The sequence below is a fragment of the Aptenodytes patagonicus genome, chromosome 2 (assembly GCF_965638725.1).
Source record: "Aptenodytes patagonicus chromosome 2, bAptPat1.pri.cur, whole genome shotgun sequence".
In the NCBI taxonomy this organism is placed as follows: domain Eukaryota; kingdom Metazoa; phylum Chordata; class Aves; order Sphenisciformes; family Spheniscidae; genus Aptenodytes; species Aptenodytes patagonicus.
In genome coordinates this window covers 57752138-58020919 of record NC_134950.1, presented here as the reverse complement: position 1 = coordinate 58020919, position 268782 = coordinate 57752138, and the positions used below count along the sequence as shown (strand labels likewise).

The 268782-nt window shown below is 41.4% G+C and overlaps 4 protein-coding genes across 17 annotated transcripts; 1 reads left to right on the top strand and 3 right to left on the bottom strand.

Moving 5' to 3' along the window:
- Positions 1-8831: 8831 nt before the first annotated feature.
- Positions 8832-40544, bottom strand: VAPA (VAMP associated protein A). The gene is made up of 6 exons (XM_076329984.1): positions 40336-40544; positions 21810-21962; positions 15579-15682; positions 13627-13707; positions 10538-10714; positions 8832-9629 (listed from the first exon to the last, which is right to left on the bottom strand). The coding sequence occupies exons 1-6, from the start codon at positions 40409-40411 to the stop codon at positions 9471-9473; spliced, it is 750 nt and encodes a 249-aa protein (XP_076186099.1). The 5' UTR covers positions 40412-40544; the 3' UTR covers positions 8832-9470.
- A 17313-nt stretch (positions 40545-57857) lies between these two features.
- On the bottom strand, positions 57858-127939 carry RAB31 (RAB31, member RAS oncogene family). The gene is given in 9 exon segments (XM_076329983.1): positions 57858-61905; positions 73324-73433; positions 79108-79214; positions 81130-81201; positions 95777-95858; positions 98476-98555; positions 127517-127774; positions 127776-127829; positions 127832-127939. Coding segments are annotated over 9 exon segments (969 nt in total). The 3' UTR covers positions 57858-61807.
- A 19389-nt stretch (positions 127940-147328) lies between these two features.
- PPP4R1 (protein phosphatase 4 regulatory subunit 1) lies at positions 147329-220661 on the top strand. 10 transcript variants are annotated; one of them, XM_076329974.1, is made up of 20 exons: positions 147329-147509; positions 147826-147870; positions 163687-163771; positions 172115-172221; positions 182688-182830; positions 184207-184353; positions 185943-186050; positions 186791-186856; positions 189168-189326; positions 190427-190557; positions 193021-193538; positions 201025-201197; positions 209677-209772; positions 211093-211278; positions 212786-212947; positions 213370-213470; positions 216408-216528; positions 216629-216763; positions 217770-217911; positions 219629-220661. In XM_076329974.1, exons 1-20 carry the CDS (start codon positions 147503-147505, stop codon positions 219790-219792), a joined length of 2796 nt encoding a protein of 931 aa, XP_076186089.1. In that variant the 5' UTR covers positions 147329-147502; the 3' UTR covers positions 219793-220661. The 10 variants fall into 10 exon arrangements, with proteins under 10 accessions (XP_076186089.1, XP_076186088.1, XP_076186092.1 ...); XM_076329973.1 differs by having other exon boundaries at positions 163636-163771; XM_076329977.1 differs by lacking the exon at positions 189168-189326 and having other exon boundaries at positions 163636-163771.
- Positions 220662-228426: 7765 nt separating this feature from the next.
- Positions 228427-264791, bottom strand: RALBP1 (ralA binding protein 1). 5 transcript variants are annotated; one of them, XM_076329966.1, is made up of 10 exons: positions 264707-264791; positions 245993-246286; positions 237744-238202; positions 235571-235920; positions 234004-234165; positions 233392-233523; positions 231997-232104; positions 231085-231206; positions 230549-230672; positions 228427-230270 (listed from the first exon to the last, which is right to left on the bottom strand). In XM_076329966.1, exons 2-10 carry the CDS (start codon positions 246234-246236, stop codon positions 230007-230009), a joined length of 1965 nt encoding a protein of 654 aa, XP_076186081.1. In that variant the 5' UTR covers positions 246237-246286; positions 264707-264791; the 3' UTR covers positions 228427-230006. The 5 variants fall into 5 exon arrangements, with proteins under 5 accessions (XP_076186081.1, XP_076186083.1, XP_076186085.1 ...); XM_076329968.1 differs by lacking the exon at positions 264707-264791 and adding an exon at positions 247107-247140; XM_076329970.1 differs by lacking the exons at positions 245993-246286; positions 264707-264791 and adding exons at positions 238481-238575; positions 238854-238980.
- Positions 264792-268782: the final 3991 nt, after the last annotated feature.

Sequence of the window (268782 nt, the reverse complement as noted above, 5' to 3'; positions counted from 1 at the left end):
CGGAGCCGGCTGGGAGCGCTTAGGGCCGAGGAGACATCGCCACCTGGCGGCTAAAACCTGCTGAACGGTCACTCTCCCGCCGGCTCTCCTCCAAGGTAACAACGGTAATACGGTCAGGGGAGCGGGGGGACCAAAACCAGCCGAGCTTTGGGGTTCAGACCCCTTTACCGAGAGCAGTAAGCAGCAGAGCTCAAGTTAAAGAGAGGCTAGGCGTGCTTCCCTCCGTCTGATTACGGCAATTAATTGAGACCACTCGAGAGGGCAGGGTAGTAACTACGGAGCAGAGGAGTGCCGGCGAGGTAAGAGGGTGACACCATCGTCTTTCATGAAAGACAGAAAGGATCACCAGACCCTGGGGAACTGGGCAAATTAACAGAAAACACGTATTGGTCCCGAAGCCAGTTTCTCTGCTGAGCCCGTGGTTTTAGCACACAGAAAATAAAGCACAGACACATCTTTTAAAGATATTTTACAAGTTCTCCCTGACGATCAGACTAACACGACAATTTCATTCCACGTGATGCTCTCTCCTTACCAGAGGAGCACACCATCCATAGGAGCGGCAGCAACAACAGGAATTACAGGAACTACACTCAGAAGAAGTCTGAAGGTACGCTTCCAAGAGTTAAGAAATGCCAAAATGAAAGTTTGCCCCTGCAGCCTTCACTGCAGCCCGTTCCGCACGCCCAGTGCCATACGATCAGGGCAAAACTTTCTGAACCTATACAATACACACTGAAGGAATCTCTTCTCCACACTCCGTAAGGGATACCGGGGAAACGATTGCATGGTCTAAGCTGTACCAACCATTTCTGCAGGTTTTGTTTTAAATGAATACTAGAAGGAAAATACTATTACTAAACTGTAAAGTTTGCATTGCTTCATCATATTCCCATCTGTCCAAAAAATTTATACATAAATGGCAACTGGAAAACATAATGATATATATACATACAGCCCAGAGCTAAGTATTTTATTCATAGAATTACCAAAATTTTTAATGAGCAGTATCACGCATTCACTAAAACTTTTCTAAAAGCTACATAAACTCTCAAATACACTATATATGCTAAAAAATACCACTACATTTTGACAGACAGTCTAATTTTAAATCTTAGTCTACTATTGGCTCACCCTATTATAAGAGCAAGTGCTGTAGCTTCCACAATTCCAACCAGGACTAGGAGACAACTATCAATGCATAGCTACATGAAGGGGAGCACAGAGGACTTAGTGGCCATCGGGCATGAGACTGGGAAGGTTTTCCTATAAAAAATAGCTTCATTTCTTTAAAACTAAAATGCTTTTGCATTGACAGCTGAGATCTTTGCACTTCACAAAAGCAGTAGCAAATGGTTCTGGACATTGGAAATTCACCTTGTGTCAGCATCTTCCTGCTTAAGCCTCCTGTTTCTCTTTGAAGGTCTCTAATACTCGCAAAGGCTCAGACTGCATTTGGGAGAGGGTTTTGGACAAGACGGCTCCATTTGGCAAGAATGAAGGAAGTGTTTCTGCACCCAGTTGCTCTGAAAATTAGCAATTTTAAAGGAGCTCAAAAATTAGGAACAGTTAAATGAGGAAAACAGATTAGTAGAGGCAACTGAAGCAGTTACAAACATATGATACAACGTAAAGTCCTACAGTAACCCAGTCCACTGTAACCACGTTTGCACACAGGCACCCCAGAAAGATTTCTGTTCACAGATCAGATGTAAATATGAATGTACACAGACACACACAACAGTTTTGCACAGCCCTATTATTATGCCTGCCCACAGGGGATTTAATGTTTGTGTGGCTCACCTAACGAGCAGTGCTGCATGCACAGAGCGCCGGAGGACTCGGGTCATGCGTTGCTCTTTCCCCACTGCACTCTCAGAGCAGTAGGCAAGGAGATCAGGAGGCCCCTGTCCGTACGCTGCTGGTTACGTTGCTGAAAATGTTTACTTTTGATTAGTTGCTTCATTTGTACACCTCTAGTTCCACAAATGCAACTTCTACATAGCTCTAGAAGTGGACTCATAAAACCACAATTAGCTTATTTTTTTAAATTACTGCTCTAATAGAATTTTCGAGGTCAGTTACAGCTCCTCTGAAGATCAGATTCCTTCTCCCACCCATTTGCAATCATTAAATCATTAGTATTTCCGAAGTGCCTGAGCAGAGCAGGTTGGAGAAGTGAGGATGCATACACGCAGGGTTATACTTTCTTCCAGCTTTTAGCATTTCTCACCCCATTATTCACCATTTTCTTGCATCACCTCCTTCCTGCCCCAAGGTAAATCAAGCTCCTGTCCCACCCCACACCCCCTCCATGAGCTTACTCCAGCGACAGCTCGAGTTGTCCCCCGCCATGCCTGCTAACCTGCTCCCTTGTAACACGCTCGTCTCTCACCCACACTGCTGACAAGTGCCGGGCCACCGCTGGCAGCTGCCAGGGTGTTTGATCTATGCCCATGCCGACAGCTTGGCAAGCACGCCAGCACTAACTGGTCAAACAGCAGCAAGCAGGACAGGTATCTTTCCAGCTCACTGTGCAGGCTTGCCCTGGATGGGAGCACCAATTTAAATGTCTGTCATCTCAGCTCTAATTTTCCTGTAATTGGAGGCAGTTGGTATCTGTGAAACATCAACCTCTCTATCAAATGTGGCTTTAATTAGATTTCAAATTCACACAGGGAGAAGCAGCACAAAGATGCTGCAATCACATAAACCTTGTCTCTTTAAGAAGTTATGTTTTTCCACAAATACGCTGACCTTCCTTTGCCATTGTAATCTGGTTCCTGTAGAGGCAGGATGAAGAGATAATTCCACCTAATCAGGAAAGCTCTCTGTTCTGATTTTCTTGAAGCTGGGACATGAAATGAGAGGCCCAAGGGCTAAAGTATTTCAAGGTATGACACAGGAAAGTGATGTCTGAAAGCAGTGCCATGAAGTTGAAGGCTGCAGTGGAAATCCGAGGTTAGACAATCCTGGGGATGAATACAAGGAAAATCCTTCTCCTGGCATTCTCCTGTTTACAAGACCAGTCACCGTGTTTGAGGCTTTACACCCCGAGGCTGGAGAGAAAGCCCTGTTCCTGGAGAGGCCACAGCAGTTTCCAGCATTATGTCTGGGGAGGAGGCAGCACGTACAGACCTTTCCAACAGCCTAGCTGTCCTGGGAAGACACAGCCATCAACAAAGCCACTTCTGAAGCAGTTCATCTCGCTCTTCTCATAGAATCATTTAGGTTGGCTGGAAAAGACCTTTAAGATCATCGAGTCCAACCATTAACCTAACACTGCCAAGTCCACCACTAAACCATGTCCCTAAGTGGCACGACTGTCTCTTCCTACCATACTCCCTTTTTCTTCACTTGATACCAACTGCTCCCCAGCTCCCACATGAGATGTGGGACAGGTGTCTCATTTATCATTTCAAAACTTTAAACTAACCTGAGGTGATTAAGGCAATCAAGGAAAATTAGCCACCACATGAGCTTCCACCTTCTATGAACCACTCACTTCAATATCAAAGCTGCACTCTTTAATACCTCTGATTACAGCTCTAGAGGGCTGTCTCTCTATCTGACCCAGGGTTCAAGTTTTGTTTTCTGTGGACTTTCCTCCTAAGCCTTTCCAAAACATGGTTCTATAAACTGGACTGTCCTACATAATGATTTAAAGCAGTGCCTCTCAACCATTAAGAAATAGAGCACAATCTTTATAATTAATTACTAGATTCTCATTATTAATATTCCTCAAACCAGCCCTCACACCAGTGCAGAGTGTACTGCAGTTTGAAAAGCAGTAATAACAGCAAAGCATTTACTCATTTTGAGTGAAAACACATCAGTGGATTTAACCTCTGTAAGAGTCCACTATTGCTGGAGCACCTTTGCTGGCAGGAGCCAAACATGTTTAGGTTTTAAAAAAAGAAGTCCTTGGCTCTTCTGAAGAAGTGCCTCCAAAAATCAGAGTGTAGCTGTCTGTATCGTCTGTATTTGGACTATCAAAGTAGCAATGGAAAAATATTTCGCCACTCCCATGGGCAGGGTAATATATACCACCACCAACACGGTAGTTGTACAGATTTAGGACTGTTTGTTTTCTTTTACTTGAAAAGTACAAACAGCACTGGCTCCGCAAAAAATTTTTTGCTACACAGACATGCTTTTATGTTCTAAGACTACAAACACAACATGCCCAAATGTTTAGCAGCATCTTTTTCCCCCTACTGTCTTTAGCAGAGGTCAGGCATTATAATCCCAGTGAGCACAGTCCACAGTTAAACACCTAACAGCCACATTTTCTGCCTGTTTTAACACAGCTTCAGGAACAGACAAGACAACAGCTGTCTTTAGGAACATGCTTTAAAAGCCTACAAAAAATTTCCAAGCAACATGAAGCAGCATTTTGGACACCCCCCCCCCCCCAAAAAAAAAAAAAAAAAGGACTTGAACAAGGCTCAAGGAAGGCTTGATGAAAAATGGGATGGAGTGTGTGCTAGAGAACAGGGGCTGTGCCTGAACCATCCCTTCCCAATCATTTGTCCCAACACTTGTGCCTCAGTTTCCCCATCTTGAAAGCCAGGATAAGCCATCCTTGCAAGGCAGACTGAGACAGTCACAAAGATTGCTATTTAATTACTACCCACTCTGAGAACAGCCTAGACACCAATCACCAGTGACAATCTCTCTGAATTCACCTATGCATGTGAACCTGCACCAGCATTAGTAGAAAGATAAACTTTCAAGAACATCCTGAAATAATTATTCCCAGACTATGGCAAGTTGGTTTTTTTGCAGAACTTGGATGATAAGCAGACTAACTTAAAAAAAAAAACAAAACCAACAAACAACTCAAAATACTTTTTTCTTACACACAAGTTTAAAAGGTAAGAATTAATAACTATTGCAGTCACCTTTCAATTTTTCATTTATTTCAAATGTCTGAGCTCAGACTGCTTAGCTATAATAATAGCTGTCTCATACATCTGTGCCTGGATACCGTAACACCCTTTAAAACTTTTCTAAAGAAGAGGGAGGGGAAGAGCAGCATTCCACCACTGCCAGCAACAGAAGTAGCTACTGTATAAACAGGGGTTCAATAACCTGCTGGCAGTGTTATCAACATTACATAAACTGGTACCAAGCTTTAAATAAAATGGCACTTTAACATGGTGGGAGATGCTTATACCACAATTTAGTTAAAACTTTCACCCCCTACAAATTATATTTTATCCAAATCGGTTCCTAGATCCAGTTCACCATGCAAACACATAAACCCTTGTCTCAGGAAAAGGGGAAGAGGCACCGACCTTACCATCTAGCAGTAATGAGAACGCCAGATAAAAGATAAGAACCAACTGTTTTGCTTTTGCACAAGACCTCATTTCTACATAGCTATTTGTCACCTAGAGGGCAAATAAATAAAGGTGACACCACCACACTACCTCTGCTTACGCAGCCCTATCAGAATCAGGAATTTCTCTTAAACATACACAACCTGCATTCAAAAAGAAGAACACAACAGACCAACTTCGATCATATACTTGGTTACATTATTTGAGTGCCCCTAGAAAAGAAGTTCAGACAGGAAATAAAAAAAATTGGTCTCATTTAATCGTCATTAGTTTCAGTCCTTCCTACAGGAGCCCAAACCCTTGTGAAAACTGACTCCTGTATTTAGCCTCCCCTCTCGTCCAACATTAAAGTGTGCCACCAGACTAAAGCTGCCACAGAAGCTCAAGATCAGCAAAGACAGAGCCTCCCGGCAGCAGTGGTCAGTGCTACACACGGATGTGCCTTCCAGGACACACCCTGCAGAGCCATTCAACAGGAACCAGCGTAGAAAGCAAAGCGGTGAACTGTTACGTTCACAGCCACATGGCTAAGAAGACGAGCTACAGAATTTCATCCCACCTGTAAACACGAAGAGCAGGGCATTTCAGTATTATAGTAAACATTTATTAGGGTTGCTCTGTAACTGTGTAGCTCTCATTCCATCTTTTGCCACAGACTGAAGCAAGTGTTCACCCTGGCAAGTCAGTTCAAGCATAAATACCTAGGGACTCCAAACAGGAAAAAGAAAACTCTTTGTCACGACAACTATTACAAATCTGACAAACCATCAGCATCATCAGTGTTGCCTGGATTCAGGCGCCTGCTCTTCACTCCAACACTGAATCTTCATCCACGCCAGCTTCACGCTATTTACTAGCAGTACCTCAAAGCAGGGCAGTTACACCACCCGCGAGGTGGACTAGATATATCTATTCACCATCAGCAGTCTACAGAATGTACATAGTCAGGGAGAAGTTCCAAAATAAAAAGGACACTACTACATTTTTAATGGTTTATTAACACTTCAACTTTTAATATCTTTGAAGAAGGCCTGAAAGATAAGTTTTGCTTATTGACTTTGTCTTTTCCCCTTTGGCAAAATGTCACCTTCCACCTCCTCCCTCCACCCTCTCTCCTCCCAAAAGGATAACGAAGTTTCAAGCTAGTGTTTGGTTGCTTCTTATATGTAAATTGGCTTCAATCATAGCAGCAGAAACATGCAAGCCTGGGCAATAGTGTTTGTCAACAGCTTTTAGAGAATGAGTAGAAGTGCACAAATAACTTGTGCGTTGATACAAATAACTTTTTCTTAAATGAACTTCATATACGTATACATTTTTAAGTGGCTTAAATTTGGTGCCCAGAATTACTACAGAAACCATATCTTCTAATTAACTAGGCTTTTTTTTTCCCCCTGAACCATCATACTACCCTTTTATAAAGTGCTATATTCATAAAAACTTTAAAATACTACTTTGATACTGTGTACTTGTTCCATCTTGCCCTTCTGAGAAATCAGAAGAGCAACCTGCAATGCATATTTAACTGAAGTTACGCATTTAGCCTCACACGACTTTATGGGCACTGTTGTCCGATCATATCACTAGGAACAGTGGAGAGACTGTATTTCCCTGTGCTTACATACACAAGTAAGCAGGCAGACAAAGCAAGAAGTTCTAACCATTTCAGGAACAAAGACAAACGATTTAATCCATATTACATAGTTCACTGAATACAGTTGATCTCATCCAAAGTGACTCCTGAGAGCAAAATAGTTTTAGCATTACATTTTATATACAGCTATGAAGGGATTACTGGAAACCAAGACAATCTCCTTATACCATTAGTAAGTACACTGGTTACGAGACTGCTGCACACTTTCACTTTGAAAAACATTACTTAAACCTTGACCAAGTTTTACCACCATCTGTTTGTTATTTATGAAAAAAGTTATTTCAATCTGATTTTATGGTTATTTTTACCTTATTTCTGCTGCCAGACATCAAAACCAAGTCAGCTGCATTGAGCAGTAACTCCTTTTTCTGCTCTCAAGTCCTGAAAGTGGTAGCTACCCTTGAAAACCTCCATACACTATGCTGTAAACATTTTAACATCTTCCAGAGGATTTTTTTTTTCTTCCCCTTCAATGCAGGAATGACTGCTCGCTCTGAAGCAAACTACATCCTGCACACTATTGCTTTTGTTATTTTCCACGTAATCAGTTTGGAACAGGCTATGAAAGTTTGATGCAGCAACATTCTGTTAGAGAAAAAAAATCAGGAGAATTACACCATTCTGAACCAGAGGAACCAAAATAATCAAGACCTTAACATAGTTTTTCCAGTCACTGGGATGGAAGGAGACTTGAATGCAGACACTGGAACAAGTAATTGGAAACATCTGTGCTTGCATGCTTAAGTGAAAAGATAAGCAGTATTTGCATTTTCTTCATCATCTTCCTTGCACATATGCAAGATTTTATAAAAAAGTTTATCACAGAGAGCAATGACAGAACATGATGTAATTATAATTTTCTTTTTTAAAAAAAAGCACTAGAAATCAAAGGCAACCAAGGTAACGTACATCTTCTCCAGAACATTTTTCTCAGCTACATAAGGTGTGCATATACCAAGGTCTAACACACTTAGCTGCACCACATCAAGTCAAGCTGTCCAAGAGCATACACAATTTTGCTTACAGGAGTATATCCCTTCCGCAATTTTTCAGTTTACAAGTAATTCCCTGTATTGGATTATGCTTAGTCAGAAGTACAGATAATATTTTGTTCCAATACTACTGTTTGTTTTTATGACACATTCAGAGATGAGGCAAGACATAAGATTAAGTGCAGGGAAGCATTTCAGACCCCCAAAAAAATGCATTCTTTAAAACTTAGCTATACATGGTTAACACAGGTAGGTCTGCCAAGAGTTGCATAAAAATGATTTTCATTTTCAAAAGGTGAGCAACTGAGGCTCACTCAGCAAATATCAACTCTTCTGCATCATGGAATTCACTATGGGTGTCTGAATCATTCAAATTGCATTTGTATCTGCTAAAACAGAATTACAAACAGAGTAAGTTAGCATATGTGAATTAAGTACCCTTATGAAATCAAAGAATAATGTTGACTCCTGGAAGACACCCAGAAGATCCAAAGATGGAACAGAAGGTTGATTATTACACTCCCACACAATCCAAGCAAATTGTTAATATATTGAAAACATTCACATCTGATATTTGTACCTGCTGGATATCCAAATTATTCTGTCCCAAAACAAGTTTGATAGCCATCCTCTCTGCAGCTGAAAGCAGCCAGAAAACAGTTCATTTTTTTAAACAAATGGAATGGAAACCCCCCCCCCCCCAAGCTTCAGTTACAACAGTCTAAGCCAGAGACTTAAGCAAATAAACTTCAAAATAGCCATTTGTTACAAGTAGCAAATTACCATGAACAGTGTACTTGTTAGGAATCCCTTCTAAAAGTACGACACACACAAACAGGCTACCCAGCAGAAAAATCTGTTAACAATTTTATTTCTTTTGTAATGTTAAATATTATGGGACAGGACTGTAAGGATGAAGAACTCTCAACAATGCCTCACAAGGGATAAGAAAGAAATTCTGCCATGATATTAGCAAAGTAAGGTAAGGAGAAAATTTACACAGTAAGAGGCACCATTTCCCCCAGAATACCTCTTGTCATATTCCTGAATGAGTGGGATTAGCAATCTAATAAATTGTTTTTCAAGAGGTAACAGCAACAGATAAAATTTTAAAGGATTATTAAAATAACATTTACAAGACTCTGAACAATTTTTCAATTCTTATTAAAACCACAGAAAGAAAGAAAGAACAATTCTTTATTTATGAATTTTCATAAAGGACTGACTGTGCAACTGACACCTGCTATTGATGACTTAATGTACAATTTTGTCCAGTAGCCGAACAGTTTGTCTTTTCAGATTGTGTTTTCTAACCGTGCGAGATCATTAAAGGCAAAGCCTGTTACGATGCTGTACACAAAAATGGCCACTTGGGCCATACTACCAATGAAGTGGTAGGTAAACAAATCTTTTTCTGGCCAAGAAAAAAAAAAAAAAAAAAGGAAGCTGCATTTTGCATGCTTCTCTCACTCATTCTTTCTACAAGATGAACTTCCCTAGAAAGAATCCAATGAAAATGGCTGCAATTACAACAAGAAGTGAAGGAAGAGAATTAGAGCCATTATCTCTGAGGGCCAAAGCTGTGGGTGATCCAGATTTATCCGAGTGCGCTACCTTTCTGAGCCTCAAGCCTTCATCCTGAGGGGGTAAAAAACACAGATGGAAAAAAATTTATGAACACATCTTCTTTACAACTGTAAAAACTGAATTCAACAGCCAAATTTACTGGTGAACATTTAAATGAAGTTAAAAAAAAAAAAACACATTACACCATACCAAAATACAAACACAGCAAACCATAATATTTCAAATAAGGACAGGTAATCCACTAGTCTCTCTCCATGCTCTGGTTAAGAAAAATTCTGAAATTCTTGCCAGGCACAACAAAGAATCCTGCTTTTACTTACTATGTGTCAGAATTAAATAGCAGTAATTCCTTATTGTTAAGGAGAAACATCTGCTTTGTGTAATGTTTCTCCACATGTTCCGATGCCATCAGAATTACAGGTTTGGAGACATCATTATTTCATGGATCTTTAACAGTCACATGAAGTCACGTATTGACTAGTTACAGGTTACTGAAATGGCACCTTTACATTAAGGTACTGGAAAGTAGTGTCTGCTTACCTCCTCTGGCCAAACAATTGTTCTTGTTCACTAACAATTTGTGATACAGAATGTCACCGCTTTGGATCTCATTTACTCATTCTTAATGAATAATAAAGCACTTACTAAAAGCTACTAATTCAGATTCTCCGATTTAGACTTAAAGTAACTAAATAGGACCTTAAATAGGACCATTTCATTTAAGAAGAAAATTATGTAGCTTCAGTATCTCACCCATGACAATCACAAAGTCTCAATCAGTGAGAAGTTCAAAATATACAGTATATACAGGACAGTAAAATCATATTACAAATCAATCTTGACATCCTAACAGTTGTATCTACTTTCTGGAATACACATCTATTGGCCTAACTACAAACCAGACCTTTCAATCAAGAAGAGCGAAGCCACTTCAATATAAACATGGAAGCAGAACTTACTCTCAGGTGCCGATTTTCATCTGTCAGCTTCATAATCTCTGCTTGAAGCCTTTTGCACTCCTCCATTAGCTTCCTTGTTTCAGTATCATTAAGTGAAACACTATGTGGTTTTGGCATCGGTCCATCCTGCTTAGATGTATTCAGTACTGGGGCGGGTTTGCTTGCATCTATATCGTTCTACAAATATTAAGAATGACTTGAGAATTTTACTTACCTAGAGAAAAATCATCCACAGCTTAAAATTGAAACAATCCAGCTACTAATACAGTTCAATGAATTACAGTAATCTGAACAAAGACTTCTGTTATCAGTTCAATTCTGATTAGCTCAAATATTAAAAAGCAGGAGAAGATTGCACTGTTTACATTTGGTACTACATGCTACTGAGACAAACATTAATACATCAGCTGCTTAACACTGACCCAGCAGGCATTCAAAAGATGGTATAAAATACACCAAACGGCATTTGAACTTGAGGGGAAAAAATAAAAGGAAGAAAGTAATCCTGCAATAGTAAGAAACAAAGAAAAAAGAAAACAGGTTGTGTCACAGACTAATACGAAGTACGCATGGCACAAATATTTTGCACTTACAGCACCTCCTACTGAAGGAAAATAAAAGTATTGCACAACCATGGAATTTGAGTCTCACAGCATCTCTGAAATACACATTACTAATTTTGAACACAAGTGAAAAGTCACATGTATTCACAGCTGTGAAAAAGCCAAAAATAAAATTAAAAATCTAGTTCCCACAGCTCTGCTCAAAACATACAATGATCTTCAGTAGACATTAATAATACGATGGATTCAACTGTATAGCCCCGGTTACCATTTGTAAAAACACAGCATTCATACGGCAATACACTCAGAAACAGCTCATATTCAGATTCAGGCTTCTGTATTCCTACTTGCTTGGCTGCACAGCTATGTCATGTAGACCACCACTATACTGCATCTTTCATAACCAAAGTAGTCCAAGGTAAGTACTAAATGTAACAGAAAACCTATTAAAAGGTAAACACATCTATGTAGTAACAAAGCAACTAAAACAAGATGCAAGAATTTCTTCAGTTCCTGTGCAACTAGCAGTTATTTGGTCTACAGCATCTACTTGCATTTTACATTTTTTGCAATGCAGCCATACATAGCCTCAGAGCCAGATCCTGCTGCTCCACACAGGTACTCCTAACTGGATTTAAAAAGACCAACATATTTATACCACGAGTAAGCAGATCGGGTTCTGTTGCTTTTTTAATTGGTTTGCTGGCTGAACTGAATTCCTTTAGTAGCACTGAAACTTCACTAGAGACCTAAGACTTATCTCCTGGGAACAAACCTCCTTCTGCTGTTTGACCCCCACTGACTGGTTTCTTCATGTCAATCTTCTGGCTATGACTGGTAGGCACCTGAAGAAAGTCGTTGCTGACTGGAGTGAAATACTTGTGTCCTGGTATAGACATATCCTGAGGTGGCAGATGAGGCTTACCCTCAGGACTTGGCAGATTTCTCATTGCCAGGTTTAAGGGATTGACTAAATCAACTGCTAAAGCAGTGTTTTGCAACCCTACGCTGCTACTCAGAAAAATACAAATATTATGTACAGTCAATATTTTGAGGATACCACATTAAAAGAAAGCACAAAAGGAGGTAGCTTTGTATAATCCATATTTCTCTCACTACATTATACATTTTATAAAATTAAACACCAGTATAATTTTTCTAATATCTAAGATGTAATTTAATAAGAAGGTAAAAACACAGAGAGCAGACGACTAAATGCCTTGATAATAAATGCTTAACCTTTACAGTATTAGCATTTAACACACTTAGGCAGCTGACACCTGAATAAAAGGCTGCATCTCATCAATTATCCTTTACCAAAAAAAAAAAAAAAAAAGACCCAACCCAAACCACCAAAAACATTATACTGATATAGCATCTGAAAAATATCTTTAACATGTGAATGATATCTTTAACACTCCAAAAAACATATTAAAAGAATGGTTGCAAAGACAGCTACTGGCCAGCTAGCAGCCTTCACTGAGACCCTTTAGGCATGTAAATAATGGGATGGTTTTTACATGCATGGATTCATGCTGCTTTCCCCCAACATGCCTTACAGACTACTGTAAAAACTGGACAGTACTAAAAAGAAAAGTCAAGGCCATAAAGTGAATAAGGTTGTTTACAGAAATCCTACTTTAGCACTCTAATTCACAATGCTAAAAGCAGCACCAAAAAAACCCCAAACAAAACCAAACCCCCAAAAACCCAAACAACGCAGAATATACAGCATTAAGATTCCATAAATCCAAATTTCAAGTATGAGGGTAGAAAAAAAAGTTAATGCATAAGAATTTAGTCATTCTGCAAAACTTCTAGGTAACTGACAGTTAACTATTATTCCAAATATCAGGCAACACAAAACAGACATCTTCAGTCTATATACAATGAAACTGTCATCTCCTACTCAACTGGAGTAGATTTTGACTGAAGGCAAGAGCATGAAAGAGGTAGTGGGATTTTTTTTTTGTCTGATTATGTGTCTTTAACACTACCTTAAAAAATGCATTTAGGATTCCCAAAGCATGCATTAATTTCTAATCAGTACTTCCTTTTCTAATTCAGCTGAATTAGAAAGAGAATTTTTAAAACTGAAAAGCATTTAGTACTTGCAAATGACGCAATTCACTTTTCACTATATGCAGTATTGAAGATTCTTTTTTTAAAATGTGACAGCAATAAAATGCTAAAGCAAATCAATAATAAAAATAATGAAATTATAATAATTTTTGGCACTAGGCTCCATTGGTGGAGGTTTTTAAGATGCAGTTGGACAGGGTGCTCCCTTTTCGATGAAAGGTGGGACCAGATGGTATTTCAAGGTCCCTTTCAACCCGGGCTGTTCCATGATTCTACGAAACCTTGAAAAGTTATATACTGAACACCCCTCCTGTCTAATTTAGTACAAATTCCTACAATCCATTTAATCAACAAATCAAATAGGTTTAAAAAAAAATTCAAAACAAATTTCCGTGAGATCCTACCAGTCAGTGTATGACAGTTTCTTACTCTTTTCTTACTTACCAGTTTATCATTTTCGTTGGGCATTTCAAACACACATCTCAATTTGGAGTCCATTAACTCATCAGGTTTTGCTTCTTTCCACTAAGACAATAATTAATATAGTTACTTAACATGCCAGATTCATGCAAACATCTGAACAGTTCATAAGCTTGCTCTTAGTACTTGCCTCCTATATAGCTGAATACTGTCCTTACCCTAGCTGCAATTTTCAGACTTGCTTCTGAACAATGTTTTTTTGTTCACTTTGACTACTGCGAAGTAATGAAAGCTAGAAATGGTTAATTAAGTCTGGAAATGGAAATGAGTAAATTGAATGCAAGGATGGATCCAGAGGTTTGTAAGGGATAGAGAGGGGACAATACAGCAGTTCCTTTAACACACAATGAGGAACAAGTACCATCTTAGTCAGTTTAAGAACAATGTTCTAGCCCTATCACTCCTTGGTAAACATACTCCTTATGTCCCATCTTGGAAGCACCAATTTTAAACAAAAGATTGAAAGACACCTTTTAGCGGCTCTATATTTAGTTCCAGAGTAAATTTCTTTAGTTCTTCATATTTTAGATTTTTAACGACTTCCTCCTTTTACTGCATAATACATTACAATTTGGGCCTAGAGAATTTTTCAAAGCTGTTTATAAAAAACATTTTAAATTCTAATGGTTATCAATATATCTAAATAATTGTGAAATATGCTGGAATCTCTCTGCTCAACTGACAATTAACTTTCAAAGCATACACTTCATGTAGTTGCCTTAAATCTTTAGGCTCAGAGACTGCTCTGAGGTCTGCAGCAATTTTTCCAACAATAGGTCCTCTGAAGTTACCTTAAAATTGCAGGTCTTACAGACTAGAATATCCAGGCTTTTCATAACATCCTTCCTTTTTTTTTTTTTGTTCTTTTTTTCAGTGGCGTTAATTGTACAGTAACTTGTAACTACAATTACCGATTTTCCACAAGATCTGTTTCTCAGTATTCTATACTTGAACACACTGAGAAAGCAGTTATTTGAAAGGTATTTCTAAAGTGGATTTTTATATCCTCACCAAATAGTTACGCTTCACTTACCACACATAACCAAGAGCTATCAGAGCATATTAACAAAAAGTAAACCAGACCAACAAGGAAAAGAGATGTTTTGTTTCCCCTCTCCTCCTCTACCTTGAGTGAACATTGAACGTACCTGTGTAAACGCAGGCATTCCTTAAAACAGCCTCTAGGGACAGAAGCCTGTGCATCATTCCCCTCCACCTTAACATACATACTTATGGGAGTCCACGTACACCCTAAAGGGCATGTTATGACAACAAAAGGCTTCCTTCCCATTGCTGCCAGCTTGTAACATCAGAAAGAGGTGTCCTTACTTCTGAACTAACAAGCACAAACCTAAATATCTTCTTTCTGGATCTGTCATCAGAGCAATCCTGCCTAAGAATTGAATCTACAACATGTTCTACTAAAACAGAAAATAAATCTATCATTCGTGCTGTGTTTAGCCAGTTGGTACCTTGTAGAGAGATGTATCTTAGTCTTCCAAATGTTTTAATTCATTATAATCCCATTCAACATTTCACTTAAACACTTTTCAGACCAAACGCACCCATTTCATCTAGCTTCAGGCTTGTTGTTTAAATATACTCTTGATTCCTTCAAACACAATCTGTTTAACCCCTTCCAATTAGCTGCATATAAGGTAAAACATGCCCATATTTTAACCTTACCTTAGATTCACTACTATTTCCATTCAACCAGTTCACTAGGAGAGTTCTAAGAACTGAGCTTGTATTTAGTATTAAAAACCCTGAATCACATATGGAAGTCATATTTGTTCAGAGAAAACCCGATTCTTCTCCAAAAATACATTGCAAAAACATGATTCATTTACATTAAAGCCTGAATTTTTAAGAAAAAAATATATATACAACAGTCATTTTACCCCATTTTTACTTACCACTGCCTCCATATCTGAAATATTTGGTGGTGCATAGGTTGTTTGTACCATAAACTTGTGTTTACTCTTCTCATTTGGGTCATAGTCAAAAGGCTGCAGCATTACTGTTCAAAAGAAAAAATAAAGCATAAAACTGAATCTACAGCTAATCACCGTAACAAGCATGCTACCCACTTTAGATGTGCTTCTCGCTGAACAGACACTGAAAGTTAAAATGCAAAGGCAGTGTTGAAAATAGAGCAGATATACATTGTAGCAACAGGTAATGAGAGGAAAGATCTTGAAGTTTTTCAGAGTCTGGTGTAGTTGACATGATTATTTCTGTAATTACTATAGCTAAAAGACATGTCATATACAAGTATGAACAAACAGATCCTGTAACACAGACAAAAAAAAAGCAAACACCACAGGACTTTTCTGTGGAATAAATACATTTTATGATTAAGTGAATGCAAAGTTAAAGAATTGTAGGACACATTATGATAGCTACTTGGAGGGGGGGGCGGGGGGGGGGTGGTGGAGAACCTACATTAGATAGGTCACCAAGCAGTGGGGCAAGTTCAACTGACTTCTAAAGGTATATTAATCTAAGCCGGGAGCAAAACTACTAAAATACTTCATTAAAACTACAGTTATTATAGGAGGTAAAGCTGCCTGGGGCTTTAATAACACATCTTTAAAACACTTTCAAATTGAGCTCTTTAAAAAAAAATTACAGTGATTAGTTATGTAATAACTACACAACACATTTTACTCAAGTTTTAACATTCTTAACTGTAAGTCCAGTCTAACAGTTAACATTTGTCCTAAAGTACTCCAAAATCCAGGTACACACTTTAATTCTGTGGCAAGTTTTGGGGCTCCACCACATTTTACCAGTGAAGAGAGAAGGACAGGATTCAAAATCAAATTCCCTGTAAAGGCAGCTTTAAGTGAAACATTAAAATAAAACTCATAATACCCGCTCCTTGCATTTTATCTTATGTATTTTCTCACTGCCATTTCAACTTTCAACAGTGTAATGCAGACTTAAAAAAAAAAAAAAAACCACAAAAAAAACCACCTTCTGAATGAAACCAGATGTTTCTGACACAACATAGTTTGTACTACAAGTACCAGAGGTAGAGTATGCAAGCGGTTCAGACTTTCTGAATGACAGCCTTTTTACTGTACTTTCAGCTTTCCAAAGTTGAAAACTCTGTTGGTCAAGAACAGAAACTCATGTTTCTAAAGTTATTATTTTGAAGTGTGCACAAGCTCAGTGAAAAAAATTACATCACTGACAGTATTTATAGCCTCCATTATTTCTATAGCACTACAATACTTTTAAATAAAAGTTTTAATTACAGAAGCACAGCACCTTCATCCACCCAAGTTATACAAGGCCATCCAGGAGCAGTCTGTATGTTTTTACAGCACATAGTGGTTGTCCAGGTCACCCTGACATCACTATTTTGTGTGTGGTTTCTTTAGTTCAAAGGGACTGAAATAACATGATGTCTGTAATACAGACCAGGAGATTAAAACTTTTATAGGATATAGTTGCATATCCAGGGGCATAATATAAGGGTTTGCAGAAATACCTGAATACACAAGGTTTGATATGGTAGTGTTGGGGGACTACTGAAGCAGAGGGATGGATACACAGCCAGCAGAGTCTACCTCCAACCATACTGTCAGTCTGGAGCGGACCCTGAAACAATCATGTTAGCCCCCTTGCCTCTGTTCAGAGACAATTAGTTGCCTTACTCAAGATGGGAGTACAGGACCACACAAATTATATTTAAATGTGTATATGTGGATATGCTTGCAACTTGGTCTGCCAAAGGATGAGGACTCAGAGTGAACTGTAGAAGTAAATTATTTGACAGCGTACGTACACTTGTTTTCCAAAGAATGGGAATTCCAGTTCAGTATATCTTTATACAAAATTAAAAGAGAAGCTGAAGTAGTTTCAGATAAAGATTAAAAAAAACCAGAAATACTGAATTAGCTAGAAAAACACATTGTATGCTCTAAACAACCTTCCCATATATTCTAAACCAATTCAGTCTGCAGACTTCGATACTGCTACAGTTTTCAACAATTCAATTATATTTCCCACAATTCTGAATATTCATTGGATGTATAGTTCAACATGCTTCCCTTCACACAGAGAGTAAATTCTTCATGGTAGGATTGAACTGCATTAGTTTATAAAATACAAAGTACAGTATCAAAATTACTAACTTGGCCTTTCCAAATTCACTAGTACCTATGAAAAAAGAGTTACTTCTAAATTTAATTACACTGCCACCTAACTTTAGGCCTTAAATACTAGTTACAAGTCACAGGTGTTTGCTATGGGATTATTTTATTTTCCTTAAATATTACATACAGCATAATCAAAGGATAAGTGAATAATCTGAATCAGATATATTTCACAAATAAAGCACATAAAGGAATTGCAGTATTTGACATGCTTTCAAACAATCCTATTTAGAAAGGTTTAAAAGTCAGGTTGTCTTAACCATTGGTCTCACTGAGGTCTAAAACATAATTGATCAAACTAAATGCTTCTTCCAGGTATGGATGCTTGTCCTGGTTTTGGCAGGGATAGAGTTAATTTCCTTCTTAGTAGCTGGTACAGTGCTGTGTTTTGGATTTAGGATGAGAACAAAGTTGATAACACACCGATGTTTTAGTTGTTGCTAGGTGGTGCTTACACTAGTCAAGGTCCTTTCAGGTTCCCATGCTCTACTGACTGAGAAGGCTGGGGGTGCACAAGAAGCTGGGAGGGGGCACAGCCAGGACAGCTGACCCAAACTGGCCAGAGGGACATTCCATACCATGTGTTGTCATGCTCAGTACATAAACTGGGGAAAGCTGGCTGGGGGGGCCGCTGCTCGGGGACTGGCTGGGCATCGGTCAGCAGGTGGTGAGCAATTGCACTGTGCATCACTTACTTTGTGTATTATTATTATTATTATTGTTGTTGTTGTTGTTTTATTTCAATTATTAAACTGTTTTTATCTCAACCCCCGAGTTTTTCTCACTTCTACTCTTCCAATTCTCTCCCCCATCCCACCAGGGGCGGGGGGGAAGAAGTGAGCAAGCAGCTGTGTGGTACTCGGTTGCCGACTGAGGTTAAACCACAACAATGCTGTAGCAATTTATCTCTAAGAATTGTTCCATCAAAAGACTACTGAACAGCATGCAGTGCTTCGGTTTCCTAAAGCCAAGGGAACAGATGGAGTAACTTGAAAGATGGCAAAGCCAGCTTTCCCTCATCAGAGAACTTCTTCACATGCTGGCAGAATCCTTGGATAACTAGTTAAATAACTATGTTCTTTGACCACTTGGTAACAGCTGAAAATCTGACTGAATTGGAAAGCAGCAGAAAAAGACAATCTAGAAATTCAAAGAGCTCTTCAAGCGCTTCATGGTTTTAAGTAATCACGAAAAATCTCATTAACATATGAAGCCACAGTTTTCAACATGTTCTTGGAATCCCTGAGTAGTCCAGAGATCACTTCTAGGGGAATTGCAACAAATAGTTATGAAAGCAAGCCTCTTGTTAATAGGCCTAGGTCTTCTACACAGGAGGGCTTTATCTCCACAAAATAAATCTTAAAGGGGTCTGAAAACCAGAAGGAAGAACAGTAACAAGTAACAGTAACAAGTTGTAAAGGAAGAAGAGTAACATGCTATATTCTGAAAAGAAAAATTGTTGTTAACAACAACAAGCGATACATGATACAATGATAAATAGTTAATTTAGGGCATCAAGGTAAAGAAAAACAGGTCTCACCAAATTAGTATTTTTGGAGAAAAATGTATAAACATGGCTGAAGAAGGTTACCTAATGATTCACAATTGAATGATAAACAAAATGTCCATGGACTTCCTTAAAATGACTGTTAAATCAAATCTCCAACAGTGAATTTAAAAACTGGCTTGAATCTGAATCAGCACGATGCATTATATAGGCTGAAGACAGCTAACACTATCTCAACATTTAGTTTTGAACACAGAGTTTCAGCCCATGGTATCCTATAGTGATTTCTCTCTGCACAACAATGTGAGAGAAATCTATTTTTAATTGTATGAAAGATGAGTCAGCACTGAAAACATTCAGCTGAGAGGTTGATGAGATAAAGTGGGTCACTAGAAAAATTATCTGCGCACTTAGCTTACCAAGTAACCCAAAAGAAGTTATATGCTTAAAAACAAAAAGATGAAGCTGACACTTTGGGGAAGAGAACTTAATTCTGAAAAGCATTGTGGAGTCACTACAACTAAACAACTGCACATGAAAGCATCTTGGGGTCACTGTAGCTGAATAACTGCATGAGGATACAGAAAAAGGGATATCAAAGGTTCCCTGCTATGCAAACTGAAGAGTCGAGCAATATAATACCACTTCCCTTTGCTGGTGAACCGGAAGCTGAAATACTGTTTACAGTATTGCCTCATTTAAAAAGTTGAAATATTCAAAGAATTAAAAGGATGATTTGTAACTATGAAAACACACTTTACAATAGGCAAATGGAATACTTTAATCTATTCAATTCCCTGAAGAGAAAGTCCAGCAATATCCTCATTGTGATGCATAACTACCCACAGGAAAGATCCCCGATACCAGATCAAACACACAGTTAAGACAAAAATGGCTGTAAGTCAAAGTTGAAGACGGAAATAGAATCATAGAATAGTTTGGGTTGGAAGGGACCTTTAAAGGTCATCTAGTCCAAATAAAGTAGGCTTTTGACTACCTGAATCTTGAACCAATTCTCAGTAAAATGACCTTTCATCCACCAGATGCTGGACTGTCCATGGTAAGCAATACTGAAATTTTAAGGGTCACATTCTACAGATCATATTAGATTAGAAAACTGGTGTCTCTCCTACAAGGAAGTTACTCTAAGGTTTTAATCAATCATAAATATAAAAAGTTTTCCTGGGTTATTCCTTGCAACATTTGAACATATCACCTGAAGCTAGTTCTCCAGCTTCTTTTAAACTTCCCAAAGGGTATAAGGATATGAATCTGAAAAGCTCTGAGGATTGCTCCATGTTTCCCTTTTGCTTTGCTACAGCTCTCCAAGGGTTCTACAAAAATCAGCTTTCTAGACTTAGGAGATCTAGGAGCTCACAGCTGTATTGCCTGTGATGTCTACAACCTATAAGACCACAGTCTATAAAAAGGGGATTCCCCTCTCTCCAAGTTGGGAAATACGGTAGGTCCAGAGAAATAAAGTTTCTCACCTCTTACAGTCACTGGTTTGAGAATCCCCTTTATTCTGGAAATTCCTACCTCAAAATGATTGGGAGAATGACCTACAAAAATCATTTACCAAATCAGAAGACTGATACCTAGTCTTTTCCCATTTTCTTGAGAATGTCTACTCCCACAATTACTAACACTTGGTCTTTTTGACATTGTACAGTCCAGTATAGGATTAGACCATTATACATCCAGCTATCAAAATTCTGTGGATTGTCAGAATGAAGTATGTAAGCCAAACCTACAGGGAGTTTCATGGAAAAAAAGAAAATATTGTCTGGCTTCAGGGCTCACACTCTGCTGAAAAGTAAGGATTCTTTTTTTAATCCCCTCACCCAAAAAAACAAAAACAGACTAAGGAGAGAGTGTCTCTATAGTGAAAAGTACTAGATTTTTCAAATTTAACAGCTACAAACTGCTCCACCTGCCTAAAGTAACAGAAAATATAATTTTTTTAAAAGCAATTTAACGATTGCCACTTAACATATGCTACTGAGATAAATGGAAAAATTATGAAACAATATAGTTCAGGGGCCAATACTATGGTCCAAACAAGTAGTCTACAATTGTGAATGAATATTTTTTTTTATTTAAACGCAATGAACTGTCAAATGTTAAACTTTAAACACATCAGAGCACTCAAGCAATGTCCTGCTTCAAGATATAAGCCTGAATATAGCAGTCTATATATATGTCGCTGCCCATTTCCAATTTTCTTTTCTTCCTCTCAGAGAGCTGCAGATAAACGTGACAAATGGCAAGTATTTCTGTATGGAGGATTTTTCAGGTATCGTTGCAGCTCTACACCAAGTTGACATTGCACTAATGAAGGGCAACAGTTTTATTTTTTTAAAAATCTATTTAAAAAGCTGACATACTTCAAACAGCCTGTAAGATCAAGCATTAGAGAACTTCATGGAAGGCCTAAAAACACCTAACCTACAACTGCATATATTTGTTTTTACCTGAAACAGTTACAGACGATCCTGGGTCAATAATTCCACTGTTCGGCCTCACACAGTATCGACGAGGTGCTGTGGTCTTCACTTTGAAGCATACTTTTCTATCTGATGGATTTCGTAGTTTAAGATTTGTAGTTACTACATCTGTAAAGGGACCTGAAAAAAGGGTTGTTTTTTTTAAATATGCATGTATCTCTGGAAAAGAAATCTGTTTATACAGTACAAATTACTCTTAAAATATAACTTGATGGCAACAAAATTCTAAAAGCAGGTTAAATCATACATCTGTTAAGCACATATACTGCTACATGCAAAGCATGCTTAGTTAAAATAATATACATTACAGCAATGAACAAGTAACTCTTAAATAGTATGACAGACTCAAGCTGCTGGCACAAAAAGGTTTTTTTTATATATATATATATGCTAATTTTACCAAATCATTCTTAACATTTTAAATACCTAGAAGGTAATGGTCATATGCAAAAGTAAATTTTGCTGGATTTTTCTTTAGGAATAAAAGCAACACATATTTTGGAACTCTTTCAAATGTTTAAAAGAAAAAAAACCACTGTGATACTGAAACATACTAACTGCTCTTGAGATTTCAACTTCTGTTGCACTTCTGAGCTCCTATAGACTTGACAGAAACAGACATCAACCTCATCTTTTAAACTCAAAATAGGCAAGAGATGATACTCTGCTTATGCATATACTCTAACTGATCCACAGAAAAGAAGTTGTAGTTGCCATATTTATGTATTCAATGCAGTGTATTCTCTAAACTGTGTTTATGTTAAACCATCAGGATAGGAATTGCCTCTAAGACTGGATCGGACAAGAGGCATAATTTCAATGTCAAGCTGCAAAAACACGTCTTCCAACAGAGATCACCTCCATGCGATGCCACACAGTAACAGCACAAAAAGCAAGTAAGGTTCACAGTGTTCTGAGCTGTGTTAATCTCCCTTATGCTTGTGTCATCTGAAAGCAAGACTGCACAGGCACTAAAAGAATGTAACTTAGAAAATGGAATTTCATATGAACATGAAATTTGTTCAGTAATATTTCATGTGTACATTAACTTTTAAGAACCTTCTTTATTGCTTTTTAAAAATTACACATTAAATTACTACACAATAATTTTCATCAGTATTGAAAACATGACAACTACTTTTCCATTAAAAAACTACAAAGAAATCAAACTTTAGATTAAATTGGATGAAAAAATATACGTGACATGAACAAGTGGTAAGGTACAACAAAACCACAAATTGCATGAGACAAAGGAAGTCAATTCTTTTCTGAACACCTTATTCCACAGAGGTATCTGCACTAGTCTGAAGGAAATGGTACTGGCCTCTATCAAACATGTTACTACACTAGAGGGCTCACTATCTGACCAATGTCTTTGTTTCTATAACTCTCTCTCTCATTCCAAATCCTTGATTTTGAGAGAGTGCTAAACAGAGTCTTGACACAAAACACCAAGACACAAATCAATAAAGGACTAAAATGGGAATTACTGAGAATCAGAATACCGAGATGTAGGTGAAGATACACATGAGCTAGGTTTACATTCAACGAGACTCTTGAGAAAATAGGAACTGGTATTACTTGTCTGAAACTTCATTTCTAATCTGGCTTTATATGGTGGACAAAATAGTCACCCTCTCAATCCAAGCAAATTTGACACAGTCCCCAAGAGGAAGATTTACAAAACTGCTTCAAAGTTTCCTGCCACTTGCCTCTTGATGGCTCTTGCAGGATCCAGTTGCATTTACTTATAGAGTGTGATCCAAAAATAACTCCCATCACCCATACCACAAGCTGAATTAAAATCAGGCAGCTGAATACTCCTCTAAATCTAAGACTGGTGCTGCACTCAGAAAAGACCAAACATTTATTTTTTGGAGTACACAAACATTTTTGAGGAAGTTATTCACGGAGTTTTACTAATAGCCACCTAGGCATTGCCTTTGCAGTACCCAGAGGCATACAGCGCCTTGAATTTGGCTTTCGAAGGTGTGGGTTGCTTTTTTTTTAATTGCGACTCTAGGCAACCTGAGGAGCTCTGCTTCTCAATCTTCTCAACTGCTATTACTAAGGAAATTCTGCTCAAAGGAGAAAAAGGCTCAGTTCAGAGGCTCATTTTGAAAGGCACAGTTATCAAGAAAAGGAGCTATACTATTCAAAAATAGCTTATTTCAAGACAAAGAAGCAGTGAATTTATAAACTGATGATAAACTGGTTTTTAAACTTTAAAAAAAAAAGATGTTCTGTTTCTTTTGAGACATGAAAGGTCCCCTTCATGCCTGCCTTCTCAAAGTGCATAATAATGAGATAGGATTCAAAATACTCTTCAAATTATTCTGATATTTACTGTCAGTTCTAACACCACAGAGAATTTAAAAAAAAAAATCTGCTTTTATTCCCCAGGTACACGAATGCAGTGACCTCCTTTGCATTTCCTGGATACTTCCCAAAAAAGAGCCTTTAGCTCAGGGACATTTTTTAGTATCAGACATTTCTTTCAGAGTGGACTGAAATCTTTTTCAAGGTCTAGAGCACCCTTCTGACAGCTTTACCTTTCACCTGCTTTCTAAAAGCTTTAAAGAAAAAGAAGCTGTAAAGCCTCTCAAGACTCGTAACCATCAGATTTAATAAATAGCTGGTAACAAACGGGTGCACAAAAGGAAAAGACAACTAAATTTCACTGTTCCTGCAGAACCCAGCTATTTTGGTAGGTTAGTGGCATACCGACAGACAGCACTGATCTGAGCACGGACAGGCAGGAGCAGACACGAGGATAGTAAATCAGAAAAAAATAACTATTACCATTCAGAGGAGCCGCACGATCTAAATTAGCATGACATATCCTTCAAAAAAGAAACCATGCAACAGCAGAAGAGGATTCTGGAGTTCCCATTCACACAAATATAAATACCGTGACCCTTGGGGGAGTGGGGAAATAAAGTACAAGCTGGCACTAACAGCCTGAGTGCAAAAGCCTAAATCATGACAGTTCCTTGAGAAAAACAGGAAGCGGGGGGAGGAGGAGAACCAAGAAGGAGAAACGTTTTAGGCCATACCACACAGACCGCATCTAAACAAGGAAAAGAACAGGCAAAGATGGATACAGACATTCTGCACATGCACCAAGATGGATAAATGCATGCCAGCTTCATCTCAGAAAACATAGAGCTACCCTAAGACAGCATTATACTCTCAAAAAGAGTATCTCACTTGCTGTTTGCATGACACCCAGGCCAAAGCTGTTTTTTATTTGAGCACTTAAACCTCAGCTGTCTCAGCTCATGTCTAACTGTACCCACCACACAAAATGCCTCATGAGTACTCATCTACTGTTGTTTGCCCCATACTTCCACTGTAAACTGCTTAAGACTATCTTTTATGTTATATTTGTACAACTTAAGACAATGGACTTCTAGATCTGCAACTAGGGTTTTCAGAAGCTGTGGTAATTTAACTAATAAAATCCTCAAGCTATACTGATGTAACTATGATGTCTAATGACAAGAGACCATTGCTTTACAAACTTGTAATTTCAATCTAACAACCTCTGGATGTCAGTTACTTTAAAGGGGACAGGGAGTTCAGCAACCCACTTAGTAGTGTAAATTCAAGACACCAATTACAGCATCTTCCTAGAATAAAAGTTATGAGAGTGCCAGGTTATTCCAACTGTTTTGAATGGAGCAGTGACAATCTATGCCAAGATTTTTCCTGTCTTTTTGACGAGGGCCTTAGAAAGGAATGACAGACAACTGCCTTATCACACTCAGAAATACTAGAGATCTCCAAAAACATTATGTACTGAATTTCTATTCCAGCAATCTTATAGTGCAGCCACTGCAACATTAATGCCGGGGTTGCCTCTGGCAACTACACATCTCGGACTACAGCAACTAGTGGGCAGGAAGAAATGACACAGATTCTGCAGAGCCAGTTTCCACTGCTGAAACACAGTGCCAAGTTTCCCGGCTTGCCACAAGCTTGCTAGTTACGCTACAGTAAAACCGAAATACTATGTATTACTGGACAGGTAGGACCTGTACAGAGATCTTTTTGATCAACGGTGTCATTTTCTCTTCAAATTCAGATCTCCTTCAGTTCCTCAGCTCCAAAAGTCATCCTTCTACCACCTGGGATAGTCAAACATAAGGGAAAAAATGATGACGTGAATATGCCTTTCTAGAGTGGGACAGAAGAGCTTAGACCAACCTCCTCAGCCTGTGGTACCCCTGGGAAAGGTGAGAGATCAGTCAGTATCTCTAGTTGTTGGTAGCACAGAGCAAACAAAGAACTTCTGAGAAGTGGACATGCTTGGTTATCAAGAAGCTCCATTCAAAATTAGTACGGCTGTCATAATGTATACACAGAGCCTGTCATAGAATATCACCTCTACCTAAAATTGGATAAGAAATTATAATTTTATTAAATTACATAAAATTTTTGATAATTAGAAGGCAGATAACTTGTAGTTGTACAAAAATGAGCATGCATTATTAAATAAATTCAACAGCATTGTATATGAAACAGCTTAAGTGTTAAGTAAATTGTCCTCTTAAATTTAAGACATTGAACTGTAGCTGTTATAAAAGCTAATACCTAATCTGACTCTGCCAGAAAGCACTCTATTTCATGCACAGAACTAAAGTTTATTTAAACTGTAAACTGGCACAGTAAAGTGATATATTCAGCCACATCTAAAACCAATATAAGTACACATCAAAAAGTACACAGACTGGCAAAAGGAATCCAAACTCCTTAAAATGTGTAAATTACAGTGTTAACTTCAAAAACTATTGTGATTATATGCTTTAAGTGGGATGCTGTTTTTTCATAATTGCTTCATCACCTTTGAAATTCCAAGAACACTTGAAACAACATACAGAACACTTGAAACATACAGAACACTTGAAGGCATCTTTACTAAAACAAACTCAGGGAGGGTAGTTTTCTTTCAGCACACAATGAAGCCAGGTTGGGCAGGCAAAGAAAAATAATTTACTGCATTTGACAATTTGAGCCCTAATGAGAAAGGAGTTAAAAGTCAGCAGGATAAAAACTAGCAGTAATATTATAAAGCCAGCAAGACAAATTTTGAGAACAAGTTAACTGACTTTTATGATAGACCTGACAGGAATAGAGTAAGATCTCCATCAACTCATTCTGCCAGAATTAGAATAAAGAAAGAATAAGTTAAATTAACATAGCCCCATGTATTCGTACATACCTACATCCATACGATGGAATAAAGAATTTTTTAATTAGGCCAAAATTTAATTATTTTTCTTTCCCATCATTTGACATAGCAATCACAGAATGGTTGAGGTTGGAAGGGACCTCTGGATGTCATCTGGGCCAAACCCCCTGCTCAAGCAGGGACACCCAGAACCAGTTGCTCAGGACTGTGTCCAGGTGGCTTTTGAATATTTAAGAGGATGGAGACTCCACAGCCTCCCTGGACAACCTGTGCCAGTGCTCAGTCATCCTCACAGTGAAAAAAAATATTTCCTGCTGTTCAGAGGGAACCTCCTGTGTTTCAGGTTGTGCCCATTGCCTCTGGTCCTGTCACTGGGCACCACTGGAAAGAGCCTGGCTCCATCCTCTTTCCACCCTCCCTTCAGGTATTTGTACGCATTGCTAAGAGCCCCCTGAGCCTTCTCTTCTCCAGGCTGAGCAGTCCCAGCTCTCTCAGCCTCCCCTCATAGGAGAGATGCTCCAGTCCCTTCATCATCTTCCTGGCCCTTCACTGGACTCTCTCCAGTATGTCCATGTCTCTCTTGTAGTGGGGAGCCCAGAACTGGACCCAGCGCTCCAGCTATGGCCTCACCAGCGCTGAGCAGAGGGGAAGGATCACTTCCCTCAACCTGCTGGCAACACTCCTCCTAATGCAGCCCAAGATACCATTGGCCGCCTTTGCTGCAAGGGTGCATCGCTGGTTCACGGTCAACTTGGTGTCCACCAGGACCCCCAGGGCCTTTTCTGCAAAGCTACTTTCCAGTCCGTCAGACCCCAGCCTGTATTGGTGCATGGCGGTGTTGTTCCTCCCCAGGTGTAGGACTTTGCACTTCCCCTTATTGAACTTCACAAGGTTCCTGTCAGCCTGTTTCTCCATCTGCCAGCTCCCTCAGCACTCGTGGGTGCATTCCATCAGGGCCCATGGACTTAGGTATGCCCAGTTTACTTAAGTATTCCCTGACCTGATCATCTTCCACCAAGCGTACGGAAGGAAAGATGTCTAAAAATGAAAGACCAGTGTTCTGTAGCGAGTCAAAACTTGACTGTCAGATAAAAAAACTAATCTTAAAATATACACAAAGCACTTAATTGCTCCAAATGGAATTTTATAGCACTTTCTGAAAAAAGCATAGGTGACACAGCTGACAAAAGAAAGTGAGAGGAATGTTGTTTATTTCCATAAATTAGTTTTAAGAAATTAATATTCAGACCACTGCAAAAACACTCAAGAGAATCCATAATATGCATTGCCAATGAACATAATTCCTTCCTCTTCAAATATCAAATACCATGACCATTCAAATACCTTCTTCAACTGGAAGAAAAATTCCAATTCTAACAAATCACCTATGTTAAAATTATTCACGGTCTATGAAGCATAACAGCTTAGGTTTCATGGATTAATAATTCAACATTATAGGTCTGAATGATCAGGAATAATCAGTGGATGAAGGTGCAAAATTAATAATACCTACAAATAACCATGGCTCTCAGGTAGATATCCATATATTAGAGCAATAGTACAGAATCTTTCACTTCTTATTCTACCCTGGCACGTGAGAAAGTTATTAGTTTTATCATCAACCTGCATGTAAATGTCAGAATGCAAAAAAGGTTTTATAAGAAAGCTGACACACCTCAATGTCCACAGCTCCTGAAGGCTGATTCTAGGCTAGCACTGTTTGCCATGGGTAACATCAGATTTTACCTGAGCTCCCCACAATGACATGCTGTCAGCATCCATGCTGATGATGTATCTGCCGAAGAGTTTTGCTTCTAAAAACTGCTGAGACAATGCCCATTTCTTAATCCTAAAAGAGCTCATCTTCCTCTGTCAAAGGGACAAGCAGAGCCTATATATGGCTACACAGCTTACTAGAGATGCTTGTGCAGATGCTGGCATGCATGCTTTACTGGGGGCTGGTGTTACAGAAATGGGAATTGAAACCTTTTGCCTGCCATTCTGACAGAGAAAAGACAGGAATACAATACAGCAGCATTTCAAAGCAGACAAAACAAACAACTTTTTTTTCTTACATTTTCTTTCTGGATCAAAATTTCATATTCACCCCAGCTTGCTACTGACATGTTGTTAGCAGCCAAAAAACACAGTAAAGATGGAATAAGCATCTATCTCAAGGGTAAAGTACAGCCACAGATCATTACCATGAATTCTGGTAAAGAGAACATTATCTACTTTATATCTTACATAAAATACAGACTAAAAGGAGATTGTCCTGCATTTAATGTTAAATATGGACAATGGTTTCTTTAGCTTCAACAACAACAAAAAACCACTAATAATAAGACAGTATAACATGTAATAACTTCATCCAAAGATATTAATGCTTGTAATTAGCTTAAGCTTTAAAATTTAGTGGTCTGAGTCCAATTCAGTCATATATGTCTATTCTTGATAATTTTCCTACTGAAAGAGCACCATTACTAAAGAACTGTCATGTTACTAACATGGAAGGCATGTTTGTTACTTAAACTTAACCTCCACATTATTGTGAATTCCTTACTTGCAATTTAGCTTTATTTGGTTACATTGTAATTCTTTCCAAATACACATTAAGAGCATACTAAAATTGGTTACTCTGCTAAAGTCTTAAGAATCTAATGATAAAGTATTATTCATCCCAAAGCACTCTCACCGTTGAAGTAACAAGAGCAGTAGAAATATTTTACTACTGCTAAACATGAACATTTAAACCAGCAAATTATTCCCAAGTCCTGAAACATCTAAGTAATATGTACAAGCAATCTTTCAGTACAGATGCAATATTAACAATTTAGTTCAGTAAGGGCTGTGTTATAAACCCTTCCTGCTGGAGCAGCTATTCTCTTTACTTGCATAAGGTAGGATAACTAATGAATTTGATAATTACAGAGGCTCTTAGATTTCAAAGAATACTAGCAGATTTGAACAACAGAACTAAATAAACAACTAACTCTTCCCTTTCTTTTTCCTTTTAAACTTGCTTTGTATTTTAACCTGCTATAGCTTACAAAAGGTTCCAGTGATGCTGAAAAGCCCGGCTCTCCTGTTTAAAATATTCAAATATTCAGCAGCTTAAAATATGTATGCATCCTCAAATACAAAATTTCCAATTGGATACACCTTTCTGATCTGAATTGCAACATACAAGATACTTTTCAAACTTTATAGCAGTGATCAGAATACTTGTAATCATCTCAGATGACAGCTATAGTGGCACATAGAAAAATCAGTCTTTCCTCAGAAAACATGACCAAAAGCTGTTACCTAGCACTTTTCCCAGTGTGCTCCAAGAACTGGGTATCAGAGGCCAGGCTCAAACATTAAACAGAACACCGGAGCTCTTGTGGCTTTCACTGGTTTCCTTGCAAGTAGTATCCCACAGCATAACAAAGTAACTTTAAAAATAAATCAATTTCACACTTCTCCCAGTGCGGACAAAAGCCCAGAAAGTTCTTTTAAAAAAAACCAAACAGTTTCAGGTGTTTGGCTGTTAGATGGTGTCCAACCTCAGTACATAACACAGAGCCCGGCCTAAACAGGCTTATATATCAGACATTAAAACTTCCTGCAGACAGGTCTAGCTAATACTGGACTACCTCCCAAAGACATGAACAGCTCACTTCAGTTTCAGGGTGACCTTTCATTCTCTGGAAGCGCAGACTACAGGTCTCAAGCTCCCAAATCTCTGAAAGCCAAGTAGAGCATACCCTACAGTCACTCAGGAAAACAAACACCTCCTTTAAATAAAAGTTGCACTGAGTCACAGTCTTGTCACTCAGACAGGATCATAAACTCCATTCCCTCACTACCTTCACATCACAGTACTGAGCTGAGCTAATGCAGCCACGCTTCCCAGGACCAGCCAGCTCACTTCTATAGAAGCAGCTAGGGTTCTAACTTGAGTTGTAATATGGAACGTGTTTAGTAGATGTCTAGTAGACACCCAAATTAAAAACCAAACAGTTTTTACTTTCATTGGCTCTACTGGCCTTAGTGGCCATATTAACATCATACTGTTAACATGTTAAACATGTTAAATCAACATCATACTCCTATGACTTATAATTACTAAGTTTACTTCACAGATGGAGAAGTTACTCCTATGTATATGATTTTTAAATATATGAACATCCCTTCTTACAAAGAAAAAAACATTAAACACCTATCTCAGTCAAGCTATTCTAATGTCTTGGAACGTAACATGACATGCCGGCTTTTAGCTTAAGTACATCATTAGGTACCACCATTGTCCTACCAAACTTTCAAGAACATTGTAACCTCATGATCTAGGAGAAGCCTTCTAAACTCCACATGAAACAAACCATTTTGTAAGATGGTGTCTGACGAATTTAAAACTATTTTTGCCCACATAATTTTTAGAAGGTTGGTTCAGACTGACATGATTCGGATTTGAAATTCAACTGGTTTCTAATGATCTAAATACATTCACAGCCACTTGATGCCAATTCATTTTTGTACCAATCCTACCCTTTAGCCTACATAGCTTTTCTTTTCCCCAGTGCTTACCTCTTCTGATATATTTATAAATAGCAATCAGGTCCCCTTTCAGTCTTCATTTTGCTAAGATAAACAAGCCAAGCTATTCTACTTCACTTAATGTTAATAACTTTTTCTTTGCACCATTCCCATTTGGATTCATCTTCTCTGACTAGGTGTTGCCAGGGATGCATTCAGATAAAGTTTCATCAATGCCATAAACCTTGACATTAATACTTCCCTCACTACAACACTACAGTCTCATATTTGCCCCATTTCATGACTTGTCACACTCGCAATAAACCTGTGATTAAGTACTACTCTCTAGTTTTATTCGTCCTTCATCACTTCCAACTACAATGAGAAAACAGCAGTTCTATTATTAGCACACATCAAGTGCACAAATTTTTTTTGCGTTCATCACATCTCCTAACTTTGCATTACCAATGAGCTCTACCAGCATAGTCCCACCCATACCAAGGTCATTAATGAAGATACTAAACCAAGTTCAAACACGACACTGGTCCATCCTTTAGAAATGTCCTTATTAAGCTTCCAATAGCCCAACAGCTGTGCTGCAGTTTATTTTACAGCTTGTCCCTTCTCCACCCTACGTTTTCCACTAAGCTCTTTTACCTGCAACTTAATTATTAGTTTTGCAGATACCTCTGTATCAAATAATCAATATTCAGATCATAGAACAGACCTTCCTGGAAGATATGTCAAAACATTTGGAAGACAGGGAGTTAATTAGAGACAGCCAACATGGCTTCACCATGGGCAAATCATGCCTGACTAATCTAGTGGCCTTCTACGATAGAGTGACTACATCAGTGGACAAGTGAAGAGCTATGGATGTCACCTACCTGGACTTCTTAAGGCCTTTGATACAGTCCCGCCCGACATTCTTACCTCTAAATTGGAGAGATATGGGTTTGATGGATGGACTGTTAGATGGATAAGGAATTGGCTGGGTGGACATGCCCAAAGAGTTACAGTCAATGCCTCAGTGTCCAAGTGGAAACCAGTAACGAGCGGTGTCCCTCATCTGATCCTGGTGGTCCCAGGATCTGTACTGCGACCAATACTATTCAATGTCTTCATCAATGACGTAGTGGGATTGAGTGCACCCTCAGCAAGTTTGCAGATGACACCAAGCTGAGTAGTGATGTTTATTTGCTTGAGGGAAGGGATGCCATCTAGAAGGACCTTGACAGGCTTGAAGGGTGGGCCCACATGAACCTCATGAGGTTCAACAAGGCCAAGTGCAAGGTCCTGCACCTAGGTCAGGGCAATCCCCAGTATCAATACAGACTGGGGGATGAAGGGATTGAGAGCAGCCCTGCGGAGAAGGACTTGGGGGTACTGGTGGATGAAAAACTGAACATGAGCCGGCAGTGTGTGCTTGCAGCCCAGAAGGCCAATTGTATCCTGGGCTGCATAAATAGAAGAGTGGCCAGCAGGTCGAGGAAGGTGATTGTTCCCCTCTACTCCACTCTTATGAGACCCCCCCACCTGGAGTACTGCATCCAGCTCTGGAACCCCCAGTACAAGACAGACATGGAACTGTTAGAGTGGGGTCCAGAGGAGAGCCACAAAAATGGTCAGAGGGCTGGAACACCTCTCCTGTGAAGAAAGGCTAAGACAGTTGGGGTTGTTCAGGCTGGAGAAGAGAAGGCTCCAGGGAGACCTTATTGTGGCCTTTCAATATATAAATGGGGCTTATAAGAAAGACAGAGAAAGACTCTTTACCAGGGCCTGTAGTGACAGGACAAGGGGCAACGGAGTTAAACTGAAAGAGGGTACGTTTAGATTTGACATAAGAAAGAAATTTTTTATGATGAGGGTGGTGAGACACTAGGACAGGTTGCTCAGAGAAGTTGTGGATGCCCCATCCTTGGAAGTGTTCAAGGTCAGGTTGGATGGGGCTTTGAGCATCAGAAAGATGTCCCTGCCCATAGGAGGGGAGTTGGACTAGGTGATCCCTTCCAACCCAAACCACTCTATGATTTTATGAAATAATGTAATGACGTTCAGTAAATCCAGTGGTAAGATCAGATTTTGTTTGGGGGATGCACACAGAAGAGATGAAAAAGAGACACAGATAGAGAGAGGAGGTGGTCTCAGATCAGACTGGCACATTCTACCTGGGACACTCATGCTGCATTTTATTCCACGTTCCATTTACCTCCATGTCTTTAATTATTCTTTCCTCTAAGGCTTTGCATACTATCGAGGTCAGACCTATTCAAGCATTGAAGTGTCAAATTAAGAATTACTCCAAGTGAGACCACATTTTGAAAAACACAGGAGGGAAAAAATCTGATGTGACTATCTTTTTAAAATTCAGGCAAACAATTATTTTTCTTTTCTTCCTTATTCATGTTATTAAAAACCAAACACCTGAAGTCCTACACCAGGATAGTATTTAGCAAACTATCTTAACTCTCAAGACCTTGTTCATATAGAAATAAACTAAAAATATTTATTTTAATTTACAGAACCACGTATTTCTAAATACTTTCAAAACATAAAATGAAATGTGACATCTACCTTGCCAAATAATTTACAATGCAGTAACTGTATACAATACAAAAAAAAAAACACTAAAAGGCAAGAGAAGCTAAAGAGGCCAAGATCACTATGCACCAGATAATGCCTTACTGCCTTAAGGAAAATAAAGTTACTAAAATTCTAACTTGTGTTTCTGCATTTTTATTTTCAACAATAGCACATCAGAAATTATCTTAGTAGAGACATTTTGCTGATTTTTTTTTTTTTTAAGAAATTAGCTTATACACACTTATCTGGCTCATCTGACAATAAAAGCCTTGTAATTTGACAACTTTCACACTGGAAAATGTAATACTTATCTAATTAGTCAATGATTTTTTTTCCACTTTACACACAGCAAGTTCTCTCCAGCAGCCTTTTCCAACTTGAATTTATGGCTTGTAAGCTGAGCATGTAATAACCCTTTAATGACTAATGGTCACAAAGATCTGGTTAACAAACATCTCCCAAAGACAAAGTTAGTCAGAAAGTAAAACATATTCACAAACCACAGTCAAGCTGAAACAGGAACAATTTATACCACCACAATGGACAGTCTGTGCACTAAATATTCAGACCTATTAACTGATGCATCAAACAGCTCCTCTTGTTCATGGTAAGTTTCTACTTTTCAACTTGGCCTTGAACAATGGTAGTGTTCATATATAATACAGTATTTTTTACAGTATTAATAATGATGTATCACAGTGATCTACAACACTTGGTTAGGCTATCAACAAGCAGAATGAGTAGGCACTTTATACTAATAACAATGTAGAGGTGAAGCTTTTATACCAATGACTACACTGGAAGTACAAGACGGTGAGGTTTGGATAGTGTTCCTCTGTTTAGTGAAGATGCAATATTAAGTAAAACAGAGTCCTACAAATTGCAGGTAAAGGACAAAACTTCCAAATCTTCACTGCAGTATACCTCTATCATCATATGAAAATCTTTCATTATTGAATCTTAAAACAAATGGCAAACTAGATCTGCCAAGATATAATCTAACATCTATAATATGCCTGACTTCACTGATCAGCACAACTCCTTTTTATTAGTCAGTTTTAAATGCAGTCTAACACCATGGTAGAGATGTATGTATTAACACAGTATCACCTCATAAGCAACACCCAAGTAAAAAAAAAAATTATCTTCCTTTCCCTTCCTCAACACATTCCCACCAATCATTTTGTATCTCAATTTTCATTAATACCTAACATTAAAAAAAATTTAAAATACTAACAAATATTACATTTGAGCCAGGAAACAATGGATAGAAGTACAGATATATAGGAAGAGTAAACAATTCCAGGAATCCTTCTTGGATTTAAAAAGAAAGAAAAAGAAGTAAAAGTCTACTTGTTGAATACTGAGTCATTCTATGGGATGTTCAATCTTTGCATTACACAATACTCAGCTAGCAAAAATATTAACTTAAATGGAATCATTTCAAAGTATCAAAAAGCCACAACTGTGTTAGTAATCACTTACAACCAGTTTTTCCTCTCTGCACTCCCATTGTTTAGTTTCAAAAATGTTCTTTAATGAAGATACCAAAAAATTTACATCCCAATCGCCTTTTTTTTAACCTATCTTAGAAAGCTGGGATATCGCAAATTTGCTGGTACTTTGAATAAAGTGAAAACAGGTGTAAAATTTGACATAATGAAGACACACACAAATAAGGCAGCAAGATCACATCTGAGGACTTCAGACCCTGCCTACACTAAAAGATATCCTGGGCTGATTCTGGCAACAGACCTTGAGGGCAGGGATGGATTTAATGTTCAGCTATTTTTACCTTTAAATTCCATCTTCTTGGTTTGCAGTAACACATAGCCCGTGGCTTTCAATGTTACCAATAGCAGTGTAACGATTACAAAATAATCTACTGCAATATTTTTGTATTATTTAAAAGATCATCAAAATCTGCATTTCAGAATGAGCCGTAATACTTAAGTGAAGTGCTCTCTACCTCACCTGGCAAGAGTCACTTGAATGTATACCAGCTGATAGCTGATTTTATACTCTAACAATCATAGATTATGAATCAGATTAATAATCAGAAATTAAACACCATCTGTTATACTGATCTGTCCCAGTAACTCAAACCATCAAGGGGAAAAATTATTGCACACAGACATGCTCAAAAGTTGATTTTAGCCTGCTTACTTGCTGACTTATTTCTAGCCTCCAGGTGGTAACAACAACAACAAAAAAAAAAAAAGGAAAAGCGTGCCTCATTATTTTGAGATGTTTACAAAGGTAACACAAATGGATTTCACACGCTTGTAAGCAAGAACTTCAATAAAGGATATCAACTTAAAATATTCAGACATTTTTGTAATGTCTGACTACTGCTAGTCAGACACCTCTGAATCACATGAAATTCAAATTCTGAACACTGTCTACTAATTTTCCAAGGCTCACCAAATCAACTAGTGTTGATTTTCAACTAGGTGTTGCAGAAGCATGTCTTATGACTGATTTAAAGATTTGGCGAAGGTTTTTAAAAAGGACCATCATCCAAGACCAACTTAAATACACGTTACTTACAATTGCAAAACTGGTTTCTTTGAATTAAGGAAGACTGAGTTTCCATAAAAATGCTAGAAATCTTTGAACTGAAAACTTCAAGTGCTGCTATTTAACTACACAACTGCTTAAAAAAAATGTATTTACTCACAAGGAACCAATTCCAGATTACCATAATCTTCACTAAACTAGAGCTACAGACAATAATTATATGCATGAGTCACATGAAAAAGACCCCAATAAGAAGCAGAAGATGTTCCACCCTCCAAATTAGTTGCTTTTAAGTGTCTCATGTTTCAGTTCTTCCTATCCAGTCCTAAACAAACCCAAACAACTTCAGATTTGAGAAGCCTAACAAAATATATTAGACTAAAATACTAAAATAGGAAAGCTAACCTACAGGAGTAATATGGCTGAAGACCTGGATACAAGAACCACAAGGCAAATATTCAGTGCTCCATATTGAGTCTCTGAAAGCAGTATTACTCAGTCTATCAACTGCCCCTTAGTTTCATCATTTTTAAGTACAATTTTTCCTCTTGTCACATTTGCACAACACTGAAAAGTATTTATTTTTGTGGTTTTCCTTATGTATTCCTGATGGTTCCAGAATCCAAAGAAACCTAGCTATCGTAGAAGCAGAGGGAATTAACCATGACCCAAAACGCTATTAATGACTGAAATTTCTAGGAATGCAAAGTACTATAAAAACAGGATTCTAATCTTTTGGTCACCAAGGGAAATATGTAATGTGTTAGCCTTGGGATGCGTTCTTTAGACCTCTGCCTGAATTGTGTGGAATAAAATTCAGGATAAATGTATTATAGACCTTATTTTTGCTGATTGAGTAAAGTAGATTAAAAAAAAAAAAAAGACAGTTTCATCAGGCAATAATGAATCTAAAGCCTTGGCAACAACTCCTTAAGTCCTATGTACTTTTTAATTTAAATCATTGTTTGCATAGGGGTATACTAACACATTTCACTGTAACCCTAAAGGTTAGCAAATCCATTATAAGTTCCTGAGGCAAGAAAACCAACAAAACTATTTGTCCAGTTCAGATGTTTAGACTTAAACTGGATCTCTGTTACATACACATCAACAGTATTAGGTCAATAATAATAATGGATAATTGTCCCAATAAAATAACTTTGAATAACCAGCTGCACTGAAAAAATATATGCTTTTTTTTTTAAACAAAGGTGTATGATTTTCCTACACTAAGTTACACTTATTCTGAGTCATACATTCTCTTACTAACCAATTACTTTTTAAAAGATAACACTTGGGATTCCCTTCTGCCAATATTGTATTCTTCAATGCAGTACTTTAGAACTGAATTAGTTCGTGGCCCACAAACCTTTTTAAACACCTCAGAATAATAAGCAGTTACAAAATATTTATTGAGAGTGCATTCGATGCTCTCTCAATAGATAGCTCTTTCTATAGTATATTACTGTAATAACATAGTAATAGAGAGTGCTTAGAGTACTAAGACTGCAGTCTCATTATGCTTCAGATTTTGTTTTTGCTTAGTCTGCTCTACAGAAATTTTCCTAATACATGCATTAGCCTGAAACCAAAGTTTATGCCTGAAGAATACACATTTCATGCTCTAAGTACATAAACACACAGCACAATACAGATCACTGACTGACAATGGCTTCATACAGACAGAATTTCTAATCTAGTATTTATTCTATATTCCCTGTATCAACACTTTGTTTCATATCACATAAATACGGCTTACTTCCAGCTTGAAGACAGCTCAACATTTGAAAGCTTCAAATTAGACACAGTAGCTTTTTAGTTTAAAAATAAATAAATAAAAATTCATGCATTTTCCTCCAACCTTTTCTTGCAATAAGAATACAGTGTATTGAAATCTGAGTGCAGCCAGACCTGGCAGCATTTTAACAACACAAAACAGAAGTGAAAAAGATAAGTTCCGACCATGGTTTTGACTCTATGAATGTGCAATTTAAAAATTTAAAAATGTAAGCTATCAAGAAATTAATATGTGTGATCAGACAGATTTTGGTTTTTAATTGATTTGATGGATCAATAAAACGAGTATAGTTTGTACCAGTATAGCATCTCTTTGATAAACCAGACTTAAGCTTTATTTCTAAAAGCCAGGCCAGCCAAAGGTATTTTGGGGGAATACGGCGTTCTTCTCTAATATAAACATTAATTTGTTCTAGTTGTCCATTTAAAGATTTTTACAACATCATAAATTCCACTGTCCCTCTAAAACAGTGAAAAATGAGTCTACTAAAAATGGAAAATAAAATAGAAACGTTTCTAGGATTAGGCAAGTACACGTGCTGACACTAGTCACAAAATTTAAAATGTAAGTTCAGACAACATTCACAGCTTTAAAAAAAAAAATTTAATATTACTGATTCTAAATCCAAAACGTTCTGAGATTTTTCTCAATGGCCCTTATGGGTATAAAATATAATCACAGGATACTACTGAAAACTACTTATTCTATCATGCTTTTCTTTATTCCCTTACCTTTCAACGATCACTCATCTCTGGAAGAGCCTTTCCTTTCACAACTATCTAATTTATTAGGAGCGAAAAAACCCCCACATGACAACAGCGCTAACTGGGACCTATTTTGACAGAAGCATGTCATGCCGGTCACAGTCATGCGGTCGGCACGCAATACCCGATACACGGAAACTTCCGAAATGCACACATTCCTTTCCTTCATTCCCAAGAAAGGAGCGAGCTGCCTGCTTACGTACCAAGAACCTGCCTGAAACATGACAACTTGGGGGAAAGGGCGGGGAGTCATTTGCCAGGCCAGCGGGACAGGCTGATTCGGGGAGAGGGTGCGAGTGCCTGCACATCGCCTACTCGCACACCCCTGGAGTGATGGTGCAAAACCGCACCAGCCCCCGCGGGGACACCGGCGGGGGCCAGGGCTGGGCTCTGACAAGCGCCCGCAGCCGGCCCTCCAGGGCGCGGGAGGGGGAAAAGGCCAGCCGTGAGGGTAGCCTCGTGAAGGGAGTCCCCCCCCTCCCCGCTCCTCTCCCGGCTCCCTCGCACGGCAGCAAGGCTTCCATCGCCCGCTTCGGGGCCTCTGCTACCCGCTACAGGCAGAGTGAGACCTCACGGAGGGGGACCGGCGGCCACGCAGACCCCCGCGGCCACAGAAATGACAGGAGAGCGACTCCCCCTCCCGGGGCCGGGCCCCGTCCCCTCCCCGGGCCCCGTTACTCCAGGGCCGGGCCTCCCGAGCGGAACGGTGACACGGCAAGCGGCCGCGCCAGCATGTGGGGGGACACGCGGGGGCAGGGGGCGGACTGGCGCACCGGCGGGGGCGGGAGGGGGGCGGCCGGCCCCCGAGCGCCGCGCCCGGCAGAGCGGGAGGCTGGCGGGCACCCGCCGGGGGCCGGGCCGCGGCGCTGCCGGGGCCGCGGACACGCTCTCGAGTCCCCGCGGGATCCCAAGATGGCGGCGGCCGAGCCCGTTCACCGGCTCGGCGGCGCCCCCCCCCACCCCCCGACGGACCCGGGCGGGCAGGGCCCGGCACCGCGGCCCGGGGTGGGGGAACCGAGGCGCCTGGAGGCGGCCCAGCGCCGAGGCGATACGGGACACCCCGCCGAGCCGGGCCGGCCCGCTGCCCCCCTCCCCCGCGCCCGGCCCCCCCCTCACCTTTGAATTTGAGGTCGGTGGGCGGATCGAGCACCAGGATCTGCTCGTGCTTTGCCAGAGCCCCGGCGGCCGCCATCTCGCTCGCTCGCTCCGGCGGGAGGAGTGAGGGGAGGGGGGCGGAGGAGGAGGAGGGGCGGGAGAGGGAGGCGGAGGCCGGACGGCGGCGCCGCTCCCTCGCGGCGGGCGGGCAGTGGTTCCGCGCGGCTGCGGGTGCTGCCGGCGGGGCGCGGGCCGAGGGCGGGCGTTGCCGCCCCGAGCCCCGCTCGCCGCCCTCCCTCGCCCTCCCCGCGCGGCTGGCTCAGCGGCCCGCCGGCAACGCCACCCCTCCGCGGGCACGAGGGCGGCGGAGGCGGCGAGGCCCCCTGCGCGCATGCGCCCGCGCGCAGCTCGCGCCTGGCGGCTCACCCCGCTCCCGCGGTTGGAGCGAGACCCCGCGGCCCGGCAACGGCACGGCACGGCACGGCACGGCACGGCCCTCGCAGCCACCCCCCGCTGGAGCTCCCGGGGCGCAGGAGCGGAGCGGGGAGAAGCGGCACCACCCCACGCCCCCGCCGCCAAAAATCACACAGAGTTCGGGCAGAGGCGGCGGGAGCAGCACGCGTGCGCCGCGAGTCGCCGGAAGAGGAAGGGCGCCGCTGGCTCGGCGCTTCGGGCGGCTGCAGCGCCGCTGGGGGAACTACCGCTCCCGGCGTGCCGCGCGGCAGGGGGCGGCCGGGCGGACGCGGGGCGTGCCGGGAGTTGTAGTCTTTGCGGGACGCTGAGGCGGGCGCGGGCATCCTCGGCGGGCTCCCTCCCCTCGGGGCTCACGGGGCTGCGTGGGCCCGCGGCTGGTTCGGCCGGCCCTTCCCTCGAAGCCGGAGGAGGGAAGGCGAGCCTGGGTGGCGGGTCCCTGAGGGGCAACTGGGAAAGGGAGAGGGGCAAATTGGGCAAATAGTCTCAAACTCCCCACGGCCGCTGGCGGCTCTGGTTTGGGTCCAAGCTGCTGGCGGGTGAGGGTTGAGGCGTTGGAGCCAGCTCCCGGCTGCTATCAGGTACCGGCGTCAGGACGGCTGCGGCCCAGCCTGAAGGCAGATCTACCACCCTGCCAGGCAGCACCTGGGCGCTGAGGTGGACGGGCCTGGCTCTCAAACAGGCCTGGAAAATGGCTAAAAACTCTCCTCGAGTAGGAAAATTGTCGTTAGGTGAAGGCTTAGGAGTATTAGCAAGGAGTCTATGTTGAGAGAGATTGAGCACTTGCAACACCTGAATGAGAAATAAGAGCCATTATTTATTAGTAGGCAGGAGCACAGGGTATTTGCCATCGTTCTCACTTGCACTTTTTGTCAGACACAGTGTTTTCATGGTAGGCCTTTTCATTAATACCATACTTTAAAGTGGATGGTGCATCTTGGGATATTTGAATACACTGGTGACAACTAAACAAGAAAAAACAGGCAGCCAAATCCATCTGAACCTTGATGATTCCTATATACTAAATCTGCTTCTGAAGAATCTGGCTGTAAGATATGTAAGTTGGTATTCATGCGAGGTTGGAGTACAGGTGATGGAAATTAAGTCAGAAGGATTAACACGTTTATTCTTCCTCTCTTGCAATCTGGTGTAGGCGTGCTAAGAACATGCATAGGGACATAATAACCTATTTCAAAAATATGTCCGGATAATAAATACATTGAAACGACTTAAAAGCTTTACCTTCAAAATCAGCTCATCATAGTATGACTTGTGGATCACATAATTTCTTTGGTGAATACCTCTACCTCAGCCCCCACCACGAAGGAAGGGTTTTGAGGCCATTCAGCAGGGGAGACCCTCTGAGCAATTTAGGTTCAGGCTCTGCCTTGGCTCCGGCAGAGCCTTCACCCTCCACTTCGACTGCCTGCCTCTCCTCCAGGCCTGCTACTGTCACGCCTGCCTACTTCAGCACTTTTCTGCATGCCTCTCTTGCCAACAGCAAATACCCATGTGACTTTTAATACCATCAATGACTGAAGAAGAAATAAGTGAGAAGTGCTGTAGAAAAGTACTTCAGAGCACTTTTATCTGATTGGAACTGGCTTCAATAGGTGGAGTTATGTAGCATATATATGAAAATGTTGCTAGAGGTCTGCAGCTATTCTGGCTGCAGTTTTCCCGCTACAGACTTATTTTATGATGCACATCAAACAGCATCTTAAATTACATCCTTTATTTACAGTGCAATATTTAAAGTTACTGTCTGGTGGTCTGCTGGGCTTTGTTAGCAAAACCAGTGTTCCACTCTGTTTATGCATTCTTACCCTTGGGATCTGGAAGATAAACTGGGAGACAGAGGGTTTTTTTCTGTCCTAGTATATTTTTTTCTTCTTCTGTTAACATGGACACTTAGTCTATTACCTCCACTCTCTCTGTTTCTGTTCATGAATCCACCAAAGATTAAGCCACAGTGTACACTTCTCGGAAACGATAGTTCAGCTCCAGAATTACCTAGTGATTATGTACCAGAAGAACTTCTGGGTCTCGGCTTGCAAAGAATCAAGACGTGGGGAACTGCTGCAAAATACTAAATGCCACAAAAGGTTCTGTCTTTTCTCCTTCTAATGGGGTTAAAAAATAACAGTAAAAAGTACAAATTCAAAAGAAGCTTCCTCTATGCAGATTTAGAAGGCAGAAATACCTCTGTTTTCTAATACATCTCTTGCATAAGAAAATCCGAGGCAAAGCAGAAGATCCTTACTTAATACGACAACAGGTCTTACAGGTTTTCCCATGCATGGTTTTCAGTGCAAACACCTTGTTAGACACAGTTGCGCGATAGATATACCTGACATCAGGGGATGTGCATGGGTTGGGGGAGGACTGGGTTAATCCCTGTCACCAGCATATCAAGAGGCAGTGAATGAAGACAGCATGTGCCCTGAAGAAGGGCACAGCCTCAAGTAGCTGCGGCTCACAGAGGGAGCATCACAGCATCACTGAGGCTGGAGGGGACCCCAGAAGGGCCATAGTTCAATTTCCAACTCAAAGCAGGATTAAAGCTGAATTCAGGCCAGGTCACTCAGGGCTTTGTCCTGTGGGGTCATTAAAACTTCCAAGGACAGATTTCACAGCCTCCCTGGGGCAGCCCGGCCCAGTGCTTGCCTGTCCAGCTCCAATCTGCTCATTTTGTATTACAGTAATGGCAAAGTTAGTACATAAACATTGAGTGGGTGGGTTAATGGTAATCATGTATGAACATGTTTTTTTAATGTAGTCTTTGTTGTTTGAACACATTGAGAACCTTAATAATGCATTCATCTGTTTTGTTGTGTTTAGTATAATTTCTGATCTAATGCTTTTATTTCATCCAGATTGATGTCGTTTTTTATATTAAACAACACCTGTGCTGTTGATCAGCAATATCTGGCAACCTTCTCCAACATCTGATTCATTTCATTTTAACACCTCATAGCACAGTTCAGGAATGAAATCTTTGATCTCTTGCAGTCAGTAGAAATCCTCTCACTGTTCTCAGTGAGATCATGATGTCATTCCAGAAATGTCTTCAGTATATTCATCACTGCTTGCAAAAGGAACATTTGCTTAATCTGAGGTCAACATTTGCCCTGTGTGTTTGTAGATCTTCATGTTTTTCACACTGTCAATTCAGTATCGTTATAACGTCTCAGTTTGGAGGTGGCTTGACATTTTTCAAAACTGTTTGCTATTAAATATTAAGTAAGCTCTCTCTATACCTGAGAAGTAGCAGAGTAGATTCATTTTCATAATACTGTTTTCCACTGTTTATTATGCAGGTAGTTTATTCGGTCCCACCAATTCTGAACTTGAAAATGTCTTGCGATAAAGCAGTATCACGGCCTTCTTTGCAATTTCTTGGTGTTATTAAGACTGTCAGAAAAAGCATTCAAGAGCCACATTACTTGTGTTAATGGGCAAATTCTAGATCTCACTTAGTGAAGTATCTCATGCATCCTGCACTGCTAAGTCGGTAAATATTGCAAAACCCAAAGGTATAAAGGTAAGAGTATGTTTTAATTTCTCTTTAAGGAAATTCCTGGCCTTTTGGTGCTGCAGTTTATCTTCTGAAATACAAAACTATTCATACAGCAGGCTCTAGTCATCATTTACTTGACTGCTTATGAGTTCCATATATAATTTTAGGCCCACTTATTTTGTAAATCAAGGTAAAATTGCAGTCCACACTTACTGTTGAAGATTTATGGCATTATTCAAATGTTGCCACAGACTGGAAAAGTAGATCTTAGTTGAATATCTTCAAGTTTGTTCAACTACAGTGTATTTCTTTACCTAGTGACATTATTATAAAAACATACAATGCTGTTGAATATCCAAGTAGAGAGAAGCTAATAACACATAATGGCACTCTGATAAATAGCTATAATGTAAAATTTTATGTACTTTTCATATTTTAGACCTGATTCTGTTGTGCTGAACACAAAAATGCCCTACACCATTAGCTTATGTAGGAACAAGACAAAAATTGTGTCTTGTCTTTGTGGTTTAAAGTAGCATTTAAAGAACTGAATGATTCCTGAGCCAATTTCAAATGTGCTAAAAGCCATTAGTCCTTTGATAAAGGACAAAGTTATTAAGGAAATGGATTTTTGAATACTGTTTTCAAGAATTGGTTCTTACAGTTCATATACATTCATGAGGGATGCGATGAGACAATTCAATATACAAAATACGGAACACGTATGTGTTGGTTGTTGTTTGCTGGTATTGCATTTCTAAAAATGCACAAACGCTTTGCTAAAAAGTAGCCAAAAATCAAGTATGCATAGCTAAGTATACAAACATAAGTACGTAGTTGAAACTCACTTCCAGAAGAGGAAAACTGTCTTAAATAACAGTCTTAACCTGAGAGGTAGTTCTGCAGAAACAGCATGATGGTGCCCTGTGGTCATTGCATCTCTTTTCCAGTCTGATGTTCTTGCAAACAACATCATGGTCTTTCACAGTCTCAGTTTGGAGAACTCACCTGGCAACTGGGATTCAAATTTCCCCTTTCATTTACTCTGTTAATACACATAGCAGCTCTGCAATGCTAATTCTGCCCTCAGCATCTCCTGAGCGGTCCCAGGAAGCCCTCAAATTATATTTTCACATTATGCCTAGGTTCAGTTCTAATGGGTCACAAGGTAAATAGGAGCAAATAATGTCATATCAATGTGTGAAAGACAAGCATTGTACTGAGACTGTGCATGACACATGAAGTGCTTTCCCTCTACTAAGCGCTGATAAGACGTGCGCTGAAGTCCTGTGTCCAGTTTTGGGCACTATCCTTCAGGAAAGATGTGCGATAGTTGAAGGGAGTCCAAAAGAGAGGATCGTTAATGACTAAGGTCCAGAAAACAGGCAGATTGAAGCATGAGAACAGGTTGAAAAACTGAGGTTGTTTAGCCTAAGGAAGACAAGATAGATTCACATGTTCAGTAATAGTCTTCAAATTCATCAAAAAATATTGCAAAGAGAAAGAAAACAGCCTGCTCTCACTTAATTTGAATAGGACAGGAAGTAATGGGCGTAGATCGGAGCAAGAACTGATTTAGAGCAGATATGAAGAACTTTTTAAGAGTAAGGATAATTAACAAAAAAGATTGCCTGGAAGCGCAGTCCATGGAGTCCCAGTCACTGACCTTTAAGAACAGGTTAGACATCTGTTGGGAGATATAAATTTAGCTGATCCTGCCTTGAGATGTGACCTCTGAAGTCCTTTCCAGCCCTGTGAGTCTATCATTGTGTAAATTCCAGTGTGCCCAAAGATTAAACTGATCATCTGCAGGGGAAATGTCCATTCCCTAAGGTCTGAGCTGCAGTCCATTAAAATCAGGGAGAATTTTTCCAGTGACTTTAATAAGTATTGGATCAGGCCCTAATTGAGTGTGTTATTTGGAGCTGTGTATGGAATTTGGTCCACGATTCTGCTAATGGTATTTGCAAACGAGAAGAATCCAACTCCTTTTCCCAGGGTACGTTAGTTTGCAATGGTTACAAGAGAAAGTAAACACACGCTGAAGAAGCAGTGCTAGATTTTTCTTACAAAATTGAGTAGAATTGGCTGAAGACAGACACAAGGAGAAGATCTCTGGGGAAAAATGAGCAACTTTTCTCAAGGAAGAACATTTTAGACAGCTATTTTTTACATCAATTAAGCAGGACCAGACAGAAAGAGACAGCAAAAACTATGTTAACAACACTTTAAAAATAAATAGGTATCGTGAATATGAGAATGAAATGTTTGTCTCAAATTGGCTGAGAGCCTGAAAATGAGCAGAGCAAAAGAAGGGGAGACACGGAGAAATTCAGGCTGTCAGTGGATTCAGTCGGTTGCTGACTGACGAGGAAATATCCATTCCCCTGTTGTCTGTTACCAAATAACATAAAAGATTTTCCTCCACTCTGAATGATCAATTAAATCACAAGCACTTATGCCGGCTAAAGCTCCGCCTCTGCGATTGCACATGTTTATGTGATCTGGAGGAATACTAATATGCATAAAGTTAAGAGTTTGCAGATTTGCAAAATCACAGCTCCTGTGGGCATCTGCAGCCCCTCTGCTTTCGTGGGTTGTGCGCATCTCCTGGAAATTCTTTCTCTGTTACCCTTGTGTTGTGGCAGGAAACAGGCAAGTGCTCAAAACGCTCCTCTAACAGATGCAGGAAGCTAAGGTTACTAGTATGTGGCTAATACACACATGAAAGATCTTTGCTCTTGATTAATTCATTATCTCTAGGAGTAAAGACACAAGGTTTCTAGAATCACCTCCCCACTCCAGTCTGTTTGTTGCAGACACGTTCTGTGTCTGCACACAAGCTTGAATACTCTACCTGAGAGATCATTTATGAAATATTTATTTACTTTGCATTCGGGGAAGAAAAAAAGAAAAAGGCCTGCATAATATTATTGATGGAATCTTTGACAGCCAAATACTGAATTATTTATAGCTTAATTGTACAAATGATACCCACGAGGACCTGTTAGATTGCAATATGCAATTGATACACTGCGCAAAACCAGGGACATGTCTTTCAGACTTTTTTCTGGTACTTCGGTGGGTCACCTTAAAACAGGTATGAACATTTTGCAGAGGCAAAGCTGGAATACCCGACAGCATTTTTGAAGTTGCAAGGGGTAAAAAGGCCTGCAGAAAGCCCCATGTAGCAAAAGATGCTCTGACCTGGGTTACCCCATGTGGGACCTTTCCACTCCCAACCCACGTGCGCCCGTCGGCCAGCGGTCTGTCACACTGTGCACAATTCCCTGACGCTCCCCTTCCCCGTGGGCAACCTAGTCCCTTCTGCCCTTCAGCAGGTCCCACCTATGCTATGGGCACGGCAACCCCCTGCACGGCTCTCCACCTACAGCCATGAATGTTCACCATTTTCCTCCCCCAACACCAAGCACTAACAGGGAAGGTTAGGAGAGTGCACCCGCTCACCCACTACTTTGGTCCTGTGCCTACATACCTGTTGCAGAGAAATACATAAATAGACGTTTCACTGTTAAATTCATAAAGTTAAATGCTTGTAAATATTTTGTGAGCATGCCTTCTAATACAGACTTTAATTGTGCAATCACTATTTTAATTCCACACGTTTCCTGGCTTCAATTCTGCTTTTCAGAGAGAAACACACTACAGTGCATTGAGACCCTTCTGCTCCCACTCCACCACCCCAAAACTACTTCTGTCCTATTTTGCTGGGGTTTTTTTTTCCCTTCCCTCTCTCCTAATCCACATTGCTCCTGCCCCTCTCTTCCTGCTGACTAGCAGACAGACAGGCCAGCAAGCTTCCCTTTCTTTCACCTTCAAATGAGGCAGCTGTTTTTTCTCCTCCTTTGTCCCTAGTATGAGAAAAAGCAATTTAATAGAAATTAATAGCAATTTAATAGAAAACCAGAGTCAGCCACTGCAAACCTGGAACGTTATTTTTTCCTGTGCCTAGCCATTCCTTGCATTTTTTCCTTCCCCGAGTAAGGCAAATAATAGAAATGAGGAAAATGGGAATCTATAGTGGATCAGAGAGTAGTTTCTATTCATTCACCAGCCTCCCTCTCTGGGCCAGCACCAGCAGCTTTAGAGAGTCCCACCATAGACAGATGGGGGATAGTATCTCTTCCACATTGAGACTCATCCTGTTTTTAAATACTGGCTTAAGGCTTAAGATCTGAAGCACCATGTTAAATACCCTTATGTTGTTTTGTTCTCTTCGTTCTTCCCTTTCCAGCAATTTTGGTGACATTTGCGAAGTTATCAGCAAAGAGTTTATGTTTTCTTCCAGATCACTGATAAAGACATTGAACTGCGTTGGATCCTTTGAAGCCGTTAAATAACCCATTAGAAGAGAGTAGAAACACACTGATGTAGCTGCTAATTGGTTCGCAGAGCATTTGATACAGGTAAATTGATTTTGTATAGTACTGGTTTTTTTTACCAGATTGTCATGCAGGGCTATATCAAATGACTTAAAGTAATCCCTGTGTATTAGGTCAATTAGGCCACCTGGACACTCACAAGTCTATGGGGCCGGATGGGATCCACCCAAGAGCGCTGAGGGAGCTGGCGGAGGTGCTCACCAAGCCACTCTCCATCATTTATCAGCAGTCCTGGTTAACGGGGGAGGTCCCGGACGACTGGAGGCTTGCCAATGTGACGCCCATCTACAAGAAGGGCTGGAAGGAGGATCCGGGGAACTACAGGCCTGTCAGCCTGACCTCGGTGCCGGGGAAGATTATGGAGCTGTTCATCTTGAGGGCGCTCACAAGGCATGAGCGGGACAACCAGGGGATCAGGCCCAGCCAGCACGGATTCATGAGAGGCAGGTCCTGCTTGACCAACCTGATCTCCTTCTATGACCAGGTGACCCGCCTAGTGGATGAGGGAAAGGCTGTGGATGTGGTCTACCTGGACTTCAGCAAGGCCTTTGACACCGTCTCCCACAGCATTCTCCTAGAGAAGCTGGCGGCTCACAGCTTAGACAGGTGGACTCTGCGCTGGGTCAAAAACTGGCTGGACGGCCGGGCCCAGAGAGTTGTGGTGAATGGAGTTCAATCCAGTTGGCGGCCGGTCACGAGCGGTGTTCCCCAGGGCTCAGTTTTGGGGCCGGTCTTGTTCAATATCTTTATCAATGATCTGGATGAGGGGATCGAGTGCACCCTCAGTAAGTTTGCAGACGACACCAAGTTGGGCGGGAGCGTTGATCTGCTCGAGGGTAGGAAGGCTCTGCAGAGGGACCTGGACAGGCTGGATCGATGGGCCCAGGCCAATTGTATGAGATTCAACAAGGCCAAGTGCCGGGTCCTGCATTTCGGCCACCACAACCCCATGCAGCGCTACAGGCTTGGGGAAGAGTGGCTGGAAAGCTGCCTGTCGGAAAAGGACCTGGGGGTGTTGGTCGACAGCTGGCTGAACATGAGCCGGCAGTGTGCCCAGGCGGCCAAGAAGGCCAATGGCATCCTGGTCTGTATCAGAAATAGTGTGGCCAGCAGGAGTAGGGATGTGATTGTGCCCCTGTACTCGGCACTGGTGAGGCCGCACCTCGACTACTGTGTTCAGTTTTGGGCCCCTCACTACAAGAAGGACATTGAGGTGCTGGAGCGTGTCCAGAGAAGGGCAACGAGGCTGGTGAAGGGTCTGGAGAACAAGTCTTCTGAGGAGCGGCTGAGGGAACTGGGGTTGTTTAGCCTGGAGAAGAGGAGGCTGAGGGGAGACCTCATCGCTCTCTACAACTACCTGAAAGGAGGTTGTAGTGAGGTGGGTGTCGGTCTCTTCTCCCAAGTAACAAGCGATAGGATGAGAGGAAAAGGCCCCAAGTTGTGCCAGGGGAGGTTTAGATTGGATGTGAGGAAAAATGTCTTTACTGAAAGAGTGGTTAAACATTGGACCAGGCTGCCCAGGGAAGTGGTTGAGTCCCCATCCCTGGAAGTATTTAAAAGACATGTAGATGAGGCGCTTAGGGACATGGTTTAGTGCATGGTGGTGTTGGGTTGACGGTTGGACTCGATGATCTTAGAGGTCTTTTCCAACCTCAATGATTTTATGATTCTATTCTAATACATCTACCTTAAGCAACTGCATTTTAGTCTCGTCCTGTTGCTGGAATGCACCTATTTTCCATTAAAAATATATTGATTAACATTATACAAGCTACTACCTATGAATTAATTTCTATTTGTTTCCCATATCTGTCTTTACTCATATTTTGCCCAGGGTCTATGTAATACTTGTAATTATCCGAACCCACCACATTTATTCTTTACAGTGTGCCACGTTCACTTTTTACCAGTCATCTGAAATTTCCCCTGTGCACCAATATTTGTTCAGAATGAATATGAATGGCTCCAAGAGTATCTCCACCAGTTTTTGTCATACTCTTGGGAGCATTCAACCCTGACGATTTAAATGTGTTTTGCTTTCACTGATGAACATTCTCTCACACATACAATGAAAGGGAAAGAATTTCATATCACTTCATTATTATAACAGAAAAAAAACAGCTTTTCAAAGTAGCTTAGTAAAAACTGTGCTTTCTTATCCAGAAGCTAGTCCCCAAGTGAATTCAGTTTCACTCACATCAAAGGCAAAAAGGAAATTTTGCATTTTGCATTTTGCTCTTGTTAGCTATTCAGAGACAATACAATTGTGACAGAAACAGCTGAGCTGGATTTTGGCTTATGCATCAGTAACAAAACTTTTAACCAAGTTAAGTTAAAATATTGGATGTTCAATCTTAGGGATGGCTAAGCCAAAAAGATCGCTCTTCAGGCAATTTTCACATTCTAAGTTGAGTTTCCAAGTCTGGCATGTAATCTGCAGCAAATCTTAGGAGGCTTGATCTGGATAGCTTTGATGGACAGCAAGGCAAGGAGCTGCATAGTTACATTTTTACTAAGTCACATTTTAAATCTGAGAATTAGGCTCTTCCTTAAAAACTGTCATGCATTTGGGAAAGCTTGTGTATTCCAGTGACATCGTGCATGATATTTCTTCCCAATCTTTTTCCTTTATATTTATTGAAAAGTGAAATGAGGTTATAAATCTTATGTTTGTCTCTTAGAAGGTGAACTGGATAGAGGTTTCTTAATGACTCATTTGGGCCACTGACTCAATTCTAACAAATTTCAGTAACAACTCGTTATAAAAGACTGAACAGGATGGGAGGGCTTCTGGCCACATTATGACTGACCTAACTTCCGATTGTTTCAGCCTGGATAACATAGATGGATTCATTCTTAAACGCAAGCAGAAGTAATTCACTTGATGGGATAACCATAGCAACATCTATCAATTATCTGACTACTTTTCTAGAAACTAGAACAGTGGAGTTTACCCAAGATGAGCTTAAACAGACTTTTGCACATTTTCGGTTTTCACTGTCTTTGTTGCCTTTGTATGAGTTAAAATAAAACTCAACACTTTGCTTCACTGTGTTATCAGCAGATACCAGATGACATCACAAGGAAATGAAATATTTGCAGTTGCCTCACAGGAAAACATAGAAATGCACAAAAACACCCATGAAGCCTACTCTTGTATGAGGCAATACAGAGGTCAGTTCTGATGAAAGTGATGGAGTTGCATGGAGGCCTGACAGTGTGGTAATTCAACATACACTGAGGCAACCTCAAGCCTCAAGGCTTCAAAGCCCTGGCCCCACATTGCTCTTATTCAATGGCCTCATAGAAGGATGGCAGTTGAAGAGAGGCATTTACCTAAATTGGAGGCATTTACCCCGCTGGGAGAAGGCAAACAATTTATACTCAGTCAAAATCTCACTCTCCATAGACCAGCTCTGAGTATGGAAGACATAGATAAGTGACAACTGTGACATTATAGTAATGGTTCTGTTTAAAATTGCAGATGACTGAAATTTTACAGAGAGTCTTTGTATCACCTCATCACACACTTTCTATGACATGGTTGTGTATGAAATCAGATAGGCCACCTAGCTTGAAACAGGGCTTGCTTACATTTCCAGCATGACCTGAAGATAGCAAAAGAAAATCACAAGTTCCTGAACTCTAATTTCCTGCCTGTGGGTGGCTGGTTTAAAATACACGTTGGAATTATCTAACATCCAGGATTTAGTTATGCCTTCGAGCTCCTGCTAAGTGGAAGGAAAATTTCCAATGCTGGTTGAAAATGGCGGGGAACACATCTTTCCTCAAACGTCTCAGGAAATGGGGATCTCTCATGGGAATTCTGGCACCATTTCACCAAAAATGCTAGCTTTCTTCAAAAGCAGACCTGTCAGAAGGCAGCCTCAATGACTTCAGGCTCTCCTGCACTGCCAGAGACATGGGCTGAGTCATCTTGCCAAATAGCTAACCACTTTTCCAGAGCTTTGAAACCCATAGCTCCCAGACATCCTCACCTCGCTGTCACTGATGTGATGTGAAACAGGCTTCTCAGACGGAGGCTCTCCTTCTAATCTGGTAGTTGCTTCAGGCCCTGTAATTTTTTAAACTGTGTCTATCACACAAGAAAGGGTGCAATTTTCTGCTGTGGTATGCATCTTTCGCTGGTGTGTGATTCACAGTGAGATGAGGCGAGTTGTCTGAAAGACATGCCCACTGACGGTGATGACTTGATGACTCAAGTCTTGTGGATATTCTAAGGCATCGATTTCCTCCTGGGAAAAATAAATAAAAATCCCTCCATTTTATCTTCCAGTGATGGATGTTGTGTTATTGTAAAGCCTTTATACTACCAGGAGCAAGTACTTACGTACATACTACATGCTGTGATTAAATCAGTTAATGCAAATCTACTTGGATACATTTATCACCACCTCATCCTTCCTTCCTTCCTTAGTGTTCTCTGGAACAATTTCCCCTTTTTGTGCAAAACTACTCATCATTCCAGGACATCGTTGAGCCAGAATCAAACTTCATGAAAAGCTAAACCATGCAGGCAGGGTGGCTACGTAAGTGCACTGGAATGTATTAGCCAAAGCCCTTTGTTCAGGGCTCCAACTCAGTAACCAATGTGTCATGGACTACGTGAAGGGGTATCATCTTTTATTCAGTGGACTTTGTACTATGTAAATTCAGGCATATCCACAGGTAAAGATATGGTATCATTTTTTACAGGTGGAGTCTAGGCACCTGATGCACTCTTAATCTTGTATTTGTTTATGCTCATTTTTTAGCTAGGGTTCTCAAGTAACAATGGTGTTAACGCGGCCGTGCCATGAAATGCATGTATATGCACTCTTTGACCATTTAAAATGTGGTATCCTTTTTACCCTAAATCCGTATTTTCTATTTCAGACATCGCTTTTGTCCCTTCTTTATCACCTTGATGGGGGTGTGACCAACCACGTAAAGTATCTTCCAGGGTAGGACATCATCATGTTTTTTGTCCCTTCTTTTCAGTTCTAAACATTATTTTCCCTCTTCAGAATTTTGTAATCAACGTGACATTTTGGCTTTGTTCTCATTTCAAGAAACCTATTTCCCCTCCAGAAATTTCACCTCCTAAAAACATTAAAAAAAAAAAAAAGACCGTGGTGAAAAACTTAGGGGAAAAAAAAAAGCGTTTCCTTTTCTGGTATGTCTCTCTGTCAGAAGGAAACAAGTTTATCTGTTGAGAGCCCTTTCCTAGATCATTACGAGTTCCTATTTCCAGCATATCTCAAAAGCCTCCTTTGTATTCAAAACTGCCAAGAAACTGAGTCACCTCCATTAGAAACGTCAGCAGCTAATAAGACTTCTGTCCCCCCTTACTGTGACTATAGGGAGAACTATAGTTCCGTGTTAAAGGTGTGCCGTAGGAGGAGAGCTGGTTAGGTGCCAGCAGGCGGTTCAGGTTGCCACCTTGAAAGCAAATTTTCCCTGAGAACCAGGAATGACCTGCAGAGTGTGGTAAAACTCAGAGGACAAATGGTATCTCTAAAGGGAACGGTGCCAAGAAAGCTATTTCATTCTCATTTGGGTTCCTGACTGTCTCAAAAAATAGCACAGAAAATTTAAGTCTTTATTTTGAACGTCCTTCTTTCTGAGGGCTCTTATTAGATTCCTACTACACATTTTATGCTTTTTTGGTAAATATCTACGGTGCAAAATTGTCCCACATGCTGAGTGATGAACACAGACAGGAACTTGGATATTTGGTAGTGATTCTAGGTTTGCTGATGACTTGATTTTTTGCAGAGCTAGAATATTGAAAAGGGATTTTGAAATGCACTGTGTCATCCAGGTTGCATCCATTGCTCTTTCTTGCTAAATCTCTGTGAAGACTCCCGACATATATTTGTCGGCAAAGCAGCCAGATTCTTTGAAGATGACAAGAAGCAGGGATTTCTTTTATAAGGTGCTTAACCTACATTTCAACCCTATCAAACAAGCGAAGAGAAACTGTCACTATCCTCTTATTAATTTTTTATTTATTTTAAGTCAGTAACAGCAATGCTATCACTTGCCCCCGAAGTCATGTTATATTGACTAAGAGGAAGGAATGTGATGTTCATTTTCCTCAAGGGCATCTCTTAGACATGTAAGCTGACTTCCTTATTGATTGGTACTTGTCAATAAGTCATCAGAAGCCTAGGGATTGTCTCTCTCTCAGCCTGTAACAGATCATTTCCCCAGAGTACTCTACTTGCTGTAGGGGAACAGGGATTTAGTTGTTAGGTATTTATCTTCTTATTTAAACAGGTATTTTACTGTCGTGGAGAGAGCAGGAGTGGCACCGACTAGGTAAAATAAATGTGAATTAAACGGACTTTGGGGGAAATGTATTTTTGTTTTCTAAAATTCTCAAAGTGTGGCAATCAGAAAGGTTGAGCGTTTCATCATAAATAAGGTGTGTTTCAAAGAATTTTTGACAGATGATGGGAAAGACAAAGCTTGGGTTCTCAGGGAGCTTTTGAGAAAACAAGGTCAGTGCTTTTCAAAGAAAGCGTATTTTTTTTTAAATACTTCAGGGAGTCTCAGGGATAAAAATGATTTCTGGCTGGAGTAATTTAAAAGAAAAAATAAATCCTTCTCAAGCTGATAAATGTTTTATACCTAACCAGAAGCCTCAAAATTCTTTTCCACCCTAGTGCTAGACTTTCCTGCACTGAATAATGACATCTTATTAAAAATTTGTTAATCGGTGTGACACTAAATGCAAGTTAGTACAGGTCTCTTACACTTCAAGTTCTGCCAGTGTACTATCTTCAGGTTTTCACAACAACGGTGTTACAAAACGATTTCAGTGACACTTCTACTCCGTATCTATTGAAAACACAGTGATTATGAATGCTAATATCATGAGCCTGTCCTCATATTCCTACAAAATACACAGCAGTGATAAGCGATAATGCAAACTAATCTGCATCAAGACCCACTTGGAAGTATCAGAAGTGTAAAAATACAGACATTTTGCAGTAAGGACTCGTCTTACAGAGCTTAATCGAGAGAGAAGAAACTCATCTAAAATCCATTTTTCAGACATGAAAAAGGCTGTATTATGCTACATTATGCTATTATTCCTTCTCATCTTAACCTGCTAAATGCGGTCAACCATTGATTTTACAGTTTCTAGTGAAGACTCTTACTTCTGGACAGTGAGAGAGCATTTATATCAAGCAATGGAGTTAGCACTGGTCCAGCTGTTAAAAAATGGATGTAATCAAAAGCAGATCTTATTAATGGTCAAGAACCCCATTACATATGAATGCATCCTATCGTTGACGCCGAGTCCTTAGGGACTAACCTGCACCAATTAACGGAGGCATTTGTAGAAACACTTTTAGCCGCCCTATCCTCTCATGAGTGTTTTAATGCTTTTAAAAAAATTACTCTGTAGCCTTGTGTAAAACAACATTGAGGAAGAAAAAAAAGAAAAAAAAATCCTGCAGCTTACTGTTTTCCTTTCAGGGAAGGGAGGCATTTAACAAACCTGTTAGTAGCCTAAGCACTTTTAGAGATTGGGTGAGGGGGTGGAGGTATGAAGTAGATACACGAACTATTTCATTAGCCTTGCTGTCCTTATTTCAGGAGATCACAGCAGGGTGTCCTATGTTGCTCTTTGCAGAAAGACTGAAGCCGCTGTCGTGAAGATTTTGAAGGCCAAAATGCCAAATAGTTTTCCTTAAGTACCCCAAGACACAACCTTCAGTCTTCAAAAGGAAAGCAGAGGATTATTTTCCAACCAATTGTACAGCTCCCCTCTCATTGCTAAATTCAACTCTAAACTAACCTAAAGCACTACAAGAACATGCTTCCAAGCCATGTAAAACATCCCATTGATAATGCAAGGATTGATCCATCGAGGGCCACGACTCTCTTTCCACACTGAAAGGAAAAACAACGTTCACTTCTGATTTTCCAACACACTGATAATAGATAAGAGGGGCTTCCTTATGCTTTCTTTTAATTAAGTACATCACCTTTTACAGTTATGTACCTGGGTTCATTTTTATTTATGCATAGCTGGAGATAAGATACATAATTTTTTCAATGTGATTATAAATGCTTTAAAGCAGGGAACGGATCCTGCTGGGTATCTTCAAGCAGTAACTAAACTCACAACCTATGTAATCCCCTTTGAAATACTGGTTTCTTCTTACACAGAGAAATGGTGTTCTGTGCTGTTATTTGAGTTACCGTGCGTCTTGTGTACTGGTGTGTGTTGAATTTATCATGGTAGTTAGAAAAGCCTTACTCCAAAAACCTGTTTTTCCTTAAAAAAACCCAACTCTTTATTCATAGTCCTCATAGTTGTGGTAGCAACTTCGAAAATATGAACCAGACAGTGCAAAAAACTTCTGGTGAGTTTAAAGACCTCTTGAAACAATAGCACTAAGAGGTATGAAATACTGCATACTTCTTAAGGGAGTGTTAATTCTTAACTCCTGAAGACAAGTTTGAGGGACATAAAGTAGGAAAAAAAATTAAACGTACCACCAAAATAAAGAAGATACAAAAGAGAAAGTGTCTTATGAGCCACAGTAGTCATGGCTGCTATTGAAAGCAAGTGGTAACTGCAAGCTCACTTTCTAATGACAGCTGCTATTCTAAATTTCCAAGCTGATACTGGCCACTCAGGTACCTCTCTTCTAATGGATAAATCAAATAACTTCGCAAAGGGATTTTCAGATAATCTTTTTCTGGTTTTTGAAAGTTCACCTGCACTGCAGGATCCCCCAGGAATGCATTCAGTTTCTGCTAAAAGGCCAGCCACACACATTTCAAGCAGCATTTAAATCCCAGGTAAGCAATCCACAGACTGCAGACAGCCCTTTTTCAAGAGCAAACGATGTGAAAAATGGGACCTATTTTGTTCTGCTTCATTGAAACCAGAGACATCCCCAAATCAGAGGTATTTAGAACATTTATTAGCGTTAATCAGTGTAGGTTAAATAAAACACAAAACCTACATTTTAGGGCAAAAAATATTATTAGGTATGATACAATTAATATGTAAAACAGAAGGTAAAGTATTAACAGATTGTAGCATCCCATACATGAAGTGAGTGGGTCCAGCCCAGTCAAAGCCCTTATATAAACAAAACAGAGGAAGAGTACTAGGCAGGTGATTTTAAACTTACAATTTATCACTGACTCTGGTTTAAATAATTAAGGGTAGGATAGTAAAATATATCATCACTGTACTGAAAAGGACTGATTATAGTCAGAGTGCTCACATGTATAATCTATCTAGTCACGCTTATTACCACGTGCCATGAAGGATTAGTGAAGACAAGGCATGACAGGTAACCTTTCTAGGTACTGATACAAACCCATGTTACATTGTAGCACTTTAGATAGCCCTGCTGTACCATGAACAAAAATAATGAATTTTTTTCCTTTTCTCTTTTTTTGGAGTGTAACTTTATTACTTCCGAGTCCCAATTCTTGGATAATAATGGCCTTTTTTAGATTTCTCAGTCTGCAAGACAAACTTTTTCTATAATACGCCATTTTCATGCATAAGAATGGCAAGTCAACAATTGTACCTATGTGTATCTCCGTCTTCTTGCTACCTTTGATCCGTAACTTTAAGTTCATAAAGGTGAAATAACCATTACAAAAAATGTACTTACAGAATACAATGTGCAGTATATGAGAACCAGACATAGTGGAAAAAAACACTACATGTCAGCATAACAATATAAAACTGTACTTATATACACACACATATGCAGAGCATATATGAAAACTAGTTCCTTCATAATCATGTTTTTAAACTAGTTCATGACAAGCCAGAAAAGCAAGTCACCCACAACTGGACAGTCACAGTCTTGAGTCACGGTGCAAACAAGCTCCACCAAACATCCTTGGCACTGCAGCCTGTGCTTCAGTCCTGCTGCCAGCTCTCTTGAGAAAACCAATCTTGGACAAATCCAGCACCAGCTGGCCAACCTAGAACTGCAGCGTTGTTAGTAGTAGTAGTAGTAGTAGTAGTAGTAGAGCAGATCAGCTACAGAGTCAGGTGCTCCTGTATAGTAATTTAGCTTTTCACCAGCCGTTAACTACTAAGAGGAATTCCAGTTGCTGCTGAAACTTTTGACTCCGAGTTTGGGGTTTTTTTGTATGTCATTTTTCTGGCTGTTTATGAAGGGTGGTAGTACTTTCCAAGCACCACAGGCAACAAAAGGAAGCAGAAATCATGAATTTTACATTTGAAAAATCGCAATTTTTAAAACAAAACGTTCCCCCATTTGAAGAGGTGGGTGAAAGCTGCACTTTAGCTTTGACGAACAGCAGAGAGGCAACATCATCGAAGGTGAGCCCCGTCTCCAAAAAAAATGCGAGCTGCTCTGCACAGCACAGTTTTTTTTTTTCAGAGTTCCCTACTGAAGCTCACCGTAACCCAAATCTCAAGAACTTATACAATCAGAATCCTTATTCATTTAAGTCTTTTTCTTGACTAAAAGCAGAATAAGGTGATTTAGATTTGGCCCACGAAATACAAAAATATCTTTGAGCCTACTTAGCCAACATTTGAATTTTAAAATCTGCCAGACATCCATTGTAACAACTTCCAATTTTAAACTATTTTAACATATAACTCATAAACCTGTTCTGATTCATATATAGCTCAATGGCAGCTGTGAGAGCTGGTTGTTCAAGACAGTTATCTATTCCATACAGATCAGCATCAGTTGCCAGTTCTAGCATAAATTAGAGTATACAAGGTACTCGTAGAATTGTCTTACAAAACTTTCAGACATCTCAAGTAGGGTTTGACGAGTTTTGAGATGTCACATTAAAAAAAAAAGAAATATGCCACAAAGATTTATGAAAGCCTAAAAATCAGTTATGTATAACTACTATATGTTGAACTAAAATTTAAGACACCTTTAAAAACATGGGTTCGATCTCACCTTGTTTTCTTGGTAACAGGTCTAACCTTTTACTGGGTTTTATTTAGGAAGAACCAGATCTCTTGCAGCATTGAGTCATAGATCCCATAAATTATATGAATCTGTGATGTTGGTAAGTTTGATATCACTTTAGCGCTGAAGGACAGGTTAACCTCTCCCTCCATAGCCAGCTGAAAGAGCCAGGCACCCATGGCAGACTTGCTTGTACTAGGATGGGATGAAATATTCCCTAAAGGAGCCTGTCTCCCTCCCCGACTATCAACAACGATTGCTGAATTTTCCTTTCAATAAGCTTGGATTATCTGTAAAATAGTTGCTGCAATGAAGCAGCAATGTGGAGCATGTATCAGCACAGGTGACAACTGAAAGTTTACCAGAAATATCCTTTCTCATGGTAGCTGTCTGAGTCTGTGTATTATTCAAAGGCGTATTTTCAAGTATGAGTGCTTTCAAAGGAATCTAAAATATCTGAGAAATGGATTATATGTGAAAAAACTATGCAGTTTAGATTCTTAGGAAAAATCCAGTGGGATGTTTCCCACCTATAACTACTTCAAGCCCTCTGAAGACAAAGAAACGTTCCCATTGATTTCATCTGGCTCTGTTTCAAGCCCTAATAATTAGTGCCGTTTTATCAAAGCAATCTCACAACCAAGCAATAAGGTCTGGTTTTTATGTATAAACACGGAAACCCAGCTCTAGCCCACCTGTTCATGATTTATTGTGGAAAGTTGTTTTTCCCTTTTGTTTGCTTTTTATAAGCCCCCAAAAAAATGTGCAGTGAGGTTAATTTTCCTCATAACAGAACAAATTAATGTTGTGGAACGCAAGCCAGGCTTTGGTTTTGAAGCCTGCATTCTTACCCTAGTTCCAATTTCCAATGAAATTGATGAAGAAGATAAATTTGTATTTTATCATGTCAGTCACTCACATTCATGAAAGATGGAAGTGGAGAATACATAGAGTTTTACATTATTTCTAGTTCATAACCACCTATTGGATATTTTTTTTCTACACTGTATTTTCAAGTGCGTCAAGCTTCAAAGGTATCACAGAGTGGGTCTTCCATACCGCATCCCCACACGGGTGAGGGGACTACTCCACAAATTCACAGAATTGCATTTGTAAAGAAATGCTCTGGTTTGTTTTATTAGATTCCAGCCTTTAACCCCAAATTATATTGTGCTCTCTTAAGCTGATTTCGTACAGAAATATCTTCTTCCAACTTGAAGACTTCTTGGAGCGCTGCAGTGAGACCACGAAGGAGTGGGGCAGCGTGGCACTCTTTTAGAAACCAAGGAAGCGGCGTCTCTGAGCAGAAACAACTTTGGTCTGGGGCACAGATTTGGAGGAAACCTGGTAAGCAGTGGAGATTAAGCTGGCGTTTGCGTTTTTACAATTTCAGTAATTAATGAAGCCTACGCCCTAGAAAGGGAATCAATTCAGGCAAAGCACAGTGGCTGCATCTTCACTTCTTTCCAGAGCAGACTGGAACTGCATGGGGTCCAGCAGTCTCCTTCATGACAACTCCTTCTTTCACATACACAGCACCTCCTGACACAGATTTTGACTTCTAGTCTGTAAAAATTGCACTCACTCATCCTTTGGATCCATTTTTTTTTTCTAGTCAGCAAACTCAGTCCGTTTCTTGCTGATGTTTACTGAAAGTACGAGATGAAGCTACAGATTTAGAAAAACACTGAAGCAGAGTCCAGCTAGAAGGATGGCAGAGAAACTGTAAGCCAAAAATCAGGTTTTATGGGTTTTTTTCACCCTATTATTACAGACTCTAAAAACATGCCAAGTCCACTTTGCAATGTAAGAAGAGAAGTTTTTGCAGCAAATCTAAAATTTATATATAAAAGGATTTTTTTATTAAAAAAGAAAACCAACAGTCATTGGCTTAAACAGAGAATCGGAGCACTTTGACATTGTAATTTTGACAGGATACTAGAGAGGATTTTCCAACTAGGTTTTGCAAAATCCCTTTGAAGTAAAGCTTTCTGCTTCTGGTCCTTGCATTATTGATCATGGGAAGTATTGAAATCACTGCTTTCAAGATAAGGAGCCACATCACTGAGATCATGAAGTCCTTCCTCAGTGAAAAAAGCAAAACGGTGCTGTTTTTCAAGTAAATCTAAAAAGATCAAGTTGGGTCAGCAGCACCGCCTACCCGTCTGTGAAGTCTGCTTTCCAAGTTTGATTGCTCCATTGTTACCGTTTTCATGAGGATCTAAGGGTGGAATTTGCCGACCTGAAACACACCAGGAGACAGTGAATTCAATTTTCCTGATGTAGTAACAACACATGCAGATAACAGTTAGGACGATTTAGCTTGCATAAGAATTACATCTGTGAAACTTCACCAGAAAACAACTGTCTCCTGTGTACCTTGAATCTTTTTCCTTGCATCCTGCTTATGAAAGAAAATTTTCACATTTAAAAAAAAAAAATTGAAATATGGCTATTGAGAATGCATGAAGTACACTGAAATTGTTATCCATGTATTTAAAAAAAACCCAACAACTTACCTCACTGAGCACCCTACATCTAAGAAAGAGAAAATACTCAGCTTTCTCCTAATTCCACTTAAATGTGAATGGTGCTCGTTTAACAAGCTCTTGCCTGTCCTAAATCTGCATGGCATTTAGTCCTTGTACACTAAAGTTTTACAGAGCACTGTAACTAAACACATGCTGCCTATACTTGAAAAAGAAAAAAAAAAAAATATCTGTTCTTTCATTGAATCCCTCCCTCCTTTGAGGGGTACCCATGTCTTTCCAGTTGGCAGCTTTGATTACTTAACACCACCACCACCCCCAAACTCTCCTGACTTTTTAATCATCTTATGGGGTGATTATTTTAAGTGTTTGAAAGAATTTCAGCCATCACAGGAGAGCTAGAGATCCCTCCCAGGGACAGAAGGCACTGCTCCAACTCCCTCCCCTGTGTGCCCTTTTAGTAGTGCTGCACCTTTTGTCTAACTGGCTTCCTACTCAGGGACAACATACAACATGCTTAATAATTAGAATTATAAATGGAGAAACAAGATCCTCCCAGGTCCAATCTATCCTCTGTCTCTGGTGTGGGCCTGGCTTTTCCATTAAACCCATTGAGTGATCTCTCCATCAGTATCCTGGAGAGCTTACAGTCATGGTAACATAACTTTCTCATTACCTTGTGGATTTGCTGGAAATTTTTTCTGAAGTTGAATGTACTTTCTATTAATTACTCCTGGTTTTACTATTACCCATGTTATATTACAAGAGTTAAAATATTTAACAATTTGTTTGTTATATGCCACTTTCAGAGAGCATAAAGTTCCTGTGAACAGCTCATCATAATCCAGGTGGATTTTACAGTTTAGATTTCCCCATCCTTTGCTGTGTTTATTCACAGCTCTCTCTTGCCAAATGTTCTATGAATTATGTTCCTATGTTGAAGCCTCCGTCCTACAAATTACCTGGGGGGGTGGTTGTAGGAGGCTGAGTGGTTGTGGAAGGATAAGTTAAAAGCATTTGGGTAAAATCCAATCCCAATGAAATCAAACAGCAAAATTTCATCTGTAAAACTTGTCCCTGAATTACCTTTGGTCAAGCCCACCAAAATTTCACCTCTCTTATTCAGTCAGTTCTGAACAGGTATGTTACACAACAAAAGTGTGACTTTTGAAGCAGATAATCTTGGGTGTTTGTACAGCTGAATGAGAGGGGGAAAATTCCTCACATTACTAAGCTAAAGATACTGTATTTGGTCCAACAGAGTGAGAAACAGGTATCTTGAGGGCTGAAGCATGTATAAGCACTGACATTACAATGCCACAGTCTATTTAGGTCACTGAAATATCAACTTCACACCCTGCTTACATTAGGTTTGGACTTTATAAGTGCCCTTCCAAAGTAAAATAAAAAACAGAGAGGTGGTTATAGACACAGTTGTTACATGCATTAGTTCTGTTGGCTTTGTTTGGAGATAAAGAGAATCCACTAATTCTTAAAACTCTAGAGAACATGAAGAACATAATACCTGCGAGAGGCTTTCCAAGAAGGTAACGCTGTTGTTGTAGAGACCTGGAGAGAACTTCTGCATTAGGTACCTACTATTTCCAAAGTGCTTTCAACTCAGTCCCAGCTAAAATAAAACCCTGTCAATCTGACTCAGAGCACAATGTAGCTAGTTGGAATCTACAGACAGTTTCCATAACATACCACTAAGCAAATACTCTCTGAACATTTGGTTCTTCTAACAGCAAGTTTGGAAGAGGAGAGCTTTAACATACAAACTAGCTTAACTTTCATTTTAGAAGTCCGCATTAAACAACTACATTACCTCTACTGTTTTTCATTCAGCATTTCATATTTCTTATGAGTTTCAAGTCTTTTCTACAGCACTCTCGATGGGCATGCAAAGAAGCAGGCAAGCTTATCTTTGGAGCAAAGCCATTGCAGGCTTCAAGGTCAGCGAGCACTTCATCCAGTTCAGACCAGGACACAATATATGTCATTAAGAATCACCTTGATTTATTTCATTTCTCAAAACGATAAAAACCACACAGATAACAACTACAAATAATAAAGAGAAAAAAACCTCTAGACATAATATTTGCTGATTAGTTATTCTGGCCTTTGAACTTAAGTGCTGTTTGTCATTAACTAGCCATGTTTTCTGCTGTTTGGATACCCCCCCTTGAATTCAATACAAGGAAATAAATCTTTAAACAGTCTAAAAGTTTTTCAAGTTTTAGATTTATTTTTTTTAGTAGGTGAGTTTTCTCTCACTTACTATTTCTCTTATTACCAGATTTATTAAACCACCAAGTTAAATCATTCTAGTTTTAGTAACAAGACTTATCCCTGCCCAGGCAGCTTTTACCATCTGATGCGCAGCTGACAGGAGTAACTCTCTTTGAGCATAAAGCTCAGTCTAACACCTGACAACCAGCTCCACAGCAAATGATCCAGTCATTTTTCACCAAGGGTCAGGGGAAGTGGATAAAAATAATCAGTCAGAAATCTGTTTGACTGATTGTCTCTCCCTGGGCCTCCTTGACAGCTAGTCTCGCAGCAGACGCTGTAACAGAGAAAGGTTTAAGCAGCAGCAGAACACTAAGGATGAGCAGTGAAATGCTGAGCCTGCATCTACTCTTCCTGCTTCTAAACCAGCTCAATCACTATTGCTGCCTAAAAGCACCGTGATCATCTCATCTTGTCATTCATCTCTTGATAAATATGGCATCAATATTGCCATATTTGGCACTGTGCCATAGTGCCATCAAACAGCACTTAAGTTCAAAGGCCAGAATAACTAATCTAGCTGGCACTGAGTCAGGATCAACAGAGATCATAAACTGAATTAATTTTAGAAAGTATATACTCATTTTAAAAGTATATCTCACTGGCATACAGAGCATCTGTTCCAGAGCAATAAAAAATACTGCTGTATTAGATAACCTACAGCATTGTTACTTTATGCTATTTCTTTCATGCAGTTGATGTCAGAAAAGAGCAGTAGTGCCCTGACATTCTCCTGCTGAACAAATAAATAAAGACAATTCCTCTTCAAACCGATGACTGCTCTGTTAAGATAGAGTCAGCTCAAAAGGTCCATGAGAGATTGAAATCTTCTGTTGCTTAACTTAAAGATGACAAACTAGACCATAAATAGAGTCTTTTCTCCATTTTGCAGAGCAGGCCACAACTAGCCAGCTTGCCAAAGACCACCAACAGCACATCTTAGGATTCCAGATGAAACGGTCAATCGCACAGAGAAACACAGATGCGCATACATTTATCTAAGAACTCTGCAGCTGAACTGGTGAAATGAGGAACTTCAGGATATACTATTACTGAGACAGTATAAAAGTTCCATATGGTTCCCCCTTGCTGGTATTTCTACGGCATGAGGTCCGCTGACTGCAGTTTAAAAATTAGATTTCGCACTTGTATTAATTATCTGATTATATATTTTGGTTTCATTTCACTAATGTTTAGACCATGTTTCACAGATTTTGTGCAACAAAATTGTTTGTAAACATGCACCTCTACACATTCGTGCAGAGGTCTTGGTGTCCTCCATGACCTCATTCCAGTAAACACACCATGGCCTGTAAAATAGTAAGTGTCACAAGAGACTGCTCAAATGTAGGGTTACAGAAATTGTCATGGTTCTGAAGTGAACCATCCAGGCTAACAGGTGGGAAGCACTAAAACAATTGCATCTCCTCCTTTCTGGCATATTTGAGAATGGACGAGGCAGTCCAGGATGAAGGTCAGTCTTCTCCAATGTTGGTAGAGTTCCAACTCCTGCTATTGAATCTGTGACTTGTTAATGTAAAGAGATTAATCAGCACTCTGGGAGTTGCGCTTCTGAGACTGCCAGAGGCAAAGAGATTGGGAAATGGGAGGGTGGGACAAGAGGTAAACAAAATGGGAGGGGAGAAAAATGAAAACTGGAGCAGGGAAGCAAGAGAGACAACAGGGACCAGGTGACAGCTCTGCAAGCAGAACCTGAAGGCAGGCAGATGGGGATTGCTCTGCTGCAGCTGGAAGCACGATGCACCATCACAGTAATAAAATCTGCTCTCTTTGTTCCTTTTTGTACTGCGATGCTCCAGTTACAAGCTGTGACATCCATTGGCTCAGAAAAATCAGGCTCGGTGTTGGGCTTTTTGGTTTTGTTTGTTTTTTTAACACGAAACCAGTTTCATCATTGACCTGTACAAGACTGCCTGAAGGGTTGGAAACAGCCTTAAAGCTGAGCGTAAGGAAAAAAACCCACAACTGGTTACCATGCTGACAAAGGGACAAACACAACAGTGCATTGAACAGGTATTTGTTTAGCGTGGAAACAGATGTGATGTCATCAGCCTGAGCTGGCACATCCAGATGATGAAGTCCAAGTCCAAAAGAAGCACAGTCCTACTATCTAACACAACTACAACAATTCTGCTAAGGGTAAGAGGCAAGACATCACAGTGCTGCACGGTGGCTTTCTGCGCATCTCTCCCATCTGTTCTCTTCCTGAAAATCACATACAACTTGATTTTTTTTTTAGGGGGCTGGAGGAAGGAGAGATTTTTGTTAGTCCAGGATGTGAAATCCATGGCTTACCTGAGAAAAGGCAGACTTCTTCAAGTAGCGGTACAACAGCTATACAATGGCCAGAACCTCCTCCTAAAATTGCTAGCTGTATCACAGCAAGGTGAGCCCCTGCAAAGCATTGCTCTCTATAAACCTCATTAATAAAGCACAGCCATCTGTGAAGGCATGGCGGAATGAAGCAGGCACATCTTATCCCACAGTTTGGGCATTTGCATAGAAGACTCTTTCTGCACCTGTAAGACTTATGACAGTCACACTTCTTATCTCCCCCAATCCTTTCATCCTTTGAAACCAGATTCACTGGTATTTTAGAAGTTCCCCATGTCTCTCACATGGGTTATAAAGCTTGGCCCACTAGTCAGTCTCTAGGTTCTTTTTCTCGCCCATACTTGCAGCAAAGCAGGATTTCCCCAACTGACAGAGATGATTGCTGTTTACTTCATGTTATAAGTTTTCAGGCAAGGTAGCACATATTTACAATAAAGGATATTGCATAACTAGACATAGTTAAGTTGCAATTATTTTAATACTCCTAATAGCATATCTAACAGCATCTCCATGCAAAAAAATAAAGCTGTTTTTTTTTTTTTTTTTAAGCAGAAGCATAGAATGCTGCACTGAATTTCTTGTTGGGGAAGCAAGAAATACAACTAAATTTTGCTCATTTAATTAAAATCTGCAGAAAAAAAAAGAAAATTTAAAGCTTACAAGCATCAAAGTAAACAACAGAATGCCTAATGACTTCAATTACTAAGAGATCCAACCTTGATTTGAGGTCCTGCTGTAATTAACTTTGGGCTGTTTGGGTTTATTTACTAGTTTATGTTGAAGAGCTCTCCTGTGGTTGGAGAGAAATCCAGGACCTCACAAGTTTAACTTTAAGAGTAGTCCAAAGGCCAGTAAGTTTTGTTTCATTCATGAAAATTTGAAAGCAAGAGGAAAACTAATCCTAGAACACAGGGAGCATAAACTGGAAAGAATATAATCTCAAACATAAGTTAGGGCAATGTTTTTCCATCCTTTCACAGGTGAACACTCCCTACAAAAATTCAGTTATGAGCTTGGGCTGCCTTAAAAATGGTGTATATGAATTGCTTTGTAACATAAATGTACTTGCTTTTCCTAAAATGTCTTTCATAGACCTCTTCAAAGTAGTTCACAGATATTGGCAAATCAGCAGATAACAGGATGAAAACCACCATACTCATCACTCACAAAGCTCAACAACCGTCCATCTGCAATTCTATCCATCCAAGTCCATTCGAGCCAGTGCAAACGTCGAATGCCCGCTGGAAAGGATCCCTCCCCATTCCACAGACAGACATTTCGTACATTCCTCTCTAGTTTGTCCGGTATACAACTGGTTAAACTCTAGAGACTGGGTGGTTTTTTTTTTTTTTAATCTCCCAGTATTTCTAGGAAACAAGTATTTGGGTTACATTAAATATTCAATATACGAGCTGCTGGCAAGGCATCAGAAAATCAATAGCTTCATATATTTATAACTGAGCATTTACCACATGAAAGGTTGTATCCTGAGACAGACACTCTCTGCTCTAATTAGGAAGCCTCATCTAGGAAGAACATCCTTATCTGGATTTTTAAACATCAAGCCAGTCTCTCCTCCTTGTAGTACTAGCATCAGTAAGACCGAGCGTGCTAACAACTCTTTAGACACTTTCCATAGAGCAATTCTGATAATCTTATTCCTCAGTTCCCTCTCACCTTTGACAGAAGATGCTGAAATGCTTCAATCTTGCCCCCTTTGGTAGCACACCAGTCCTCAACATTTGCCAGACTTCAAAAAATAATGCATGCCCACCATTTGTTTTTTTTTGCTTAACACAAGTTTATTTCATATTTCACTTGGCTAGGTATTCTTCAGCGGCTTACTCATCCCACTGCCTGTTTACCTTTGGACCTGCTGATGCAGACTGGTATTAACCTGGGAGGTACAGTCTCAGCTCTGTCTGATCTTCAATGTCCTTTCCAACCTACATGATTCTATGATTTACAGAGGATGGCTTTTATGTAATCTTCTCTTTCCTATCTGGGGCACCTTCATGCTAAGGTAACAGGCAATACACACGCCGAAGAGAAACAACTGGGCGTGTACTAGATTTGAATAAGGTGACTAGGGCTTATTTGAGTTGTTAAATGAATGGGTGTCTGAGAATTACGAGGGCGTGATTGCTACTAAATGACAGTACACTTGGGGCAGCTTGTTTAGTCACTGAAAACCAGCCAGTTTTAATGGGTAAGCTGCCTTCCCAAGCACAAGCAGTGGTCAGCGGACTAAAGCCCCACAACCAAGAAGGGGCAATACAGAACTGGTATGCCCCCTGCACAGGCACAACTTCATACTGTATTATACTGCTATCATATAATACATTCCTGGCATATTTGCTGCTGCTGAAGTATAAACCAGCAACAAGGAGCCACTGTGTCTATGATTCTTCTAAGGCTGGGAATAAAAAATTAACAACATTTGATCCTATAGACACTCAGCTATTAAAAAAGACCTATTGGAACACATGAAAAAACACTATAATCTTACGCCCTTTTTATGTCAAAAACCTTTCAAGACAGACATCGGGAAAAATTTAGCCCAAGTGGGGAATATACAACTGTGCTAAAAATATTCTTTTCTTCTTTGCAGAGAAATAAAACAGCCATGTGATGTTTCATGATCACAGCAAGCCTTCAGTCAAGCGCTGCTAAACGTAAGCGGGGTAAGTGTAGTGGCTGGCCATCTGAAATCACAGGGCTACAACAGACAGCCAGGAGCTGCATCCCATTACGCAGCTCAGTGAAAACTCTCCAGCACGGAGAACACCAACGCTGCTGACTCTTGTGCTTAGTCTGCCTCCTCAGCCTTATTTGCCTGAGTACACTGACTGCAGAATCCCTCTCCTGCCAGATTTGCCCCATCTTCAAAAAAATCAGAAACTTCTACTGATTCTAGTCTTTCATGTCTTGTATTTTCTTGAGAAGAATTAAGGACAATGGATTTGTGTTGAGACTGTGTTATTAAGACATCCCTCAAAGCAGTCAAATCCTCAAATCCTGAGAGAAACTTATTTTAAAAAAATCTTTTAAAAATAGTGTAATATAATAACCTTAGAAATGAAGTGATCTGTCTATAATCTCTATAATTTTTCTAAGATTTATCTGGTTGTCACGAAAACATCCCAGTTCCCCTTTTATTTTCTGCCTTCTTTGTATCATTATGCTGAGTAAATTTTCCCATTATATTATTTCACTCTGTTCACAACATTTTCCCTGGAAAAAGAGACAGTTGTTAGACACCTTAGGAAGGAAAAATGATTACGTTAAAATACCCCTGGGAAACGAAAAGCATAAGCAAGCAGGAGGTAATTTGTTTAGCTAAATTAAAATGTAGTCTACCCTTTCTGTTTGGGGTATCAATTTCAAGAAGGTTTTTAATGGAGAAATTCTCCACGCATGTTGGAATATCCTTCCAAATCCAGGCTGTAAAATAGGCAATACATACAATCTACCTTCAAGATCCAAGGTAAACTGAAGTTGCCGTCTCCCTGTTCGGAGGCTGGGGAGCTGCACCATGCCCTTCCACAGCAGCACAAAGAGAAGGGCATGAACTCTCGGGCAGCGTGAAAGCAAACTAAAGCTGCAGCATGACTTCTAGGGCACCACACAAATAAAATTAGTCAACAGGGTAGGAGACATGGCTAGAGAGGGACTTCATACACTGAAAAGGCAGAAATGCTGCCATGCAACTTGGGCATAAACAGACTTTTTTGGAAATTGCACAAAGACTGAATTGGTGTAAAATATCAGGAAGTTATCCATACCCTCTGCCCAGTCACAATCATACTAATTAATTCTCCTGCTAATTAAGCTTTTTTCACTTGGTTTCCACTATATTTCTATAAACATACACTACCAACTCTCTCCTTTCTCTCTGCTGAGTACTTGATAAGGTCACAAGTACATCCACTGAGACAAAATATTTCTATATATAGAAATAATTGCCTGTGGAATTAAGTGCACTTGCCTGGGTATCTAGTTCATACTAAATTTAATTTAGCTGATTTTCCTTGTCTATTATATCCATTATTAGGGACAGTGTACGCTGCCAGCTGCAGCATTACCTATCAAAGACGGAAACTAATTATCTAATTACGTGGCAAGGATGAATTCCTCCGCGAGAACATTCACAACCATCAGACACAGACAATCTAGTAAACTATCACAAGGAAGAACCGGTTCCTCCAGACAGCCATGTTACACACTCCTTTTTTAAAGGAGGTAAAAGAAAGGTAGCGTATTCTAGGAATATTGGTTCTTGTTAACCGTTTTAAATACATCCCATGCAAGCGAATCAAACACTTGAACAGGCCCTGTCTCAGGCAAAGTGTGGTAGATAATATGAGCTGATTATGAATATGTGAAATAAAATAAAATAAAGACTTTAGGGAAACAAAGTTGAGTTTCTGGACATGCTGTCTCCTAGGCCTCTGCACCCCAAAACAGGATTCAGGGAAAGGAGGAACCACCAGTAGTGGAAGGGGATCAAGTCATGGAACTCTTCAGAAATCTCAACCCATACAAGCCTGAGGATGCAGAGGGAGCAAGCCAATGTCACTGCAAGGCCATTCTTTATCATCCCTATTGTTTTTGAAAGGTTGTGGAGAATGAGGGAGGTCCCCTATGACTGAAGAAAGGTGAATGTTACATCTGTCTTCAAAAAGAGCAGTAACAAGCCATGGATCTACAGGCTGGTTAGCCTCACTCTGCTTCCTGGGAAAACCATGGAGCAAACCCTCTCAGAAGCTGCTTCTGAGCACATGAAGGTGAAGAAGGTGACCAGGACCAGTCAGCATAGACTTACCAAGGGTAAACCATGTCCAGCCAACCTGGTTGCCCTAAATGATAGTATGACTGGATCTGTGATTGAGGGAGAGTATTGGATGTCGTCTACCTGACTTTAGCAAGGCTTTTGATACTTTCTCCTACTGCATCCTGGTATATCTAAGTTGGAATGTTATAGTCTAGATAGGCAGACTGTTAGCTGTGTGAAAAACTGGCTGGATCATCAGACTTGAAGGCCAATGATTAACAGTATGTATCTGCCCCTAGGCCAGTTACAAGTGGAGTACCTTGCTTAATACCTTTTATCAGTGGCCTGAAGGAGGAAAAAATATGCACCCACTTCAACCCTCAGATGATACCCAACTCAGAGGTGCATTCAATACCCTTGAGGGCAAGGCTGCTGTTCAGAGGGCCTTAGGCTGGAGGAAGGAATGGGCCAACGGGAGCCTTATGTGGTTCAGAAAGGACAAATGCCAAGTCCTGCTTGTGAGAAGGAAGAGCCCCTGGCTATGAGACAGGCTGTGGACTGGCTGCCCGGGAAGCAGCGCTGCCAAAAAGGACCTGAAGGCAGCAGGCTGAGCACGAGCCAGCAGCATGCCCTGGCAGCAAAGACAGCTAACAGCATCCTAAGTCATACCAACAAGAGCCAAGCCAGTAGATCAGGTGAAGTGGTTATCCCTTTCTAGATATGGTCTAACACAAGCTGGGTAATGCAGCCAGTTTTGGGCCCCACGATACAAGAAAAATGTTGACAAACTGGCGCAAGTTCAGAGGAGGGCCACCAAGACAGTCAGGGAGCTGGAGCACTTGCCCTGTGAAGAGAGGCTGAGGAAATGGGGCCTGTTCAGCCTGGAGATGAGATGGCTCTGGGGGACCGCAGAGCCGCCTGTCAGTACCTATGGGGAGGGCTGCTAAGATGACAGAGCCAGGCTCTTTACCGAGGTGCATCCAGGACAATGAGCGATGGTGGCCGAGAATTGAATCAGGAGAGGTTCTGACTTGATACACCGGGGGGGATGCCACTGCGAGGACTATTTAAACACTGGACTCAGCTGCTCAGAGAGGTTGTGGAACCTCTGCTCTTGGGTCCAGCCAGACAATGGCCTGAGCAACCTCGTCTGAATTAACTATCAAGTCTGTTTCGAGCAGGAAGTTGGACTGAAGGTCTCCCGAGGTCCCTTCCAGCCCACAAGGTCCTTTCCCCTTGCAGCCAGAGACCAAAACTGGAACCCCTAGAAGGCAAACTGAACAAGACATTTTTTTCTTCTCCTCATGAGGAATGTCAGTCTCATCTTGTTTAAAAGACCTGGATAGAAAATATTTCTTTAAACGGATTCCACTGCAATGACTATTTTCTACTTATCATAGCCCTCCAGGCACATTTCTCAACATTTAAGTCTTTATCAACATGATAAGGTCAACACTATCGCCTCTACAGCAGGCTTGATCTGAAACAGAAGATATGACCCAGGTCAGGATTTATATACAGATTTAGAAGGAATAGGCTTACCCTGTAGCTACTATCTACTATGTTTTGCTTTGGTGTATTCAAAATCGTTCTTAGTTTACATCTGCATAAACAGCAGCCATACTACTGGCCCAGTGGATTTCTTGATGTCCTTGGGAAAGAAGTTTTTAGACCTGAAACAGACAGCTATTTTCAGAAGACCTCCAAACAATCACAATTAGTTAAATAAATAAATGGCACATTTACTTACTTATTCCTTGAAAAAGTTCTTCAATGTTAACAGCATTCTTTGCACTGGTTTCAACAACAATTGCGCCTATAGATTCTGCATATTCTTTGGCATCCTTCATAGGAACCTCCCTACAAAAAAAAAAAAAAAATTTACAAATAAAAGAAACAAAATTTTCAAAAAATAATTTAATTTGGGGGGGGGGGGGGGGGGGGGAGAGAAGAAAGACCTCAAACACAGCCTAATCAGAAAAGCATTAGTATGCTCTTCTTCCCTGCAAAAGTAGTACTATCTTCCTTCTTCTTATGGCACTTAGATCATTGTATTCAAAATATCAAAATTTCAGCAATGATCGATCTGCAGATTTCTCGGACTTGCTGCTGAATCCATGCCTTGAAAAAAGGAAGATAATTTAAATGACAGCCCCATTTGTTTGTTTTTTAAACCTGACCCCGATAAGAAAAGCATTAAAACACTAGAGAAAAGATAGACAACTCTGCTGATCCAGGCAGCAACCAGCACTGTCCACACCAAGTGTTCAAACAAGTTAGGGTACGACTGTTGTGGAAGCAAACGATAAGAGCATCGTATGTCGAAGTGTTTGCAAGCAGCAAAAACACAGGAGAGATTCTGAAAGAAATATGAAAGCCACTGACTCTGAGCACATTGGCAAGAGCAATCTGGGAGTGCCAGATTCACTGGGGGAAGACAACTATTCTGTGCCATGTCACCAAAGTGACATCATCTTAAAATCACTGGTAGAACATCCTCATTTTGTAGCCAATACTTCATATGCCAAAAGCTGGTAAATGCAGTTTACAACGTACAAAAGACCTCTGCTTCAGACGCAAAGCAAGTCCCACGCTGACCTTGTATCTGCCTGAGCCACGTGGCAAAGCTGAATCTGCCCGTGTCCACTGCTGTCTGTAACCACCGCTATTCCTGATTTTTGAGCAACAGCTTAGAATCAGAGACTGAACACGCTAACAGGCACCCAAGGTACACCCGATCAGGGGAGCACATTTTGAAACACCAGGCTGCCAGCACTATTTTTCCTCCAGTTGTTCAACACATCAACTGGTATGTTTTGTGTGGCTTTACAGATGCCGGTTGCACACGCAGAATTTGCACCAACTCCTTCACCCCACAACTCCGAAGTACCAATCCAGAGAGTCCTAGCACAATTTCCTCCTAGTATGAGTGCCCTGGACTTTAACAGAAGGTACCTAGGTGGGAGCACAGCAATGCAATTTCACAATTAGTTTATGGAGGCATTTATTTTAAATAAATCAGATCTGCTGCTCATGGGAAACATGCAGAGAGGCAGAATAACTGCCCGATTTATTACAAACGGTTTCCAAAAAATTAGCTTGCAATTCCAGCATCTGGATTCAGAGCTTGTTTCCATTACTTGCTTCTTTGTATTACATGTCTTTTTATTGCGGAAGACACAGGGAAGGCAGCATTCTCCTTACTGTTTCTGAAATGGCCCGTTGGCCTTTATTATGAAAGGTACCACCATCTGCGGATGGCCCTGGAGATAAGAAAAAAGGAACTTAACTACCTAACATAATATTCAAACAGCAGTAAAGGAAGAAATTAGAGAGCATAGGGTTATGTAATGAAGACTTTCAACTTGCTGTAATTTAGATGAGAAAGCAAACTTCAGGCATCAAGGAAAAGGTAAAAGAGCAGCAAGTGATAATATTCCAAGGAAGCGTCACAAAACTTCTTAGCCTTCTCTGATGACATTTCTAAAGGAAGCCTGTAAATGTCCACAGCACGTGGGCAATAAGCATCATGCCATCCAGTGCTGTCGACGCCGAGAAGGCTGCATACATCAAGTGGAGTTATCATAATCTAGATGTCAATATTGCTAAGATGCTACCTTGCCAAAAAGGAAAAGCACAAATGCTTGAACTCTAAGCCGAGAGATGAATACATGCAAGATGGGGTGAAGAGGGAAGAAGGCAAGAACCATCAGTGGAGTGCTGAGAAAGTGTTATTCCAGGGCTACAGGGAAAGTTAGAGGAATACCTATTCTGAAAGATGTCAATTATTTCATTTCAATCTTTCCAAATCATTCTATTGATTCAATCTCCCTTGAGATTTTCTGAATAATTACTGAATAAAGAAATATTCTGGATGCATAGAGGGAAGATCTGAGCATGAAATTCTGCTGAATTCTCTTAACCAAGGATCTGGCATTTTCCAGTGAACACAATTTGCTAAGAAGGTGCACCATATTTTTAGGGAAGTAAACACTTCTTAGTTGCTGTTATGACTACTGACTAAAATGCTCAAAAAATCTTTTGGGCACTTATACCATTTTAACATTCAAGTCTCAGCTCCGGTCTTTGAAACTACTTTTTAATGACCTGTCAAAAGGACAGGACACATATTAGAAGGAAAAGTCTACTACTATTACTTAAAAGTATGCCAAACACTCAACAGTACTAGAGTTTACAGTACTGTAACAAAGATGAGGATTTATACTAAACAAAATTGCCTGTCCACCTGTAGAAATTCCTTCAAAGTGCAGAAGAAATTTATTTCAACAGAGTGCCAAAAACTGCTGATAGCCTATTAACAACACTGAGAAAAGCAGCATGACCCCTAAGTGTCCCAAATCCATCCTGGCAGCTCAAAACCAAATTTTAGATGCTAAATGAGGAGGGTAACATGGTCAATGATTATGAGAAATAGAGCCAGTCTTTTCCCAAAGGAAGATAATCAGTTCTTATTACTTCCACTCATTCCTCCTTACATTAATCTCCTACAGTCATACAGATGGCAGAATCAAATCAACTTGAACCGGGTCAGCTTGTCCTCTTTTCCATCTATTCACGTTGGTCTTAAAAGCAGCTGTCTCTCTGATATCCAGCAAAACATCTGCCAGAAGTTCTACAAAACCAAAGAGAGATGCCAAAAATGCATACAAACAGCAGCTTGCTCCTGTGTGCTCACATCATCTTATTTTTAAATTCTCTGTGCATGTGTATTTTCTACTTATTGGAAACACTCTGATTAATTGGTGACACATTTCACCTAAAATCATTTTTACTGAAGTAAATTCAAAGACATAAAGCAGCCAGAAAATGCATACAGCTGCATGTATTGCATAAACAATCAGATTTTTGGAAGAACTGTGAAAACGTATCACGTACGAGATAGATTTTGGTGGAAAAACAGAGAGCAGACTCTTTGGCTAGACATCACTGGATGACTTTAGAAAGAAAAAAAGCTGGGGGATGCAGAAAGAATAACTGCATGAAAAAAATATTCTCAAAACTATTCATAACTATGCAGAGAAAAAAGCCCCCTCCCTATTTAAAAAAAAAAAAAAAAAAAAAAAAAAGAATGAGCCATTAGCTTATGGAGGACAATGAGGACCATGCAAACACCAGAACATTTTGTGCATGGAAGAGCTGTACTGGCTGAACAAGAGCAAGAAACAGATGAACAGCAATCAGTAAAAAACAAGTAGTGTTTGAGAATAACATGGTGGGAAGATCACAGTCACTCTGTGAGGAACCCCAGTATTCTCCCAACATTTCTGGGGTGCAGGTTTTTCTTCATGTCCCCAGGTTAACCTGCCTCTGGTGGAACAGCATTTAAAAGCTTGCTGCCACAGCAGATGCTACCAAAAGCAGGGGGAGGGCTGGTTATGGATTCATTTGCAATTGGTGCCATTTGTCACAATCTCCAAACTTATTACCCTTGATTTAATCAGGAATTGTATTGCTGGTAACACTTAAGCAATAAATTTAAAGTGACTCTCAGGGCAACTGAAAACTCCGATTTGTGCTAACTGGTTTAGTTTTATTCTTATAATCATCCTTTCCTCTTTTTTTTCTACTTCATATTTGGAAACCTTTTGTTTTGTCTTATAGGACTCAGTTTCACCATGCTGACAAGCATATCACAACATCACGTAGGAGATGCCGATATACTATCTGTGTCCCCCGTTCTTAGCCCAACAGAAACTAGGAGTCTTCTAGCATCAGGGCTTGTTCAGGTCTTGCAGAAAGCAGTGGCTCACAGCTTTCTGCTGGTTCATGGCTGGCAGGGGAAGGGGGGGAGAACAAAAAAAAAAAAAAAAAATCCCCCACAAAAAAAACCCCACCAACCCCCAAACCCCACACAGGTCCAATCATAGAATCATAGAATCATAGAATCATTGAGGTTGGAAAAGACCTCTAAGATCATCGAGTCCAACCATCAACCCAACACCACCAGGCCCACTAAACCATGTCCCTAAGCGCCTCATCTACACGTCTTTTAAATACCTCCAGGGATGGGGACTCCACCACTTCCCTGGGCAGCCTGTTCCAATGTTTCACCACTCTTTCAGTAAAGAAATTTTTCCTTACATCCAATCTAAACCTCCCCTGCCGCAACTTGAGGCCATTTCCTCTCGTCCTATCGCTTGTTACTTCGGAGAAAAGACCAACACCCACCTCGCTACAACCTCCTTTCAGGTAGTTGTAGAGAGCGATGAGGTCTCCCCTCAGCCTCCTTTTCTCCAGGCTGAACAGTCCCAGTTCCCTCAGCCGCTCCTCATAAGACTTGTGCTCCAGACCCCTCACCAGCCTCGTTGCCCTTCTCTGGACACGCTCCAGCACCTCAACGTCCTTCTTGTAGTGAGGGGCCCAAAACTGAACACAGGATTCGAGGTGCGGCCTCACCAGGGCCGAGTACAGGGGCACAATCACTTCCCTACTCCTACTGGCCACACTATTTCTGATACAGGCCAGGATGCCATTGGCCTTCTTGGCCACCTGGGCACACTGCCGGCTCATGTTCAGCCGGCTGTCAACCAGCACCCCCAGGTCCTTTTCCGACAGGCAGCTTTCCAGCCACTCTTCCCCAAGCCTGTAGCGCTGCATGGGGGGGGTTGTTGTGATGCAAGTGCAGGACCCGGCACTTGGCCTTGTTGAACCTCATACAGTTGGCCTGGGCCCATTGATCCAGCCTGTCCAGGTCCCTCTGCAGAGCCTTCCTACCCTCGAGCAGATCAACACTCCCGCCCAACTTGGTGTCGTCTGCAAACTTACTGAGGGTGCACTCGATCCCCTCACCCAGAGTCACGGACTGACGCAAAGGATCACTACTGTACAGCAGAATGTGCTTCCATTTCCAGAAAGGATAAATGCAAATCCAAAATAGAGCTAACAAGCAGAAGAGTGACTCTAGCTTCACTCTCATCCCAAATAGCATCATGTCGGCTCTTCTGCAGGAGGGCAGATTCAACCCTCCCCTCTTTTACCCAGGAGGTTCTTTGCTTCATGCAGGTGACCCAAGTTTTACTTGAGGTTATGCTCCTAAAAAAACAAAAATACACTTTCTACTTCCACTACTGTGGGACAGTTTCAGTTGTTACAAAGCGCAAAGCACAAGTTCTCAAAGCTTCTCTGTGAATAACATTATTCTACCTCAGGCCCATCCTTCTAGCTTTACATTGCTGGTTTTGCTCATCGCTTAATACAGCCTGCACCTTTTAACATGAATGGAAGGAAAAAAAAGAGAATACTTTTCCATTCTCAATGATTCAGCAGCTAAAGGGTGTAGATTGTACAAATACACAGGAAGGGCAGTAAAAGAAAGGTTAAAAAAAAAGTACACAACTCAAGTTGTGCTGCTGCTGGTGAGGTTGTATATTGGTAGAACCACTGGTATTAGGAATGACTCAATACAGCTGGCCAAAATTATATACTATTATAACAACAAAACAAATTGGTTACCAGAAGGAAGGAAACAATATAGTTACTGCAATCAAAGCAACAACAAAAATGGATGTATTACCTGATATCAGAAAGATCACATTTGTTTCCAGCGATGGCCATTACAATGTTTTCAGGACCATGTTCTTTTAGTTCTTTCACCCATTTCTTCAAAGTATGAAATGAATCCTAAGTCAGAGAAATAACAAATAAGCTAACACCCTAGTCTCCGTTGATGCATCTGCTTATTTTTTGAAGTTAGAGGAACACAGCTTTGACAGTATTAATGCAATAATAATTTTACAGATCACAAGACCAGAAGAAGATCGCTGTATCTATGTAATCTGCTTTTCAAACTTCAGGTCATAAGACTTCCTCAAATTAATTCCTGACCTTGGACACTTCCCCCTTTGCCCCCCCCCCCCCCTCCCCCCGAGCAGCACTGAATGTTTTTCTTAAATTTTCAGTGATGAAGAAACCACCACAGCTCTCTTAAGTTTGGCTAGTAGCTAATTTCCTTCACTTTTAATGTGAGCTTCATTTGTCTAATTTCAACTTCTGCCCAGTGGATTACCATCTCAACCACTGTCATATTTTTGGTAACATCCAGGAGAGCTTTCACAGTGACCCCTCCCCCCTGCATTTCCAAATCTGTGACCTGGTAAACCTCAGTTTACTCATTATGAAACCAAAGAGACAGGTGACAATTCACTTGGCTTTTTCTCTCCAAGTACAAAATTCAAATGCTTTTTGATGCTACCTACCTTTTAATAGTAAATTTTCTATTTCTTTACACTAATGATTTTTAATAGCATTAAAATCACTTTTGTTCCTAGAGATTCTAATTATAACGCATGGTTGAAATTATTACTGAAACTCCAAGTGAGCTCCTAAATATATTATAAATCATTTTTTTCCCCTTCAGAAATGCACATAAGAGTTGTGTCTAATCAGCAATGGCTGTATCGGTATCACTGACGGGAGAGCACTATCAGTCATTTGGGAAAAAAACATCCGTTCTGCTTTAATGATCAATGCTGAATATTAAGTATCAGAAAGTGAAATACACGTTGACCTTCCTCTCCTGTTTTCCCCTCTTTATTCTGAGAGCTGTTCCACATAAGCTTGGAGAAAGGCTGGCAAAACAAAATTCTATTCTTACAATGCATTACAAGATCAACTGTAAGATATTTAAATTAAAAATAAGTATCAATCCAGCACGATTCACTCTTCCTCATCTTTTCTTGGCAAATTAGTAAAGGAGAACAGTACCGCTGTGCAACAGTGGCCACCATCATCAGCCACAGATCATTACACTAATGCACTGGAGAACCAACCCAGCCCTCTCAACCTAGTAGTAAATAATTCAATTGGCAGGAAAGGAATAAAATGCTAGTGAACTGTCATGACCATCCATCCATTAATGCCTCCTCTAACTCAGCTTTATCAGCAGGGGTTTCTTTGAAAAGCAGTGGAAGAATCATTCAGCTAGAACCTCCTAGCCTCCTCTGCCTGAGAAATGAGCAAGAGCAGTTTAGGATCTGAAAATACAATTTTCATTCCAAATGAATAATGTTGAGACAAAGGTCAGAGACTTATTATTTCATTACTGGTTTCAAAGTTAAGACATGAGTCCTGCAATGCAAACGTGAGATGATATGCTTAGTTAAAAATAATTAGTTTTGAAATCAGTAATATGCAAACAACTGAATTTCTGTTCAGTTGATAAAGCAGCCAGCTGCTTTTTGTAGTAAAAGCTCAATTCCATACAAAGAACATAGGCGGTGATGGTAGCGGGAGGGGGTATTACAGGATATCATCCTCTCTACTTAGCCAGAGGAAATCCAAAGAAACTCTGACAAAATGCAGTCTCCAACCTTTTGTCTAGATGAAGTTTAAACAACACAGAAGCAGGACTTCATATTTAGTTTTTTAAGGCAGTTGGACACCTCTATCCAAAGCTACACAAACTATCGAAGCATATAAACCGCGCTGACTTGAACAGGGATTAACATATAAATACTTCTACAGTTGTGGGTTTTAACTCCAACTCCGGCCCAAGCAGAGGAGTTAACGCAGGCGAAAAGCGTACAGAAGGTCTTACCTGTTTGGTGATATCATAAACTATCACAGCTGCTGCTGAACCTCGGTAGTACATTGGAGCCAAGGAATGAAACTGTTAAAACATAACCCCCCCCAATAAAACATATCATTAATAAATCAGAATTATCACACACTTTGTCAGGTCACAAAGACTTGCCATGGCAGGACCACCGACTGCCTTTCATCCCATAGAGAACAGACCTCTTCAATGGTTGCCCATCTCTAATTTTCCTCAAATATCAAGGAAGCAGAGCTCCCTTATCTCCTGCTGTTCTTCAACCCGCTGGATTTACGCAGTCAGCACTTACTGGTTCAATGCATCTTCTCCATTACAGGGCATGGACTCTGAGGACAAGTTTTGACATGAAGATCACCTACACTTGGAGGCCTAACCTGACAGCATATAGAGCCCTTCCCCTGGCAAACTGCAACATTTTGTTTTGTAGTTGTAACAGACTGGATTCAGCTTGGGTTCGAGTTTTACAAAACATTGCAAATGACTTGGATAAAATTAATTTGTCAGAAAACTTTGAACACCTGTCATGTTTACTTATCCTATACTATGACAGATATTTTGAAAAACATGAGTTCTTGCAGTTTAAGTTACTATTCAGCTTTTTGTTTCAAGGGAAACATCCTTTAAGAAAAAAACCCAAGCAATAAATATGTTTATTGTAACAACAGCTTGCCAATGAACAGCATAATTTTCATAATTTACCATGACTAAGCAGCTGATTTAGAATTTCAGCTTATAATTACACAGAGAAAGGAAGTCAAAAAGCCCTTCTGCTGATTCAACTAAACTTAGTCTTAAGCAAACCAAAAATAATTACTCTCGGAAAATACATTTAGTCTCACTGTACTCGCGCAGCCATTTTACAAATTTTTATTTGCAAAGTGATCTGCAAAAGCTTCATATAAAGCTGCAGCTAATAACTGAGGTCAGCTCCTAAATCAAATGCATTATTAGGGCAGGGTATGAATCCCACTGCCCAGTGAACGTGCATGAATCCATGTGTTACGTTGCAAACCTCTGCAGGTTTACTGGACACATCTTTTTCTCAGAGCTGTACTTACAGACTGAGCATTTAGACCTAGCAGCCTCCTCATTTCTTGCTGTTTCACGTGCAATGTATAAAGCGAGTTATTTGTAATATTGGTTCATTTGCCAGTTTGTAAGCTATTTATCACAGATCACACACTCCAGCTCAAGGTCGATACTTTCTCTTATAACAGTAAGGATGCACAGCAGCAGTGACAGATGGTCAAGTGCTGAAGTGTTTTGGGGAGTGAGGCAGGTGGGACAGCTCATTAATAGGAGAAAACAGCAGGAAGGAGGATGCGAAAAGAAAGAGGAATCAGTCAAGAAGCGCGGTCTGAAGAAAAGGGATCAGCCAAGTTCCTGAGGGAGTTGGGTAGATGTGTGCGTTCCGGGCTTTTAGTGTGTGGCTTTATTACTTGCATGTTTAATGCAATAAATACTTTCCAGAATTTTTAGGCTTCCAGATCATGACAGAAATTTCCAGTGTGTTGGAACAGAGTAGACTATTTCAGTTGGAAGGGACCTACAACGATCATCTAGTCCAACTGCCTGACCAATTCAGGGCTGACCAAAAGTTAAACCATGTTGTTAAGGGCATTGTCGAAATGCCTCAAACACTGACAGGCTTGGGGCATCGACCACCTCTCTAGGAAGCCTGTTCCAGTGTTTGACCACCCTCTCAGTAAAGAAATGCCTCCTAATGCCCAGTCTAAACCTCCCCTGATGGACACAGCTTTGAACCGTTCCCACATGTCCTATCATTGGATCCCAGTGAGAAGAGGTCAGCACCTCCCTCTCCACTTCCCCTCCTCAGGAAGCTGTAGAGAGCAATGAGGTCGCCCCTCAGCCTCCTTTCCTCCAAACTAGACAAGCCCAAAGTCCTCAGCCGCTCCTCACAGGACATGCCTTCCAGCCCTTTCACCAGCTTTGTTGCCCGCCCCTGGATGCATTCAAGGACCTTCACATCCTTCTTAAATTGTGGGGCCCAGAACTGCACACAGGACTCGAGGTGAGGCCGCACCAACGCTGAATACAGCAGGATAATCACCTCTTTTGACCGGCTGGCTATGCTGTGTTTAACTCACCCCAGGATGCTGTTTGCCCTCTTGGCTGCCAGGGCACACTGCTGACTCACATTGAGCCTGCTGCCAACCAGCACCCCCAGGTCCCCTTCTGCAGGGCTGCTCTCCAGCCACTCCTCTCCCAATTTATACTCGTGCCCAGCATTACTCCATCCTAGGTGCAGAATCCAGCATTTTGACTTGTCAAATTGCATCCCATTAATCATAGACCTCAAGAGAGTCAACAGCACCTCCCAGTTTGGTATCATCAGCAAACTTGCTAATGGTACATTCAACTCCTGCATCCAGATCATTGATAAATGTATTTAACAGCACTGGCCCTAGAATTGAGCCCTGAGGAACAGCGCTGGTGACCGGTTGCCAGCCAGATGTAGCCCCATTCACTACAACCCTCTGAGCCCTGCCCTTCAGCCAGTTCTTCACCCAGCACACCGTGAAGCTGCTCATCCCACAGGTGGACAACTTGTCCAGAAGGATGCTGTTGAAGGACAGTATCAAAAGCCTTACTAAAAATCCAGAAAAACTACATCCACCACCTTCCCTTCAACCACTGGGCGGGTGACCTTATCATAGAAGGATATCAAATGAGTTAAACAGGACTTTCCCTTTGTGAACCCATGTTGACTGTGCCTGATGACTGCATTATTCTTTAAATGCCTTTCAATAGTACCCAGTATGATCTTCTCCATAATTTTTCCAGGAACTGAGGTTAGACTAACAGGTCTGTAGTTCCCTGGGTCTTCCCTCGCACCCTTCTTGTAAACTGGAATAACATTGGCTAGCTTCCAGTCAGCAGGGACCTCCCCAGACTCCCAAGACCTTTGGTAGATGATCGAGAGGGGTCCTGCCATAACATCCACTAGCTCCTTCAGTACTCTGGGATGAATCCCACCAGGCCCCATGGACTTGTGAACATTCAGCTGATACAGCTGGTCTCTTATAATTTCAGTGTCCACAAATGGAAAGTCACTGTTCCCACACTCGTGGTCCTCTGACTCAGGGGACTGGGCAGCCCAAGGTCTGTCAGTATTATTAAAGACTGAGGCAAAAAACGCATTGAATGCCTCCACTTTTTCTTCATCCCTATTAGTCAGATGACCATCTTCAACAAGTATAGGTCCAATATCGGTCCAATGTTTTCTTTAGACCTCCTCTTGCTATTAATGTACTTAAAAAAGCCCTTCATGTTATCTGAAACAACACTGGCCAGTTTCAACTCTAATTGAGCTTCGGCCTTTCATGTCTTCTCCCTGCATAAATGAACCACAGCTCTGCACTCTTCCTGCGACGCCTGAACTCGCTTCCAGATATCATACCATTCCTTTTTCCTCTTGAGCTCCACGAGGGGTTCCCTGTTCAGCCAAGCTGGTCTTCTGCCCTGCATACTTGACTTATGACACAGTGGAATTGCCTACTCCTGTGCTTCTAAAAAGTGGTTCTTAAAGACTGACCAGCACTTGTGGACTCCTAAGCCCTCAAATGCAGATTCCCAGGATACTCTGCTAAATAGCTCCCTGAATAGCTTAAAGTTTGCTCTCCTGAAGCCCAGGGTAGTACTCTGCTGTCCTTTTTTCTCATTACACTCAACCATTTCATGATCACTGTGGCCAAGGCAGCCACCTACCATCACATCCCCCATGAGTCCTTCTCTAGTCACAAATAGCAAGTCTAGGAGGGCATCTTTCCTAGTTGGCTCACTGAGTACCTGTGACGAGAAGTTATCTCCTACAAACTTCAAGAATTTCCAAGACCTGCTCATCAACACGTGTTGCGTTAAAGTAGCCTGAAAATCAGGGACCTTAATTGTGGAGGGTAGATCTGACCTTTCACGGTGTATGCACACTCCTCCCAGTCTGTAAACTCCTGGAAAAAACCAACATACCCTACACACATGCTGATTTGGTCTTAGTCTAGATTACACGGTATTCATGAATTTACAAAGAGCTCTCAGATAACAGTAATCACACTTCACAGGAGCCATGCAGTTAAACTCACATGCTTCAAATTCCTTCAATACTGGCCCAGAAAGCACACTGAGAACCTGTACAACATCTTGGGAATTTCTCTGCCTTTTCTTCTGACCAGGTGACAAGAACACTTTCCATAATAGCTGTTCCACTGAAGAATATTGCCAGTGTTAGGGCCAGAAAGTAAAAATAAAAATAATAATAATAATTTTAAAAAAACAAACAGAAAAGCAGACCTCTTCCACTGGATCCTGGACAAGTAGAACCAGATGCAAACTGGAACCAGGATGCAAACTACCATTTTTTGGGTAGGATTAATTTTTAGCTGGATTCCCAAACCAGCTTGTTGTGCATCAGATAAGCCCCAGGCTCAGCCGAAAGGAAGGGGTGGGAAAGCATGGCTGAGAAAAAGGAGGAAGGACAGGACCACTAGAAGCCAGATTCACATCAGTTTAGACCACACTCAAATAGCTCTGCAGAACTACTTTGTGCACATCTCTGCTGGTACAGTCTACTGCCATAGCAGTTTTACTCTTTTTTTCCTATAACGGAAGCAATAATAATTAATAATAATAATCAGTGCAGGTAATATGCAGAAACAAAGAAAACTTCTTTTGCAACATTTTTGGAGATTAATTAATCACTTCAATGGTGTGTTGCATTTTAGTAACAGAAACGCCAAACAATGTCAAACTATGCTTGACCTGCTCCTTGTGTCAAGAAACATAAAAAGCGGCGACCAGACACGCAGCATGTGGGAGGAATGCAGTTCCTCTGCTATTTAAAACAAAATAATCTACTTAAATATTCCAATTCCTCACAAGCTTGGAAAGAGGGAAGGCAAGACCACAGCAAGCTAGGCTCGGAAAGGCAACTGCCTCTGAAAGGCACTCAGGTTCAGTAGTTGTTGTTAACACGTAAGTATGACCTCCCTACTCTACTGAAAATCTATTCACTTGCTCAGCTGACAGGACAGTTATTTCCTCTTTCATGATTCTACAGTAATATTTTAGCTATAACGCCTTTTAAGAGGAGAAAATGTTTCATCCATATTTGGGCACGTAGCTTCAGGATTTGGTTTTTTTTAATATCAAGTGATAGATTTAATCTGGCATGTAAGTTTATATTCCTATTTGGATAAACCTGACACTCAAGATTTCATATTTTACAATGGACAAAGTGACCAAAACGGGATTACAATGCATCTTAATGCTATTTCCTACGGCCTGTGAGGAAAAAAAAAGTACTTTGATATAATTTAATAACAACTGAAAGTACACTAGTAACAACTATTATCTGTTATCACAGTACAGAATATCAAATAAAAGCAAAATTAAATTCCCTTTGTCATGCTTTTGTACTAAACAAACATGATGATACACTATGTCCCAGTCATAAGAAATCACAGTTGTCCACAAGAAAACAGGAAAAGACTTTTTGCAACACTGAATGAATCAAGAGGGGTTGAAAAATTGTAACTCGGAGTAAGTTTCATGATCTAATAATAGACTCTTAACGAATGTGTTTTATGAGCATGGATTTTCCAATATCACAAACATACTAGTAAAAAATTTATGCAAATACTTATGTTTATTTGATGCTTTTTTCTTTTTTTTTTTTTTTTCCTTTTTTTCTTTTAAATCAGTGCCCAAAAGCAAAGTCCTCTTGAACCTTTTTCTGGGCTAATTACCTGGAAAAAGAGAGTCACGCAAAATTAATTAAAGGGATACAAAATACTAATGTGCACATTTTTCACCTGCCAAGGACCAAATGTGGGACAGATGCCCAAAACAAGCGACACAAAAAATCAGCTCACAAAATTAAATCTCACGGGACTACCTTCTGTATTATAAATTACAATGTCTATAACCTTGATTTTATAGCTCAATATTTCTGTATCTAGTAATTCCCAAGAAAATTAGGAGAAACAGGAGCAGTTCGAGATTTGGCATGAGAACAGCTCTGCTTCTCAAGAAGGGCCACCTAAAACGCTCGGGCAGCCGCTCCCGGCTGTGCCACACGGACACCCAGGTCACAACCCCAACCTTCTGGGGAGTCAGCCCCTCCATAATCCGCAGCCGAGAGCAGCGCTCTGGCAGATGTCACCCCTACCTGCAGCCAAGCAGCAGCTCACATCACCTTGGGCTAACAGGGAAACACAGACCTGAAACAGTCGTCTATCAGCTCCCACCATCACAAATAACCACACTCCTAACCAGTTTCAAAAGCTGATCAAGGTCCAGCCTAAAATCATTTGCAGTTTTTTTCCATGATACTTCTACGGGGATCATGTTATTTTGGCGATTAATAAAATTCTGAATTCCTAATTACTAAATTACTTAAAATTTACTTGCACTTTGACTTACTAAAATTGAAGCATCAATGCTTACCTTTAGCTGAAATATGAATATAGAACAGTCTTGCAGTCTTAACTTTGCCAGTCTGCTAAACCAGGCTCTTCCAGTCTGAAGATAAGGTAATGGGAAGAAAGCAGGGTCTAATTGCCTTTCTCTGCGCCTGGTCCAGCTTCAGTTCATCTTTCCTGACTGCTGGTGACCAGGTTTGTATGCAGCAGTCTAGCTATAAAACAGCCTTAACTGCACTTCCCCTAACATGTAGCACATTTCTTACGGCTGCATCGTACACACATGATCATCCTTTAACCAATAAATGCATTCACAGGTGGCTTTCCTCCTCTGTTTCCAAAAAAAATCACCTACAACTTTACAGCATGTATTTTTGTTGGGAGTCAAAAGGTAGAGGGACTTGCTACTTATACTACTGAATTTCATCCCCGTTTCCCACCATGTCGTTCTAGGCACTGGGAATACCTCCCGCCTTTGTATAATGAGTAAACTATCATTAGAATCATAGAATCATTAAGGTTGGAAAAGACCTCTAAGATCATCGAGTCCAACTGTCAACCCAACACCACCATGCCCACTAAACCATGTCCCTAAGCGCCTCATCTACGCGTCTTTTAAATACTTCCAGGGATGGGGACTCAACCACTTCCCTGGGCAGCCTGTTCCAATGTTTAACCACTCTTTCAGTCAAGAAATTTTTCGTCATGTCCAAGCATTAGCAGCTCACCTACTGTGGAAATTTGAAGTCCTGTGCCTCTCATTCAGTACCCACAAAAAGTTTGCCTATTTGCAAATACTGACCCACTTCATCACTCATTTGAAATCGTTTAATAACAACTGAAAGTACACTATTAACAACTATTACCAGTTATCGCAGCACAGAATATCAAATAAAAGCAAAATTAAATCCCCTTTGTCATTCTTTTGTACAGTCTAATAAACCAACATCACTCATTAGGCCTGTTCTGCTTTTGTAAGGGTTGATAACAACTTGTGAGGCTGAGGTCACTAAACCATGCAATGCAATAGTTAAGTTGTAAGGGTACATTTTCCAATTCAACAGCTACAGCCAGGCCCAAAGGGCCATTCAAAATATAAATAAGAAACTTACTTTATCAAAGACATGCCAAAAACCAAAAATCAGTGACTTGTGTAGCTTCATGCAGACTTTTAAGATTCTATTCCTTAGAGCACGCCACACAGCGTGCTACATACCCATATAGCCGCATAAGTACAGGTGCAATGCTAACTGGGTTCAGAGCACCTTCGTACTCGTGCTCCTCTACCAACGCGTCCACTTTGCACTTGCGGTTCATCATCTCTGCCACTAAGGAAGAAGTGGTGAGGTCACATGCGCATTATGAAATTTCCTCTGAAAACAGGTCCCCTTTTTCTCTCAGGATCCGACTAGAAGCTGTCCAACCTTTACAGCTGTACAGCCCTGCAGCACAGAGGACAAATTCAGTCTTAGGTGTTGCAAATGCAAGTTTAGCATAACCAGAGCAGCTCTCATTGATTCCAGGAGTATTTTGGGATTCTGCAACCCCTCATCTGGCCATCTCACTGAAGTCAACAGAAGCTTTGCCCTTGCAAAGGGCAGAAAAATGGAACCAACCAGCCATTAAGGAATTTACCACCTATTTAAAAAGCTCTGTAGGATTTTGCTTGCTGTTTCCTGTGCATCTCATCATGGAGGGGTATATTTGATTATAGGTAATGCTTTTCACATTTCCTCTGTACTAACAGTACAAAATGAGGAAGAAGAAAAACCCACAGGTAGCCGTATCGCAATACTTAAAAGAGAAAAACAAATTCAAGGGAACACAACGTAAATCACACCTGAGCTGTGGTAGTGAAAGTCTCTTAACCATGTGTTATGTAATGCTGGTTTAGAAAGCAAAACAGAGGCCAAAAAAATACAGAAATAAAAAACTACCACTCCTGCCTATTTATATAAAGGCTGAAAAATGCTGCTGAAGACAGTCTGGATTCATTCAATCTGCCAGGCACACCAGGGAACACTAATTCCTGTCAGCATCTCTTTGCACCATCCTGTAGCGCTACACCCAATGCTGGCTTACTGCCACAGCAGGGCTGTCTCTTCCAAATGCCACAGCCAAGAGGAAAAAAAACAAAACCAAAAGCAACAACCAAACCCCCCCCCCCCCCCAAATCCTCTATTGGGTTGCTTTTACCATCCTAGACTGTAAAGAACATCACTTGTTCTTGCTGCAAAAGGATTGTAATTCTGCTGACAAGCATGGCAGAAAGGGTAAGGATGCACAGAGTAAGCAGAATCAGACCAGGGTTCAGCATGTTATGCACCTTCTCATGTCAAGGGCTGAATTCAACTAGGGTTTTTCCACACGGTGCCTTTTCAAGCATCTGCAGGTGCATAGCAGCACAAGATTTGCTTCCTGACAGCTGTAATAATTTGACTAGATTCCATTCCCATTCTTGAGAAGCTGCTCTCTGACTATGTACGTTGCACCTGAGTGGCCAAGACCAAACCTTTTGGCTCCTCTCAAGGTCAGAGATCCTTACCCTTTCTTCATCTGGGTGCCATTAATGGTAAGGACAGCCACAGCTTCTGGCTCTCTGCTAGCCACTTACGTGTGCGGGCAGTGACATAGCTCTGCAACTTCCTTCCCCCTCCTATTACACATACTTACCTTTCCAGACCAGGACCTTCATGCACCTCGGTCCCCTTGCTCAGTAGTCCATTCCCAGCCCCTCTGCAGGTGATTTTGGGTGTCCTGTTTCTCCTGTCCTTGGCCCTTCCTGCCACGTCACCCCCACAAACCCCTTCAGTCCTGTCCCCAAACCCACCTGAAGCACATTCCTCCTCACGCTTTGGCCCCCGTTCCTACAACCTGAACTGCTGAGGTTCTCGTGGTGAAGAGCATGGTAGACCAGTGCCAGAAACACGTTACTACCAGCCTGTTCAGGAGAGGTGCCTTAACTGCTTCCGTGGATCAGGTAAGCACCCACGGGGGAAGAGCCAGACATTGCCACCACTGTGACTGGGTTGCACGAGCTCATTGAAGCGGTCCATGCACCATGAACAGTACCTATTCCGCAGCTTGGGAGCCCCTACTTGCCCAAGTCTGGGCATTTACATGCCCCGTTCCTGCCACCTTCGAGGCAGTGGCTGCCAACAAACAGAAAATCAGGGTGTGGAGGGAAGCAAAGGCAAAAAACAGAAGCATCAGAGATTATCCTAACACAAGAAGTGGCACAGGGAGAGATACAAAATTCCTGACATTCTCAGCTGGCAAAGAGCGAATGGAAAAATGTTATGCACGAAAGTCACTATCAGATACCATTTAGCATTTTATAACCTTGGGTAGTTTTTCCTACATGATTGAAGGCTGAGATTCCACTTCTCAGGATTCGCGAGCTTCAGGAAAGATCTGTCTGTCTCTGACCTACAGGTATTTTTTGCTAGTTAAATTGAAGAAGAGAGAGAGAGAGAGAGAAAAGAATGAGCATTTTTCTCAAATATATAAGAATTCTTGAAGAGGGAAAAATGCCAATATTTTAGGATAATCTTTTGAAGATATTTTAAATAAGCAGAAAACAAACGTTTGCAACATCACAGAAGTGACCTGTGCTCAGCCCTTCTGAAGCTTACAGTCATTAAACAAAGGATACAAAAGACACCACACCTAAACTGTGTCTCACTGTCAAGCTACACATGCCACGAGTTTCTTGAAGCTTAAGAAAAAACACATCCACATGCATCTCTTAAATGATTTACCATGCTTTACGCTCATTCTAAAAATAGTAAAAATAACATATTCACTTACTAGCTCTAGTGCCACTTGTGCTCTCACAAACGCATGTACTGCCAAATCACCTGTTGACCTTTGCAGCACGCAAGCAGTATCTCACTGCAGGGAGGTCCTTACACCACACACAAGGAACCACCTCCACACTGACTGAGCTGTGGGCTGCCATCAAAGTCACCTATATAAAACTGTAGAGCAAAATTCAGGCCACGTCTTGACTGCGGAAGTAATTCAAGTCATTGATAGTTGGTGTTAACTCCTCTCAGGATAGTCTGGTCTCAGAGGAAGCATCCATAAGCTCAGTGATTAAGTTGCTCAGCTTAGGGGAAACGTCCCAGTCAAGACTGTGGCAAGGACAAGTCCTCCTCTCAAGGAGCATTTTCACCCCCTACCTTGTGACACTGTCTCTGAATCACCAGAACAACTACCGTTACTCAGAAAAGAGGGGTCTATAAAGCGCTGTAGATATCTCATCAGTCAGCCTTTTCCTGGAAATGGAGCAGTTTTTAAAAAAAAAAAAAAAAAAAAAAAAAAAAGCCCACAACTCAGGGTAATTCCTATCAAGGTTTGAATTGGGCTCCAGTAATTGAGGCTCCTTCTATTAAACAAAATTAAAAATCCCAGAGTTCAACACAGTAAATTTAAAAAGGACAGAGATAAATTTTCCTGCCCTAGAAACATGGCCCCTAGTCAGGCTCCCTAACTATTTGCTACAATATTCCTCAGCTGGCAAAATGGAAAGCTGGCAGCCACCCAAGGTATTCAGACAAAGCATTGTAATTAGAACCTACTTAGGACACCATGAACCAAAATATATGCTAATAAAAACATCATTAACTAACTTGTGAAGAGACTTTTCTTAGGGGAGGGAATCTTTGCTAACATAATTGTCGTGCATTTAAGTCCTGAAGTCCACGGCAACAATTTAAAGCTGATGGGGAAAAAGTGAGATAGGGAAAAAAGTGACATTTGGAAAATAGTGGGGTGGAGGGAAAGTGACTCTGAGAACCAGAATAAAGCAAGCTTGTCTGATAGCACACCAACACAAAGCAACTGGGTCTGCAGAGACCAGTACTTAGGCACAGAAAAGTAGGGGGATTTTGTTAAGTGTGCTACCAGTTTAAGGTTCTCCCTACCCAAAAAAGGGAAAAGAAAAAACAAGATAAAAGGATTAAGCAGCTCTCTCCTTTTGTAATCAAGTACTACATGAATTTTCCACAGCGAGAGCTGCTGGAGAGCCACATACCCCTCTCCAGCGTCTCCTCTGGGAAGCACACTGAGCATTCGCTCCCACCAAGGCTATGATAGAAACGCTTTTGATCTCCATTTTCTGCTGCATTATTGTCATTCTGCAGAAGTGATGTTTGCTCGTTATTTCCCACAAAATGGCAATTCTGGTTCCTTCTCTACTCTGCCTACAGTTCCGAGTTTCCTGACACAAAAGAAATAAAATTTTATATCTATTATCCATATGAATCAGAAGTTATCTGTTCTCCATGACCAACCTCTGACTGGCTGGCCTGTATATTAAGGTTCTTCAACTAACTCAGGTGTTCCTACAAGCTTTTAAACCCAACAATGACCAGCACTTCTGAAGGCTTGCAACGTTACAAGTGGCTATCTGAAAGTTGATTTAATGCCTCAAGGGGATGCTGAGTGCTTCCAGCTGGCTTCTCTGAGCACCCAGGACACGGCTCCTTTTCAGAAGCAGCCACATGAATTTCCAGTTTCTCCCAGCTGACGGAAGGCGGCCAGGAGGCACACGCGTTCTCACAGAGCATTGCTTAAGTAAGGGCTTGCGACTAAGATATTTAAGAGTGGTTTCTCTACGCTCTCCAAGCTGGCAGTTTCTTGCCCAGAGACACTCATGAAAAAGGAGGAGAAAATTCATTAAAAAGGAGAAACTCATGAACGAGGAGCACAGAAGTGCTGCTGCGGTTGTTTCCGCTTGCCCGCTCTACCATGGTTAAGGTTCGAGCTTAACTTTCATGAGTATGGCTTCAGTTAAATCTCATCTGGGGCTCTTCTGCTGTGAAGGCTCCACATCAGCACACAGACACAGCAACAACTGGCACAGCTGGGGAAGCACAGAGCACCCCAACTCCAACAAGTCCTGTGCTTGGCCTTGCGTTTAGGAGAACAAAGCCAAAGGCAATGTTGAAAGAGGAGGAAGTCCTAAACACTGCTATCAGCAGTATAGACAATAGGGGCATTGACGAAACTTCCAGACTTCAGCAGCGGCACATAAAACCTCAACAAAAATCACAAAGAACGAGGGAAGGACAACAGCTCTCAAAGCAGAAACACCACTCGGAAGACATTTATTAGTACACTATGAAAAATAGCAACAGGCCCAGAGGTTGGGGTAGGCTGGAAGCTTTGGGTCATCACTGTTGTTCAGAGGATAATGAGAAAGAAATTAACAGGGGGAGACATTTGTTCTTGAATAGCAGATCAGAAGGAGCAACACAAGACAAAGTAACCAAAATCCCAGTTACAAATTAAAGTGAATAAGCTATTGAGAAGCATCATGTGTTTAGCTGTAAAACGGGGATGTTCTAGGACAGAGAATGACCTGAAACAGTATGGACATCACCTTGGGAAACTTGTCTGCCTCAGTAGCTAGCACTCCACACCCATCAACTTCGTTTACTGTATCACCCCAGTTTCCTAGAGTCCTAGTGAAGGATTGGGAATACACTGTGCAAACACAGAAGAAAAAGATGGTCCCTGGCCTAAAGAGGTTATAATTTACGATTACACATGAAAACCTGTAACATAACTTATCTGTAATAGATTGTGAGCAATTTAACAAGGTTTGTGGTGGTCACTGCTCATCATTGTTGGACACACAAAAAAAAGGAAAGCAGATGTTTGAAAAATGACGAGCTAAAAAAAAAAACAAAACACTGAGCGGAAACATAAGGGACTAGATGGGAAGGATGGATTTTGTGTCCAAGAGTCAGAGCTCAGTCACAGATTTCCTGCCTCAAATGAGGCATCATTTAGTTCAGTAAATATGACTTTATTAATATTCACCTACTTCAAGAAAACGCTTTGAGAGTCTTAAGACTATGTGGGGAAATAGATTAATACTTATATCTAAATGTCAAGAAGTTTTGAGTGCTAAAGAGCCAAAAGGAAAAAAAAAAAAAGAAAGCAGAGCAGGGCAGCAGAGGGAAGAGAGAGAGAATAAGCAAGGAAACTCAAACCATGGGAAAGAAAACTGAACCTTTGCTACCTCTTGCAATAATTAGTCAGTTATCAGCTCCAGACCATGCAGAAATGGAACAAACAAGATTCAAGGGAAGGAATTATGCTATGCTTCAAATATGTTTTTCAAGATCCGTTTTCTTGTCATAAATAACATACTGAATTGCTAAGAGTCAACAGATTTCATCAGGGCCACTTTACATCATGCTGCGCATTGTAAATAAAAGCACAAGCATTTCCTGCACTTAACAGCAAAAATCTTCATTGCCTGCAATTCACATACGAGGTACGGAGAATACAGTAGGATGTATCAGGACTGACATTACAGCCTGTATAAGCATCTCATTTTACCCCAACCTAACATGAGCATAGCTACATTTTTCTATGAACAGGAACAGTGCAATTTCACAAGAAAGTCTGAAGACATTTTAAAACGTGTGCATGGGTTTCTCCGTTTCTTTCAAACTTCAAGATAAATGTGGGCATATATTAAGAGAACTCTACAGCCTATTACTGCATACTACTGCCATTGAGGCTATTAAAAGAAACAAATAACCAACCAGGCCTACATACAGTCAATATGAACTAATGCCCACAAACTCCGTTATGGCTTTTTTGAAAAGCCAAAGGAAAAGCTACTTAATTTGAGCAATTCACTTCACACACTTGAAAAATCAAGACGAAAACCCTAAGTGGTTCAGGTTGCTGGTGCTAATTTCCAAAATAGTAACAGCAGGTGCACCCTGTGCCCATATTCAATGTCCCAACTCAGGACAACCCCGGAGTCACCACCTAAGCTCAGACCACCCGCCAGCCCATGTGCTGGAAGCCAAGTACTTTCCAACACCAACAAAAGCTGCCACATGTAAACCTGATGAAACCAGAGGGGAGCTGGAGACCACTTGGGCACTGCCTGAGCTGTCTTGAGGAAAGTGGCTGACAATTCACACCAGGTTTTTGGGTTTTTTCAGGCAAGTGGCATGGTCAGCCTGCCTCTGCATTTTCCCCGCCTGTTAAATGGGAACCTACATACTCGGTGACTGCTGACCACCTGCTTCACAGAGCCTTGCAAATATTCAGTAGGTTTATACTTACAAAGTCTTCTGAAGACGAAAGGCTTAGAAAAAGTACACCAACACATTAGAAGAGACCAGGATAACAAAGACATACTGCAAAGTAATACTCACCCGTTCCTGACCAGCTGTGTCCCAGATCAGAAATTTATGAAGTTCATTCCCACAAGGCACAGTTTTAGTCATGAAGGATGCTCTGAAAAGAAGGAAGCAGCAGAAATTTCTAACGTGACCGACACTTTGAATATGCAACCCATAGACCTTAGCCAGTTCTGCTGCGTTAGACTGCATATGGGGAAACTCCAAAATCTTGACAGAATGCCTAGGGAAGTGAAAGTCTCCCTTTTCTCAGATAAAATATATGATACCTATATATGTATTTTAAAAGAGGGGAAAAGCCTCTGAGGTTCAGACGGCATTTGTGCATGAGCCCAGGAACACAAATGCGCCTGCCGCTCACACATAGCTTCTGCTGCTAGCTGGCTAGCTCCACCTTCTCGGTGATATGGACCTGAGAAAAAGGCATCAGCCAGCATCATACCAGGTAACAAATGTGCAACTTTTCAGTTAAACCTAGGAGGCTGGATCACCAGGGAACAGAAAAGTCACCTGCTGGAATGCACGTGGTGAACAAATGGAAGAAAGTTCTTCCCCCTCTCAACTCAGATGAAGAAATCTTAGTGGCTTCTTGTATTTTTGGAGGAAATACAATTTGTCTATGTTTTCACAGTGTGATTTTTCTTCTTTTAGGAAAGAGGGTTACAAATTTATAGGCAGCATTTCAATTGAAAGCTGGCTAGGAGAGACTGCCAAACTGTGGTAGATTTTTTTTTTCCCCCATCCTATCTAGACACTGCTGAACAATTTCTGTTGTGGTAACTTTTTTCCTGGCTCATAAAGATGCATTTGATACAATGCACTGTCATTAGAAAAGCACCAAATGACATCTAATGACATATGTCTGATCAAAACATTTCCTGAGAATGATACACCAGACTTCTCCTCTACAGCCATCTGCAAATTGCTTGAATTTAACAATGCTGCATTGCTTATAAAAGTATTAAGTAAGGCAAAAAAAATCAGCAGCATTTTCTTTGGTTATTTTCAGGGTGCGTGCTTTCAGTTGTCACTCTTCTTCTCAAAGCATTAAGCAACACTTTACAGCTTCAAAACCAGGAACTTTAGAGCCGCAGCAGCTACTGTAGATTGCAAGGATTGTACATTTAAAACATTTGATTAATTTGGAAGAAAATAAAAATAAGAACCTTATCTATATAGACAAGTAATATCACCTGCATGCAAGCTAGCCCTCACATTTTAATCCTCAAATAGAAAAATAATTTCCCTCTGTTATTATAATTATGAAAATTAAAGGGATTCTTTTTTTCCATTTGAGCAGAAGACATTTACTTAGCAACAACAACTACTTGGGGAAAAGGCTGATGATGATTTAGAAGTAAAGAACCACTCAAGTTCCCACCAATTCCTTCACTGCAAGCAAGTGTCCTTCAGTCAGTAATGTTATTCATTACATGCTTCCTTTCTCTCCATCCATTTTTCTCTATTCATTACATTCAGGAGTCCAAAATTGTCCTGGAACTTCAATGTGCAACTTCCAGCTGAGACTCATGCATCGGAAGGCAGAGCTTTGGAAGATGTCTAACCCTCTAAAAACACAGAGCAATCAATACCAACCCTTCACAGACGATTTAAAACAGCTCTAACACACAAGCTAGATCAGCCCTTCCCACCCAAATTACTCCTTTGTGAACATTACATATTAGCTTCCTTTCCCACATGAAATCAATAATTTTCAAAATTTTCCAGGTAACGTTGGACTTGTCAGATTTGTCCTAAGATGTTAAAAGAAAAAAATTTGGAATTAAAGACAACTACAGGACTAATAGGCTTCTGATGGTCTGACACGCGGAAGCTTGGCAGTTTCCAAAGAAGAACAGGTGTGAATTAATTATACTTAGTTTAAATTGCGTTGTCCCTATTTTGAGAAAGACAGGATAATGTAACATGTCCTAAACCTAAATGAAAGGATGTCCACATCTGGGAACAGACATTGTCCATGTTCCAGCCCAGCCTGGCAGGACACACAACGTAGGTACATTAAAGGGCTCCCCACGGTTCTCCTGCCATTACTCAGCCATGGGGTGTCCTGGTCATTGTGCAGATCGCAGCCTCTTTGGGTTGTGGGGTTTTGGTTCTTTAAGCTCCAAGGATCAGATTTGATACCTCATTGACCAGTGGGAACTCAAGTGATTTTAATCCTAAGGTCCTATGACCAAAACACAATGTAAAGTGGGAAGCTCTTGACAAGACAAAAAGAAAAGGATACCAGCCAAGTAAGACATCTAAGAATCTCTTGGTGTAAGATGGGTGAAGAAAAACAAAACAGAACAGCTGGAAGTCATGGCTATGCCCAACACAAGTCAGTACAGCGTGGTTCTGGACAGCCACAGAGAAGAGGCTATTTCAAGAGTCACCATTCACAGGAGGAGAATGGCAGAGCTCTGTCAGCCTCTCCATAACAGATTATGCTGCAATATAGTTAAGTTGAGGCCCCCTCTGTATTCCCAGAACAGGGAGAGCAGAGCAGACCTGGTTTGGGGCAGCCCCAGACTCTCTAAACAGGTAGCATGAGCTGAAAGCCATTAAAGGAGGTTCAGTGAGATTGATAAACTGGAGAAAAAAAAGATACACAGTATTCAGAGCCTTGAAAGTAAGGAAAAGAAAGGAGCTCAGCAGAGGGCAGCAAGTTAAAAAATATATAGAAGAAAAAAGATTTTATGCATGGTACTTACCCAATAGTAGGACTAATATTGTGATCAAAGTGGTCCTGGACAAATCGACAAACAATGCTCGATTTCCCAACCCCAGTATCCTGAAAATAAAAGAAGGCACAACAGTGAGTTCAGGAGAGCCTAGATATCAATACTTCACTTGAAGAAATAGTCAAATATTAATCTGTGAAATTAAATCCTCTCTAGCGGCAAGTGGGGCACGTCAAACATTTCAGAAGAAAAGCGAGCACATGGATTATCCTTTTCAATTGTCAGCATTGTGAATGGAGCTCCCTGGTCCCCTTCCCAACACTCCCTTCTCTCCAAGCCTTTGTATTTTTTTGGGTGGATTTTATATTCCTGTTTCAAGGACTGCAGTACTTCAAGCATAACCATTTACTTGTACAAGAAAATCCTGCGCTTTCAAACACATGGTGCGTTACCCAGCAAAACCAGAGAAACAATTTCATCCAGACCTGTTGCAAGGGCAGCCCAAGCATGCTTCCAAAACAGATTACTAACACCAACCTTTTAGTACACCGACAGCACTAACTTGGTAGAACTAACCTTTCCATGGCAAGACAAACAAGCCTGCTTGGTGGAAACTTTGCAGAGGCTTCAGGTGGTTTTGAAAAGGGAGGAATCCAAAGAGTTGGATCCCCAGAGATGTGCAACTATCCCTGCGCAGGTTGTGTTACTGGACTGCGGTGAAACAGCATTACTTTAAACGCAACACTACTTGTTCTCTGCACTGCAATGTGGCAGGCTGCTTCCATTTGCAGGAACAGTCTTTTTTTACGCCCCACCCCCCCAAATCAGTAAGGAAAAAATAACAGCAGTACAGTACTAGAATAAAAATCAAAATAAACTCTGGGGTGGGGGGAGGGGAGAAAAACTTGACATTACTCAGAAATACTATTTTAGGCTTTTAAGAGATGAACAACTTCCCCGAAAACCTGCATTTTTCAGTCTGTCTCTGCTATTCCATGAAGCCTTGGATGGTAGGTAGAAGAACATAAATTAGACAGAGAATTATCAAGGAAGAGGAATAGCAATATCACTATGTCTCCCATAGAACTGCAAAGAGCCTCCTTAGAGAAAAAAAATGATGCCAGGAAATCGATCCTGACCTTTCCGAGACATTAACAATGACAGCCCAGGGTCCAATCTAACTCATTAAAAAGTCAATGGAAATTTTTCTATTAATTTCATTGGAAGTGACTGCAGAACTACCAGATTGCACCTGGTAGTTCTATTTGTATCCACATTTTAAGACACTTGACTAATTTACATAAATGTCTCAAAAAGTGCCAAGACAAGAGAATACAGTTTGTTGAGAGCACTACATACATAACTACATATTAAAAAAAACAAAAAACCTTTGCCTTTCCTGTAACCAATTTTGCAATATTTCATCTTCTTTTTGAATATGAAAGAAAAAGAATGCCTGTAGTTAAGATTTCCTTTCACCATGTTTAAATTAAACTGTATCGCCACTGCAAGTGAAGTCTTTATAGACAGCACTTACTAGAAAACCACCATTTAAACTCTCATATGTAATTCAAAGCTGTCCTTAGTCAGCTTAAAAGCCATAATAAATGCTCATGCTATACAGACGGTTGTTTATCTACTGTGTTCAATCAATAGGAAAAAAAGATCAAAGAGAGGAGCAGTGTTTAAAACCAGCCCCGTAGCCTTTGATCAATAGCAGCAACACATCCTGTTGCTATTCCCAAATTTTGCCTTCGTTATCGATTCCAGCTGACATCTCTGTATAATTACTAGACCAGGATGGCAGAACACATTAAAAAAAAAAAAAAAAAATATTCCTCTGTGCTGAAACTGAGGATCTAATTATTATTCCGGATTTTAAATGTTGTGGAGAAACCGGAACTACCACCCACTGGGTGCGAGGAATTACATTTCCCTCTTGCGGGGACAGAATTTCTGCCACAGTGTTTGAAACTAGACATTGACTCCCGTGACCTGATGGTACTTCAGTTTTGTGTACTTCCTTCAGCTCCCTTGACAGGGCACTCGGAAGGGCAACGGCAGTTACAGCACCTGAGCAAGAGGAGCCCGGTCTCCGGCAGGGATGTGACACCCACAAGCACAGATTAAAGCTTAGCTCATGTTCCTGGAAGCTCCGACCTCTTCATGTTGCAGTTCGTGGATCTTACTAACGTTTCATGCTAACGTTAAATGAACTTTAAAAGTTTCTATTGCCCTTGCATCCCTCGCAAGAAGCACGGCTAAACTTAAGCCCATGCCAGGCACAGTGATAGCCCTCAAATAGCTTAAAAACATCCTTACACTTGGGTTGGGGTTGCCTGGACTACCGAGAGGGCTAAATTTACCCCTGGTGTAACTCCAGTGAAACCAATGGACTTGGACCACAAATGATCCTGTCTCTAGGACGCCCACTGTTGCAGCCAGTGGCCAGTGCTTTCCAGGAGCCAGGCAATTTATTGCACCGAGGGGTTCTGTTGAAACGAGCGCTCCCAGCTTCTGTTTTGTTGCCTGGAGGATACAAACGGCCGGCTACCAGAGTATAATTAGAGCACAGAGGGGAAGGAAGTAAAAAAGAAACAGCTTCCTCCTTAAGGCAGTGATTATCATTCCATCATAGGATTTAAAACTACTCAGTTTTCAGTCCATGTTACTGTACTTGCACCCATCAAACAAGATGCTCACCTGCCTGAAAGCAAAGCAAATCATCGTGTGTGAACATTATACAACAACTTGAAAACTTAGTAGAAATCTTTTACTGCCAATCAGACCTTATCTTTTACTGACAATAGGGAACTATTTTTCAGGTCGATCCCGCAGAAGTCAAGGAAAGCATGGTTGCTTCAAAGAAGCAGAAAAGCCATTCACTTCTTGGCAATGCATTGAAATTAAACCTCCTTGCAAGGCTGTACAAAGCTTTCCTACTGCCATCTGCTTTGTCCTTTATTATACGGTCTTCCTCTGCATACATCCATTTTTCTAACACCTGATGGGGATGATCATCCTTGTTTTGTTCCTTTTTCTTCAAAGGATTGTAACAGACTTGTCAAGCCACATGCCTGGGTAACATTCAGGCATGCAGATGACTTATTTTTTCAGTTCTCAAAGTTCTGCTTTTTGCCAGCTTTTTACACCCTCTAATCTGCTTTTCTTTTTTGTTTTACTCCATGTTGGTGTACATATAACATCAAACATACACCAAGGAATAACATTTCGGCTTATGTAAAAAGGTCACAGAGGTACTGAGCTGAGTGGATTGGACAAGTTTCAGAAACTGAGAACACGTCCTCAGAAGTTATGTTGCACTTTAAGGAACAGATCTTGCAATTCTTCAGAAAAATCATTATCCACGGGAAATCCAAGGGTTTCAGCACTATAACTAATTGACTCATCATGATCAAGAGCATACCACTCCAGGAAAGGAGTGGCAAGAACGGAATAAATATAAAAGAATTATTCTGAATCAAGGTGTTCATGTTGCATTTGATGAGTCATTCATGGGACTAACTACATGTTTTGCTTTTCTCCTTTCTTCTTCATAAGCCTCGTAGCACACTTACAAAATATCAGTTATAAACTGCATTGCACCGAGATAAGCAAAAGGGGTGGAGTGGGGTGGGGAGGAAGGAAAGGAGTAGAAATGTAATCCACTGTAAGTGAACCGCTATTAGTTCACCAGAAGAAGTAGCTACAACTTCAGAATCTCCCACTGGTCATCCAAAACAGATATGGAAATCTGAAGCCATATCAGATGTTTCCGATAAATACAAGGAACCAATGCAAGCATGACCAATTCCTGTTTTTTACCCTTTAACCCTGAAAAGACATTCTCTATTCCTCTAAAATCCTTTACCCGCAGATTTAGGCACAAGGATTTTAAGAGCACCAGAATGGAGAGCAGCATGCCACAAAAAACAGTGCTTCCACCCACACTCCTGCTCACGGAGAACCACCCCACTTGGCTCACTTTACTGTAAAGGAGATGAGACTATTTCAAGCCAGCAGAATTACAGGATGCTGGCAACTAATTTGCAGGCAAACAACAACTGAGCTGCTGATTTCTTCTGGCTGATTTGCAGCAGCATCGAGGAAGATTAAAAAAAAAAAAGAAAAAAAAAGGCAAGCAGAAGTTCAATATGAGCAATATATAAAAAAGAAAACCATTTTCCCATTACAAATAGGCAGCACATCCACTGTTCCAGATGTGTGCATCCTGGCAGAAAAAACTGATGCAGAAAAATTTAGCTCTTTAATTTAAACCTGGATGTCTCATTTATACCTTTGCACAACCATTGGGCTCAGTCCTCCAAACACTTTTCCAAATTGAACGGTACTATACTACCCTGTAAACACATCCCTGATTAGGATGTTAGTCTTTAGTCTTGATATTATAATAGCTTTTAATAGATTCAGATGGGTCAAGTCCTATTGTGCTGACCAAACTAAACATTTTATGTAAATTCTTTTTACATCTGAAATGGAATAAATGTTGAATTCACAAAAAAATCCACACATATCATGACTGATGACTAAACAGCAGCCCTATAATTATGCACACTGCTGCAACAGCTATTTTATTCTTGACTACGCAGAATCTTTCTGTGCTATGTTAACACAGAGGGCTTTTAAAATATATGTAAAATTAGATAAACCATGCAAAAATCCTTTATGACTAGGATCTTGGAAACGCAAATAAAACAAGAATACTAGACGGCATTTCACACGAGGAAATGGCACACTAAGAATGAACATACTGAAGAAACTGCCTTCTGTCCTCCCACTTGCAAAGTAAGAAAAAAAAAAAAGAACATCTGGCTTGTAACCACCACAGATCTCATGACTAACTTCCCATTTCAGCTTTAAAAGAAGGTTGAGATACCCTGGAGGCGGGTGCCACAAAAATCTGCACTGAGGAGTAAAGAAGAACTGATCTCTATAAAATAGGGATCCAACACATGGCTCCTCCGGAAGGATGGAAGTTTTCCCATCAGCTTAGACAAAGCCAAGATTCAATCCATGGTATTCAATCCATGGTATAAATTTTTAGAAATTAAAAATGTCTGTCCCTCCAAAGCATTTATTGTAATAACCAAGATTCATTGAGACATGATCTACAGGCAGAGGTCTCATTAAAACTGATTGGGTTTAACATGCGTTTGTCTTACATAACAAAAGAAGAATGATCATACCCTAACAACCTGGAAGGTATTAATACCAAGTGCTCCAGAAAAGCACGTAAAGCCAATATTATTTCAACAACAATATGAGAAACACTTGGAAGTGACAACCCTGTATCCTTTCCCATAAGCAAGAAAGCAATCCCATGGCTCACGTGGCTTCCACTGAACTCGGCAGCACTCCCCTGCGCCTCACAGCGGGAATGCATCTGCCCCTCGGAGCCACTTTGCGCTGGGGTTCCCCAAAAGCTTACCTGCCAACCACCCTAACTGCAAAGACAACACGAGCCTTTGACAGCTCAGCCCTTGCTCTGAGGATCCCTGATCAAGAGGAAAAGGGTACAACCGATGCAGTCAGGGCTGATTTAGTGTAACCCCCAGACAGCCTCCTATGGTGTAGCTTCTTCATCATGCATATAGCTGGAATGACAAAGCTGCTCACGTCGATGAAAACCCGGGTTGTAGGCAGAAGGCAATACTGGAACCTACCAGCAAGCTATTTTGAAGTTTTCTCAAGACAGGTTAGCATCAAGAGGTACAATAAGTGCACACAACAGAAACAGCCATGGTCAAATTTGGCCCACCAATGGTCTTATCAGTGCACCTTCCAGTGAGATAATGCTGCCTTGTGTCATCTTTCAGACACAGAGAGGAGCAGGGGTGGGGGGGGAAGGCTCGATCAAACATACAGAACAAGGGTACAGTCAAAAAGCTGTCCCACTCTCCTGGAAGAGGATCTGCTCAGAGAGGAAGCTGGCTGTTCCCAGTTATTGAGAGAAGCAACAATTCCTGGCTCCCTGTCACATATTCATGCCACTGGACAAACTTTTTGGATGGTTCATTACTAACTGAAAAATAACAGAGGAGCCAGTTTACGCTCAAGAATTCCCAAGCTAAATTCTCCTCTTTGTTACAGCGATTTGACTCCTTGGAGTCTCTAGGAAGGAGAGGTCCTTGCCTTGCCCAGTGCAGAACTTTCATTGTTGAAGTAATTAAGATGTACAGATGAAAACATCTGAGTTGGTGTGAAGTTGCCAAAAAGGAGAAAACTGTCCTTTATCATCATAGAATCATAGAATCATAGAATCATTAAGGTTGGAAAAGACCTCTAAGATCGTCGAGTCCAACCGTCGGCCCAACACCACCATGCCCACTAAACCATGTCCCTAAGCGCCTCATCTACACGTCTTTTAAATACCTCCAGGGATGGGGACTCCACCACTTCCCTGGGCAGCCTGGTCCAATGTTTAACCACTCTTTCAGTAAAGACATTTTTCCTCACGTCCAATCTAAACCTCCCCTGGCGCAACTTGAGGCCATTTCCTCTCGTCCTATCGCCAGTTACTTGGGAGAAGAGACCGACACCCACCTCGCTACAACCTCCTTTCAGGGAGTTGTAGAGCGCGGTAAGGTCTTCCCTGAGCCTCCTCTTCTCCAGGCTAAACAACCCCAGTTCCCTCAGCCGCTCCTCATAAGACTTGTTCTCCAGACCCCTCACCAGCCTCGTTGCCCTTCTCTGGACACGCTCCAGCACCTCGACGTCCTTCTTGTAGTGAGGGGCCCAAAACTGAACACAGTATTCGAGGTGCGGCCTCACCAGGGCCGAGTACAGGGGCACGATCACTTCCCTACTCCTACTGGCCACACTAGTTCTGATACAGGCCAGGATGCCATTGGCCTTCTTGGCCACCTGGGCACACTGCCGGCTCATGTTCAGCCGGCTGTCGACCAGCACCCCCAGGTCCTTTTCCGACAGGCAGCTTTCCAGCCACTCTTCCCCAAGCCTGTAGCGCTGCATGGGGGGGGTTGTTGTGATGCAAGTGCAGGACCCGGCACTTGGCCTTGTTGTACCTCATACAGTTGGCCTGGGCCCATCGATCCAGCCTGTCCAGGTCCCTCTGCAGAGCCTTCCTACCCTCGAGCAGATCAACACTCCCGCCCAACTTGGTGTCGTCTGCAAACTTACTGAGGGTGCACTCGATCCCCTCACCCAGATCACTGATAAAGATATTAAACAAGACCGGCCCCAAAACTGAGCCCTGGGGAACACCGCTCGTGACCGGCCACCAACTGGATTTAACTCCATTCACCACAACTCTCTGGGCCCAGCCATCAATACATTGAGAGTCATCAATACATTTAGTATACATCTTAATACAAAAAAAAAAAAAAAGGCACTCAAAATCTCTGCAACTGGCCAGGCAAATCTGAGGTGGAAAGACACGGTTTAAACTTCAGGGGGAGAAAAATAATCAATGAGTCTCACAAAACATGCAGATGCAGAGAGACCTTTTATTCTAGTAGCTTTGTAAAGCGCAGCTGGTTTTGACTTGGCAGTTCAGCTTCTGCACATTAAAATAGCCGTTCTTTCCACTGTCAGAATTGGCCACGCTTTAGTTTTTGATTTACAGCTGAATACCCCTGGCCCATTCCCACTCTCCTCAGCAGGACTTTAATGGAATTTGAAAATTCACAGCAGCGTAATCACATCGCAGTGCTGCTAGATGGTTAGCATTTTATTAGCTATCATCAAACAAATCACTAGGCCTGCACCATAAAGCATCGCTGGGCTTTTGCAGAAATGTATGCTCAGCTCTGGTCAAGCCTGGTATCTAGGAGGAATGTCACCCCTCGGGCAAGGTCTGGCATGCAGCACTGAGATATCCAACCTGTATCTTCAATGCTTTCGGAAATGCCAGTCCTTAACCCAAAGGCACACGATGTGATAAGGCTGAATACAGGATTACGGCTGTCTTTTAAATTCCATTTGGAGATAAAAAAGCAACAAGCTGAACAACGAAATAAATCTTTGCAATTTGCAGCCTGCTTTAGTCCTCTATGCCTGCCATTAACATTTTAATCATTACTCAGACGATCAGATGCAGGCAGCATTGCAATACTTTCCATGTCTTACTAATCCAGTTACAGCTGCTCTGGAAGGCTGTGGCAGGCGGCTTGAAGAGCTTGTGAAACTGGCTTTGGATTGTTATCAACCGTATGAACATAGAAGGAAGAGTTATGCACAACAGACTCCTGATAACAGTTTCCAAGGGCAGTATTTTAATCCAAGAATCACTCTACCAATAAACTTTTGCTAGCCTTAAACACATCCTTCGTCCTTCCCTGTATTTGGGTATCACTTACTTGTCTGAAGACACTGCTGTAAGGAGAAATACCTTTCAGGAGACCTGGGTTCAGAGACACCCCTGGGACTGAACTGAATCTGCCAACTGTCAGGCTTGTCCCAGCAAAAACGCAGCCATGCACTGTGGAGTGGTGTCTAGGAAGAAGTGCAAATAGCTTCTCGCTGTATTCAGTTTTTCCATCTGCAAGATGTATCAAGTGAGCAAATCCCATCACTGCACAAGCACACAGATGAAAATACAAGAGCAGCCCTTAGACTGACACATTGGCTCTCAGCCACTTCACCAACACAAAACTGCCTGAGGCTTCAGCCTCAACCAGAGGGATGCAGGCTGAGGTGCTCTGAAGCCTTGCTTCTGTGGTCAAAAGAATATACATCTCATTCAGGACACAAACAATTTTTGTAACTTCCAATTTTCACTACAGCCCTGTACAATGAGAAATAGATTATTTCCCCTGTGAGCAACAGGATTCTCAGAGGAGATCCTTCTCCTGTTGATTTGCTGGGATCCCCCTTCCAGAGCTACAGAACTGGCCCAGGGGCACACCCGCTTCCCAAAGCGGCAGCACGATTTTTCAACTCCCAGCCAGGCCCTCTACCAAACGAGAGGTCTATTGTGTTTCTCCTCCCTACCCCATTACCACCACCTTTAATTGTTTGACTTTATTCATTACCTCTGGTACTCTGAAAAGCTTGTACAAGCCTGACAATTCTGCAACAAGACCTCCAAACGACATCAGACACGGCCTTATGCCACCAGTGATGTACAAGGAGTTTCTTTCTGGGGTGTACTCAGTTGCAAAGCAAATCTTTGAAAGGGAAGAACTGGAACCCGAGTTGGCCTCCAGGACTGTCCATGTGCTATCATGTGCTTTCCTGAGTCAAAGGTACTTGCCAGATGAACAGTAGCAATGCTCCCATTGAATATTGGAACCGAGTTCCCCAAGATCCCAGCACAAACACATGGATCTCAATGCAACTGTGTTTTTAGGGGGAAGATTATTCTGCAGTGTCTCACTTCTTCAGTAGGAACCACCACAGTTCTTTTGGTCATCTGTCCACGTGTGAACCTTGCAAGAGCATCCCTGTCTGCGTTTCCATTTGTTGCATGCCCTTCTTTAAACTCACAATACGTGATAGTATTTAAGTCAGTCGGTATATTACTCCCATAAAGTTACGATGGTCTGTGTCAATTCTCCCACAGTAAAACACCCTACACATCATTTCTAATTGCTAGTGTAATTTCAGGCCAACGCTGGTGTTGTGGAGCACGAATTAGCTACAGAGTAAGGCTGGTGCGCATTAGAATTAGATTAACTCTAATTCCCTCTACACATAGGAAGTGCACCACTTGTTCTCGGAGACATTTTTCTACCCCCAGCCAGGTCAGTCCTGTTATATTAGAATACAATCCTTTCTCCTACTGTTGCAAGGACTGCATTTGGCACAGGAATTCTTGGCTCTATCATTCTCAGCTCACTAGCTGTTAAATGAAAATAATAGTTACTTGATTTTACCTTGTAACAGCATTATGAGGATTTAAATCAGTGATAGTTGTAAAGTGTTCAGGCAGTACAGTGACAAAGAATCATTTAAGTGCCTTGAGAGACAGTCAAGTGCCGAGTTCCTTTGTTTGGTATTTATATGCGTCTTCAATACCACCTGTATATTCCTAATGGCTATTTTAAAACAGAAAAATATCTGCTGGCCAGGGCTTAATGCTATCTGGTCTCTGAATCTATAATGTATCATCTGATCCCTTCTCCTGGTTTCTTTTCCTTTTGTCCACATCGGTTAGCAAAACGCATACAGTGACTGCCCATCTGCTTCGCCTCAGAGCTGGATGTGTCTGCAGCCCTGTCCACCTCTCCCATTCCCAAACAGCCACCGAAGCCAAACGCCTGCCGCCAGGCTTTGGCTCCCTTACCAGCTGTGATTATTCAGCCTGTGGCTTCCTTTCTCATGCATCCTGCACACATCCTCCTGTGGAATTAAACTCGGGCACGCATAGCTGCTCCGCTATCTGCCGTACTCGGAGCCAGGGAATGCAGTCCTACTTGTCCTGCCATTTTGGAGGCTTCTCTGGAGTTAATAAGTTTGTCCGTATTCACTGTGACAGGTCCATTGCTCTCCACCAGATCCCAGCCCACTAATCTTTGAGAGACAAAAAACCCTAGTGCCCAAGTTTCAAATACACCTTCTTTAATACTTTGCTGCATCCTTTCCACACAAAAAAGAATATTTCCAGCCCTCCCCCACCCCCGGACTGCAATATTAGTTACAATCTCTCCGTCTATCTACTTTTGTCAGAGATATGCCCAGAGAGACCCCAAGCAACACCATGGCCTCACCAAACTATAAAGTACAAAAGCAAGCATAGATGGCCAAAAGCACTTTATCATCCTATCAGAGCGATATGCCTGGCCAGAGATGAGAGAGGCTGAAGAGGAGCTAATGTTAACAATAAATTCACTTTTCTAGAGACATTCACATCTTTGTATATGTAATATTATATGAAACCAAAGTCTCTCTTAGAGCGTTTCCATGATACTTGGCATTATCCTGCTGTCATAACTAGGGCTCCAATCTCAAGCTCTTCATGCTGAGTTGAAGGCATGGAGAGTCACAGCTGCAGCCTAAAGAACTTCAGGATGAGTGGACCAGCTGTATCTTTCCTTCCCTTTCTTCCCCAAACACTTGGTTTTGAAATGGACTCGCCCAAAGTGCTCTCTCTCATCTGGCGGCTAGTAGGCACTCCACTAAATTCAGCTGAAGATTTGACTCCGAGTGTGGAAAGGTTTCTCCAAATGTGGGGACCGAAGAGGAGGAACATTATCACTTTGAAAGAAGGCAAGATGGTGCTGGAAAGATGACCTAGTCAGAAAGGGAGCTATCTTTCCTTCGTACATAACCCAGTAACTGACATGGCATTAAATCAGCAGTAAGGAACAAATCCTCGTTTTACACCGCACTAGCAGTGGGTGGCCGGATTAGCAGACAGTTAAACTATCTGCTACCCAAGAAATCACAGAGCGGCCCACGTGGCTGCTGTACATTCACTCACCCAGCGCTTACAAACCGTGCTGCTCTTCCGTGACCTGCCAACTCTTTTGTATGTGTAAAGTTGGCAGGGGAATTATAAAGCGATCTTTATTTATGAGACAGGAGGCTGCAGAGGGAAAGGGAGAACAAAGAAGCTTCCTTCAAAGCTATTCTTTAAAACAACTCCAATAGAATAAAAATAAACAAATAAAACCATAAGGCAAAACAGAAATGCAGCTGATATAGAAAACAGCCTGTGGGTCAGTACTCCAGCTACCTCAGTTCCTTTCTCTGCAACATGACTCAAGAACAGCAACGCTGTAGAATATATTAAAAAATAATAACAACAAATTAACACTGCAGCCAACCTAGCCCCAGAACGCTCAACTTAGCAATTTTTAAAGCTCATCTATTTCAGTCAAAAAAACCCCCAAACCCATACTCTAATTCAAACTGCATCTTACCGTAGAAAGTGCAAGCTAACCACACTGCCATACTAGCATGAGTGTGGATGGCAAAGATAACAGCCCTCAGTCATTATTAATATTATTTAGAAACATCAAATTTCCAGCTAATTCTCTGTGTCTTTTCTTACACATTTCCTTCCCCTCTCCACACAAGTTATCAAATTCAGAGTAGTAGCCGAACTGCCGAGAGAAGTGAAGGATTTTAAATTGAAATCAGAGAGCAGAATCTCAATCAATCAATTTCTTATGCCCTTGACAGCATGTGGTACGGACAGCTGTGGAGGAAGAAGTGCTTAGCCTGGTGAAAAGGAAGATGGGAACTTGGTGTTTATTTGCATTCCTTCATCTCGAATTGTGGCTTTTGGGGGCATTGGCAATTCACTTAAGATGCTGAACTCCTTGTTTTGAACAGCCTCTACAGTTTTGAGTAAGAGCATGATCTCTATAAAAAGCAGCTGCAAATAAGGTGGTATCAATCTAGCTGACTAATAAGATGAGAGGATGAAAGGAGAAACAAGAGGAGCACCTTTCAGGGAGCAATCTCACACACAAACAAATCTCCTTTGGAGTAGCAGCACATGCCAACAAATGAGCAAAAAACCCTCCCACTGCATGGGGTGTACCCAACAGCGCAAAGCCTGAGGACATCCTGAGTGAGACTTGCTCGTGCTTTAGACTACAGTGAAGCGGCTTTTGAGTACAACAGTGTAGTCACAAGCTGTGTAGAAGCAGTCCAGCCTTTTTGGGACCTCAACGTCGAACAAGGCACTGGCTGATTAAGTCACAGGGAACAACTTTGCTTCAAAAAAACTGACTGAAGACTGAACACATGGCGAGAAGCAAGACCCCTCGCTACCTGACACAGCTGCCCACCAAAGAAAGCTCCATCACAAAACCAAACACCATAAAACCCTTCTAACAAGGGCTGCACTGTGCTGCAATGCAAAGGAGGGCATTTAATTGGGAAATAGCACCACCTGGTGACTGCTGGTACTAAGAGAGAAGGAAGCGGTCAACTTGGCCACACTGGGACAGGAGGAAAGGAGAAAGGAGCACTGGCTAAATTGCTCAAGTGAGTTGGGAACCAAGAGCCTGGGTAAAGAGGGAAAGAGGACTGCATGATGCAGTTACAAGAAAAAGACAAGCGGGACAGACGGAGATGGAAAGAAAAACAGTGCCTGAGCACCTTCCCTTGGAAACATGGGCATCTTCCACTGCTGTTACCACCTCAGGAGCCCTGCATGACAACGAGTGGTGCGAACAAAGCAAAGGCAGCTGCAAAGAGATGCCCATATCCCACACATAAATCACTGTATTAATGTACCATGAAAGGAAGAAACCACCCAAGCCTGCAAAATATCAACAATGTCGTATGACTCAGAGTGACTTTTTTTGTTGTTGTTCATTTTTAGATCTATAGCTGTGGGACTTTTATAGAGTCACTACTGCCCAAACAAGAATCATGCCACTATTTGCTCTCTGCTGATTGTTGAATCATAGGATCCTCTTGACCAAGGCATAACACAGACCAGCAGGTAAACCTACCCTGCTAAATGCCCTGTAAGTGATAAGAAAGTGTATTATCTCACACTCCATGGCATGTTCTCCCATCTCCTCACTCCCACCACCCCAGTTCACCTTAATGACCTCTCCCTGTTACTGGCTTGCTGATTCCCAGCTGAGCACCACCACAGATACTTAAGTGTGATCACTTCCATGTTCACCACTTCATTTTTCAGGTGAGGAGGAGAAAGAAGAGCCACAGTTTACCATGGGAAAATTCCTACTGTGGTGCCACAGATGGGTGGTGGTCACCAATCATCATTCCCTGCCCCACCAACGAAATAGGAACCAAGAGCAAACTGAGCAGATCTCTCCAGCATGTGAAACCTCAACAGGGAGGAGCTAAATAAAGCCGAAGTAAAACAAAGAAAAATTTCAAGTCCTGCTTTAATGCCCATGGAATTTTACCAAGAGCACTATCTGATTTTGGTAACTCAAATGGTCAGAGTTTATTTTCTGGACAAACTTAGGAGACCTTTTAACATCTGCACACTGCCATCCTTTTCCCACCCACTCTAACTCAAAATATACATGCAGTCACAAAAATCCACTTGACATACTACTCTTCCTACAGATGAATTCCTATTTAAAAATATGGTAAAAAATCTGTGTGAATAATACCTGCTTAAAATTCCTGATAATTGGCCCTGAACTTGAAAAATTAAGTAAGGGATAAAGTGTTAAGGAAGTAACTTACAAGTCACTGTACCTCACATTGTCAATGATAATGAGTATTGATTGCAGGGGCTGTTATCTCTATAGGCCATATGCACACACACCAGCATAACAATCTGGTTAAATATCATTCATCGTCATTGTACAATGCAGTGATCAGAGAAACTAAATTCAATTTTCAGACTAAATACATAAATAACCTGAGGTTTTCATAGTTCAGTAAACACGTTAGGCAACAGCATCCTGACAAATGTTGTTTTTTAGTACAGTTTGGCAGCAAAAAATTGGATAAATGATTCTGTGTTATTCTTTCCAAACCAAATTCCTTTTCTAAGTGAACCTTCCCCACATATATTTGTAGCAGCTGAAACTTTCAAAATAATTGTATGACGAGGAAATAATCTTTGACCTGAATTGCCGTTTGACACAAGTTTCCGTTCATACTCCAGCACCCTGCCTCTTCCATTGTCAAATCCTATCATTAGGGACCATAATTTCAAAATAGAGACTTGTTAGTGTCAATTACTAAACAGGAAGAAAGAAAGATTTTATATACCTGTCCCCACATAGAAGATATTCAAAACCTTCCAGCCAGTCTGGAATTGATAATCCAATCCAAGCATTATAGTTTCATATTACAGATTGCCTACAAATCCCAATGAAGTCATTTTCTTTTATTAAATGAAGGCAGTGGCTCATATGCAATGAACTATATACACATGAACTAGGTACAGCATTCGAGGAAATGGCTCTTGGTGTTCAGTTTACTATTTCGGTAACATACAAACTGTCCAGCAGTTAACTGAAAAATTTGTAAGAGGGCTGAATTACCTTCAAATTTGCCTGTCCAAGCTCAACAAGCAACTCAATTCAGTGTTCAGACATTCCCCTCCCAATCTGTAACTACTTCACCTGCAACTTATTATTGCATTTCATACCAAAAAGGAAGAAAAAAGCCACATAAATTATGAGTGCCAACTGAAATACCAGTTGAAAACTTCAGTCCTGAAGAAAAGAAAGCCTGATCACTTCTCTCTTGCAGCAACAGGCAACAGAGAGGAAGGAGGCAGAGTTTCAGGGGGCAGCTATATAAAGACATTTCCCCTAACAAATGGGAAGCAGCTTCATGGCCCCAGATCTTTGCTCCAAATTAGCGGAGCCCTAGTAAGGGGTATGTCACCTACCAACAACCAGAGGCAAACAAGCCTTCCTTGCCTCTCCGCTGGCCAAAGGCGGCCAGACACCAGCATCCTCGAGCGGTTCAGGAAATGCCGCGCGGGTGGGACAGGGGCTAAGGATTTCGTTAGTGGTTTTATTGCCAAAAACTCTGCATCTGCTTACTAGTTCCTTTTTAGCTGATACAACAACATGTAAAATCAGCAGTCTCTGATGACCATGGAAGGTCTGAGGCAGTCTCCTTTTATCAGCAGCCTAAAGGTCAGCCAGCTGCTAACGGCATCTTCTTTACTCAGGCTGCCCTTACAATTTGCTGGCCCACCCACAGCCTTTGGAAACCTGCATTCATTACCCTTCCAGACACATTACAACGTGTGCCTTCCCTCAGGGCATCAGGGGAAGGGGGTGAGTTGAGATTTACTGGAATTTGCCATTATTTGTTATCTACAGTTAAATGTAGATAACATCTAGATAATGTACATCTACATGGACATTAAATGGCATCAAGGAGAGGTCTAAAATCCTTGAAACTGGGGGTTTTCATTTCCTGAATTGATGTGCAGGACTGGGAATGGACACTCAGAGGTTCGCGCAAACCTAAATCTGTGTTAGAAAGTTTTTCACCAAACTATCATGTTCAATTAACTTAGATTAATAGTGATTTCATGTTCATTCCACCTATTGCCTGGATCTGAAGTTCTCCCTAACGCAGTACACATCACCACTTATTTTAAACAGCTTCATATAAGGGCCCACCTGGTGCTTTCCCCTCTGTCACCCATGCAAATAAACAGAAGAGATAACAGCAAGCACAGTATAATAAAACCCAGGGGTGAGTTTTTTATCTGTGGATTTACTGTGGGCTGCTGTGAACTTACTGAGAGTAAAGCTATCTGCACCGAACAGGCTCATAAATGGAAGACATCATCAACACAAGGCCGTATCCCTTAAGTAGTTGACTTCTTGAATGTTTTCACCTCCTGTGGATTTCAGCAGGAATGAAACTCAGCAGCTCCTAAAGCTGGTGCCACTAGTGCCAGGGAATTCAACTTTTTAGGGAAAAGCCCTTTAAATGAGCAGAACAGATTTTGTTGCTGTTACTGTTAAGGCACCTTCCTCTCTCCACCACAAAAATAACTAGGAAATAAGTACCTAACTTACAACTGACTCTCAGAAGAAAGTTTTGATTCACCGGGCCAATTTTTCTCATCTTCACTCAGAAATAGGGATCTAGAAATGATCAAAAGCATACGGACTTTGCAAATCTCAACTGAAAACGCGCTTTTCAGGGAGAAAAAATGCTCCTTTTCAGGGAGCATTTCAAATGGCAATGCTAAACCATGAAGTTTAGTACATTTAAGGACATCTCCTCAAGGGACAAGAATAGCCGGGCTAGAAGAAGAGCCAATTTGATCTTTCCCTCCAAAGCAGGAAGAGACCGAGCCACACAGAGGGTACTGAGGAGTCCCTCTCAGGACAGGCTGTTTGGGTGCTAAACACGCTTTCTGTGTTGCAGCCCGAGTGCTTGGGACCGTGTGGGACTGAGTCCAAAGCTCCTGCAGACCCCAGACACGGCAGAACAACAGGTGCAGGGATTTTGGACATCTCAAGTGGCCCATGAGATCCTACCTTCCCTTTCAGTTACCAGATCTGCAACAGTGTTCTTGACTGGTGGAAAGATACAGCTTAATTTAATGCAATGTAAACAACAATTCTGCAGGTTCAGCTGGACAAGAGAGTGTTGTTTCATTTATGTTTCAAAACAAACTAAGACAAAGTTACAGCTTTAAAAGAAAAAAAAAAAGGAAACTGAAGGCTAAAACCAAGGGAGAGGTGGCAGGGTTTTTTCACCCCACCTTATTATTTTGTGTGTATTACTCCCTTCGTTGTTTTGCTCTGCGTGGTTTTCTGTTTCCTTATTCTCAGCTTCTCTTTCCCTTGCTCCTGCTCCGACTTTACCCCTCCATGTTCCTCATTCCCTCCCACCAGTCCCCCACAATGCTCCTCTAATGCTTTCCCTCGGTGTCTCAGTTTCGGTCCTCCACTTCCTCCTCCTCCGTTAGCCTCTCTCTTTATCACTTTGTTCCTCTAAATCTCCTCTACACCGACTTTTACACCCCTTTTTCTACTGGTCATCACTTAAACCATTCCTGAAAAACTTTTCAGGCTGTAGGGCTGCCACTCGCCTTCAGACAAACTTTTTTAACGTGGGACTTATTCTACAGGTGCCAAAAGTTCGTTCTTTCTGTCTCTCTCTCTTTTTTCCTCCACACCAGCCTAAAGGAGAAGGCAAACCTGGCCACAAAACTCTGGATCAACTTAATTACCTGGTCAAATAAAGCACCATCTCCCAAGAGCCTACCAGATGCTGAAAACCAAGCAGAGGCAAAACTGAGCTACTTTATCTGCTTTTGATGTTAAATGACAGGAATCACTCAAGAGCTGTGTTATCTCAAATACTTAATTTACATAAACTTTTTATCTTTGTCCTCGACACAGCACTGCATTCTGCTGTGTGTTAAAGTATATGCTGAGCTTTAAGCTTGGGATTCAACTTAGCCCGTTCAGCAAAGGCCGAACGATGTATCCTGATACACTGCTGAAGTGGGATTACCCCAATGCTTAGAATTAAACACGTGCTTAAGGACACTGCTCAAATTAGGGCTTCAGTAACACAATCTTAAATCAGCATTTATGTTATCTGGTTTTATACAACTGCCATTTCTGTCACATAAAATGCGCTCCAACTGCCTGTCTAATGCCTAGGCATGCATTTATTCTTTTCAAGCACATCCTGCAGGAAAAAAAATAAAGAAAAATATCCAAGGTGTGTGTGTGGGAATATCAAAGGACAGAACAATTGACTCTGAAGACTATTCACACAAACTACACTCTGCTGCTGGAGTCATAACAGTTGAAGACATTAAATGTTGGGGACAATGTTCAATTCCTTCATTGACATTCAAGCAAACTAAGACAAAAACAAAGTCCAACTTCCCTTGAATTTTCCACAAGAGCGATATCATCCAAAAAAAAAGAAAAATGCTGACTTAAGGGACAACATAAGAGAAAACCTTGTTTGTAGCACACTCAAGAACTGAATATCCTAAAAGTAAGATTGTCTGCATAGTATTGCAAAGGTTGAAGTCAGCATGGATTATGCACCATGCAGGACTTCGGGCCTAAATGTGGTTGGAAGCTTCCTGTTCGTATCAACTTTAACAAGATATATTGCAAGTGTTGATTTTATGACTCTTAAAATAGCCCCACTTATATTTGGTATGCTAAGGAAAAAAAAAAAGAGCAGGGCGGGCGGGGGAAGAGATAATGGGCTTCCTATCCAATAAAGGCAATCTGTTCTTTCTCATTTCCCAAATCCCTCCAGGAATTAACCAACTGCCAGATTTGTCCAGCCACAAAGTGGAATTGTGCCCTTACAGACTGGTAGTGGTGTGTGTCAGTCAGAGGTGTTTTTTTTAAATTAACAAAGACTGTCTTAAGCAAACAAACGTAGTATTTGCTTCCACAGACGGCAGAAGCTGCTTGAGATTAAAATTGTGACTGCGCATGGACAAACTCCTCAAATTTTTCAGTTGTAATATGCTTCTAACTCCTAAACTACTAACCATAGCGATAATGCAATTTCTCCCCTTTAAATCAAGTAGATAAAAATGAATTAAAGTCCCAAGAGCCAAACTGAGCCTTGGTGTGACTCTACACCGCATTCAACGGAGTCCTCTTGGGGATGCTTTTCACATCAGTCTTTGGGAAGCCCGGTGATCCCTACTACAGCTTCTCTGTGTTGGCACACACCAGGCGTTGACCAAATACCTAAGGATTCCTCCTCTGTCGCTGAATTCCCAGCATCAGCCTCACAAGCAAGAAATGGGCATATCTGGAGAACACATGCAACGGCAATCCTGGAAACAAGGTACCAGCTACTGATCACAAGCATAAGATAGAGAAGGTTAAAGCTACTCCAATGCCACTGTATCTCACAGGTCACCAGTGAGCATGGGAGGACATGCAAATGGCTTCAGACACGTCCCATCGGTCAGAAGCACAGCTTTGCTGATGAACCATTAGATCCTATTGACAACTACTAAGTTTTGTTTGCTGCGGAATTAAATGGGCCAAAAAAAGATTAATTTTTCAAAATTAAACCCACTTTAGGACCTCTTTAAGTCACTTTAGTTCTATAGACAGGCTTTAAAGCAAAGGAAAATCTGCCTCAGAGAGTCCCTAACTGTAGGTGAATTCCTGCAAGAGGCTGATACTTATAAAAGATTGCCATTACAGTTTTTTTACAGTCCCCTACGGTTGTGCCAGGCAGAGGCTGACCGGTCCAACCGGGACACCCAATGACGTCTGCAGCATCCTGTCGCTCTGCTGACAAAGGAGGAAACAATAACTCGGGGAGACAAAGTATTTAGTAGCTGGATTTCATGCACATGTTCTTCCACACGTTGCCCAAATAAGAACTTACTCCGTCCAAAACAAAAAGTGCAAAACCGTAACTGCTCTACCCTCTCCTCCAAGAAATATAAAAACCACACACTAACTAGCATTTCTGCTTAAAAATAGCCAGACGAAAATAAAAAGCGTTTGTTCCACTGCCTGTTGCTCAGCTTTCACAAGCAGCCCTGCGAGGATGGAGACCATAAATCAAGCCACTGGCATTTGCTTACACAAGGCTGTGCTCCGAGCTGGCCTCCCATCCACCTCCGCTGGCGGCTTCCTAAAGCTTGGATTTGTCTTCTTGCGGTGGTGTTCAAAACTGCAAGCGTTCACAGGAAGGGTGTATAAGATGTTTCAGAAGAAAATTGAAATGTCTGCCTTTCCTGGCGTATTACAAGTTAAGTTGAAATGGAATTCAAGAAATTTCCATTCACCTTGACTCTTATGCCATTACCCAGTCTCTACAAGGTAGGTAGAGAGAAGAAAAACATCTCCGTGAGAATAAAAGCATCTTTTATTCTCATTTACTTTGGAAGTGCATGCCTGTCATGGTTTAACCTCAGCCGGCAACTGAGCACCACACAGCCGCTCGCTCACTCTCTCCCCACCCCTGGTGGGATGGGGGAGAGAATTGGAAGAGTAGAAGTGAGAAAACTCATGGGTTGAGATGAGAACAGTTTAATAACTGAAATAAAATAAAATAGTAATAATAATAACAATAATAATAAAAGAATATACAAAGCAAGTGATGCACAGTGCAATCGTTCACCACCTGCTGACCGATGCCCAGCCAGTCCCCGAGCAGCGGCCCCCCCGGCCAGCTTTCCCCAGTTTATGTACTGAGCATGACAACACGTGGTATGGAATGTCCCTTTGGCCAGTTTGGGTCAGCTGTCCTGGCTGTGCCCCCTCCCACCTTCTTGTGCACCTCCAGCCTTCTCAGTCAGTAGAGCATGGGAAGCTGGAAAGTCCTTGACCAGTGTAAGCACTACTTAGCAACAACTAAAACACCGGTGCGTTATCAACATTGTTCTCATCCTAAATCCAAAACACAGCACTGTACCAGCTACTAGGAAGGAAATTAACTCTATCCCAGCTGAAACCAGGACAGATGCCCCATGGCAGCTCTCACACACCTTCTGGCAAGAGGCTGCAGAGTTATAGTCATACGAGCTGCCCGTAGGCTGTGAACGCAAGTTAGTGGGGGGCATGACAAGCCCCGACAAGGAGCAGAGCACTGAAGGCTTGTTCTGTCCTGTCCAAAAAGTGTGGGATGATCTAACCCATTGGTGTGATTAGCACTGGATGGAGGTAGGTTTATTTTTTTTTTAGTATTTTATAATGCAGCCAATTATCCAAAGGAAGTGGAGGGGAAAACATAAACCAGCTTAAATCTGCTGTAAAGGTTAGTAGGCTAAGCATTTAGAAATACAAGGCCATGTAAACTAGAAGGAAAAGACCAGGCTGCACACTAGCTCATAGTGGCTTTCAAAGGGAAAGCCCATCAGAGCAGGAAACTCCAGGAGAGATAGGAAGTGGCAAGCACTCCTTTTCCTCCTCCCCCAGCAGGCAGGGCCACTGCCTGGACTGCCCAAGGACAAGCTGTTCCCACCTGTGTCCTCGTGCCATCCCTGCAGAAAGCTCCAGGGACGCCAGAGCAACCCACAGCCGGGAGCTTCGGCCATGCCCCGGGAGCTGTGTGCTACCCTACAGCCCTCTGTGCCAGCTGCTGTGGGTCTGGCTCACCCACGGGGCTGCAGAGCTGGTGGGGAGCAGATGAAGACACGACCCAGAGCAGGAAGCACTCAGCTATTAGCCTGCGTGCCAGCATCCACGGCGCAGGCGAGGAAACCAAGGAGCAGAAGAGGGAATAGGTACTTATTGAACTGACACGCACTGCCAGCTCTGGAGACAGCAAATGATCAGTGCCCTGAAAATGAGATCCTTGGTGCTCCCAGCTTTACAGATGAGCTCCGTGAAAGAACGAGACCAACCCTGAGAAAGGCTGAAATGCCTGATGGGCACACTACCTAATTTAGCCAGGGCAAATGCATTTGTTCCCTTCAATGTCAAGATCCAGTAGACCGGACCAGATGAACCCACCCAGTTTCCCACCACCTTTCCCAACCCTTTCGGAGGGTACCTCTGGGTATCCATCCATGTGTTGGGCATTCGGCTGGCCCCCAGAACCAGCTTGAGGAAAACATGAGCAGAGGAAGCCCCAAACCTCCAGATGGAGGTGGAGATGATGGCAAGGTGGTCAAACCACAACTCCAAACTACAGCCCCACATCAACGGAGGTTGATGAGCCACTGACTCTGAGGAGAAACAAGTTCCCCTGCACTCAACAGCTTGTTTTCTGAGACAGCACCTGAACTGTGAGGGAAGGTGGGGTCAACAGTACAAACCTGCTAAAGCCAGCTGTATTCCATTTCAACGCACTCCTCTGTGTTCCCCTGCAAAACCAAGGCATAGGAAATGAAGAAAATGGTGCCTGCCCTGATCTCATCTGAACAGGGACACAGCCAGGAAATACACGATCAACAGCAATCCCTGGAGGGTCTAACAGCCCTGAAGACTGGGCAAATGGCATTTGGAAGAAGGAGCAGAAGGGAGGCGAAAGAAAAGGTGGGTGTTTGAGAGCAACCAGAGCAGAGCTGTGGCTCCAGCCTCCCTGTAAACGCTTCTCTCAACAAGGAGTTAGCTTGAGAAATTTTAGAAAGAATATGTCTATCCAGCCTGTACACTTGCAGTCTGCAGCACCCACATACCCAGCTCAGACACAACCCAACACTAGCAAAATTTACCAGCGCTGTAATTTATAAACACTACCATATGCAAAAGCCCTGCAGGTTCAGAGGCCTTTGCCCATGACCAGCTCAGCTAATGCCTATTTTGCCACTTCCTTAAACTGCACTCTAACTGCAACACACCCTATCAATAAGGCAAATTACCGCCTTAGAAACAAGTCGTACCATCAACCAGAGTCTCAGAAAACATACTTTAAATGTAAATAAAAAATGGCCTTTTAATATGGCTTGACTTAAGCCAGTTAAAAGGAATTGTCTGATGAGAATGTGAGGGTTTTTCTTTTCCCCATACATTTCTTGCATGCAGTTTCTGGTTGCTTCACATAGTCTGCCTCAGAACTACTTCATTGAGTAAGGCTAAAACTGCATTTATCTGTGTTAAGGAAAAAAAAAAGAGTTTATTACCAATTCAACTTCCTTATTTTGGTAGAAAGAATTTACTTTTTTCTCAGCATTACTGTAAAACAAGAAGTTTCACAATTTTTCAGCCAATGCTAAGAAATCAAAAAGAGGGACTGAAGCAAGGGGCTGGGGAAACATAAAAAGACCCCAACTGGTAACACTATAAACAGAAGAAATAAATACAATTTGAGAGAGAGTGAAACTACAGCCTGCATATGATTTCTGGATGATAGCCACAGCATGGTCTCATTCAACAGGCAAGTTATAAGCAGCAGCTGGGACCTGAGAGCTGATTATCAGCAGATCGGAGCCGATCACGGGGTACTCTCTGGCTGCCCAATTGATTAGTAGTAACAAGCTTACTTTCAGTAGCTGCAAAGCCTCTGAGGGGGAAAACCTGCTTCAAGTCCTGCCTTCTGCTGCTTCAGAAATCCAGTTTGGTTGTGCTGCTGGAAACGAAAGCAGAATGTGGCCTCCGCACTCATCTTTTCCTAGAAGGATGTTCCGGTCATAACCCAGTCTACTTACTTTTCTAAGCAATCCCACCCAAAACTTTTGGAAGATATGAGTAAATAAAAAAAGTTTTGTAGATACGTCAGGAAAACAGTAAGGCCAAGGTCAATTCTGTTAAATTCTGAGAAACTGTTTACCTACATATTTAATGTCTACATTGCAAAAATCTGATTGTAGCCATTTAAATATCTTATAAATTAATAGGAAAAGGCTAGTTTAGGCTTCTGAACATACTTGTTTATTGATACAAGAGAAAAGGCATTTCTCACTCGGTATGTAACTGGATTTTTATGTAATATTTTTCAAAAAAAACCCCAAAACCACCAGCCTCAGTCTCCTTCAGTATCCCGGTAGACTGTTCTTCTGAATGGCAAAGCAGGGCAATGGAGTATGGAAGTGCTATGTGCACACATTAAGTGCAAACTTCAGAGTATTCTTCACCAAGGAAAAATACCAAGAAAACCATTTCCCAAGGAAATGAGGCATATGTAGTCACACTAACCGTGTGTCTGGCTGTCTGCCTTTCAGTTCCCCATGGACTTAAAATCATTGTCCAGTTTTACACATGATTTGATGTTTCACTACAATGCAAAGAAATAAGTGGCTAGGAGAGAGACACAGATGAGGGCTCCTTTGATGGAAAGGCTGCAATGATGGACACTTCCACAAGACAGACAGCCATGCAAAGTCAGGATTCAAAAATTTCTCTCATGATAGAGCTACTTGTTTACATAATAAAACATGAATTAATAAGTAGATCATGATGAACCATTAACATGGAAGAGAAAAAAAAAAATCGCTTGTCAGTCTCTGTTCTTCTCTCAGATGGATATTTTGTGGACAAAACTTTAGAAGGCGTACATTTACTTCATCAGCACAATTTTCTTCTTTTCGTGACCACCTTTGTCGTCTGCACTACTTTGGTCCCTCTTGTTCTGTCTTAGGCTACAGCACTGCAGCTGTTGATGCATGCACAGCTTCTGCACATGTGTAGCGTTGCTGTCTTCAGTAGGATGCTCATGTTAACATGTAGACCCCCTTGCACACATCTAGTGAGAAGAAAGGTCCTTAACTGGTACAACCCATCCAGGGGTGCATTTTTGTTTTTAACAGCAGTGCTCCTATTTGGGTTGGGACATCTAGGCACTAAGAACATTAATAATGACAAACATTTTAGAGTCAAAAGAGAAATAGAATTGTTGCCTTTTATAAACACCAACACAAACTAAAAGATTCTCAGTCATACATGTTCAGTATAATAGCTACTTAGAGAAGAAGAGTGGGTACTTAAGCTTTGCACTGAAAGGTCTGACGCATGCATATGCTTTGCTACAGGAATTTGTTCTCCATCCAGCAGAATCCAGAGCTTTACATTATCATGACGTGAAGATAAGAAAACCAAAGAGATTTTCTCCTTAAGAAAACTATTATCATATTCCCAATTACTTTGAATATCAAACAATTCTGAGCTCAATTCCACAGCCTGCATGTGCAGACGCTGCACACCAAGGTGCACGACATCGTCAAAGGTAATAAAATGTTCTCCATATCTAGCAATTGGGATTCAGTTGTGGAGAAACTCCTGAGGAAACCTCCTTCTCCTCCACAGATGAAATGTCATTCCTTTTACAAATGCAGGCTTACCAACTTCAGACAGTATTTTCAGACTACATGCTAGCAGAACGCATGCCAGCAATTGACTTCTTATGAGCAAGAAAATGGAAACACAAACAGGAGGGTGAAGAAATGAAGTCTCAGGCAAGGAAGATGTAGGCACTATGTTTGGGAAAAAAATTCTACAGTAGTTAAGCTCTGCGACATAACCCTGGGAAGAAGATAAACCTTCATCATAAGTTTTTTAGGAACAGGTGAGACAAACATATGTCAGGAAAGTTATAAGAGGAGCTTTAGGGCCAAGGAATGACCTCTGAGCTTCCTCCAGTCCTAACTCCTTTGGTCCTATGATGAACAGTCACAACATAAAAATGTAATAAACAAAAACAAAAGGAAAGGAGTAATGGAGGTCACTTTAGATGGTAGTTAGCAAGCCACCTCCCAAAGTCTCTCTGAAGGGCCGTCAAAGTTTCCTCAGGAAGTGACAAAGACAAGAAACTTTGCCTTAGTCCTAAACCTGGCAATCTCTTCTGCGGTTGCCACATACAATTATGTCAGGACTTGGCAGAGAGTTGTAAATCGCTCCTCCAGCCCGCATAAAGAAAATGTCGGGAGCCAAGGCACATGGCACTCAGCAGCCACAGCCAGATTAGGAAACCTGGCAGCTGCACGCCCGGCCACATTTCAGCACTGAAGCACGGCTCAGTAACACAGCAGCCCCCCTCCACTCCTCCCTCCTTCACCCCCTCAAGCGGGTGCCTACTCAGGACAGAAACATCGCGCAAGTCAAACGGGAGCTGCACTTCATTTCACCGCATAAACTGAGCTGCAGCTAAAACTTGCTCAGCCCCAGAAGCAGGTGGCCTCTAACACAGGGACAACTGCTGTGAACGAATAACAGACTGGACCGAGGGACCAGGAAGAGTTTGGGGTGACAAGACAGGACTTGGAGCAGATGCTCAAGTGTTTGCACTTACGAAGATGAACACCTTCCACATGCAGATACCTCACTGCCCAGCAGCGATAATTTACTGGGGGAAGTAGTTTAGGAGCAGGCTTGAGGCCACTTGCATGGCAACATACTCAAGAGAGCTATTAAAATTGTACCTCCGTAGCTCTTACACCTAAGGCTGTGAGGCACTGAACAATTAGGCAGGCATCCTGTTCCTGCCAGCCCACCAGCAAGCTGGAACCAACTCTCCTCAAAGAGCACTGCCTTCTCAAATTCATGAATAACAAAGCTCCGCCATCAACAAAGCCTGCCTTCCAAACTGGCTCACACCTAGCCTTCAGCTGCCCCAGATTTCCTCTCTCTCATTCTCTTGCTGGTGTCTCCTTCAACATCTACAAACCCCACGACCATCCCCTTGTTGTGCACTACTCCAGGCTGCTCCAAATTGCTCCCATCACACCCACAGAGAGTTTTAAAAACCCCGAGATACTCTGGAGGAGGAGGAAGTGAAATGCAGATACCCAAATCCCAGTTTTGTTAGATTTATGATAAAAATTACAGGCCAGGTTCCCTCCTGGCAATGCAGGGTTACATCTAGGAGCCGATAACTTACTCCCCATCTCTACTGCAACGGCGCCAGGCCAAACACTGGCCCTGGAGTACTGCGCTAGCTTATAGGGCTGGCAGCATGGAGCACAGCTCTGGTTTCTCTATTCCCCTCTCTCCTCACCCTCCCATCTAGACCCTGCACAGCCAAACAGGGCTTCAGGGCTTGTGGAGAAGCTGGCTTTGCAAACCTTGCGCCAGCTGCAATTTTTCCTCATTGGGGAATTCTGAGCTGGCAGAAACAGCCCAAGCCCGGGCCTTTTGCACAGCTGAGGGCCATAGACCATCAGTGATCCTCCTGTCTGATTTAGAGGTGCAGCCTAGGGCTTTGTTCAGCAGTAGAGAGGGATACAGGTTTACAAACCAATTTAATCCCTACTTCTAACAAGGATAGGAACTCATCTTGGGACTTGGACATGTCAGACTTGACTGATTATCAGGGGATCTACTAGATACAATACAGATCAACCTACCAGGACGTACTGAAAAGGCAACTGTCAAGATTCCTTTTGGTAGATCTGAAAATGTATTTTTGAGCTGCCATCTAGCTTTCCAGCAGATCAGAAGATTAATGCCCACACTTGTTCACACAGACAGGTACGGAGTTTCCTGTTCTGGAAATCTGTCTGAACTTCCCGAGGGGATTCGTCGTATGAAGGATTCCTCTCTTTTGGGAAAACAGAGCGTCAACCTCCATGGTAAATGAGATGTCTATGATCAGAAGTAGATGGTTTTCTAGGATTATACCGTAATAAAACTCAGGAAGGAACATCTCACTAACGACTAAGTGACTATAACTACAGACACTTACATCTTCCTAAGTGTTCCCACTGCCACCCTATCATTTTAATGAATCTACAGAGTAATTGCATGCTTCTAGTAACACAGAGCTGCTTTATAGGTTTCTTTTCCTGTCTTAAAGAGAAGTAAACAATTGCCTTGCAAAACCTCCAGTACATTTTAATGTTACAAACCTGCAATAAATAATGGGCAAGAGGAATGTCATTCCACAAGACACTTCATCTCTATAAAATTACAGGATTTTCTGCTGGGGAAGAAAAAATAAAGACACAGCCACATATTCTACCACAGACTCCTCACGTTTGTATAAACCACATTTATTTTGTCTCTATGCCATTTTAAAAGTTGAAGGCAGGAATTCTAACTGAGAAAGGAGGAATGGTCACTGCCAAGTACTTTGGGTTGAACTCTCCAGCGCCCAGGCACCACGTCCTGGCACTTACTCCAGGGCAAGGTAGCCACTCCGGCTGGGGTTAAGTGTCAACACAAATCACAGAGAACCGGAGTGTCTGGATTTGTTTGTTAAATGTTAAAACTCACTTGTACTGCATGAAAGAGAATTCACTCTAAAACGCCTTCACTTATGCAGCTTTTCTGAATGTTTAGAGAGATACGGACCGAAAAGCAGCCTAACTCGCGCCTGGTAATTTGAGGTGTTGGATTTCAAAAAAACCCTAAGTAGTGATGCTCTGCTAGTAACTGTCAGAAGAGGCAGCTCAGTTCTCCCGGCGGTGTAGCGGTGTTTGTAACAACTCGGTGAGCGCATTTTGCTGCGAAGTTCCCTGCGTGCAGGGCAGAGAGGGGGCAGGCGGAGCCAAACTGCAAAGCTAAGCACATTGTTGCTCCAGATGTGAAACGCACACACGGGTTCGCCAAAAAGCGAAAGAAGAAAAAGCAACGGCAGAAAGGGCATTCCCGTGAGGAGCCGAGCGAAAGCGGCTCTAAATAAACCCAGGCAAGTAATTAAACAAAGCACCGACACAGCACATAGGTGACACGGGGCCGAGGCGCCCGGGAGAAGGAACCACCCGAAATAATGTCTCAGGGCGGGCAGCGCGCCGCGGCTGCTGCCCTCTGTTTCGCTTCCCACCATTGTTGCAGGGGCTCGGTGAAGCCAGCGCTGCGAGTGACAAGACCCTAAAGCCTCCCGCGGGGACGGCGGGCAGCAAAACCCTCCCGGACGCCTTTCGGGGCTCCGGCACCGGAGGGAGACCCGCCGCGGGGCCGCCACCGCCTCCCGCGGCCGGGGAGAGCCGGCTCGCCGGCGGCGACGCCCCCCGTTTGGGAAGCGCTGGGGGGGAGGCGCCCCCCAAAGAGAGCCCCTCACTCCCCCCCCCCCCCCAACCCATTACGCCCTTCTCACTTTTAAAAAGTTCAGAAACAAGACAAAAACAAAACAAAACAAAACAAACCACCAAGGCCTCTCCCCGTCCCCCGGAGGCCGGTGCGCGGCTGCCGAGTTTCGGCGCGGAGGAATTCACCGCAGCCGAGCCCCCCTGCCCGGGACGGGGAGACGCGGCGCCCTCCGGAATGGGGGGTGGGGGTGGCTGGAAGTGTTCCCCTTTTTAGCGAGCACCACATCTCCCTCAGCCCCCGCCTGCGGGGTGGGGAAGAAAGGAGGGAAGCGGACCCCCCCGGTCCCCTCTACTCACTCCAAGCAGACACACTTTCAGCTCGCGTATCGCCATCATCTGCCCGGGGCCCGGCCGCTCCGCATCCCCCGGCGCGCCGCCGCCGCTCCGCACTGCCCCGCCGCGGCGCGGCACAGCCCCCGCCGGGGCCGCCCCCTGCCGCCGCCGCCGCCGGTCACATGCGCCCGGCCCCGGCCCCGCCTCGCCGCCGCCCGCCCGCCCGCAGTCCCCCGGCTCCCGAGGGTGGCGGGTCCCGTCTGCGAGAGACCCGGGGCGGGCACGGGTCGTTTCTTGGCTGGAGGGGTGAATCTGCTCGGCGCGGCAAACCGCGCCTTAACGCTGCGCCCTGGAGCGGGCTTGTGAGCGGGGGGGGTATTGTGTAAATATTTGCTGTTGTGAGAAAAATAATCGGTGGGAGACTGCATCCTGCACGGGACTGCACATACGCTTAGTCCTACACACCGTCTGCTGGTCTAGATACAGGATTTGGACTGCTTCGGTTGTGAACGATCTGAATCCATCTGCTTTTTTTTTTTTTTTAGTTTGACTTACTACGTGCAGAAAACATTTAAAAGGGTAACTCCATTTTTACCCAATCCTAGTAATACATACCATTTTTGATTAAAACAGTCAACCTCGGGTTGATCGTATGGCTGCACCCCACACGTCAAAAAGTTGTGCTAAATACTACATTGCACCTAATGTTAGGACCAGTCCACGAAAATCAATGAGGGGGGTTCGTAACCACTCTTCTCTGCCCTCGGTAGCCAAAGTCCTAGAATTGATGGAGAAGGGTTGCATGCTATAACCCCGTGAAAGCAGAAGAGCGTTGTCTGTCAGGTTAAGCCATAGCCTCTCTTCTACTTACAGCTTTATTTTCTTTTTTTTTCACTAATTTATGAGGTAGAATTGCTAAAGGGAAATTAAGAAAATCTTGATTAGTCATTGTGCGATTACTGCCACGTCACTAGGAGCTTCCTGGCAATAAACTGTTGTGGCATTCATTATGTCACTAATTAGTTCCACATTGGGTCCTACGCTCACACTGATAGGCTGGAAGATGCTTGCACTCTTCCAGAGCTCCCGAATCCTAGGCCAAGGAAATGCTTGGAACAAAGCAGTTATTATCCCCAAGGAGGAAAACACAAAGCATTTCTAGTGCAGTATCACAGCCTGTCAGGAGAGAGACTATCAGAAGAGAGATATCAAAGGAGAGGCTCATCAGACAGATGCTTGTGGTTTAATTAAGCTTTTCTTTTTTTTAGGAGCATTTAGCAAAGAGAAACAAAACACAGCAGGTTTTCAGACAACCAATACAGAATATTGCTGGGATTCTGTCTGCTCATTGTCTTTCCACAAGAATGCATTACACAATAAAGTCTTTCAATAAGCAAATAGAATACACTCACTAACATAGACTGATTACAGTTTGCACTCGTAGCACAACTAATTTAAAGCAGCCTGACATTTCAGTCAGTAATTAATTCTACAAATCAAGAGGAGATGTGAATTTTTAAGGTTTTACACCATCTCACTCCATCCTTTCTTTCAATTTTAAGTCTGAGTTAAATGTTGCTCCTCCGACTTTGATTCAGACTTTTCCACTGTTGAGGGACTGAGATTCACAGACAGTGTTATGGTTCAGGATCACCTTTCCATAAATTCTTCTCTTTTTTTGTCAACATATTTAAACATTTCCGTGTCTTTCATGTATCCCATTGGTCATCTATCCCTTTTCTTTGATCCACATTTTGTAATTCTTGAAGTTTGGGAATTTTTGCTTATTGTACATATGAAACATTATACCAGATGAATTAATTTCAGCAAGAAACACTTGAATTACATTAGATTCTAACCTATTCTACATTAGATTGTAGATTACAGAAAGAGATTGATAAGTGGCATACTATGTTCAAAGCTGTTTAGTGTCACAAGCGCAGCTTGAGGGCTTGTCTATAGGTGTGCTCAGATTAAGCTGCAATGATGTAATGAGAGCATCCATCGAGCAGATTAATGCACTTTACTATACATGCATTGACTCTACACCTTTAACCGAGGCGCCAGCTTTCCAAAGCCTCTCAATGCAGGCATGCACTAGAGTACAATAAATAAAGTTCCAGTTTGGGAGAGCACTTGCTTAAGCCTGTCCATTTTTGAGACAGTAATACATCCCACTGACTTCAAAGGCATGTAAGTACATGCCTAATTGCTGCCTTGACTCAGTACTACTGTGTCCTGGTTTCAGCAGGGATAGAGTTAATTTCCATCCTAGTAGCTGGTACAGTGCTGTGTTTTGGATTTAGGGTGAGAACAATGTTGATAACACACTGATGTTTAGTTGTTGCTAAGTAGTGCTTACACTGGTCAAGGACTTTCCAGCTTCCCATGCTCTACTGACTGAGAAGGCTGGAGGTGCACAAGAAGGTGGGAGGGGGCACAGCCAGGACAGCTGACCCAAACTGGCCAAAGGGACATTCCATACCATGTGTCGTCATGCTCAGTACATAAACTGGGGAAAGCTGGCTGGGGGGGGCCGCTGCTCGGGGACTGGCTGGTCATCGGTCGGCAGGTGGTGAGCAATTGCTCTGTGCATCACTTGCTTTGCATATTCTTATTATTACTATTATTAGTATTAGTATTTTATTTTATTTCAACTATTAAACTGTTCTTATCTCAACCCATGAGTTTTCTCACTTTACTCTTCTGATTCTCTCCCCCATCCCACCGGGTGGGGGGAGTGAGCGAGCGGCTGTGTGGTGCTCAGTTGCCGACTGAGGGTAAACCACGACACTCCATAACACAAAACAATACCTGAGAAATCTGCCCATGAAAGCAAGTCAGATTCCCATCATTCTCCTTATCTGGGCAAACTTCTTCTCAAATACACAGTGGTGAAACAGGAGCCCTCACTAAAAAAGGTTAAAGCCCAAAAGCTTACTTCTGAAGATAGAAAATAACTAATTAGCTACTTACAAGCAAGCAAATTGTTTAAAACGGTAGCATGAAGGTGACCCAGTGGAAGCTGTTCAGGCTGAAACAGCAGGAGAGAGAGTGTTAAGGAAGGGCAATTTTACTTGCACAGGCAAAAAGTCTGAAGAGCCAAACAAAAAAAGAACAAACAGAGGAAAAAATAACCTATTGTACTTGTTTAAACCATCTAGAAAAAAAAAAAGGAAAAAATATCCCCCAAAATTAGGGAGATAAGAAGAGAGAAAAATAACAATACAAACAGACATGTGCTCAACTATTACAAAAAGCTAATGACATTTGTTCTTCCAGGAACTGGCATAATCCATGTGTTTGTCTGCATGCAAGACGCTGTGGTCAGGAAAACATTTTTGAGGAATTGGTCATGTTGCAGTGTTTTCAAATGGCTAGTTAAAACCAAAGGAAAACAAGTCTTTGCATCCTAAAGGTTTTCTTTTTTTCCCTTTTGTAGCATCTTATTCAGTGAATAATTGTAAGTTTTGCAGCAATGATTTACCTCACTTCTTTCTACCCAACTGTATTTTGCTTTTGGGAAATAGAAAGCCAAGCGGCTTTGTTTTTCAGCAGCCTCCCCTTAGAGTTTCAAGTAAGCTGTTCTCTCTTCAGAAATAATTTCCTTCAGTTTGCAGAAACTAGAGGAGCCAGACCATCCTTTAGTTTATGCTAATTTTATAACAGTGCAATTGCACTGATCTCAAATTAATCACTCCTTAGTGTGAGAGATTTAGGTCCTCAGAGCTGGGCTTAAGCCAGCAAGATGCGATCTGGCTCAAGGAGTTTCTGAGTGTCATAATTGGAAAGTTTGTTCAGGCCTGTCTCTGTCTGGAAATTCAAGGTAGTACTAGTTGCCTTAGGAGGGTAGGATTGATTCATCCTTCACTTTGGGGTTTTTTTTTTTGCTTAGACAGCTAAAGCAGGACTATCCTGTCACTCACCCTAGTTTTTTCAGTGTAACAACGCTGATTTCATGTGAATAGACCCATCTAGGAGAGGAAGGAAGGCAGCCTCCTGCTTAGAGGCACAAGACCAGGAGTCAGGAAGACTGGGTTGTTCTCCTGCCTGCAGCGTTGCCTTGCTGTGTGACCTGGGGCTGGGTACCTAACAGCACTCTGTCCTGGTGTGTGGTCCTCCAGCAGCCTGGGGCAATGGTAGCTGGGGCTGCTGCCGCCCTCCTCTTTGCCCCTACCGCCATGTTCCTGCCTCTCTGTGGCTCGTGCTGGTAGAAAACTAGTCCTACATTTAAAAGTTTTCTACAACCTCAGTCTATTCCTCTCTAGAAGTGGTGTAGTGGTATTTATCTCACCTGTATTGGTAGGAAACTGGATGCTTGTGAGGTGCTGGCAATGCTCCCAGGCTTATGAAGGCATCTGCCTTGCTCCTCCTGCTTTCTCTCTCCGGTGAGAGAGAGAAATATCCCTCCAAGACCCTGATGTGTACCCAGCTCCCAAAACTGCTGTTGTCTGTCCCGAGCACCTGATGAGTTACTTCCTTTCTCCCAGCGTTGCTTTCCCTCTTGATTTCTTGGCAAGCATCTTCCTCACACAAAAATGTTATCCCTCCTCTTCACTGGCGAATTCGATCCAGGCCCTCCTACTATGGGCTGCCATCCCAGCTCTTATTCCCAAGGCACAGAGCAGGAGGCAAGTTAACTCCACGCTGCCCGGGGCGAAATGCCTGTGCGTCCCATGGATGACAAGAATGTGCGGTACAGTAATGACTGCCACCACAGAAATTTTGCCGGTGTCTGCCCAAGGAGCTGCCAAAATCTCTTAAAAGGAAAGCAGCTGCTGCTGAGCAAGCAGTTCTTTGAGCAGGAGGAGCAGCTTCCAGCTCAGACCCTAGATCCCATGCAAAATCCGGTGGTTACGAAATGGCTAAAAGTCTGGAAGATGCTATTTTTTGTTTGTTTGTTTACTAAGAAGGCCTCAGGGAGACCTTATAGCAGCCTTCCAGTACTTAAAGGGGGCCTACAGGAAAGATGGGGAGGGACTCTTCATCAGAGAGAGTCGTGATAGGATGAGGGGTAACGGTTTTAAACTGAAAGAGGGGAGATTTAGATTAGATATTAGGAAGAAATTCTTTACTGTGAGGGTGGTGAGACCCTGGAACACGTTGCCCAGAGAAGTTGTGGATGCCCCATCCCTGGAAGTGTGCAAGGCCAGGTTGGATGGAATTTTGAGCAACCTGATCTAGTGGAAGGTGTCCCTGCCCATGGCAGGGGGGTTGGACTAGACGATCTTTAAGGTCCCTTCCAACCCAAACCATTCTATGATTCTATGATTGATTCTATGATTGCCATGAAGGTTAGAAAAGGGCTGCCCTGGGAAGGAGTCATGACACTCCCAAGACATGAAAACTAGAGAAGTACAGGAATGACCTGGTGGAGATTGAGGGCCTGATTCCGATTTCAGTCACGTAGGTCTTAAGCCACTGCAATTTTTTAACTTCAGTAGGGTTATTCCACTTCATTTCACACGCAAAAAGTGAAGTAGGCCCTTCACAGCCCACCAGTTCCAGCATTAATGCCAGGAGAATCTGCAGCTGCCTGTTACTTCATTTTATTGTAGTGTTGCTTCATGTTTTAACATCTCTTGTTTGTGGCATTTATATGGTCCAGTCACTCCCTTCTGAAGAGAAAATCTGCTGGAAAAGGTTAGAGGGGAGTAAACCTCTGCAAGATCCTACTTGCAGCTTCACTGCCAAGTACTTTGAAAAGCAGCATTATTGCTGTTGAAAAATAACCTGGGGGTTGTTTGTATAAAGCCTACCAGCATGCTTCTTGATAGACCTTGAAACAGATGCAATGTTCCTAAAGTGCTTGGGAAAGATTTTTGGCAGTATAAATGTATGTTTGTCAAGAGGGTCAAATTTACTCTACTAGTTTGTGGTTAATCCCCAGGGCGATCTCCTATCGCAGGAGAATGCTAGTGAAAAGTAATGCAAGTTTTCTCATTCTTTGCAAGTGATGTGCCATAGCCCCAAGCTGGTGACAGCACTACATTTCTCCACTGAGACTGTTCGATGGGGAAAGAATCAAAAACGCTCTTTTCTTATGCCTGAAAAACAGAAGCTGAGGTACAACTTGAGAACACTACAAATACTATAGGCAATTAAGCACCAAGAAAGGACAAGAACTAGCTGAAGCAAAATATCAGCTCAATTAAACAATAGACATAAATTGGCCTTAGATGGATTTGGACTGGAAGTTAGCAGTAGGGCTTTCCAAGGCTTTGGAAAATTTTTCTAATAGTAGCTGTCAGAGCAACAAATGAAAAGCAAACTAATTTAAAGGTAAAGCTCGATATATGTAAAAAGAAATTTCTGAGATAACCTGAAATAACACAAGTCAAAACTCAGTGATCCAATAGATTATTTGTCTATATCACCAAGTCAACAGCAACTGTTGAGGTTGGACATCAGGCCTGATGTGTCACGAATGAATCAAGTTAGAGCTCTTTCTACTGAGATCGAAATCATCGATGTATTTCATTTAGTCCAGCAAAAGCCATCCAGCTGCTTCAGCCTGTATATTACTTTCAGCCTGTATATTACTTACACAGGATGAATTCATACAACCAATTCCCGATGAAAGCTCCATATCTTACTATCAATCTCCTTTTCCATATGAACCTTATGAAAATACTTAAGTGAGCCCACAATGCTGGATGAGTCCTTTCTCATGTCACATTCCGTACAAAAATATGCCTGAGCACGCACGTGTTTGCAATGTAAACAGCAATCCAAACAAAATGTTGTTGTGATTTCATGTACCAAGGCGCAGTTCAAAACAGGGGGCTCACTGACTGTGGGCATTCAAGGTTGCAATTCGGTAGTGTTCGCAGCTATTGTAACATATTTCGCATTGCAGGTCCTCTCCTCAGGCTGCCAATTTTGAGCGCAGTTTGAAAAGGCAGTGTGATGATTATTATGAGTGACTCCACGGAGGTGACATGAAGTGTCTCACTTTGCTTTCTGTGGTGCCAACATTGGTTTGCTCCATTCTTTTCGTGCTTCTGGTATAGCTGATGATACCTGCTAGTTGCTGCCTGAAAAGCAGCTTCACCCAACTGGATGTTGTCTGATTGGAGCGATAATCAGAGAGAGATCTCCACTTCTGGCACAAAGCCCTTCCAAATGCAGGGAGACTTTGCAGCAGGACAGCAATACCTTCTTGCCTTCCAGCTCACTGCGAGAGCAGCCCAGTGAGGGTCTCATTATAAATTGCAACTGGATTTACTGAATAGTAATGCTGTTTCCTTCTAGCAGTATATTCCACAGTACTCTATTCTCATCCAGAATAGCGTAGTATCTAGTGGTTCACTTTGCCCAATTTACCACCATTAGCTTTGTATGGGGTGAAGGAGCCTGTGTTTACTACCAAATGAAAGGAAGGCATCCACAATTCTCCTTTTAATTAAGCTTAGCCTTGTAAACTATGAAAAGAGTATTATATTAAGGCCAACGTTTTATTGTCAAGCAAGCAGGCTCCTATTGTGCATATTGCCAAGGAGAGATAACAGGGCTTTTATACTGTCAGAAATTTGTCCTGCCATGTGGGCATCAGGTTTGTCTAAAACATGCCCAGTGTGTGTGTGCTGCCAGCCAGAGAAAGTTTGAACTTCACAAGATTTTTCACATTAAATCCTCAGGCAGTGAATGCACGTTGATAGGTGTTTCCTCTGGTTACAGAAGACCCAAACAGGGATCTTCCAAACAAGCCCCAAATGAAAATTTTCAAATGAAAATGCATCTATCCATCCTGGCCTTACACTAGTTTAGGTGGTGAGTAGGGTGTCTGTAGCCAGCTTGTGGTGTCACTCCTATCTTTTTGTCTGCATCGGTGGAACTGGGTGTTCATTATGAACAATCATGAGACAATTGAAAAGGAGAAATTAAAATTCAGTTGTAAGCCAGGTGGTGACTGAAGAGACTTATCTTATGGACTAAAGTTGATTCATTTGTTTAGATTTAACAGTGAGGGGGTTCTTTGCAGTCCAAACAGTAAACAGGAAAACAATCTGAGAAAGAAATCCCAGAGGGAGAAAAATCTGATCAAGAAATTCTCATCAATCAAAAAAATCTCCTACAGCGTGAAAGATAGAGTTCCTAACTTTTTTTTTTCTTTCTGCTATGAATAAAATTCTTGTGAGTTTGAATGAGTTTAAGTCTGAGTTTGGGAGTGTGACCTCTCCTCTTCCCATCGCCAGTCTAAACAGTCCTGAAATGCAGAGGATGTTTGATGTAAACTCCAAATCCCCTTTTGGGTCTATGTCCTTTATGAGGACAAATTAAACCTTAAACAAACCTGCAGTTTTGCAAAGTTTTGACCACACAGATTGTAATTATTTTTGTTATGATGTCTGTATTTTTCTTTTCAGGACAAGTCCTTGGTTAATATTTATTCCAATTTCCATATACATCAGTGGTAGTACTGCCTGTTTATGGACTTCAGAGTTTGCCTCCAACACAGATAATCTGAGTTTGTTCAAACCTAAAAATAAATGGTAAGTCTGTATGTTTTGTTTTGTAGGTTTTTGAATACTTAGTAATAAAATATTTTGCAAGGGGGAAAAGAATGCACTACTGGATCAACAGCTTTATTTTTCTAATGAGGAGTAATAATATAGTAATCTCTTCAAATAAGCAATAACTTGTCAGGGCCTTGAGTGCACCAACAGATGCTGATGACCCTGACAAAACTAATAGCTAAGAGACTATCTTGAAGAGCAGACATTGGAAATATGCACAATGCAGCGTATTTTATCAGTCCAGTTTTTTTACCTTCCCTTTCAATCATTTTTTGTGGTTTCTTTAAAGATGATTGAACAGTGATAGGTGCATCAGGTCCAAAGATCCCGCAGTACACTAGGAGGCTCTAAATGTTTTTTTTTAAGGCAATCAAATGCCAAGCAAAGTTCTATACTAAGCCTGCATTCTAAGGGTATGCAGACATACCTTCACCAAGTAGCAGGTAGATCAGGAAATCACATCTCTCACCTTCACAGTTAGAAAAGTTTTAAGAACTGATGAGAATAAAAATAATAGAGCAATAATTGGAAAGGGCAGTTGTGAAGATGTAGTTTAAAGAGAACTGGCACTAGTTATCTGCAGTAATGGAGTCAGCAAAGTGATCTATCTGCAGGACAGCCTTAGAGAGAAGCTACCACAGGCATAATCTTTCTAATGATATCAGGAGGGTGATAAAATGGATTAGAAAATAATTAAATCTGACACTCTGACAGAGACAAAATATCATTCAGTCAAAACCCAGAAAGAGTCAAAAGTCTCATTTTGGTGTTAGAACATATTAAAAAACAATCTCTTGGTTGAACTCTTCAACTCTTGGTTGAAGTCTGGGTTCAAGATAGTCCTGCTGAAGCCAAATAAATCCTTTCAGTGAGACAGGTGGCTGGAATGGAGATGTGGTCCCCAGCCCCCTGGTCCAGGTGTTCATGCAGTCATTAGCAAGGGAGGAGCTTAGCCCATGAACAGTTTGGACTTTATTCGAGCTACTATTGTTCACTGAGCTTCTGGGCATGTGTCTTGACTGTAATTGCTCTTCCAAAAAAGCTCAGATGAACTCCACCTCGGTAGGACTATCCCCTTTGGCTCCTACACAGAGAATGGGAGCACTTGGGCATCTGGGTGACCTAGGCCGTAGCGCTTGCTTGTGGCTGCAGAACAAACAGCAACCTGGAAAGTAAGGAAATCAGACCTCTGGAAATAACAGAAGATTTGGGGAGCTGGGTCCCAAATGATTTGCACAGAGGATGGGGAAAAATTGAACTCCCAGCTGGCTTCCTGCAGGAAGGGGAGGTAAACGACACTGTGTGAGTTCAAAGATTTCTATCCAAATGCAGAGCTCCCTGGGTGTGTTATCCCATAGCAATAGCAAGTTCGTAACGTCTTATTTATTCCACACAGGAGTGAGGACGTAAGCATCCCTTTGAGGGGACACCTATTCTACACCTATTCTTGGACTGGTCACCCAAAAAATAAGCTCAAACTGAGGGCTGGTTGGTTTGTTCATCTAGCCCAAGGGAAGAAGTAAAATAGGCAAGTAATCAGGCTCAAGGTACATATGCTGTGCTAACGGCATCTAAGGAGCTAAATGTGGAAGAAAAAAGGATGCAGAGATTTTTGAGGATAAGAACACATAAAGCCTATCTTAAAGCAAGACGTGCTGCTCCCAGCTCTATCTTTGTGAAAGCTCTGTCTCTGGATCAAAGAAACAAAATCGCTCTAACAGCTTGTTTTTTCAAGATAAGCCAAATTTTCACTGCCTCTCCTCTAACTTGCACTGGCATGCTGTACACTGCATGCTTTTCTGTTTGCTAACCAAAAGGTATCATGAGATAATTAATGCATATAAACTAGAGCTTTCCAAGAGAAAGAACTTTTCCTTTATTCTCAAGTTCCTAATATCCTGAAGTTTTGTTCGCTGACTATTTTGAGAATTGTACAGATTAACTTTTAATGGGTAGGTGAAGGACACCACAGCAAGCACAGCCTTCTATTTCATCTATTTCTCGCTGAGGCAAATTACAAACTAAAATCTTCCCTGTATATTTAATCTAATTTAAATCTTAAAGTACATTTGAGTGAGAGGATGTAATATATTATTTAAAGCTGATCCATTTAACCTAGGGGTTAATAGCATTCATACCCTTAAAAAACCACAGTTGATTGATAGGAAATTTTGAGAACTAAATAGCATCTGTGGAATATTAATTCTCTATACACAGGTCTTGAAAAACAGCAGACTGCCTTTCAAAGTCAAAGGTAGAAAGCCCTCTGAAAACATTGTATCGGCACTGTTTCCTATACCAAATCCTTTCCAGCACTAGGGTCAGAGCTCGAGTCTTTCTTTTAGCTCCTGTTAGCGGGAGAGTTCACCTTGTCCCATTCTGCCCCTGTTTTGTGGGAACGTGAGTCTTGCAAGCTCCCTCTCCTCCACAAAACTCTAACTCATGAAACAGGGTATCCACAGCCTTCTTTTTGCTAGTTTTCCTTTTATTCCAGTAAGCTGTCCTACGTCACAAATGCATGGATTTTGCCAAGGAAGAGGTTAGGACCACTGTAATAACATAATTTAGCCACTGAACCGTACTGCGGCATTGAAAAATGGCACTGGTACTGTTAAAGCTACGAGAAAGCCTGTCTCCTCCGGCTCCCTGACGTACAGCGCATGTACGCTGTGTGGCACGGCATGTGGCACATGCCGTGCCATCCTCTGGGTATGCACAAAAGTGGAGGTGTTCTGCTGATCGGACCACAACATCCCTCAGACCTGCAGGGCTGTGGGAAAGCACGTCTGGGCTTCCAAGGTGGTTATGCCCTCCGAGTGCATCAAAGTGGAGAAAGCAGGGATAAGGGCAGACTACTCTGTTCCTACTCTTTAGCAAGCAGTATAAAAAAATAGAGACATAATTCTTGATCAGAAGCCAGAGAAAAATTAAACATAATATATTTAAACAGATGTTTTACAAATGCAACAGCTTGCTTTTTAATAATTGAACTCAGGACAATATTATCACTCATACCGCTATGAAACCCTCTAAGTAGGACTCAGTTTCCCAGTGTTAGGGCTCCTTGTTCTCAGTACGAGTGGCTCCTTAGTCTCAGAAACAAAATCAACGCTGTGGTTTTCAAAAATGCTGCCTGGAAAGAGATGTGAACAGGAAGAGTGCAGACAGAGTGAGGTATATGCATGCAAATGTACAATCACAACAAACCCAGCTCAGCAGGCTTATGGATGCTCAAGTAATAGCAAAACTGTAACTAAATAAAAATGTTGCAGCCACCCTGTTAGGGAACAGATAGAATTTTCTTCTGTGGTGGAACTGCAGACAGTGTCCTTTTAAATCAATGTTATTTTTATTAATTTTATTCATTTTCCTGCCCTTTACTCCCAACAAGTCTGACTGTAGTCTCATTGCCAATGGAATATCTGAGGGTGAACAATGCAGCTTTCTCATTTTACTTCGATATTTTTGCTGGGGTTCACTGGAATAAATGACACTTGGAAATATACTGAGGGTCTCATGGGCTAAATCCATCTTTATTCAGAAAGAAGATTTTCTGTATGGTGTGCTTGACAAACATATTCCACTAAATCATTACTCTGATCCCACCCACATTCCAATACCACTGTGCATACTTTGTCTGACTTTCTTTATGAATCACCCAATAAAACACACCCAGTTCAAGATATTATTGGCAATGCTACAGTCTACGTACATTAAATCTCATTTTAAACAAAACCCTTTGAACCTGAAATGTTGCCAGTGCTTGAATCCAAGAAGTCGAAATGCAGTAATGTAAATCTTCTTAATATACCTGACACCCTTTAACTGTTCCCACAGTTAAAAAATATTACAGCTTACATTTGTACCACAACCAGGCACCCAGTGGTTCAAGCCCCATATGAGGGTAAAAAAAAAGGAAATGTTCATTTATATATCAAGTGAGCAAAGCTGATTTGGAAATTATTGAGACAATGAGCCTAGCCAGGAGTTGCTTTAGGACTGTAATTGCCCTTTCACATCTTAGGTAATTTAATTAAACAAAGGAACTATTTTTGGACCAGACAGCTCTGTAAACTTTTGATACTTGCTATTACAAACCATCTGGTGCTGTATATTGTAAGATTTCGTAACTCTTACTGTATCACCATCTTCCTCAGAGATTACACATGGGGTTTTATGTTTATTTGTATCTCCTCTAGTTTTGTGTACATTTATTTCAGACAAAACACTTCATTCTTTGGATTCCCTCCCAGTTCAATAGCTGAAAAGTTCTGTGTAGAAACTGGCACATGTCAAGAACCATCATTCAGTTGTCCTCCTTATTTTGGGTAGCTTTTTGGTGGTGGTTTCCTCTGTTATACAATCCTTGCTCATAGTCTGTAGATCATTGTCTAACACTGTAAATAAAATAGACATTGAGTCTTTTAGAATATTCTCAGCCTCCACTTTTAGAGGAACAACAATTTCGATTTCAATTATTTCTTCAGTGAATGGACCTCTGCTATATTTTGCATTTATTTGACTGATTTCCAAATGTGCCACTGTCTGTCCATATGTCTGTCTGGGCTCAGTGCTACACGAGCTGTAATTACACAGTTGCTGATTGAGTTGGAGCACAAGCAGAATGAGTTCACATCTGCCCTCAAAAGACTGTACAAATACACACATCTAAAGACTGACTCCTCCAAAGGTCTAAAATACACGTGTGTAACTGACCCTGAAATTCAATGTGCTTCCTGCAAGAGCCAGGGTTATCTAAACGAAGAGTTCATAGGATGTAACCCCTTGACTTCTCCACCCCTCGCATTTTTTAGGATTGACAGGTCCTAGCAATCGCACAGACCAGGATAACAAGCCATGTCCCAAAGCAGTCATTCTCCTGACATGCATCCCACTGGCACCTACTACCCCTTCAGATCAGCAAAAAAAGAGCTTAGCTGGCTGCATAGACATGTACCCAGTTCTCCCTGACTAAATGGATTACACTGTTGTTGGCTGAATAGGGTGGCCAAGAAGACTTCCAGCTAGCTAGTATTCACATGGGTTGTGAAACAGCGTCACTCTTGAATCTGATCTAAGCCCAGATCGGATCTGAAAAAGGCCTGCAGACAGGTTGCCAGACTCCACTGCTGCCAGGATTTGGGTTTTGTTTGTATTTTACTTTGGAAAAATGCAATGTGAGTAGAAGAAAACAGTAAGAAGGTTAAAAAACTGTCGACGAAAAGAGAATTAAAAGCGCTGTACACAGCAGCTTGCTGAGACAAGTTCGGGATGGAGGAACAAGAGGGTAGGAAGAGCTGGTGCTGTAATAAGAAGAGAAAGAATCATAGGAAGGGACCAGCTGGAAGGATGTGAAACTGATGTTGGAGAACAACCGTCAAAAGGAAAAGCAGGTTTGGTGGTAGTGGTAATTCAGTCCCATTTGTCCCTCTGAGATGTGTTCTGGGATCTGAATAACTCATCTCTGATTCAGAAGAGTGTGAGCTGATTGTATGTGTCAATATCTAAGCAGACCTAGAGAGATGCAAATTTAAACTCAGTAGACCAGGAAATGAAGGAGTGAATAAATGCAAATATATTAATCTGAAAATCAGGTTAGGTATTGCCAGGTAGGGACTGGTTGGGTGGGGAAGTGAGACTGCGTGGGCTGAGGAAAGGCCAGAAAGCCTGGCTGACTCAAGGGCAAGTCTAACAGGGAGGCAGGATCTGGCCTGGCATACAACTCAGACCTGGCACATTAGGAACCATGCATTAGATTGCCACCTGTCATATATGTAATGGCATCAGATAGCAAAAAATAGTACAGAAGATTTTTTTGGGGTGTGTTTTATTTTATTCACTGTTGTCCATCTCAGGCCTCAAGCAGTATCAGGCACATCACTTTGCTTCTTTTGTTCTCCGTTTCTTTACCTATAAGACGAGAATAATGACATTTATGTCCTTTCAAAATGATTTGGAGATCTAGGATGAAGGGTTGAGGGATATCGGTATCTACTACAATAGTATCCCAGCTGCACATGTATGTGGTTGCTGTAATTTCTTGAAATAGCCAAAATTCGGATTTTTTTCCTCTCTGATCAAAAAAAAGAAAAAATTAAACAGGCAATTCAGCGAGGAGAAGATTCTTTCTGGTTGCCCAGTCTTGTTTCCTTGTAGTATGTCGGTGAGACACAAACCTCTGAGAACCAGGAAATCCAGAGCTAAGGTACATCGGTACAACCTGAACTCTGCCTTGTTTGATCAGTGATTCAGTCTTCCCGTAGCATACATATGCATGACACATGATTCCTGAAGCAGAGCATCTCAGAGTTGGTGCACAGTGCTCTTAAAGGAAAACGTGCGTCCAGGCGAGTGCTACTGAACGAGGAATCCTGTACGTACGCTGCACGCAAACACTGACACCCAGCTCCCTGAAACAGCCTCTGATACGTTAATTCTTTGTCCTCTTTCACGGTGGGCTTGAGCACCTATAGGGTCAGATACAGACATAGACTTTCACTTGCCTGCTATAAAGATCACAGACCGCCCTCACGCGGTGTCTATAGCCAAAGGAGTTGGGGATATCACCACTGGTAGGGATATCACCACTGGCCATGCTCTTAATTGCAAAATGAGACATCAAGACTTGCCTCCTGATTTGCATACCTCTCCTCTTTTTGCCGACACAGCTACCATCTTCATGCCACTGGTGCAAAAGATTTGCTTGCAAATTAATGCCAAGAGCCATTGCAAGTTCCAGGTGCAGCCTTAATGTTGCACCAGGATGTACCTCAGGTGGGTACTTCCTAGTTTTCAGAGGTTTGAGCACCACTTGAACTTGCCACCGAATTTGTTGCTGTCCTGGAATGACATGAGGAACCCTCAAGGCAAACTTAACTTTGTATTAACCAAGGTCTTTGTCAGCAAATTTGGGTGTTAATTTATTCGTGGTTGGCATACTAATGTGTTTATAATCCTTCTGCGAGGCCTTCACTGGGAGCAGTGGCAGCTGGACTCTGATGTTAAGGTTCGCAGGTAGTCACCAGCTTAAGCTCTTACCCAGGAAACAGGGAAAATTAAATAAAACTGCGTGGTGCACAGTCAAAAACTTTCACAACCACAAGGGATGTATCAAAAAAACCCTCCAGTATTTTTACTGGAGGGAAAAATAAGAACAGGAATAGGGAAGGGGAAGGGAAGGAGAGAAGGAAGGAAAAGGGAAAGGGAAAGGAGAAGAAAGGAAAGGTTTTATGACGAACACCTCTTTTTAGCGGAAATGTTTTACTATATTTTCAAATGCAAATCGACTGTCCCAGGCTTCAGCCATCAGGTTTTCATGTGTATCCATATGTATTATACGTACCCCTGTGCTTACATTTGTATGTGTAACTTAATCTGCATATTTAGTCATGGGCCAATTTTGGTTAAGCACTCTAAAGAACAAAAAGGGGGTCTAAAAAGTAAAGAGTGTATAGTTCAATCATAAAGCACAACATATGCGTGCAGACAGAATCCTGGGGGTGGACAAGAAAACTATGAGTCAGTATTACTCAAGAGGATAAGCAGTTGCCTTGGTGCACCAGCAGTCTAACCCCGGATACATTTTTTGCTAAGCTTTACAGGAAAAGAGAGTTTTGCGGAGGAGTCCGGAGGAGGATAGCGAGATGGCTGTGCAGATATTTATGGGAAGCTCTTCCCACACGCGAAGGGTAGCCTGGGAGAAATGCAAAGCTAGTTAATATGTGGACATTGGAAGCTGGCATTGCTGTCTGATCAGACTTGTTTCTTCATAGCAAATGAGAGAAAATAGGTAATAATATGCTAGATAATAGCATAATAAGATAATATGGGTGGGTTCTTGAGGCTGCAGGGTTTTTGAGCCTGAGGTCCTTATACCTGCAGCACTTTTGACTGAAGAAATGTCACTAATCCAACTACAGAATAACATGTTGCAAATATGTCTAGATGGATGTTGGGTATCTTGTGTCTAACTTGGTCACTTGTGTAAGTTTGAAAGGATTTACGTAGTACTTTATGTAAATACTACAGTATCTTGCTGATTGCTATGGACTTTTTTGAGATACATCATGTAGATAGCAATACAGGTGCCTTTTATCACATGCAAAGGATCCTGCCAAGGAGTCTTCCATTTCTATCCTTCCATCCATAGCCTTGGCTTCTACCCTTTGTAGTGTGTTTTTCCATGAGATAGAGTGTGCAAATGTGAGTTTATCTGTTTCTTATGTTTTTTACTTCCCAGTGCCTGTAAAGGTACTCAAACAGACTATGAGAACTCCAGCACAAAATCTGCTAAAACATTTTGGCAGGTGCTATATTGCTTGCTCCTTAACACGTCTCGGCTAATAAAACAAGTCTGTTATGAAAATTTTCTTTCATAATTAAGTACGTTATTTTAGAATTGCAGTTCATCACACTGTCTGAAAGAATCAGCGTCTGTCCTACACTTACAGGGTCTCTGTCTGCCTTGCTTGTGACCAGTGGCAGGGAATCTTACCATCAGCTTGAACTTTGGATCAGGCCCTTAAGGAGAACCTGGGGACTTACTGAAGCCGAGAAGTTTAGAAATATCTGGTTACTTATTCATTAAGTGGGATTTTGCATTCTGTGTTGGCATGAAGCCAAATAATTTTTTTTTTAATTATTTTTCCCCTCCATGTGTGTGTCACTGTATGAGCCAAAGGTTTTGCCACAGAGTTTCTATTCACAGAGGAAGAGACCTTTCCTGATGGCTGCTAGCGATGGTGCTGGGACCAACTGCGCCTGAGGAAGAGAGTCTGATGTTCTACGGGTAACGTAGCAAAAAAATTGCAATCCCTGAACAATTATAATTTGTCTTGCAAGGCTAAATCACACTGATCCTTGTTATCTACCTGTGCTATTTAAATACCACACAGTCCTGCCTACAGAGAAAGAACTAACTACCACTTAAGAAGATCACATGCACATAGGAAGATCCAAAATTCATTTATATGAATTTGTTAAGTATGATCTCTTGCAATCATCATTTTACCTTGCTTTATTGCATAAATTGTACTTCCTCTCTTTAAACAAATACGTACATAGAAATAAAAAAATCATAAATACTCTAGACACCATTACATATGGGGCAATAATTAATTGATCATAATTAACACTATTAATACACTTTTAAGAGCAGTAATCCTGGTGCATTCCAAATTATAAACCCAGTTGTCATAGACGTATCTCATTAAGTTCCATTTCTCATTCTGATGATAATAATGGTCAAGGTAGCTTTGATGCTCTCAGACCACAGTAATCTATGGTTAGTGTGCGTTAGTGCCTCTTCGTAAAGAGTTGGAAAAAGCAACCAAACCCCTCGATTTTTTCAGTAAAACGAAGCACATCACATTTTAGGCTGTTGCTATTAGAATCATAGAATCATAGAATCATTGAGGTTGGAAAAGACCTCTAAGATCATCGGGTCCAACCGTCAACCCAACACCACCATGCCCACTAAACCATGTCCCTAAGCGCCTCATCTACTCGTCTTTTAAATACCTCCAGGGATGGGGACTCCACCACTTCCCTGGGCAGCCTGTTCCAATGTTTCACCACTCTTTCAGTAAAGAAATTTTTCCTTACATCCAATCTAAACCTCCCCTGGCGCAACTTGAGGCCATTTCCTCTCGTCCTATCGCTTGTTACTTCGGAGAAAAGACCAACACCCACCTCGCTACAACCTCCTTTCAGGTAGTTGTAGAGAGCGATGAGGTCTCCCCTCAGCCTCCTTTTCTCCTATTCCTATTAAATTCAGAGGAAGCAAAACTGTGCCTTCATTGTGATGAAGGATGCAGAGAGGAGATGAGAGAAAACCTCCTAGAAATAGTTTGTGGTAATAGAGATAATAACAATGGGATCTTCAAGCACACTTTATTTTTCTGCTCTAGGTCTGTTGCTATTACATCCAGCATTGCCAGTGATTTGTGATGTCAAGTATTTCCCCTGAATCTCCTCTTAAATTACACTGGCAGAGAATAGCATGGTTCATATAACTTAGTCATGGTGAATTTACTTGATTTACTCAGATTTTCGGGTATATATCTGAATAAAAGCAAGTGTTGGATAATCAGTATCCAGTAGGTCCTAGTGACTCGTCTAAAGATTGAACGGGTATGAAACAGGGCAGAGCTTGTTCTATAGGAGTGTAAGGAAAGGGATGTATGCATTTTAGAAGATTACACATTTTCAGCCACTATGGCAAAGAGAATGAATGACTATAGAGATTTAATCCTTGTCCAACTTACAACATAAAAACAACCGTATGATGTTAAAAAGCAGCTTACAAGACATGCTGTCAAACAGTGGAAAAACAGAGCTACTGAAATTGCATCCTTTTTTGAAAAACTGAGCAAAAATAACTTATTTTGCTTTTCTGTTTATTAACAACTTCATCAATTATTACCGAGATAAAAATAAGACTGCGGAAGACTCAGATAAGACTCCCAGGTAGCACCAGTAACGGTCCTTTCCTTTATCAAGTGCTCTGGGTATCAACTAATTAGCGCATTTGCTTTATCCAACACTTTTAATCTTCCACTTTACCGTGGAAAAACTATCAAAACAGTTAAAATGACAACATCAGCACTGACCATAAGGTACAGCCAACAAAAGCAGAAAACGACGGATACCTTTGCATATACATACAACTAAATTGCGTATTTTTAAAACAAAAGTCAGAACGCACAGCAGCGAAGCGGACAACGTCCCGTGTTTTTAAGCCACGGGTTCCCAGCTGCTGAGACTCGGCAGTTCACACGAGGAGGGTGATCGTGGACGGCCTGGTGGTGGCACGGCCACCTCCCAGGGGACCCTTCTCTCCAGGCGACCCCACAACGCCCGAAGCAGGGACTTCTGCGGCCCCGCTGCCTCACCGAGACCCCTTTCCTCTGGAAGCGACCCCATGCAGCCCAAGTGAGGAGGACCTTCGCGGCGCGGCCACCCTGAGGGGGCCCTTCTCTCCGGGTGACCCCACAACACCCAAAACAGGGCCGTTCAGGGCAGGACTGGGAGCGCGGTGGGGCCTTGCCTCAGCCCCGCTGCCCTCCCCGGCCCTCAGCGGGCGGGAGGAGGACCCCAAGCCCCGAGATGGCGGCGGGGGGGTGGGGAGCGGCGAGGCCAGGTGAGCGGGCCGGGGCGTGCGGCCGTGCCCTGGCGGCTGCGGGCCGGGCAGCGCCGGGCGTGAGTCAGAGCGAGGGGCGGGGAGGCGCGGCCGTCTGTGCGAGCGAGCGCGGCTCCGCCGGGCGGAGGCGGGGGCAGCGTGTCCGGCCCAGACCCCTCCTCCCGCCTTCCTCCGCCCGCCCGCTCCCTCCTCCCTCCCTGCGCGACTCTCCCGGGGACGCGGGGAGACGCCGCCGAGCCCGGGGCCTCGACCGCGCGGGGCCTGCCCCCTCCCGCCGCCCGCACCGCCGCCCCCTTCGTCGCTCGGCCGCGGGTTAAATGTAGCCCGGCGCCCCGCGGGGGCTGCAGCAAGATGGCGGGTAAGTAGCGCCCCCCTCCCCCTTTCCGCACACGCCGCCTCCCCGGTGAGGCGCCAGCCCTCCTTTTCCCCCCCTTCTCTCCCCCGCCCCGGCTTCGGAAGCGCTTCCTGCCGCTGTCCGGCTCGGAGCGCGGGGGGCTGTGGGGTGGGGTCGGGGTCAGGTCGGGGGTGGGGGGGCACCGGGGCGCAGCTTGCGGAGCCCGCTGGCGGCGGCGGCGGCGGCGGGGGGCGGCCCCGCGGGCAGGCCGGGTCACGCGTGGCGGGGGTTGGCGGGGGCGGCGGGCCAGGCGCGTTGGCACATGGTGTGTCTCCCGCAGATCTGTCGCTGCTCCAGGAGGACCTGCAGGAGGAGATCGACGGATGTGAGTGGGGCCGGGGGGCGGCGGCGTGGGGCGGCTTTTGGGCGAGGAAGTGGCTTCAGAGGGGAGCGCCCACGGTGCATTGTGGGAGGCGGGGGGCAGGAGGAGGAGGCCATGCTCCGCGCTTCCCTGTGTACATGACGCGCACCCGGGCGCGCGTGGGGCAGGCCGGGCTCCGCCGGGCTTTCCCGCGGGGGAGCGGCGGCGGCGCGCAGCGGGGTGTGTTGGCCGGCGGGAAGCGCGCGCGCGGGGAGGCGGGGGGGCGCGGGGGTTCCGTTAACGGCCGCCGAGGGCGGGCGGGAGGCCGCCCCGCCGGGAGGTGTGGCAGCCCGCGGGCCGCCGAGGGGAGTCGTCCCCTCATGGCCTGGGCACGGGGGGACGCCTCCGGGGAGGAGAAACCTGCCGGGTCGGAGGCGGCAGCGTGTGGGTTGCTCGTTCCTTTTATATCTATGTATTTTTTGTGTGTGTGTGTGTGTTCCCTCCTCCCCCCCTCAGGCCCCCTCTTCCTGGCCCTGCTGGAGAGATGTGTGGAAAAGAGTTAATGTCAGGGTGCAAATTGCAGAATGTGGCTCTGGTGCAAAATTACTAACTCAGGGGTATGAAGCCTGGCTGGGCAGACTGTAAAATGTTACTCAGGTGAGAAGCTGTCTGTTGGTAATGTCAATACCGAGGGAGCTTCTTGGAAGCAGAGGAGGATAAATTTTGGGCGGAAAGTGAAAATGGAGGCGGAGGCAGCTGGTAATGCAGGCGTCTGCCTCGCAGTCTGCCGTGGGCGTGCGGACCCTTGTCGCTGTCTGAAGGTATTTTGTCTGACGTGCAGTCTGTACAGCGATCTGCTCACCAGGACTAGACAGTAGGAGAAAAAGCTTTCATTTTATGTCTTACATTTTTAGGGGAGTGTTATTTTAACTTTTCAGAATTTAACTGTAAACATTTTACATCTTTTTCAGTTTTGTGATCTGGTGTTTAAGAGGCTTTTATCGTGCATTGCCTTGCACAAAGAGGGAGCCTTTCTCTAAGGCTTTTTTTTTTTTCAATTCTGCTTGCTTGAAATTCAGATTGATAGCATAGCTGTTTCAAAACTTAGTGTGATTACAAGAGGACTTTCTCAGAAGTGACACTTTTAAAAAAAAAAAGCGTGGTCTTAAATTTCCATTTAGATTATGATTTTTCTTGACAGGAGTTGAAGTAAGACATGAGTGTAGTCATTGGAGAGATGATTCTGAACCCGTGGGTTGCTGGTGGTGGTTTGAACGTTATGGTCTTGTCTTTAAAAACATAATGTACGCGTGGAGATATGACTCAATCCAGATGAGAGCATCCTTAAGGCAAGAGCCATAGAAATCTAAAAATTTGAAACCGCATTAAAAATTACTGAGGTTTTGATGGAAGTAGATAAAAGTGAATAGCTCAATACTTATGTGTATTATTTTAAGAGAAAAACAGGAATCTATGTGAATCAATGTGTGCTGTCTGGACATAGTTCAGCCACTTGATGTCTTTTATTGTTCTAAATTTTATGTGGTTTTGTTCTTGTGAGGTGGGTTTGAGCTAAAGAAAAATAATACAGACTAGGGAGACTGTACATATCTAGTCAAAAGCAGTGTATCTTGTGCAGTGGTATTTCTTTGAAATAACCATGTTTTGTACCCATGTATATACAGGTCTTATGCAATTTATGAAAGCGTTCCCAATTGGTGCATTGTTTGGGATTACATTTCATGGTTGCACATATGAAACAGACAATGTCAAAAAAAGACAAAAGGCTGCAACTTTTGCCTGGCTATGCCAAGCCTGAACCCCACCCTACAGTACCTGTCTATTGTAAATATTTCAAATATTGACAGCTCTTTTGAGCAGTAGAGTTAGACACTGGTTTAGAGGTGTATTCCTGAAGTAGTAATGCAATTGTGAGAAAAGTGGAAAGTGCTGGCAGCTTTTATGCGTGTGTGATTTTGTCAGTTGCAGTCTTGCTATTAAATGTGCTAAGCTATAGTTAAGGACAAACAAGGAAGAAGACTTGCAGGCATACCTGTAGTCCTGGTGGTGTAATTTAGGAGGAGAAATTAGGTAAATGTAAAATAATATGAATTATAAGAAAAGACTGAGATAAGATCAATTGTTTAGCATTTTGAAAAGTGAACTATGTTGTTTGCAGTAAACCTTTGGGCTTTTAATTGATCTGGTATCAAGCAATAGCAAAACATCTATGAGGTACGCTGGAGAAACCAGGAGTGATTAAGACTAGATGCATGTGTACAGATTTGGATTGGACATCTGAAGCTCGGTCTCTGATTTGGCATATGTCTTAGGACATCGTACTAGTTTAGGTGTTCCTTTGTAGCTCATCAGTGAGTCTAGGTTTGATTCTGAATCACAGTTGTGGGTGTTTTTTTTTTTTTAATAATGATAATTTACAGTGTGATTCATCATTTTCTAATACAATAAAAGTACAAAAGAAAATGAAAGAATCATTAAGGTGACTAATAGTTACCTTTTATTGGTCATGTTCTAAAGCAGTAGGAGAAAGTCCTGGAGTCGAGCAAACAACAATGCACAGTTGCTGCTAAAAGTAGTGAACCAAGCATCTGTGTATCTTTTTAGATGCGCAGAGTTAAGAACAGCTGTTTCATGATCATTGTCTTTAAGGTCTCTGGAATTAAGTATTTCAGTGGAAAATTGGAGTTTAATCAACAACTTGTACAACTGTACAATTTGTGCCTCCCCTCATTTATTGTGCCAACTCATTGGATGCTAATTAACCTGAAATATAAAACAGTAAATTATTATATCTTTGGAGTACTGTTTTAATAGTTGCTTGTAAAAGAAAGTTTACCTTTTCCCAAAGAGAACTTGATAAATATTTAGGTTAAATGAAACATTCCTAGATTTCAACAGAGAGTAGTAAATCTGCTTTTGGAGTAGCGGGAGACCCTCGGAATATATGCTGTGGCAGGCATCTATTTAAAAATTGCCTTTTGTTTGTTTGTTTAAGAGGTCAGAGATCAAACAGGAGCTTTTATAAGAAAGGCTTTTAGAGAGTGGTTGATAAACCAGCTGGATTGACTTTTAAATAATTAATTTCAGCTTTGGTTTGCATTTCTATTTTGAAAGCTTCATATTATTTTCTGCTCTTGGTTGCTTGGTAACCACTGGAAAGCTCTGATTCCCCCCCCCCCCCAGGTGAATGCATACTTTACACCTGATGGTACATTGCACAGATGATTGCTTTAAGTAGTTACGTAGCTTGGCATGTGGTATTTCAGAACTTCAATTTTAGGTAATATTTTGCTTCTGTAGAGGTAGCTCCTGATGTCAGAGGCTATGATAATAATTAAAGAAATTCTGGTTCTCCCATATTCAGCCAGTGGCTTTTCCTTGTTTGGCAGTTTGAAGTAAAACTAAATAAATCAATAAATCAGTGAATGTATCCTGGCTGAACATACAGAAGGTTATAAAAGAAATTTAATTCCTAAATGTAAGTTCTTATTGTGAAAGGCAACTTTGTTATTGACTCTAACCCCCCAAATAAGTAACGTATCATTGTATTTCATCTGTGTGAAGGTGAACCTAACAAGAATCCTTGCATGATATCCATTAAGGCAAAAAAAAAAACCCAAACACCCAAACCCACCATACCTTAAAGGCAATACGGTGAAAATTCTAAGTGGAAGCCTGCAAAAGACTTCCGATCCCATCTGGCTGCTGTAAGGTGGCAAAATCAAGGTAGCGGTTCAGTGTCAGCTGGACAGTTACCCAAAACGCTACTTGGACTATTGGCTTCCTTGATCTTTTGTCTAATATCTTGCACAGTATATGAAAAGAAGTCAGGGAAATTTGGCTTTTGTTCAAATTTTTGTTTTGTGCATACAAAATCAAAATAGAATAATGTAACTGTATAAGCTAAGTATAGAACAGGAAAGAAAATAAGCAACAAAGATGGTTGAAAAGCAAACATGGGGGTGTTGTAGAATTATGTATTTCTGATGATAAATAAAATGTTCTTTATGGCTCTTCGTAGATAGTTTGTGTTCCGCATCCTCTTCCCCCCCCCCCCAGGATGTTTCTGAAGATTGAACTGATCACTACAGATAGATGCAATCAAACGTACCATAATGCTGACTTCTTTCAGTCTGTCCATTGATGTGTGCAGGATGTGTATTCTGAAAAATAGAGCCATCTGTAATTAGAATTCAGATTGTGAAACAACATAGCTTTATTTAACTCGGGATATTAATTGTGATTTAAATCAGGAGAGAAAAGAAATTTTGATCTAGTAAGTGGTTTTAATACTGTTTTGCCTTTTTTTTTTTAATGTTGATAACTGGCAGCTGTATTTACATACAACTTTTGGACTTTTGATAGTTGCAAGTACTATATACATGCTTTGGTGGTTATGTAGCTTAACAGATTCTGAAGCTTTACCTTTTATCATGTTGAAAAATGGTGAGTGATAATTACCTTTTTCTGTACACTTAGTGTTCAGATGTTTTAACTAAAAATGCAGAAAATGGTAGTTTAATATCTAAGCATAGTTTAGACAGTTCTAGTTTCAAACTGTTAAATAATTTTTTTACAGATACATGTATATATATACACTTGTGTGTAAACTCTTATGCCAAAGAAAACAAGTTTAACAGTAAGATAGATTTAAAATTTAACAATGAGATAGTTTTTACAATTATCCAACCAGTAACACTAGATTTGCTTTTACTAGTGGATTAAACAGTTCTAAAGATTAAAAAAAAAATACAGTAGCTATAATCTAACATACCTCTGGTTTTAGTATTGAGTTCTTTTTCATTGATTGGAGAGGGAGGACGGGCCTTTCTAGTCTCTCCTCCCAGTGGGCTTCTCAACTGTGAGTGAACCAGTTATTTAGCTGAGCTGAAGAAAATACTCTTTGTGCATCTGCAGGTATCAAAAGCTGGTTTATCTTTGATATGTTCTTGTTCCAGGTGATCATCAAATCATCTGGCATTAGCAATGAGCTTGTGTTGCTTGAATGCTTTTAATTATGTTATTCAGTTAGACTTTGGGTAGCACACAAGTTTCTTCCCAAAGAGAAGCAATTTTAAATTTAATTTTTTTCTTCTAAGTTTTTTTTTCTTTTTTTCATAATACTTAAAGTCAAAAGGTTTTGTGGTGGGTTTTTTTGGTTGTGTGGTGGGTTTTTTGTTTGTTTGTGTTTTTTTTTGTTTGTTTTGTTTTTTAATAAAATCGGTCTGTATTTCCCTGTGGTGTCAAATCACAATCACAGCTTGATGCTGTGTTGTAGTTCTTACTCCCTTGCAGTGAATTATGCTGAGATAACATGCATTCAGTATGTTAACATTCACCTTACTTTTCCACAGCTGTACATAGTAATATCAGAAACTTTTGTATTGTTGTTCCTTTACCACAGAACAAGAGTTAGCAAATTTTGTTATGCTGTTAGTAGTTATGTATAGACTGCAAGTCAGGTCACTTCTTAGACTTACTTCCAGCTTTGAGTATAGCTAAATTTCCAACGTAATGTTCAAATGCCATGTTGCAGTACTGACCTTTTGGTCTCATCAGAGTCTTAGCTCTGGTGAAAGAGTGCTGAGATTGTTTGAGTTACTGGGTTGGCATTTCGGTAGTCTGCAGTATTTAATGTCTGTGTTGCAAAAAATAATAACAGAAATTAATGGCAGATTTTCTGTTTCAGTTCTCTGCTGGTGTGACTGAGATTCTGTTCCGTTGGGAATCTAATAACCCGTTTTTAGTGCTAATGAAGCATACTTGTTAAGTCTGTTGTTTCCCCCAGAGATCAGATTTTAATTCTCCTGACTCTTTAGTTCATTTCTTTGTCTTTTTAATGTGGTGATTGACCCTCATAGAAACTGGGAGACTCAGGTGGATGGCTGTGTCCCCACGGAATTCTGATTTTAGCTGTCACAGGTGGGTAATTGTTAGTGTCTTTTTCTCGAGCAGCCTCTTAGGATCCTAGAGAGAAGGAGATGATGTGAGGAAAGGGTTGTGCTTGATTTGGTGTAGGCTAATGAACCTCATGCAGCTGCACGTTTTCTCCATTACACCTAGCAGAGGACTGAAGAAGTAATTTTCTAGGCTTTCAGCTTCCCAAGGCCAGTAGCATCACTTCTGATGTGGAAATGTGCTTTTCACGAGCCACCTTTTATGTTCCTGTCTCTGGCAGGAATCCTCAATTACGGTTGCCAGCTCTTTTTTTTTTTTTTTTTGTCTCCTGATTTATCTCCTAGGGCTTCAGGTATTCTCTCCTTCTCCCTTTCTCTCCCACTTGGAGGAAAAAGCCAAAAAGGGGAAGGCGTGAATGAGTCAGGAAAGACATGGAAATTTTCAAAATCTTGAGCTTAAGATAGAATGAAACCTTGATGTTTGTGCAGTTGTTTCTGACTGCTGACCTATTGTGGAGGTGGCAGACCACAACATGTTGAAGATAAAATGCCTCTCTTTCCTGTGTGTGTCTCTTGCTGCTAAGACTTTCTGTGTGGGTAGGAAGTTTTCATTGTAAGAGTAGTAGCTGCAAGAGATGATTTGTAACAGTAGCAGAACTGGATGAAAGGATCGCTTCTGCTTTGAGAGCTGGAGTAACAATTCTGTCTTTGGAAGAGCGAGGCGGGGACAGCTGCCCCTAAAAGAACACAGAACATCAGGACTTCTCTGTCTGCTTTAGAAGGTATAGCATAAGAAAAATTAATGTGGCTTTTTCTTGGTTTGGGTGGGACGCTGCGGTTCTTTCTGGCAATAGGGTGTTAAAATCCTGTCCAATCTATAGGTTGAACAAAGTGTCAAAATATGTTTGTGAAGGGTGTTCATTCGCAACAGCAGAACAACTGCACTGAGAGTTGAGAGTACTGGTTTGATGGTTTTTTTTACACTATTTTTAAAATATTATACTATTTTAAATACTTTTATACTTTTAAAATTTATACTATTTTAAAAATGAAAGGCAAATAGTACAAAAATATGCATTATTCTGAGATACAATTTCCATAAAAGCTAAATTAATGTATAAAAGTGACATTCTATATGAGCAATAATGCAGACTGCTGGAGCATTTTTCTGGTAAACAAGTCTGCTTAGGTATTTTTTTTTGTCTTGTTGCCATAGTGCCTGAACAGTTCCCAAATATTTGAATGGAAGAGAGACCACCTTTTCCTTCCTCTCTAGCTAGCCTGCAGGAGGAATAGCTTGATTAGTCTGTAGGGATACTTGCTTGTGCAAATTTGCTTATATGTATGTTCTTACTTTTTCTAAGAGTGAATCCACTGCATTCTGTACTGCTCAGTCTTCTCCTGTAGACCAGTTTTATACTTTATACTGAGCACAGACAGGAAAAGTGTGGAGAGTTGCAGAAAGAATTTTCGCCTCTGAACGCTCAGGAAACACACAGGCTTATACCACCAAGAGTTTTGTATGCTGTCAAACAGTGTCTCAAGAGCGTTGTCTGGGGTTTAAGTGGAGAGAAGTACAGTTAGGAAGTTCAAAGTGATTTATGTTGCAAAGCCATGTTTTATAGATTATGGATGTACTAGTCATAGAACTTGCCCAAGTAAGTATATTTCAGTTACTGTGATTGGACCAGTTGAAGTAACTGCACAGTGGAGCAACACTTGATTCAAGTGGAGTAGTTGGGTTATTAGCTGATGTGTTATAACTCATGGTGTCACATCAGCACTGCAAAGCTAGCACAAGCCTTTGGAGCATTTGAGCTTCAACTGCTTGCTTCATAATGCTCTCCCACTTAGTCCAAGGTTAAAGCATATGTAGTTTGAACTTGGTGTTTTTGTGTGTACCATATACCCAGTTGGGGCAGAACTTGAGCATGGCCCCAAGCGCAGTGAATGCATGTGTCCTGTTGTGATCAGACCGGGGAGAACATCTTCGTTGAAGATGGAAGTGGGATGCTCTTTGCAGTGCTACAAAATTCTCAGTCAGTCCTGGAGGCAATCAAAACCCCCACAAGCAGCAGTGCTCTGCAGAGAGAGGGTGGATACCTTTCTTTGATTGTAAGGAACTTGTAGAGGAGAAAAAAGTACCTTAGAGGAACTGCCTGCTCGCACTAGCTGACTTTTGCTTCACTCAAGCCTCATTCCATGGTTCTTAATTGTATGCAGTTGTTTGGAAGAGGTAAAAGATAGGGACTTAAATAGCAGGGGACTTGAGTACCATGGTGATAGGCGTGACATGCTCCCAACAGGAAATTGGCAGACAAAATATAAACTGTTCATTGTTTTAATTGGTAGCTTGGATGTCCTTCTCTTTGTTTCAGTTTCCTCTGGACCAGCTTTTGTTGCAGGTCAAACTGTTAACCGGTAGAAGGTACATTCCGCTGTTGTGCAAATAAATGACTGGTGAGCAATACGAGATAGAACTATTCCTTTGTTTCAGAGCAAATCAGGATTTTCAGTGCTGCTTGTGTATGCCTCAGAGACAAACTTGCCTGTAGCTGCACCTGTCCTCATTGCTTAAAGAATTTTGTATCGCCCCTTGTTTCCTCTGATGTTTGATGAGAAATGCAACTCCTTTGGCATGCTTGATAACTGTATCTTTTTTTTTTTTTTTTGCAGGCCTTTGCTAAATGAAACTATTCTCTTAGTCTGTTTAGTCTAGTGGGTCTTTTAAATTTGCTGTGCCATACTGCCATAAGTTCTGTGTGTAAACAGCTGCTGATTTTGATTCCTGTGTCTTTCTTTCATCTGCTAAATGCTCCTCCCACCAAGCCTGTACCGAAGCTTTATTTTAAAGGGTTTACTCTTGTCTGTGCTTCAAGCTGTTAGCAAGCTCTGCTATGAAAGTGCTACACAGGGGCTAATGCAGTAAGCCTTGCTGTTAGCACAGCAGCTTTGCATCAGGGCTGCTTTGCATTTCCCCCCTTATCTTCTTCCTTGCTCCTACCTCTCTCCTCCCCCACACCCAGACCCAATCCCACCAAACTTGGAGTGCAGACAACAAAGTATATGCATTCAGGTGCGGTGACTTCACCGCGTTCGTAAGAGGCTCAAGGCGGATAGTGCTCCATGTTTGAAGGGGAAATTTGGGGGAGAGACAGAGAAAGGGAATGCGGTTCTTATTTCTGCTAATGTGGTAGACAGACTGGAATCTAAGATTATTACTTGCAGATCCCTTTTATACTTTTGTTCACCTGTTCTGTAATTTTGCTGAGTTAAATCACACACTGTTCAAACTTACATTTTTCTTTGAAAACATTTGCAATATCAGGGTAAACTGGTGGCATCTCATTTGCATTTTCAGTCTCAGACTACAGCAGGAGAACAGAGATGATGTATTTCAAGTGTCTCTTGGAAAAATCAGCTCCCACTTTCTGACAGTGGGATCTATGATCACCAGTGAGTGATATCTGGATCTGGCAGGCAAGATGGTGAAACTCAGCATTACAAGTGCATTTTGTAATATTTGTGTAACTGTCATTGCGATAGCTCTTGGTTAATGTTACTGAAGCAGTGCAGTAAATTTGTGGTAGCAAATGAAGCTGAAATAGCGTGACTGACACTTTTGTCTTGTGATGTCACTGTGGAACCAGAGCTGGAATATAGTGCACTATGAAAGGGTAGGAATAATGAGTTCCTAACAGTGGACAAATGTAGATGTTTAGCTTCCATGCTCATGCTGAGGTGGATTTCTCTTTGCAGAACATGAAGATGCAAAACGATACTTCTTATGGAAAATGAGATGGAAAGGAATGTATTTACAATATTGAAGGGCTGAGAACACTACTTGTGTTCTGCAGAAATCTGAATGTAAGGTGAATTTATTCTTTCATAGCATAGAGGATGGTGACTTAGAACAAAACTTGCTGCTATTATTTTCTGATTATGATATCAAATGTTTGGGCTTGTAGGACTATATTTTTGCTTTACAGTTAAACAGAAAAATTACTTGCTTGAACAGCAGAACAGAACTAAGTCCTTTCTGCATAAGTGCTGTATTAACCTGAACGTGCTTATGTACAATTGATGTAGACTGTAGCAAATAGCCTGTACTACAGTTGAATAAAAATTAGTCCATTTTACTAGATATATCTGTAGCAACTGCCATAGAGATTTCTTAATAGATCTTGAGAATGCTTTGGGAATGCAGAAGATAAAATGAGGGAACTGTAATATTAGTTGGAAATCTTGGATCTTTAAATTTGTTTGTTGCTCAGCTTTGAGAAATGAAAATTGCTCATTTTTAGAATACCTGTTGTCTTGTTACTGAGTTTCCATGCCAAAATGAGGGAGGATATGTTTCTGCCATGGAGCCCATAGCAGATACAGAAGAACAAAAAGAATACATGTGGACCTTGCTACTGAACAGTCTATGGCAGGGTTCATGCCATTATTAAATAAACAAAAAATAGTAATTATTTTTTCAGACATGATCTTGTGCACCTGTCTGTAAAAGGCACAATATGATCAAGGTCTTTGTGAAAGATACTATGAAGATGAGATATGTAGTAGAAAAATCAGCTCCCTTGAAAATTGGCCTATAGACTACGGTTTTATAGAGGACTGAGTTTTAAATGGACTTCTGTTTTGTTGTTGTATGCTCAACCAAGCTTGTCAATCGTTGACTAAGCGCCTCTAAACATAGTCTGTCTCAGCAAGATTGCTGTATGGTCCATGTTAGTTAATAATTGTGGCAAATAATTGTGGCAAGTAATTGTTGTATCCTTGCCGTAAAACAGAGGAGAACTTAAGGGAAACAGGAGAGCTTAAAGTGGGGTGTGTTAATGTATTCTTGGTACAGTGTGGACCAGATGCAAGATAGATAGACAAAGCTGAACAACTTCTACAAAAACCAGTCAAACAAATGATTGGACAGGAAAATGAAGGTACGGAAAGGAGGAGTTACTTGGCTTGTGTCATACAACATGTCAGTGATAGATATTGAAACAAAATCCAGTGCTTATCTTGTTACGCGATGCTGCCTTGTGTTTGGTTGTAGTAGTGCAGAGTTTTGAAGAGAAGTTTGCAAACTACTTAGTCTAGATAAATTAATGCATTTATTCAATTTGCTCTGCTTTGGTGCTTATGTGGACAGAAAATAGGGGCACTGTGATTGCTTTTCACACTGTTGTCCAATTATTGTTCCTCCCCCCATCATCACTAGTGACTTTAAACTCCTGGGATAGGGTGTTTTTATAGAAACTCCTAATTTCTTAGCTCTACTTCTTTTGCATGTTGTTGTGAACATGTAAGACCAGATTAAAAAGTACTTAGGTTCTGAACTTGTATTAGTTTAGAGTGGTGTCTTTCAGCTTAGATGCCTCCTGAGCATTTGGTCCAGACTTATTTGTACTGGTTTGAAAAAGTGGAGAAAATAAGAAAAGTGACCTATCACTTTTCTGCAGCAGGAGAGGAAAGCAACATGTGGCCCTGTTGCCTGGTCTACATTCTGAAATGGGAATGAATCTGGATGTTCTGCATTTGAACTAGCCAAGACTTGTTGTGCTGGTTTTGGCTGGGATAGAGTTAAATTTCTTCATAGTAGCTAGTATGGGGCTATGTTTTGGATTTGTGCTGGAAACAGTGTTGATAACACAGGGATGTTGTAGTTACTGCTGCACAGTGTTTACACAGTGTCAAGGCCTTTTCTACTCCTCACGCTGCCCTGCCAGCAGGTAGGTTGGAGGTGCACAAAATAGCCCCATACAAGCTACTATGAAGAATCTTAACTCTATCCCAGCCAAAACCAGTGCACTTGTGTTCAAGGTTGGTTTTTGCATTTGTGAAACTTACAGAAAGGTCCTGTGGTACTTGGGCAAGTGCTCAGACTTGGGTGGAAAGCAGCAGAGGGCTGAAGAGGCAATATTCAGTTAACAGCCTTTTTGATAGCTTTTTTGGAATAACCTTCCAAGTGTAGGGAATATCAAAGTGACTTGGTTTATTGAATAATGCAAAGTATGGTCTTTATGCATTTTAGATGAGGAGTAGTTAGGTTGTTGGCGAATCATATTTGGGGCAAGTTAAAGACAAACATCCACTTGAGGGGCTTTGTTAGAATGGGAATTCTACTGGGCTGATGCCTCTCCACTTGTTTTGGTGTCTTGATGTTGAAAGTGAAAATGAATATGTAAGATAACTGTAACAGTACTTTAAAAGAACTATAAACTGTTCATGTACTGATTGATTTATTTTTATCACCCCTCTCTTCCCTGTTGGTATTAGTGTTGTGTTTATCAGGATGCTGACATGATCTCTTTTGTGACTACAAGCTGAGGTGCTGGAATTATTTAAATAATAAATGCTGGTCAGGATCTGTAACAGACACACATCAAGCCCAATGTAGTGAGTGCTAAACTTAATTTTACAATGCACACACAGTCAAATCCACGCACCTCACTTTCTGTTTGACCTAGTAGGAGACATCAAACAGATAAATTGTAAGCAGCTGCTCATGTTTTTGTCATTGATATTTACATCTGATATAGAGTGGATTTAGCAGTTTGGTTGTCTTAACTGGTTTCACGATGCAAAAATTATCAGAACATTCAGTTCGCTAAATCAAAGGCATCAGACATCTACTCAACTTTGGTGCATGTTTATGTGTTAAGATGTATAGAGTGAGCAGTCACCATGTTCTGCACCGTCTAAGGTGGCATCTACGTTGGACCACTCGCTGTAGGAGTATTAGGGGAGAATAAATGTAGAGGGCAAAGAGAGGAACATAGAACATAAAGTTGAGGTTGAGAGGAGAGAAATGGAGGAAGTAAAACTAGTGGTGGTTGATATAATGGTCAGCATTTTTTTTTATTAATGCATTTGATAGCTAAATAAAAATAATTGTATTGGTGACAATAATTATGTAGGCATTTTGACATAGTTTCTTCAATTTATGCTTTTAAATTTATAGTATGATCAACAGACTTTAAAATAGGAAAATAGGACCCTGTCATAGAATTAATTTCACTGAATATTAGAGTGATTTTTTTTTTTTCTTTCTCCCCAATTGGTTATGTCACAACTTAACTGTATTAATTTAAGTTCTGTAGTTTAGAAATCGATCTGAATGCAGTGGTTTAGCTCCCTAGTGAAGGGCACAATTACAATGATACAAAAAAAATATTAATGCAAATCATTTCCTGGAATGAGGAGTATCTGTGTAACTTATTTCATGTGTGGATGCTGCAGAATGTGTTTGTTGCTTCAAAGTATGTCTTCAGTCAGCCCTCTGACAGTAGGAGCTCGCATACAATAAGATGTTCTATGAGGAGGTCCTGTGAGGAGCGGCTGAGGACATTGGGTTTGTCTAGTCTGGAGAAAAGGAGGCTGAGGAGCCACCTCATTGCTCTCTACAGCTTCCTGAGGAGGGGAAGTGGAGAGGGAGGTGCTGACCTCTTCTCCCTGGGATCCAATGATAGGACACGTGGGAATGGTTCAAAGCCGCACCAGGGGAGGTTTAGACAGGGCGTTAGGAGGCGTTTCTTTACCGAGAGGGTGGTCAAACACTGGAACAGGCTTCCTAGAGAGGTGGTCGATGCCCCAAGCCTGTCAGTGTTTAAGAGGTGTTTGGACAATGCCCTTAACAACATGCTTTAGCTTTTGGTCAGCCCTGAAGTAGTCAGGGAGTTGGACTAGATGATCATTGTAGGTCCCTTCAGCTGAAATATTCTATTCTAAAAAGACTAGTCTGTGTGAGAAAGGTGCATGGCATAACTATAAATACAGGAAAACCTCTGGTTTTAGTTGGATCGATGGGCTGAATTAAAGGCCTATGAGCCTGTCAAAGGATGTAGCCTGTTCTTTGTTAATTTAACCTGGCATAAAATCCTAACTTGTGTTATGAGTGCATTTTTACCTTCCCCCGCCTTTCCTGTGAAAATAAAACTGATTCTTGCAAAAAACCAACAACAAAAAAACCCAACCAAACCCACAAACCCAAACCAAACACAGGTTCAAACAGTTGTGTAAACCTGGGGTTGCTGAGTGCTTTCCCTTTGTGCTGCAGTAGTTTTCTGCAGCTGACCTCTTCTTTTTTTTCTTTTTCCTTCCAGCCTTCCCTTCCTCCCCCTGCATTTTGTTATCCTATATCTTAGGCATATCCAAGAGCACTAGTTCCTCTCCCCAAATTGCTCTTCCACCTACTTTGTCTCACAGCTCCCAGCACACTTTCTTCCTTGCCCCTATCTCACAGATTCTTCTTATGCCCTTGCTCTTTTCCCATCACTTCTTCATTTGATTTCTGGCAAGGATTTCATGTCCTATCAATAACTGCAGAATTTGGACCCTCCTTCGGGGATGGGATTTTCTTAGACCAATTAAACAATGTGCATTGATTCTCTACCTAGAAAATGGGAGAATTAGTTTGTTGGTAAACGGGTGCTATTAAGTCATTTTAGATCTAAAAATATTACTCTTATGGAGAGTTTGGTGTTAAATCTTTTGACATTTGAAATATGTTAAGGAAGACCTCAAGTCTTATGGCCTCAAGTTGCGGCAAGGGAGGTTTAGATTGGATGTAAGGAAAAATTTCTTTACTGAAAGAGTGGTGAAACATTGGAACAGGCTGCCCAGGGAAGTGGTGGAGTCCCCATCCCTGGAGGTATTTAAAAGACGTGTAGATGAGGCGCTTAGGGACATGGTTTAGTGGGCATGGTGGTGTTGGGTTGACGGTTGGACTCGATGATCTTAGAGGTCTTTTCCAACCTCAATGATTCTATGATTCTAAGACGTTCAGAAAATGTTAGCTGCTTGTGTATTCTGAATGTTGAAGATAATGACACAATGTCTGATAACCAATTTATGTAACATAGTATAATTGTATGGAAGGTAAGAGGACAGTAATCTCTTTTTTCTTTCCTCTAGAGAGTTCACTTCAAAAAAAATCATTGTTGGACTTTAGATCTGTCTTCTGTCCATCTCTATTTGCCAGTTTTCAAAAGGCTTTTCAGGAAACTTGGCGAGACTGAAGAACAGTTGTAGTGTTGTTTTTTCAGGAGTAAAGCAGGTGACCTGGGATAGTTCTTGCAAATAAGTGAATGCATTTGCAATACTAGCAAATAAGTGATTGTATTTACAGGCTAAGGTGTTTATTACAGGACTGAGTTTTTGAGCAGTTTAGAGGGCATATGGAAGCCAGAAAAGGTGGTAGTTCAAATCCTAATTCTTCAAGCAGCTCTGCAGAGCAGGGATGGACCCCTTTTCCATTTCATTGTGGTTCCATGTTGATAAAGGTGTCTGTTTATATGAAGGTCCCTATTGATGTGCTGGTTAATAATTGTGCAATAGTTGAATTGTGTCTATTTTAAATGGTAGCTGGATGTAACAACACACATCTGAACTTTTTAACACGCTTAATTTAGATTTTTCTTTTTAAAAAACTTTTGTTCTGTTAGATGATGTTGTATTAACTCTTTATTTCTTGGCTAATTGCCGCTATGATTTTAGTCTATGCGTCTTCAAAAAGCTGACTTTAGAATTAGCTAAAAGTCATTTGCTTAATAAAAATAAAATAAAAATATAAGTACTGTTTGTCAGCTAAAAATATCATGAACCTTGGATGTTTAGTGAAACATCATATTTGGGAATGTAGAGAAAATTACTCAAAATCCATTTAGTTCAGTTTATACGTAATCAATCACTCCTGTATGGAAAAGGCTTTATGGGGGTTGGGGAAAGCTAGTGGGAATGATGTAGTGCAGTTAGTAAATATGTTGTCAATGGGACCTTTCCTAGACTTCTGTATTTCAGACCAACAACAGACATCATTTTAGTGTTAAACTACTGTGATTATAAGGAATATTTCTGATGTCTCTGATAGTTGGTGTGGATGACTACAGCTCAGAGTCTGATGTGATTATTATACCTTCAGCCCTGGACTTTGTCTCACAAGATGAAATGTTGACGCCTTTGGGAAGACTGGACAAGTACGCTGCAAGTGAGAACATATTTAACAGGTATGCTTTTCAAATGTCCTGTCTGGCTAACGGTATGCGAACTATTCGTCTGATTCAAATCTGAGTGAAGTTAATTTGCATGAAATACAAATAATTTTTAAAAAATCAACAACTTTACAAAATTCTTCAGTTTCCACTCCTCCTTCTGTTTGTTGATACTCCTTCTACATACAGAGAGCAAAATATTAATGATAACAGAAAAACATTTGCTTACTTTCTAAGCAGCTGTAGTTCAGGACTTCTTGAACTTTTTTATTAATTGGACCACATTCTTTTAGTTTTTTTGTGGATGCTAACATTCCTGTTGACACAGGACTAGAAGATAATAGTAAACTGTATCCATAACTCTGTGTGGAAAGTGACTTTAAGAAAATACTTCATGAAAGGTCAGGAGAAGATAATGAACAGCACTGTAGATTGCCAGAGGAACCCAAGTGTTCTGCAGGATCATCCTCATCCATAATTTACAGTTTGAGTATTCCTGCTTTGGGTTATTGAAAAACTGCTGAAAAGAAAGTCTTACCTTACCCAGTTAATACTGTAGTCTGCATTTTCCCCTTTTTATTTCTGTAATTCCACTGAGCTAGTTTTTTCATTTAAAAGCACAGGTATTGTAGCATACTTCAGACAGACACCCCACCCCCCCACCCTCCCCATCCCATCCCCTGCACACAGACACTCTGCAATGGAATGAAGAAATTCAAAACCAGCGTTTATTTTAATTGTAACTGCAAACAGTTACAAGATCACAGAAACGTATAAAATATGTTAAGGTTGAGGTTTTCTGGTGTTTTATTTTAACATAGTTTAGTTTGGGCTCCAAGTAAATCTTTAATAAAGCATGTTTGCTTTTATGTTGAATTCTTAATTCACTAGTATGTGGAAGATAAGTCTATGATCAACCACCCTGTAGGTTAGCCTCTATTTTGTTATTCGTGGCCTGAGTTCTGTAAGGATTTAGCCCTGTGCTTAACTTTGGTCCTGTGAAGTATACTTAAAATTCCATATTACAGGTATGAACATCCCCCGTTTGGAAGGTTTTCATTCTGATTGAACTGAAGCTAACAGTTATAGAATGGTTTCTCTTATTATAACCTGCATAAATTAGTTCTGAAATGCCTGATTTTAAAGTTTTCTGTTTTCCTGAAATCCAAAGTTTGTGGCATTTTACAATTTGAGATTAAATCAGCAATTTGCCAACGAGGAGAGAGTTTGTATGTTTGACTTTCCATGGGGAGGGAGGGAAAAGGAACCTTTAGGGCTATAGGTTACAATTATGTAATAAAAGCCAGTAGGGAGGAGAACAAACTCAGAAACTCAAGTTGTGTGACTTGAATTTTAAATAAGAGTAGTGGTCCTAATATTTTACTTGCTCGTTTAAGAAAAAACTGTCTCTCTGAGTCAGTATGGATTGCATGGGGTGTGGGGCATGCATAAGCTTGAAATCTTTTTGATGACGCTGTGCAGCTTTATGCATCCTGTGCTTGCCTGTGCTTTTCTTCAGGGGAAGATGGGTGGAGTAACTATAGTTTTCCCTGAGGTTTTTTTGTGTTTGCTTGTTTGTTTGTTTGTTTTTTTTCTGGTATAAACATGTTGTTTAATCCTAGCTCTCTTTGTAGGCCTACTGTGTTATGTAGCATAAGAAAATATAGGAAATACCACTAATGGCTATCATATGCTATAACTGTGAGTAGCAATTATATCACTATAAGTCATAGTGAGTAACTACTGCAGGCAGTTTGTGATGATTCAGCATTAGTCAGTCTCAGGAATAACTGGAGAGATTTTTGCTAGACAGATGAACTGGAGCATTTCATAGGGAAAAGATAACAATAAACAACTTAAGTATAATTTAATTTATGTCTCTGAATTGGATATGATTATACCATACTACGTATGTGTAGTTTAACATTATTTTATATTATGATTGAGTTAATAATGTTTTGGTTGTTTCTGTGACCTTGGACCTGTGTTTGTGTGGAAGCTTCAAATTATAGATGCCCAAACCCTTGAAACATAATCACTGAGCCTGGGTAAATTAGGGTGAAAATTTTTTGATTTTTTTTTTCTTTAAATAGATGAATTTGCTTTTAGTGTGGGGTTTGGTTTTTTTTTAAAAAAAAAAAAAATCTTTAAATTTCATTTTATTTCTCTTTGCGTTTGTTTTTATTATCATTTTCTATCTGGTTAGTCATCTACATATGTATCATATTTGCAGTGTGTGATTATATTGAATGATTAAAGTCAAGTGATTTTTAACAATTACTACAAAAGCCTAGTCTCCTTTGAGTGGATTGCTTGAGTGCTCATGATTTCTCAGCTGGTGTCTGAAGGCCAAAGCCAGTTGCTCTGAGATGGAAATGGATCTATGTCTGCATCCTAAGAAATTGTAGCAGATCAGACTTGGAACTTGCAAATAGGAACTGCTTCTTCATTTAAAAATGTATGGTTTTTGACAGGATGAACTGAAAAAAGAGTGAGGTAGGGAATCCTTTAACAGCGCTTCCCAAATGGTGGAAGGAGTTGCTGTGTGACAATTTTTGGCATATTATGGTCTACATCCTCCCTGTTTTAAGTGTGGCTGATCAGCACCAGAGATACTGTCTCAGTCTATGAGAATGGAGGGGAACCTGAGAAATATTAAAATAAATGACCCCTCTTCTATCTGAAAACCAAGGCAAGTTGGACTCTGGTTATGGTTTTATTAATGAAGAGGCAGCCTTCAGACCAGATTTGAGAAGCATCTCTAGCATATGCCTTAATAATCCAATATCATGTTGCAGCAAGAGTAGATGCCGAGCAGAAAGCCAAGAGCATCACCCTAAAACACAAGGTTTCCTTGTGTCTGGTAGCACTGGTGTGTGTGCATGCATGCATGGATGAGGATTCCCTTTTGCTGCTTGCTTTAAAAACCAGTTCCCGGTGCAGATTGGAGCATAGCTTTTGTCTCTTAATTTTAAAAATCCTTTGTGGGTTTTCTTAAGCTTTATTGCCGTTAACTTGCTTCCATTCCTCATTAAGGCTCAGAAGTGTACAACACTCACCAGTAGATCTGTTCAAATAGTGAGGCAGCTCCTGAACAACAGACCCTTCCTTTTGATCAGCCTACTTTTTGAGGAATTGCTCTTGCCCTTTCTCTTCAAACCAAAGCAGATCTTGGCAGCAGACTCTCATTCATCAGTATGATCAGTCTTGGCTATCAAGACTGTATCTAAATATCAATATAGATATTTTTAAGCTATCCTCTTGCCATGCTTCTTTGTGTTCTGAAGTACTTTTTTGCTTTTCCCTTGGGAGAATACCTGATGTCTTTTGAAATTTTTTTTTTTAAATAGTTTAACTTCAAAATACTCATAGAGCAGCACTCAGCAGTAACTGAGGACATATTGGATCTCAAAGAGGGCTTAAGCGTAGGTGTGTGTACTCATGTACAGCTTGTCAGTAGCACTTTCACGGTCTACAGTGTAGGTGAAGATTTGGCGTAAAGCATTCTGGGTAACTTGTCTTTTTTGGCTAAAAGATATGGTCCACTGACTTCATGGCACAGACGTCGTTTCTGATATGGTTGGTAGAAGGTAGCCTTCTTGCTTTCTAGACTGCAGATGGAAGAGAGATTGGCATCAGAAAGGAGGCTGTACCACATGTGGCAGTGAATTATTTTAATGTGGTTGTCTGATTCCTGACTCCAACAGTCACAATATAAACCTTGGTTTGGTTTTACATGTCTGTGATTCTGGAAAATAATCTAGAAGTTTTTAGAATATATGCTCTGTTTCAGGAACTGAGAAATCAATTTCTTTCCAAGGAATTAAGAGTAACAATAGATTTTTAGATGTATCAGGGCTATACCATAAGTCTTTCCAGTTCTTCACTCCCTTTTGCAGAGTCAAGAATGTCATTTTACTGTGTTTAAAAACCAGGACGTGCATGCAGAAAGTACCCCCACTAAAACAGAAGAACGCTGTTTTCATCCCTCTGTGCTGTAATGTGTATCAAAAACCTTTCTAAGACAGTATGTTTGGTGGGATGTCGAGAATCTTATCAAGACCTTCCTTAAGTGTAAGAAATTACCTTGCCTTATTTTCATTTAGGTGTGATCAGATTATAACCAACAAGTTAATTGAGAATCGTTATCTACAGCTGCAGTTTTTTTCTCCCCACTCACTTTCCTTCTGTCTGTGCAGCCTAGGCTGGTATAAACTTTCTTTTTGGGGTATTTGTTGAGTACTGACAATAAGGAAATGCCAAACTCATACCAAAGCCATGCAGGTAAAACTATAGTGGCATTCATTCTGACTAGGACACTTCTCATCGTTTTAGGATAAATTAGGTTATTTCTCCTAATCTCTAACTCTCCTTTCTTCTGTTTTCATGTTTCAGTCTTTCTGAGCCCACTGTACGTCAAAGAATAACATACAGTAAAAATGACACCTCAAAACACATTTTTTTGCACACAATTTGCAGATACATGCATACCAAATAAATTACTGAAGTTTAACTTTCACAATATAGATTGAGAAAGTTTGCCTTGTAAGTGTACATTAAAATGATATAAGCTGAACTATCAAAGGACAGAATTTTCACAAAGCACTGAGAGAAGTCTTAATTACTTCAACAATACTGAGTGTACCTCTGTGTATTTAGCCTTTCTTCTTAAGAAGGGTACAAAGATGTTTATTTTTGAAATTGGGAGTTTATTCAGAATATCTTCTGAGATTGTTTGGTGAAAACAGTGCCAAGCTAATTTACTACTACCAATATTCACTTAAACATCAAATGTCATCAAATCTTGATTTAGAAGTTCTGCAAAAATGGGCGAAGAAAAAAATCATCTTCTTTCCTTTTCTTTCTCTCTCTCTTTTTTTTTTTTTCTTTGCACATAATAGCTGAAGTGCTTGTACTGCATGCTACATTCCACCCTTTTGACCTCTGCCCTTTCTTTGGCCTGTAAGCTATTTAATGGATAAGTAGACGCATTGCTGCTTAGGTGGCAGTCATATACCAAAGACACATATGGTGAATAAATAATTTTCTTTGAGAGTTCACAGCTGTAGGGTTATTGATTTGAAGCTTCACTTGCCAGAGCAGCTAGTGAAAGTCTCTTTGGACCTGGAGGAATCAGGGACAAGATCTGACTGAATGGGCAAGAAGATGCAATTCTATTGGTTCTTGCAATGAAGACAACTCCGCTAGCACTGAGAATGTGTAAAGGTAGAAGTTCTTAGTGGAGCTTGGTATCTCATTATAGGCAAGCAGTACACAAACCCAAGCCAGTGGCAGGAGGGAAATGGCAAGAAACCATTAATCCTAGTCCCAAATCGTGCCCTGATAACCAGGAGTAACATATAGTAACAGTACGTATGCCATTGAAATCACTTACATTGCCATCATTACCGTTGGTGGCGTCATTTCTGTCACATATGTACTTGAAGGAGTCTGACTCCCTGTTAGAATGCAGTTTATGGGGACGTGTTGTCATTATCCGTAGAGGAAACCTGCTCCTCCTCTTTTTCCCTGTCACAGGAGGTTTCTCCTTGCCTTTTCAGCATGAAGCATGTCCACCTATTTTTGTTTGTTTCTAGACTAGACAGGTCATCCTTCAGAGCTCTGTTACAATTTCACAAATGCTCACCTGGTTCTCACCTGGCAAGTTGCTGGGCAAGCTACTGCTTGCCTTATGTTATTCTGCTATGCATTGATAGTTCATTGCAGTCCTCTGTTGTAGGCTTTTTGTAGCTTGACTGCCAATGCTTGCATGAGAAAGAAGATCAGACTGCTAGACAGGGTACCAGGGACCCTTGCTTACTCTCTGCTCTCCAGTAAGCGGAGCATGTTAAAGTGGGAGCTTGCAGGGCTCAAGTCATTCCACATTAGTTGCCTACATGCTAGCTCTCAGCCTGTGGCAAATGTGAGGTAGATTTAGCTGTGTCCTATGTTTGTGCCTTGGAGGCACAAGAAGAATTTTGGCAGATCGCTGGGGGTAGTGGCAGAACAAGGTCAGAGCCCATAATGTTTGGAGGACACGAGTGGACATCATCTCCCAGAACACTGGATGGAGTTAAGAGATTGCCCTGTCACTACTGGCTGCCTACCCAGTTAGGTTTTCTAAAGTGAGCTTAACTTGCCCCTGTTGCCTTTTGTTGTAATGCTTTTTACCAGAATCTGCTAAATGTAAAAGTAGATCATTGATTGCTCTACAAGCCAAAGAGGGAAATACCACCTGGATGCAGGTGGGGGCCATCTTCTACCTTTAGTCCAGGGAAGAAGTTGAATGTCCCTTCTTAGCTTTGAGTGGATTTAATAAATAAGTCATATCTACTTCAGATTAGGATTTGTGTTTTCATCTCCTCTTGAGCAGAAGGTTTGTGGCCTTCAGCTTACAGGGTGGCTACTTCTACATAGCCATCTGTCCAACTCACAGGGACTAGCAAAGACTTACTGTGGGATCCAGCCACCACAGTTCAGGATACTGCTAACAAAGCTCTATGAGGAGATGAGAGTCTTCTTTCCTGGCATAGTAGGGGGCCATTCCATAGTCCCCAGGAGCCAGATAAGATGTAGTGCTGTTTATTGTCGTTCCTTACTTGCTGAGACCAACTCAGTGGGTCAGTTGACTTGTCTCTTGCTTTCCAAGATTACATTTAATATGTAGGAGACACATGTACCCAGGCAGGCTGGTTTTTGAAATATGCTTCATCTGTTCCTCTTCTCTTTTCAGAGGTGTCCAGCCCTTTAAAAGACCAAGTCAACTCTGCTTCTAGGTTAGTGTGTCACGTAGTCTGTGTCCTCCATTAGGATTTTGACAGCTGAACTTCCAACTGCATATCAAGATCTCTGCTGAGAGATGTACTTTTACCAAGTTGAAAAGAGTGAGGGAGAGAAAATTTGTTAAAGGCAAACAGTTTTTTGCAGTTTGGGTTTTGTTTTTTTGTTTTTTTTTTTAGAGGATTTTGTTCATCTGTATGTCAAAACAGTTTAGTTTAAGATAGTTTTGCAAGTGGCCAATGTGAAACATTTAAATTACTGATCTTCAGTTTGAAAAAATGGAAATGTCTGCTTAGCTTTGGGAATTCGTGAAAACCTACTGCATTTCTCCGATTGCATGGAATAGTAAAGTTCTCAAGCTTCCCCCGTACACCAGGAATGTAACCATCTGTTTCTTACTAGTTTGTGACCATCGCTCACGTTCACCGTCTGTAGTGAACATGATCAAGTTTAGCTATGCTTCTGCTCTTGTCTACAGCACTGCTGTTTGTCAACAGTGCTTATATCTAGGCTGCATCCTAACAGTGTTTCCGTCAGTCAGTTCTGGAAATATCTGGCACTTGACCCTTGTTGCTTCAGCATGTTGATAAATTGCTCCAGGGCAGTACAAGAGCTAGCAGTGTGTTGGACACTGTTCCTTAGCCCATTCCACTGTTGGGATAATCCTGCTAGCTCTCTGAACTGATGTTCAACCCACATTGTCCAAAAGGGTGAAAAAAAAGTTATGCCGTTGCAGGCTGTTGTTGAGGAGAAAGGTTGATTGCCACACATTGCCAGCTGCATTTTTTAAAAACTTAATGTTTAGGGCTCTCTAGGTAACTGATGGGTATGACTTTGTAACATAGGCTGCAACAGAACCTTAGAGGACAAAAACCCAAAATTGACTATATCTTGTCACTGACAAGTTAATCCTTAGAAGAATTTCTTGTGCATTAGAAGTAGTAACTGAGTTGATTCTGACTTGTTTCACATTTTCTTAATGTTTCATTTTCTACTTTGCTTAATGTATGTCCCAGGCACACATGGGCTAGTACATTTTATTTTTACAGTATATACCCATTGTTCTATATAGCATTTGAATGAAGTTTAGCTTCTAAACATCACCATTGGTATGGAAATCTTCAGCTTGAGTGTTCATGCTTTTGTTTGTGAAATAAGTTCGTAATTCTGTTTAAAACTGTTCTGACAATAGTGGTGTTGTCTTGCTTAGTATGGAACAAGTTAGAGAATTCAGAGGTGAGGATGGAAGGCTGACACTGACTTCCTAACACTCATCTCCTGTTTGCCCGCTTGGCAGATGACTACTATTTTTTATCTTTGTGGCTGGTTTCCCTTTTCCTTGTAAACCAAAGGGATACTTTTAATGTAACATTAAAAGTTAACGGTTCTTTAGGATTACGCCAGGTATCAGAATTAAGAATTCCCAAAGCAGGACTAACTAAATTTACTGAGTTAAAAGTGAATCTATGTAAAATTTTACTGTTTGGTTTAAGAAACTTGTATGATTGCACAACTTTTTGATTTGGCTGTATTTCTGGACACAAATAATGCTAATTTTTAATCTTTCTTGTAAACTAGGCAAATGGTGGCTCGAAGTTTGCTGGACACTTTGAAGGAAGTCAGTGATGATGAGAGAGATTGTATTGCTGTGTTGGAGAGAATCAGCAGATTAGCTGATGATTCAGGTAGGTAGCATTAAACATTTTAATGGGTTAACGAGGGAAAGTCAGAATTGCTGAACCTGTGTTCAGCACAGGACCAATATGTTCTTTCTCGTCTTCAATATTCGAACTAGGCTTCTGCAAATGCAATAAAATACTGTAAAATTTCATTTTGCTAAATCATCCCCCCAAAGATGACTTTTTTCCTTACTATTTTCCTCAACAGAATTAAGCCCCTTCAAAATGTAGGAGTACCACTTTCCATCAGTACATTTTTTAAGAACTTATATTATGTACTTTGGCTACTCAGCAGATCTGCATTATTAATCTTTATCTACAAATCTAAAATAATTTATTGCCTTGAAAAGAATCTTGCAAAATGTGCAAAACTCCCATTAGTTTTGATAGAATTTAAATGCTGAAGTTGTTCCCTTAGTCCCTTTTGGGCAACCAGTTGTGAAGGTAAGAGAGGCAGCAGGAATTGGTAAGCAAGATGCAGATATAGGTAATGAGTAGGAGGGCTCTGTAGATATAGAGGGGCTTTTGCTCGTGAATATATTGAGACTACTCGGTGTTTGGAATATAAAAGGCAAAAGCAGGAGAATAATGAAAAACAAATGTGAAAGAAAAGGAGCGCTTAAAAAGCAGTGGGGGAGTGGATGAAGGGAAAAATGGTGTGGACAGAGCTGCAACAAAATTCCAGGTTGAAGATTCTGTAGAAAGAATTAAGGGCTTGATTTCAACACAGCTGATACAGTTGAAGCACCAGAAAGAAGAAGGAAAGCTTTAGCAGCAAAACATCAGAGAAGATCTAAGTTCATTCTTTTGTCACTGTAGGAGTGCTATGGAGAGAAACTTGTATTAAATCTTGTATGAGAAGAAAATGTTTCTTCTGTTTAATATCTGTTAGTTTTTCTCCCTTCTTCCGGAATTGCAGAACATAATGCTTTCCAAGGGTAAAAAGGTATTCTGCTCATTTCTGTTATTTTGTCATTACTGTCTTCATTTAAAATGCACGTTTTTATTTTTCTGAGGGAATGTCCTTGTTTAGCCAGGAAAAATAGCCTGTTGTAAGCATTACATAAGAGGAAAAAAAAAAGTCACTGTTCATTTAAGTTTAAATGTGTCTTTAATTGAGAATAGTGGCACACTACTGCTTCTAGAGTACTTTCCTAGCAAAGCTCTGCTTCTGAAATCTGTATATACAGTGCTTGTTTGTGTGATCATGTTAACAGTTTTGAGCATCAGAAACTTCCTGAAGCTTCAAGTTTGGAAAATAGGACAGATGTGTCCAGGGGAAAATGGCCTTGTGCAGCAACTCTGTAGCCTTAGGCTTTTCATTGGTGACCAACTAAGTGTGTCAAATTGCATTTCTACCTAAACAAACTTCAAGGAAGGCAAGAGCTGAGCTCAAATCAATTTGTTTCCTTTAACAAGGGTGGAGTACATTTTTAGTCAGGGTTGATATTTTCTCAGCGTCAGTAAAAGCAGCATTTCAGGCTTTTCCTGTGTTGTAGTAGTTGTCTCAGATCTGCCAAACTAGCAGCGCTGGATTCTGCAGCTGCCCCACAAATTAAATTTCTGCAAACTTAACTGTGATTTTTGTGCCTCGAGCGGTTGCAGTATTGGACTTAGCCTGTTTCTGTAAGACAAGTTATTAGAATATCCTTGCGTCTTAAACCATGTGAAAATTCATTAGGGAACTAGATCTGCTTTGTATCTTCTTAATATATGTGCTTGACTATTATTCAAACTGCAGCACAGTGGTTTTTGTTCATTTTTTGTTTTGTTTTGGGGTTGTTTTGGTTAAGGTTGCTATTACTAGACTTGTTTTTCATTTTTCTCTTATCTGATGCTTTTTTCCATTTACGATATTTTTTCTAACCTGTGCTGAAAAACAAAACAAAAAAAAACCCCACCTAAATTTGGAATAAGAAAACATCATAAAAGTATCCGTGCGCTTTGACTTGCTTGGTTAGAGCCAGATAGCTGTATGGTTAGAGCCATCCTGGAGTCAAGCCTCCATGTTTAAATGCATAAATAAATAAAAATAAAAACAAACTCTTGGGAAGTCAAACTAAACTATGTACAGGTTTTCTCATTTCTAATAGGTGATACTCATTAGTCTTATGCTTGTTTTTTGACATTTGGAGGTATTTGCCTTCTCTTGTCAAAGCAAGTCACAGAAAGCGAGGTACTTTTCTTTTTTTGGCAGTAGTTGGTATAATGAGGTTTGAACTGAAGAATGTACCCAGGGTACACAGTATCCATGCTCTCTTTGTGCTACTGCTGCTGTTATCTAAAATACGGGTACAGCAGTGAACTAGAAATACCAACTGTCCTTAAGTTGCCTAAGCAGTCCTCTGTCCTGTTAATAACCTTGCAACTTCAGAAGTCCTGTAGGTGAGTCGATGCTTTTCAGACATGGTCTTTGCTTGAAAAAGAAACATGTTTAGGGTTTTTTTGGGTTTGGTTTGTTTTGGTGGTTTTGTTTGTTTGTTTGGGATTTTTTTTGGGGGGGGTTGTGTGGGTTTTTTTTTAATCTGAGGCTACAATGAGGCAGCCATTTCTGTGTTTGAGAGCAAGAGACTTTCAAAACAATTATTTTCATTCTTCATGTACTGTGATAACACTTTAAGAAGCTAAATGTGATGTCTGTTATGCTCAACACTGCATTAATGTGAAATAAAAATTAATCTTTACTAGAAAAAGATCTGGGTCCAAATATATGATTGTAGGATGGAAGGCACAAAAAATCATGAGACTATCGTTTGGTATGATTGACACAGATCTTGACATACCAACTGCCTAGCCATGACATAAATCTTCTGAGGCATCATGGCAAAGGCAAATATCAGCTCTAAAACTATTTTTAAAAAAACTGTTGACAAAAAATTCTCAAATAGCTTTTGGTGGGAACTCATTTGGACTCTTTGAATAATGTCTTACTAATATCACTAATTTGTGAAAGTTTCTTTGGGGGGGGGAGAATTAAGTATTGCTAAAAGAGTGCTAAGTGGTATTTTAACATCTCTCTGTCAACAGCCAGTGTGTGGGGTTGCAGGTGGACAGACAGCGAGTTGTAGTGAAATGTATTTTGTGAAGGAGAGTTCTGACTACCGTTGTGTAACATAGCAAAACAGCTGGGCCTTCTTCATCCTCAAATGTAGACTAGCTGCAGACTTATGTGAGCTTGAACAAGGCCCTTAATGTCTGTCTTTTTCACTTGAGTAAGTTAGTATTATTCAAACTTTTGTTTTGGTACCAGCTTGTGAATGGCTTATCTGATACAAGGCTTCATCACTGTGCACACAAGTACAATTAACTGTCTTCGAAAGTTAGCCTCAGCCAAATTTATTGCATTATTGGCATTTTGCTCAGTGTGCTTGCAAAACTGTGCGCTAGAAGCTTTAAATCTTATTTTCTGAGGATTCTTTCAGAGGGAGAGTCTGTATCTTAATTTCTAAAATATATGTGATATTTTAGTGTACTGTGAAATAGAGGCATATAGGTATCTTTCTAAAGAAACGATGGAGAAGAAGAAAGTGAATTCCTGGAGGACTGGTGCTTATTTGCTTGAATATAACCAACTAGATTTTTTTTTCTCCTGAATGAAAAGTAGTCTCTTTACTGCATAGAGTCGGTTGTGAATGCAGTTTGCAAAACAAGCTGAATTTAAAAAACAATTATTAGACTAATTGGTCATTAAGTTTTGAAGCTGTATAATCAGGCTTAATGTGGATGGCCTCACAACCTTAATTACTTAATAGTGTGCTTAATCTATGTTAGTAAGACCATTTCAATTACTGCTGTTGGTATAGTGAGAGATGCCAGCAATACCTGTCAAATAGCACATATTACAGCATTTCATTTAACAAAATCTTCATATGTAAGCAATATTAATGGGAATGCTAATATTTGCCTTTCCCAGTTGTCAATAGCTCCACCTGTTTTTTCTCCTCTCTGTCTTCATGTTTCTGGATTTTTCCATACCTCTTCTCCCATCTCCTGCTACACTAAGAATTTTTTCCTTTGCTTGATGTGATCCTCTTTTGTCTCTCCATGCATCTGATGGATGACTCACAGTGACTTTACCCTCTCTCATTAGTCTGTATTTCACTCCTCGCTCTGCCAGTCAGTAATGAAGTCCATTTCTGGTTAGCGGGAGAAAAGAACCTGACTGCTGAAGCAGCACACACGTCAGACACATCAGTCTTTCTGATGGGCTCCTAAGCTAAAAGGGATGGGCTCTGGTTACAGTGTATTTTCACTTGTCTAGATTTTCTTTTGTCTTCAAAAAAGGTAGGAAAGTTGGAGGGACAGATGAAGCAGAAAATGAGAGAAATCCGAAAGGGAAAATACAGATGACACTAGAAGGAAAAAAAGAGGGGAAGGGAAAGTTATATTTGGGAAAGAAGGGGATAGATAAAGTTTGAGTTGATAAACTGTAGAATTTATTTAAACTTTGTCTTTGATTATGCAAATGACGTTCACTTTGAGAACAGACGTGTAAAAATCCAGTACTATTGCTATGCCGTTGGCAGATTGGCGTCTTAGTATGCTGTGGACCTTATATTCAGGCTGAATACAGAAGTGGGGATCTATGCAGGGGGAAAGGCATGAAGGTGTTTTCTGTGCTGCTTGTTTCTATCTAGCACATATAAATCAATATTTTCATTTGCCTTTTGCCAAAAATTTTTTTTTAAAAGAATGAAAGTGTAAATGCAAAGCTATGCACTTACACCTTTACTTATTACTCACAACCTTTAATAAGAACAAATATTAATATTATTAATATTCAGATGCACTTAAAACATTCATCGAAGTTGTCAGTTAAAGCAGCATTAACATCACCAGTAGTTGTTCTTCATATACACGTTAACAACACAAAAACCTTACAGCCCCTCACAAATGTAGGGGAGATTGACTGCTGCTTGTATTTCAGAATGGTCATTTTGGGATAATGAAAGATTTACAGAATTTCTTCTAAATACTGTACGTTGTTGCAGAATAAGCTATTGTGAAATAAATCTAGTTGTGAGCTGGCTCTGGAATAATTACTTCATTTACAAATAAGTGTTCTGGAGCAATTAGTTGGTATTATACTGTGCAGCTCTGCAATAATCCCCTTTTAATTTCCAGTATACAGCTAACCGTGGTGTTTTACTTCTTTGTAGCTGAAGTGGAATACAGGGTGAACTGAAGCCTCAGCAGGGGTGAAATAAACATTACACATTTATATAGGAAAGCTAAGTGTATGTGCTAGGAGTAGCTAGATGAATATGTTGGCACTTTGCTTACGTGAGAGATGGTGTCAAATTCTAGGGGAAATTTAAATGTTTTTTCATGGGTGGGGAAGGAACAGTTACTACTATGATTTTGGAGTCAGTTTGGGATGTTGATTTAAATGGTGATTTGTGAAATAGCTAAAACTGAAGGTTGGTTTCGCGTGGTCTGGAAATCGAGAGAGGTAGAACTGCGTCATTTTATTCTGGCCACTTCTTTTCAAAGTTACTTCACAAACAAGAAATGGAAGTCTATGAAATGAAAGTTTTCACTTTCTTCTGTCATTCTTCTAGTTTTGCTTGACTTCTAAAACTCAGTTCAGTATAATTCTGTATCTAGAGAATACACAAGACCTGATAGAACGAAATAAAGTGCTAATGAATGAGAAAAGTATGAGTTTGCTTCTGAGATCTAATTTTTTATATTAATATTTCTTTTCAAATTTTTCTGTTTTGACAAGTTGCAGCTTTTTTTTCTAGTAGCCTGCTACTTTAAGGCATAGACTTGTACCTTCAGGAGATAGTTTGAAAAGAGCAGCATTTAAAAATACTTCCTCTGCCAAATGGAAAAATACTGTTCCAAGCAAATGTTATGGAGACCCTGATTGTACACAGTGATTTTCCAGAGTGCCTAAAATAGAAACTTTCAGCCTTGATGTGAAGCAAAATTCTCCACCCAGATTTTGTTTATACTGTGTGAAAGCCTGGTCCTGACTGTATTGTGCAGTGCAAAAAATATATAATACAGATGTATTCCCCAGCTGGATGAGCTTATGCTTTAAGAAGCTGCGTGTAATAATTTTAACTGATACTGCCGTGCTCTGTTTGCTGTGTTGATGACCAAGCCATAAATTTGGATATATCAACAGAAAAGTTTAAACTGAAATGTCGGACACTGTCATGTATTGAAGTCTGCTGGAATCTGTATTTGGAGCTGCCACCCGTCTAAGCTAAAGACAAAGCTGAGGAATGGATGAAGGGGATGAGAAAGTGCTGTATCTTTAGTGGAAATTTTTGGCGTTGCTTGGGTCTTTAGGAAACACGATGCAAAAAAAAAGCTGTACTGTAACCCCATCAGACTGCAAGATTAGGCTCTATTCAGTATACACTGGAACACGTGCTTCAGCATTTGGAAGAATTGAGCTCTTATTGGTAAGCTTAAGGTTCAGGTTCTTGCATAGCAGCAGTAATTCCCAAGAACAGCACAAATGCCTTTTTGGTAGTGAATTATGGTGTTGCGTTACACAGCCAGTTACATACACAGTGCTGGTTTGTTTGTTGGTTTGAATTGACCTTGCTAAGATCGCAGAGCCATGTACTTAAAAGGTAGGGAATGTAAGAACTAAGGTGACTTTACAGTTCTAATTCATTCCTGGGCATGAATTTTTCAAATCTTCAATTGTGTCATCTCATCTGTCTATGATCCTCACAAAGCCAGAGCTTACTTAGTAGCTCAGGAAGAAGAGGGCTCGCTTTACGTGAGCAGCTCTTCAATATTTCAGGCGGTGTGGCCACTCTCTCAAGTGCTGCATAATAGATGAACCCTGTTCTGAAGAAAAAAGGTTCTTATGGTTTTGGTAGTCATTGCTCTCTTGCTGGAGTGCTTCATAAAGAAATTTATGAATTCAATTTCACAGCAAACCTAGTCAATTTGAGGGAAGGGAGTGTTGCCATTACTTTACCAGTGGGTGGGCAAATTGTAGAGGTATCAAACTCAAGACAGTCTTCCCATTTTGAGTGCCTAGTGCCCGAAGCTTTATACGTAGCTCGATATGCTTAATACAGACCTCTTGTTGGCTTTGATTGCAGTGGTGGGTATTTCTTCAGCAGTGAAGACCCAGAGTTCAGACTGCAATCAAATGAGTAGTGTGCAATTACTCTGTGAAGAGTTTGGCTTGAGCATTTTGCACAGCTTCACGCTAAGCAAAGGAACAAATCAGGTTTCTCAGCATTTTACTACTTTCACTCTGTTTTGATGGTAATATCACAGTAAGCGGTTCCTGCACCCTCTTACCATCACTTGCTTGCTTCCATCATCAGATAGGTCTGCTACTTGAGGGAAATGTGTGATTGCACAGGGAGACCAATCTAAGTGCTAGTTCTTGCTGTTTAATCATGTGGCTGTGGTGGGGCAAAAGCTGCGTCAGCCAGATCAGTTCTTTGATATGGTTTTGTAGTCTGGCTGTACGAACAGTTGCATTGGCATAATGGAAAGGCCACCAGCAAGTTTTGGGTTTGGGAGGGTGGGAACTGCCTGAAGGAAATTTGGAAACAATTTAAGAAGCACTGCTGCCAGACATGCAGCCTCAGCAAAATTTCTCTTCCTCTATCCCCCTTCCCTCTGCCCTCCTCACATCAGTCATCTTCTGTCTGCTGCAAGGAATGAGACGGGTCCTAAAGTGAGAATGAGACCCTAGTGATAAATGTTGTGACGCAAGCCTCTTGTACCCTTAGATTATGTCCTGGGCACATTTTGAAATAGCAGCCTTACGGGAAAGGTGGGAGTGAGTCCCTCCAGTGCTGGCACTGGACCCTGGTTCCAGTTTCTTGTCCAGCAAGTTTCAGTCTCCCTTCCCTTTAGTTGCTAGTTTTATCTCCTTGTCACTCACCTCTCAGCCCTCCATCCCTCCTTACCCAGCCTGGTGGCTCCTCATTCTGCTCTGTTTCCCATCTGCAGTCTTTTCAAAAGAGTTGGTCTTGGGAGAGAGGCTGTGTACAGTTTGTCTGCAGTGATCATGGCTTTCTGCATCTTGGATGTGCTCAGCAAGGAAGGACTCTTCAATTTGTAGTTGCTGTGCTCTCTGTCAGCTACTGGGCAGGTGCAAATGGAGGGTGTTTTCAAGGCCTCTTAGCTCAGTCACTTTGGGCAGGTTTTCACACAGGTGGAAAAACCGTGTTGAGATGTAAAAGGACTCCTTTCTCTGGCACATTTCAAGTCCCTCTTCCAGAAGTGAAGAAGCTAGGCCTTGTCAGATAAGAGGACCAGAATTTGATGTAGAAAGAAAATAGATGGTTTTGCCAACTTTAGTCTTGAAAACAGGTGATCTACTTTGGTTGATTTTTTAAATCCCTCCCCCCCCCCCCCCCCCCCCCCCCCCCCCGAGAAAACCTCATCCTAATGAAGAATTGCAGCTTATGCTATCTCATGTTCTAAGGACTGCTCTGGCAAATTTTTATAAGGAAGTGAAAGATGAGTTACTATGATAGGAAGTACAAGGCAACTTTAATAGTAGGAGGTGCTGCAAGCTCCCAATAGAAAGTTAGACTGAAATTAGAAACTTAGACTGAGCATGGTAACTTGTTATTCTCTATGTTTTTTAGAAAAACTGCAAGAAGTAGTATTTCCTTTCTTTGCATTAATATGATATGTAGAATTTAGCTTTCAGAATTAATGATCTCATTAGCTATTATGTTTGTCCTATTTACAGGTGCTTATTTGGTCAACTGTCATGTTTAGTGCTACAAACATAGCATTTGCCAAACTAGAATTTAGCCTTTTGTTACCTGTTCATTTTTGTTAATTCAAGTCTGCTAAAACTTGCACATAATTTGAGTAGTCTTCTTCAGGATCTGACTTCTTCAGTACAAACTTCAGGATGTTTGTATTGCTTATGGAGTTCAACCTGCACATGTTTCAGAACATCTGAAGTTTAAATAAAAAGGCTTTTGTTCTGTGTGTTCCTGTTAATGTTCTCGGAAGAGAAACAGAGCAGATTGGAAGACTTTTTTTCTTTATTGTCATGAAGAGCAAACCTATTCAGTATTGATTTATCTGGGATTCCATTTTGTATTTTGAAACTTTGTCAGCAATTCATAAATGTTACAGAAGATTTTGTTATGTTTTTCTATAGGAAAAGTGATTTAAGTCTATAGCCAAAGAAATGGAGCCCATAGGCATTTGATTACTTTGTGTGCTATGATCTCTTCTGTTCTTACTGTCCTCAGTGAAGAAGAGACTGCACACAGCACGGTACTTGCTTTATCTTCATTTTGTTTTATTCAGGCCTAAGTTGTCACTTGCAACCAGTGTTCAAGAAAGCCAAGTGCTGCATGCATTGGCTATGTTAAATACAAATGCAAGTTACGTGCTTCTATCTAGCAAAAGGTTGTATTTTTAATGTATCACGTTAATTCCAAGTATTCCAAGGAAGGTGGTTCTGGTCATACCATTAAGCTTTACCTGAACAATTCATATGTAAAAATTCAGTAAGGTATGCGTATCCTGTGAACAGTATACATCTTATTATTTAAAATACTGTAAATCAAATTACTGTAACAAGAGTAATTGATGAGTTTTCATTATGTGTGTTTTATAGATAATCAGTTCTCTAATAGTAACTACAGATGTCATCAAACTCTGAAAGGACAGAAATACTTAGTACTTAGGTCTGAAATTATGTTTGTGGTTGGTTTTTTTCTGTGGACAAGTGGACTGTCAGGCATGTGATAATGACCTACTTCTTAAATTGAAGCTGTTTTTTTAATAGTTTAGTTTAATCCACGTTTGTATTTCTTTTATTGTTTCTCTTCTCATGCCCCAAATAGATGTGCATGCTCTGTGGGGATTAGGATTCATTCAAGCAGTGCACTGTTTTCTGAATTAAAAAAGTGAATTAAATATTTTTTTTAAATAGTCACCAACTTTGATGAAAAACATACCTGAAAGGTTTAACAGAAGCAACTGGAAAGATGCAGGACCTTTTCCATCTGACGAAAATATCAGTAGCCTTAAAAAGCAAAGAATGAAAAAGAGCATCGGTGGTTGTGGCTGGTTGTCCTGCTCAGTGGGGCCTTTCCTGCATGAGAGGCTGTGGCCAGGAGCACCCCTCAGTTTGTTTCTTCTCATAGTGGTACCAGTATTGAGCTGAATTTCTGCTTAGCAGGTTTCTTGGAAGTAGGTGGTGCTCGTAGGGAGTTTAGACAGGTTCTGATATAATGTTTGGTGGCTTGCTCTCTAATACCTCTTCTTTTTTTTTTTTTACTGAGAATGTGGGACCCATCTTTTTAGTAATTTAGCAGTACAGAGTGTAGTTGTACCTGGTTTTGCAAAAAGGTGGTGCTTGTCAAAATGAAGCTTGACATAAACATGCTGACATGAACACTTGAGAACATAGTTTGTATGTACAGGACTGTAAAAAGCTTATTCTGGCAGTATGCTTGTAAACATTTATTGTGCCTTGTTTGGTTTTATTTTGACCCTGACAGAGCCAACGGTGCGGGCAGAACTGATGGAACAGGTGCCTCATATTGCTATGTTCTGTCAAGAAAACAGACCTTCAATCCCATATGCTTTTTCCAAATACTTACTGCCTATTGTGGTACGATACCTCGCAGACCAGAATAACCAGGTAAGTGCCTTTTACAAATAGTTTATTAGCTAGTTGGATATACCTGGTGTGAGGTTTTTCAATTTAAATAATTTAGCATCATACAAGCGTGTAATATTTTGGGGTAAAAAAGTTTTGAATGACATGAAGTACATGGCACTCTGAATTTTTAATTAAAGAAAATTTCCAACATTTTTTCATCTAATGTGATCTGTTCTGATTCAGGGCCTTTTATCTGGTATCGTATTCTTACGGTCAAAATCAAACAGTCATTTTGATAAGCTTACATAATTTAAATTCTGGCAAAAAGGAACAGTAGTTATAAAAAATTGACTCCTTGGTATAATTCAGTTTAACACCATTATGTTCCTTCATAACCAGTTATTTGTATATCAATTGAATAAAGCTTTTAGACTGAACTTGCGTGGTTTGTTTCTCTGTGTGTATGAGTTAGCTTGTCTAAAGCTTTCTCTAGGCTTCTCCATGTCATTTCAGACTAGACTAATCCTAGGTGATACATTACTTTAAGTATTTTAGGCCTCTGAGTTTGTAACTTTTTTTTTTTCTTGCCCTTTCCGGATTTTCCATAACTAAAAATAGGTACCAAAACCTATCTTTCTTAATAGTTGGTTTGCTAATTCATGTATAATACAACAACCATACTTCTGCTTGATATTCTCTTGCTAGCAGATCAGCGATTCTGGTCATCGTCTTAACCTCTGTTGATACTCCATAGTTCATTTGGCTGGTTTGCTCTGAAACAAAGATCTCGAAGGTGTTTTCAAAATTGCTGCATTGGAGTATATAGTCTCTTGTTTTGTGTAATGTTTTCTGATGAACTTACTTTTTGAGAGGCAGGGGTTAGCCACATATGAAGTCACTTATTAATGGTTATCTTGGTTTTGTACAGCCTTTTTTTGTTAGATGGGACTAAGCAAAATGGTCTCTCAGAATTTAAAAATACATTTGAAATAAACGCAGTTGTTCACTGTCAGCCAAACCTGTTAATCTTAGAAAGAGAGGATTTGTTTAATAAAATTCACATTCCTTAGAAACTTTGTTACTCCCAATTAGTTGTGCTGCTTTTCTTGCGTGAGCTTTGCCATGACTACTTTTTTTGACATTGCTGTCCTGTGTTTTGGGAAGTATGTAGGTGGACACTTTTATAATAGCATTGCCTTAGTTTATAATATGCAGGTGTTCTTGGGTTGAAAAATAGTTTGTTTCAAACATGAAGTGTTTGCAAAAGTTTTGGAGCACTTGTCCTCTTGCTGAGTGCAATTGGTATAGGTGTGTGGCATAGGTACAGCTTCCAAAATACGGGACACATATTTAAACAAAAAACCCAACAAACTGTCTTCGAATTCCTTGATTCAGTTTCTGTCTTTTTATGATAGGTAAGAAAAACAAGCCAGGCAGCATTGTTAGTTCTGTTAGAGCAAGAACTCATAGAGAGATATGATGTGGAGACCAAAGTATGCCCTGTTCTGATAGATCTGACAGCTCCAGACAGCAATGACGATGTGAAGACGGAAGCCGTGGCTGTAAGTAGCAGCAATACCAAATCACACAGTATAAAGTTTGCTTGAATGCTTGATGTTGCAGTGAGGGTAGTGTGATTCCAAGATGCACATCCATGTGGTATTAAAGACAAAAGATTATATTGCTAGCCATAACTACTCTGTAACTTCTTCCATACTGTGTTACACTCAAGTCAAGGTTAGATTTAAATTCAATTGCTTATATATGCTGTAAAGAAAAACCCAGCTGGACAAGACAGCGCAGGGGATTAATTTTACTGACTCCTAAAGCATCTGCTATTGTTGGCTTTTTTTTTCCAGGTTTATTTGTTTTATGGAAGTTTAAATTGCAGATGTGGAAAATTTCCATCAGTGGAAAATCTTTAACGCTTGAATTCTGTTGGTCTTTGCTGTATGTCTATTCTCTCTATTGATTTTTGTTTTGTTTTATTAGACGAAATAATAGGCATCTGAGTTGATTAACTCATGGTTGGTTGGTGAGGGGTTTTTTGCATTAGACACAACCTTAATAATTAAAAATTATGTGTTGAATTAAAATAGTAAGCAAATTAATAAGTTAAGTTATAAAGGAGAAATGGCAGAAGATGTATGTCCTTATGTTTCGCTTGAATTTTTGCAGTTTATGTTGATGCTTTTTGCTGGGTGATTTTTTTTTTTTTAAGTGATTATTCTTTTTGGTTGAGAGAGACCTCATTAATATTTTACTTTCATAATGTGGCTGGACTCGTAAACAGTAAGCAGGCTGGGCATTATTGTATTTGGCACCAAATTTCTAGTACTTTCTTGAAGAAGCTTACAAATACATAAGGGAATAAAATTTAGAGTAGAATTGTTTTACCCATCTTCATTGTTTTGAAGATATTGAAACTTGAGAAAGGCTTCTGTAGCTCACAGAGCCCCTGGAGGTTAGAAAAATAATAATTTGTCATTATAGGAAAATGAATTTAAGTAGTTCTACTGACGTGATTAGGAAAGTTAAACATAAAATTCTTTTAGATAACCTTTTTTTAAAAGTCGTAGTAAAAATCAGAATGAAAGAGCATTTAGAGGGAAAGGCTGTCACTTTCTTTGGTACTATGTGATTTCCCAGTAATTTTATGTTACAGAGTTGCATATGCACAATACGGAGTGTTGTAATTAATTTTTAAATCATACAGAAGTTGTAGAAGTCACTTTAGCATATTAATTGTCAATAATTTTCTGTTAATTGTAAATATATATATTTGTTAAGTATTGGAATAGTGAAAGAATCTTGTATTTTTTTTTTTTTTAATTTTTGTAAGTCGGATAAGATTAATTTCTGAGAGTTCGCTTATCTCCATTAGTTAGGAATTTGATTGTTTGGTGAAAGACCCATGTCTTCTATAGCTGTGTTACATCATGACAGGGGGAGGGTAAAAAGAAAAAAAAATGCTTTTTGCAGAAGCGGCCAAACCTTTTCAATTCAAAATAGGATTTTTTCAATATTTTTCACAATTTTCAATAAAATTATGTGCATCAGAATGAAAAGTAAATGTAAAAAGCCTCTGCTTAACTGACATGGAATTGTATGTTATGCAAGCATTCCTGATTAGTGTCTGTCTTGCCATTAGATAATGTGCAAAATGGCCTCCATGGTGGGAAAGGACATCACGGAAAGACTTGTTCTTCCTAGGTTTTGTGAGATGTGCTGTGACTGCAGAATGTTTCATGTTCGTAAGGTATGAATTATCGACATCTGATCTGGATTATCTGTGAAAGGAGTGTCATCAACTTGGAACTTGCATTTGTCTAAATGACTCTTTCCTGCTAGATCTCATCTGTGACATGTATAAGTGCAAGCTATGGGGTTTCTTTTGTAGCTCGCATTTCCACAGATTTTATATTTGACACCTGAGTTTTTTCCAGAGTCCCTACCTTTATTATCAAAAACAAAGAGAGAATCTGCTTGTCCTCATGGTTGTGTAGGTAGCCACGAAAATGTGAACCAACTGTAACTGATACAGCACCAGCCACCTGAGCTCATATCTCTGTGCATAGGTGGAATTAAAGATACTCATTAAGATGAACTAAACCAGTACTTCATCATGGTATTTAGGTGCTGAGGCTGTGTTTTGGTTTCACCCTGCCATTGCATAGCTTATTTTCCTGATAACTGCTTGTATTCTTTCATTTGACAGCACTTTGAATGCGTTTTATCCTCCTTCCCTTTCACTTAAGTTCTGGGGTGGTTCTTTTGTGATTAAAAAAGGCTGATTAAGCTTGAAATGAGGAAAACAATTTTTAATTTTTTTTTTTTTTTTTAAACCATGGGAACTGGTGGATGGGAAAGTGGCTGATACTGAGGTTGCACCAAAACCTGTTTTTATGGTTTTAAAAGCTGTTTACATTTTCCCTTTGATTTTGTTTGCTGTATTAAAACTATGGTCTTAGTGGTTATTTCTTGCATTTTGTCTGCAAGGTATGTGCAGCCAATTTTGGAGATATCTGCAGTGTGGTTGGGCAGCAAGCCACTGAAGAAATGCTGGTAAGCCATTTCTTAAAGGATTTTTCTTTTTAATACAACTCAGTAGTGGAGTTAGGCAAGGTACAGAGAAGGGCAGCTAAAATGATTAGACAACTGCTACATTCCCTTAGCAAGGAGAGACTAAAAAAACTCTTCAGTTTTGCTGACATGAGGTTATGACTGATGTTTACAAAAAGTTGAAGACAGTTACTATGAATATAGAACTCTTACTTGCCAAGTCACATGGTCTAGAGCTAAGGGGTACTCAATTCTAGAGCTGGGAGAAAGGTTTAAATCAGATTGAAGAAAATGCCTCGGGCTGTGGAGGCAGGGAGTATTTGCAAGTTCAAAAATACATTAGGCAAGAAGTAGGCAGGAATGTGTCTTCTAATGTCCATAAATGCAATGAGAGATTGCAGATACAGGCGGAGCATGGGGAGTGTAGACTGCTAGAAGTGATGAGGCTTCTGTGGTCTTAAATGGCATCTCTTAATGCTGCTGTTCATTGATTTAATCTTTTAAAGTCAGTTTTCCTGACTCTAACAAAGCCTCACAACCCCTCCTGGGAAGGAGCGAAAGAGAAAGAAAGGCAGAGAAAATAAATGAATCCGGGCAATAACAAATGAAGTGAAGGGAAGAGATACAAATTCAAAATGGAAAAACAGGGAACTGGATGGAGCGGTGAGCAGAGGATCCTTAACATTGCCCCCCATTGCTCTGGCAGGTCCAAGCAGCTGATGGATGTTGCTAGGCTTGGAAACATGACAGGGCTAAGGAGCAGAAATGAGCCTGTGACAGTCTCTGGGATCCTTCTTCAAGCTTTCTCCTTTTGGGGATGTGGACAGTGAGCTAGTTGAGGAGCCACAGGAGGTTGATGAGTCAGTGCCATGAATTAGCGAGGGACTTACATGGAGAGAGTGTAAATGCAGGCATGACTTCAACAAGAGGCTCTGCAGCCTTTTGCGGATGTGGTATTGGGCTAGGTATGCCTAGTGTGACCCTCAGGGCATTTTTTTATGTTCTTACAGCATTTGCTGCCTTTTTCCCTAGGTACTGTGTGATTCAAGCCATTTGATAATGAAGTATCGTTGCACAGATTTATTTCCCATATGTTTCTTGATTGGGGATATAAATTGATTTCTCTCACACAAATGCCCTCTTAGTGATACATGTCATGAATTTGGATTAAAACTTTGTAGAGGGTGCAGTTAGACTATGAAATAAAAAAGTGGTGGTTATTTTATGTGAAAGCAATAACATGTGGCTGGACGGTTGGGGATCTCTTTCCATAACAGAAAATAGTATTTTCTGCTCTTTTTGGATTATTTAAAAAAAAAAAAAAAGGGGGGGGGGGGGGGCAAAAACCTGAATGGCTTTAGATAAAACTTCATTTTGTAACATAAATGCTTTTTTTAATCAGAAGCAAAGTCCAGAAAACTTTGCTGCAGAAAGTAGGAACAGCTGAACATCAATAATTGAGAACAGAGTAGTTGAGAACAGTGCAAGTCATTGTATTACTTGCATCTTACCACTCTGCCTGTTGCAAGCGAAGGCAGCCGTGTGATGACCTGCATATCTTCAACTGCTTCACCTGTGCTCTGTCCACCGTTTCATCCTTACTGTTACTGTTTCCAAAATACCCGAGTACCTGAGCAACTGCCAAATGCTTCAGTTTTATTAGTAAAACCACTGCTCTGCTCAAACCTGTTTTCTCTTGCGCCACATGCAGTGTTTGTCTCATTCCCCTATTCCTCTATGCAGTTCAGGTCCTGTTTGTAGGGTAGATGGTGAGACAGAGATTGGTAAATCTAACAATGAGATGTTTAGGTGGAAAAGAAAGGTTTTCTTTCTTTCTGAAGATGCTCTTCCTTTGCATTTCAGTGAGAATCTTACAAAAATCTGAAGTGGTCTCTGATAGGTAAAACGTTAATGCACCAGTATTCTTTGGTTTTGTTCCTTTCAATGTTATCTGCTTTAAAAGAGTGGTGTAGAGATGAGGTTTTGTCTTATGATAGGTTTTCTAGGCTTGGGGATATTTTTGGAGTTGGGTTTTTTGGAGGGGTTTTTTGGATATAAATCAGGTTAGAAAGTTAGTACTTTCTTGCTGTTCTTCAGGTGAATTTTCCTTATCTGTATCCATAAGTAACATGAGAGCAACTGATTAGAAGGGTGGTGCTACTGAATGTGTTCTTTGTCTTGCAAATGTTAAATTAATGCATCTGAGTATGAGGGCAGAGAATGAGATGAAGGAAATGAATGTGACAAAAGAACTTGCTTTGAAACAAGTACTGCCTGTTAAGACTTGCAAACTTACTCACTGTGTTCCTAACAGCTGCCGAGGTTTTTCCAGCTCTGCTCTGATAATGTGTGGGGAGTTAGGAAAGCCTGTGCTGAATGCTTCATGGCAGTTTCTTGTGCAACATCACAGGAAGTCCGGAGGACAAAATTGTCAACCCTTTTTATTAATTTGATTAGTGATCCTTCACGATGGGTAAGAATTGCTTTTTATTTCTTGAATAGCTGTCATATTTAAAGGATTTTATTGCAATACTCCATATAGAACTTCTCCCCATAGGTGTGGATAACATAACTTGTTTCATGCACCTCAAGCAAAATTCTTCTTAGACTGCTTATTTTGTCAATGGGTGTAGAGAGTCCCTCACAATTTCACTGCAGCATGTAAGAAAAACTGTGTCAGCAGGATAGCTTTTCTTAGCAACAGAACTGCCTGTGACTTAACATTGCTGAAAGTCATTAACAAAACTGGAAAATCAGATGTGACTTATTTGTATTTCTTTGTATGTTCTCTACGACCACCTCCTTTTTTGTGGGGGCGTTGGGCAGTGGAGTGGGGTGGTAGTGTTTGTTGTTGGTTTTAGGTTTGTTTGGTTTTGGTTTGGGTGGGGTTTTTTGTGATTTTGGGGGGGGGGTGTCTTTTTTTTTGGTCTTGAAGATCTACTCTTCAAACCTTGTTAAGTTTGTTATGGAGCAGACTGCTTCCAAGAGCCAAAAGTAGATCTTTTGCACAGGAGCATGAGCTCTTGGATCCTGGAAAGTCATGCAAGTTGTAGCCCAGCAGAATTAATCAAATAGTAAAAATGGAGGTAGATAAGATAATTGTTGAGAAGAGGAAAATAAATAGTAGGAGAAAGGAGGAGCAAATGAACAACATAGCCAAATAGGAAAGGGAAAGAAATGCAGAGCTTATCATCAGTCAAACTTATGGTAGTGAAATGTCTGTTCACCGCACATAATTTTTTTCCTTTCAAGTTGTTAAAATTCTCAGCTGAGCTTTCAAATTTACCTGCTTCTACTATCTAAATAATTGTGATATCTTTGGTTGTGGGGAATAGGCCTGCCAACTTAGTTACCCATGATTTAACTGTTTTTACCCTGCTTTTTCTTAACTTTTTTTACTTAGCACTTTATGTATACAGCTGGCTGACTCTTTCCAGAAAAAAGCCTCTGCTGTTGCTTTCCTCAGTAGGCTTATGACCCTTCCAATTCCTAGTAGCAGGCGTTTGTTTTATAGGACAGCAAGCTTTATATATAGATAAATAATTTTTTTTCACCTTGGACCCTTTCCACTAGGTCCGCCAAGCTGCTTTTCAGTCTCTGGGGCCTTTCATATCAACTTTTGCTAATCCATCCAGCAGTGGCCAGTACTTTAAAGAAGAAGATGGTAAAAACCCAGAAGATTGTGGTTCTGCACAGGAAAACAGGTAAAGAATTTACTAAGTCTACAAATTATTTTTTCCTCCTTGTTTTTCTTCTGTATGAACTGCAAGTTAATTTTCTTAACTTTTCTATATAAATTGAGTATTTATCTTGGAAAATGGGAAGATCTGGAACTTCTCATCTTACTTAATGGACTCCCAGAATTTTCAGTTATTTACTAAAAATACGTGACTATTCAGTAACTTAGGATACCTTAGGATATACCTTCTGTGATGAAATGACAGGCTTGATAGACAAGGGAGAGCAGTGGATATAGTCTGCCTAGATTTCAGTAAGGCTTTTGACATGGTCTCCCATAAGATCCTCGTAGAGAAGCTGGTGAAGTATGGGCTGAACGAGCAGACAGTGAGGTGGATTGACAGCTGGCTGAATGGCCGGGCGCAGAGGGCGCTGATCAGCGACACATAGTTGGAAGCCAATAACTGGTCATGTACCTCAGGGGTCAATATTGGGTTCAGTCCTGTTTAACATCTTTATTAATGATCTGGATGGTGGAGCAGGGTGTACCCTCAGCAAGTTTGCTGGTGACACAAAACTGGGAGGAGTAGCTGATGTGGCAGAGGGTCATGCTGCCATCCAGAGGGGCCTCAATAGGCTGGAGAAATGGGCTGGCAGGAACCTCTTGAAGTTCAACAAGAAGTGTAAAGTCCTGCACCTGGGAAGGAACAACCCCAGGCACCAGTACATGCTGGAGTCTGACTGGATGGAGAGCAGCTTTGTAGAAAAGGCCCTAAAGGTGGTGTGGTTTAACCTCACTCGGCAACCGAGTACCACACAGCTGCTCGCTCACTCCTCGCCTCCCCCCCACCCCCGGTGGGATGGGGGAGAGAATTGGAAGAGTAGAAGTGAGAAAAACTTGTGGGGTTGTTTAGCCTGCAGAAAAGGAGGCTGAGGGGAGACCTCATCGCTCTCTACAACTTCCTGAAAGGAGGTTGTAGCGAGGTGGGTGTCGGTCTCTTCTCCCAAGTAACTAGCGATAGGACGAGAGGAAATGGCCTCAAGTTGCGCCAGGGGAGGTTTAGATTGGACATGAGGAAAAATGTCTTTACTGAAAGAGTGGTGAAACATTGGACCAGGCTGCCCAGGGAAGTGGTTGAGTCCCCATCCCTGGAAGTATTTAAAAGACGAGTAGATGAGGCACTTAGGGACATGGTTTAGTGGGCATGGTGGTGTTGGGTCGACGGTTGGACTCGATGATCTTAGAGGTCTTTTCCAACCTCAATGATTCTATGATTCTAAAAACAGTTTAATAATTGAAATAAAATAATAATAGCAATAATAATACTACTACTACACAAAGCAAGTGATGCACAGTGCAATTGCTTACCACCCGCCGACCGATGCCCAGCCAGTCCCTGAGCAGTGGCCCCCCAGCCAGCTTTCCCCAGTTTATGTACTGAGCATGACGTCACGTGGTATGGAATGTTCCTTTGGCCAGTTTGGCTGTGCCTCCCTCCCACCTCTAGCCTTCTCAGTTGGTAGAGCATGGGAAACTGAAAAGTCCTTGGCTAGTGTAAGCATTACCTAGCAACAACTAAAACATCAGTGTATTATCAACTTTGTTTTCCTCCTAAATCCAAAACACAGCATTGTACCAGCTACTAGGAAGGAAATTAACTCTATCTCTGCTGAAACCAGGACAAAAGGTCATGGTGAACACCAGGTTGACCATGAGCCAGCAATGTGCCCTTGCAGCAAAGAAGGCCAATGGTATCCTCGGCTGCGTTAGGAGGAGTATTGCCAGCAGGTTGAGGGAGGTGATCCTTCCCCTCTGCTCAGCGCTGGTGAGGCCATAGCTGGAGCGCTGGGTCCAGTTCTGGGCTCCCCACTACAAGAGAGACATGGACATACTGGAGAGAGTCCAGTGAAGGGCCAGGAAGATGATGAAAGGGACTGGAGCATCCCTCCTATGAGGAGAGGCTGAGAGAGCTGGGACTGCTCAGCCTGGAGAAGAGAAGGCTCAGGGGGATCTTAGCAATGTGTACAAATACCTGAAGGGAGGGTGGAAAGAGGATGGAGCCAGGCTCTTTCCAGTGGTGCCCAGTGACAGGACCAGAGGCAATGGGCACAACCTGAAACACAGGAGGTTCCCTCTGAACATCAGGAAACACTTTTTTTTGCTGTGAGGATGACCGAGCACTGGCACAGGTTGTCCAGGGAGGTTGTGGAGTCTCCATCCTTGGAAATATTCAAAAGCCACCTGGACACAGTCCTGAGCAACTGGTTCTGGGTGTCCCTGCTTCAGCAGAGGTTTTGGCCCAGATGACATCCAGAGGTCCCTTCCAACCTCAACTATTCTGTGATTCTATGATTTATTTTGCTGTACTGTAAGTAAATCTAGTTTGATAAATAGCAAGCAGATAGCATGTGTGTGAATTTTCAAGAGCATCTGTTTGTAACAAGTATATTTTGTTTTTTAAATGTTCGTTTGCTTTGGCACTCAACAGTGAACAAGTCAGGACTACAGAAGATGTCACAACAGAGGAAGAGCACAACAGGACAGAGGATCTGTCTTCACATGTTGATAATGATGATTTTGCAACAAAACTTGAAAATGCCATGGAAGATCAAAATACAGTGTCAAATAACTCCCAGAGGGAAAGTGATTTCCAGACTGAGTCATCCTTCCATTGCACTTTGTCTTCAGAATCTTGTGGGGAAATGGCTGACGAGGACAAGCGAAGTTCTCATTGCTGTACAGCGGGTCTGCGGGAGGCTGGGCTGAATTCACAGGAAACCTCTCTTTCAGAGCAGGAATTATACAACTCTTTCCATTTCTGGAGGACTCCACTTCCTGAAATAGATATTGACTTCGAGCTTCGGCAGACTTCTGAGATAATACTCGATAGAGAAATTCAGGAACTCACTATGCCAGTGTCTCCAAACATTCCTATGGCAACAAGGAAAGAATTGGAAGAAATGATAGAAAATTTGGAACCCCATATAGATGATCCAGATGTTAAAGGTATAGTAAAGATACTGAAGCATTTATAGTGTTTGGAGATATGCATATGTTGCTCTAGCTGTTTGGGCTTTAACCTTTCAGTTGTTTTAAAAATCGGAAGTACTACTTTCTCCTAGTCCTCAAAGAGATTGTATCATTTTGATTTAATTGTCAAAATTTATGATTAACTAAAAGGGAACTTGCATTTCTGTAAAGGTGTTTAAAGGTAGTATGATTCCTTCCATAAACTGAATACACTTACAGTTAGCAATATAAACTTCTGACTGCCTGTTTTGACAGTATAATCGAATAGATGGTTCAATGGCATAAGCTGTTGATCAGGAAATTAATTTGTAATTAGCATACATGCAAAATAAGAAGGCAGAGTAAGATTTCCCCCCCCCCCCCAATTGATATGTGATAAATGGTTTTCATTTTATGCATTATCCATTTTATTTTTAATGAATTGGTTTTCTCCATTTTTCTGCAAGGTCTTTATTATTGCAGTCTCATGTTGTCGGCTTAAGTGTCCCAAGTTTGTTGGGTCAAACTGAGAATTGATCCAAACTGAATTCTTGAAATGAACGCACATCTTCCATTTTAAAAGCTCTTGAAGGTGGAGAAGGGTTTCATAAATATGACTGACCAACTGGTGGAGCAGCACCTCAGAGATACCTCCTGGGCTAAAATGACTTGGCTATTTCACACATACCTACTGGAGATACATTTCTCTTGGTATTCATATGCTGAATAAATTCTAAGGCACATCAAGCTTGAGCGTCACAGTCGGAAAGTCCAGAGGTACCACTAAGGAAGAAGCCGTGTTATTCTGGAGTTGAAGAATCCCTAGGGGAAAGCATGCCTCTATACCAGAAAAAGTAGGAAGGAAAAAGAGGGGCAAGTTGGGAGTGGGAAAAATATTTTAGAATAAACTGATACTGCTTTCAACTTCTTTTTGTTGTTAGTATGTTGATATGCTAATAACTTCTCTTAAATCCATTTTGGGCTGCTTCTATTTGATCTATTGTGAAGTCAGCAGATGGAACTTTGTTGCTTTAAGAGTTCTTGGGGCACTCTCTCTTTAAGGAAAGAGATAAGAAAAAAAATTTCAGCCTTGCTAATGATCTCAGTCTTCACATAACCCATCTCTGAAGTCCACTGTTAAAACTTGCACTGCTGTGTAGGTTTGCTTTATAAACCTTGTTCTGTTGAGTTACAGAACATATCTTAAACACTTTTAATGAAGATTTATGTAGGCATGTGTTTGTACACCCAGAATTGTCCTGTGTTACAGGGTTGTTTCTGTCGTGTGTGTGTTCATGTCTTGTTTCAGAGCAGGGGTTTTTTTTGTAGCTCTCTTGACTGGGTGTCAAGAGGTTTTCTGCGCAGTTGTTGACTAGCACTTGCGCATTTCAGTAGAAGAAAACTGTTACTGGGTTGTCAACACCATGGGTTCCCAGTTGCCCACAAGTTAGGAAAGATTAGAATTAAGGTTACCAGTACCATTTTTTCTAATTTGGGGGTTAGGGGTGTGGGTAGTCTTACTTAGTCACCTTTGTATTCTGTTCAGTACCTCTGACTTGGTCAAGGCTGTGTAGGCATGAAACACCCCTTAATCTTGTTTGTCTTTTCGTCTTGCCTGTACTCTCATTATTCAGTCTAAATGCTTCAGAAGCTGGAATTTAACAACATGCCTGTTTTGATTTGGTAATGTTGCTATTTTAATTTTACACAAAGTGCATTGAGGCATAAGGAAATTGAGACCAAAACTGATAGAATAGTATTCATTTTGCATACTTGTCTCAAACACTAAAGCACGCATAGAAGTGGTAGGTATTCAGACTTTAGTCTCTGAGTAGCTGATTTAGTGCCTATGTTTTGGACCCTACACTCCATAAATTGTGACAAGAGGGAGGTAGACTCCCTTTGGGGGGTGATCTAGAAGACCAGAGCCCTGACTGCCTCTTTGCTCATGGCAATACCAGGAATAATGCTTCCATCTTTGCCATGTAGAACTGTTGTTGCAAACTGATGGTATAAATATTCAGTCCAAAGGTTGTCTTAGTTTGTTATTTTCATAGAAATTTTATGAAACTTCTTAATGTCACAGATAACTTTGTCTCCAGTATACGTGGCTTACAAGTGTTTGGCAAAACAACCCTGGTCCCAAGCGGTGCTTAATGTCTTTCCCTGCCCCCCCCGCCCCCCTCCCCACAAGACTAGCCATTACATTTTTGAGTCTTGTACTGTGAGTGGGCTGGTTCTTGACAGCAAAGACTGAGCAAGCTGGGAAATTCCCCGCACCCCTTTTCTTTCTCTCTCTCTTTCTTTTTAAATCCCTGTGACCTTTTTCTTGCACTTACTTTCTTCATTGGTTTGCTGTCACCCAAGTCCTGGATTCCAGCTTCCATGCTGTGCTTGTGTCTTTATTGCTGCAAGTGGAAGATGCTGTGTTCTCTGTGGTGGGTAAGTGGAGGCCTGCCATACTGGAGAGCTCCCATAGGTACACATCTTCTGGTTTCTATAGCAAATGGGGCAAGCATCCTAGAGACATCAGAAGATGAAGTGGGAATGAGTTAGCAAAAGAGTAGTTTGGGAATGAGACTCTAGTGTATGATGTTATGCATGTGTCAATAAGGTTAACTTGTTCAGATGACCTTAACTCTGGCTGTACCTAACCTCTCAGTGCTTGACTGTGCAACTTCAGCATCCTTTCCTTAACATGTTTTGTTTTGGAGAATATTTTCTAAACTTAAAAAAAGAAGAAAATTAATACCTGTTGTGTGGAACCATATTGGCCAGGGTCATTGGCACAGGGTTTTTGAAAGTTCTTAAGATCACACTTAATTTTTTATTGTGTGACTCTGCAGAATAACTGGTGATGGTTATAAGGTGATGTCCTTCATGGTACAATCAGCGGAGGTTGATGATTTCCATTTTGCTAGTTGGTTTCAGAGCCAGTCCCTGACAGCTGAGGCAGGTGTGGAGATTTGGTACTGGAGTTCAACTGGCAATGATTCTTTCTGAGTCAGAGGAGTACAGTTTTTTCTTTTTTTTTTTTTTTCTCCTGTGCTTTGTGCTGTATATGCATCCACAGCAACTACTATACCTTTGTACCCCTATCCCCTCCCTCCCAAATGAACTGTTTGTCGTTGTGTGGGGTTTTTTTGTGTGTGTGTGTTTGTTTTGGGGGTTTTTAGGTTTGTAACTTGACTGTGTTTTCTGTGTTTCTGTAGTGCACCTCCCTATCACCAGAGCAGTTTCCATTTCAAACTTCACATCTTTGCTCCAAGGCACAGAGATTAATGGGGTCTCTAGCAAATACAGTTTTTTTAACAGTGACCAGCAACTGCTATAGAACATTGGTGGTTTTTTGTTTTTTTTTGTAATCTCATTCTCAGGAAGGGGTGAACCGCTTTAACTGAATCTCACTCCCAAAAATCTTTACCTTGAGGCTTTCTTTCCAGAACTAGCTTGTTGCCAAAGTGATAAATCTGTGTAATAGGTAGCTGAGCAGTCAGCAACCAAGATAAAGGCAGCCTGTCTTCTCACAAACAAACTCTACTGGCTAGCAGAGCTACACAAGCTATGCAAAGTTAAGCAGTGGTATGTAATCCCTGTTAATAGGACCTTTCCAATCCACTGGCCAGACATCCTGAGGGTTTCAAACCGAGAGATGGAAACCTGCATGTTCCTCTGAAATATGCCAGCTCTTTTAAAATTATCACAGGGTCTCTATTCAGGTCACCTTTTTCCAGTTCCCTGAGGCTGCTGCCATCCTTGTTTACTTCAGAGGTTGCTTTTCTTTCCCCAGATGTTTTTATTTCTTTATTTTTCTTTCCAGGGACACTTTCTTCAGCTTTATTTATCTCCTCATGTTCTGCATAGAAAGTGCTAAATCATGTAATGTCAGCTTTTCTCAATATTATTTGGGGGAAGAGAGAAAGCCTGACTTGCAGGTTACTGGGGCTAGCTGTGGCTTATGCCAGTTACAGGCTGCTTTGCCAAATGGAGACCTAATAGGGATAAACCAGCCCAAATGTGGGGTCAATTAATCCCATTCCCTTATAAAAACTATGTTTGTAAGTTAGGTTACTAGCGCTGCCTGCAATAAAAGTCTAAAATGTATTGTTAATGGAACAGTAGGTGAGGAGGAAGTGGCGAAGAAACTCCTCTTATTTTTATGTTTTCATTACTTGCATCTCTGTACCCATTGATGCAGCCCACAGCTTTTGCCTCTGAGTAAGAAGTGAGGGTAAGGAAGGCAAATCCTTCAGAAAAAAGAAGGGAGCGTGCCACTTAGAAATATCAGTGTCTTCTAGTGAAACATCAGGAGAGACAGAAAACAACAATAAAGCATATTGAAAGGACAGAAACTCCTGAGGACCAGGAAATTTAATAAGGCCAGGTAAAATGTGGTTTTGAATTTAAAGGTTGTGCCAGTTATTTTAGGATGCAGGTACAGTAGCTGAGAGTAAATAATTCCTTGCTGAAAAATACTTTTCACCTGAAGCAAAAGTCAAAGGAAGAAAGAGTTAATTAGCAGATGGTTTAAGATCTAGTGAACACTGACTTTATCTTACCAATGCAATACATGAGTTCTGTGTTATGCACAAAACTGACCTTTACACTCCAATTTTTATGGAAGGTAGTTGTGAAACCTAGTTAGGCAGCAGGTTTTCTTCCAGTCTTCCTCCCGAAACCTTGCTTCCCAAGAGCTCTGAAGCATTTCTCTGTCATGCGTGAGAGGGGAGCCTTATCCTTTGCTTGTACTTTTAATGGTTTTCTGGAAAACATTGCCTGTCTTATGCCTGTAGGAAAGCTCTTTGTGGGAGATGGGGAGGAGCGGCAGCCGCCTCAGTCAGGAGGGTGTCAGCACAGATCTTAGACTGTGTCAGTGTGTAATGGGATCACGAGGGGATGTGCCTTGGCACCTGAGCCCCGGGGTGGTGAAGACAGCTCATTAGGATACTGTCTCAAGTTTCAGTATCTTCCAGGCAGCCACCTAGAGCTGTGCACATACATGCACATACTCACACATGCATTCTCTTTCTCTTCCTCCTTTATTAAGCGCTCCACCATTCTGGAGCCTTCCATAGTGACTGTGTTTGGCTCTTTTTTTGGCTAGGACCTTAAGATGTTTACAGACTTCAGGTCATTTCAGTCCTTGGTGACAGGACCTGTGAAGAAGCACTCAAAGAAAGAAAGAAGGCACTTGCCATTCAATTAAATCCTTGGGAGTTTGGTCTCTCCAGCCCTTCATCCTCATGTCTTGGGATTGTAGAATTGACAAGAAGCTGAGAAAATGCACGTTTGTGTCTTATCTCCTCTAGGGCAGGCAGAGGAAATCAGGACACCTGTGGTCTCCATCCCATTAAGCCCCTAAGCAAGGGTGGTCCAGGCGTGCAGGCTGGCAGTGGGGCATGAGTGGGAAATATGTCTTGGAAAATTGCCAATTACTGCTGTAGATACCTTCACTTTTGTTACTAGAAGTAATCTTTGGAGCTCTGTGTGGATTTTTCAGTAAATACATGTTCAGTGTTGAAGCAGTATGTGTTACCTAGTCAGGGTAAGCTTTCTTGACTTTTAAGTGAAAATGAGAGGAGTGCACATTTTTCATGAAGTTGTCCTTCGTGAAAGAAGTCTTCATGAAAAATGTCTCCTTGATGTGCAGCAGGCTATAATACCTTTTAATTTTCTTGTTTGATTTCTCTAAATGAGAATAAACTGGAAATCTCACAGGCATTTCTTGCCCTAGCAGCTGCCACCTATTTTGCATGGTTTTTGGGGTGGTTTATTTAACTTTCAAGTTTTGGAGGAATTTACTAGCCTTGATCTTGTTTATTCTTGTGGGCCTTAAAGCACAGAGGTTTATTGTCAGTGAAGTAATACTTGAATAGTGAAGTCATAGCAAGCTTTTGTTAATCTTACAAATTGTACTGTAAAATTCCTAAATTTTATATATTTATGTATAAATTAAAATATATATTATAGATATATGTTGAAACTGTATTTTCTAACATAATGCGTTTTATAGTGGAAGTATTAGTATGCTGTTAGTTTTGTTTTTAAGTCTAACTTGCTGTGGTTTTTCCTGTTGAGGTGAATTACAGTAATACAGCAAGAATATCTTTCAGTTATTCTATCAGAAATTTGACGCAGTTACAGAGCTAGCATTGCATATTGAAAAGAATTATCTTTAGACAGAGTCTGATGAGCAGGAGTAGAAACCAGTGAATCTGTAGTGTGTTTTCCAATTTTTTGCTAGCTAAGATTGTGCTGAGTTATTATTTTGCTTCTTGTAACAGATGTATTGCATATCTATTTCTTCTGTCTACAGATCGAGTCCAACTTTCTTTGTCTAATTCTTGTTAATAACCCTATCAAAAAAGCTAGAGGGAGAAATTCAGATTCTGTAACTTAGTATGGCAACATGGGATTAAAAACAAGCATATGGTTTCGTGTTTAATTCACAATGAGCATATAAGAAACCTTGGAAAAGCCAAAGCTTGTGAGGAGCAGAGCTTCTGGATGGCCGGGTAAATTTAATGGGTCAGGAGATTATCCTTCCTTACCTTCTTGGAAAGAAGTGAAGAAGGAGAGAGGCAGGGTGGATCAGTCTGCACTGAATTCTGTGTCGCTTGCAGTTAAGATTGCCTCTGATACCTGATCTGCTTAGGTCAGACTATATCCAAGAAACATTGCTCAACAAAGCTTTTTTTAATTAGAAATAAGCGGAGGGATGGAAAGTAGAGCAGTCTCAGAACTGCTGGATCTTTTCTCAAAAGAGTGGATGGCAGTGTGAAGTGCTAATGCTTGCTTTTGATGGATAAGAGGACATCAAACAGTGCAACCTTCATTATTCATTTGGAGGATGCAAGGAGTCTAAAGCATCTTGTGCAGAAGACAGTTACTGGGGTCTAGGATCTTCCTATATAGATCTTGCTTTAGAGTTGCTACAAAAATTTAAGAATTTAATGGCCATATATCTAGAGAGAGACAGCCTCTCAGAACCGAAATCCTTTCTGTATGAATAAACCTGTTCTCCACCTTTTATTTGAATTACTTTCCCCTTCTCTCTCTCATTCCCACCTCCCACAAAAGACCCAGTCAGTAAACTAGTATTCGTGTGCTGTTCTGCCCTGAAGACTATTTGCGCCATTAATACGTACCAAGATTCTTAAAGAATGGATTCTGCCATAACAACAGGCTCTTACTCCTGGGTGGTTTTTTGTTGTGGTTTTTTTTTGCTTTACAGACAAATTTCACTGAACTGTAGTGTGGTTGAGCATCCTAGGGCAGATTAACACTCCACTCTTTTCCTACACTTTATGCTAGTTGTCCCCAGTTTGGGATTTACTAACAGTCAATAATCTTAAATTTGTACCTGCTCCGTAGTTCTTCCTCCATCCTTCAGTTAATTAGTCACTGTCTAAAAGTTGATTTGTGGACTTGCTAAAAGTTTATTGCAGTTCAGTCTCATGTATTTCTCTTTCATATGCTGCAGCACAAGTGGAGGTGTTGTCTGCTGCACTCAGAGCATCCAGTTTGGATCCTCAAGAAGAGACAATGGCCAGCATCGGCAAGGAAACAGACTCACAAACTGAACTAACCATCAATGACCAACAAAATTTTAAACCTATATTGGGTGATATTGTGCCTTTAATTGGTGACACTGAGGTAAGAAGTGAGTTTTGTACTCTTTCCCACCCCATTAGGATTTCCAGGGCTCCAGTAATAGAGCTGTATTTTGCGTTTGTGCGGTAATTGTGCGGTCACTCACAGAGGCGATCAGCTCCAGTGCAGGCGTGTCCCATGGCGGATTGCGGCATACAGGGGAGTTTCCTGAGCCGGGGAACCCACAGGGGAGCGCAGAGACCTGCCAGGAGCCGGCAGCTCTCATGAGGGCGGCTGACGAGGCGTGGGCAGGGCCAGGAGTAACGGCTGCCACCCCCCATTCCCACTAAAGGCAGCCCCAGGGAGCTCTGCCACCAGGAGCGCTGTCAACAGGACAGGCAAACAGGGCGTGGCACGTCAGCTAGGGCATGGCGTTGCAGTTCGCGAGGGAGGGTGCGCAGGGAGGGCACCTCTTCGAAGGAGAGGCGTTCCATGGGCGAACTGGGGGACTCGGCGTACACATAACCCAGCAACTGGGCACAGGTCAAGGGCACTCATCCTACCTGACCCTCAAGGCAGAATGGTGGGCACTCGTCTGAGGGTAAAGACCATGGCTCCAGCTGGGGGATCTGCACCATCTACCCCAGCAGTGGACGATGCCTCCATGCAGATGGAACTGCTGAAGGGAGAGGCTGCAGTGCAGACCTCAGGCTGCAGGAAGTGCCTAGACCTCTCTCCTGGGGTAGGGACAGGCAGCAGACCTGCCTGCAAAAGGTGTGCCCAGGTGGAGGACCTCCTGCAGCAGGTGGCTGAGCTGCGGGAGGTGGTGAGAAGACTGTGTAACATCAGGGAGGCAGAGAAGGAGCTAGATAGCTGGTTCCAAGCACAGTCTGCAGCGGACCCGCAGCCCACAGCCAAACAGCCAAAAACTCCCCCACCGGCACACGCAGAAGGGAGCGGGGGGGACCAATAATGCAGAAGAATAGATGGCTGCAAAGGCAAGGACCAGCAGGAGGAAGAGACTTCCCCCGAAGCCTGAGGTGCCCTTGCAGAATCGCTTCACTGCTCTGCAGGCCAAAGAGGAAAGTCCTGTCACACCAGGAGAAGCGCTGGAGCTGAGTAATGCAGCCCGATCTGCCCCCTGTATAACAACCAGCGCCACTAACAAAAGGCAACAGGTGATAGTAGTAGGTGACTCTCTTCTGAGAGGTACGGAGGCACCCATTTGCTGACCGGACGCACTCTCTAGAGGGGTGTGCTGCTTACCGGGGGCTCGCATCAGGGATGTCACTGAGAGGCTACCAAGCCTCATACAGTCCACTGACTGTTATCCGCTGCTGCTGTTTCACGTGGGCACCACTGACACAGCCAGGAGCAGTCTGAGGACTATCAAGAAGGACTACAGAGCCCTGGGAGCGGCGGTAAGGGACTCAGGAGCGCAGGTAGTTTTTTCATCAATCCTGCCAGTCAAGGCGAAGGGGTTTGAAAGGGCCAGTCGAATGTGGCGAGTCAACAAATGGTTATGGGACTGGTGCCACAGCCAGGGATTTGGCTACTTAGACCACGGGACTTGCTTTGAGAAACCTGGTCTACTGGGGCTGACGGGGTCCATCTGTTACAGAAGGGGAAGAGCATCTTCAGTCACAGGCTTGCCAAGCTGGTGAAGAGGGCTTTAAACTAGAGATGCCGGGGGACGGGAACCTCAATCCATCCCACTCCTACCAGTTTGATGCCAGGGCCAGCAATAGATGCCCAGAGCCTGGAGAAGGAACACAGGTCAGCAGGAGAGTGCCTGAAGAGCAGCACAAAGGAACTCCAGCCAGTAAGACAGCTTCATCGGGGGCCCAACTTAAATGCCTCTATGCAAACGCACGTAGCATGGGGAATAGACAAGAGGAGTTAGAGACGTGTGCACGCCTGCAGGGCTATGACCTTATTGGCATCACGGAGACGTAGTGGGATGGCTCCTATGATTGGAGTGTAGGGATGGAAGGGTACAGGCTCTTTAGGAAGGACAGGCAGGGGAGATGAGGAGGGGCTGTCGCCCTCTATGTCAATGACCAGTTGGAGTGCCTGGGGATGGATGAGGAGCCGACTGAGAGCTTATGGGCCAGAATTAAAGGGAAGGCAGGGACAGGTGACATTACAGTGGGGGTCTGCTACAGGCCACCTAACCAGGAAGACTGAGTGGATGAGGCCCTCTATAGACAGATAGGAGCAGCCTCACGCTCACAAGCCCTGGCCCTCATGGGGAACTTCAACCACCCCGACATCTGTTAGAGGGACAACACGGTAGGGCATAAGCAACCCGGGAGGTTCCTGGAATGCATCGATGATAACTTCCTTCTCCAAGTGGTAGAGGAGCCAATGAGGAGAGGTGCTATGCTGGACCTTGTTCTCACCAACAAGGAGGGGCTGGTGGGGAATGTGAAGCTCAAGGGCAGCCTGGGCTGCAGTGACCACAAAATGGTGGAGTTCAAGATCCTTAGAGCACTGAGGAGGGCGCACAGCAAGCTCACTCCCCTGGACTTCAGGAGAGCAGACTTTGGCCTCTTCAGGGATCTGCTTGGTAGAGTGCCATGGGACAAAGCCCTGGAGGGAAGAGGGCCCCAAGAAAGCTGGTTAATATTCAAGGATCACCTCCTCCAAGCTCAGGAGCGATGCATCCCAACAAAGAGGAAGTCAGGCAAAAACGCCAGGAGGCCTGCATGGATGAACCAGGAGCTCCTGGAGAAACTCAAACACAAAAAGGAAGCCTACAGAGGGTGGAAGCAAGGAACAGGTAGCCTGGGAGGAATACAGAGAAATTGTCCGAGCAGCCCGCGATCAGGTTAGGAAAGCTAAAGCCCCGATAGAATTAAATCTGGCCAGGGACATCAAGGGCAACAAGAAAAGATTCTATAGGTACGTCGGGGATAAAAGGAAGAGGGAAAATGTGGGCCCTCTCCGGAAGGAAACGGGAGACCTGGTTATCCAGGACACAGAGAAGGCGGAGGTACTCAATGACTTTTTTGCCTTGGTCTTCACTGGCAAGTGCTCGAGCCTCACCACCCAAGTCGCAGAAGGCAAAGGCGGGGACTGGGAGAATGAAGAGCCACCCACTGTGGGAGAACATCAGGTTCAAGACCATCTAAGGCACCTGAAGGTGCACAAGTCCATGGGACCCAATGAGATCCATCCGCGGGTCCTGAAGGAACTGGCAGATGAAGTTGCTAAGCCACTATCCATCGTATTTGAGAAGCCGTGGCAGTCCGGTGAAGTTCCCACTGACTGGAAAAGGGGAAACATAACCCCCATTTTTAAAAAGGGGAAAAAAGGAAGACCTGGGGAACTACAGGCTAGTCAGTCTCACGTCTGTGCCTGGGAAGATGATGGAACAGATCCTCCTGGAAGCTCTGCTAAGGCACAGGGAGGACAGGGAGGTGATTCGAGACAGCCAGCATGGCTTCACCAAGGGCAAGTCCTGCCTGCCTAGCCTAGTGGCCTTCTATGATGGAGTGACTACCTCAGTGGACACGGGAAGGGCTACAGATGCCATCTGTCTGGACCTCTGTAAGGCCTTTGACACGGTCCCCCACAACATCCTTCTCTCTAAACTGGAGGGGTATGGATTTGATGGGTGGACTGTCCGGTGGGTGAGGAATTGGTTAGATGGTCGCATCCAGAGGGTAGTGGTCAACGGCTCAATGTCCAGATGGAGATTGGTGACGAGTGGCATCCTGCAGGGGTCCGTATTGGGACCGGTACTGTTTAATATCTTCATCGATGACATAGACAGTGGGATCGAGGGCACCCTCAGCAAGCTGAATGGTGCGGTCGACATGCCAGAGGGACAGGATGCCATCCAGGGGGACCTGGACAAGCTCGGGAAGTGGGCTCATGTGAACTTCATGAGGTTTAACAAGGCCAAGTGCAAGGTCCTGCACCTGGGTCAGGGCAACCCCTGGTATCACTACAGGCTGGGGGATGAAGGGATTGAGAGCAGCCCTGCCGGGAAGGACTTGAGGGTTCTGGTGGATGAAAAGCTGGACATGAGCCAGCAATGTGTGATTGCAGCCCAGAAGGCCAATTGTACCCTGGGCTGCATCAAAAGAAGTGTGGCCAGCAGGTCGAGGGAGGTGATTCTGCCCCTCTACTCTGAACTCTCCTATGAAGAAAGGCTGAGAGAGTTGGGGTTGTTCAGCCTGGAGAAGAGAAGGCTCTGGGGAGACCTTATTGCAGCCTATCAGTACTTCAAGGGGGCTTATAAGAAAGATGGCGGCAAACTTTTTAGCAGGGCCTGTTGCGACAGGACAAGGGGGAATGGCTTTAAACTAAAGCGGGGTAGATTTAGCCTAGATATAAGGAAGAAGCTTTTTACGCTGAGGGTGGTGAGACACTGGCCCAGGTTGCCCAGAGAGGTGGTGGATGCCCCATCCCTGGAAACATTCCAGGTCAGGTTGGACGGGGCTCTGAGCAACCTGATCTAGTTGAAGATGTCCCGGCCCATGGCAGGAGGGTTGGACTAGATGACCTTTAAAGGTCCCTTCCAACCCAAACTATTCTATGATTCTATGAATTGCAGCCAAATGCTTCCTCTTTTGGCTAGTGTGACGTTCGGTTTTGTTGGCTGGTATTGAAGTGGTAGCTACTAAAATAAAATGGCTTGCGTTGGGTGCCTTTGTTTTTGCCAGTTCTGTGCTTGTCCATGTAAAATATTGAAATTGTTTCCGTTAAAATCCCTGTTGTGACTATCACATTTTAAGATGTTTTAACGCTACTGCAGTTTATTACTGTGAAATTGCCTTACTTAGAACAGAGCCCTACCGATAATAACTTAATCCCCTTCTCCAGTGCCCTGCCCCGGACAAAGAGGTACTTTGTTCCCTGTGCTCCATGTCGAAGTGTTTTATAGTAGTTTACTGGCCTGCAGAAGAGGAGAAGTTCAGGACCTGCAATCTAGGATGTTGTGAGGACTGCTGAAAGAGAAAGTGGATTCTAGCAATCAGTAACATTTTAAAGTTTTTTGCACTTATTTCTTCAGCACCCCACCACTGCCCTCTGCCCAATTGAAGTCTGTGGCATTTGATAACCATTTTTTGTTCTGTACTGTGTATTAGGCCAAACCCACTATGTTCACTGCATATAGTGCCACAAGCTTTGGTGGTATTAAAAGCTATAGCTATGTAGAAAGCAATGGTTCCAAAATATGCTCTATAAAATTACAGCAAGTGATTTGCTGAATCATATTGCCTAAATGGTATTTTCAGGTGAAGTTTTGATAAATGTCTTTGAAAAGTCTAGGAGCTGACATCAGCCCGGTGCAGACATTTTCAACTTTCTTTAATCAGAGCAGAAGACATTTAATTAACTTTTCACCTAAGCTGTTGGACTACCGTGTAGCCCCAAAACATTTGGGGAGTGGAGGAATGTGACATTTACTTGGATATTGCTGTTTATACACAATCATAATTTAACACTACCAATGTAGTTTGTTTGTTTTAAAAAAAAAACAAAACACCTGCCCCCAATTCCTGATGTCAGGCTCGATATATTTCTTTATCATAGGATCTGTTGTAGTCACTTCTTTCTAATGCTAACCTGTAAAATGACAGTGTAAATGTGTCCTCTGTCCTTCTAGTTTTTGGAGGTCATGAGGGTGGTGTTTGTTCAGAGGGACCTGTCCCGCATTTTATTTCTTTACAAGAGTATGAGGCTGACAGCAAGTCTTAAGAACCTGTCACATTGCTGGTATATGTTGTTTTTGCATGTTTCCGTTTTACTCTTTAAAAGGATGCTCTTAATCTGTCAGTTCCTTGTTTGTTACTGGCACTGAATCAAGTTCTCATTTTAAAAGTGAAAGGATGTTATAGAGGTGACCTAGAATTTGGGAATCAAGCTGTGATAATGTTGAGCAAGTGAACTGTTGCCCCTGGCAGTGAAGAGAGCTCTGATTTTCACAGGTGTTTTTTTGTGGTTTTTTTTTTTTGTTTGGTTGGGGGTTTTTGGTGTGTGTGTTTGTGGTTTTGGTTGTGTGTTTTTTTTTTTTTTTTTTTTTTAAGTCTCAGCATAGCTAAGTGTCAATAGGGTACTGGACATTTTAGAAGAACCAAGCTAAAGCATTTTATATTTGAAAGCAGCCTTCACAGTTCTGCACACATATTGCAAACCAAAATCACACTTTACTTGTCCTGCAGCTGTATAGGCTCCTGAAGGAGTTAATGCTACACGTTAAAGAGAGACTCTCTATTCAAATGAAAACAAATGTTGTAATAATGTGAACAGATAAGGTTTTGGGACACAGATGAAGCTTGTTTGTTGAGGATGAGGGTAGCTGTTTTATTTTTTCTCAAGAGCCCCCATTTTCATTTTCTTTAGGGTGTATGGTCTCTATAAGGTTTGATAAATGACTGTAAGCCTCAAGAAATCCCCCAAGTCGTATTCCCAGTGGATGGGTGTGGGAGTCCTCTTTTTTTGGTTGGAGGTAGAGGGAGAAGAGAGGGAAAAGAGAGAGAAAGGAAACTGGACTAAAATCAGCCCATCCTGTCTGGCACAGATACCTCTCTAAGAAGAGGGTGGATGCCAGGAGACTGAACCCCTGAGACTGGCCTCGTCTCTCTGTGTTTGGGCCAGCTGCCCTGTCAGGAAATGCCAGCACCACTTGTCCTGGTGCTGTGGGCTTTGTGTGCAACCCATGTCATGGAGCACGAGTCTATGGAGCACTGCATGGAGCTCTTGTTACACTGCAGCTAAAGGAAACCCCACATAAGAGGTTTCTAAGGCCATGACAAAGATTTTGCATCTCCGAGGTGGTGGTTCACTAGTTTGGTATGCAAGAAGTTTTCAGGCTAACCCCTGCTGAATTTTTATGTCCTGGCTCTGCAATGCTCAGTTCAGCGTGTGCATGTTACATGGAAAAAGTACAGATGGAACTTCATTTGCAGGAACAGAGATACTGCATTGACTTAAATACCGACTGATGCTGTGGGTCTTCCGTACTGAAGCTCTTCCTTTCTGGAACGCATGTTTGACTTTAAATGTGGCTGGGTAAAAATGTTCCCATCTGTGACACCGTTTGGTATATTTAGTCGTTCAACTTAGTTCAATCAATACAGTATTATTTTTATCTTTTTCTTTTTTTAACTTAGCCTTTTAGAGCCGGGGTAGCAGAGATTGTGAGATGGAGTCTTTTCATTTTTATTGTAGCAGAATGGATGACTAGCCTCCAGTCCTGTGCACTTGGGCAACTCATGGAAAGCGCTATGGCTATGGTGTGCTGGCTGCCTCATAATTTCTTGATTTGAAAGCCAGTGACTTTCTGGCAATGCTGAAAATGATCTCTCTTTCTGGGAAAAAAAAGGCTGAAAAGGCTAAAAAGGAGTGAAGAATTGACTGGCAAACTAAAATCCTGCAGAGATGGTTTTCAGAGCCTCTGGAGGTTTTGTAGTTGGAGTTGTATGCTGCTGGACGCATTTAGAGATGAAAGCAGATCATGGAAGAGGAAAAAGCAACCGTCTGAAGTCAAACCAGGGAAGACAGGTGGTATCCTGGAGGCTTTTTTGAAGAAGTTTATCATTTGCTTGAAAATTCTCATTGTCAAACTGATCTTAAGAGCTGGTAGAGTAGGTATATTCTCAGTGCTTGTGTTGACCCCGAGAGCTCACCCTGCGGCATCTGTGAATAGATACCTTGGCTCATATCTAGCAAAATGCCTTTGTCCTGTTCTGCCAGACAGCAGCCTGACCTACTTTCCAAATATTCATTACGTACTTCTTGAAATTCATGGTTGATTATGCAAAGTCCGTTGTATTTGGGGAACTCCACTGGTATAGAAAGTGACAGTGCATCCCCTCAGCAGCACAGTTTATCATAGCATATCAAACCTCTGCTGCTCGGTAGAGTTCTGAAACAGAGTCTCAGTCCTTATCTTCAAGGCCCAGATATGTACCCAGGATGCTTGAATGATTGCTAAAAATTATTTTAATAGAACCGCTAAGAGGCGTGATGACTGATGTCAGCAGCTATGGTCCACTAGGACTATGTATTATAAGGTGAAGCTTATCAGTAGAGAAGATGATAGAATAATCACCTCTAGGAAAGGAGCAACAGCATAAGTCTCATCAGTTTCTACTCTTAAGTGTGAGGGTGGCTTTGTTTTGACCTTTTTCTAGCACAAATCCAAAGCAACAAATCCAACAAAATCCACTACAGATGTTTTCTCACTTTCCCTTCAGGGGAGAAGCAACGTGACCCATATGTTAGTTACATTTTTCTTAATGCAGTCTCAAAGATATTCCTCTCCTGTGGTTTTCATTCCGTAAGAACCAAAATGGAGCAGTATAAGAGGAGCCTGTGTTTGAAATTTAAAGCAGAAAGATTTATCTTACAGGCCTTTTGAATTCAGGCTCTAGCAAAATTGTATTTGATTTTAAAACATGTATTCCTTTAATCTAAGAAAAAGACCCTGAGGTGAGGACAGCACTTCTTGATGTTGACACTTGTTCTGTGTTTAATCCTTGAGTGTATTTTGTGTCACCTTTTTTTTTTTTTCCTTTTTCCATAGAATATGGATTCTACACTTCACTATATTCATAATGATTCAGATTTGAGCACCAACAGTAGTTTCAGCCCTGAAGAAGAAAGAAAATCCAAAGTACAGGTAAATGACAGTGGCTTCTGTTTTTCCTACATGTATCAGATAAGTGGAATTTTTTTATGTATATGGGGATTTCTTTTATGTGTTTCATTCAGTCATTTCTGATATAATGTAGTTTCTATAAAATGTGGCAAACCTCTTAAAATAAGTAATTTTAAAATATTCTGTGTTTCCAGAGGTAATGGCTTAATTCAGTAGTTGCTTCTGTTTTAATTAGGTATAAGAGATGACAGTATTTTTTGACATGAGAACAGTTGTCATAGACTTCCAGGCTCTGGTTTCATTTGGTTTCATTCTCTATGGAAACTATCCTGTAATGGAAATTAGGTTATTGAGGAAATGGGATTTTTTTGTTAAATGTTTTGAGTGGAACTGCCCCCACCCCATGACAGCTTTTTGAAGAAAAAGTGTGAAAGTGTTTCATTAAGCTCGAACTGGCTCTTTGTTATTTTTTTTCCCCAAAAGGAATTGAATGTTTGTTGTTACATAGTTCGGTATTATGTGTGCCACCCTGCACCAGTGTGATTCCTTGAGTGGGAACCTCAGTCCCTCTTGTTGCTTACATGAGCCAAGCTATTTGCCAGCTGTGTTAAGGAAATGCTCTTGTGCACCCCCTTGGGTAGAGTCAGTGCCTGAGATGAACTGACAACAGTTGAAGCAAAGCCAGTGTTGAAGTCAACACAAAGAGGTTTTCACAAAATTTTAGTTCAGATGCTTTAATTTCTCAGTGGAGAGAAGGATTGGTCTTCACCAGAGATCTCTGCCTCTGAAGAAGTCTTTTCCTTCCTGCTGACTCTTTAGGGAATTTGGAAGCAATATTGAACACGCTATACTCTGCCCCTTCCCCGCCCCCCCCCCCCCAAGGTATTTTAATTTAGTTTTCTGCTCCCCACCTCCCCAAGATTTTGAGAGGAATAGGAAGATGATTTTTGAGGAAGTCTCATCATTTGCTGTTCTGCCCATTTTTATGGATGAGTTAAAATGGCCAATTTGCACAGCCTGCAAGCCTGAATGTTTGTAGAAAGGTAGAATGTAGTCTTTGTTTCCTGGTCTGCCTAAGCAGACAGTGATCCACCCACTCACCTGTTACGTTGGTCTGTATATCTTCAAATAGCCCCAAGTCATGTCATCATTTCTTTGGAACTTTTTGTGGAACTTATGAAATACAAAAACTTTGTGTTCTTATTAAGAGATTGTAATTAAATAATACTCTATAGTCGTGGGGAAAAAAATGTTCTTCTGACAGTGTGCCCTGGAATTTTAGTAAGCCTTATGAGGATTCATTGAAAATAGTGTGAACGCTCTACCCTTTTCTTGCTGTAGGATGTTGTACCTCAAGCCTTGCTGGATCAGTATTTATCAATGACTGATCCATCTCGCGCACAAACAGTCGATACCGAGATTGCCAAACACTGTGCCTACAGCCTGCCAGGTGTGGCACTTACGTTAGGCAGACAGAATTGGCACTGTTTGAAAGATACCTATGAGACACTGGCATCTGACATGCAGGTAAGCTCAAGAAGCTCTGACAGTGAACGATCTGAACTTTTATGATGTGACAATGAATAATCTGAACTTTTATGATGATTTCTCTTGTTTACTGGGTGTTGGGTTGCTCTGCTCTTTACGTGGAGCTTTCCGTTGCTGATACTAGTTATTCATATAATGAATGAAAGTGTAACTGTTGTCTCAGAGGAAGCTTGGGTGTGTGTGGTGCTCAGGTAGTAAGGAAATGGGGCAGTTTGAGTGGGAGGTGGATCTCCAGTGGGAATGTGAGGAGAGGTCTCAGATTTCTTCTGCTTGCTTGAGATCTTATGGCAGTGCTTGGGATTCTCATAGGTATGAGAATTTGGGCTGTGCTGCTGTGCGTGAGCAGACATGTGCCCCTGCAGGCATGTCTGGAGCTCAGTGAGTCAGCCTCACGCCAGGCCTTTTGGTGGCCTTTTGGTGCTGCATCCAGTTAGTCATAAGGGAATAACATCACTATCACCATGCAGCATTGCTGTTTTAAAAACAAATACTGGAAATAGCAGCATTTTCCTTGTTGTCAGGTGGTAAGGAGGTGGCTTTGTGCATTTTACAGTTATTTCCCAGTCCTCCCTTGTTTCCTTTTTTGGAGATGCTTTTTTAATTTTCTTAAACATTCTCAGACTACTTCACCTCCCTTGAACTTGCTGCTTGCTATATCAGAGCAGCAGTTCCCAGTGATATGCAGTGAGTAATTTTATACATGGCTATTGCTCATATTTTCCTAACTCTTTTGCAGCCATTAAAAACAACCAGCTAATAAATTCAAAACATAAGTAAACCCAAATTACCCTGTATTCAAAACTGTCCAGAGTTTATCGCCAGTCTAATCTGAATTAAGATTGAATCGCCAAACCAGGGTAAAAGAACAGTACCCGTGCTAATTGAACAGTGCTGGCTAAAGAATAGATGCTATTTTATTTTTAAAAAGACTTACTTGAAATAGTTACTCCATTAAAACAGTGCCCCCTCAATTTAGGGTGAGTAAAAGCTCTACTGGTCCTTGGACTGCTGGGCACTCAGTGTGGGTGAAACTTTACCTATTATGGAAGCTAAAATATGCCAGCTGAACAAACATCTTGTTCAGTTTTAGAAATTAAATGAGTGAGAGAGTAGTAGTATGAAACTAATTTACCCAAAAGAATATAAAGCAAAGAATAATGTGTGGAAGAGTACTGATGTCAGGAATACTATTTTCCTTCCCAGTACCTGGAAAATGAAAATATTTTCATTACTTTCATTTGCCTAGTTCCTTGATATTCAGGTGGAAGAAATGATACCTCGTCATTTGTCCTTTCTTTCCTTTTCCTTTTTTTTCTTTTTTTTAATTTCCAATTTCATTTTCAATTCTTACATGAGACACTGTTGTTGAATGTATTTCTAAGTACTGTAGCTCACTGGGAGTCCAGCTTGGATACTGATGCTCAAATTAAAATAGAGCACTTCAGATGATACATCAATAAAATGTATTTATTTATTTATTTTACAGTGGAAGGTTCGGCGGACACTAGCATTTTCTATACATGAACTTGCCGTCATCCTTGGAGACCAGCTTACAGCTGGAGATTTAGTTCCTGTCTTCAATGGCTTTTTAAAAGATCTGGATGAAGTCAGGATAGGCGTGCTTAAACACTTGCATGACTTTCTAAAGGTATGTCTGTGTTCAACTCTGGTCAAGTGAAATTATGTATTTTGCTTCATTTCTTTGTATGCGCTTGCTTTTTAACATAACACCAGTATAACTCTGTGGGAATCCATACAAATCTGGATGGAATCCAGATGTCTCTAGAATACTGGAGTATATTTTGCAGGACATCTGTGTTGCTGATACTTTCTTTTCTCTGAAGAACCTGGTTTGTGCATGTTTATTTGGTAGCTTTCAGTAGTGCCCCATGTGATTCTATAGACTTAAGCACGATAGGGTCTAGCCCAGAAAAGCAACACTATTGCTAAAGATTTTTTTTTTTTTTTTTAATAAAAGCAAGTGTTTTATTAGTTGTATTTTAAAGCTCTTGTAATATCTGCTGATTGTAGCCTACATTTCTTTATGTAAGTTTATATTTACTGTTACAGCTTCTTCATCTTGACAAAAGACGAGAGTATCTTTATCAGCTCCAGGAATTCCTAGTAACTGATAACAGCAGGAACTGGCGTTTCCGTGCAGAGCTGGCTGAGTACGTAGTTTTCTGGGTGCTTGTTTTTATTGTTGTGGATATTTAAAAATGTTAAATCGTAGAATAAATGTCTTATGGTGACATTCTTCATTTTGTTTTTAATTAGTGGCTAGTCCTTATCCTCCTCCACTTGTCCTCCTTGCTCAAAATTCACAGTAGTTGTATATCATTTATAAGTGCTCAGGTTGGAACTTGAATGTCTCTTCCATCACCATATGTTGAAAACATTACCCTTCCATGAAAAAGAAGCTGCCAAAAGAGGATATCACATCTGCTTGCTCTTGAAGTCAATAGAAGTGTTCTAGCAGTCTGACTTCCAAGTTGCTGTGTCTGATGAGTAGACTGAATTCATGACCATGAAACACAGGAGATCGAGATCTCGAGGGGAGTAAAGAAAGCAAGTAGCAGAGTAGTGACCTTGGACTTCATGTGAGCAGACTTTGGCTTTTTCATGGAACTGGTATGTGGGCTCCTATGGGAGGCAGCTCTGAAGGGTCAAGTTGCTCAGGAAAGCCAGCAGATTTTTAAGGACAGCATCCTCCAAGTGAAAGGATAGTCCATCTTGATACTCAGAAAAACAAGGAGATGTATCAAGAGCGTGGTTTGGCTAAGAAGGGAACTCATGACTGAGCTTGAATGCAAAAAGGGGTTATTACAGGAGGTAAAAGCAGGGACAGGGTGCACAGGAGGAATTTAGAAACATTGCCCAGGCATGTAGGGTTATATTAGGAAAGTCAAAGCTCAGCTAGAGCAGAGACTTGCCAGGGGTGTCAAGTACTGTTATGTTAGCAAAAAAAAAAGAAGAATAAACAGGGAAAATATGGGACCATTGCTGAATGTGGTGGATGATTTAGTGATGGTGGGCACAAAGAATGCTGAGGTACTGACAAGGTACTCACTGACAAGATTTCCCAGGCTTCTGTGCTTAGAGTAGGTTTCAGTGGTGGTTGAGGATCAACCGAGGGATTACTTGAGAACTCAACCCGTGTATATCCATCAGACCAGACAGGCTGCAACTGAGGGTGCTGACAGAGCTGACCCATGTCATAGCGAGGCCATTAGCCATCACCTTTGAAAGGCTGAGAGGATGAAGGCAGGTCACCAGGAACTAGAGAAAGGCAGATGATGTGCTTTTGGCCTTTTAGAAGATGGGTACTATCAGGGGAGTTAAAATTTTGTCAGCCCCACATCAGGCCCTGGGAATCATGGAGCAGGTCCTCTTGGAAACCATTTCTGGGCATATGAAGGACTCCTGCTTCATGAAAACAGTCGGCATGAATTTCCAAGAGTAAGTCATGTCTGAACAACCTGCCTTCTGTGATTAAATGACTGAATCTGTGGATGAGGAGAAGGTGGTGAATGTAATTTACCTCCGCTTTAGCAAGGCTTTTAATGCCATGTCTCACAATATTCTTGTAGCCAGGTTAGGACATAATGATCTGGATGGGTGGAGGCTAGATGAGTAGAAGTCATTGGATGGTTGGGTTCAGGAGGTTGTGGGTAATAGGTTGTACTCTACCTGGGGTATAGCTATAGGTGCCGCAGGAGTGCGTTCTGGCACCTTTCCTCTTTAACATCTTTATCAGTGACCTGTAGGGCGTGACAGTGCACTCTCATCAAGGTTGCTGGTGGCACCAGAACGGCATGACCAGTCAGTGTGCTTGAAGGGAGGGCTGCCATCCAGAGGGGCCTAGACAGGCTGGAGGAAGGGGCTGACAGGAGCCTTATAAAATTCAACAAGGGACAGATGCCAAGTCCTCTGCATGGGAAGGAAGAGCCCCTGACAGTGAGACAGACTGAGGACCGGCTGCCCTGGGAGCAGCTCTGCTGAAAAGGCCTGGGGTGTCATGGAGGACAGTGAGCTGAACGTGAGCTAGCAGTGTGTACTGGCAACATAATCCTGGGCTGTATAAACAGGAGCAAAGTCAGTATACCGAGGGAATAGATTAGCCCCCTCTAGTCAGCACTCATTAGATCTCATCTGGAGTAATGCATCTATACCAGTATAGGAAAGATGCTGATAAACTGGAACAAATTCAGCAGAGGGCCACCAGGATGATCAAGGCTGCAGCAGGTGCTCTGTGAGGAGAGACTGTGGGACCAGGGCTTCTCTAGCAGGAATGATGAAATGAGCATATTGTAATGACTAAGTACAGTGTATCTTTTGAATTAAATTTTAAGAGACCTAGTGTAACAACAGATCGTGGTGTCATGTTTTTGCTACGTTTAAGTGTTGTTTTGATTTAGTAACTACAAATCACTTATCTGTTATTGCTGGTATGGAGATGTTCAATCAGCTGCTTGTAACATGTCATGACACTTCCTTTGACATGCTTTCTACCATTCATGACACATACTTGTGCCTGCGATGTGCTGAAATCTTAATTAACTCATTACAAATTGAAGAAGACATAATTTCTCTAGATGTCCAGTATACTCTGAAGTAGTAGTTTATTGATTTGATAAATCAGTGTACTTAAGTGACCGAGGATACTTACCAAACTAAGTCAGAGCATTTGGTTTGTAGCTGTACATGTGTTATATCTGTGAGATGCCTTTACCAGGTATTCAAATGTACGTGCACACTGCAGTGTCATTCACATCTGGATTGCTGTGCTGCACGTATGTTGTAGCCGGTATCAGTGTCCCTGCCTTGTAAATGCAACCTTGGTTCCCTTGCTTCTTCCCTAGTTTTTTGTTCTTTGAGCTCATGCAGCATTTTGCCATTATTGTGAGTAAGTGGCAATTTAAAATTTGCAAGTGACCCATAGTCAAACTGATGGCATTGAAAAACAGAAGATTTTACTTTTCAGTAACTTTATTATAGCCATATTGTGTATTTGGCAAGTGTTGTCATATAAATGATCATATTCACAGTTAAAGCTACCTTTCTTCTTATTATAATGTACTCTGTTTGGTTCTTCTTTCATCTTGTAGGCAACTGATCTTGCTTCTAGATCTGTACAGTGCCAGAGACATTTATGACTACTTGCGACCTATCGCTTTCAGCCTCTGTGCAGACAAAGTGTCTTCTGTCCGTTGGATTTCTTACAAGCTGGTAAAGCAATCTAAGTAAATTCAGGATTTCAAACTTCTGAGGGTTGGTGGTCAGAAGTAATTTTCGGTTTGGTTTTGTTTTTTCTTCTCATTCCTTCAAGGTTAGTGAAATGGTAAAAAAGCTGTACATGGCTTCAACATCAACCTTCGTTATAGACCTCATGAATGAACTTGTTGAAAAGTTCTGTAGATGCCGCAAATGGTCTGGTCGGCAAACTTTTGTCTTTATTTGCCAGGTAAAATGTCTTTTTGTTCATTTTTTTGGGTGGGGGTGGTGTTAAGAATGAAGGGCGGTATAGGCAGCTGGAACTCTTTAGCTGTCTATTGACACTATTTTAATGAATATTTGAGAACTTTGTTTCCAAGGGAATAGGTTTCATGGCTGCTTTCTTCAGTGTTGCTCCATAGATGAGCTTGAATGCATCTTTAGCTTAGCATATTAACACCAGGTTGTGAAATCTGGTGATGAGTGTGAAACAAAACGCATAGCAAAATAATCCCTGAGTTGGGAAGCTGCTTTGTTACTCAGCATGAAGTGAGATTTTAGAATATGCTGCAGCAGTCTGCCACTTTTTTTGGGTTACCGTTTAGAAATCAAGTGCTAGGAGTTGCCTATACCTCCTTAGCCAGCTAGTGCAGCTTGGTCAAAAACAACGTATTCTCAGCTAAATAAGCAGAAGAGTTGCAGCTAGCTGGGGTCCCAAGGAAATGGTCAAATTTGGAGGCTGTAGCAGAGGTGCAGACTGGGAGCCAACATGACTGCTGCCCAAGTGGGACAGTTCTTTGAAGTATTTGGAGAAATGTGAGTTTTGAGCTTATTTAGAGAAACATGTTTGGGTACAATGGATGTTTATTGAGGTGGACCATTCTTGTCTTAATATAGTACCTAGTTAAAACAAAGACTAAATCAATCTCAAAAAGGATTGGGAAGGTCTTTTACTTTTCTTCCCTGTTTTCAAATGATACAGTGATTAAAAAAAACCCAATAAAAATTAGGAAGTTGCCAGACTTCATACAAAATAAAGTGGGCTTCTAACTGAGCCTGAATTTCCTCAACCCTAACTTGCTTCATTGTGTATGACTTTGTGCTACAAAGTATTGTGCCGTATTTTAAAACTTTGTGGATACTACCTACTGTATTGGTTCTATGAAGGTAATAAGACCTGTCAGCTCTGATTATGTGTTGGGATTTTATCCTCACTGTGCTGAAATCTAATGAAATTGCTTCTGTCTTCTTGCCAGACTATCAGTGAAGATGACTGCCTGCCCATGGACCAGTTTGCTGTGCATCTGTTGCCACACTTATTACACTTGGCATCTGACAGGGTTCCAAATGTTCGAGTCCTGCTTGCAAAAACGTTAAAGCAAACTCTTTTAGAGAAAGGTTAGTGGTCAGAAAGAGTTGCAATGGGCTGACTGCGTATCTTTGTGTCCCTCCACTTTCCTATAGTCAGCTGGGGAAGAAGAAACAACGTCAGATGTGGGTTGCTCTTGCTTTTACAGTCTCCTTGGTGTGGAAAGTTTCCTTGGCTGAGATAAAATCATGAACCTTGTTGTGGTATCAGAGCCACTGTTGTGTAACGCTGGGGAAATACGAGTTCTTGCTCATATGCCAGCCTGTTCTTTTTGTACCATTTTCCCTGAACGAGCTAGTTTGTAGAGGTGTCATCAGGGCACAGAAAGCATGAATGAACAACTAGCAACTGTGAAGTTGTTGAGCAGCGCCTTTTGTTTGGTTAAAAAAAAAAATCTGTTCATGTTCTGTGTAATAAGGATAAAAAAGAAAAATCCTTCCATACAAATCCACCATCTGTTTTCTCACTGGGAGAGAAGAGATGGCTGCTGTTTGGTTTTTATATTTTATGGTAGCAGTGGAAAGAAAGTTTCTCTGGAGTCTCTTCAGGGAAATCAGACATGCAACTTTCAAATTGCAGGCTTTGCTTAGGAAAGCATCCCCAGTGCGTAGCAGATGCCAGAAGAGTCATCAGTGCTCAGATTCCAAAGCACTGTAAAGGAAAATAGCATTAGAAATATTACGCTATTTTGTAAACCAGCAGAGTGTCCACACTTGGAATACTTCATCCAGTTCTGGTCACTTTCTTCCTCAAAACTGTATACTGGCTTGAGGACTGCTGTTTCTAGCGTAGAAAGTGTGAAGAAAAATGCAAAATGTTCAGAACACTGGACAACACAAAGGATGCCAGCACAGTGAGAACTAGGCTATTGCTAGCTGTCTTATGCATGCTGGAGACCGAGTAAGCATATGTAGACAGTTAAGATGGATCAGCTGATGTGCAGTAATTTATCCTCCGTTAACTGTGCCAAGGCTGTCACCGTTCTTCCTGTTATCATGTAGTATTGGTATTTTTGTTGTTGTCCCCATTATTTTTGTGTTCCCCGCCTGGATAGTGCACCTCCATTCTGCATTGCCACTACGTAAGCTTATAACACAGGTAGCCCCTGCCTCAAAGATGTTGTGTGTATGATTAGGGATGGTGGATAGATTATGAAAGGCAGATTTAAAAAATAAGTTCGGAAGGTTTTAAACCTCAGATCTGAATTGCCCTTCCTGTGAGCTGTTTGTAGTTATGTTGCTTTTATGCAACTTGCGTTGTGTAGTTCATGAAAACTGTCAGACGTTGGAACTTCTTCCACTCTTATTTCATGTTATCTTAGTTTTATTGTTTGATAATTATTTGGCAAGCCTGCCAGTGAAGTGGAGTGGCATGGCCGTGGGTTTGTGATACCTTCCCTCCATCACAAATACAAGCACACTCCTGAGTCTTTTGCGGGTTTTTTCTTACTCTTTGGTCATGGAGTTTGTCATGCTTACATTTATACTGAAGGACCATAGAAATCCTGTACTCTAACAGCACTGTTAGAGCAACTGTGCTCTGAAACATGGAATGACTTCTGGTTTTTTTAAGGTGAATTCATAGATTTATTCAGAAGTGTATTGCGTGCCTGCTTAGATATTCCAGTTTGACTATATGTGTGCACTGTCTCCTGAGATTTTTGAACCTCGTGATAGTATGCTGAGGTTTGTGTTGAAGTATCTGCCGTCTCTTCCTCCTATAAGTCTTGTGCATTTTCTCTTACAGAATATTTTCTAAATTCTGCCAACTCTCATCAAGAAGCTGTGGAGCAAACAATTATGGCGCTTCAAATGGATGATGACAGTGATGTCAAATATTTTGCAAGCATACACCCTGCCAGTACCAAAATTGCAGATGATGCCATGAGCACTGCTTCATCAACTTATTAAAAAGTTCTGAATGTTGCTATAATTAAAAAAAATTAAACAAACTATCCTCAAATGCTTCTAAAATGGTTGATCTAGGACAACCTCTTTGGAAGGAGAGATTTCTTGCCAGACTTAACGGGTGGATGTTATCTAAACCTGATACCAGGGATTTTAAGTCAAGAAAAAGTAAACATACCTGTGTCAGCTTGACTTTAGAAAAACACTGCTCAGAGGATTATTTTTGCCACCGAAGCCTTAAATCTTCTGTCTTCCTGAACAAATGAAACTTGAATTGGCAGATCATTTTCATTGTAGGACGGATGTGATTTCCAGAGACCTGCATTGTTTCTCCTGAGGAGTTAACTTAGCAAGTATTTTCTGTAGCAACTGATAGATGAAATGGCCAGAAAGGTAAATTTACACCGGGATGTAAGACCTCCAGTATTAGCGCTAAAAGTTTTTATCGTTCAAGGACTTGATTTGTGTGCAGCTGGGCACACCCTTAAGTGGGAATAGCTTTGATGTTTGTAAATGGGGAAAAGTAGAAATTTGGATTTCTCTTAAGGGCTCAGTGCTAACACTAAACTAGAATTTGATTTTAATCCTTAAATGCAGCATATTGCTGTACCCATTAGCAGAAAACTTTGCTGAGTACCTGTGTCCTAATTATTTTCATGCTGGTCATGACCTAAAGGAAATTTATTAGCACATGTACTTTAAGTCAGGTATTTTTAACTTGATCATGATCGGCTCTGAGGTGCAACTTTTTTCTTCATATACTGTACATATCTGTGAGCCTCCTTGGAGTGCTGCAGTCTTTAATCATGTTGTTTAAAGCTGTTGTGATACAAGTTGTTCTCTACTTGTCCAAATAAAATTTATTAATAAGATTGAAAGCAATCTTGTGACCTTTTTAAGACATTAAAAGAATAAGTTTGAAATTTAAGTGGCTTTTTTCTTCTGGTTCTTTACACTTTGACAGCTATTGCAGGGGGAAGGGGTTTGCTTAATGATTGCGAAGAATTTTGCATTTTGAGATGGAATATACTACAGCACAGATGTACTTCGACCGTGTAATTGAGGTTTTGCTAGATTCTCTTTCAAGCATCCCTGTTGTGCTTGGGAACCTGCCACTCCAGTGTGAAATGGCATCTTTGCTGAAGTGAGTCTGAATATCCACCTCAGTCCAGATTTACAGGAAACTGTGAGCTCAGACTGCCCTTTATCTACCTCCAGTCCATGGACTGCTTTAATTTCCTCTCATTTAAAATGACTGATACGGTATCTCCTTCTATGTCTTCCAGGGGCAACTTGCTTAAATCACCTTTCCTCCAGCCTGCCGAACCTGAAGTGTGTGAAGCTTATTTTGCTGAGGAGGTAGAAAAGGCTATGGCAGCTTATCTTTGATGCATTTTAGCAGAACATTTTCATTTATCAGTCAGGTGCCTGATACCCTGGCGGTTTCAGCCTCAGGCAGGTGTCTCTCTTTTTTCTTTTTTTTTTTTTTTTTTTTTCCCACTGTTTTCTTTGGAAAACAGATTCATCTGCAGTTTCTTCTCTAGTAAACAGAAGGTTGCTATTTACTCCCCAAAGGCCTGCTTTTCTGCTCCTGAGCATGGCCATGGAGGTGGTTAAGATACAGTCTCATCTCTGTTTGCCTTGAAGCTTGGTGGGTTTGGTTTTTTTGGGGGTTTGTTTGATTCTTACTGGGTTTTTTTAGGCTTGGTTTGTTTTGTTTTGGGGGTTTGGGGGTTTTTTTTGTTTGTTTTGGGGGTTTTTTTTAGGTTTTTCCTTTGCTTGTCCTTTTTCTTTTCAAAATCGGCTTAAAATTTGAAAAGGCAACTATACGCCCAGGTCAGAAGTTCCTGTAGTATAGATAATATTCTTATCAGGTTTTCTGTTCCTCATGTTCTCCAAAATTGTTCAGAAATCACGCACAAATCCCTAGAGGACTAGGCAGTGTGACAGCACTGTGTCTGGGTGACAGCAGACTGTCAGGCAGGAGGATTTTCCGAGCTCTCCCTGCTGCCATACGGAGAACAACTAAAAGTAACTAGTCCTCTCCCAGGCCAGATGATTCCCTCTTTAGAAATACGCATTGAAGTCCAGTCGATTTCTCCATTTTGTTCAGGGTATGTAAATCTCTTAGTCTGTTTTTTGCCTCAGGGTAATGACAGTTGAATTGTTGTTAGGTCATGTGTGCGATTTCTGAGGTGAATGGGATCAGCTCCTTGTTCAGACCAGAGCATGCTTCAGGTCATCTTCTAACTGTGAATGAAGTGCAGTATTCACTGGAGGAGTATTGAGAGTTAAAAGAAATCCTAGTGCTTGGAGTCCGGAATGAACGCGTCCCAACCTAATTCCGTTACTGTACTAATGTACTGTTCCACTAGTCCAGTAAAATGAAGCATTATATCTGATCCCTTTAGGTATTTTCTAGTTATTTAAGGGTAAGACACCTTTAAGTTGAAAATGAGACAGATCTTCCAGATGCTTTATTTCTCTCTGTTCTGTATTTCTTCAGTACTGGTGCAGGCCTGTGAATTTGAGGGAGAGTTCGAGGCTTTTCCTAAGGAAGGCTGTGTGTTTTCAGTTGCAGAGTGCCTGAATTCCCCTGACATGTAACACATAAAGATCATCTTCAGAGAAGAGGAGAAACAGCTGTCTTTCTCCTCCCCCCCCCCCCCCCCCCCCCTTCACCCAAACATGTCATGGATCTGTCTGCCTCTTTTCTGCTTCATTGGGTGATTCCCAAGAAGTGAAAGGGAAGGAAAGACTTGCTTTATGCTCTTGGGCAACACTGAGAATTTAATCTGCAGCCTGAGGGCTATGGTCTCTGTTGCTTAATTCTGATAGGGAATTTTCTCATGCCAGTGCTGTTAGCAATGTCAGTAATTCAAGCTTCAACTTGTCCCTAAGGATACAGGGTTTGGGGAAATGTGCATCTCAGTTCTGAGTGGTGAAAAAGGAGCTGTTTTTTCTGTGGGGAAGTGTCTGGGAACGCTGCCAACGATCCTGGTGAATTCCATCACGTGTGTCTCCCCTGAAGAAAGATAGGAGCTTTGTATCTCAATTAATTTCTCTTTTGGTCAGGATTTCTTGAGCAGAAAGTGAGGTGGCTCCTGAATTGTCATCTGTTGGTCCACAGCTTCCCATAAGCAGTATCTTAGCTCTACCCCTGCCTTCTTGGTAGAATACCAAATCCGTCCTTCACGAGCAATTTTTGTTGTTTTCCATTTAATCTCTTGGCTTACTTGTCTTTGAGCTTCTTCATGGGAAATCCCTTTTTTCCCATGTCCTGGTTATAGCACTGTCTGCCGTTCTCCTGCTTGCTGTTTTTCACAGCAGGTTCTCTGTCTTTGGTTGTTCCTCCCCAGAGACCCGTCAGGATTTGGTAGGGCTGTTTCCTCACCACGCTTGCTTGTGGATTTCATGCCAATAAAACTGGCAAATGTCTGGAACTCTCTAGAGGGCAGTTTGTTCTTAACCAAAACGTGACTGACACTTGGAAATCAGATTTTGCAGTTTTGAATGTCCCAGATAGCTGTTGCACAAATTCTTGGCCCTGTGGACAAGATCCTACGTTCATTAGGACTGCAGAACAGCAGGCTAATTTCAGCCCAACTGAAATAAATGTTTGTGCGTGGGCTTGGCAGCCTCAGCAAGGGAAGAGGCAGCCCTCCCTCCTGTGCAGGCGTAAGGTCTGGCTGTGATGGTTTTTGCGTTCGGTCAATGTTAGTGCTTGCCCCCTTTTCTCCACTATCAGAGGTTGGGGGTTCAGAGATGCCTGATTTGAATTGGTAGTGGATGGGCAGCGAGGGGAGAACGACGGAGTCTGTCCTGTGGCTCAGGCGCACCCTTTGATTGCTTTGATTGGTCCGGTCGGCAAGGTCTCCTTTTGTTCCCTTGTCCTTCGGTGTGGAAACTTGTGTGCAATGCTCATGCTTTCTGACCTGATTTCAGCCCGGGGCCCTCTCTCCTGTTAGGATGGGAAGAGGAGTCGGAGACTGGCAGATGGACGAAAGCTGATCCTGTATTCCACTTGTTCTCATGTCAGCTATCCCCTCTCTGATACTGATGGGAAAGGCTCGTCTTCCTATCTGTGCTGGCATCCGGACAACATGGAAAGCACATTTAAAGTGATTAATCTTTTCTTTAGGTGCAGAGTGGGCCATACTGATAGACTGCCTTAAAAAATATAAGACTATGACAGGAAAGGTCATTTAAAATGTGCGTGGTGATCTTCTCCCTCCCCACCCCCGAGTGCTTTCAGACTCTGCCTTTTAGCTTACTTAACTTTTACTTTACTTCTTACCTAGATCAGAAAAATAAATGAAGAGCCCAAGGTAATGGGAATGCTTTAGGGTTCAGCTGCTGTTGAGGTTGGACTACATCTAGCCAATTAAAATACACTGTGACTTAGCAGAGACAAGTAAACAGATTTTCAAACATCTTACAGCCCTCCCTCCCATCATGGTCTGCTTGAAATACCGTGACCCGTTTCTGCAGAGGTGTAGTAATGTTTCTGTATGGGAAACGTTTTAAAAGGGTTACCTGCAGGTGGTTCTGAATCACGACTGTGAAAAGTGAAGGTACTGAGCACACTTCTCTGCGTGTTCTTTAACAAGGCTACTGAGAGGAGAGATGCACTGTTTGAACATCAAAAGAAATTTCAGTTACTTTTTAGTCAGTCCAGCTTTCCTGTGTAAGAACCTGGATAAACTTGGTTTGAGTAAGGTGACAACAAAGGCTCAAATGGGGGCTGGGCCATTTCTCTTGTGTTGGTCACTTATTTCACAGTTGTTTCTTCTGGCCTCTTGACTGAGGGGTTGTGTGTTTTGTTTTGGTTCTCTTTCTTTTTTTTCCGGTCACCACCTGGATTTTTGTGCCTGGCACTGTTGTTGCCCGTAAGCAGTACTGTCAGCAGAGATGTCCCACCCCCGTCTACCTCGAGGTCCAGCACCGTGATAAAACAGGCAGTGGCTCACAGTACCGGGGTGAGGTTCTGTGTAAGGGAGGGTGCAGCAACAGGAGCTGATCGGGACTCCCAGGCAGACCTCTTGCTTGTCGGCAAATGGCGTTCCTTGGTGCAGAAGTCTCGGATGCAATATTCCTATCAGTCAAATCAAAATGCTTCGACTGCTGATTTCCCCAACCGTCTGCCGAGCTGTAGCTAAGCAAGGCTGTGCTGTAGCTAAGCAAGGCTGTGCTGCCAGCTCCCTCCCCGCTCCAAAGGGGAACGTTAGGCTGTGGGTGAGGGGGCAGCGCTGCGGTTCCTTTCCTGGACCGGGGAGTCCAGCAGAGAAGAGGGATTTGGGAAGGGGAAGGCCCACACTGACGAGCCCCAGTGTGCAGTGGGTTGGTCTCTCTCCAGTGGCCTCAGCGCGTTCCTGCTTTGGAGGACGGAGTAGCCCTGACGGGAGGATGTGGAGGAGCATATAGGAGTATCTAGGGAGGAGTCAGCTGACAAGTCAAAAGGACTTGAGGAACAGCCTTAGAAGTTTTAGGATGCAGCGACCTTTGGCCTTGGCCTTTTTCCTGATGTCTGCCCTCCTCTTCCCCACAGGCCCCCCTTTCGGATATCATTAGTAGAAGTTGTAGAAGGGCTGTCAGCTCCTGTTAGGGTTCTCGTATAGTCAGAGGGTATGGCCAGGGCAGGTCTTGGGGCATGCTAGCAGGCGGCGAGGGCTGCTCTCGCTGCCCTGAGCCGTAACTTCACTGTACTGAGAACTCTTGTGTTTTGCAGTTCAGATGGGGAATTCTTCCAGTGCGTGGGAGTGGGGTTGTCCGGTTAAAATCATATGCTTTGCAACATAATCCTTTGGCAGACCTTCTTGCTCGTGTTGTTAAGATAGCCAGCAACACAAGAAACTCCAGACGAAACTTGGTACCAGTCCATTGTGTCCGAGCAGGTCAGCAGCGAAAGTGCCAGCGCCGAGCCGGAGGCACGGAGCGCCCCAGGGGTCCGTTCTGACAGGTGTCGCTTTGGGTATCTGCGTCTGTGACGGGACGGAGGAGCAGCCGGGGGCTTGGCCCGAGGCTGTGCTGGTGAGGCTGCGCCTCGTCTCCCTGGAACAGTAAGGACTGACAGCCGTTCTCTGGTACAGAGCATGGTGCCACTGGCTTCTGCTGTCGGACCGTGTTTTAAAGAACACTGTAGAGAACTCATGCTGTTGGATATAAGCCATATTTGGTCTGGATGAGGCGTTTTTCCATCTGCAGATGAAGCACTGTGAGTCAGAGGTGACTGCTGAAAAATGAAAATCCTTGACAGATTAAGCTTGGTTAAACCTCTTTTTGGCAGAGATTCAGGTTGATGCTTTAATATTTTTTTTTTTTTTTTTTTACTTTATTTAATTAAGAGAGAATAGTCTTACATGGTCAGGTGTAAAATTCTTGGCTTCAGTACATAGACTTTAAAAATTAGACTTAGCTCATTAATCTGAAGAGACACAGAGGCAGAAATGAATCCCTCCAGTGCTAGTATTGGAATGAGTGAATGGAGGTGGAAGCTTCTGTACAGCGGTCCTTTATCTTTCACCATAAAGGACGATGAATTTCTGGAACCCCTGATGGTTCCTTGTAGGACCGTGCCACACAGCAGTGCTTTCAACGAACCTCCCTCCACTGCAGAGGAAACCTTTCAGAATCGCACCAGAACTGGCGGCTTCTGCTTCCGTGAGAATAAAGCTGAGCCAGCGTTGGAAACCTGGCGTGGACAACGCAGAGCCCAGGAAACCTGGAGGGACGGTTGGAATCCTGCAAGGTGTTGGGCGCAAACTGGTGTTTTCAGACTTGTGGGAGGGATGTGATCTGAGAGGAATGCTGCTGTGAGCGTTGGGTTTTTTTATTGTTTGTTTTCTTTCCTTTCAATAAATAAACCCCCCCACCCTGTTCAGGCTAGTAACGGTTCACTTCAGGCTGCTATTTTTCAGAGTAAAAAGACTTTGTTGGGAGGAAAAAAACCTGCTTGGTATGCAAGATGTCTGAAGTTGGCTCATTGTACAGTTGCAGTATTTCAGTCAGTTGTGAGTATAAAAGCTGTCACGTGTCCAGTTAGATGCAAGTAACCAGCTGCTGGCAAAAGCCAGGCTTGTGTCCCGATTCATGTCGGCGCTCTAGTCCCAGTGACTTGTTTATATGGTGCTTCTTGCTCCTTCGGGTTTCTGAATGGCTGATTTGACAAAATCTGTTCCAGGCTTGCGTTGAAAAGGACTACAAAAACAGGTAAGAAATGTAGTTGTCCCCTCTCCCGTCATCCCCCCCTTCTCTGAAGTAATGCTCCGTGGTGGAAACACTTAGATTTTCAAGAGGAAAGCGGATGGGCCACTTCAAACCGCCACAAAAGTTTTGTTAAGTCCAGAACGCTAGAATTAACGTTGCGGGCCTGTTCTTTCTTCATTTCAGTGAAGGTAAGCAAGCCCGGTATTTTGTCCAAAGGGTCTGATGTGCTGCACTCAGCACATACAAGCTGTACGTTCCTGGAAGAAGTCTTACTTTAAGTGAATTCAAATGTGTTTAAAATACTTTGATTTGGATAAATGGGTTATGCAAGACACGTATGGACTTCATGAAGGCGGCCTGCTGTGCAGGCATTGTCGGTGCCGTGGGAGGCAGTCGCCTGGGCGCTGCAGCTCACAAAATTTCATTGTGAGGCACTTCGGATTGATAAGGCAGCTTATAAAGTGATCTGAACAACATGCTCGGATTACTGCGTTGTAATTACTTTCCACTTTATTTGAAATGAGCTTTGGCTTTTTCAGCTAATTATTTGCAACTGCTGTGTGCAGTCTTTGAGATCACTGCTGCTAGTGTGGCTTTTTCACCACAGGCACTGCAAGCGCTGGTGCTGGGGTGATGCTGCTGCTGCTGGGCTTGGGGCAGCCAAACCCCTTCGTGGAGGTTATTGGGGCAGGAGGAGGGGCCACCTGGCCCTGGGCCCCACCTGCCTCTGGGCAGGGCAGAGGCAGAGGTGAGGGGCTGAGGCATGGCCTCCCCCGGTGCTCTTGCAAGGGGTTGGTTTTACCCAGGGCTCAGAGGCTGTGGCGGCCTCAGCCCCCTACCTGCCCTGGGACTTCCCTGGGGCTGTCAGGCTTCAGTGCCATCAGGTGTGATTTGGCAGGTGTTGACTCCTGCTTAGGATTTTAACCACAGGCTTCACAGGAGTTTTATCGATAACTGTGTTTATCACTGGACATATCATTTGAAAGAAACATCTTTCTTTCAGGCGTTTTGAAACTAAATTTCTGGTTACAGTTGCTGTATTACTGCAGGAGCAGCCGTTCCACCTCCATTTAAGACTTCAATGGCAACACGCTTCCAGTGCGCTGTAAGGTTGCAGGAGAAAGAACGGCATTCATGTGTTTGTTGGAAGTAATGATGTGAATAAATAGGATGGGTTTTACCTTCGCAACTGAAATCTCTAGCAGTAATAGAGAAGCAAAGTCTTAAAATCTTTAGTTTGATCAAATTAAACTTGATCTTCAGCTAAGTTAGGGAAGCTTTCTCGGATATTCAGTTGCAGACAATGTTCTTTCAGAGGAGAGCTATTAAGACAGCCCAAATTAATTTGTCATATAAACTTCTCAACTGCAGGTAGCTACTCAGGAAGAATAACTGTCATTTGCATTATGAAGTAGATAAATTAGAAACTACTTTCAAATGGCTGTTGAATTTATTTGCTTGATAAATACAATCCTAACAAAATAAAAGTTAACCAATAGTAAGAGATTTGTCTGAAGAACATTAGAAAAATCCATGACAATTCAATAGGAATTAGTGTGAATTAAACAAACCAAAAAAAGTTTAAATATTGCCAGCAAATATAAAATGTATGTAACGAAGGCAAGGGAGAATGCTTTAGTTTACATGTGTCATCTGACCACATTTTCTGTGTTTATAAACTTTTTTTCCAAATTTTAAAAAAATACTATGCTGTTTTCTATAACATATCAAAGCATTATTTGTACAAAATCAAATCATGGCCAATGATCACAACAGTGCAATAGATAAAGAATACAACCACATCCAACAGGTGCTGAAAATAAATACCCAGATTAAAAAATAAGATAGCCTATATGCACTCTGTGGAGTTTGCTGTCTATATATGAATAGAGGGATGAGTCTCACGAGCGTATCTGAAACATTAAATGGCCCTTAAATGCCAGTGTGGCTGGAGGCTTTCGACAGGGGGAAGCAGTAAAACAGCCAAACCAAAAGCAAGTCCCAGGTGGTGGTGGTGGTTTTTTAACCAACAACAACAAAAAAAAGAGGCTGTTGCTGAACCCCCAGTGCCTCCCGTTGGCATCCTTCTTCAGGCTTATTTGGAAAGCACAAGCGACTTGCCTTTCTGCAGAGGGAAATGCTATATTGCTTGGTCGGGCAGGTCTGTCTTAAGCGAGCGACATAACCCATCCCCATCCCCGCCTAAAGCATCCGTCAGTGGCTTTCTCCGAGGGACCAAAACATTTAAAATGGATGAAGAAAAAGCTCTTGGCTATATGGCAGCAGTGTGAACACAGCCTGTCTTAAACAGGTACGATGACGGTGGTTTATAAATGAGTAAATGGGTTACCTACATCGCTAAAAGACATGAACAGCTCTCGATGAGTACTTCCATCATACAGGGACATAAATAACATCTCTCGAGTTTTTACATTTATTCAGTACATCTCAGAACAAAAATGAAGCTTAAGGGCATGGTAGGTCAACACGATACCCCGCAGTCTCCCGACTTTTCAGCCAACCCAGAATAAATTTAAAGCTCCCTTGTATATAATCTGCATCAGAAAGGTATCAAAGGCACAAGCAAGAAGTGACTAGGTTAATAAGCAGAAGTAACGGTGAATGAGGATGAATAGATTCACAAGGCAAATAATTAGTAAGTGTGGGTGGGTTTTTGTTTATTTACTGAAAATGAGATCTTCCAATTCTGCTCCGACGAATGTAAATAATGATTTTGGTTTAAAGTAAAACTGTTACTGAATTATTTTAAGTCACCTGAAGGAAACCAGTCTTGAAATAATCTGATACTAACTGGAAAACTCTTCTGGCCTCTCCAAACTCAGCTGAGTCTGACGAGTAGAAGCCACAAGTATTAGAGACAAAAGTCTCCAGGGCTTAAAAGAAAAGGTTCTTTACAGAATGTACACAGCCAGCAATAATTTGTGCAGTTTGACTCAAATTACAGTAATTTGCACAGTTCGGTTGATTTTATGCATAGCCAAGGAGCCGGATCAAATTGGAGTTTCTTTCCTGTCTTTACTTGGCGATGGCTTGACTTGCTGCTCCTTGCTTGCTTTTGGCTGCTCTTTGGCTGCTTTTGTCTCCAGGACACTGTCTCTTTGCTGCTGAGAAACACCCCCCCGTTTTTCTGGCTCCTCTTCTTCCTGCACCTGCTGCTCTGATTTCGCTCGCTGCAGCAGGCGAAGCTGTACTCGCAGTTCTATGATGGCCTCTCGCTCCTCATGAATCGCTTGGTTCAGGTGATTGTTCTTTATCTTTTAAGTAAGGAAAACAAATGTCAGGGCTCGTTCTGACAAAGAATCGCTGTAGCCAGGGGGGCCATTTAGCATTGCGCAATGAAGCTTTCCCGCTAACCCAGACAGCAACGTGGACTTGCACGCAACAGTGACTTAAAAACAGAGCCCGTGGGTTTCATGCCTAGGCGGAACAGATGCAAAAGCACCGGTTTGCACATACGCAAACGACTCTGCACAGACTAAATCAAGTAACCGCTAAGGAGAAGAGTACCAATCAATACTGACTCAAATCTTACCTCCAGTTCCTCATTCTGCCTCTGCAAATCTTCCAGGATGACCTGCAGTTCCTCCTCATCTTCACTCTCGCTTTCACTCTCGGAAGAATACTCCTCGGTTTCACTTCGGCCATGCTGCTGGCGACTGAAAGAGCAATGACAAACTCGGATTTAAACACTTCTTCAAGTTTGCCAGAACTGCAGCAGCATGAAAGAGTTAACTTATGTCCACTGAATAATCTGCAACAGTTGTAAAAACAAAATCAGAATTTCCTTTCAAAGCTTAATTTAATAAACCAGTGATTTCCTAGGGGGATTTCTTTAGTGCACAGGGTCTAGTTTCCTGTGCATCATAATTCCATCATTATACTAACAGAAAATATCCCGAAAGGTCCAAAGTTGCTGAGATTTCAAGAAAAAGAGGCTTTCAAATGTGATGTTCACAGGGTAAGCCTTTAAGTGTCATTTAGAGTGCTGTTTTGGAAGAGCATATATGTACTTTTAATCAAAGAGTGCTCTCCTGGCAGGAGATCTGATGTAGGCAGTTTCCCTTTTACCTTTGTATTTCGGCTATTTCTGCTCGAAGGCGATCTATTTCTTCCTTCTCCGAGGCAATCTGTCTCCGCAGAAACTGCTCCATGGCCAGCAGTTCTTCTTGTTCTGTTAAAATCTCGTTCTCCTGCAATGATCAATTAGTTGACTTAAAGCCTTGCCTTTATGTTCTACAGGAACGTACGGTAAGCGTGCCCTGGAAAGTGGTGAGATGATGCTGTTCTCCGAAATACTTTCGGTAGAAGTGGTTAGCATGCCTCCTTTGAACTCTGATTCGTCAAGACCTCAAAGCAAATGTAAGTTCAAAACCAACAATGTCTGTTCTGAATCCTCAAGGCGATGGCTGTACTGAATAGTTCTGGAGATGACGCGCCAAGTCCTGGCACGTTTGGCTGCTTAGTTCCTTAAACCACAGCGGAAAGCTCTGGATAACCAGTAAAATAACTAGAAAAACTGAATTCTAAAATACATCTTTGAAGATGAATATAAGGAGGAAAGTACAGTGGAGAGAAGATCAAAGCTACCGAGGGAAGCAAAGGCAGGCAAAAAAGCCAAAATAGCTGCCTTCCTTCCTTTGATCAGCAGGAAAGTAGTTAACGGTATTAAAACTGGTTAGATTTGGAAGTGCTTTCTAAGTACTTTAACAACAAAGGCTACTTTTTTGTTGTTGTTGTTGCAGTGTCTCTTTTCCGCTGTTAACAAGAGTCTACTCAGCTTTGGGTTCACTCCTGCAGTCAGCACTCCTTCCCTACTTTATTTACCACTAAAACAAAGCTTTGTATTTTAATCGACAGAGAGACCCCTTTAAGCTTCCAATGTCTCATTGCATCAGAAGGAACAAAAGAGCCTTTAATATTTCTGGAAGACATGGAACAGGAAAATACCAGCAGACAAACAGGCAAGTGGCTGCCATCTACCTGTGCAAGCAGAATATTTATAACTTCTTCATTCTCATTCATTTCTTCTTTGGAGACATCCTCCTTTGAAAGGCTAGCGATTTCTTGTGCAATCTTTGTTTCACACTCCTGCCAGACAAAGAGAACAACTTTTAAAAGGACAGCTTCCCCACTCACTCTACTTACTGTAAAAAATAATTTTTTTGAACGTATTGTTTTCCAAATTTAGAATCACCATCTCAGTTGTCTTGAAAGTTTTCAGCAAGGTCTCTCCCTTCTCTGGGACATATGACAGTTTAAAAAAAAATGCTTCTTAAGTTTGTTAACCTTGAGTCTTCCAGTAATTCCTCTTGGTACTCCAGGACACACTGTTTTTTAAGCATATAATGAATACACGCTCTGTCAACCACTAAGTTTTTAATCATACTCTTTTTTTTTTTTTGTAAACAGCTGTGAAGGAGTGTGGAGATCTTGCTGTCTCTGGGGAGAGCCAGCTAACCAGCAAATGCAATTGCTCCTCGGCCATGTAAAGTTAAGATGAAAAAATGTGCAGTAAAAAGATTGAAATGTGGTTTGACCTAACTGGGTGCCTTTGCATTGTCACAAGTTAGGGAATGCTTAGATATTTTGTTCCAAGTTGTATGAACAGCAAGAATAAAGGTATCTGCTCCACCCAGAGAACACCATCCTGGGAACAAGCGTAACAGACTAAACTTATACTTCAAAAAAGGAGTGGTCAAACGACCCTTTTCCTACTGAACCCACAGCAGCGTTCAAAGCACTGTTAAATACATACACCCCGTCCCCCGTCCATCTGTGTCTCTCTATATACGTATCTGTGTCTCTCTATATACATATCTTGGAAATACACGGAAGAGCAAAACTCAACCATTTCCAGTTGACGCAGCTATATGAACTCAATTGCCCAGCTTTCCCTAAAAATGCATTTCTAGTCTCATACTTTCAGAGCTCTCTAACTGGAGTTACTTAAAATAATACCAGAAATTATGCAAAGCTGATTCTAGAAAGTATCTATCTATCTTTTATGTTTCTCTTTAGGGTTTGCAAGCTAAAATGAATGAAAACTTGAATGCACAGACAGGAACTCATAATAAAATTCCTCAGTGGCCCCCATCCTTTCTCAATCTGAATTATAACCCAGAGAATACTGACCCTCTACACCTGTGTCAGCCTCTAAACCCCGCCCAATCCGTGGTTGTAGACCCGCCTCACATTTATGGTATTTTTAACTATAAGATTAAACAATAAGGCTGAATGATGCTCCTCGAGAAACAGATAAATAGTGAAAAAACAACAGTCATGAAACTTTAGGAAGCATTGCCATAGTTAAAAATACCCCATGTAAGTTTCATCCATGTTTTAGATGTTTGGCCAACAAATAGAAAAGTTACCCACCTGTCTCTTGGCTTCTCTTAGTTTCCTCTTAAGAGCTGTTAAAATTCTTTGCACCTCCCAGAGTCTCTCTTCTTTGGATAAGTCTTTTATCCCTGCCTGCAAGTCTCTGTGTAAACAGTTCAGTAGGAACTCCTAGAAATATTGCCAAAGAAATGAGTGTCTTTCTTTAATATATCATAGCAGGGCAGACTGGAAAGACAAATCTTTTTGGCTTCATGGCAACAGGCTTGGACTTCTGGTTTTCAAAGCTTGACATGTCGACTACCAACAAGGGTTACCATACATTCAGCACGTGACCTAGCACTAGTTAAAGCGTGCGGTTTCTTTAATACCGCTCTTCAGCATGTTCTCCCAACCTTCCTCCCACCATGAAAGTATTGAACTCCTGAGCAAAGCAGTCCACAAAAGACACGGCTATAGTCATCGCAAGACCGTAGAAACTTTCCACGCGTGAAATGGGCAAGAATATCACCCATCTCCTTCCAGTGGTCTCCAGCGACAGGACAATTGTGATACAATTAAAGAGTATGTTGCAAGCTTATGAGAATTTACTACTGAATGTATAAGAGCCAGGGCAAAGATAAAGGGAAAAACACGAAAGCAATTGCCAACCTGTCGCCTGATTTCTTCTTTGATGCTTTCTTGTGTTTCTGGAAGTGCTGGCATTGTTGCCATATTTGACCAGCGAAGAGGTTTTGTCACCTGCTTTAAGGTCACATTCCCAAAGAACTCTTGAACATGTGTAAAAAATACATACAGGACACGGTTGCTGATCTGCAAAGAGAGGACAGGCAAAATATTGGTTAAGATGATTTATTCACATAATCTTTATCTGTGAAGCATAGTATCTTTCTCCAGAAACAGAACAGCCTTTAGTATGCCTTTCTGTGAGTCATAGTCGTGTTAGTTTGTCCCAAGAGATTAAAACCTGGATTAAAAATGATACTTTAAACGACCCAGTGCTGGCCTCAAGGAATCACTTCACTATCTCTCTTACCTGTGTATCTATCTAAGGCATTTTCATGCTAAACTCAGAATTTTCACACGCCTTAACCTACCACAATTATTTCCACCACTGGTAGATACAGCAATGTATTAAATCTTTCTTCTTACTCATGTAAAGGTAGGTAGTGACAGCAATAGGTAAGAGGGAACACCAACCGTACTGCGCTATGGCTGGTTGCTGGCTACCTTCTCTCTCCTCCCCAACCTGTAAGTATCTATCTTCTACAACTTTTTTCTCAGATGATTTAGTATAGCAGAAAAAGTAGTTTGAAAGGACCTGCTACTGTATTCCTTGTTTTAACATGAGACAGAAGCAAGTATTTATTTTGATGCTGTTCTGTCACTACCTGCATTTTAATTGCTAAAATCTACTTAACAGCAAAACATGATTGGGCCTGCATTGTTTTACATTAATTGTTACTTCTTTTGTTAGCTAGAAAGTGTCTGGCACAGCAAAATAGCCAGAGTAATACCCAGCCCTTTTGCTACTGGGCCTCCACCTAGGCTCTTAATTATAAAGCCAAGCTTTTCTGAAGTGTGGGTTTTCTTCTGGAAGACCCACACCCAATAATGCCATGTTTCCATTACGCACAGGATTAATTCTGAGCTGTATTTAAATTAAATACTTCCAAGATGTTTATTAAGGAATTAATCAATCCAGAAACCACAACATCTTACTGGAAAACTAAGTCAGTTGTTTTCCCCAGCAATTTGACTGCAGACACCAAAGCCATTATACCAAAGTCATTACTGCACCAGGAACATCTATTTGCAGGACAGGGTTTGTTGGTTTGATACTAAAATTAAGCAACAATATAGTCTTCACTAAATTATCATTGAGTCACAGGCCCACAGAAATTGTGTATCTGCATGAATTATTGGACAAATTCAACATTAAATTACTTCTGTTCACAACAGAATTAAAACCCTGCAGCAGTCTTTGTAATACTCTCATAATAACCCAAATATCAGACCCATGGTATGCAAGCTCACACTCAGGAAGTCTTGGTCCCCCTTTCCCAGCATTTTAGGTTCCCGTGGTATAAAGAGAAGTTGCACTTTAGCTTAACTGTATCAGACAATACCTGATTCCCGCCTGCAAGGGAATTCCTACAAAGAAGTCTCTCTCTTGGGCTGAAGTTCTGCTCTAACGCTTGCTGTGTGGCGCACGTACCTGGACAGTAGGGCTGAGCACTATAGAAATATTCTGGATGTTCATTTTTGTTTCCAGTTCCTTTGCAATAACATGGTCCATATGCACAATCAGCCAAGAAATTAGGAGATGGTTACACTCCGGCAACTCTTTCAGCAACCTCTGGCACTCCTGGACTTTCTCAGCTTCTGTGCTCTTTCCACAAGCATCTTCAAAGCGGGGCATTAGCTCTTTGGTAAGCAAATTTTCTGGCAGTTCTCGTAGGTACTGTTTCAGCAAGCTGGCTACTGTATTGGGCTCGTATTCTTCCAAGTTGGGAGATTCTTCTCGATCGTAGGCTGCTTTTAGCTCATCAACTTTTGATTTTATTCCTTAAAATATTTAGATCAAGAATTAAGAGAAATCTTCCACTGTAAGCGTATAATAGTTATACTTAAACTTTTTTTTTTTTGAGATGCATTTATTTCACCTCTCCTTACAATTTAAGCTAACTGAGGGATACCCACATGTAACAAAGTTAAAATCATGACTCAAAATTATGTGATCACTGATCACTGCTTCTAAAAGCACTGACTACTACTATGAAGCAAAAACACAGAACTGCTGAAGCCCTGAATCAGAACTGGCGCCAGCATTCCCTCGCATCACGGAACATCAAATAGGGTGAGGAAGGGTAGGGGAACATAAGATCAATTGTGTATTTGCATTCAACGTCTTTCAGGCTGTTCAATTATACAGCCCTAAGCCAAGCAGCAAATATGTTATCAACTCAAATATTGTGCAACAAGTTCTACCTATAACAGCTTTCTTCTGTCAAAACAAAACCCACACTTTTTAGTTTCCAGATTTCCAGCTGGCCCTCCTCAGCAGAAGAATCTCACAGAGGATTCTTGATTTGAGGCACTGCATGAATAAAAGTGTGTTCGCATAATTATTCAACCCAGCCAAGATTTTCTGTAAGGTGTTTTTATAACTCGGTGACATTCCAATCTTCCCAAACTCAGGGAAATTCCATTCTTAAAGCTCAAACACCCACGTGAGTTACACTGACTTAATGCACTGCCATGGCTTGCCTCATACACAACGAGCAAAACGGTGTGCGCTCAGCCCATGGTAAATGCCAGGTAAGGTATATTCAGTTTCATGTCCAAGCAAGTTAGTCATCACAACGGCTGGCAGGTTGTTAAGCCACTGCAATTGTCTCTCTGAGCTCTCAATTTAAACAATCTTACACACACAAGAGGGTGCTATTGCACTGGAGAACACCTAGAAAGTACAAACATCAAAAATGATTTACAGAAAACACACCACCACCTGTGAAAATTCCCAACACATTGTGTCTTGGAAAAGCACGCAACCAGAATGTTCCAATAGGCAAGACGAAGAAACTGCTTGAGCTGCTGCGGTATTTATGCATGCCTACCAAATTCCATGCAGATCGACAGCATGAAGACAGCTTGATGAAGCCTTTAAAATCGTTTGATCGCTATTTTACAGTGCTAGGCAACTTGTTTCAAATGCTTTTCCTCAAATTCCTTTTCTCACTTGTTCTTGCTCCCTTGAACAGACCCACAGAAGTACTTACACGAGTTGTACTGCAGATGCAGTTCACAAATAAAGGGACTGTTTTGTTTAACATGACTAAAACTGATGTTTCATTTACGTAAGCTGGTGTTATGCAACTACCATGGTTAATTAGCCTGCTGTTGCTACACTTAAATAGTGAAACTTGTATTTTCTGCTTATTAGCATATTTGCTCAAAGAAAAGAAGTTTTTAAGAAAAAAGAAATCATACAATGGGAGTAACTGGAAAAAGCAGCTTACTGGGAAGCTTAAGTAATAAAATGGATATCTCTCATCTTTGCTTTTGCAATCAACTAGCATTGTATTTCTAATGCAGAAGTAAAAAAATACAAGCTGGCCATACTAACACATTTTCTTCATCGTTACCACCCTATCTCAAAAAGCCAAAACAAGTTTATTTTTACTGCCATTAAGCAGTACCAGCACATTAGCAACTTTTCTGGTACTTCAGACCTATGGATTTGCTTAACTTCAGCTACCTGATTATCTTTTGGATAATTAAAATCAATGCAGCTATAAACAGAGTCTCTAGGTGTTGAAAATGGTAAAATAATAAGAAAATTGCAAGTAAAGACCTTAGGAACCTGCATGTCAGTGTGCCCAGAGTACCTGAAACTCTGTAGATGCCTTCACATTTCATGCCATACTTCTCTACGTAATCTATACATTCACGGAAAACTGCTGGCAGGCGGATGCCATCGTACATCATGGTCCTGTCTACCGCATCAGACAAAGGAATGCCAAACACGGGTCTATGACTTGGAACATCCACTTGAGGTATCTCTGTCTCCTGAATTGGCTTTTTCTTTTTCTTCTTTTCTTTCCACTGTTTTACAACATCTGCTGCAGTTAAGTCTTTTGACTTCTTCTCTTTGTGTTTGTCTTCCTTATGTTTGTCTTCCTTGTGTTTTTCATCTTTGGGTTTTTCTTTTATTTTAAAATCCTTTTCCTTTTTTTTGGAAAAGCTGGGTTTCTTGAAGACATGTATTCCCTTGGACCGCTTCAACTTTGAAGGACTTTCAGCTTCATCACCGGAACTGTCCTCTTGAAATGCAGCATAACCTTCCGCTATTAGGCAAAGGAGGAGAAGGCAAGAGAACAGCTGTAAGTCTGTTTAGTTTCTAGACAGCATATTATAACAGGGAGAGAACAAGAAATAATATGTAAGGAGGAGAGAGAAGAAGCAACATGAACTAAAAAATAGCGTCTGCCTGACTCTTCAGAAGGTTTTCTTTAGTTGTTACACAATTAAGTGGACAAGGATTAAATCAAGGTTGCATAAGCACATCAAAGATAAGCCACACAGTTCCTGAATGATCTAAACAATTAATACTTTATATACTTACTCATGATGGCAATGTCCATCTTATGGGCTAGTTTCCCATCTAATAGTCAAGGAAACGCAAAATAAAAACAACTGTCTGGCAACTTCTCTATGTTCCTGTAATCAACAGTATAAGAGTCGCTGTTAAGGATCATCTACTACATACACGTAAGTCTAACAAACTTCTATTAAGAACAAACTAAACTGCAGCCACTTAACTCCCCAATCCCTTTCCAGAATATTATGAATTTTAAGATAACTATGAAGTTGTTAAAGTTTCAGCCTCAAATAAAATCCCCCAAAAAGTAAAAAAAAAAAAAAAAAAAAGAGCGCCCAAGCACACTTAACTTCTCCACTAGACGAATAAAACAATTCCAGTAACACTAGCACAATACCTGTCAGTGAAGTTGCGTATTTGCCTTAAAAAGCATATGCGAGAGCTTCAAACAACAAGTCCATGGGCAGAGTACACTGTTTCAGGAGCAAAACACCCAAGTGCCGTCTAAAACACACACCAGTGCTTTTACTAACTACGCCTCTGCAGCTAGCCCTGCCTATCCTTCAGGCAAGAACAAGGAAATCTTTAAAGGTGGATTAAAAAAACCAGAAAAAAAAACCCCAACAAAAACCCAACCCACAACCAAACCCAACAACATACAAACCAACACAACTTCCAAGTCAATTAATTGTGATTTTACATACACAGTACCCCATATAAGAAAAGTAAGCCTGAAACCTGGTCAACAAAGACGACATTTTACATGCCATTTGCACCAGCCAGGTGCCCCAAGGCAGTGGGCAGCGAGCTCTTGCTTCAACGTGAAGCCCCCATTATACAGATCCTTTGAGGCTCTTCCACTACCTACACAGGCAGTGCCTCTGCCCGAGTGAGGAAGCACACCAACAGCCAAGCGCTCTTCCTGCGTGAATAGCTTTGGGTGGTGGAAAATTACCCCCTTAGATTATAAGGGAGAGCATCACGGATAAGATTATCGGCTGTAATTTTTACAGGTGAAAGGCCTTGTGCAAAAGAACCAGGGGACATTCAGTCTTTTATTCTTCCAATTCTAACCTGTATTAAGCTGCAGAGTTTCTCAGCGTTATTTCAGCACATCCAAGGAGCTGTCTGTATTTTGAAGCCTCCTTGGCTGCTCTGTGGAAGGTATCTTTTAATAGTCAAATAAATATAAGAAATGTATTAAAGCATGGAACTGCCATAAAATAATTACAATTGTTTGACCAGCTTACCCTTCCCATCCTGGACTCCTCCCTAGGACTACCAAACATGCACTTTCATAGAAGATGGAGAAAGACCATAGCACTGTTCCTTTCCAAGTGAATTTTAATATAAAAATGCAAACGTTAACTGGCGGACAACCGGCAACCAGGTCTCATCCTCCCAGTTTACTGGCTATACCATCATTCACTTTTTTTGTAAACTAAAGCCAGAAATGGGTAAGGAAACCTGCAGTGCATAAACTAAGGATTCAAATCTCACTCTGATACAGAAAGACCTGCTGATGCACCAGCTACGGGACAAAGGAGGAGCACACATCACCACTGTGTTTTGTGAGAGTGAGATGGGGCGGCACGGGGTTCACAGATGTAATTTCCAAACAGAAAGCCAGATCTTCGCCAGAGCGAGCCCACAACAATCTGCCCTCCATCTTTCCTGCTAAGTAGCTGTAACAGCTCCCAGTCAAACAGCGTAGGGTTCCCACACACACGCTAGGAATAGCGTCAGCATGTCCTCCGGGTCAGCATAGGGGACCCAGGCTTGGAGGTCGATGTCACCAACAGAGCACCCGCCTTTCCATGTCTCAACACTCCATGTTGCAACACAAACCTTGGTGCTTTTCTAGATCTGTGGTAATGTAACACCAGCAATAGCACATTACTGAAACTGGTATTTCTTGACTTCATAAGAAGACATGAAGGAGCAAGTTAAATACAAAACCAGCCTATTTTAATTTGTCTCAGTAATGTAAGTCAACAAAGTTTAGACATATATACTAATTACAGATTCACAGAGAATCTCCCACCCATACCAAGAGGGGCTTTGTACATCTTTCAGAGTAGCCCAGTTTTCTTTACCATACTTCTGGTAACAAAATGACTGCATCCCTTTCACCACTGATACAATATATTGAAATATAAACAACCTAAATTTATACAGAAGAAAAATTACCAAAAGCACTTGACAAATCAGGTAATTTTAAATGTAGAAAGAAGTATTACCTACTGTTAGTAAACTGATATTTCTGTTCACTGTTTCCTCAAGACTTCTACTACTAACAGTCTGCATTTTCCCATCACTCTAATGTATGTCAATGACATTTTCCTGCACCTATATGAGACCAATACTAATTTAATAAATACTCCAATTCTACTGGCATAACGATTGGACTATCTGCCAGTTCCTTGCTCAGGCTTCGTTAGACCTTCCACAAGCATGCCTTCGCTGCAGTTATTTTAAATGTGATGCTGCAAGTATAGCCCTTATCTTACTGAAAATTATGAAAACCTCTTTTAAAAATAATTAAAAAAAATTCCAGTGTTACTTTGGAAAAATCTAACTTACAGGCTTAAAAGCTTCGTCGTGCAGCAAGGCCATTGTTTCTATCAGTCTGCATACTTGGGAATACTTCTCCTGCACTCTGACAATGAAGCCATAAATTCATGCTAGAGTATTTATTGTTAATACAGAGGGTTGCATTATGTAGAACTGCCAGTTATCAAACCTACCACAAGATACATTTTGTGCATCAGGTCTCTGATAAGTTTTTAAGTCATTTATACCTCTACATCTGATTTTGGCTCCCTGGGGAAATTTGCATGCATCTGTAATTAATTCACTGAAAGAAAACATGTATCGCTTTTACATATGGAAGAATTAGTAGGTCAAATATGACTATACAGACCGATGTGCAATGCTAGCATTAGTTACCTAGTTTCGATTTGTCAGAGGGATTGCCATCAACTTGTATACCATTTCTAAATAAAACGGTAAGACACACATGGATGCATAATGAGCTTGGGTAGATGGCTTCTATTTCCTCTCCTCACCCACAAGATGCAGTTATTATTAATAGAAACTTCAAACTTACAGACACCACCAACACTTACTACCCAACTCTCAATTAGATGTTTGCTTTTAATATACATTCCACTCACTGATGTAGCACAGCACTCCCAAACAACTACTGCATTCAGATTACCGCGCAGCACTACGCAAGGAGAGCAAATGAAGTTGAAATATGAGATTTGCCTTACTTTATTTTGATTTAAAATAATTACTGGCATTGAAAGGCAGACTTTTAAACTGTTTGCAAATGGTACTTTGCTAAATAAATACACAGTGGTATATATAGATATACATAGTAATTTGTCAGTAGAATAGGATCTAGCAACACAGAAAGATAAACCTTGATATGAAGAGCCTCTAATGTTTATCACGGGTAGAGAATTCTAGAAACTTCTTATTCTGTAGATCTGGAAATTGTATTCAGAGCTTCTCCGCACACCAGATCAGTAAAAATAGTGTTTTGTTTGCAATAGCAGCTACTTGGTTATTTTGTAGGATGACAATGGCCTCCTTACAATTTCTAACAGACCTCCCCCTATAGACATGTAGTATCCACCGCTACTGTAGAACCCACCTCCATTAGCACTCTGCACAGAAATGAAGGATCACAAGCACAGAGACAACTTATCATGTCACTGCTCTACCTGGAACAGCTGGTAATACTATTAGGGCTTTTGCATGGTTGCTGGATGTCCACATTCCTGAGCAGAAATTATTTTGGACAAAAATCCCTTAAGATGACAGAAGAAAGAATAGGCTGGTATCTTCCACCTGGTGGTATCTAGCAGAGAGTTGCAGATCGCTAGAACCTCAACTCAGCAACTCAGAGAAAGAAGATAAAGGCTAACACCCAATTATTGTGATTGTTCGGAGCAGGTCCCCAAGTTAACAGTAGGAATATTTCAGCCCTCATCCACATCCCAGAAGAACACACAGGACCCCCTGCCCAACACATTAGGGATTTGGTCTTCAAAAATATTTCCTGAAAATTTCAGAAGGGTTCATACCAATGATACTACTGTCCTTTCCACAAGATAGTTTAGTTTACAATTCAACCAATTCTCCATTTTCCCAAGAATTATATAAAGAAAATGAAAATTATTCTAAACAAAAAATCCTAGCTGCATATTGACCCCATCCTATGCAACAGTACCAACCTCAGAAGTAAAACGAATAAGCAGAGTAAGGTCTACTACACACAGACTCTCTATCTACAGAAATTCTAATGGGTAGAATAGCTTTTTCTTCTTAAGTATTACTTATAACCTTTTTCTTTTGCAAGGAACTGTATGCTTTATGACTTTATCAACATGTGATTACTGAGAGATGGTTAACAATTTAAAAAAAAAAAATCAATTACTCTGGTCACTGTCTCATATAAAACATTACTGCTTCAAAAAAAAAAAAAAAAAAATCTGTTTCTGCTCACACACTGCCACAGCGTAAGTTCTTGCATGAACAAAGATTGTTTTGAATCAGGAAACATATCTGAGTTAAAACTATCCCAGTAAAAAGAAAATGAATTTTAACCCCTAAGAAGTCCCCTAATCTAACTCACTCTGCAGCTAACCAACACTCAGGCTGTCACAGAGGAGTGGCGAATAGAAATCAGTGGCTGAAACTTTTTTCCAGTTGTCATTCCACATAAAAAACCCAATATTTCATTTAATTTTCTATCACCTCCAAAAATGTTTATAATTTTTCCCCCAGGATAATTGCTGTGTATTATTAGGTTATTGCCATTAACATGAAAAATATCAAATGATTATATTATCCACAGAGGAAAAAAGACCCCTTGCTAGCATACGAAAACGCTTTTTTGAAGTAGGTAATAATGCTGAAGCTCAGAGTATATTACTCCAGCAAAAAGGATTTACCTGAAAAACTAAGATGAGTAACCTTGGGATATTTATCCTTCCCTGCTCTTTAAGCATTTCTGAAGTTTACATTTAGAGTATTATTAAAATACCCCACAAATCTTTGTAGGATTAAAGTTACATACAGTTTCAGGAGTTTGGATGACCTTGTCATTAATTCACTAATATTGCAAGTTCAACACACACTCACTCTGTCATACTTCAATATCAACACTTGTCTTTTTCTCATTGAAATGTTCACTTATATGTGTTTAAACCCCAAATTACATGACCATAGCAGGTTGTGTACTGTCCAAAATCAAAGCAGCTGGCCAGAAAAGTGAAAAGAAACAATCTGAACACATGTAATAGAATTTTAAAGGTGGAAGAAACTGAAGAATCAAAAGTATGAAAGGGATAACAAAAGGCAAAGCTGGAAGGGGAACTCTTAAAATCAACCATGTTAAGCAACTGTAAAGAGCCCTTGCCATTTACGTAAGTAAAATGTCTGTTCAGGGTATATTTACAATAATGACGATTTTTGGACTGTACGAGAGATACTGAAAGCTTTGTATGTAACTTACCCTTATACCTGACTGGCAATTATATGACATACTTATATTAGGGCTAAGAAATGCTTAATGCTTTTTATATTACAGCTGCAAGAGAGAATTTGATTCTTCTTACATTTTGCGTTTTTGTGGGTTTGAGTAGCTGTTTTGTAGCTATATTTTGATAGCTGTATTTTTCATACTTTTAAAGCTTCTTTTACGTAACAAAAATTGCTTTACATCAGCTATAAAATGTGCTGTAACCACTTGTGGAAGAAAGCCGTTACAGAGCTAAGGTGCACAGACCTGCACGTATTTGCCAAAGAAGCGTTTTTCCTCTTCAGCCTTCAGTTAAGACTATCACCATGAGACATGCAGAATTACACCTCAAAGAAACCCACACTATGTATAATGCTGAGCTCTAACAATTCCAAATTTAGAGGTGTCTAATCCAGTGTTATAACAGAAAGCTGATTTGCAAAGACGAAAAAACCCAGCTACTAATAGCTTGAATTCAGACCCATCCAATCAATACCGAATTTTCATCACCAATCCAATATTCTGTATTAGGTTAATGTTATTTACATTAGGAAAAAACTTAAAGAATCAGTTTTCTTAAAACTGGAATTTAAACTGTGGTTTTAACTGGAGAATAATATATTTTTGAGTTACAGTATCCTTTATGCACACCGTCTTTAGTTAATAACAATAGTCCTTCTAAACTGTGGAGAAACAAATCCTGCATTTCAGGAAACAGGTTTGATTAAAAGCAGTGCAGTGGCAGCAAATTCTAAAAAAGTAATTATTTAAATATGTGCATGCATATTACAAATAGTCACCATATGCATCCTAACACACCAGAATATTGTGTGCTGTCTCATTGTTTTTGATCTTCCAAATTTCACATGTAAGAAGTGGCAAGGTACACTGGCATCCAGAACTTCCAGGCATCAGAGATACAGGCATTGTAGAAGATGAACATTATTTCGAAATTTTGCTAAAACAAATGTCAGTTTAAAAAGTACTAACATTTGAGCTGTGGTATTTAGGTTTCAGAGACTTGGACAGGAAGGATCTTTCTGGTACTGAGAGCACTCAGTATCAGCTTAGTATTTCCAAGTGCTTTGTTCTTTCAGAATATGTAGAAAAACTCTACTGAATACAAACTATTTCATGTTTCCAAAATTTTCTGCACAAATCTAAAGGCGTGAAGTAAGATTTCTCTTCTGTTGTTTTGGAGGAGGGGTACGCTTTTTAAATGAAAACTTCTGTTCTGGACACTTATACACTGACAAAGAATGAATTCTACAGTCAAAGCTTTACTTTCTTCTAACCTCTACTCTGTCAGTTCTAGTAAATTCAGATCCCGATGTTGGGCTTTCACATTTTTGAACTCTGCAATAATACTTAGACACTGCTGGAGGAAACTGCATGATCAGACCAAACTGAGAAGCTGGAGAAAAAAAGGACATAGATTTTATTACTCCTCAAATAATGGTGCAGTTTGCACATGAAAACTTGACGTGGTACACAATAGCAAACTCCGAATATGGGAGACATAAGGGAAAAGGGTCAAAGTTGTTGAAACTGACTCTTCCAAATTTAAAAGTACAAAATTCAGGTCAAACTTACAGTTTTATTTTAGCTAGCACCTCAGCTACAATTTCAAAAAGCGTCTATTTGGAAATACACTTAGAAACCTCCACTTAGAATGTGAACAGATAATGAGATTAGAAGAACCCCATGCCAGGCAATTACCAATGCATCGTTAAAGGTTTTGGATAAACATGTTTGTTAGTAATTCTGGGCACATGCTTGGCACCTGTATCTGCATAACAAAAAACAAATTGATTTTTTGGGTAAGGTGTGGGGTTTTTTGGAAGAGAAACAGGTATTGCACAAAGCCTGTTTGTACAAATTAACTTCCTTCACACCTAAAGAAGTTCCATTGGGAGTATTAAGCCATTTTGAGAGAAAGAAAGAAAGGAAAAAAGAGAGAAAGAGAAATGATAAGCATGAAATAAGAGAAGTTGCCTACTCACTCCTTTTTTCTTTCTTCTTAAATTTTCCTTTCTTCTTCCCATGCTCCTTTTCGTCATCAGATACTATATCTGGAGGCTCATGCAAGCTGTCATGAGGTGGGGAAGGCTCACCGGTGCGGTACAATCCAGGGAATTTTGTAGGACTGATTTCTTCAGAGCTGGGAGTACGAGCAAGACCCCCACTGTGTTCCACTCGACGGTGTTCACTGGGGCTGCTAGTGGGAGGCAGGAAGCACTCGGTCATTCTGATTCCCTGATATGGAAGTGAAATCTTCTGCTACCTGTCCATCACACCTGCAGCAGGGGAAAACAAAAAGAAACACCACACAATTTTAAGCAATGGGTTTCAGAACTCCTTGTTTAGGGCTCTATCCTGAAAACACAACAAACAGCAATACCTTCTACAATGAATGCTCCAACTTATGACAAGACACAGTAATATAACATCAGGTCCTAAGCTCAGTGTTTGCAGAATTTGTCCATTAACTCCTAAGCCATATTAACATAAGAGAGCTGCTATTTTAGCCATCTCTACTTTATCCTATATAAAACATTATATATTAAGTATCGGACTATTTTAACATTTGAAATAATTCTTACAAAATTCATAGGCAGGTTGTATACATGTTAATATTTATTAATAAATAGTTACCTAACTTTAAATTTTTTACATAAAGTAAGTCTGTCTGGAAGCTCAGACTGTTTGTGAGCACTGTACTTAAGGCAAAGATCACTTTCATCTTTCCCAAGCATATTTTACAGATGCAAATAAGAACTTGCCCAGCCTGTTGCAATAAGGGGGGGGGAGTCCTAAAGTCAAATCCATCTTCTAATTATGCTAATGCAAATTAAAGAAGGTAGAAAAGAATGATTAAGTTTTTCTGGTATACAACAACAACTTCACATTTTAAGAGGCTGTATCAGCTCATCTGCACCCAGAAGCTGGTACGTTGTTTGGTTAAGAGTTATGGCCAAATAAAAACTAAAATGAAAATTGCTGAAGGAAGCCAATACATAAATTCTCAGCAATGGAACTCGTAAGCAAAAAACTCTTCCTAGCACAGATAAATTTCAGAAATTCCACAGAACAGATATGCTGTATGGGACATCATACCTCTGGAGTCTGCTTTGCTGAATTTGGCCCTTTGTGTCTAGATGGTCACCCTCAGATATGAGCTCTTCTTTCAAGGGATGAAAGGAAAACAGAAATAGAGCAAACCCCAGAAAAAGACAAAGCTATTTCCCACACCCGTTTGTGTACTTGGATGAGAGGTCAAGTCATGGTTACATGCTAACTTTAATCCAACTTAAATCTGAGCTGCTGTGTTGCTGCTGAAAGAAAACAGATCTATTGGAAGACAAACAGAAGAAAAAAAGATGTTTTTTTTTAAAGCTACATCAGTTCCATAGCCTGTCTCTCTATGCAGCCATACAAGTGTCAAGGCAAGCACAAGGAAGGCTGAGAGCGCTGCGGGAAGGTGCCCTGCACTGCAGACTTAAAGTGATCAAGGTGACTGTGTAGTCATGGTCTCAAAAAAACAGAATTAAAACATGTTGTAAGATTACACACAAAAGCCATATCAAACCTATTTCCATAAATGTTTTAGTTATGGCAAGAGTATATCCAGATATAATAGCTGTGGCTTCTGCACTAGCCTTTGGACTCTGTAGTCACCTCTGGTACTCCTGCTATTTAACGTTGATGTATAGATTACAATTAAGAAGAAAGTAGGCAACCCTTTGCTAAGTTAGGCAAACAATCATGGATACCCAGTATTTTATAAAACCCTCATTCAGAGAAATAAACGATATATACTGGCTAAGCAGGAATTCCTGATACATCATACAAACCAGACTATAACTTCTTATGCAAAAGCAGAAAGCCTCTTTAAAAGAGAACAGCATTAACATGAGGCACAGCCATTTTCTTTTTTTTTTTTTTTTTGTCATGCTTGTTGGGTCTTGTTATATTTTTAATAGATATCAAATACCCCACTGCTATGCTAATTTGATATTGTGTTTAAACAAGTAAATGGAGTGCTCCAATAAGACATTTTAGGAGAAGTGTCCAGGTATCTAAAGCTTCAGACTTACAGATATCAAAAAAGGTCAAAACTTTCAATTATACAAGCATTTTCAATATTACCAATGACACAGACTGGCAATACTATTGCATCTCATCTGAGTACCAGAATGATCTGTAAAATTCCTGCACAGCACCTGTTTGCATTTCATCCACCAAAAAAACCCAACCCCTACCCCAAAAAACAGAACCCAAAACACCCCACCAAAAGCTGTTAAACAATAGACAGTATTTCAGCAGTAACTCATGTAATGAAATTAGAAATATTACATATAATTTTTTTAAGCGAACAGGATGGACCACACTTACAAATCAGTCCACGTCTGGAGTGGGCAAGATGGGCAAGTGCACAGAGGGAAAGGACAATGTCATTGCAAAGACACATAAACATCACCCTGGAAAATGAGGACACACATACTTTGCCTCTGGACCCCAGCAGAGCTCCTGGGATGAAGCCAGACTTAGCCCATATGTTCCACAACATTCTTTAGCAGTGTTTTACTCAGTTACTCAACTCCTAGGGTCTTATTTACAGATTGTTACAGAAAAACATAATATGGAATTGTGTTTTGCCAGGTTAATAATCATAAATGTGTCCAGCTAAGTGGGTTGGGGGGGGATTTTTTGTTTATTTGTTTGTTTGTAAACTCTCATCCTTCAGTGCTCTGTATGCAGAACAGAGTGAAAATTTAATGTAGGTATGAAGTATCTCAGTACAGGAGATCACTCACAGAGTGCTTATAGAAATTAACAGTTACTCAGATCAGGATTTGAATAGGGCACAGTAAGACACAGAATTATGATGAGAAACAACATATTCATGAAGCCTTTTAATACTATTCTTTATTCTGGGTAAAGTAGAAACACTAACTAAAAATAAAGATAATGGCGCATATCTGTAAGTGCAACAAATTAAGACTGCACTTATGTTTCATATTTTTTGTTTATTTTACAACTTTACGATAGCATTACTTTCCTATACGTGTAATTTCCTAGGCCTTTAAATAAAGGAGAAATTCCACCACACTCAAATTATATCAAGACTTATCAGCAGAATCAGAGCCTTTAGGCCTACCGCAAAAACCTTTTCCACTTTTACTAATGGCTGTTAACGTATTATTGCCATACAAATCTGCACCTTTCCTCCGGCTTTTACAAATTTTTGCTGACAGAAATAAATGGTGAGACTGAAAAAAATCATGGATATTCTCAGTGTTTTGAGAAGGAACATTTCTAACAGGCTGATTCTTCTGCCAACTTCTCCCTCTCAGACTTGATCCTTTCTTCCCAATCTGTTACTGCTTCAGTCCTGCCTCTCCTCTGCAGCAGGCTCCTTGCTTCAAATTGCTTATTTTCACCTATGCAGTTCTCATCTGTCAGGAGATTTAACAGCTCACTACTGCCATGTGGGGAAGGTCGTACTACTCCCCCCATTAATGCACACCCCCAGTTCCAGTAGTTTGCTCTCCCAAGACCCCTTTGTGAGATGATTCAATTTGCCAGCTGCTCCAACAGGCTTTGGCTGCTCAGCTGGCTTGTGGAAGAGCTCAACAAGCACTAGAGATGGAAAGCAGAGGAGTGGCAGAACCATGATGACAGGAGTGCAACCTCCCTCTTTGGGCAGCTCTGTTTTGTGGCACCGCACACACAGCTTCATTCCCCCAGATTTCACTTCATTCTTAGTATTTTCCCCATAACTTCAAGCTTTGATTTCTTTACCACCCAGTGCCAGTACTCCCACGGTTCCTGTCTTGCTTGATTTCTCTTTTTCACCCTCAGTATATCACACACAACGTGTTCTTCATCTGCTTTGGTCTCTGTGACCCAAGCTCCTTGCTCAGTCTCCCATTTTCCCCTCCTCTTGTTCTTTATTCAGCTGGTTCCTACTCTCATGCTGCACACCGCTTCCTTGCAGATAAAGTTCTCCCTTTTCTTCCTCTCTTTCTTCTATCTGATTAGTTATCAGTTCCCATTTCTTCCTGGATGTTCTTCTCTGCTGAAGTCTTTTGTTTCCTCATGATTTTCTACCTCATCTTCTCACCTCATCCCCATTTCTCCCACTGGCTCTCAGTCTCTCCCTAGTATCACAAGAAGTCATTTTCTTCCTTACCTCCCCACCAACAGCAGGCTCCTCGACTCCCACCAGTTCTTGTTCACTTGACATTTGATTCTTCTTCCACAGGAGCCACAAATGCTGTTATGTGACAGTGTCAGAGAGCTTCTTGCAGTTCAAGCACCTCCTCAGACCTAGCTACTCTTTTCAGTATTCCAAAAATGCAGTTTCTTGAACAATCTTCCTGCTCAACATGGAGTCAAACCTTCAGAATAACTGAGTGTGAAAAATAAACAGCCTTCACTGAACATGTGTGGAATTCTGACCTTTCCTCTATCCCCCAAGGAAAGACTAAATTAAAAGAGATTTTAAACATAGAAAGCAGAAGGTATGACCTTCAGACAAAAACTCCTAGCCATCACATCACCATCTTTCACGACCATACACCAAGCACAGGAATGTGGGCTGGGGAGAGGAAGGAATACGCCTGCATGGGCAACATAATGTTTTTCCTAGCCTAATTTTTGAAAATAACTGAACTCTTTCCTAAAAAATTCAGCCTGAGCTACTTATCTAGTAAGTAAAAATTAATATTAAACAGCTGAGGTTTGGAAAAACCATAGAAAAGTTAAGACAGAGAGCCATGACAGCCAACTTCAATAGATCTCACTTATTACAGTGTATCATCTAAATCGGCATGAACACATTAAAGAGAGGCACAGTTTGAAAGACCAAACTCACAGCCCTTTCATTCAGTACAGAAGGCTCTATTATTTCTATTTTGCATCGAGTGTGTATTGTGACTTTGTGCTTTGTAACCAATTGCAACAGCAGAAGCAAATTAGAGCAGGTGATTGCATGCACAGGTATTATTTTGTAAAGCTGTTGGGTGGAATGAAGGACACAGGGAATTTTTCTGCAACAAGCATTATGCAAGACCACATCTGAAGCACGGTGGGTGTCCCCAGTTCATCCCATTTTGCCACCAACAGGCATACTCTGAAAATCTGGGTGTTACATTGAAAATAGTCCCGAGAAGTCAGTAGTCAAAGGACGGAGGCAGAGTGGGAAAAATCATACAGCTACCAGAGCCTGCTCTATCATAACTACCCAAAAGCAAGACCCAGAACACAACAGTGCCTCATCATCATAGGCCTTCAGTCCAAACCATCTGGAAGATCTGTGAAGAAACTGATGTTACTTGAAGAAGTGAGGCACACTGCTTTTGGACAAAAATTATCCTAGTAATAAACATAGCTCCATTTTGGAAAGTAATGAACCGTAAGAGGAAAGAATGAAAACTATCACTTGTGGTCTAAGCATGTCAAAGCACTTCAGAAACTATGAGTGGTACTCATAGAACTGCTGAGATGGTTGAAAAAGATGACTTGGAGATGTGCAGGCAGTTAGAATTAAGTTATTTACCAAGACTATACAATGTCTGAGACACGTCTAAGTTCTGTGTCTTGCTCAGACTATCGCAAAGTGTGGGAGGCCATTAAAACTATGGTCCTTCCAAGAGTAGAGGATATTGTTAAGTACGCCTCAAATTAATCTTCTTGTAACTACTGATGGTTGTCAGCTACAGCAACAGCTTAGGCAAAGAACAAGGTTTTTACTAGGTTAAAGCTAATAAACCATTTATGTTTTACTCAAATTGTTCTGAGGTTTTATTACTGCAACAAAACACAACAGTTTAAGCTGTGTTTTGAAATAAAAAGATGCATTTTTTACAACATACTGAAAAGCTTAATACAAAACACTGCTTTCACTCAAACATTTCTTAGATTGAAATGTTGCCATGCAGTCAAATAGCAAAATGACATCAGAAGCCACCTATTTTATTTAACAAGCAGTACCCAGGTACATAGACAGTGCCCTTTCCTTTCTTTAACAAGGCAACATAGCCATGAAAGGAGAAAGAAAAGGGAAGTGCTTCATGTAGACAGGTAAAGCAAGTTTAAAATTTCACAAGTCATGAGTAATCACATAAACAGAGCATTAAGTAACTCCCTTGTGAATCATGCGCTCTTCATAACTGGCAATAATTAAAGCCTCAAGAAGGGCCTTCACAAGATTTTTTGGATAAAGAGAATAAAATAAAAACTGCATAGCAGCATTCAGCTCCTAAACCTAAGATTATGGATATGTGATGCTATGAGAATGTTACAAAACTTACTTTAAAGGAGAGTGTGTAATCACACAACTCAAGTCACATGGGAGCAAGCTGTACATTTTTCAAAAATAATGCCAGCACCAGATCAGCTCTAAAAGTAACATAAACAGGTTTGTGTGTTCTCTCATTTACCTGTAGGTGGATAAAGTCTGCTGCAATTACAGTACCATCCAAAGCATTTCAAGTTCTGCTCTGAAAGTCCATACCAACTCAGAAGTAGCAATATACAAATACACAGAACTACTTAGCTGTCAACAATCAGAGAGCTATAGACCACATCCATATTTGAGTGGACTGTTGCAGGAGCCAGCTCACATTCAGAATATGTAGTAGTATCCAGGTTATTCCCTATTATTGAGGGTATTCCAGCTCTTTATTAGTCCATTCAGCAGAGAGCCAACCTTAAAATAAATAAATAAATAATATCATAGACAATTTAGAAATATCAGAAACAAGGTTTCTGATAACATTATGATAAAGTCTCATAATCACACGAAGATAAAATCTCCAGATATGTGGCAGCATGTGCTTCCCAGTTTGGTTCACTTCAGGGAAAGTATCACAGCCTCTAGTCCACAAATTCTGTAGAGCTCTATCAGGATGCAATTCACAGGCTGTTTCCAATAGAGATCTTGGGGAAAACAAAACTTGGATCCCCTGGGGAGACTTAAGTGCTTTGCTCCAGAGGGAGCACACCTGAAAAGAGACCAACCATAACCACATAGGAAAAGCCTCTGTCCCATCACTCTCCTTCCTGCACTGGCTATGCTGCCATACTGCCAGTTTTGCTGTAACATCCTACTTCCCTGGTGAGGCATGCTGGACAATTTACATCCTGCTGTCTGTTCCAGAGCAAGCTAAAGCAGGTAGTCTAGGAGAAAAGCCTAGGCACAAATCTCTGTTACAGGGTAACGACCAAAGCCATTTACAGAGGTTACATGAACTATGCCACACATGGCACCCATGCTCATTCCCATCCTTCAGGAATATCTCAGTAAGCCCTGCCACATGTCTTTCCCCAGCTCAATCAACTACCATGGAAGCAGCTTCAAAGCAGTGCATTATATTATGATCACAAACACATATATGAGGCATTCTTGGAGATAACTGGCCAGCTAACAACTGGGAAGACTGCTGTTTAATTGCTTTATATTGCATGTTTCTGAAGTAACAACAGAAGGTCTGGACTCCACATCATGAGGCAGATGGGTACTGTAACTAGGCCAGACTTTTGCAGGAGTATCTTGGCTAATCAGCTACCTGCATCACAACTGCTACTGCCCACCCAGAGAATAATTTCTCATTCTTCAAACTTGGGAAAGTACTGGTCCACTGTTCAGGATTCTCTCCTCCTATCCCCTGAGAATCCTGCTCCTGGTTCCCATGGTCTTGTCACCACAAAGTAACCCAATACCAATTCCTCCCCTAATCATACTCAAGCTCAATACAATAGTTTCCCATTCCATGGTCTAGTCCCGCTGCTTCCCAGGCTCAGTCCCCCTCCATTAGTTTCTTCATTCCCCTTTCCTACAGTCCAATTCCTCCACCATCAGGACTGTACCTCTCTCACAACTTCCTCCTCACCACAAAGGTGTTCAGCACCTAGACACGTGCAACTTCAGTTTCACCATTTCTCTTCTCCACACCCAGTGCTCATCTAATCTCTCCTTTTGGTGGCTCACCGTTTCCCAGGTTTTCCCTTGCCACCTTCTATTTCCCCCACATTCAATTCTAATTAAGGCTTCTGAAAACTATGGTCCACACGTAAGCAAGGAAACTTGGGAGGTCATCTCCAGCCAAATTTAGGTTTCCACTCTAAAATGCAAATAGCATTAAAAAGGTTTGCCTGATTACCAAAATATTTTTAATTACAGTAAAGAGATTTTCTTTCCTGCTAGCTTAATTCTCAGAAAGATTTTGAAAGAATTCGGTTAGAGCGTTTTGTTTAAATTTTTAAGTACTGGCGTAAGAAACCCAACCAAGCAATTTTCAGTCCAAATGAAAACGTGATAACTTTTGATAAGGGCTAAACTACTGAGAGCTGCATTGAATAATATGAACTGTCCTGCAAATGTATCAAACCCTCCTATACTTCTGAAAAATGCCACATTGTACAACATATGTAATACCCACTATTGCTTAGACTGGCCTTAGAATTACTCCTGGTGTGACAACCCTGTCCCTTTTCTCCTGTCCACCTCTCCAAATTCCCACTTGGGCCAGCACTAATGCTTGTAAAACAGAACAGAAAGTTTTACTTTTACCACTTAACAGAGGAAGGGAGGAAAATGCAATAAAAGGTGTGCAGTTCACTTTTTTAACAATCGCTATAAACATAGTATCACCTCAGGTTTTGTTTGCCCTCAGGACTATATACAGGTTTTATACAATTCACGTTTTCTGACAGGTCTTTTGAGGAGTTATCGAATCCCTAGTCACCAAAGGCCTGCAGCAAGTCGTACAGCAATTGATGATCTAGCAAATTAAGACTAATTTTTATACTTTTATCAGTTCCTGGGCTGGGGTTATTTAATAACAAATTCCCCTTATCAGAGATTTCAACTACGGCACTGTTCAGTCACACTCCAGTACCTGAACTCAGCCAACTTGAGAACAGCTGTCCATTTAGTGGAGTCAGTTAAAAAAAAAACCACAAAACCCTGACTGGTTGAGCTGAATGTACTACAAATGCTGTTAAAAAAGCAAGCACTAATTATCAGAGTGAAAAAACCCACCATGAAGCAGAAGAGAAGTCAATGGATTTGGCATCAAATATTTTACTGGTGTTTTAAGCATTTCTGCTATTCTTTCAAGAGCATCTACAGACTGACCATGACAGATCACACAACAGAGAACAGAATCTAGTCTTCCAGAGAGGCCAGAGCTCTGCACACTCAGTTGCATCACCCAATTAAAAAAATCTAAGGCTATATATAGCCTAGTTTTGGTTTTTGTGTTTGGGGTTTTTTTAAGAGTACATTAGCTAAAACATGCTAAAATACTAGAAATGACAAGGGTAAACAGCAAATATTAAAGACACTTTGTTTGGATTTAACACTGGCAACAAATTTGGGACATGCCTACACACCAGAAACATGTAACATAGCACACTGGCATTTCTGTAACAGCAATAATTCACCCGGCAAAAGCAACATCAGCAGTAGAGATGCTGTAACACATCATGAGGCTCCTGCCAGCAGGTAGAGTTCAAGCTCTGTGGAACTTCTGGGAACATACTCAGTCGACATGTACAGGCAGACGCCAAAGCCACTGCATTATCATCTTTCTTATCCATGCCAACTACCATGAAACCAGAACGGGTATGCCCCCTACAAACATCGCTTAACTTGTGTCTGCTGGTTTGTCCTTTAAAAGCCACTTGCTACTACCTGCTAGCACACTGAGTTTAGTACAGACGAAGCCTAGCTACACTTTGTCAACTGCAAAAACCTGCTTATTACGTAGAGGAAACGACCAAGAGCACACATGCTGCACAAAGTACTGCATGCCGAATCCAGACAGTGTCGCTTTTTAATCCATTACTGAGATACTACCTTTTAGACTGGATGTAGAAAAATCAATTAGAAGTACCATGCTTCTTCACTGAACTGTGATCATTATTTTATTCACAGAATTTTCAAACAGCATTAAGTTCATTTTACAGAAGTCACTTCATAATCCTTTAACTGGGAGGTCAGTATGAACAGTCTCATTTACCTTACCAAAGGCAAAGAATACTCAATTCTAAGGCCTTCTCATTCCCAGAAACAAGCATTTTCTGAAAGCGTATTAATGACACACAAACCTTTAGGGTTAAAACTGTGAAAATTAAGTTTCTTGCACTTTACATTGAATTTTTGCCACCACGTATTGAACACAGATGAAGCGATCTATAAATTACAGGCTGTCACTTGAACTGACAACTCTGTAACATAAGGAGAAACTAAGAACAGCTTTGCTTGGATCTCTTCATAGCGTGATACATGACACAGATGATCAGTTTCCATGTACGATTTTTTTTCATGTTTAAAACCCTGCATGTTCCAATGTAACACAGGCAAATCATATCCAACTTTTAGTGAATATTAAATTAAAACAGAACTACGGTGGTTGAGATAAAACCCATTCTACTGTAACACCAGAAAGGAAAAGTAAAGACTTCGATCTAGAAGCTGTTTATATAACAGCTTCTCTGATTATTTTTAGTGATTATTTGATAACTATGTCTACCTGCAGCACCTTTGTTTTTGGCTTAAAGAGTTCTATATCTTATCAAGCTAACATCAGTGGCTATTGACCTAAAAACCAAAGTAAAAGGAAAGTCTCCCCTTCTGCCTTCCCCAGTTGTTTTATTAGGCCCATATTGAGTAAATTCAACTGGAGATTGGGTTGCATCCAAACGTTTTCCCAGCTTAACTATAATGGATAGGAGTACAATGTTTCCATGCTCCCAGCACAGTAGTTTTTAGCAAAGCCTTATTGCAGACGCAGTTTTACCCATCAAAAGATTTTTTTTCTGATGTAGCTTATTTCATTTGGAGATCTGTTTTGAGCCATGCCAACAAAAGAGTAGTTTTTTGATCCGTGTTACATCTATAGCAGTGCAACCTGCTGGAATAGATGCCGATGTCTGTCAAACTCATCCTATACGTAAAAGAAAATTATATCTTTTTTTTTTTTTTTTTTGCCATGGTATATAAGTTTCCACACAAGAAGAGGGCTATATCATCTCCTCTTTTCAGACATATTCCCATCAATGCCAATGACAACTCTTCATCAAGACCACATGAAGTATTTAGCCTTTCTGTAAATTTCTAAATTTTTAGTTATTTTTTTCAGTACCATACGTAGAGTTGGGATTAACGAGTTCTGTTTTCCACCTCTGCCCCAGATTCACTCAATACCCAAGGGGAAAGTCAATTTAAATATTTATAAGCTCAGCAGATTATTAATTATGATTAACATCACCACCTCCAGGGCTGAGATGTTGCAAAATGTCACGCATGTGAACACTGAAAACATACACAAATACATTGAAGGCAAGGTGCGGCACCACCCAGCTTGGGGCAGCAGCTGGTCTCCAGGGTTCCTCTCTGCAGTGAATGGCCGGGAAGCAGGAATCTGCCTCCACAGCCAGCAAAGGCTTCTTCAGAGGCAGCTATGGGGAAGACTGATCAGTTAAATTACCGATTACTGAAACAGCAGCAGGACCCACAAGTTCACAGTATTTGTCTTCTATGCCAATTTACACAGGCAAACAACATTACAAGAAAACTTACATGAAACACCAGCTTTCTAGAAAAATGTAAAAACATCCTTAGAATTTAAAATTAAATTAACATGTATTTTCTAAAACAAGAAATTGTCCAGCTCAGTCTGTACCACCTAATACAGTAATTTTCAGCAATCCTATGGCTTCAGAGTATCATTAAAAAAATCATACCTTATGAAATACACAATGCTGTTTTCAATTTACTTGCCAAATATAATAAAAATGAACTGAATAATAACACAAATAAACACTAAAAATATGTATGCTTCACAGGTGGCAAAAAAGTTCAGTATCTGATAGCACAGGACCAAACAAGTTCTGACTGCCATTCCCAAATCTGCTGTGTAGCCTTATCTACACAAGAAAAATCATGCTGCTTTAAATAAAATTAGTGTAGGTAGTTTAATGGAAGCCCTAGTATACATAAGACACAATAGTGCCATTGTCGTCCTCCCCCTGCCCCAAAAAGAAAATAAACTGCCTCCATTGGCATAAAGCATTTTTAAGAGTGGTGAAATACTTGCTCTTAAGCACTAAAAAACACCAAATGTAATTACCTGTCAAAAATATGCATCTGTAACTGACTGTTCTAATGATACGCACTAACTGCAAGCTTCTGTGACATACCTTTGTGTATCTTTTAGATGTCTTCAAAGTCTGACTGAAATAGCGTATTAAAAACTTACTTACAAAAGAAGGATTTATAAAGAACTAGCAACCAAAAAAGCCAAACCATAATAGAAAACTGTAAGCCAGTTTTATCATAAAATAAATAAAGTATCATAAAATTGCAGCACACAAAAGGAGTGCTGTAGAAAACAACCGATGCAACTTCTCCATTGTTTTTTGGCAGAGTATACAGATTTTGGCATATTCCAAGATACGTTTGTGAGAGTCATTGCCAGAAAATTAGTTCTTCTTAATTATCTTTGTTGAGGAACTTGGATTTGAATCTACATCTTAGTATGTCAGTCACATTAATTTACTGAACCATCTAGACAACAAAGAACTCCACATATTCATCACTTCCTCTTTCAGCCGCAAAGTTGCATTTCATTTCCTCCAACAACTTTTAAAATCCCTTTTCAAAACATGACTGAAAAAACCACACCTGATCACCAGTGGTACAAGTTATATAAATTTTGGAGAACTGCAACCCCGAATTTCAGGATTAAAACTTCAGAAGCATGAAAGATCTCTGCATCTAAGATTAGCTTGCAAGTGGCCAGGCACAAAAAAAAACTTACAGAATTTGTAAAGATTAAAACGTCTAAAGAACAAGAAAAGCTAAAACCACTAGACTGAAATAATCCAAGGAGTTTCTGGGTAAATCTATTCAATGAGTTGTTTGGTTTTTTTTTCTCCCAAGCTCTTACATTTTTAGTCCATTCAATCAATTAAAAAAATCCCAAATATTAAAAGCTCTTTAGGCTATCTTAAAAGAACAGCGTCTACTTTGAAGCCACCACAATTGAAAATTAAAAGAGGAGGGTATCAGATGATACTTTTCCTAGAATCCAATTAGAAAAAAAAAAAGGTATTTTAGGTTTTGTGCAGATTAGCATTATGCTTTTATATAGCACTTGGTTCACAATATTAAAATCTACTGGAGTTAGATTATTACAAATATAATTAAATTGGCAGATATTTTACTATCTTACATCAGGCAATATTAAATTAAGACACTCAATATTAAGTGAAAATGAAATGTGAAAGCAGCGTATTGGACAGAGGAAAACAATAACCGAGAGTTATGGACTTCCATAGTAACATGATAGAAAAATACTATTAATACCATGAAATGAGAGAGTTTCATTGCTGGCGTGTTTAGCCTTAGAATTTACATTTAGCATTCAATGTAATTCATGCTAATAAAAATCAGTCAAAATTTATTTTCATTGCAGCATCCAAAAAAATTCTGCACCTTGGCTGGTGATACTTGTATTTAAAAAACACACCTGGACAGGCTAGAAATGTTAAAGTAGCAATAAGCCTAATTACCAGGGTAAGCTAAATGTTACATTTCACAAAAGTTATTATAGAAAAAACATCAAAATTATAGCTTCTAACTCTTAGGTGTAACTCCTATTTTAAAAAGTTAGGTATGGTTTTAAAGAGAAGCGATATCCTTGCAGAATTCTTACTAAATTTTTGGTGAGAAAGAGAAGCTGCAATTTTTGTCACCGTGACAGCTCTTTTTCCACAAGGATACTTTTCAATTTTTATTTATTCAATATTTCCACAGTATTATCATCATACATTGTGTTTTTAAAAAACATGCATCCAGCTCAAGCTCTGGTAGTATCAGAGATCTATGTTCAGTCTCAAGAGTTCCTTCCTGCCAGATGCCTGTCTTCCAGCACAAAGTTCAGTTACTTGTAATACAGAAGCCCAGCGATCCTACTGAAACTGTAAAACAGGAAGTAAACTTCATGTGCTGACTTAAGTCTATGATCTATGACTAGATCCTAGAAATGTGACATTTTCATACTACAGAGGACAAAAATGAAACAAAAATACATTTTATCTATATATATGAATTGACTCGAGGGAAGAGTTATTCACTGCTAGCAAATGTACAAAACAACCAACCTGAAACTAAATTTATTTTCCTTAAAGTAATTTTCAGTTTGGTCCAAACTTGCATTCCGATTTGGAATGTCAAGCCTTACCACCGAGCACTCGCTCCTCACTCTTCCTCTACAGGAGCCATCTGGCCTCTTCCCACCTCACGCAAGCAGCCATCACTCATCCCTTTCTTTCCTTGTGTGCCTCCAGAGACCAAAATAGCCAGTCTAAAAAAGCTCAGTTCCTTGTGAGCAAGAAGGAGAATAAAGGCAGCAGCGTGCAAATGAGAAATCTGTTCCTACTAGTTGCAAAGCTGCCCCTTCCATTGCTCGGAAACAGAGGGCAGCACCTACTCCTATGAAAAAGCGTATCCCCCAGAAGCTAAAATAGTCCCATCTCTGCACACTTATGCAAGGTCTTCCCCAGCGCTGTGCTTTGTGTTGGGCTGTTGCTGGCAAGAATCATTACGCCATTCCCTGCTTCCTCCAGGAAAGACTGTAGCCCGGATGGAAGCAAGCCAGGGATTGCTTACAAGGTCATGCCATAAATTAATCTGTAACACCAAGGATCGTAAACCTTCTTTTAAAGAAATTTTATAGTTGCATTGATTGCTTAAGGTTTATATTTCTACATATCTTCCCAGCACTTCAAACGAACGGACAGATGGCAAACTGTTAACAATTAAGGGCACACCGATGAGGATGAAGCGACTTATATCATGCCCTTCAATTACTATTATATCAGAACAACTGCATGATTTAATTCTGCACATAGAAGATAATACTAAATTTGATTATTTAAAAGTAAACATAACATTTTCTCTACTAATGTTTTTTTAAACTGGGCTACATACCACATTAATTTGCGCTATTAAACAGCTCACTATACTTATTCAATTTACATTATTATTGTTTTAGCAACTGATGAGCCCTTTTTCTTTATTTCTTTCTTTATTATTATAAAATTCTGTGTTTATGAAATAATTAATTGCTATTTTTTAGTCAGGATGTTATGCCAAGCTGCTTCTGGAAGAAACAGGGAAATGTTCATTGTCTGTACTTTTGTTTACTTAGTATCACAGAAGCTACACTAGGAAAAAATACAAAACCATGTTCTCTATTTAAATACATCTTATTTACTCACCAAAGGAAATACTACTTGTAGGTAGTGAACTGATGGCTCCTAAACATTGTGATCTCATGTTTTCAAACTGGTAGATAGCAGTCTCCCACACATACTTGGAATTCATAGATTAGACAAGAAAAAAAGATGCCTTCTGCTTCTTCAATGCACAACTAATAATAAATGACACTAAGAACCCCAGTTATATTTCCAAGATATTTTTGGTCAGCCATATTTTGTTTAGGTATTAACTTTGATTTTTATCTTCTTAATAAACTACTTAATCCACTGAAGCCACTGTACTTTGTATTTATCTTTTTCACAAATTCTTCCCTATTAATTCAAAATTGTCACAGCACAATTTTTCCCAGTACACTATCTTCTAGTAACAGGACAAAATAAACTATAATCTCTTTGGATATATTTGAGCTGTTGTGTGAGCCTACTTACTAGATCACCACTCCTTACTCGGGCAATTATATATATCCCTCCCCATCCCACTTCTCAGCAGCTGCCCCAAGTAAGCAGTCATATCCCACTTTCTACTGCAGCCTGAAGAAAAACTGGAAGCAGGGAGCGCAGGATCCCTGCTGTTACTCAGCTTCAGAGACGAAGGCCTGCTGTTGCTGCTGCCAGTATCAAAGACGCTTTCACTCTACTACACCTTCAGTTTCAACCAAGTTGGTGTTCGCTGATGTCAAGCCCCAAAGGTGAGGGATGGCTGCGACGGGAAGGGTAAGCATGGACAGGAAAGGAGTCATACCCTTCCTTTTTCTAAAATCAACCTGCATCCTTACCTTTCTGGTTTCAGCCATGGCAGGCAGAAAACGTAATTGTTATTTGGGCAGCAATCACCTCTCCTCTCAACACCACCATGTCTGGGGACGTAGCCTAAGTGCAAGCCTCCCACAGGCTACTTCCAGCCCAACTAGGGGCTCATTTGATATATTTTTTTTATTTTTTTGAGCAACAATTTGAAAACTATGGTGCACGAGGCTCAAGTGAACAGCAGAAAGAGCTGCTGAATTCTCTAGGTGGAAATCTGAAGCAGGCACATGGCAAACCATGAACTAGTTTTAAGGGTAGTGAATCATTCACTGATTCAAAATAACCAGATGCATTAGTTCAGAGAAAAGCTTAGTAGATTATACTAGACATAAAATAAGTTGAAGATAAATGTCATACTATAATTTATTTTGGCATTTTGAGGGCAGCTACATGACACCAAGCTTTGTAGAAGGAAAGTAGATTTGCATTTGTTGGTATTTATTGCTAAACAGCAGCATCTTCCATTTTAGTCTAAAAACAGCTTGTAAGAAACAGCAGTTTACTCAGAAAATATGCAAACCTTTTCTGTAAGAAAATACAGCTAAAACGTATCAGGGAAGTGCCTGAAGGGTACAACTGAGATCAGAACCCCAAAGTGTTAGATACAGTACATATGCACATCAGTTTTGCTTTAACTACATCTACAGAATTAAGCCATGCAGCTCTGAAGCAAGAACGTGGTTACTGCAATACCGAGACAATATATTCTGGTATAGACACGCACATATAGAAATGGAAGTAAGTTACCCTACAGAAAAAACTTTTTTCCCCTGTATAACTACAATCACATCAAGGGTTTTACAGTGAAATCCTTACTTTTGGGAAAAAAAAAAAGCCAACCTAACCCAAACCAAAACACAAAACATGCCCTCCCACCCCTGAATACACTCAACTAAGACAGAATAATGCCAGAGTTGCACCTGGAATATTAAAATTTTAAGGCAGCTATTCCTATCTTCTGTTTCAGATGTGGGAATACTAAAGAACACAGCTTATTTTCTCAAAGTTAGAAATGAGATCCCTAGAACAGGGAACATGAAGTTCCCTGCTTCTCCATAATAAACACCCTATTTTTGACCAAGCTACCTAGAACATCACAGCAGGGGTGTTAGTAAATTTCAAACACTTAGAAATAGTAAACACTCAAAACCACAACAGTTTGGAAGCTTTTTTTATTTCTATTTTACTTCTCTGTAGAGAAGAGCCCCTCAAGAGTATGTATCACACTGACTGCATAACTACACTATATAATGGACTGTACTAAAATGAACTGAAGAAGCCGTATGGCATCATTCATCAGAAGCTGTATGCAACACCTCAAATGACATCAAAACCCAAACCTAAGGGATCTCTCTCCCATTTTTCTTTAAGCTCGCTAATAAATTCACATCCATTACAATCCTGCATCATATCCAACAGAGTCTTAACATCAGCCTTGAATGGGTGCATTATAGCAATGCTGAACATGCATGGAAAGCGCTTCAAGTGCTTTCCAGATGAGAAATAGGTATAAGAATGCAATTATGGCTGCTTTGCAGTGCTGGAACAAAAGACTTACACAAATCCATCTGGTTTATGCAACTGGTAAAAAGACCTTAGCCTATTATGTTTTATTATTGCCCCTCATGAAGGATGACCATTAACCTCAGGGACGCGGAGGGTGGGGGAATCCAAACCACACCATTCTCACGAACAGATACTTTCAAATTATCAATGTGGATTGCTGGCATTTTCTTTGCGGTTTGTTTTAACATACATAAGCACTTAAAAGTAAGATCTGCTTATTTACTCATACATCATACACTGACATATGATGTATGGTAACACACGCTTTCTAAACAACATTATTAGGTAGAAAACACAGCATCCTTTGAACCTGTTAAACATACTAATGCAGAAAAATGGCAATAATGGTAAGAGTTTTCTGTTTTTTAAGATATGACTTCTAGGTGAAGGCAAATGAATAAAAAAACCCGACCTCTCCCCCCCCCCCGAAAAAAACCCAACCCCAAAACAACCTCACAGAAAGCTAGCCCATAGCCCAGCAGACCTCTAATCTGAGCCTGAGCTACAGTGAACCCCGCACGACTCAAAGTGCATAAGGGCTTAAGAAAACCGGGTGCACCAGGAGCCCGGCGCCCACCGTGAGGCGCACGATGCCCGTTCCCCTAAGGACAGGAGGGACATCCAGGCCAGTAAGTAAAGCGCACGGGCCGGATCCCCCTCCGGAGCAGCCCGACGAAGAAGTCACGGCTGGGACGCACGGCCTGTCCCCAGCGCGGCGCCCCCCGCGACTCCACCGAGGCGCGCAGGCCGAGCCGCCCCGCCGCCGCGGGGGACGGCAGCGCCCCGGGCCTGCGGAGCCGGCGCCGCCAGCGGCCCCGGGCCGGGCGAGGGGGGCGGAGTCCCCAACGGCCCCTCCCCTCCCCCAGCCTCCGGGCAGCCCGGGCCGACCCCTCCCCCACCCGGCAGCCGCGCCTGAGAGGCGGGGGCGGCTTCCCGCCGCCCGTTTCCCTCCCCCCCCCCGCCCCGCCAGCCCGGACGCGGCTTCCGCGCCCCTCACCGGGAACGGCAGGGGGCCGGGCCGGAGACCCCCGCCCGCGGGCACTCACCGTCGGGGTCCCGCTCGCCGGCGCAGCGGCTCCGCCTCGGCCTCACGCGCGGGGCCCCGCCTCGCGCCCCATTCCGCCTCCGCCGCCGCCCGGCTCGCAAGGACCGCCGGGGAGCGGCGCGAGCTCGCCACCGCGCAGGCGCCGCCGCCTCGCTCCGCGGCACGGGGCGGCCGGGGGCGGGGCCCGTAGGGCGGGAGGCGCGTGCGCCGACGGCCCCCCTCCCCCAGGAGAGGCGCTCTGCGCACGCGCAATGCTGTGAAGGCGGGGGGAGGCTGGGCGGGGGAAGAGACCGGTCGTGCGCGCAGGGCATGACGGGCACTGAAGTTCCCTCGGGGACGCCTACCTGCAGAGGTGGCGCGCCGGCTTCCGGCCGCCGAACTACAACTCCCAGCGACAGGCGCGCCGCGAGGGGGACGGCCGGAGCCGTCGCTCGCTTCTTCCCTCGACCCCTGGTTTTCAAAGCCCCCAGGCCCGCGGCGGTGGTGGGCGCTGCTAGTCAGAGGGAGGTCGGTGCAGGGGGCCGGGCGTGAGGCGAGCTGGCGGGAGCTGGGCAGCGAGGGGCTGCCTGACAGAGGACCCCGCTGTAGGGCGCCCCGCGCTCCTCCTGCTTCAGCGAGTGACCTCCCGGCGGGGAAAAACCGGTAAAATAACTTCGTAAAGTTTCCTGACGCCGCTGAGGGCAGATGGGCAGCGACCCGTCTGCTCTTCTGGGCAGATTTACAAGGAAATGTAAGCGTTAGCACTGATTAAAGCAGCGTCTGACTAAAACCGTTGTGAGATAAAATTTGTAACAGTGGGAAGTCGGCAAACGTCAAAAGCCGTTAACACAAATGCAAGAGCTGACACAGTTCTGTAGGCGTTTACTTCTAGCCTGCTTCCTGAATAACGCTACTACTGACTTCTACGTTTGCAGCTCACACGGGAGCAGCCATCCACTTCGGCTTCATCTTGCGTAACAAATCTGACCTTGAATCATTACCCACTCGTCTCTGCCGCTCTCTGGAATACAAGAAAATGGAGAAACGCTCTGGATGTGACTGGAGGTGACCTGTGCCAAGAAACACATCTCCGTCTCAACATGCATCCTGTTTACAGTGATGTTAAAAGGAATTTTGTATTCTTTGTCTCTTACAATGCAAGTTTCTGTTATGTTAAGCACCTGCATAATTTGAATCCTTTTCAGGATTCCTCATCAACAAGGGAATTTGTTTCAGTAAGAAGCAGGCCAATTCATTCCCACAGCCTCAAACATAATCCCTGGGCTATTGGACACATTAATACTGTGGCAGCGTGCCACCTGCTTCGTTTATTCACTTGAGATTCAATGCTGCTTAGTCCCTGTCAAATGGGCTCTTTGTGCAACCTCCTGTGGTAATGTAAAAGGTCCCCCACAGGAATTTGTGCTATTCAGTAGAAAATACAAAAGGGAGGGTTGTAAACACTCCGATTAGTGTTGGAGCACAGAGATATTGTCTCCACAGCATATTACATAACCACACAACTTCCAATTTACCTCCTCGCCTCCAGAAGAAACAGCTTAACAGCAAGGGCTTACTCGGGTATTTAACTTAACATCATAGCTAATGTTTTTTTGTTATACAAAGGCTGTGTTCCTTCTGGCAAAAGAAGAGAGAAAGGTTACTTCAGTAACATCCCATAGTAATTCGAGATGATTGCCTTTGAGGATCTCCACTTGAAGTGACAGTTGCCAGAGGCTCTCAAGTCTGTAGATTAAGTATTATCAGAGGCTGTTGCCAACACAAGTTCACGTACAATGGGCCCATCAGCTAATGAACCCAGAATGAATCTTCTCCCATTTTCTGAAGACAAACAAGTGATTATGTGCAGCGCTGAGTATACCAGTTTACTGCCATGTGAAATACATTTGGATGACTTCTGACTTAAAAAACTCATTGTGGTCTGAGGCCTACTTACACAGACCAAGGCACTTTCTTACACCCTCCATGCCCCACATTCACTCTGTAAATTCTTACTGCTTTAAGGACAAAGTCAAGCAAGGATTCTGAGGTGGCAAGCTCTTTGCTTTGAAATTCAGTCTTGCTGAGGTACCTGAGCCTCATAAATGTAATAAAATAATAATGGAGGGGAGCTTTAGAAATAATTTTGTCAGGAAAAAAAAGGGGAAAAGGCAGAGCTGTGTTAATGAATGAATAATTCCTTCCTGTTCCCTCTCAGTTATACTGCTACTTCCAAGAAAGCCGTTTTTGGGGGTGAGTTTGTCTTCGAGAGATGAGAGTCTACATAGGCTGTACTACTCTGGGATAGCTTTAGACACACGACGTAATTCTTATTAGCAATAAAAGAATACACAGCAGTCATAAAGAGGTGTAGCTTATGAAAGAAACGGGTTGGCCACATACAGAAACACACATGTGAACACTGAGAGCCTGAATATACAAAGGAAAAACTAGAAGAAATAATGTTTTTGGGGAAAAAAACCGTATCAGTTATTCCTAAGTATCACCACACAGCAGGAGAAAAGAGAGCCAAAAGAGCTGTATAACACTGAACTCTGCCTATACACCTCCCATGAGCACTATGGAGTCACACCATTCTAAGATCTTTGCAAAAGAAGCAGCAAATTTAAGAATACTTAAGCAATGAAGAGTATACTAAAAACTTGGGTTTTGGCAGCCTTACCTCTTGGATTTGTTTGAAAGGGATCTGCTTTGCTCCTTGCAATGTCTTGTCTCTAAGTATGTTTTGCTATGTGAGTAGCACAAACTTTTAACAAAGTACTACTTGGTGAGATGTCATGCCAAGAGCACGTGGCAAATCTTGGTACAAGTGTTTCTTTTCAAAACCCAACAGACATTATAATCAGCAAAAATGTTAGGTTATGTGATCAACGCTCCCCTCCGTGAGCACACGAAGGAGCACAGTGGCACAACGGCAGGTGGGGGAACCCCAATACGGTACCCAGAGAAATGAGCCCCTCCCAGGGCTGTCCCATGACTGCCATCAGCCCATGGGCCAGGGGTGACACCCATCCCTGTGAGTTATGGGAAAAGCTCTCCAGAGCACCTAAAAAGGTGGGGTTACTGCCTACAGGAGTTTGGGACTCCTGAGACATCGGGGAAGAGCATTTTGAGATCGCAGAAGACTTACTACAGGATTTATAGCAGAAGGACCAAAGGCAGGGAAAGGGAGGGATCAGGGTTGTTTGGGAAGGAACAAAGATGGGGAAAAAGAGGGATAAGAAGATAAAAGGGGCTGGTCAGCTGCAAACAGGTTGCCGGTCAGTACACTTGTTTGGCCGTGCCCTGCAGGTACCTCATCACCATGGTCTGTCCTGTCTTCTCATTAAATTCTTCTCCTGGGTGAGGGCGTCTCCATGCTGCGTGCATGGAGGTGTAAGTGCCAGCCACTGGAGAGGGGACCGCGAGTCACAGGGGCCTGTGCGTCTCAGGTGCCTGTGGCTGGAGAGACCGGAGCATGTGCGTGTTGTGTGGGTCTGTGTCAGTGTGCGATCGCCAGCAAACATCAAGCCAGACCAGCCAGCCAGCAGGATGAGTGGCTTGGGAGCCAGGTATCAAAGCAGCCATAATTTTGGGATGGATACTGGAGAGACCATAGATATGTTATTAGAGATACAAGCAGGTGTTCTTATATTAATTTTTTAAGTACTAGATGTGAAATCCATAAAATGTACTAAAAGCAAGCCAGGAACCCTAAGAAATGACAGGAAAGCAATGTCACGTTACGGCCATTGTACTCTCTCTGCACGGTGTCAATGCTTCTGAAATTTAGGAGCAACAAGTGCCTGTGGGGAGAAACAAAACAAAACAAAAAAACCAAACACAAAACCCCCAAAATCAAACCCCTAAAACAAAGCAACTAAACAAAAACCTTCTGTACTTTTAGAGAAAGAATAACAAAAGGCCTTCAAACCCTTCTCAGTCAGAACCCCAGCAGACTACAGATTTGTATAATCCCTTATTATATGCATTCCCGTTTTTGCTTCCCTTTAAGTTCAGTGATGTACAATTCTGTCCTGAAGGACGGTGATAAAACTGGCTGATGCTCTACCTGGAGAAGATTCCTAGCCCGAAAAG

What these genes read in the sequence shown, in the direction of transcription:
- VAPA (XM_076329984.1), bottom strand. Translation starts at nt 40,411, where the DNA reads ATGGCGGCCGCCGGGGCTCTGGCAAAGCACGAGCAGATCCTGGTGCTC. An exon ending in CCAACGAAAATGATAAACTG is followed by an intron (nt 10,715 to 13,626) that starts GTAAGTAAGAAA and finishes TAATATTTGTAG; the next exon opens with AACGATATAGATGCAAGCAA. An exon ending in ATGAAAATCGGCACCTGAGA is followed by an intron (nt 9,630 to 10,537) that starts GTAAGTTCTGCT and finishes TTACCCCCTCAG; the next exon opens with GATGAAGGCTTGAGGCTCAG.
- RALBP1 (XM_076329966.1), bottom strand. Translation starts at nt 246,236, where the DNA reads ATGACCGAGTGCTTCCTGCCTCCCACTAGCAGCCCCAGTGAACACCGT. An exon ending in AGGCATCTACAGAGTTTCAG is followed by an intron (nt 235,921 to 237,743) that starts GTACTCTGGGCA and finishes AAATATTTTAAG; the next exon opens with GAATAAAATCAAAAGTTGAT. An exon ending in GGCAGAATGAGGAACTGGAG is followed by an intron (nt 230,271 to 230,548) that starts GTAAGATTTGAG and finishes CTTACTTAAAAG; the next exon opens with ATAAAGAACAATCACCTGAA.
- PPP4R1 (XM_076329972.1), top strand. Translation starts at nt 148,005, where the DNA reads ATGACGCGCACCCGGGCGCGCGTGGGGCAGGCCGGGCTCCGCCGGGCT. An exon ending in CACTGGCATCTGACATGCAG is followed by an intron (nt 211,279 to 212,785) that starts GTAAGCTCAAGA and finishes TTTATTTTACAG; the next exon opens with TGGAAGGTTCGGCGGACACT. An exon ending in GCAAACTCTTTTAGAGAAAG is followed by an intron (nt 217,912 to 219,628) that starts GTTAGTGGTCAG and finishes TTTCTCTTACAG; the next exon opens with AATATTTTCTAAATTCTGCC.